This window comes from Oryctolagus cuniculus, chromosome 17 (assembly GCF_964237555.1).
Source record: "Oryctolagus cuniculus chromosome 17, mOryCun1.1, whole genome shotgun sequence".
NCBI classification, from domain to species: Eukaryota; Metazoa; Chordata; class Mammalia; order Lagomorpha; family Leporidae; genus Oryctolagus; species Oryctolagus cuniculus.
In genome coordinates, this window is record NC_091448.1 from 43,388,563 (window position 1) to 43,672,687 (window position 284,125).

Sequence of the window (284,125 nt, forward strand, 5' to 3'; positions counted from 1 at the left end):
TCGACCACATGGTTCGTGCATCGCTGCTGTTCAGGGCAGGGGGCATCAGAGGTAGGCAGGCCCTCATCTCCCACCCTGTCTCCCTCTCCCACCCTGTCTCCCTCTCCCAGGTGGGGACTGGGGAACGGGGAGCAGCAGGTGAGGGGGCCAGTGAAGCTGAGGCCACACCAGGGCTGGGAGCAGGTTTCCGCCCGATCACCCCTTGCTCCCAGCCCAGTCCTTCCATGGCTCAGCCTCCCTGGCTGGCTCCACACCCAGAGAAGGCCCTGCAGGTCTCAGGTGGGTGAGGATGACACATGCTAGTCCTTTATTGTTTAGTTGCCTGCCGGCAGGCAGAGCTCCCCTGTCTTCCCAGGGGCGGAGTCACTGTGGCTGCATAAACTCTGATGGAGCAGGTGGCCCCGGGGGCTGCAGCCAAGGCCTCCCCCAAAGACCTGGGGTCCTGAACAGAACCCCACCCCTCATCACACCCCCCAACAAGACACACCCAGTGGGAGGCACGGCTCCACTCTGCCCCCAGCACAGAACTCCACCTCCTGCCCCCGTCCCCACGCTCGCTTCAGACAAGCCACCAACTGGCTGGGGCACCCTGGGTGGACAGCCTTTGTCCAAGCTGTGGCACCAGCAGCAGCCTCCTAACACTACCTAACTTAGGGCAGCTTTCCCTACAAAACACACACACGAGGTGTGGTTGGAATAAAATATATTTCATATAAATATTTCTATCAAATAAACATATAGGGAAGGCCCAAGAGGCCCTTGGGAACACATTGGAGTATTTTTTTTAAATACAGAGGCATAAATAACTATACACAGGGCGGTCATATACAGTTGCAGGACAGCGTCCCCTGGTGGTCACTCAGAGCGGAGCAATGACTTGCCAGGCCTGGTGTAGGGACCAGAGAGGTCCCCGCTCCTCTGACCCCTGTGAAGGTGGGTTCCAGGGAGAGAAGAGGCTCCACCCAGTGCAGGCTGCACCCTGGCAGTGCAGAAAGGAGATGTTCGAGGCTTTGGGATAATCACGTTCCTCCTCCTGCCCAGGCCCCGCGACCTGGATAGTCAGAAGTCAGCTCCATCCTCAGATTCCGTGCCTTTAGCTTCTCCGTGGGCTGTCAGAGCCCGGTGTCGCCGGGCTGCTCCGACCTCTGCACCTCGTAGGGAAATGCTGCGCCAAAGATATCTTCGTGGTAGCGCTTCCGGCTCTACAGAGAAACAGCCGACAATGTGTCGGTGCCACTGGCCCAGCCACCTTGCCTTCACCACGTCCCTGCTGGCCCGAGCCCGGCTCCCTCTCCCCCACGTGGTCACAAGCCATGCGCCCTCCCTGCCACCAGGTGAAGGTCTGCACTTGGATTTGGCGTCCAGGCTGCACCTGATGGGGTGGCCCAACTCCACACCTTCCCACGCCGCCCGGGGGGATGGCAGCCCGGGGCCCGCCTGCTGCTCGTCCTGTAAGATGCTTCCAGAGGTGGGAGCTACGAGATGCCAGGGCTTGGGAAGTGTCACGACGCACAGCGGCACGTGACAGGCTGGTGGAGGTCTCGCAGGAAAGCAGTGTGTTTGCCTTGTTTAACTGAGCATGTCCCTAGCTACTGGGCCTTGGCACCTTTTTATGTCAAATATCTATCGACCAAATGAACGCATTTTGGAAAATGTCTTTGATCTCTTGGCTGTCCATCAGATAGGCCAGAGTGGCTCCTACCCCAGGGCCTTTGCACGTGTGGTTCCCATTCACCAAAAGGAGGTACAGAGCTCGCCTATGGACTTCTCACAGCTGGCTGGCAACCAGACCAGGACACACAGCCCAGTCTTTTAAAGCCCTCCAGGCTTCTTTCATGGCCAGAGGCATTTCTAGGCCTGCCTCCCTGGCTCTACCCAGGCCCTGGCTCCCACAGCGTGCATCCTTGGCCTGCAGCCCCGCCCGCGCACCAGCCACCATACCTTGAGAAGGAAGAAATAGTCCTCCACCTGCTCCTCGCTCAGGCTCAGCTTGGCAGCCACCAGCTGCTTGAGGACGAGGGCCACGTCCCGGGCCATGCACACGCCCCCACACACGTAGATGTGGCCTGGCTCCTCCAGGAGGACACGCAGCACCTCGTCGGCCAGCTTCTGCCGCAGCAGGTCTTGAACGTACACCTGAACCAGAGGAGACACAGGGCCCGGCCCCCTGCTGCCACAGCCAGGCATGGGGAGAGGGCATGCAGGGGGAGCTCGCAGAGGGAGCCGCTCAGGGCATGTGCACCAACGGCCCGGCCACCACTGGAGAGGTGAATGCGGGCCACAGGCCTGGCCTCGAGGCACTTACCGCCAAGTGGGGTGACTGCCCCCGAGTTCATCACATCCCAAGAGGCCTCCAGCGAGCCGGCTTCCCAAGGCCCATCTGCCTACTCCCCGGAAAAGGGAGCCCCTCGGGGCAGAGCGTGCCGTGGCCCAGCTGTCATTCAAGGCAGGGCTTTGGGTTCCCAGGATCCCCAGGCTCTGGGGAACAATTGGGGACCCTCAAGATGCACAGTGGCCCCAGGGTCGGGTCTGAGGGAAGCCTGGGGTCAGGTTCATGGGCCTGAAACAAAGTCAGTCCCAGCCCCCCAGGCTCATAGGGCAGTAGCTGCCCCTCCAACCCTACCAGGCTCCCGCGGGCAGCTGGCCTGAGCCACCTGTCCCCAGCAGTGTGCGGCCCAGGGCTGGGCTCTGGATTCACCTGCCCTGTGACCCGACTGGGTCCTGGACCACCTGGGGAGGACCCCTGGAGGCTGTCCACTGGCCTCTAGCTGGAGCTGAGAAGACAGTGGACCAGAGAGGGGTGAGCCTGGCAGGGAATCAGGGCACAGCCCGCATCGGTGCCTGGAACAAGCACTTACCTTGGGCTGGCCGGGCAGGCGCGAGTAGGCCGTGTGCACCCCGCTCAGCACCCCCTTCTGCATCATCTCCAGCAACTCCTCCCAGTACAGGTGGTCCTCGTCTGGGTGGCGGCACCCGAACACCAGGATCATGCGGCCGCCCCGGAGCCCTGTGGGATCCAGCAGGCTGCAGTTACCAAGGTGGCCACCAGAGGCACCCAACTTGAATTCTCATTCCATTCTCGCCAGGATCCTATCTGGTACTCTCCCCATTTCACAGGACAGAAAACTGAGGCCCTCATTCACGCCACACAACTGAAAGTGCAGATTCCACTAAGCCCATCAGTGGTCTAAAGTGGGGACTTTTCCCACTGCCCCCCTACCCCCCATGGCTGCAACATCAGAGGCAGGAAGCCAGCAGTCCTAGCCCCCAGAGCCCCCTCAGGCTGTGGCACGCTGGTTGGGGGGATGGGCCTCACTCTGGAGAGGGGCCAGGCAACATCTGTGGGTGGTGGCATGACTCCTCCCGCCCCCGGTTCTTCTCCCAGGCAGTGTCCGCTCCCACCCAGGAAGCCGGAAGTCGTACCTTTGTACTCGGAGTCATGGAGTCGCTGCTGCCAGAAACTGCGGAAGGGGGCGATGCCCGTGCCGGGCCCAATGAGGATGCAGGGATGGGAGGGGTCCTCGGGGAGCTGGAAGCCGCTGGCACTGCAGGGGAAGGAGAGAGAGAGAGACCCCTGCCTCAGACACTGCTGGCTGGGTGCATGTGCAGGCCAGGGGCTGGGGAGCTGGGTGTGGGGCGAGGCTGGAGAGGACGTGGAGCTCAGCGCTGACTTCCCAAGGCCTGCGGGCTGCTCGTCTCCCCTAGAACCTTGTGAGCAGGCTGAGCTCGCTGCATGCTGCCCTCCCCACTCCCACCCCCCACCCCCCACCACTGCTATTCCTGCTAGAGCCCAGCCACATCCCGCAGCCAGCCAGGGCAAAGCGTGGGGAGACCCAGTGGGACCCTAACGCCTTCTTTATGGGCCCAGGAGCCCCGAGGGGTACAAGCCCCAGATCCCTGGCCTTTACCCCAGAATGCCCAAGCCCCAGCCTCCCCAGGGACAGCAGAAGGGGTGGTTACCTCCGCACGAAGCAGGGCACTGGGTCTTGGGGCTTCAGGCTGCTGAGCCACGTGCTGCAGACTCCATGGTGCAGGGGTCCCTGGCCACCTGCAGTGACAGCACAGACGTGACCTCCATCCCCCCACACCAGGACACCCCTCGGCCCGCTCACTCAGGTCCTCTCAGGCTAAACGTTGGGGTCCCTGGCTCAGAGACCCACCCTCCACGTGCCCAGAGCCGGGGAAGGAGGAAAGCTCCTTTTGCCAAAGCAGAAACCAAATCTCAGGTCTCTCGGTCAAGGTCACTCAGGTCGCAGGTTCTCCTACCCCTACTCAAGTGCTCCTTCCTCCAGGGACCCTCCCAGGCCCATTCAGCTCCACTGACAGCAGCCCCGGAAGGCCACTGCCAAGTGCCTCTGCAGGGCTGGCCTTGCTGGCGCGGAGGCCGGCTGACAGAGACCTGAGCATGCTGCCTGCTCCAGTGTCTCGTTCTGCCCCCCAGCGGCCCCTCCTCGGTTTGACCCTGGCCCTCTCTGAATGCCAGCCCCTTCCCCACAGCCCAGACTTGACCACAGGAAACTATCCACCCTGGGAAGTCCTCTGGTGTCCCCTGGGAGGGGCCTCCCCTCTCGGGGTCTGGGGGCGGAGCCAGGGCTGGGTGGGCGCGCTCAGGCAGGGTAGAGTGCATGACTTGACAAACTGCGTGATGCTGCTTTGCAGAGCAGAGAGGACCGGGGAAGGGCCAGCTCCCAGTTTGGCAGACCCAGGCAGTGACCAGCCACGGCGGACAGGGGAGGGGGCCTCAGCCGCCATCTGCTACCCGCACGCTCCTTCTCAGCACAAAGACAATCACCTAATCACAGCTGTGCCCGCCTCTTGCTGGCCCCTCTGGATGGCCTATGTGTGCCGTGTTTCCCCCACGGTGCCAGGCACGCAGAGGTACACCACCGACAGAACGACCAAGTGAGCCGACAACCAAGGCCGAAACACCCGCGTGTGCGCCGGGCAGTCGGCGAGACTGAGACTCACTGGGCTCCTGTGGGGCGAGGGCTGCTTTGTACATCTGTTCTCACTACGTTGTCCCAGCAGCACCAGGCCCATCCCATGGCCAACAAATTGGACTTGACAGTTCACCTGTGGGGGCCTGGCTCTCAGCTCTCCCCTTTGAACAAGCGGCTTCGCCTCCCTGCGCCTCGCACACGAAGGGGTCAGCTGAACATCTGGCTCACGGCAACCTCTTCCCTGCCCCTCCCGGTACCGTTAGCGGTCAACCAGAATTCTCCAGGGCGCCTGCCCCAGCCTCACCTCGGGGGCGGTACGTGACCACGGCCACGGTGAGGTGGACCTCCGTGGGCGTGTGGTCCTGGGAGGAGCTGATCGAGTAGTATCGGGGCTTCAGGTTGGGCAGCTGGGACAGCAGGAAGGCAGCAGACAGCCGCAGCGACGGGAACTCCTCCAGCACCTCCAGGAACGTGGGGCTGTTGGTGAGCTTCCACTTGTTGTACTCTGAGGGCTGGAAACCAGGGGCAGTGTGAGGCACTCGGGGTGCCTTCCCCACTCGGGATCGGGGGAGGCTGGCGGGACCCAGTGTGTATTCATTCGTTTGCTCACTGAACACGCACCAGGTGCACCCGGCGCTGTCCAGGGTGCTGACATCCCCCAGCTGGAGAGTTAAGTTCCTGCTCTAGAGGCACTGGGTACAGTGGGCAGCATTTTCTCTAAGTATGTGCTTGGAATTCCACCATCAGTGACTCACGGGCAGGGGTCAAATTTTTGTTACACTCTAATCTGAGGCATGGCTTTGGAACCGATCAGGCTTTGAAATCTTGGCTGGATGCCCTTACTGGCTGTGGAATCCTGTCCCAACTACTTAGCCCTTACGAAATGAAGAAAGTGCACACCCTGTGGGGATATTGTAGGAATTAAATGAGAAAACGTGGGCCAAGTTAGTACAGCAAAGCCACAGAATAATGGCAGTGGAGGTGGCTGGAATTGGGACAATTGGCAATGATCATGATAACAGCAATGATGATGGTATCCAGTGCATTTTGCAAAGACTTGGGCCCAGAAAATGAGAGTTAATGCACTCTCATTAATTTATTGATTCAGCTACCCATGGGTCACTACATCCATTTACCCCTTCATCCACTCTGTCCATCCTCCAACAGTTCTTACATGCCAACTGTGAGTCAGGTTTTTGGGAACCCTAACACAGACGGGCCACAGCGGTTTCCTTTTAAGCTAATTTCCAAGCACGTGCACCCTGGCTACATCCTGCAGACACCCAGCTGATCTCAGCTCAACACCTCCGTGTCCGAGAGAGGGGGCAGCAGGTGATGCCTGCTTCCTACCAGCCTGTGACCTGGGCTGGGTCCCACTGGGAGCTTAAAGACCGGCTCTGGGCTCTGGGTGCCCCTACTCTGGGACTTGCCCTGCTGCCACCCTCTCCGCCCCCATTGGCCCTGACTCACCTGGCACAAGGTCACCAGCCGCTGTCTCTCGGCCTCTTCCGTGGCCAGTCGGGAAAGTTTCTGGAGCAGCAGCTGGGTTGGGGGCGTGGTGATGTCCAGGAAGTAGGTGAGGGCTTGGCTGAGTGAGCAGGGGGGCAGCCTCTTGTCTCTGACCCAGTAGCTGCCTGCATAGGACAGGAAGGTGTCAGGTTGAAGAAAACACCCAACTTGGGCTTCTCAGAAGGAGACAAGGGCTCTGGGGAAGACGCTTTCCACCCTCCATCTGCAGGAGAGAGGAGACCCTGAAGTTCTGGCTCCAAGAGCAGCAAAAGGAGAAAGAAGGTGGTGCCCAGACAGGGCTGCCAGGGTCCCCTAACAGGCAGCCCACCGACATGATCCCAGGGAACCAACCATGGCCCTCCCTGGCCTGGACTTGAAGTTCAGCAAGACACCCACAGGTGCACCACAGACTCACAACGACTAACCCCACCACAGACGTGTGCACTCCAGGGCCAGCTGCTGACTTGGAGCACAGCCCATGACCATAGTCCCGTGGGCGTTCGGGGGAGCAGACGATCAACCCAAAGCGAGGTGGGTGGCAAGTCCTCCCAGGAGGCCGTATGCTGGGGGTCGGACCTTGGAGCCTACATAACTGGGTCCAGACTCTGGCTCCTCACTCAACAGCTGGGTGGCTGAACATCGTGGGCCTTGGTTCCTTCCCCATGAAATGTGTATAATAACGAAACCTATCTGGCTGGTGCTGAGCACGTGTGGACAGGAGCTGGCAGAGTGCCCGGTACACGGCTACCCGATACACGTGAGGTAAAGAGATTATGATGTCATTTCTTGGGGCCAGGGAGAGGCCTGATGCACTGTGTGCTCTCCCTATGGTCACGAAGATGTCTCTGTCCCCTTGTGCCCATATTTCAGGCTCTGTCGCCCTCTCCTGGACAGTGGGGGCACTGCCAGACTGTGCTTCCTGACTCCTGTTCTGCTCACTGTTTCTGGGGATACAACCTTTGTAAATGTCGTTACCGCCAAGGAAACTAAGGCCAGGGATAGGACTATTGTCGGCAGACAAGAGGGAAGGGGTGGCGGGCTGGGGGCTAGGGGCTGGTGCTGAGGCCGGGCCCCCTCAGCCCCGTGTGCCGTGCACAGGCTCACCGCTCTCAGCCAGGATCTGCAGATGCACGGTTTGGTGGGGGTCAGGACAGTCCACTACTCGTTCCAAGATGCCTTGGACCAGGGCCGGCTGGTTGCTGGGGCAAACCCCGAGGTGCTCTCCGGGCAGGTAGCTCAGGCCAGGGCTGCCCTCGCAGGACAGCTGCACCAGGACGGTGGCTCGGCTGCGGAAGGGAAGGGAGGTCTCTGGTGACGTCACCAGGATTTCCTGCAGTGCTCCCTGATGGGCGGGGTGGCTTCCCCAGGAAATGCGCCCTCCTTCCATTTTCCTGCCCCAGCTCGTGAACCTGGGTCACCGGCCTGTGCTCAGGACAGGGCACGCGCTCAGGTGTGGGTGCCCAAGAGAGCCTGGGGCCAGCTCTGATGGCTCAGCCCCCAGGCTCTACCTGAAGAAGGCATCCGGCCTGAGATGTGCAGGCACTTCTCGAGAAAGCTTCCTTGCCCCAAGCACAAACCCTGTTCTTACAGAACAAAGACCTAGTGAAGCCACAACAGGTACATACAACCTACAGATAAGCCACAACCCTCACTTGTCCTGGCTGGGAGATGGCCTGCCCTGCCCACGCTTTTCACAGAGGTTCTTTAGGAAAAAGCCATCCCCTCCTTTTAGTGGAAGAGCACAGGGAGGCAGGAGTAGCCTCCCAGGCTGCACAACTGGCCGTGGTTAGTGGGACCCAATGTCAGGGCACAGGTGGCCACCAGGGCCAGCCGATGAGAGCTGGTCCTCCCCCCGGCGCCAGTGCCAAGGTCGGCGGAGAGTTCCCTCCCCAGCCTTCAAAGACTGACTTGCTCCGGTCTTTCATTCATTAAAATAAAGCCAAGGGAGGACCATCTGAGGAGCCCTCCCTTCTCTTACCTGGATCTTGGACTCTGTAGATTCCGCAGAGATTTGAGCTTCATGGTCATCACATTCTTGGCGTGCAGGCTGCTGAGGGCTGTGAGGGCAGGGACAAGGACATGGCAGGGGGAGCTTGGAGGGGGCCTCCGCATGCCTCAGACTCGGGCCCTATTCTCGGGGTGTCGATAGGAGCTTTCTCCTTGCTGTTTCCCTGCTTTGAGCGAGGGTGGCTGTGCTGCAGTCGGGTACGGGAATTCGATTTAGAAACCACAACAGGGGAGTCCCAGGACACCTCCGTGCCTTACAAGCCACAGGAGAAGACAGCTGGAGTCAGGGACCTCCTGAGCCTGCAGCACTTCTGCGCCCAAGGGCCCAGCGCAGCAGCCAGGGCACACGGAGGCGAGTTCGCCCCCTGGAGCTGCCTCTGAAAAACCTCGACACTCGCTGCCTTCGGGACCTGGCCACTCGTTAGCCACTTCTTCACCTGCCTGAACTTCAACCTCTCTGTGCCTCTCTCACAAGTTCAAGGTCAGGTTCCCATGTGGTCAAGGAGCCCAGAATAGTGCCTGGCACACACAGGCCTATTCCCTCCTCTTTCTGCCACCCTCCCCAGCTTCCTCCTGAATGAGCCCCCCCCCCCCCAGCAGGCTCATGAGTGCCGTGAGAGGCGCCTGGCAGCCCCCGGCCAGCGGTCTCTGTCCAGAGGGAAGCTCCGGGACCCCGCCCAGGCAGGAAGGGCACTCAGGTGGGTACCTCTGTTCAGGTCCAAAGGCTGGGAGTCCTGCACGAGCCTGTAGTGGTGCGGCTCCCAGGTCACACTGGACGTGTAGAGTTTGGGGATCTGAATGCGTTCTTTGCCTCGGATGCCAAACGTCTCACAGGCTGCCTGGAAGACAGGGCAGACAGGTGTCGTAAGCCATCATCGTCACCATCGATGGTGACAACAGGGGACCCGTTGTAATCAGGGCAGGACACCGAGCCAGGTGCTTGTCCAATTCCCCTGCATGCCCATGTGACGGGCCATCGCGAAGACACAGCCAGGCCCAGGCTTGGCACCCCGTGGCTCCAGCTCTCATTACGAATGCTAACACTGATATCACCGGGTTATCCCATGCATACCGCAAAGGTGGTTTGATTGCTTATTGGTGTTCCTGATGTGGGATCACTTGGAGGCTGGGCTTTGGGACCATGTCTGCCCCACCCCAAACCCCCCAGGTACCCCTGCTGAGTGCAAGGCGATGAGTCAAGCAACAGCTGAGAGTGCAGAGGCCGCGGCCAGGCCCCTGGCTGTGCGGCCCCCAACCCCACCCCGGGGAAGTACCCACACACCTGGCAGGTGCAGCCCATCAGGTCTGTGCCAAGGGGGACTGACCTTGAAGGTCTGCACGGCCCAGCTGCGGAAGGCGTCCTCCTGCCCACTGAGCTCATCCCCTTCGCCGAGCGGGGCGAGCTGGGAGGCCCCCAGGTGGCACAGCTTCTGGTCAATGTCACGGGCAAAGGCGCAGAACTGAGGGTACATGCTGGAGCCGAGGCCGAAGACCGCGTACCTGTCCCAGGAGGTCACACACATGGAGCCTCACGCCCCAGGCAAGCAGCACCCAGCACCCAACAGCAACAGCCCAGGGGCAGGCCAGCCACACGCTCTCCCCTGCTGGCCCTCTCTGGCCCCAGCCCCTCCACCCTGGCCTCACCAAGTCCCCTGACCAGTGCTTGGCCAGCATACCTGTGGGAGGAGCTAGGCTCCAGGTGTGACCCTCAACACACCTGAGGACACACCTGAGCCCCAGGCTGTCTCTGTGCTGGGACTCTCCCAGATAAGCCCCTCTGCACACCCAGCTCCATCCCCTGCCCCAGGCTCTGGGGTGAGGAGCGGCTGTACCTGAACTTGTTGGTGAGCTCCTTCAGCATGAAGAGGGACCTCTTCAGTTTCTAGAAAGACAGAGAACAAACAGCCCTCAGTCCAGGATTCATATCTGCCCTCCAGTGGCCCACCTACAAGGCAGCCACATCCGGCAGAAGGCTGCTGGCCCACCGTGGACACCAGCTGCAGAGTGGGGCCGCCCGGCTGGGGCTCTGGTTGCCAGGCGACAAGTTCAATTTGTCTCTCCCCCAAATAACATAACATCGCAGTGGGAAAACATCTTCCTTATTTGTTATTTATTTTTTAAAGATTTGAAAGGCAGAGAGAGAGAGAGAGAGATCTTCTATCCACTGGTTCACTCCCTAAATGGCCATAACATCTGAGGCTGGGCCAGGCAGAAACCAGGGATCAGGAGTCTCATCTGGTCTCTCACATGGGTGTACTTGGGCCATCTTCCGATGCTTTCCCAGGTGCATTAGCAGGGAGCTGGATTGGAAGTGGGGCAGCTGGGACTTGAACTGGTGCCCATTTGGGATACCTGTGTTGCAGCCGGCATCTTAACCTGCAGTGCCAGCCCTATAATTTATTTTACTTTTTCTCTGTTCAGTTACCCTTTGTCCTCCTGAGCAGTAGGGAGACAATCTCAAATGGTGCTAACAAAGCCTCAACACCTAACACTTTCCCCATTAGGTTTTTTTTTTTTTTTAAGATTTTATTTATTTATTTTAAAGACAGAGCTAGAAAGAGGTAGAGGCAGAGAGAAAGAGGTCTTCCATCCACTGGTTCTCTCTCCAGATGATCACAACAGCCAGAGCTGCGCCAATCCAAAGCCAGGAGCTAGGAGCTTCTTCTAGGTCTCCCACATGGGTGCAGAGGCCCAAGTACTTGGGCCATTTTCTTTTTTTTTTTAAGATTTTTTTTTTTTTTATTTGACAGGTAGAGTTAGACATTTAGAGAGAGACAGAGAGAAAGGTCTTCTTCCCGTTGGTTCACCCCCCAAATGGCTGCCACAGCCGGAGCTACACCGATTTGAAGCCAGGAGCCAGGTGCTTCCTCCTGGTCTCCCATGCGGGTACAGGGCCCAAGGACCTGGGCCATCCTCCACTGCCTTCCCGGACCACAGCAGAGAGCTGGACTGGAAGAGGAGCAACCGGAACTAGAACCCAGTGCCATATGGGATGCCGGCGCTGCAGGCGGAAGATTAACCTAGTGCGCCACCACGTCGGATTGGGCCATCTTCTACTGCTTTCCCAGGCCACAGCAGAGAGCAGGATTGGAAGTAGAGCAGCCGGGACTCAAACCGGCACCCACATAGGATGCTGGCACTGCAGGCAGCGGCTTTACCTGCTACACCACAGTGCTGGCCCTCCCAATTACTCTTTGGGGGGGGTGGCTCTTTAAAAAAATAGGGGTGGTGGGCACTTGGCACAGCAGTTAAGTGATGGCTGGAGAGGTCCACATCCACAGTGGAACGCCTGGTCCGCGTCCTGGCTCCTCTGCTTCCTACTAATGAGTACCCTGGGGGACAGCAGGTGGTGGTCCAAGTACTTGGGTCCCTGCCACCCACATATGACACCTGGATTGTGTTCCAGGCTCCTGGCTTCGGCCTGGTCCAACCCCGACTGTGGGCAGGCATTTGGGGAGTGAACCAGCGGAAGGAAGATCTCTCTCTCTTCCCCTCTTTCTGTCGCTCTTTCAAAAAAAAAAAAAAAAATATATATATATATATATAGCTCACTTACATTTCATTGAATTGACTTTTTGTCGATTTTCACTTGTGTGATTTTGATACCAGTTTCCTTTAAATGCCACTCTTTAAATACAAAACATGTCATAGAAAAGGTGCCATACGGGTGCTTGCGAAGCAGGCAGGCCAACGACTGGAGTGCTCCCTCCCAAGCCGAGTTCCGCCAAACCCTTTCCTGGGTCCTGCAGGGGCTACCTTGGGCCACCCACCTCTCCATTGCCGGGGGAGTCTCCATTGCCAAACGTGCTGGTCACCACCAGCAGCAGCTGCTCCCGCTCCAGGTTGCTCAGCTGGTATTCATCCATGCAAAGGACCTGCACAGCACCGAGGTGGACCTCAGCCCTCGGCTCTGGGGCAGGGCCCTCCACACCCTCCCCAGACGTCTTGTGCTCCCCTCACCCCTTAGGCTAGGAGCCCCTCATCACCTGTCTCCCCCAGGGCCCAGCACTGGGGGCCACAGAGGAAGCAAATGAACTGCCCTGACCATGAGTACCCTGGAGGCTCTGTCTCCAAACTGCATATTCCAAGTCAGAGCCACTCTCAGCCTTCCCACTGCAGCCCAAATCCTCCCTGGTGGATGCCTGTCCCACAAACACAACCCCGCCTGGAGGCCACAGCAGGTGCCACGTGCCATCAGCTCCTTTTCTCCCAGGCCCGCCTGACAGACATGTATCTGTCCCTTCCAGCCCCGGATCCCCGGAGCCAAGAGGCGTCACATGTACTCCTTGCCCAGGGCCATGTTTCTCCAGGCACCGCACTGGCCGTGCCATGTCCGCAGGACAGCAGGGTCACCTCTGTCTCCCAGAAGCCATGTGACCCTGGGAAAGCCACCTGGGCTGCCTGACCCCAGCTCCGTCCTCTGCACTAACAGCCACGTGGCCCTCCGCCTGCTCTGCAGGGCTGCTGGGGGCGTGCAGCGAGCAGCCTGCTGGTGCAACCTCAGAGCCCAGTGCTGGCCCAGCAGGTGGCCTTGGATTTCCTCCTCCATTGCTGGAGGCAGGGGCACGGCTTAGTCTCCTTGGAGGTTTAATTTGTCTGCGTCACGATCACTCCCCTCCTCACTCAGCCCCGCACCCTGCACAGAAGGGGTTCTGTGGATGCCAGTAAAACTCATCAGGAGCAGCTCGGGGGCACTGAGGCACGGCGTCATTAGAAAGCGTTTCTCCAACCGTGTCCCCAGGAACTCCTGGCTAAGTCTGAGAGCCCCTGCACACAGACCTATCCTCCTCGCAGATTTACGCTGCACACCGGCACAGCCCGGCTCTGGGACTTCCAGGAGCAGAGAAACCTGGACGGCCACATGCCCCGGCCGTCTGTGCACACCAGCAGAGGAAACCGCAGCAGCCCCGCCCAGCCAGGTACCGTGGGGTTGAAGGCGCAGCCAAACAAGTCGCCCAGGTCCCGGGCCAGCGCTTCCGACTTTCCCGTCTCCGTGGCAAAGAGGATGGTGGCCCTGACACGGACCGCCAAGGTCTTGCGCATCAGCACAGAGGCAAAGAGGGCAGTTCTGTGGGGACAGAGGGACAGGCACGGTGTGAGGAGCCCGCCACAAGGATGGGCAGGGGGCGTGGTGTGAGGAGCCTACCACAAGGATGGGCGGGGGGGGGGCGGGAGCATGGGAGGGGCACCGCTAGCTAACAGCGTGGCAGGCTCCCGACAAGGGGACCCAACGTTCTCACCAGCTCTGCGCCCTCACTGGCACTCTCTCCTCCCCAGCCCCCTTGGGGACAGAGAGGAGGGGGAAGGTTGGGGCAAGGGCAGCAGGGGATGCTGGGAACTCTGGGAGCCAGACTCCTGCCAGGTCCCCTGTCCTTGAGGCCTGGAGGCGGGGGCTGAGTGGAAGGAAGAGACGAAGGTGAGAGAGCGACGTACCTCCCCAGGACTCGGAACTGCAGCCTTCTCCTCTGGGGCTTCTTCTTCATGTCCTGCCACGCGTGGGTTTTCCACGCCTCTACCTGCAGCACAGAAGGGCCAGGTGAGGGTGGGGTGGGGTCCTGAAATGTGGGAGGTGGAGGACTCTCCCCACGTGAATGAGCTGGGGCTGTGTGCCCCCCTCCCAGTCACGTGCTGTCGCCCAGCTCACAGCCTGTGCGTCACAGGGTGCAGCTGGTTCTCTTACACTTCTTTTTTTTTTAATGTATTTGAAAAGCAAAGAGACAGAGGGACAGAGAGAGCTTCCATCTGCTGGTTCACTCCCCAAAAGGCCTCAATGGCCAGGGCTGAGCCAGGCTGACGCCGGGAGCCCAGAGCTCCATCATGGTCGTCCACGTGGGTGGCAGGGGACTGAGCGCTTGGGCCATCTTCTGCATGAGCAGAAAGCTGGACTGGAAGTGGAGCAGCTGGGACTCAAACTGATAGAGTCAGCATCGCAGGCAGTGGCTTACCTGCTACACCACAACACCAGCCCCTCCCTTTCAAATAAATAAGGTGAAAGAAAGGGAAGAAGGCAGCAGGCAGGCAGCGCCAGCAGCCGGAGCTGGGGAATGACCGCAGGTGCTCCGACCGGGGTGTGGCGTCTCAGACTGGTTCCTGCCGGCTCCGGCAGCTGATTCTAGTGCTCACTAGGGTCCTGCAGGGAAGCAACTGTGCCCTCTTCTGCTTCCCATGCTTTAGCACAGGCACGCAGTGCACCCTGTAAGGTCCACACCTAACTGCCTTTAAACAGAACAGCAGGAGCTCCCTCAGCAGGCACAGCCGGCCCCGGGCCAACCAGCACACGCAGTCACCCCCCCTCACCCCCAACCCAACCCACATCCTCCGCGACACACGAGGAACCCCCTTCTGCCGCCCCAGCTCCGGCTGCCGGCTCTGCCATCTGGGCTGGGCCATCGCTCGCACGGTCCCCCGTGACCCACAGGTTCATCCCCCTCACTATTAGAGATGAGGAAACCAAGGCTGAGAAAGGTCAAGTGTGGCCAGAAAGAGGCAGAATCCGCAGAATCGGACCCGGTCTTTACGCTGGGTGACAGCCACACTCTCCCGTGGAAGCCAAAGCTTGTCAGAGGAACAGGTGCACACCCACGCCCACCGCCCGACCTGCGCCCTGAGCGCCCCCTACCTGGTAGTAGTAGAAAGGGGACAGGATGTAGTTGAGCATCTCCTGGTGGAACACGGGGGTGATGCTCCCGGACATCGGGGGGACCAGCCAGATCCAGTCGGCCGGGCAGCCGCCGCGCGAGCGGTACTCGTTCTGCATGTGCTTCATGAAGGACTCGGCCGCCGAGTGGTGGTCCATGATGGTCACGTTCCGCTTCTGAACCAGAGGGCAGCACGGTGGAGGGTGAGGTGGGGGTGGGGCGGCAGGGATGCCTCCCCGGTGGGGCTGGGAAGGCCTGGCCACCCGCAGCCTGCTGAGAATAAACGCCTACAGGCAGGGCCCAAGAACGACCACGGCAACAGGCAGCACGCAGCTTCCCCAGCCGCACGTTTCTGGATGTAGCTAACTCAGATCACAGTGCCTTCTTGCAGGTAATGAAAATACCACCCCACGGGGCTGGCACTGTGCAGCGGGTTACGCTGCCTCCTCCAATGCCAGCATCCCGTTTGGAGCACTGGTTCTGCTCCCAGCCATTCCACTTCTGAGCCGTTGCACCTAGGAAAGCAGAAGAGGATGGCCCAAGTGCTTCAGCCCGTCACCCACATGGGAGACCCGGATGGAGCTCCTAGATCCTGGCTTCAGCCTGGATCAGATCTGGGAGTGAACCAGTGCACTTCTCTCTCTCTCTCTCAGCTTTTCAAATAAGTAAATATTTAAAAAAAAATACCACCCCAGCCATTTGTGGAAAGTTCCAGGAGCTACGTCCTGGGGCTGAGGCTTCCTGGCCCAGGATTAGGCAGACACCTCTGTGGGGAGGTCTGAGCAGTGGGAAAACCATTGGACATGGAAATCTCCCACATCTAAAACCAGGAGCTGGGGTCTGAGCCACCTAGAAGGATCCAGCTAGGGCAGCCATGCCCTTCCGTGTCTGGGGCAACCCTTTCAGTGGAGAGACACCTGTTTACCATCATAGCCCCAATGCTGGCTTGAGCTAGTCCCAACATGACCTTGAGCTAGTCAGTCCGTAATATCCCCGAACCTCAGTCTCCTCATCTGTAATATGGGGCTCACAACAGTTCCTATGGGGGGCCAGCGCTGTGGACAGCGGGTTAAAGCCTTGGCCTGAAACACCGGCATCCCATATGGGCGCCAGTTCTAGTCCTGGCTGCTCCTCTTCCTAATGCCGCTCTCTGCTATGGCCTGGGAAAGCAGTGGAAGATGACCCAAGGACTTGGACCCCTGCACCCGCGTGGGAGACCCGGAAGAAGCTCCTGGCTCCTGGCTTTGGATCGGCGCAGCTCCGGCCATTGCGGCCATCTGGGGAGTGAACCCCTCTCTCTGTCTCTACCTTTCAAATAAATAAAATAAATTAAAAAAAAAAAAACAGTTCCTATGACATGAGGTTGTAGAAAGGATCCAGCGAGACGGCACAAGCAAAGTACAGCCCGTGCTCAGCAAACGCCGGCAGCCATTACTCCCATCTGTCAGTCACTGCCTAAGGCGCTGGCATGTCAGGGGGGGACACTGCCCCTTCTCTGCCTCAGCCCAACCAGGGGAAGCAGGAGGTCAGCCTTTGTCACGGGGCTGACGGCAGCGTGCAAAGGCTGCTGGGAGTAACAGAGGAGAGCCCCGCTGGGCAGAGGCCCTGGGGAGCGCCGGGCAGCGAGTCCTGAGAGCCGGGGACAAGTTGGCCAGGCAAGGGGCACTCTGGGACAGCACCAGGAGGCCCCGGAGGTGCAGCCACACCTTTTAAAATGTGACAAGCGCTCACACAGCATCAGGAGCATCTAAGCTCAGGAGCATCACCACGGTAACGATGGTACCCACACCACATCACCAGCACACCACGGCCGCCGCACACAGTGGGCACCCGGGCCAGCGGCACGCCTGCCATTGCGCATGCACCCGCATTTACTCGCAGCAACGGCCTAGCGAGCGGGGGTCTATTCTTAGCCTCACTCTGCAGGCGAGGAAATAAGGCCAAGCCCTTGGAAGCTTGTCCTGGAGGAGAGCCACGCGGAAGTCCTGCAGCCTCTGGGCACTGGGACGCAGCTGCCCGGGGCGGCAGATGCCCTGGGAGGGAGCTGCATCCTGCCGGCCCTCCCCTTCCTGAGGCAGGCCTGCACTTCCTGTTCCGCCTGCGCTCAGGCCCAGAAGCCCTGCCCCACGGAGCACAGGCTCCATCCGCCTCCTGGGTGATGGATCAGACACGGCCCCGTTTGCTCCTGGGCCCGGCTGAACAAACGTACAAACGACTGAACGACTCTGCCCAGTGGTTGAGTTAGCAGGCAGCTGCCAGCCCTGTAGAGAGGGCCCCAGCTTCCAAAGTCACGCCTTCCTGTGTTCCGCTGTCTTCCCGGGGGGGAAGGGAGCATTGATGTGAGTGGGAGCAGAGGGCTCCGTCCCACACAGGAGCCCGTCTGCTGTGTGTGGGCCCGAGAGGAGGGCCGCTCACTCCACACAGGGAAGGGGGAGCAACCCCTGCTCATGTGAGTGGAGCCAGCCCGGCGATGGTTTGCAGGAAGGAGGGTCTAGGCAGAGGGATAGGGTAAGTGCAAAGGCCCTGTGGTAGGAATCCTCTCGATGACTTTGAAAAACAAGAATTCCAGCACTACCAGAGGAGCAGTGGAGAACGAGAGCTGGGGCCTGGAGCGGCCTGGGGATGAGGAAGTGCCGCGAGATCTTTTGACAGTTTGGCTGTAAAGAGAAGCAGAAAAGAGACAGGAGCTGGAAGAAGCCTGGCCTCTGGGGGCAGGGATGTGGTTAGCTATGCAGTCCCTCCGTTGACTGTTGAGATGGGAGCTAGGACGGCCCCTCTGCACGCGGATGGGAAGGACCCAGCACGGACGGTGACCTGGAAGTGATTCCCTGAGCAACTGCGAGAGCACAGGACTCGGCGCCCGAGGGAAGCACCGGAGGCCTCGAGGGGTAAGGCGCTGCCTGGCGCTGCCCGGCTAGGGTGACCAGGAGCAGAAGGCTCACTGCTCTCACCTCCCAGCACCATGCCCGGTGTATACTGGGTGCACAATACAAGGGGGCTTTGTGAAAAAGGGAATGCAAAGCTAAGTCTGTTTGGGTGCAAAAAACTGGGGGATCCACGCATGATGTCTTCATGGCGTGCATTTCCCATGAACCCTTGCTGCCCCCTGCTGCTTCACACATGCGTGTGTGAACACTGCCCTCATGGGAAAGCCGAGGCCCTCGGCGAGCAGACGCACCTGGAAGCTGTGGAGCACGGCGATGTTGATCTCTGTGACGGCCTGATCTTTCCACAGCGACGCCAGCCTGTGCGTCTCCAGTCCCATCCTCCTGCCCACCTCCTGCAGACACAGAGTGATGGGGCTGAGGCCATCCCTGGGACGCACACCTGCAGCCAACCCGGCGAGGCGGCCCTCAGTACCTCCAGGATATTGTAGCGCTGGACGTCACAGAAGTCCCGGACTCCGATCTCTGTGCCCATGTACCAGCCGTTGAAGGGGCACGCGGGAAACTCGAGGCCGCCGGCCTCAAGCAGCATGTTGGCCACGGCAGGCAGGGCGTACCACTTCAGCTCCAGCTCCCGGAACCACTCGTACCTGGCGGGGAGGGAGAGCTGGCTGCAACGGCAGCCTTCATCTTTGCCCCCCACTCCCCTGCAGAAAGCTTCGGAAGAAGACTCGACCAAGAAAACGCCTTGCTAAGAGCTGATCTCAAAGTTCCTCTCCCTGGGACAGGTGCACTGTGGTCATTCATTCCCTCACATATCCCATGCTGAAGGCTGAGATGTTTTCTTTTCAGGAAAAGGAAGAGGGAGAGAGGGAGAGGGGGAGAGGGGGAGAGGGGGAGAGGGGGAGAGGGGGAGAGGGGGAGAGGGGGAGAGGGGGAGAGGGGGAGAGGGGGAGAGGGGGAGAGAGGGAGAGGGGGAGAGAGGGAGAGAGGGAGAGAGGGAGAGAGGGAGAGGGGAGAGAGGGAGGATCTTTCATCCTCTGGTTCACCCCTCAAATGGCTACAATGGCCGGTGCTCAGCCAGGACCTAGGAGCTTCATCTGGGTCTCTCATATGGATGCAGGGGCCCAAGCACTTGGGCCATCCTCTGCTGCTTTCCCAGGTGCATTAGTAAGGAGCTGGATGGGAAGCAGAGCAGCCAGGACTTGAACTGGTGCCCATATGGGATGCCGGCGCTGCAGATGGCGGCTTCACCCGCTCCACCACAGCACTGGCCTGAATGCTGAGATTCTAACATAACATGGTGGTTAGGGACTCGGGGTCAGCAGCCTGGGGTTCAGTTCTGCCTCAGCACAGCTAGTGGTGTGACCTTGAGTTTTTAGCCTCAGAATCCCCATCATCAAAACAGAGGTGGCATTAGCAAACTCACAGAATTATTATGAACATAATAATATCATTAATCTGTTTCACATAACTGAACACCTACTACGTGCCACACATCCTACTAGGTGTTGAGGATTCAAGAAAGGCAAGACTTCCAGCCTCTAAGGCCTTACAGTCTAGTGTCTAGACTCTGCAAAGGGAAACAAATAGGGAGACAGAAACAAGATGATGTGTCAGACTGAGAGCGAAGGTGCTTCCTTTCAAGATGGCCTTCTCAGAGAGGGTGGCCTTAGCAGGTGCCCTGATGGCCTTCTCAGAGAGGGTGGCCTTAGCAGGTGCCCTGATGGCCGTCTCAGAGAGGGTGGCCTTACAGCAGGTGCCTTGTTACAAGAAGAAATGACCTTTGCAAAATTCTGAGGACTGGGCAGGTGCGGCAGTGCAGATAGCCAGTGCAAAGGCTCAAGGTGGGACTGAGTTCAGAATGTTCAAGGGACAAGAGCCAGCCCAATGCCTGCTGGATGGCAAGTCTCAAGTAAGGAGGTCCTTCTGCAATCCCGTGTCCTGCCTGGAGGGGGGGTTGAGCCAGCTGAGCTCTTGAAGTCACTATGGGAGTGGGCATTTGGCGCAGCAGTGAAGACAACACTTGGGGCCCCACCTCCCATATCAGAGAGCCTGGCTCAAGTCCTGGCCCCGCCTCCAGTCCAGCTTCCTGCTAATGCACACCCTGAGAGGCAGCAGGTGATGGCTCAAGCACTTGGGTCCCTGCCACCCACGTGGGAGACCCAGATGCAGTTCCCGGCTCCTGGCTTCAGCCTGGCCCAGCCCCAGCTTTCGTGAGCCCTTGGAGAATAAACCAGCAGATGCAAGACCGCCTTGAGTCTGTCTCTCTGTATCTCTCTTCCATATATAAAAATGAAAATATATAAAAAATGAAATGAAATTCTTGAAAAAGGCAAACTCACTCTAGTCCTACGTTTGCCCCCAGCAGGCAGAGGGGCAGCTAAGATGGATGGCAGGAAGGCAAGAGGCCCGGGCTGCTCAGTTCAGGAATCTCAAAGGGTTCTGCCCCCAAAGTGACCATTTCCCAATCTTCTCCTTCTCCCCCACCCTCTCACCAACACATCCTCCTGCATCGGAGTCAGAGAGGCAACTGCAGGGCTGCCGTGGAACGGGGCGGAGGGGGGGCAGCAAACACGGGCCCTCGGCCTCACCTGCGGCTGCCTGGGCTCTGGGGGCGGGCCTGGGGTTGGACAGCCACTTGTGGCGGAGGCGCAGGCCCGCTGATTCACACCCCCAGCTCCCCCAGCCCACTCACTTGGGATGCTCCATGGGCACCTCGAGCACAATGTCAGCGGGGATTTCAAAGAGCTCGGGGTCCCGGCCGTCGGCCTGCAGGACCAGAGGCAGCACGTCGAAGCGGCCGAAATTGGGCTTCCAGCCCAGGTCGATGCACAGCTGGGGGAGTGGGGGCGAGACAGACCCAGAGAGTCACCTCCGGGCTCCAGCTGGCACCCACCACCGGGCTCCCAGCCCAGAGTCCCAGGGATGAGGCTGGGCCGGGTACCTGCGTGAACTCGGTGTTGGCTGGGTCCCCTTGGATGGTGCCGTCGGGCATGTGGTAGCCCGCGTACCGGATGAGCTGAGAGTTCCAGACTCGGAAGTCGTGCTTGCCGTCACTCCGCTGGGGGAACACGGTGATGGCGGACCTTCCCCGCACAGAGACAGTTGTTTAGCACCCAGTCCTGGGGGGACTCCCAGCCACCTCGCTGACCCTACCTGCCTCCTGCACCCAAGCAGCCTGAGCCAGCCTCTGACATCCCGCCCTCCTGCTCCCGCAAGCTCCTACCTTCCTTTAAGGCCAGCACAGGGGCCACCCTCTAGGGAGCCCTCCCAGCCCTCCCCACCGGGTGCCACGTCTCTCCCCTTGCAGTGAGGTTAGCTGGCCTTGCCTCATGCGAATTGTGGGTTTGCAGTGGGCTGGAGCAGCATCTTAAATGCTTGGTCACCTCCACAGGGGGGCACTGGATGTTTGCTGAACCCTTGACCCCATTAGCTGGGGAGGAAGGTAGGGCCAGGGGTCGAGCATGGTGGTAGAGACACACCCAGGAGCAGGGACTCTGTCATCTCTAAGCAAAACGCCGCACAGCACCACCTGCTGGAAGCTGACTCACTCTCCCCTCCAACAAAGTGAGGTGCCCTAACCCAGAACAGAGGCGAAGGATCCCCCAGCCTGCAGCAGGAAACCCAGGCACGCGCTGCTGGGGGGGTACAGCTAGTGGGACCAGGCTCGCCCTTGTCAGTCCCCAAACAAGCCTGAGTCCCTCTTTTTCTTTCTCCACGGTTTGCCTGGAGTCAGAGAAGCCTCCCCTAGACACAAGCGCATCCTTTGGCTGAGACTCGGGCGGCGCGAGCCCCGGGCATCCACCTGATGTTGCCGTTGTTGGTGGCGTAACGCAGATGCCTGCAGATGTGTTCAAACATTTCCTGTGCAGTGGAGCAGCTCCGGGCATCAAAGACCTGCGTACAGACCACGCCTGTCAAGGACTGCGGGGTGGGGGCGTCGCGAAGGGCCAGGGGCCACTGGAACTGAGTGCGCCGTGTATACCCAACTCCTCAACACCCAACATAACGAGGAGCGGGGCTTCCCCTCTCGGTACTGTTCCCAGCTCACGCTGGGTCCACCCCTTCTCCTGCTCTCCCAGGGGAGCACAAACAACTCCACTTGGAAGAACTCAGCAAAAATCAAAATCCCAAGAAAACACCCCGACTCAGGATTCCCACTACCCAGCCTGGTTCCTCTGCCACAGGAGCTCACAATATCCACCAGAGTTCATGTCTGGTCTAAGAGCTTTTCATAATATCCAACAGTTAAGAATCCCCCAATGAAAAGATGGCCCAGGCAGCTAGGATAAATAAAATGTTATCTCGGAGCCACGAAATAAATAAAATGTTATCTCGGAGCCACGAAATAAATAAAATGTTATCGAAATAAATGTTATCTTGGAGCTACGAAATAAATAAAACGTTATCTCAGAGCCACAAATCCAAACCCTAGACCTAAACAACCTCTCTTGCCGCACCTGGGCCCCCAGAAAAACAAAGTTATGGAGCCAAGTGCTGTGGTGCAGCAGGTTAAGTTTCTATCTGCAGCACTGGCATCCCATATGGGCACCAGTTCAAGTCCCACATGCTCCACTTCTGATCCAGCTTCCTGCTGATGGCTTGGGAAAGCAGCAGAAGATGGTCCAAGTGCCTGCACCCTGGCAACCACATTGGGGACCTGGAAGAAGCTCATGGCTTCTGACTGTGGCCTGGCCCAACCTTGCTGTTGTGGCCATTTGGGGAATGAACCAGTGAAAAGTCTCTCCTCTCTCTCTCTCTCTGCAACTCTACCTTTCAAATAAATGCTTGGAGCAGGCCACCCAGCCCCCTGCGTGGGGCACGCAGGACGCCCACCTGCAGGTTGGACCACTGGATCCTGCCGATGCAGCGAGGGGCGTTGCGCCAGGCCTGCTTGGTGGCGAAGATGAGCTCATCCCCCGTGAGCTGGTAGGTTCCTGTTGTTTCTATCTCCTTTGTGACCGCTTCCACCCTGGCCAGATGTGCCTCTATTTTTGCCCTGGGGACAGGAAGACGTTAGAAAGATCAGCAGAGAGATAGCCTAACATGGGGATTAATTCAATGCCCAGAAGCAGGAGCTGAACGAGGCCACCAGGAGGGCCAGCGGTCAACTGCCCCGAGTTCTGATCCCATCTGAACACAAGCCTGGGTCTTCACATTAACGCAGGGTCCTGCCGGCCTCGCTGCTGGCCTCGCGCCCGCCGGAACACTGCTGTCCCCGGGCGTTTTGCCGTAACCATTCAGTTCAGCAAGGTTGTTAGTTCTCTACTAACAAGGCGGAGAAACGTCTCTGCACACCACAGCAGCGTCAAGGGCGTACCTGCCCACCTCGCCACGCCCATCCCCGTGCACTGACAGTCACCGGCTCTGGACAGAGCAACTCTGTGTGTGAGGAAGGCATTTCTGGGTCCATTTCAGAATTTAGGATCTCAGGACTCCGAAGGTTAGGCAGCAGGCCCAGGCTCCTGACGTGGTGAAGAGCAACACTGGCCCTTGACCCAGTCCCGGGATCCCCCCGACGTTGGGCCCAGGCTCTTAGCTGCCTGCAGTGTCACCTTCTACCTTCCAGCCTAGGGGCTCTGTGAGCCCAGGGCATGCAGGGATGTGCTCAGGGGACAGCTCAGGCCCACACAGGGCCTGGGGTGGTCAGGACTCAGGCCTGTGGGGCCTCCATGAGCCTGCCCAGGGAGGAGCTGCACAAAACTCCTAGATTTGCTTTTCCCTCCATTCCCAGACTTTAGAAATATCCCAAAGGGAGGGACTCTGGTTTTGAAACACACACACACACATAGCAACCTTGAGATTTCCAATCAGCACCAAGGCAACAAGCAAAACCGTTGAAGGGATCAGCCCCTGATTAGCGACAGCAGACACCCGGAACAAAACAGCCTTTCTGGGACGAAGGGTGTCTCGGCAACTCTCCCTTGATTAGAGAAAAGGGCGCAGAGACAAAACACCCGGCCGCATTCAACGTCAAGGACACTGGCTGCCTGCAGGAGGGCGGCAGAGGTTGGTGCCTCTCCCGGCGGCAAGCCCTCCCTCCCCAGACAAAACTACGAGCTCCGCTGACGGTGTCCATTAGCCCTGAACAGAGGAGCAGTGGCTCTCGACATCTAGATCGGCACGCAGCGTCAGCAAGTCCCAGCCTCTAGGTATACTACATACACCGTACTTCTTCCTCCACGAAGGCGACCCGACCGGCTCGGCAGGCGGTGGCCTCGCTGTGGCACAACACAGAGCCGGCTGCCATTCGTCTCTCAGGAGGTCCCCATGTGGACGAGGGGACTCCAGGAAGTTTGTGGAAAATAGAATGAGAAGACAAGCTTATTTCATGCAAAAAAAAATCCCTTGATATCTTTCTACAGCGTTTTTCCCTTATATGCATTCCCATGAATGCTTTGGAGACCCGGTGAGTCTGTGGATTTCCATTTGTTTCGCACCGACAGGAGCTTATCACTCAGCTCCGGTCTCCGCGAGCTTCTCAGCGCTGTGACCGTGACACCCAGGACGTCCCTCTTCATCCTCACCAGCACAGCCCTGTGGCCTCCCTGCGTCCCTGAAGCCCGCCCTGGGGGCCTTCCTCACATCAGCAAAAAGCGCCGTGCTCAGACACTGCGATCAAACGCAAAGGTTCTGGGGCCCGCTGTCGGGAGCACGTGACTTCCGGGAAGTTCCATCTCCGCAGACTTCCCTGGCCCTGCCTGTGAAGTGGGGCTACTAGGAGTGTCAGCCTCCTGCAGCCGAGGGGGCGTCTCCTGGAAGAGACTCACACCCGGCTCTGCACACACTCACTGCTGAGCACCTAAGAAACAGGATGGGGCCCCTCAAGGAAAATCTGCACCCCAAGGATGGGGAACTTGGTGGTCCACAGACCCCTCATGTAGAAGCACAGTGGGGGCGGGAGGGGGGCTCTGCATAGCGCAACGGCCTGGAGAGTCTCAGGACATGGGTGTCCACCTGCCCGCCCCCAGCCCCCCACCTCCCCAGGGTCCAAGGCCCTGGGCCCTGGCATCCGTACCCTGCAACCTCCCCAGGCGTCTCCTGTGCAGCCCTCCAGGTCCTGCGAGGGCCGGGCCTCCTTCCAAGACCCCCAGGTCCCTGCCCACTTCCCAGGGAGAGAGTGAACAGCAGGTGGTGTCACCAGGAGCCACATCCACCCTCGGGTCCCAGGTCCCCTTCCGTGGCTCATCCACTTCCTGTGAGGTGTCCCACGAGGCACGCTGCCTCCCAGCCTGTCAGCAGCGAGCCCGCCGCCTCAGCCGCTCCTCCTTACCCTCTCTTAGCGCACTTTAAAACCAAAGTTTCTACAACAGGGGCCTAAATTACATGGTCACATATTTGACTTGGGGCCGGTGTTCTCACACACTTGGCTCACTGCGGCCAGGCACCGTCCCTGGCACTTTGCAGATGCTATCTAACTCGCTTCATCCAGATCGTGGAGGTATGTCATTGTCACCATCTTCAGATAAGAAAGCTGAGGCCCAGAGAGGTTAAGTCACCTGCCCCAGGTCACTCAGCTCATGTCAGCATGGCTAGGATTCAAACCTGGGAAGGCTGCCTCCAGAACCCTCCTCTTAACCACTATGCCATGGCCCCTCCCTTCTAACCACTGTGCTACGGCACCTCCCTTCTAACCACCATGCCATGGCACCTCCCTTCTAACCACTGTGCCGTGGCACCTCCCTTCTAACTACCGTGCCATGGCACCTCCCTTCTAACCACCATGCCATGGCACCTCCCTTCTAACCACCGTGCCATGGCACCTTCCTTGGGGGGATTAAAATCATGCATTTGGCAACAATAAAACTGGTGACTGACAATTAGAACTCTATGTTCTAAGGCTGGAACACATCTGGTGCTTCATGTCTGTCTGTCAATTGAATGACTGATTGACCACAGAAATGAAGGAAACCCAGCAAAGGAAGCCGACCTCAGCAGCGTGGAACCTCCAGTCAGGAGGCCCAGACCTTCGCTGGGATTTGGGGGCCTCGGGGACATCACTGGGCTTCCAAGTCTGCCCCTGTAGGAGCAGGGTTCACTACATGGTCTGCAAGGACTGTCTTTCTCCAGCATTTCCTAAGATCAGGGTCCCTGTTTGTTCTTCATCAAGGTTACCAGGTGCCAGAGCGCTTAACTGATCCTCGCAACAATCTTACGAGCCAGGGTGCATTCCTAGCCCATTTTACAGATGAGGTAGTTGAGGCACAGAGAGGGTGCAGAGATCTCCCAAGGATTCACAGTGGTTAATGGTGGGGCCTTACACCTGCACTCCTGCCCGTAACCACTGCGGCCACACCCCACTCTATGGCACGAGTAGGAGGGGCTAAGCCCTGGAAGCACTGTTACCGTGGGGGAGGGAAACTGCCAGACACCACAGAGCCTCCGGCAAGAGGGGAAGCAAGCCTTACTCTTTGAAGGAGCCGTAGTACTGGTTGACAAACTCGATGGCTTGCGGGAGCAGCTCTTCCGCAGGGGTGGGCCTGTCCCGGGGCCCTCGGATCATCTCTTTGGGGTTCATGACGGCCCCCTGGCAATAATGGGACTTGCAAGTGGAGTCCTGGAGAGAGAGGGGCAGGCGATGAGAGCAGCCCATCGGCCCCCCAGCCCTGCTCCCTACATGGCCGGCTCCTCTCCTGCTGCTCTGGCTCCCTGCGCCTCCTCCTTGGAGCCCACTGGGTTTTCTCTTCCCCTCTACTGGCTGAGCCCTAGAAGCTATGAGCCAAGGCCGTCCCCCCACCTACAGCTCGGCCCCTGGGAACGTCTCATCGGCCTTCTCATTTAAAGAGTTGGATGTGGCTCCTGTGGGAACAGGATTTTGGTACTCAGCCAAAATGAACTGAACTGACAGAATCCAAAATCCCAAAGTCACAAGGTAGCACAGAAAAAATACTGGAAGGAAGTACATCCCATTGTTCTTGATATTTTTGATTCTTTCCCATTTTACAAACACAGAAGGCATTCTAAAGTGAGAACAAGAAATGTAGAAGACAGGAAGGAGCCTTAAAGGACATTTGGTCCCACCACTCCAAGGATGCTGGGACCCTCCTGCTGCCTCCCTGTCAGCCAGCACTGGACACTTTCCAGTGACAGGGACCTCACTCCCTTCAGGTGTAGTTCCGTCCAACTTCGGGTAGTTCCACTGGGAGAGTCCCTGACACGGTGCTGAAATCTATTTGTTCCTGTCATTGTCCATCTGACCTCCCGCACCACCACCATCCCCTGGCGTGGTTCACAGGGAGCTGGCATCGGTGACCCCCATGATGTCAGGCTCTGTCCCCAGCACCCTCTCCTGAGCAGATGCCCAGGGGACACCTGCTGGATCCACAGTGGGTCCTGCCGGGGCACACACCGCTCACCTCTTTGGCCTTGAGGTGCAGAGTGTCTTGCAGAGTCATCCCACTGCCCCAGTTTCTGATTCTCACGTGCCGTGGGCAGGCCGATGGGGGCACGTCCTGCTTGCCAGGAGATTCTGGAGACTTCTGAAAGAGGGGAAATGCCAAGATTTTCCAAATGCCTGCAACCCTGGGGCTCCTGTGTCTCCTCCAGGCCCCTGGCCCTGCTTTGGCTTGAGTGGGGTGGGGAGCACGGGGCCGGGTATCCGTGCCTGTCCCTCCTGCCTTCCCAGCAGCTGGGCCACTTGGGCCAGTGCCCGTGGAGCGCTCCAGGTGCCTGGGCAGCTGGCCAGACTTCTCTCCTCGCCAGAGCCCTGCCAAAGGCTTCCACAGAGGAGCTGCACCAGGGGAGACTTGGGTCAGACAGAGGGAAGCCCATGGCCATAGCCAGTGCTGCCAAGAACCGAGACCAGCACCGCAGCCGTCCTGCCCCAGAAGCCTTTACAGACGTGAACTCCATCTTCCGGCCCCCTCCCTCCCATGTCTCTGCCCACTTCTCGGGAACACTCCGGGTGGAAAGCACTGAGGGGGACAGAGCCGCTGCAAGAGGAGCTGGCGGCTGGACTGCGGCTCAGCTGCAGAGTCTGGACTATCCGGGAACGTTCCATGAACAAATCATCTTAGTCCCCCTGGAGGTCATCCAGGCGCCCGTGCACTGCTCACCACCCGCGGCTGTCCCGCTCTCACAGAGCCTGTGACCCGGGCTCTCGCTCACTCCCAGACCCACCTGCTGTGCTCAGCTGCCTCGCCTGCACCTGCCGAGGCCAGGGGGGAAGGGGCTTCCCAGGCCCGGGTCGCTCACTGACCTTTGCTGTCGCTGCCGGGGGCTGGGGGGAGTCATCTTGGTGCTTGCTGAGGCTGTGACACTTGGGGTCATCCTGTGTCGCTGGGCTGTGAAAGGAAACAGCTATCATGAAATGGAGCATGCACATGGGGTGGAGGGGGAGCTCCTAGACCCCCCACCAGCCCCCTCATTGGGCAGATGCGCGAACTGCCGTGCACAGGGTGGGGGAGAAGGATGTGGTGACCACTCTTCCCCCAACCCCTTTCCTCTACTCCACCGACAAAACCATAAAGATGGGAGGGGGGCTGAGTGACAGCTACGGACCCAGACAGCCGCCCATAGCCATGCACGGGGCGAGGTGGCTCCGTCAACTCTGCCCTCCCAGCCAAGTGACTCAGTCTTCCTTATTGAAACGCTTCCCTTTCCTTGGTTCCTGTGCTCCGTCTACATTTTTATGATGCAAAGCGACATACAAAGTAGAGGGAATACAGTAAGAAGCCCCATGGGTCCTCCACATTCAATCCACTGGTCACCAGCCCTGGCAATCTTGTCTCAACTTCAGCGTGCCCGCCCCCACTTTGATTTTAATGCAAATTGAAGACATCATGTCATCTTTACTGAGAAAAGTATCTCACTACAGAACACTTTCAAAGGACGCTGGTGCCGCTTTCCACACAGGTGGCCCCTATCCCGGGGCCCATTCCAGCGCCGCCGCTCTGCTTCTCACTGGGCTCCCTGCTAAGGCGCCACGAGCAGCAGCTGATGATGGCACAAGGGCTTGAGCCCCTGCACCCACATGGGAGACCTGTAACGAGTGCCAGGTTTCTGGCTCCGGCCTGGTCCAGTCCCTTGCAGTTATTTGATCTTAACCATATCTGATCTAAAGAGTGCAACGGTCCCAGCGCTGAAAAGAATCCCGAAAGCTCCCCCAGGGCTGAAACATACACAATTCAGCCCGCTTGGCTGCTCCTCAGCCAGCAAACTGTGCGAACCTCATCCCGGGGCTCCCACAGAGCCGGAGCCCAGCCCTCCCGCGTTCTCCCCGAGGGTCGGACGCACGCCCGCGGCGAGTACCTGGCTTGGCTCGGGCAGCAGGAGGGCTTCGGCCGCAGAATCCTGCGCAGGAACCGCCAAAGCCGCGGCCGGGCGGCCTCGCACGCTGCGCTCAGCCCCTCACGCATGGTCCCAGCACTCGCTGCTGCAGGTGAACGCGCTCTCCCCTGTGCCCGCCCCTTTATCCTGCCCGGGACCCTGCTGCCCCCGCCCCGGGGCGGGGCGAGGCGGAGGAAAGGCCCGCAAGCGGCTGCCCCCGGCGCCCGGGGGGATGCCCCGGAGACCGCGCGCCCCCTGCCCCGCACTCGCCACACCCTGGGGGCTGCGGCGTGGGGTCGGAGCGCGGCGCCATTTGGACGTCTGTGCACCGCCTCCGGGCTGGAGCCAGGGATGTTTATCCGACCGCAGGAACCCTGCAGGTTTCCACTGCAACTCCCGGTGTTCCCGAGGAAACTTCTATCTGCTCCTGCATCAGCCGCTGGCTGAGACGCGCGCAGAGGCAGTGCTACCGTGCGCTCTCCGCTTCAGTGAGACGGAAACTGGGGTCCCAGCCAGTGGCTGCAGGGTCCCAAGGTGCCCCAGCTCTCTGCACCTCAAGGCCCCCAGGAAGTGGTGTTTCTTTCTTGCACACCTGCATGATTCCAGGAGAGCAAACCAAAGAAAGCAGGGGCCGGGGGTGACTTCCAGTGAGAAGCAGAAGGGTGTGCAGCTTGGGCCAGAAGCTGCCTCCAGTCTCTTGCAGGGGTGTGTTTGTGCTGCCTGGAGGGCACAGGCCTGGTGTCCTTGCTCTATCTATAAATCGCACCTCACATTCCCAGCACCCTGAGTGATAAGCTCCAGCCCCAGAGGGCCCTCTCGGCATTATTTCAGCCCCATAAGTCCCCAGTGCGAGCACTGGTGGGATGAAGGCAAGTGTTTACTCCAGGCCTACTGCTACCAGACAGTTCCTGCCGCTTCAGCTAGGTGTTCCCAGCTGTCTGCCTTCCTTGCCAAAACACACACACACACACACACACACACACACACACCATACCTGCTTCCTAATCCGGTGTTTACATAAAATATAGACCCATCAGTCCTTACACTGGGATGTTGGTCTTACTATGCCTGAAGAGATCTGAAAATTGCTTTGTGAAATAAGATGTTATTAATCGGCCCCCATTGCTTTCAGGATAAAATCTGTGCAGCTGCTTCCTTTTCCAGGGCTGGCCTCACCGCCCTCTTGGCTGGACTGTTGCAGCCCTGCAGGGCTCCAGGAAGTGCTGTGGCGTCCCCAAACTGGGACGCTGGCATCCCCCCACCCCCTGCCCCTGTTGGCTGCTCCACTTCCGACACAGCTCCCTGCTAAAGGCCTGGGAAGAGCAGTGGAAGACAACAGCCCAAGTGGCTCGGCCCCTGCTACCCATGCGGGGAATCAGATGGAGCTCCTGGCTCCCAGCTTCAGCCTGGCCCAGTCCTGGCTGTCGTGTCCATCTGGGGGGAAACCCAGCAGATGGAATATCGGTCTCTTCTTCTCTCTGTAATTCTTTTTTTTTTTTTTTTTTTTTTTTTTTTTTGACAGGCAGAGTGGACAGTGAGAGAGAGAGACAGAGAGAAAGGTCTTCCTCTGCCGTTGGTTCACCCTCCAATGGCCGCCGCGGCTGGCGCACCACGCTGATCTGAAGCCGGGAGCCAGGTGCTTCCTCCTGGTCTCCCATGGGGTGCAGGGCCCAAGCACCTGGGCCATCCCTCACTGCACTCCCAGGCCACAGCAGAGAGCTGGCCTGGAAGAGGGGCAACCGGGACAGAATCCGGAGCCCCGACCGGGACTAGAACCCGGTGTGCCGGCGTCGCAGGCGGAGGATTAGCCTAGTGAGCTACGGCGGCGCCGGCCTCTCTGTAATTCTTACTTTCAAATAAATAAATCTTTAAAAAGAAGAAAGTCACCCCACCCCACCCCGCCCACTGCATGCAACAGCGAGTCCAGGTATCTCCCCAGAAGAGGCGCCAGCGCACACGCCGGAGAAGCTCCTGTCTGCTTCTCCCTCCCCCTGCTCGGGACACCACTGTGTCCTCCCCACCCCAGCAAGAAATTCCCCAGGAACGGAACGGTTTGGTAGAAGTGTGAGAGGTACCTAGGGAAAACGAAGCCCCAGCAGGCAGCCCAGTATTTCACACCACAAAGCCCCGCCCATGCTTCACAAGAGGTCCCAGCCTTCCCTCCAGGAAGGCTCCTTAGGGGAAATCCCCTCTGCCCAGCACCAGGTGGGCTACCCAGGCTGCTAACACTGGGCAAACAAAACCTTGGGAGGAATTCCACCTGCTTCCACCCAGCAAAGCCTGTGTCCAGAAGAGGGGGTGGGGAGGGAGGAGCCACAGCATGAACGCAGACTGCACCAGCCCTTTCCTGAGATGCCCGCTGGCCTGTCGGGTGTATTTTAGCACTCAGCTCTCTCTGGTCTTTGCTGAGGCACCGCCTGGCCTGTTGAGTGTATTCTCTCCACCAACCGCGTGTCCTTGCCCACCCCAGTCTGAACGGCCAGGGGGCCCACCCGTGCTGATGATGCCCTACCCACTGAACCTTGCTACCTTGCTCACCACTGCTCTTGTCTCATACCTGAATGCTTTCTTGAGCGAAGACAAGCACCCATCCCACCCATCTCTGCTAACAGAACTGGGGCTTTTTTCCCTGTCCCCTTTACAGCCCAGTACATAGTAGGCCCTCAGGGAGAGACCACAGAAGCTGGAGGGCATGACTTTGAACATGGTTCAAACCTCAGCTCCGTCACTTTCTAGATGCTGGCCTTGAGGAAGTCACTTCGTGGACCAAGGATGGCGACCGCTCCTGCCCCACTGACAGGGGAGAAGGCCACTCTCAATGCTGCCATGCTCTTTAGCAGCAGTACAAGCAATGAACCATGGCGCCAGCCATTCACGGATAAACAGAAGGGCCGTGTTGACCTCTGAACTCTCAGCACCGTGTTTTGAGGAAGCCCCGCCTGTCACTGTCGTGGAAGGGAGCGTGCCCAGGACCAAGACGGAGCAGGACCACGCCGAGTGGTTCTGAGGCAGACGGCCCAGCTGTGAATCTGGCTGTCATTCGCTAACTCTGAGATCTCAAAAACAACTGAAGGTTCCCAGCCTTCAGTGGGCTCCTCTCTAAAGCAGGAAGATGACAAAAGACCCTCCCTCGTGGGTTGCTGGGAGGCCTAAGGGAGACCTAATGTGTGGTTACTTCCTCGCCATCACCTCTGGTATCTGATTGGAACCTTCCCACTGGCACAGCCCGGTGCAAAGAAGGACAAACAGATCAGTGTGGCTGATGCGCCTCAGGTCCCTCTGCACTCAGGACTCAGGGGTCCCGCGTGGGTGTCGGGAATGGTCGGCCATGCTGTTGGGGGGTAGGATTCAGACCAAGGCACACACTATAAGGGGAGGGCTTGAGATGGTCTGGAAGGGTAGGGTTGCGTTGGGTCCGGAGGATAGGTCCAGGGAGAAATGAGCCGTGCATGCTCACTGGAAGCCGAGGAGGCTGTGCTGGGCCAGGGGGACGTGGCCTGTCTGGGGAGGGTGGCCACAGAACCCTGCAGGCGGGCAATGGGAGCCACTGTGGACGCCGGAGCAGGAGCATGACTTGCGAGAAGTCACGTCGGAGGCAGAGGGGTCCGAGTGAGTGTGGAGGGCTGGAACTGGGGCACCGGCCGGCCGGCAGGGGCTGCAGTGCTGAGGCTGCTGCCGTGTGTGTACGCTCAGAGGCCACCCGACCCTGTGTTCTCAGATTGCCTGGGTCCAACATTCTCTCCTCTGGCTCGCCCCGCACACCACCCAGGAGGCTCCAGCTCAGGAATCTACAGTGGCTCTCACTGCCAAGCCCAGTGGGTCGAAAGCCCCTCCGCGCTCCGGCCTTGCTTCTCTGTCCCAGCCCCCAGCGGCGTCAGGCTCGCTTCTGCCTCTGAGCCTCTGCTCCTCCCCACCCCTCCCTGCAACGTCTTTGCTACTTCTCTCTCCACATTCGCCCACCCATCAGACACTGCCGAGCCCCCTCCCTGCTGTGGAGCGCTCAGAGGGGACTCTGGGATGCTACTCAGCGCCACCCTTGCTGCCACAACTCAGGCAATGGCGACAAGCACAGCAGATGCTCTGTGCCGGGCCCCGTGTGAAGGTGTGTACCTGGGAACCCTCACTCCATCCTGTCCACGGCTCCCAGAAATGGGCGTAACCATCCTCTTCTCACGGATGAGCAAGCTGAGGCTGAGAGAAAAACTAGGGCACTTGCCAAAGGTCACGGGGCCATTAAGCGGCAAAGCCACTTGCTTCTCCCTGTGTTCATGCCCTTAACCATAATGGCTTCCTGCCACCTGCGCCAGCTACACTCCAGGCTCATTGCCTATCTGTGAGAGGTAGCCCTGCCCAGGGTGGTGGCTGGGAGATGCTCCCTTAGGCCTGGGTGGTGGCCCTTGAGATTGGAGCTTTGGTTGCCTTCACAGGCTCGTGTTACTGCAGATTGACAGGGCTTCTCGCATTCTCCGTGAGCCGTTCACCCACTGGGCCATTGATTAGCTCCCTGGTGTCTCAGGCTTGGTTTTACAGACTGGAGAGTGGAGGCAGGAAGAATCCACACTTTGGGTTCAAATTCCAACTCTGTGATTACCAGACTGCCACCTGCCACCTCGGGGCAGGGGTTCAATTGAAATGCAAAGGATGCCAACTGCCCTGTGTGGTCCTGGCACAGGGTGGGCACCCAACTGATGCTAACGAACCTCACTGTTTATGGAGTGCTTGCATTGTGCATCTCATTGCATCCTCAACAACCCCCTTGGGGTCCTCATCCTGCCATGGTCGCATCGGGAGCTCAGAGAGCTTCCTTCTCCCCAGCCCACGCAGCCAGTGAGACAGTGCGTGAGCAAGCCCACAGGGCTTGGATAGAGTTTGCCTAGCACCCCGTACGCTTCAGTGGACTGATGTTCCAAATATCTAACCACCACGGGAGAGACACTCACACTGGCAAACCAGAACAGACGTGGGCCACGAGGCTGCTGGGGTCCAACGCCTGCCTCCTGTTCCCACACTAAGTCCCTTCCCCCAGAGATCCCAGGGCCAGCCCTGTGCCTTGTCCCTTCTCTGCGTAGTGGCTGCAAGGTGCCCAATGCAGAGCAGCTGCGTCAAATCCCACAGAGATAGCCAAGAAGCAGCGCTGAGATCAGAGCTCAGCGGTGAGATCAGAGCTCACGTGGAAGCAATTAGCCCTCAGGGAGCCCAGAGCGGAGCGCAGGGGTTCTGCGTGAGCGGCATGTGCACGCGTGCACACGCAGGCAGGGGGCGGGGAAGGGGGAGAGAGCAGCCCGAGGCGGCAACCAGGCACTTACCTGCAGAGCTCACTGGTGCCTTTGCCCACGTTGTTGTTGATGTCCTTTTCCTCTGTCAGGTCGTATTGCTGGGATCTGGCCTTGAACAGAAACCTCCAGGGACAGGCCATGGCTGCGCCTACGTAAAGCAGGCCCCTTATCTGGATTCGAACTCAGATGTTCTCTGCTGGGGGCTGAGGAAGGGGCAGGATCTGTGGGGGCAGGATTGGAGAGCGGCTTTCAGAACTGCGCCATCTCAATGTGGCTGCTTTCCCAAAGAATCAGGAGGAAGGGGTGGGCATTTGGCCTAGCGGTTAAGACGCCAGGAGAGACATCTACCTCCCATATCCGAGTGCCCGGGGTTCGAGTCCCAGCTCCTGAGTCTAGCCTCCTCCTAATGCGGGCCCTGGGAGGTAGCAGATGATGGCTCAAGGTGGTTGAGTCCTTGGGAGACCTGAATTGAGCTCCCAGCTCCTGGCTCTGGGCTCCAGGCTTTGAAGGCACTTGAAGCCTGAACCAATGGATGACAGCTCTCTCTGCCTCTCAAAGAAAAATTATAACGAGCCAGAAAGCTGGTGTAAGTCCTGTGCAGGCTGTTCAGAAGTGCTTTGCATCCTGTGCTCCTCGGTGGGGGCCCCTGGATGAAACCCCGAGTCTGCAGGGCTGGGGAACCAGCAGGAGGCAAGCAACGGCCCGCAGCACCAGCGGCATCTCCAGCGGACACGGACGGGCCCTCGGCCCTGCGGGACCTCCTTGGAGGGACCCACTAGCTCAGCTGACCTGGGCAAGACTCATCACTGGTCCAGGGCAGGGCGGGGAGGGGTCAGCTGGTCACCTGGAACATGGGAAACGCGAGCACGCAGGCCCGGCCCCGCGGGGCAGCTTCCAGCAGCCGCCGTGGCCCCCCCTGCTCCTGGGGGAAGCATTCAGGTTGCTGGTCCCATTCTCAGATTGTGCAACTGCGCATCGATACCAGTCAACAATACTTCCCATTCCTTTCTTAGTGTTCAGGGGGAAATGATCAGATGTGGAAAAATGCACTGCACTCTCAATATTTAAGATCACTTCCTTTTAGAAAGACAAGAGGTAGCCCAGGCCTGGACAGGGCCTGCTCACAGCAAACCTTCTTATTGGGAAACTGGTTCAGCAGGGAAGCAGTGCCAGAAACACCACACCGGGATCTGAGAGCCCCATTGACCTGGGTTCAAATCCCAACTCTCCTAGTTACTCAAGCTGGGTCCAGTGATTTAACTGGATTGCATTTCATTTCCTTTCATTTCTTCATCCATAAAGCGCCCTTGATAATAACCATCTTAGGGGTTGGTGGCACAGTGGGTTAAGCCACCACCTGCAATGCCGGAATCCCCGACTGCCAGTTGGAGGCCCGGCTGCTCTACCTCCAATCCAGCTCCCTGCTAATGCGCCTGAGAAGTCAGCAGAAGATGGCCCGAGTGCTCGGACCCCTGCCGCCCGTGTAGGTGACCTGGATGGAGTTCCTGGGTCCTGGCTTTGGCTTGGCCCAGCCCCAACCATTGAGGTCATCTGGGGAGTGAACTAGCAGGTGGAACACCTCTCTCTCTTTCTGTCAATCCACCTTTCAAATAAAATAAATCCTAAAAACCAAAAATCCTAAAAACAAAATACCCATCTTACCAGAATCTGTTCTTTTGTAGGAAAGGGTGTTGGGGAGGGGGAGGTATATGCTATAGGAATCAGGTAAGATAACCTATGTTTAAAAAAAGAAGTTTTGGGGCGCACTAGGTTAATCCTCTGCCTGTGGCGCCAGCATCCCATATTAGTGCCGGGTTCTAGTCCCGGCTGCTCCTCTTCCAGTCCAGCTCTCTTCTGTGGCCTGGGAAGGCAGTAGAAGATGGCCCAAGCGCTTGGGTCCCTGCACCAGCATGGGAGACCAGGAAGAAACTCCTGGCTCCTGGCTTCGGATCGGCACAGCTCTGGCTGTTGCGGCCATTTGGGAAGTGAACCAATGGCAGGAAGACCTTTCTCTGTCTCTCTCTCTCACTGTCTGTAAACTCTGTCAAATAAATTAAAAAAATTTTTTTTTAGCAAAATCCCCACCCACTCCCCATTCTGAATTTTCCAGAAAGTTTTTTCTTCTTAATGCAGCATCCACAACCAACATCTGCAGAAAAGAAACCTGAGCAAGATGCCCCACGAAGGATCTGCCCCTCAAGACCCCCCCAGGAGCCTTATCTGCCCGGCCAGAAAATCCCCACCATTTTCGGAGCCTTCCCAAACAGGAAGGGGCCGTGTCCTCACACGCAGAGGCTTCCCACATGGGAGCACCACTCACCGCAGCGCTGCTGGGCCAGGACAGGCAGCCTGGGCGCCGCAGACCCGGGTGCCGGGAGCTTGAGGGCTGCGGGCCACTGCCCAGGCTGCTCACCCACGTGGCTGACAAGCTTCAGTCCTGCAATGCTGCGCTCTCTGGTGCCAGAGCTGCAGCCGCCAACACAGTTATGACCACACAGCAGCTAAGAAGTATTTATATCCACTCCCGTCCATCCAGGGAACTTTTTTTGCACAAAGGTCTTCTTTTATTTGTTTTCCAAAGGGAGTGTCCCTGGCTGGATGTACAGTTAGCTCATTTACGACGGGCACTTTTGGCCTGAGGGTGACTTGGTCTTGCAGTTACATCACTCAGCATGGGGCATCCCAGGAGTCCCACCTCCGCCCAGTGCCAGGCCCGCGGAGGCGGCAGCTCGGCAGTGGCATGGGGGCTCCGACAGAGGGAGCCACCGAGCCAGGCTTCATTTGGCCCCACGGTCAACATGGGGGGGGAGGATTTTTCCCTCGGCAGGGAGCTCTCTGCTTAGTTCCTGCCCTTTCTCTCACTTTTCCAGTTTGCCACAGGAGTCCAGGAAGCTGGGGAATATTGACCACATGGAAGGTGCTGGAAACCGCCCAGGGGCCAGGGGTCCTGGGACGCCTGATGGTGCCAGCGTTCCAAGCAGGCCCTGGGATACTCAGCTCGAGGTTTTGGGAAAGGAGGGGTAGGAAGGCCTTTGGCACACAGGGCTACTTAGGCGTTTGTATGGCTAATGTCTCTCTCTGGAGCTCTGCCCGGCTGTGGCAGAATGGCTGCTGGGACTATTTTCTACCAGGGGCAGAATTCTCTCTCTCTCGCTCTCTCGCTCTAATTCCTTCATGATTTTTTTTCCCAATTTTTTTTTGAAGATTTTAATTAATTTATTTATTTGAAAGTCAGAGTTAGAGAAAGAGAGGAGTCTTCCATCTCCACTCCCCAAGTGGCCACAGTGGCTGGAGCTGCGCCGATCCGAAGCCAAGAACCAGGAGCTTCCTCCGGGTCTCCCACACGGGTGTAGGGGCCCAAGGACTCGGGCCATCTTCTACTGCTCTCCCAGGCCATAGCAGGGAGCTGGATCGGAAGTGGAGCAGCTGGGACACGAACAGGCGCCCATATGGGATGCTGATGCTGAAGATGGCGGCTCTACCCGCTGGGCCACAGCACCGGTTCCCACAATTCTTTTTCTCACCATGGAAGTTACATTATAACTTCTTTTATGGAAAGTTACAATTTCTTGTAATGCTTCAAACACAATATCCCTATATGGATAGCTTTTCCACTGTAAAAGGAAAACACCAACTCTGTTAGGGCAGGGTTGGGAAACAGAGGGGAAAGGACCACCCTTGACCTCATCATCCTAACGCGTCCCTGCCTCTGTGTCCTGCCCCACTCTCAGAATTTAAATTCAACACCACAGAGCACTGAATTTGCCCAAGACAAGCAAGGAGTCACAAAAGAGACTTGAATTGCTGCGTGAACAAATGAATGAATGAATGAATGATAGGAGACCGGAATGGGCTTCAACATCTGAGTTCAGTTCAAACAATTGTTTTTGATTTTCATTTTATTTGAAAGGCAGAGAGACAGGCAGGCAGAGATCTCCTCTTTGCTGATTCACTCCCCAGATGCCTCTAAGAGTTGGGGCTGGGCCGCGCCCAACCCAGGAACCAGGAACTCAATCCATGTCCCTCACATGGGTGGCAGGGACCCACGTACTTGAGGCACCACCTGCTGCTTTCCTTAGTAGAAAGCGGGATCAGAAGTGATGCATCCGGGACTCACACCCAGGCACTTGCGTGTGGGGTGCGGGAGTCAGAAGCAGTGGCTTAGCCTGCTGTGCCAGACACCCGGCCCAGGAAAGTGATTCTTAAGGTAGACTCAGTGTCCCTGGTCTCACCCAGGAAGGGGAGGGGGAGTCAAATCCGTGGTAAGGACTGTAATGGCACAGAGAGGTTAAGACACCGAGGTCACACAGCCAACAGCCTCCATATGGGGACAGCCGCCCAGCCCGGAGCTTTGGCCTCAGGGTCCAGGGCTGGCCCTGTGCTGGAATGTGCCTTGGGTTTCTCTCCCCAAGCCTCCTGCAGCCTCCGGGCGGTCCCCTTGGCCCTGCTCCCCCAACAGGCCGCATGCCCGGGCCTCTCCTGATGACAGACGTGGCAGGTGGGTTCTGCTGGGGAGGAATCAAACAGCCCCATGAAGGGCAGGCGGGGGACCATGGGGGCCCTAGGCGGGGGTGGCGGAGGTGCTGAGCGCTGTGGGTAAAGCGCCTCCTCCTGCCTCACCAGGGAGCCTCGGCCAGGTGCCCAGAGCACCGGGCGCTGGCGTTTCCCGGGATGAGCGGCTCTGCCCCAGGCCAGCTTGTGCAGCTGGGCCTCAGGAGTCAGCAGCAGCAAGAACAGGGAGCAGAGCTGTGCACTTACATGTCCCCAGGCACCCAACTCACACGACAGTTCCATGCAGTGGTGGGCATTGTCACCAGCAAAGGAGATGACACAGCCAGTTGGTGGCAGAGCCAAAGCCCTGGAGTCCCAGCTCAGAGGCAGGAGTCCCCTCCCACGCTCCTCCAGGATGGAACCCAAGGGATCCTGGCTCCAAGACCCACGTCCCACCTGCCTTCCCGGCTGTCTGTTCTTTCCGTGCCCTCCTGCAGTAATCCCCAGTGGTGAGAACAACCCTGGCCACCAAGTACCGCAGATAAACACAGCGGGCCCAGCACCTGCCCTGCAGTCCCCTCCACGGGGCTGTGCAGTATCTGTGCGGTACCTGCTCCCACGATCCCGCCTCACAACTGAAGGAACACATGCAGGAGGTTGGCCCACCAGCCCCACGTCACTCAGCCCAGCAGTGGTGACGCTGAGGCCTGACGCACATCCGGGAGCAAGGGTCCTTGCTGGGTCTCAGGAGCAAGCCCAGGGGAGGAGGAGGAAGAACGGGAAGGGGGTGGGGAATGGAGTCCAAGGTGCGCATTGAGCGGAGACTTCCCCGGGGTTGAACATTCTCCCCCCGGTGCCGGGCGTCTGCTGCCAGCTCAGAGCAATGCTGTGGACAGAGGAGGGCGTGACAGGCAGGCGGTGACCCTGCCACACGCTCCTGCTACTGGAGCCCACGGAACCCTCTTCCCAGGGCTTCGAGATCGCTGATGCTTTTCAAAGGAGTTTGCAGCCCAGAGCGGGGAAGTGACCTGCCCGGGTCACGCAGGTAGCGAGGGCAGAGCTGGAACCTGAGCTCAGAGTCGTCAGGCTGCAAAGGACGGCTTCTTCCCACGCCATGTGGCTGCGGGGTGCCTGCTAGGACGGCATGGTGGTGGGCAAGGGGGCCACGCCAGAGACACGACCCTTGTGCCTACTCCCAGACACGCATGGTGACATGGGAGGAAGGCCACCCTCCGCTCAACCCCAGCTCCATGATGGGGCACCGTGCTGCTCACGCCTGCCCCTGCATTGGTGTGCATACAGCAGGGGCCCAAACATGCTCAGGCCTGCCTCTGTATTGATGTGCATACAGCAGGGGCTCATTCCAGAAGGGAGGATTTGTGTACCGTGTGCATAGCGTGTCACCCAACCTCACGCCTTCCTGTGCAGTAAACGTCACATCCCCATTTTGCAGGCAGGGCACTGAGGCTCAGAGGGGTGGTCCCACAGATGCGAACCTCCCAGATCTAAGGCCAGCCACTGTGCCCTGGGCCTCCCGGAGGGTCTCAGCACGGCCAGCTCCACTACGCTACTCATCTGCATGGACGTGGTTCCCTTGGGTGGGGGGGGGAGCACTCGACGGGGCTGGAATCCTCCCTGTGTGAGGAGGGGCATGAGAAGGACAGAAGGATCTGGACAGGGAGAGCATCTGAGGCCAGGGGAGCAACCACATTGGGGAGGGTCCCTCTCCCTCCGGCCACTGGGAGTTTCCCTGCCCTCATCCTGGAAATTCCAGTTCCTCACCCCAGGGGCTGGGGACCAGCAGGGAATAAAGAAAGCAGAGGTGTCGTTGTCATGGAGACAGTTTGCAGGGAGGGTTTCCCAGCAGCCCCCAGCTCCCACTGGGCCAGGCAGCTGCCGGCCAGCTCTGCAGTGGCAGGTGGCTGAGGGTGGCATTTCTGTGACAATTGGTCAGGTGGGGCTGAAAGGCCAGCCCAGCTGGGCGACTTGGCCAAATCCCTTAATGCCACCTCCAGTCTCAGTTTCTTCGACTGCAAATCAGAACCAGTCAAATTTCTTTGTAGGGTCTTTGGCGCCTGCTATTCTAAGTTGTTATTTATTTATTTTTATTTGAAAGGCAGAGAGAGAGAGAGAAAGGGAGAGAGAGAGAGAAAGAGATCTTCCATCTGCTAGTTCACTCCCCAAATGCCTGCAACCCCTGGGGCTGAGCCAGGCAGAAGCCAGGATCCTCGAACTCCATCCAGGTCTCCCACATCCCTCATTCCAAAGCCACCTTGTGGGTGGCCAGGACTGAGCCACCCCCGGCTGTCTGCAGGGAGCTGGGGTCAGAGGCGGATTCCAGGCTGGCACTATGTTCCCTATGGACTGCATCCCTCCACGAGTCTGTGTGTCTCCCTGACGCGGGGGCCACGCTCATCTTCCCCGCACCTTTCCTGTTTTAGTGTGTGTGCTGCCCCAGCGAGCACAAGGCAGGGTCTTTGTGGGGTGCTTGCGGTCTGGATTCCCTCTTTGCTTTCAGTCTCCAGTCTTCCTGATCCCCAGCCCCGGAACCCCACGTCATTCATCCACTGACCACTGGAGGGCATGAGTCACACAAATATCGGCGGCCCAGGGCTCCCCAGGTTTGTAGCACCTTGAATGACTTGGAGGTGACCGACCCGGTGGGATTTTTGCTGGAAATGCCCAGGCGGCCATCCTGGGCGGAGAAGGTGGACCAAGAGGAGGACAGGCTTTGCCGGCTAAGCCCCTGCGGTGAGTCATGCTGCCCAGTGTGGGCTGCCCCTCCGCTGCGTGTGAGGGCCTGGCCGGGCAGGCAGCCTGCCAGCTAGCTTGGCCTGCCAGCCGCAAGTGTTCATCCACAGCCCGATTTTTTTACACACGCTCCCCAGCACATTCTGCAGCTCCCCCTGCCTCCCGCTGCGGGACGTGATGGCTCCACCGGCAAGGGTTTGGGCGCAAGTGGTGCACCTGGGGATATCAGCAGGGGAAGGGGGCTTGAAAATAGGGAAGAGCGGGCCCGGGAAACCGGCGGTCACAAGGGGCCACCAGAGCCCGGAGCGCCTGGGACACCGCGCAGCACACAGGCGCTAGGCCACTTACCCAGCAACCCCACAGACGCTGGCGCCTGCCCAGGTCGGGTTAACTGCTGAGGCCTGCTGTGGGCGGGTCGGCCCTGCTCAGTCTCGGACAGCCCTCCAGGCCGCAGGTGCAGATGCCTACAGCAGGGGCTCGCAAGCGCACCCGCACGAGTGACGTGAACAGACGTCACTGCTTCAAGCGGGTTAGGAGCGGCCAAGCGGAGGAAGACAAGTGTTGGGCCTCTTTCTCGCCGACTGCAGCCTCCGCAGATGTGGGACGCTGATCCGACAGTTCCAACGTCTTCCGCCAGCCACGTGCCTGCTGCGTCTCTTCCTCGGTGGCTACGCCTCACCGTGGGGCCTCTTTCTCCTCAAGGGCTCCCTGAAGCTGTTTCGGCGCTGCCGCCCGGGCCTGCTGAGCCTCGCCCTGCATCACGTCTTGTCTCTCATGCTCTCGCAAGAGCCCCTTCCCTAGCACCGTGCCTGTCGAGACCACGGAAGTCGCCTCCTCCAGGCTCCGGCCACCTGGGGTGCAGAGATGTCCCGCGCAGCATTGCTTGTGCGTGTCCACCACAGCCTAGGTGCTCAGCACCCGAGGAAGCCTGCTGGGCTAGCTTCACGGTGAATCTTGGCAGGGTCAAAGAAAAAAATTGTTTTAAAGATTTGTTGTTACAGAGAGTCAGAGGCAGAGAGAGAGGGAGAGAGAGAGAGAGGTCTTCCATCCACTGGTTCACTCCCCAAATGGCCACAATGGCTGGAGCTGCGCCGATCTGAAGCCAGGAGCTTCTTCCAGGTCTCCCATGTGGGTGCAGGGGCCCAAGCACTCAGGCCATCTTGTACTGCTTTCCCAGGCCATAGCGGAGAGCTGGATCAGAAGAGGAGCAGCTGGGTCTAGAACTGGTGCCCATATGGGATGCTGGCGCTGCAGGCGGTGGCTTTACCTGCTTTGCCACAGTGCTGGCCCCTCAAAGAATTCTTTATGACAAGGAGAAATGCTTAAAGGCCTAGGAAAGAATGTGAGAAACAATTGTGAAATGTGAGAGTGGTGAATCACAGGGAGCGGTTACTCCCTTCTGAACTCTGCTCTGGGGTTGTCATGTAGACGTGTGCTGATTTTTTTTTTTTTTTTTTTTTTTTTTTTTTTGACAGGCAGAGTGGATAGTGAGAGAGAGAGACAGAGAGAAAGGTCTTCCTTTTGCTGTTGGTTCACCCTCCAATGGCCACCACGGCTGGTGTGCTGTGGCCGGTGCACCACGCTGATCCGAAGGCAAGAGCCAGGTGCTTCTCCTGGTCTCCCATAAGGTGCAGGGCCCAAGCACTTGGGCCATCCTCCACTGCCTTCCCAGGCCACAGCAGAGAGCTGGCCTGGAAGAGGGGCAACTGGGAAAGAATCCAGCGCCCCGACCGGGACTAGAACCCGGTGTGCCAGTGCTGCTAGGCGGAGGACTAGCCTATTGAGCCGTGGCGCCGGCCAAAGATGGATTTATTTTTAAACATCTATTTATTGGGGGCGGCGCTGTGGCACAATGGGTTAACGCCCTGGCCTGAAGAGCCGGCATCCCAAATGGGAGCCAGTTTGAGACCCGGCTGCTCCTCTTTCGACCCAGCTCTCTGCTGTGGCCTGGGAAGGCAGTAGAAGATGGCCCAAGTCCTTGGGCCCCTGCACCCATGTGGGAGACCCAGAAGAAGCTCCTGACTCCTGGCTTCAGATCGGCACAGCTCCGGTAGTTGCGGCCAATTGGGGAGTGAACCAGCAGATGGAAGATATCTTTCTCTCTCTCTCTTCCTCTGCTTCTCTCTGGCTTTCAAATAAATAAATAAAATCTTTTTTTTTAATCTATTTATTCAAAAGAGTTACAGAGAGGCAGAGGCAGAGAGAGAATCTTCCACTGCTGGTTCACTCCCCAGATGGCCACAACAGCCAGAGCTGCACCGATCCGAAGCCAGGAGCTTCTTCTGGGTTGTCCCACGAGGATGCAGGGACCCAAGGTCTTGGGCCATCTTCTGCTGTTTTCCCAGGCCATAGCAGAGAGCTAGGTTGGAAGTGGAGCAGCCGGGACTCAAACCAGTGCCCGTATGGGATGCCGGCACTGTGGGTGGTGGCTTTACCTACTACGCCACAGCACTGGCCTCTAAAGATGGATTCTTTGAACATACTATGTTGCACATGAAGTATGCTCATGGACCACTTTCCCCCTCTTCCTCTGGTACAAATGAAAAAAAAAAAAAAACTTTTGAGAGGCAGAGAGAGAGGGAGGGAGAGCCTGGTCCCATCTGAGGGCTCACTCCCCAATGTGAGCAACAGCCCCAGGCCTGGTGCTAACCATGGAAGCCAGAAACTCAACCCAGGTCTCCCACATGGCTGGCAGAAGCCAACTACCTGAGCCATCACCTGCGCCTCCCAGAGTCTATACTGGCAGAAAGCTGGAGTCAGGAGCCAGAGTTGGGACTTGAGCCCAGGTGCTCAGATGTGGGACACAGGCACCTTAACCACTAACGCTGGTCTCTCTGGCTCACGTTTCAGGAGGCAGAGGGCTGGTTCCCTGGAAGCAGAGTGAGAACCAGGAGGATGGGCTGCAGACCCCAAATCCCAGGGAGGTTGGCAGAGCAGAGCTGCCCACTCTTGAGCCAGAGGAGACAGCCCGGGGAGAATAGGAGGAAAGTGGGGTGGGTGGAATCCATCAGCAACCTGGCATGAAGCTGGGAACGGGGCAAGGTAAGAGCAGGGGCCACCATGAGGCAGATTCAGGGACGCGTGCCCTGAATGAGCCCGCTGCTGAAGCCATCTGTGGACTGGGAAGAGCTGTTCTTGGTTTGTTTTCTCATCTGCAAAACAGGGCCACGGTCACTGTGCCTCTTCCTTGCGTCTTTGTGAGGATTAAAGGAGTCACGTGACCCACCTGCCCGCAGCCAGGCCCATCTGCCCCTGCTCTGCGGAGCATGGCTTTCTGCAGGCGGGGGCTTGCCTGCTGCTGTGGTTCTCCCAGTGTCCAGAACTTGCTGGCACCCAACCGACACATGGCCGGGCACCCGTCATTTTGTTCCCACCACACCCCCCATTCTCTGAGATAAGTTGTGTCACCTCTATTTTGCAGACCACAGAATTGAGGCTTAGAGAGGTACATGAAGAGCCAAGCCAGCTCCTGGGAAAGAAACAAAGAAAGAGGGACAGGGAGAAGGCCTGGCTGGTGCTAGACAGTCCCCGAAGCTCTGGGGAGGCACCATGACACAAGGGGGCTAGGGGCGGCTGTTGGCTGGCTTGGCAGTTCAGAACTCAGGGTGTGCCCTCAGAGTCCTCAACAGGAGGGGTGCTGTGTGTCCTCCTGCCTGTGGCTGCAGAGGTGGCACTGCAGGAGGGGACCTGGGACTTCAGCATCGGATACCTGCGGCCCCAGCTCAGTGCCCTGTGCCCACTCACCAGGAGTTCAGCGGCACACCATGCCTTTGCACATGCTGTTCACGCTGCCTGGAACACCCTTCCCCTGACCAGCTCCGCTCCACTGCCAAGTCCTGCTACCTCTAGAGGTTCCACTGCCCCTCCATGCCCAAGCCCTGGGTCCCCAAAGCCCCTTGGGCTCCCCTTCAGGTCCCACTACTTTGCTTTTTATTTTATTCATTTTATTTATATGGAAGGCAGAGGGACAGAGACTGACAAAGATCTTCCATCTGCTGCTGGTTCACTCCCCAGACGCTCACAACAGTGGGGACTGGGCTCTAGCTTTGGCTCCATTCGGGTCCCCCATGTGGGTGACCTAACTTCTTGAGCCATCAACTGTTGTCTCCCAGGGTGCACCTTAGCAGGAAGCTGGAACTGGGCCTCCGATCCAAGTACTCTGGTGAGATGGGGGGCATCTCGAGCAGTATCTTATCCCTGTACCGAATGCCTGCCCACCACTGTTTCCACACCAGACACACGTCTCACACAACCCTAGAGCATGGAAAAAGTGATCAATGGACATTTTTTTTTTTGGTAAATATTACTTTTTATATAGCTTTAATTTTTCAATTTCCACATAGTAACTGAACACATTTACAGGGTACAGTTGTGGCATTTCAATACCCATTCACCAGGTGTACTAGATCAGTCATTGGCTTACCCATCACCTCATGTATCTTTTTTGGTGCTGGGGATTTTTTAATTGAGATGAAATCCACATATAATAAAAATCCCCCTTTTAAAATATACACTTTCGTGGTTTTTAGGATTTTCACAAGGTTGTATAACTGCCACCACTACGTAATCCCACACCACGTTCATCACCCCAAATAGAAACCTCAGTCATTTCTCCATTTCTTCCTCCCTTGGCTCCTGCCAACAACCAGTCTCTTCGTCTACAAATTCCCCTGTCCTGGACATTGTACATCAGTGGAATCACACACCACGTGACCCTGGAGCCTAGCTCATCACGTTGAGCATGGCGTCTTCAAGGTGCACCCAGCTGACGCCACGTTTGAGCCATCCTCTGTGTATGGCCGAGGAAGCTCCCGCTGCGTGGGTGCAGCACGTTTCCTGTATCCAGCCTCAGTTACGAGCATTTTGACTATTAAGAGCAGTGCTGCTAGGACGGGTGTATGCCTAGGAGAGTTGTTGGCGCACGAGGAAGCTGTATGCTCAACTGTTTAGAGAAAGTGCCAGACTTTAAGCACCCTCACTGCTTCCTCCCCACCCACGGACTGAGAGGTTCCGGTCAGCCCACATCCTTGGCAGCACTTGTTATCGGCTCTCCTTCTTACGTGGCTCCTAAGTGGGTGTGATGTGGCCAATGGGCTTTTTGATTTTTTTTTCTGGTTTTAAGATTGATTTATTTTATTTGAAAGAGATACACAGAGAGAGGAAGAGACAGACAAAGAGGTCTTCTACCCACTGGTTCACTCTTCAAATGGCTGCAATGGCCGGGGCTGGGCCAGGGCAAAGCCAGGAGTCAGGAGCTTCCTCCAGGTCTCCCACAGGGGTTCAGGGGCTCAGGCACTCTACAGCCACAATGTCAACCCCATGGCCAATGGGCTTTTGAGGAATGAACGGGTAACGCACCAATGTTGGATGGGAGGACACATGGAGGAGGGTGCCAGTCCCCGAGCTCTGATTCTGGTGGAAGAGTAGCTCCCCTGGGGAGCCTGTGTCCAGGGGAGACCCGGCTATCAGCAGCTTGGCCTTGACTGTGGTTCTAGCCCCCTCAATGCAAAATGCACAGGTGGCCTGGACTCCCCTAATCCCACGGAAGGCTCAGGAGAGAGCCCCTTTCCAGACTCTGTAACCCCCTAGCCTTGTTTCTTCTGTGAGGTGGAACCAGCACACCACCAGCTCGCGGGGTGACTGCCAGGATGAGCCGTGCCACGCACACAGTCTGGAAGGTTGCCAGGCTGATTTCTCGAAGGTTCACAGGCAATGTGATACACAAGAAGGCGCTCAAAGTGAGGGGGAGGGGTGTACAGCGGGAAACTGCAGCCAGGGCAGCAGCCACGGAGACGGCGCGGGAGGTAGGACAATCCCAGCAGGATTATCACAGGCCTTGACAGAGTTTCCTCCTCCCCATTCACCTCCCAAGCGCCACTCTCACAGGCCGGGGACCGGCACCTCCTTGGTTACCCAGCACAGGTTCTCTGACTCACTGCCTGTAGTAACCGACAAGAGGGGGCGGGCTTGGCCGTGCAGTGGGTTGAGCTACAGCTTGGGACTCCCACATCCCACAAGGACCACAAGGAGCCCTTGTGGTTGAGTCCCCTCCCCACTTTTTTTTTTCTTTTTTAAGATTTATTTATTTGAAATAGAGAGAGAGGCCGGCGCCGCGGCTCACTAGGTTAATCCTCCACCTGCGGTGCCGGCACCCCGGGTTCTAGCCCCGGTTGGGGCACTGGATTCTGTCCCGGCTGCTCCTCTTCCAGTCCAGCTCTCTGCTGTGGCCAGGAAGGCAGTGGAGGATGGCCCAAGTCCTTGGGCCCTGCACCCGCATGGGAGACCAGGAGGAAGCACCTGGCTCCTGGCTACAGATCAGCGCAGTGCGCCTGCCGCAACGCACTAGCCATAGCGGCCACTTGGGGGGTGAACCAATGGAGAAAGGAAGACCTTTCTCTCTGTCTCTCTCTCTCTCACTAACTCTGCCTGTCAAAAAATTAAAAAATAAATAAATAAAAAAGAAATAGAGAAATCTTCTATCCACTGGTTCACTCCCCAGAAGGCTGCAATGGCAGGAAGTGAGGAGCCAAGAGCTTCCTCCAGGTCTCCCACGTGGGTGCCGGGGCCCAAGCACTTGCGCCATCTTCCAGGCCTTAGCAGAGAGCTGGATCAGAAGTGGAGCAGCTGGGACTCTAAACAGCACCCATATGGGATGCCAGCACTGCAGGTAGAGGCTTTACCCTCTATGCCATAGCACTGGCCTCCCTTCCCCACTTCTGATCCAGTTTCCTGATAATGCCCACCCTGGGAGGCAGGAGCTGCTACCCATGTGGGAGACCCAGATGGGAGTTCCTGGCTTCAGCCTGGCCCAGCCCCAGCTGTTATGGGTATTTGGAAAGTGAACCAGTGAATGGAAACTACCTCTCTCTCTCTTCTCACTTCTCTTTCAAATAAATAATAAATAACAAGAGGCCAATGTCCAAGTCAGGGTTTACTGGGGTCTTATGCTCAAGCTCCAGGGCACGAGGAGCGGCTCCACCCACTGACTCTCCTAAGAGAGCTGAGCAGGGCTTTTTACTTGACTGGGAGAGGCAGGGTTGTTCCCTCTTGGTCTTGGGCTTGACCACCTTGGCACCCAAGGGGTGCTTCAGTCTGCACCAGGCTCTGTGTTTCGCGCAGGTGCTGTTGCTCCTTTTTGCACATGACACATTGAAGATGCCAGCGTTGCCTCCCCAGGAGGGTCAGCTCTCAGTCATCGTGGGCTATTCTGGGCATGTGCACAGGTTGAGAAGGGCCCTCACAGTGCTGGAGGGGTCCTTCTGTGGTTACAGTTTAGGAATTTCTCGCTCCTGTTTGCCTGTGAGTCAGGGGAAGGGGTACTGCAGGCAGGGAGCAGCGTATGGTCGAAACCGGGCAAAGGCTGCATGGTCAGGTCTGGAGATGGCTGCGTGGTCGGGTCAGGAAGATGCTGATCTGGAGTCAGGTCCAGTTTCTATCCTGTCTCCCTCCTAGGGAGATGGGCACCGGGGACATCTGCAAAACCCCAGGCAAACCTCACACGCAGGTCATCCAGATGCCAAGGCAGGGTGGCCTGTGGGTATTGTTTGCTGTGCCAGCCTTCATAGACAAGTAACAGCCACTCAGAGCCGTGGCTCCCTGCTGATGCACCTGGGACAGCAGCTGAGGAGGATGGCCCAAATGCTTGGGTCCCTGCCACTCATGTGGGAGACCCGGATGAAACTTCCGGCTCCAGGATTCGGCCTGGCCCAGCCCTGATTATTGCAGCCATTTGGAGGGCGACCCAGAGGATGGAAGACTTTTCTCTGTCTCTCACTCTGTATTCTGCTTTCAAATAAAATCTTTTTTAAAATTTATTTATTTATTTGAAAGAGTTACACAGAGAGAGAAGGAGAGGCAGAGAGGGAGAAAGAAGTCTTCCATCTGCTGGTTCACTCCCCAATTGGCAGCAATGACCAGAGCTGCGCCGATCCGAAGCCAGGAGCCAGGAGCTTCTTCCAGGTCTCCCACGCGGATGCAGGGGCCCAAGGACTTGAGCCATCTTCTACTGCTTTCCCAGGCTATGGCAGAGAGCTGGATCGGAAGTGGAGCAGCCAGGACTCGAACCGGTGCCCATATGGGATGCCAGCACTGCAGGCAGCAGCTTTACCCGCTACGCCACAGCGCCACCCCATAAAACCTTTTAAAAAATTATTTGATAGGCAAAAGCATCTGCCTGTGACCCATCACCTGTATTTACATCTCTCTTCTGGGTCAGTGGACGTCAGCTCTCTGTGGGGCAGCTTCCTCGTCACCTAAGTCATCTGTTGGTTGGGTGGTTTCAAGGTCAGGAGGGAGAGAAGAAGGGATTAGATAAACTGATGGTTTCTTCCTCGTGGCGCTGCCTGTGCCCCGAGTTGCACCAAGAACGCAGACTGCTGTATGGCACCTGGGCCAAGGTGACACCAACCACATGGAGAAGACAGGGCTGCCTTCAGAGCCACAGGAGATCCTGGGCTTCTCTGTGTGACCCAGCTTCCTCGCATGTGACTTTGGACATCGGTGACACACTTCACAGGGGTGCTGTCGAGACTGCCAGCTCATGGACCCAGATTAAGACAGCAAAGAGGGGGCCGGCGCTCTGCTGTGGCCTGGGAAAGCAGTAGAAGATGGCCCAAGTCCTTGGGCCCCTGCACCCATGTGGGAGACCCAAAAGAAGCTCCTGGCTCTCGGATCAGCGCAGCTCCAGCCATTGTAGTTATCTGGGGAGTGAACCAGTGGATGGAAAACCTCTCTCCCTCCCTGCCTCTCTCTCTGCTTTTCTGTAACTCTCCCTTTCAAATAAATAAATAGATCTTAAAAAAAGAAGACAGCAAACGGGGACGCAGGCATTTAGCCTAGCGATTAAGAAGTCCCTGCCCTGTATCAGAGTACCTGCGTTGCATTCCTGGCTCCAGCTTCCTGCTAACGAAGATGCTGAGAGGCAGTGGTGATGGCTCGAGTGACTGGGTTCCTGCCACCCAGGTGGGAGAGCTGGATGGCATCTTCAGCGCCAGCCCTGGCTGAGCCGCAGCCCCATCGGGCTTTGGGGAGCACACCAGTAGATAGGAGTTCTCTCTCTCTCAAATAAATACAGGAAGAAGGAAGGGGGAGGGGGTCATAGGTTCTCACCTATACTAGAAGTGAAAACTGAAGCATGCGGAGGGTTGGGCAAAGCTGAGGGAATGTACAGAAACACAGGCAGCCTGTGACTGCAACTGTCTTCCAGACCCTTGTCTTGTCTTTAATTCCATATTAATTGTTCTGTCTTTAATGTTTAACTCCTAGATGTGTCAGCACATCTGCCCTGGCCCTGCCCATTTCTTTTTGTAAGGTTTATTTATGGGGCTAGCATTGTGGCATAAGGGGTTCAGCTGCCACCTGTGAGGCCAGCATCCCATATGGGCCACCAGTTCAAGTCCTGGCTGATCTATTTCTGATCCAGCTTCCTACTAATGTGCCTGGGAGAGCAGTGGAAGATGACCCAAGTCCTTGGGCCTCTGCACCCACATGGAGACCCAGATGAAATTCCTGGCTTTGACCTGGCCCAACCAAAGCCTTTGAGGCTATTTGGGGAATGAACCAGCAGATGGGAGATCTTTGTCTTTCTCCCTCTGTAACTCTGTAACTCTACCTTTCAAGTAAATAAATAATTTATTTATTTACTTGAAAGGCAGAGTGAAAGCGAGAGAGAGAGAGAGCTCTTCCATCTACTGGTTCACTCCTCAAATGGCTGCAGCAGCCAGGTCTGGTCCGGGCGGAAGCCAGGATCCCAGGACTCCATCCAGGTCTCCCACCTAGGAGGCGAGGGCCCAAGCACTTGGGCCATCTTCCACTGCTCTCCTAGGTACATTCACAGGAAACTGGATCAGAAGCAGAGCAGCCAGGACTGGAACTGGCGCTCCAGTATGGGATGCCTGCATTGTAAGCACCCCCTTAACCTGCTGCACCACAGTGCTGGCCCCTGGCCTTGCCCATTTCTGAGGGCCATCCTGGGCCTTGGTCTCTCTGCTGTGTCTCATATGACCCCTCCAGTTGGTTGGATAAGGGTGGGCATGTCACTCTGAGGCAGCCAGAAGTGCCTGATGGGTGACTGATAGCAGAGTCACCGTCCAAAAGTCCCCAGACAGAAGGTGGGGACAGGAGTTGTGGGGTGCAGAGAGCAGACTGTTGCAGGAGGAGCAGGAGCCGAGTGGTCGGGCTTAGGACCAGGATGCTCCAGTCAGGCAGTATGAAAAAACCGCAGGCCCCGGACAGGACTGCCTCTGGGGGTCCCACACTCTCCCTGGATTGCGTGACTCCTAGCTGTGGGTCCCACTTCCCAGCTTCCTTATTACCCAACATATTCTACAATAAACTCTGACTCCCCAGGATCACCTGTGAGCACCTGCATTTCTGTATCCTCCGGCACAGCCAGATGCAGACTTGATTGCTTTATGGAGGAAGTCTACTTCACAGTACTCCCGACAGCCAACGGTTCGCCAGGGCTGAGGAAGGCAGGGAGCGCAGCCTGCATGGCAGACACTGGAAACACCCTGACGTCGAATTGGCTGGGGTGCCAGAAAGTGGAGAGCTTTTCCAAATTCACGTTGGGAAGACAGCCTTTCACAGCCTCGTAAGCCTCTACAGCGAGCTCGTGGGGAAGCCATCTGTCCCACGTGGACTCGGGAGACTCTGTCTCCCTGAGGTGAGAGGTTAAATCCCTTGCGCAGTTACACAGCACTTGCTGCCTAAGATCTGACGTCCCACGTGCTGTAACCCAGAGGGATGAGGATCGGCGGTGGGGAAGGCTTCCCAGACGAGGGAACGCCTGAACGAGGTCTGGCTTGGTGTTTTTGATGTGTGCTGCCTCTCTTGTTCAGCTTTTGCTTTTTAGTGTAACTTGATGAGTTTTAACATCCATGTCCACTGAAATAACCGCCAGCATGTGGAGGCCAGTTCCATCACCCCCAAGCACCCGCGCATGATGGGGACAGGGGCTAGGTCTAGCAGCTGAGGTGGCTGCATCCCATTTCCCAGTCCCTGGATCCGAGTCCTGGCTCTGCTCCTGACGCCAGCTTCCTGCCACTGCACACTCTGGAAGGCAGCGGTGATGGCTCAAGCAGCGGAGTCCACGTAGGGACACTGGATCGAGTCTGGGCTCCTGGCTTTTGTCTGACCCCACCCCAGCTGTTGAGGGCATTTAGAGAATGAATCAGCAGTTGGGAATTTTCTCTCTCTCTCCCTCTTGAGTAAACAAATATTTTTAATTTTAAAAACAACTTCATTCTGCCCTTTCGTAGTTCCACTTGACCCCCAACCCTGCCCCAGCAACCACTGATGTCGTCCCCATGGTTACAGCTGTGCCTTTTCTCGACTGGCTTGTCAACGGAGCCGCACCGTGTGTAACGCTCTGAGACGGACCTCTCCCCGGCAGAATGCCTCTGGGAGCCACTCCCATCGTCGGGACAGTGTGTTCCATTCATTGCTGAGAGGTCACCCACCGTAGGGAGAGGCCATGGTTTCACCACTCAGCCGCTGAAGGACGTACGGGTGGCTCCCAGCTTTTGACAGTGAGGAGGGGCCCTGATGTAAACTCTCGTGAACAGGTTTTGGTGTAGACCCAAGTTTCATTTCCCTCAGGCTGGGGCTGCCAGGTCTGCTAGAGGGTGTCTATGACGGTGCAGACCACTCTTCCAGGGTGGCTGTCCCATTGCCAGCAACATGCCAGACTCCCAGCTGCACCGTGTACTAGCCGGCACCTGGTACGTATCACCCAGTGTTGGTGTGCCCATGTTACTATTTTTATTTGAAAGGCAGAGCAACAGAGAGTGAGAGCGAGAGTGAGATAGGTATCTCCAGATCTCCCACTTGGGTGGCAGGGACCCCAGTACTTGAGCCATCACCTGCCGCCTCCGAGCGTGTGCACTAGTAGGAAGCTGGATCAGAAGCAGAGGAGACGAGACTCAAACAGGCGCCCCAGAATGGCATCTTAACCTGCCACAATGCCATCCCCCATATGAGTTTTGTAACATGCTCCTTGTTTTTCCTTAAGAGTACACGTGAATGCTTTTCCAAGTCATTCTTCTTTCACTGAATCATTTGTTGTGAGATTCACTTTTTCCCTTTATTATATCTTAACGTAATGTTTCATATATTCAAAATCAAGCATGTTACGTTAAAAGTGTAACACCACTATGACCGACCATGGACTCCCTTCTGGCGAACAGGAAAGAATCTGAGGAACACTGCCCGCCCTCGCGGCGCACACGCATCACACACGGGTCTGTACACACGGCGGCAGTGCTGTGCAGGAGTGAGGCCATCCTCCTGTCGCTGTGGTTAACTGGCTCACACAGGCCCCCAGGCAGCGAGCAGCAGAGGGAGGACAGGCGCCTTGGGGGTAAGGAGCAAGAGGACCTGCTGCTGGACAGGCATGGAGCAGAGGCAGCCAGGTGACCCCGGCTTCCTGCAGGTGGCGACTGAGGGGCAGGCAAGAGGAGGAGCTGATTTAGGGATGGGAACTCAAAGTAGGTGGCACTAAGGTTGAAAGGCCCAAGGGATGAATGCCGGGCCATGGACTGGGTGAGTGCGTGGACAAATGGACGAACGGCGACTCCTAGGTGAGGGCGTTCACAGCCCAGCAGAGGCCGGCTCTGGCCAGCTGTCAGGAGGAGCCGGGAGAGCCCTGGAAGGGTTTGCAGCTGTCGCCAAGGGGTTAGGGCACCAAGGACACACATGGCGTTCGGGGCTGGTTGTTCTCAGCGACAGTCATCAGGTGCCCCGGACTCAGCACCTCCTGCACCCAGGAGTGGCTGCCCCTGTCTCTCTGGGGCTGGATTTGGGGTGAAGGCTCCACCCAGCACAGGGGCCCGCCACCATGCCACCCCACTGAGGACAAGGCTCGTTGCTCGGCAAGCAGGGCCGGAGGGCAGAGGCGGAGGGCTGGGCAGTCTCCAACCTTCCCTCTCAGGAGACAGAGGGCTCTTCAGAATTCATTGCAATGCCCACCAAAGAGCTCCAAAGATAGGGTTTAGCTGGGGTGAAATAAAAATAGTTGGAGTGAACACATGACAATTTCATCTCATTCCACGGGCATCTATGGGGTTCTAATATTGGAGAGCTTTAATCCATCACTAAACTCCCATCTGTCCTGTCATTCTGTGGGCATTTCTGAAGATGTCCAAACCCCAACTGTGAGCCCCGACAGCTTGCTGTCCTTGGTTTCTCAGCAAGAGGAGAGCTGTCGGAGGTGACAGCACTCGATGACCGTGCGCAGGAGGAAGGAAGGAAGGAGGGAGGGGAGGGGAGGAGAAGAGCAGAAAGGAAGGGGGGGTGCTGCTGCACTCCTCTGGGCTTTGGGTTCAGAATTTCCGTCGTCTTGGATTCGAGTCAAAGCCTGACACCTCTGCAGCTGACCCTCTGCACCAGAGCCTTTTCCTCCAGATACCTGTGCCACACCTGCCCGGCTCCTTCAAGCCTTGTTTGTTCCTGTGTCCCGTCCTCTTGAGGCCAGCCCTGCCACCTCCTCTTTCTCTCAACCCTGCTGACCCGCCCTCTGCTCTGTGCGTCTGTGCCAGAGCTGAACGCCACGCCCTGTACGGTTTGCTTATTTGTTTGTTCATTGTCCGTGTCCCCCTAGAGTGGAGGCCGCACAGCGGCAGGACATCTGTGGTTTCAGTCACTGTCATAGCCCGGGTGTGGGATGAACGTGTTGGCCCATGTGGCGAAGAAGAAGCTGTTTGGTAACTGCAGCTGCTGCCACCCTTCAGGGGGAGCGAGCCCTAAGGGCAAGCATCCCGGGCTGGGGGAGCCTGGAGGTGCCCTGCACACACTCCGTGTCCGTGTTCGGGAGTATGCCGCGAGCCAGCGGGCGAGATCCTCTGCCAGCAGCCCCTTGAAGGCCACGGCCCTCACCCCCTCGTCCTCTCGGGCTCAGTGGCCACCAGCCAAGTCCAAACCCCACACATGTGGCTCCCACCCGGCAAGTGGGGAGTCGTCACCAACACCCTCTGCCCTGTCCTCACTATCAGTGCTGTGTGTACAAAAGCAGTTTTCTTGTCCCCTGCAGACGGCAGGGTGGCTGCCGGGGCTCACGTAGCCAGAGGAGAGGCCCTGGGGAGCGGTCCAGGAAAGCACTGGACAGCAGTCATCTGTCTGGAAAATATTAGTCCATGGTCTACACAGCCTGAGCCTGGACATGCTTTCTCTTTCGTGGCCAGAAATAAACAGTTTTTGGTCTCAGAAAAACATAGGACTTTCCCTGGTCTGTCGCTGCCAGCCTTGGCTCACCGAGTCACGGGGCAGACTCCTCCCGCAAGGCAAGGCCAGGCTGGGCAATCTGAAGAGCGATGAGACATCTCAAGCCCGAGGCTGGGTTCTTCCCTCAAGCGGAGTTTCTTGGAAGTCTCCGGCGTTTCCAGCAACAGCTGGCAAACCTTGGCCAGGTGTGGCATCCTTCGGAAGCATGCGGGGAGTCAGGAATTCACAGAGGAGGCGAACTAGCAGCTATTGCCCAATGCCCCTCACCTTGCCCTGGGCAACTCCAGACGCTGCCAATTCTAGGGCCAGGCCTCACCCCTCCATCTCTTCCTCCTGGGCCACAGGCTAGGGACCCTCCCCAGCTCTGAACACATGATAGGGGGTCCAGAGTCTAGTTATAGGCAGGGGCTCAGCATTAAATGCAGGCCTCTGATCCCAACAGATCCAGGGGTCAAAATGGTCCTGGAACAACTGGACTGCCACACAGAATATAATGAACCGGGACCCTACCTTGTTTCTATCACAGATATCAATTCTTTTTTTTTTTTTTTTGGACAGGCAGAGTAGACAGTGAGAGAGACAGAGAGAAAGGTCTTCCTTTGCCATTGGTTCACCCTCCAATGGCCGCCATAGCTGGCGCGCTGCGGCCAGCGCACCACACTGATCCGAAAGCAGGAGCCAGGTACTTCTCCTGGTATCCCATGCGGGTGCAGGGCCCAAGGACTTGGGCCATCCTCCACTGCACCCCCAGGCCACAGCAGAGAGCTGGACTGGAAGAGGGGCAACCGGGACAGAATCCGGCTCCCCGACCGGGACTAGAACCCGGGGTGCCGGCACCGCAGGCGGAGGATTAGCCTATTGAGCCATGGCGCCGGCCCACAGATATCAATATCCATTACACAATTACACGGCCACAGATATCAATTACAAGCCTAGACATGAAAGGTCAAATGATAAAGCCTCTGAAAGAAAACCTGGGGGAGTATGTTTCATGATCTTGGGACAGGCAAGGACTTCTCAAATAAAACATGAAAAAGCACTAACTTTAAAGGAAAAGATTGATAGATTGGGCCTTTTAAAATTAAAACCTTTAATTCATCAAAAAATGACATTCAGGGTCTGGCGCTGTGGTGTAGTGGGTAAAGCCTCCACCTGCAGTGCCAGCATCCCATTTGGGTGCCGGTTTGAGTCCCAGCTGCTCTACTTCCGATCCAGCTCTCTGCTATGACCTGGGAAAGCAGTGGAAGATGGTCTAAGTCCTTGGGCCCCTGTACCCACCTGCGAGACCTGGAAGAAGCTCCTGGCTCCTGGCTTCAGATTGGCCCAGCTCCAGCGGTTGCAGCCAATTGGGGAGTGAACTTGAGGATGGAAGACCTCTCTCTCTCTCTCTCTCTCTCTCTCTCTCCTTCTCTCTCTGTATAACTCTGACTTACAAGTAAATTAAATCTTTAAAAAATGATATTAAAAAAATTGGCGGGCCATGGGGGCCAATGCTATGGCATGGTGGGTAAAGCCACCCCCTGCACTGTCGGCATCCCATATGGGCGCTGATTCGAGTCCTGGCTGCTCCACTTCCAATCCAGCTCTCTGCTATGACCTGGGAAAAGTGTAGAAGATGCCAAAGTGCTTGGGTCCCTGCACCTGCATAGGAGACCAAGAAGAAGCTCCTGGCTCCTGGCTTCGGATCAGCTCAGCTCTGGCTATAGCAGCCACTTGGGGAGTGAACCAGTGGATGGAAGATATCTCTCTCTCTCTTGCCTCTGCCTCTGCCTTTCTGTAAGTCTGCCTTTCAAATAAATAAATCTTTAAAAAAAAATCTGGGTGCCAGTGTAGTAGCATATCAGGTTAAACCACTGTGTGTGATACTAGCATCCCATATGAGCACCAGTTCAAGTTCCAGCTGCTCCACTTCCAATCTAGCTCCCTGCTAATGCACCTAGGAAACCAGCGGAACATGGCCCCAGTGCTTGGGTTCCTGCCACCCACATGAGAAGCTCAGACAGAGTTCCTAGCAACTGAACTAGCCCTGGCTGTTTCAAGTATTTTAGAAGTGAACTAGTGGATAGAAGTGCTCTCTTTCGCTCGCTTGCTCTCTCTCTCTTTCAAATAAATATACAAATCTGTTGAAAATAAAAATATAAAAGAAAATACAAAGAATTGGGAAGTTTCTAAAAGGATGGCATGTGGATCAAAAGCATCACCAGGAGCTCAGGACAAATCCTCTGAGGATCACAGGTACAGGTGCAGGGACAGGCTTTTGGGGAGTGAACCAGTAAATGGAAGACATCTTTGTGTGTGTGTGTGTGAGTGTGTGTGTGTATCTTCTGTCTCTCCTTCTAACTCTTTCAAACAAATAAAATTTTTAAAAAGATATTAGAAAAAATTAAAAGGGGACAGGCATTGCATAGTGGGTTAAGCCCCCACTTGGGACACCCACATCATTTATCAGAGTGCCTTGGATGGAGTCCTACGTCTGCTTTCAATCCAGCTCCCTCCTAATGCACACCCTGGAAGGTAGCAGGTGATGGTCCAAGTACTTAAGTCCCTGCCACCCACAGTGGAAGACCCAGATGGAGCTCCAGCTCCCAGCTTTGACCTGGTCTAGCCCTGAATGTTCTAAGCTAGTGCATGGGAGATTTCTGTCTCGCTCGCTCTTTTTTTTTTTCAATTTTATTTGTTTTATTTATTTATTTTTTCATTTTTGACAGGCAGAGTGGACAGTGAGAGAGAGAGAGAGAGACAGAGAGAAAGGTCTTCTTTTTTGCCATTGATTCATCCTCCAATGGCAGCCGCGGCTGGCGCGCTGCGGCCGGCACACCGCGCTGATCCGAAGGCAGGAGCCAGGTGCTTCTCCTGGTCTCCCATGCGGGTGCAGGGCCCAAGGACTTGGGCCATCCTCCACTGCACTCCCGGGCCACAGCAGAGAGCTGGCCTGGAAGAGGGGCAACCGGGACAGAATCCGGCTCCCCAACTAGGGCTAGAACCCGGTGTGCCAGCATCGCAGGCAGAGGATTAGCCTATTGAGCCGCAGCGCCGGCCTCGCTCACTCTTAAATAAATAAATACACTTTAAAATGAAGTACAAAAGCTACATGTTTGTCACGCTTATATCTAACAAAGGATTTGTATCAAAAATACATATATATCAACATTTTTAAAATATTAGTTATTTGAAAGGCAGGAGGAGAGAGAGAGAAAGAGAATTCTTCGCATCCATTGGTTCACTCTTCAAATGCTCACATTAGCCAGGGCTTGGCCAGCCTGAAGCCAGGAGCTCAGAACTCCATCCCGGCCTCCTACACGGATGGCAGAGCCCCACAACCTTGGGCCATCATCTGCTGCCTTCCCAGGCGTGTTAGGAATCTGGATGGAAAACAGAGTGTCCAGGACTCAAACCAGCATCCAATTTGAGATGCAAGCATCCTAAGCAGAGGCTTAACCACAACACCTGCCCTCAAACTTTTATATGCCAACAAGAAAAAGACAAGTAACTCTGTCTCCAGAGATACTGGAAGATGTTGTACTTCATGAAAGAGAACATGCAGGTGGCAGCCAACATTTGAAAAGGTGTTCAACATCATTAGTCATCAGGAAAATGCAAGCCGAATACCACACAAGGTGTCGCCGCCCGCCAGCCCAAGGGGCCGTCACTGGAAATCCGGACAGCACTGCTCTTGATAGGAAGCAGCTCCACTGGCGGGGTGGGAAGTGGCACAGCTGCTTTGGAGAGCCTTTGGCGACAGCCACTGAAGCCACGCACAGGTGTCTCTCCCGACCTGATAGTAGCATTCCCGCCACCTCACCAGAGTGCTTATGGTCACCAAGTCATTTAGCAGCCTAGTAATTGTATCCAAGGGTGACAATAACCCCCCTGACTCAATACACTGTGATGCATTGGCATAATGAACAGCAGGGATCCACCCAGCCAGCAGTAGCCCAGAGGCCAACCTGCCAGAGTTCTCATTTGTGGACTGTCTACTGCTGTGTTCAAGCCACAGTGACAGAGCAGAGTGTGGTGATAGACACTGCATGTCCTGCATAGTCAAAAAGATGTTACCAACTGACTCTTTACACAAAGAGTTTGCTGACCCCTGCTAACAGCAATGAAAAAAAGACAGCATCCCTTACCCAAAATGTTTAGGGTCAGAAGTATTTCAGAATCCAGATGGTTGGAGTATTTGCATATGCATAATGAGAATCTTGGGGGTGGGACCCAAGTCTAAATATGAAATTCATTTATGTTTCACATACACCCTAGACACATAGCCTGGAGGTAATTTTAGACACTATTTTTAGGGTGCCTGCGTTTTCACTGTGATCCATCACATGAGATCGGGGTGGGATTTTCCATCTGTGCCCGAAACGCTTCAGACTTTGGAGTCTGATTTTTGACTTAGGGAAGCTCAGCCTGGACATGCAGAAACCTGGTGGATTCACAGACGTGACACTGAGCAAGAGAGGCCAAACACCAGAGTCCACCGCACACACCTTCCCTTATACCATTCCAGAAGCAGAGAGAAGGAGCCGATGGTGGCAGAGCCGAGAGTCAGGGAGGGGGAGGCGGGGCACAGAGGAGCCCGTGTGCCTTACTTTGAAGGCCCACGGTTGTGTGATCTAGCGACCCTCCAGCGAGCTGCACAACCAGGTCTTGTGCACGTCATTGCCTGGAACTTTCCCTCAGTGTTCCAAAGGGAAAGAGAATGCTGGCCTCTAGGCAAGGCCCTGCGTGCAAAGCAGGGGGAGCTGCTTTCTCCTTTGGCCAGAGACTGGACTCAGTATCAGTGCAGCCACATCATAGTCCTGAGTAGAACGCCTCGCAGTGGTGGCATCCCTACCCATCCACAGGACAGCATGTGTAACACCACGTGACCCCGTCAACCTGGCTCCCTGCCCGTGCTGCTCAAGCCTCAGCACACTGGGCGTCTGCTGGGAGCTAGCTGGCAACACCGCCAGGTCCTGGACTCGCTTGCCCCAAGTTCTAGTTCTTCCAAGTCCTGGCTGGACTCCAGAAAGTGCAGAGCCAACCAGTCCCACAAGGGATTCTGATGCAGGTTAATCCAGGACTGCGCTCCATAAACTGCCACGCAGCTGAGGCAGTGCACATGAGGATGCAGCGGGGAAGCCAGCACGCGGAATTGTTCTGGATGAGAAAGGAAATGCGGCCGAAAGAGCCGGAGATGGCCTGCATCAGAGACATTGACGTGGCTGTCGGGTCTACTGAGACGCTGGGGAGGGTTCCATGGCTGACATTGGAGAATGTGGGTTCAGTTCCTGATTCCAGCTTCTAGCTAATGAGGACCTCGGGAGGCAGCAGGGACAGCTCGAGCAGCTGGGTTCCCGCCTCCAATGTGGGGGACCCAGAACTGAGTTATCAGCTACCAGCTCCACCCAGCATAGTTCTAGCCATTGCGGAGGGTGAGGGGTAAACCAGAGGATGAGAGCTGTTTCTCAAATACATTTTTACAAAAGCAAACAAGGTGTATGCATATTCTGAGACTTGAAAGAAAGCAGTGGATGGGTGACACATCAGTATACGCCCCTAAGCATGAAACATCTCGGAAGACACAACACAGAACACTACAGTAGTGATCGGCTCTAGGGAGGGAAACTGGTCAGGGTTGGGAGTGAGACCATTTTTATTCTCTACTTCAATACTGTTTGACATTTTTTTGCCCTACAGAAACATTTTTTAAAAAGATTTTATTTATTTATTTGAGAGAGAGAATTACAGACAATGAGAGGGAGAGACAGAGAGAAAGGTCTTCCTTCCGTTGGTTCACTCGCCAAATGGCCACAACGACTAGAGCTGCGCCGATCCGAAGCCAGGAGCCAGGAGCCAGGAGCTTCTTCCTGGTCTCCCATGCGGGTGCAGGGGTCCAAGCACTTGGGCCATTTCTACTGCTTTCCCAGGCCACAGCAGAGAGCTGGATTGGAAGAGGAGCAGCCGGGACTAGAACTGGCACCCATACGGGATGCCGGCACTGCAGGTGGAGGATTAACCTACCTCGCCACGGCGCCAGCTCCCAGAAACTTTTTTAAGATTTATTTTATTTGAAAAGCAAATACAGAGTTACAGAGAGAGAGAGAGGGAGAGACAGAGAGAGATCTTCCATCTGCTCAAATAGCTGCAATAGCCAGAGCTGGGCCTGTTCCAAAGCCAGGAGCCAGGAACTCCATCCAGGTCTCCCACATGGGTGGCACAGCCTCAGGCACTGGAACCATCTTCTACTGCTTTTCCAGCCACATTAGCAGATCCGGTATAAACTTTATCTACTAAAAATATTAAAGATAGGAGTCCGCAGGTTAAGCCACTGCTTGCTAGGCCGGCATCCCATCTTGGGACACTGGTTCCAGTCCCAGCTGCTCCCCTTTTGGTCCAGCTCCCTGCTAATGCACCTGCAAAGGCGGAAGAGGTTGCCCGAACGTCTGGGCCCCTGCACCCACGTGGGAGACCCAGGTGGAGTTCCAGACTCCTGGCTTCAGCCTGGCCCAGCCCTGGCCATCAGGACCATTTGAGGAGTGAACCAGCAGATGGAAGATTTTCTCTCTCTCTCTCTCTCTCTCTCTCTCTCTCTGTTGTTCTGCTCTTAAAATAAATCTTTAAAATATTAAAGTATCTGTTTTAAATCGAGGCAGGTAGAACGGACAAGAGAGAGGGAAGGAGGCAGCAGAGCGTAGTCAGCTGAGCCTGGTTCTTGAGAAGCCAGCTGAGAGGTGAGAGCCCTCCCAGAGCACGAAGGAAGCCTGGGCCCCAGATTCTCCGCGGGCCACGGCTGTTCACCTGGCCGGGCTCCCTCCTCCATCGCTGCACCCACTCGGCGGGAGGGATGTCCTGAAGCCACGCCTACTCCCTGGATGGGACACTGTGATGTGCCAGTGTGTTACTGTGCCAGCAGTGCAGGCGTTCTGTAACTATCTCTGGCCTTTAGTGGCCAGGGTTGAAACAAGAAGATTCAAGTGCCGAAGGCGTACATGGTTGGAAATCACACCAAGGGCTTCTGCTTGCTGTCGGAGTGCCAAGAGCAGAGAGAGGCAGGCCTGGGCAGTGGTCAAGGCTCCAGGCCCAAGGCCACCTGGGGCCCAGGCCGGCTTTTCCACCTGGAGACCACAGCACCGTAAGGAGCATCGTTTCCCATACCCAAGGATGGAATCTACGGCGCAGGCTTGTGGTGAGAATTAAGAGCATGGATGTCCACAGTGGTTCGGCAGGGAACAGGCAGGCAGCAGCTGTTAGCCAGTCAAGCCCTTGTGTCTTGTTTGAATTTGAGTAACATCCTGTGAGGCAGGAAGAGACTGCTGGTGTGGTTTACCCTGCTATCCTGGCACTTAGATAATTAGACCCCCTGTGTCTCTGAAGCCAAGCCCAGGGTTTGCTCTATTCCATCAGTGTTTCCTAAACTCTGTTCCAACTTTCAGTTGCTCACCAAAATGCTGATAAGCGTTCCTCCAAATCAGGGCTGAGTGAGCACCGAGTGGTGAGTGAAGTTAGCGTTAGCGTAGGGTTAGGTTAAGCTATTGCCCACAGGGTTTGTCAGAGCCCTTGAAGAGCCAAGCACACCTGTGACTAAGAGCGGGCACCTCTCCCACATCCTGGGCCATCCCACGGTTTTTTCCATGCAAGACTTTTCACACCCAGGGGAACATTAGGGCTATGTGCAAAGTGGCTCTGGGACTGTTACAGGATGTTACGGGGCAAACCCGATTAGGAGAAGGTGGAACTATCCAACATCTGTTTTCATGCCAGTTTCCACCAAAGAGAATTGGAGTGTAAAACACACTGGGGCGTGGTGGTGAGGGTGGAGGTGACGGATCTTGGGAAGAATCTGAGGAAAAGACTGAGATCTGAGTTCAAATCCGTCCCCACCCCCCAGCAATGGCAAGGCCTTTGTTTTCTCAGAATCTCCATCGCTCCCTTTATTAGGCACAGAGTAAGCATCCACTTCACTTGGTTGATTTCAGATGAAATGTGCAGACCCCATCACTGGCTCTGTGTGATGTGGCAGAAGCGAAGGGAGACAGGTTTGCTAAAGTAATTGTGGTGATAGAAATGTCTGAGCCTCAGAGGCTGCTGAGGGAGCCCATTCTATCCCAGGACGGAGGAAAAAAAAAAAAAAAAGAAGTTAAATGTCTGTGTCTCTGAACTGCTTGCCGCTCGAGGATTTCTCACGCTTAGTTTTCTATCTGTGATACTTAGAAGGCTCACCATTGCAAACAGCAGGCAGCCAAGTCTAAACTGGATAAAAAAGATATATATGTAGAGGCCGGCGCTGCGGCTCACTAGGCTAATCCTCCGCCTTGCGGCGCCGGCACACCGGGTTCTAGTCCCGGTCGGGGCGCCGGATTCTGTCCTGGTTGCCCCTCTTCCAGGCCAGCTCTCTAATGTGGCCTGGGAGTGCAGTGGAGAATGGCCCAAGTCCTTGGGCCCTGCACCCCATGGGAGACCAGGAGAAGCACCTGGCTCCTGCCATCGGATCAGCGCGGTGTGCCGGCCGCAGCGCGCCGGCCGCGGCGGCCATTGGAGGGTGAACCAACGGCAAAGGAAGACCTTTCTCTCTGTCTCTCTCTCTCACTGTCCACTCTGCCTGTCAAAAAAAAAAAAAAAAAAGATATATATGTAGGGAATTTGCCAAAGTTAATAAAAGTCAGATGGGGTTTTACCCATTTGTGACGTCACTGGAGCGGGTGGGGATCTCACCCCCAGGAAGCTCAGTGCCCAACCCTGGAAAAACCCACGACTCATCACTGATTAGACGACCTACACGGCCCTAATCTCTAGGGACCCATACAAACTCACCAACAAGTGGCCTGCAGCTGCTCTTGTCCCCTTTCTCCAGAGGGGACCATCTGGGATGGGTGACTCTCCAACTCATCAGCTGGGCACCCCTAGCAGCTACCAGGATTTCTGGAAGGAGTTTACAAAAGCATAGTCCAAATCCTGCGATTTTAATAGAAAACAAAACTCACCAAATCTCTTGACTGATAGAGATATTTTTAAAACTGTAAAAAATAATCATTATGGGGCCGGCTCTGTGGCACAGCAGATAAAGCTGCCAACTGCAGTGCCGACATCCCATATGGGCGCCATTCAAGACCTTGCTACTCCACTTCCCATCCAGCTTCCTGCTAATGTACCTGGGAAGGCAGGGGAGGATGGCCAGAGTCCTTGGGCCCCTGCCACCCAAATGAGAGACTCAGAAGAAGCTTCTGGCTCCTGGCTTCAGCCTGGCCCAGCACTGGCCATTGCAGCCATTTGGAGAATGAGCCAGTGGATCAAAGATCTCTGTGTGTGTGTGTGTCCTCCTTGCTAACACTGCCTTTCAAATAAATAAAAAATTAATCTTAAAAAAAAAGTAAACAAAAAGACACTGCTTAGGATGCACACATGCCATACTGGAAGCCATGGTTCCATTCACAATTCTAGCTTCCTGCTAATGCAGACACTGGGAGGCAACAGGTGATGGCTCAAATTTCTGGGTCTCTGCCACCCACATAGGAGACTTGGATTGAGGTCCAGACTCCTGGCTTTAGCCTGGCCCAGCCCTGGCTGTTGGGAGCATTTGGAGAGTGAATCAACAGATGGAAGATGGAAGTTTCAAAAAAACTAAAAATAAAAATATACATTTTAAATGCCTTTGGATCACAACTGATTTAGTACTAAAGATAGTCTTTACATTAGAAATCATTGTATAGGAGATGGGCAAAAAGAAAAAACGTTTGAGGTGCACTCGCATGGATGTAGTGTGACTGCATCTCAGAAAGGACACTGGACAAAACCTGTCATCGATGAACTGGAGGGGCAGGCGGGCCAGCTGATGGCAACAGCCGCTAGTAACAGAAACACGATGGTTCCAGGCAAAGCACAGGGAAGTCTGAGAGTTCCATTAAAGCACAGCTCTAGATTTTGTATTAAAGTGTATTAGCTGCATGCATGCTGCTCAAAGGGCTTCATGAAAAAGCCTGACTTACTTATTTGAAAGGCAGAGTGACAGAGATGGAGAGAGAGAAAGGGAGGTCTTCCATCTGCTGGTTCACTCCCCAGATGGCCAAAACAGCCAGGGCTGGGCCAGGCTGAAGCTAGGAGCCAGGAGCTGCTTCTGGGTTTCCCACGTGGGTGGCAAGGGCCCAGGGACTTGGGCCATTCTCTGCAGCTTTCCCAGGGAGCTGGGAGCTGGGTCGGAAGCAGAGCAGCCAGGACCCCAACCAGCACTCCCCCTGGGGATGCTGGCAGAGTTCACTACAGGGCGGAGCTCCCCTGATAACACTGTTTGGCTCTCTGAGGTCACTGTTTCACCCATCAGAGGCATCATGTCACTGACAGAGCACTCACTCATTCTTTTTCATTGCTGTGTAAATGTTTTGATGGACATTTGGGTTTTGTGGGCATTTTGTTGATACTTTTTATCACAATATCAACCAAAAACTTTTTTTTTTGCTAAAGGATATAAACAGATTTATTCATAAATTATAATCTACTTATTGGTCGATACATTAAAAAATTTAGATCACTAGTAAAAGGGAAATATAAATTAAACAGGATGCCATTTTTCACTTATTAAATTGATGAAAAATTTTTAAAAAAAATAATACATTAGCAAAAGATCTGATGAAACACTCTCATCTCCTATGGTTTGAATAGATTAAAATTATAACTTTTCTGGAAATAATTTAGAAACATGCATCAAGGTCTCTGAAATGTTCACAGCTTTTATCCAGGAATTTGCAAAGATTTGTATTTATGTATAATGGTGCTTGCTGTAGCATGATATATAACAGCAAAGGAAAACTTGGAAAGAACCAAAAATCAAAAAAGAATGTTTCAATAAATTGCACTGTAACACATATGATGAACTCAGAAAAATCATGTGTTTGGAGCCGACAAGTCCAGAAATTCATTTTATATTGATGGTAGTATGTCAGGCATGCGCACATCAAAGTAACTTAATAAAAGGAAAAATTAAAATGACTTTTCAATACAGGATAAAAATAAATTCAATAGTATATGAATTCTGGACCAAAACTAATGAGATACATTTATTATTCAAAATGTGAAGCTATAACAGCAGGCTCAGAAATCAGAAATGAAAGAAGTCTGCCAACTACTGCGTTAGGAAGAGGCCAGGGTCAGAGATGCAAATGGAGGCTACCCTGAGGGCCCCTAGTGTCCAGGCCGGGAAGGAAGGTGCCCTGCCCAGGTCACAGCGACCTCCCTGTCTGTGGAGGCCCACGGAGCTTCCTCATCTGCTAAGGTCAACAAAATGCCTATTGCTAACATCCACTCTGATGGTAATGTTATGCCCAGTTCAGTCGTCCCCAAAGACCACCAAGGAGCCAATACCGCTGTAAAGCACACGAGAGTTTTATTGCAGGTCTGGGCCTGGTCTCTCAATCAACACCAACGCAGCAGGTCTGAATCGAGAGCCCCGACCCTTCAGTTAACAGGGTTTTTATAGGGTTTTCAGAGACATTCTATACATCATGGTACCATTTAGCAAATCATCTCACCCGCGGGAAATTCAAAGGACATCTCTTAGAATTGATTAGTGCATCCAGTGTCGGGAACGGACCTACTAAAGGTGGTTGGATGGCTTTGGGGTTGACGCCTTTTGAATTGATTGGCCGAAGCATAGGGTCCGAGCTGCTGGGGTGTACGTGCCAAACTGCAGGGTCTCGGGTAGCTATCAGTCACCTCATCTGCCCTGCGAAGACACCAGGAACTCTAGGTATTTCTCTGTTATCTGTTAATTGGCGGTTGCTAGGAGAGTTTATCACAAGGGGGGTTCATTTATTTACTTTTAGGAGCTTCTGGCTCAGAGTTCAGGGCCTGGTCAGGCCCACGTTACAAGATGGAGGCCTAATTAAAAATAGTTACACCTTGATCCAGGCTCAGGTCTCACAGTAAAATATTGAACACGTCTCTTTTGAATTTGAATCCAGAACAGAAATGTCTACTCCTATCAATTGTACTCAACAGCTTACCAGGTGACCTCGAGGTCCTAGCCAGTGGTCTGAGCCAAGAATAAGAGATGGGAACAGGCATTTGGCATAGCAGCGAAGACACTGGGTTGGGAGGCACATACCCCATTTGGGAGGCCTGGGTTCGAGTCCTGGCTCTGCTCCCATTTCCAGCTTCCTGGTGACACAGACCTTGGGAGGCAGGTGATGGCTCATGGTAGCTGGGTCTCTGCCACCCATGTGGGAGACCTCGGCTGCATTCTGGGCTCCTGGCTTCAGCCTGGCCCAGCCCCAGCTTCTCAGGTACTGGAGAAGTGAACCAGTGGATGGAAGATCTGTCTCTCTCTCTCTCTGCCTTTCAAATAAAGTTTAAATAGTTTTTTAAAAATGTTAATCTTTCCCTTTTGTAGCCATATCAGGGAAATGACAATAAACATTTTAAAATATCATTGGGAGGCCAGCACTGTGGCATAGTGGGCCAAGCCTCTGCCTGTGGCACCGGCATCTCATATGGGCACAGGTTTGAGTCCCGGCTGCTCCTCTTCTGATCCAGCTCTCTGCTGTGGCCTGGGAAAACAGTAGAAACGGCCCAAGTGCTTGGGCCCCTGCGCCCACGTGGGAGACCTGGATGAAGCTCCTGGATCCTGGCTTCGGATCAGCCCAACTCTGGCCGTTACAGCCATTTGGGGAGTGAACCAGCGGATGGAAGACCTCTCTCTCTGTCCCTCTCTCTGTCTGTAACTCTATCTCTCAAAAAAGATAATATCTTTTTTAAAAAAAGTCATTGGGCCTAGTTTCTTTCCTTTTTGTGTTGATCCTGAGCCCAGATGAGTCAACAGTGGAACAGAAAGCTCTGTCTAAAAAAACTGACACAGCTCTTAGCCATACAGACAGAAGCAGAGCGTCCTATGGACTGGAGGTGACAACCCTTGGACCCTGGATGGCTCAGACTTGTGGAACCTTGCATCCAATTCAGGAAACCACATTTTGAGGACACTGGAACACTGGACCATGTCCAAAGAAGATGACCAAGGTCATGGGTAGATGGATGCCACATCATTCATTCATTTATTAATTCCTCCCTTCAACCTCCCAAGCACTGGCTAAGCATTGCAGGGAAAGTGAAGAATTGCACCAGAGGGTGCTGATGCAGCCAGGGGTCCCTGTGGGGGTCCCAGTGGTGCCCCACAACATGGAATGGCCTGCTGAGTGAAGGAGAGAGTGAGCCTACACTGCGCCATTTCGCAGGCAGAACACGTGGGGGAAAGAGAGCAGGAGGGCTCGGCTTTTATCCCAAGAAAGGGAAGAACTTGGGGGTCTTGGTGTTTTGTTTTGTAAGTCAGCAGCATCCAGCAAAGGAGTGACAGCTCACCCCTGGACTTGAGTACAACTGTTGGGGCCAGGTGAAGCCACTCTGCATGTGTGACAGGTGGAAGGTGCGTCTCCCAAGGGCCCTGCTGTGATGCCAGGGCTCCTGGCTTGGCCTCCTCTGCCTGGTGTTGACCAACAAAATGCAGGGGTGCCTTTCCCTGGAGTTTAGTGGGAAGGGGCTTCCCATTGTTTACCCCTCACACACACTTGTCTTTTCAAGATTACCAAGCAGGAAAAGAGTTGCACCAAACAAGGCCACCTGTGTTGCTGGTCTGAAATGCCCCCAGGCTGGGCAGGAGACCACAAGCCTAACCCTTCCTCACCTTCCTGATTCTTCATCACCCCCCCCCCCCACCACCACCACCACCACCACATTCATCTGGTGAATGCCCTGTGGGGGCCACAAGGATCACAATACCTGGTGAGGCAGATATTATTATCACCATTTTTCCTGGTGAAGAAACAAGAATTAACACCTCAAAGACCTAGCCCTGGCTCTAGCCCTGGCTCTGCTTCTACTAGCTCATGACCTCTAGTAAGTCAGTTACCTATGCTGTTCTTCACTTTCATAATTTTTTAAAAATAACTTGAAAATGCTCAAGATCTCTTCTGCATATCTAAGTGTCAGATAAATGCAGAATTTGGGGGGATCATACCACAATATGATGAACCTGGAAAAATGGTAAGTGAAATAATCCAGACATAAAAGGACAAATTCTGTATGATCCCAGTTATGTGAGATTCCTAGAATAGTCAAATCCAGAGACCCTTTAGAAAATCCAGAGACAATTTAGATCAACTAGAAAGAGAGGACACTCAAACAACTAAAATCAGAAACGGAAGAGGGGCCAGCGCTGTGGTAGAGCTGGCTGAACCTCCACCTGCGGTGCATCTGATACAGGCTCTGGTCCAAGTCCCAGCTGCTCCACTTCAGATTCAGCTCCCTGCTAAGGGCCTGAGAAAGCAGCGAAAGATGGCCCAAGTGCTTAGGCCCTTGCACCCATGTGGGAGACCCAGAAGACGCTCCTGGCTCCTGGCTTCAGATCAGCCCATCTCCAGCCATTGCTGCCATTTGGGGAGTGACCCAGCAGAGAGACCTCTCTCTCTGTCTCTACCTCTGTCTGTCTGTAACTCTACTCTAAAAGAAAGAAATGGAAGATTTTAGAGAAACAAAAATAATTATAAAAGTATTATAAGCAACGATATACCAACAAATTGGATAACCTTAAAGAAGTGGAGAAATTCCTAGATGCAGATACCCTACCAAGATTGCATTATAAAAATATAGAAAATCTAAATTGACTTATAATTTTAGTAAATATATTGAATCAGTAATCAAAAAACTCTCAACAAAGAAAAGCCCAGGACCTGATGGCCTCACTGGTGAACTGCATCTAACATTTAAGGGCTGATGAACATAAATTCTTCTCAAAGGCTTCCCAAAAATGGAAAAGAAGGCAACTGAATACAGCAGCATATCAAAAGGATTTTATTGGAAGTCCTAACCAGAGCAATTAGGCAAGAAAAACAAATAAGAGGCATGTGAATTGGAAAGGAAGAGGTAAAATTATGACTGTTCATAAATGACATGCTTGTATATGTAGACAACCCTAAGGATCACACACACAGTTGGAACTAGTACGCAAATTCAATAAAGTTCCAGGATACGAACGGCACACAAAAGCCAGTTGCATTTCCGTGCACTAACAATGAACAATCTGAAAAGGAAATTAAGAAAACAATTCCACTGACAAAAGCACCAGAAGGAATAACCTTAGCCAAGGAGGAGAAGGACCTACACACGGAAGAGCACCAACACAGTGCAGAAAAAATGAACGAAGACACCAGCAAGAGCAAAGACATCCCGTGCTCATGGATTGGGGGGCTTCCTCCTGTTAGGATGTCAGTGGTACACAAAGCGACCTTCAGGCCTGCTATCCCGTCAGTATCTCAAGTGAAGGCTTTTGCAGAAACAGAGAAATCTGAAAATTCACCTGGAATCTCAAGGGACCTTGACTAGACAAAACTATGGGAAAGAGAATACTGAAGCTGGCGTTCTCACAGCCTCACCGCTGTCTGACCTTGGTCAAGTTACTAAACTTCTCCATTCCCCAATTGTAGCAATGCTGCCCACCTCACAGAGCTTTCAGGAGCACCAAAGGAGTAAGTGTCGGGAAAGGCTCTGGCACAGAGGCGGGAGCACGGTGGCACTCTACAAGGAGACATGCTGCTATTTTTACTAATATTACTCCTTGGGCCTCCCACGAGCCTGGAGGATCCCAGCAGGGACATTCAGCTCCCGTGGAAGTGGCTCAACTCAGTTACGCCCATTTCCCAGAAGTATCTTTTTCTATAGCAAAGTCAATACTTAGAACTGAAACCAAGAACGGAAAGTAGCCCGAGAGGTGAATCACTGGTCTCACCCAGGCAGGGGAAAACCCCGCGGCCGCGGCGCTCAGAATCGCACAGGGTGTCTCAAAATGCACTGGTTTAATCAACCGGAGAAGTGGGGAGCTCACTTCCAGTCATCGCACTTGACATTGGCAGCAGGGGGACAGCCCCAGCCCCTGCCTCTCGAAATCAACTCTTGCCCTTCTGGTCACAATAAAACAGCACACCGTTCTTGAGAGGCGACGGCTCCGTGTGGCCACTGTCACTTACGGGGCACCCTAGTAAGGAACCTGGGCCCTCCCCTCCGAAGGGCACAGCCCTGGATGGGAGCCACGGCCAGGCTGTCCTCCAAGTGGAAAAATGTTCTCATCAAGAAGGCTGGAGGCAGCAGATGGGACGTCCGCGTTTCAGTCTGTGCCCCTCCCTGTGAGACTCACTGGCCACCTGCCCAGACAAGCAGAAGGTCCCTGGGCCTGACCTACAGGACAGGGGTCACTAAGGTGCTGAACCTTCTCCGTGGGCCACGGTAGCACAGATTTTTGCAGCTGACTGCAAAGAAGGACCAGATGAGAGGAGGCAGGAAACCCAGCTAACTGAATCCTCCTGCAGCTGTGGATCAGAGAAGTTGCTTCTATAAGCAAAGCTAGGCATGGGGCCTGGGGGTCCGCCCGTGTGTAGACTCTAGAGGGAAAGCAAACTCAGGCCCAGGATGCTCGCTTTCGGGCAGGGGCCACTCTTCACACAGGTGCCAGGCCTGGCTGCTCCCCACCACACAGCAGGTGGCAATGCTGGAGTTTCCAGCCGGAAAGCCCTGCTGAGCCTGTGAGGCCAGTGCTGCCCTATGCATGGACCTCGGCCCAGACGCGCCTGGCAGTTTCACTTTCTCTCTGGAAGCGTCAGCGGGGAGTAAACACAGTGTTGCGCAATCAGTGGGAGGTGGTGGCCAGGGAGGGGGCTTGGGGACTCGCACTGCTGACTTGTTTGTGGTACGCATCTTCCTGGAAGTCTTTATGAGCATCCCCGAACCAAAGGTAGAAATAAACGTGACATGGCCTGAGGTGGGGGTGCAGGAGCTTAACTGTAAACTGACTGCTTGCTCAGAAGGGACAGGCCTGGTTCACGTTTTCACTGACACCACGGTAAGACCGGAGCCATTTCCACTCTGCCATACCACAGTGGGAGACATCTCTGGGCAAGCCACCCCGGGCCTCTCAGGTAAGGCTCCGTGAAATCTGGTCTTCCAGCAACGTGACGCCAGGTGAGGGTCCGCTCCAAAGACCCTCCTCAAAGTAAAGTGGCCGCTGTGGCCGCTTCTCTTAAATCATGTACTGACACTCGAGGGCCCACCTTTTGCCTCCAGTGTGGGAAGCACAGAGCCAAATTTCACACCCCAACCTTATCCAGGTCCCTGGTAAGAGGATTTCTCACTCTGTCACAATTCTTCATTTTCACGGTACTCGAAATTATAAAACCCCTCATGTCCTTCTACAAAAAAGAAAACAAAATGAATTCATTAAATCTGACTTTGGGGTTCATCTCCAATCATGCTGCTTAAAATAGAACTGAGTGGCCTTTCCGTTGGTGATACCTACCCACGCGCACACGCCTCTCTCCAAGGATCTCCTCCATCCCTCTCCGGAAGAAGAGGAAACACACGGAGAAGCGCCTGGTGCAGAGCCCCACTTGCTGCTTGGTGGGTGTGACGTGCCCAGGATGCTGCCCAATCACCACCGGTTCCCGCCATGCACCAGCGGCTGCTCCGCTGTCCTCTGCCAGCCTCCGGGGAAAAGCCAGGCTTACAGAAGGCTGCTCCTGCAGAAGGGAGCAGCTCTAGAAGCACCTTGAATCAAGAGGAGTGGGAAACCCTCCCAACAAACACATTTTGGACATAGAAGGAAAACCATAGAATTGAGTGGCTGCTGCTGCCAAGGCCTACTAACAGCTACTGCTCCACACGAAGGAGCAGTTTCTGAGTGGGGCTCGGTTCTTGGCCTGTGTTCTCTTAACTCCTTTGTTTGAAGGGATGGCAGTTTGCCTCCCAGCCGGGAGGCAGGCAGGTGCAGTGGCTTAAAGCAATCTTTCTGCTCTCACGGAGGAGCTTCACACACCCACACACATCCAAATGCTTATCTGCTAGCCAAACTGCTCCAAGTAGTTGCTCTAATCTCAGTAGGACAAAGGAAGCAAGCCCTGGGAATTAAAGGCGGTCTGCTTATTAGAATAGTCGGCAGACAACAAAGTAGCAGAGAACAGCTGCAGCGTTTGCACTGAGCTGAGGCTTGGGCACATTAGGGCTAACTGCTGCTGGTGTGTGAGATAAGTAACTCCCGGTGCATTTCCCAAGATGTCTTAGGGCTTTGCCACTTACAAAACAGACTCACTCAGTGAGAACCCTCAGTTAACTGGAATCTTATCCATCCCATCCCTAAATGCTTTTTTTCATTATTCATTTATTAGAGAGAGAAAGGCAGAAAGTTTCCACTTGTTGGTTCACTCTCTGAATGTCTGAAATAAATGGCCAGGACCGGGCTAACGCCAGGAGACGGAGATGGTACCAGACAAAAGCATCCAGGCCTTGTTGCCGGCTGCTGGACAGCCAATTCACCAGAGACCAGAGCTGGTGAGAGGAAAGAGCTTGTTTCAAGCCGGCAGTCTTGGGGAGAGGCCTCTGGATCCAAAACGTGCTCCTTCCCTCCAACAAGCCAGCAACAAAGGTTTTTAAAGGGAAGGCCTAGCAGCAGGTGGAGGTTAGAAATTAAGCAGGTTTTTCAGGCGCCGAGGATGGCCCGGGAGGTGCCCTGATAAGGGCGCTCAGGTGCCTGCAGGTGATGGCTGCAGACTTCCCGCTCTGCGGGGGTGAGGCTGGCCTTCCCAAGTCTTCCCCTTTTTCCAGGCTCCTGAGGCTCCCAGGCAAACATTGTTATTCGCTGGTCACGGGTAATCTACAACACAGCCAGCCCTCCTCAGCCAAAAAAAGGGAAGGGAAGATGCCTTCATCCTGGTGATGGGAACTCAGTTCAGGTCCCACACCGGTGGCAGGAACCCAACTACTTGAACCGTCACTGCTACCTCAGAGGGTCTGCATTAGCAGGAAACTGAAATCAGGCACCAGGGCTGGGCATGGAACCCAGGAACTCTGACAAAGGATCTGGGCATCTTCACTGCTGGGCAGGTGTACTCCCCTTAACACAGGCAGCTAAATTACAGGAATGACATGTACGTCTGAGAGCAAACAAAGTAGCAAGATCCGGGGCAAGTCCCTCACCTAGTCCAGGCTCTCCCACAGCTGTCTATACCCATGTTGTCACCAGCATTGTTGTGGGGAGCCCACAGGTGTCATTGCACCTTCAATCGCTGTAGACAAAAGCATCTTCAAAAAAGATTTATTTATTTGAAAGAGAATTACAGAGATAGAGAGAGAATGAACTTTTATCCACTGGTTCACTCCCCAAATGGGTACAATAGCCGAGGCTGGGTCAGGCTAAGGCCAAGAGCCTAGAACTCCATCCTGGTCCCCAACATGGGTGACAGAGGCCCAACCTCTTGGGCCATTGTCTGCTGCTTTCCCAGGTGCATTAACAGGAAGCTGGATCAGACGTAGAGCAGCTGGGACTCGAACTGGTGCCCATATGGGATGCCGGCATCACAGGTGGCAGCTTAACCCACTGTGCCACAATGCCAGCCCCCAAGAGCATCTTCTTTCAATGTGATTTTAAACAAGGACATAGAAGTGTGCCAAATAAGCTATAACAGGTTTTTGCTCAGTTAAACCAGAAAGGGCAATGAAGCACAGCTGTATCATCCACGGTACCCCAGTGGATAGTAGCAAAAACCTTCCCTTCCAACTGCTTCTCTTCAATGTATTAAAAACAAAACAGGCCGGCGCTGCGGCTCAATAGGCTAATCCTCCGCCTGCGGCGCCGGCACACCGGGTTCTAGTCCCGGTCGGGGCGCCGGATTCTGTCCTGGTTGCCCCTCTTCCAGGCCAGCTCTCTGCTGTGGCCTGGGAAAGCAGTACAAGATGGCCCAAGTCCTTGGGCCCTGCACCCACATGGGAGACCAGGAGAAGTCTTGGCTCCTGGCTTCGGATTAGTGCGATGTGCCGGCCGCGGCGGCCATTGGAGGGTGAACCAACGGTAAAGGAAGACCTTTCTCTCTGTCTCTCTCTCACTGTCCACTCTGCCTGTCTAAAAAAAAAAAAAAAAAAAAAAAAAAAAAAAAAAAAAAAAAAGATACCAGCTTTCTACATCACAGTGCCTGGGTTCCATTGCTGGCTGTGTTCCTGACTCCAGATTCCTGCCAGTGCAGACCCTGGGAGGCAGCAGTGATGGGGCAAATGATTGGGTTCCTGTCTCCCACGTGGCAGAGCTGGATTGAGTTCCTGGCTCAGGCCCCTGCCAATGCAGCGGATGGGAGCCCACTCTTGCTTTCCTTCTCTGCCTCTAAAAAAAAAAAAAGAAATCTTGGATGAAGGTGGACAAATGTGACCTGCTGGCCAGCCCTGCAGCAACCACCCCTTGCTGGTTGGTCATGAGGTTCTTATCAATTCAGGTGCCAGGAAGACCCCAGCAGCTCTCATCTCCTTATTCACCAGGTACCTACTGTGTGCCAGGCTGGGAAAATAAGCCCAAACAAGGCACCCAGGATGTGTAAGGATAGCAGCAAGTGCTGTGGCTGAGACCAAGTGCTAGTGGTACGGGGTGGTCGTGGGTCACCTGCAGGCAGAGACTCCTGGCTGGGGCTTAAATGATCAGCAGCGAAAGGTCAGGTGCACAGGCTCTGGGGACAGGCCCAGCAGGTTCGAACCCGACCTGTCTGCTTTCTTAGCAATGTGCCTTTAGAGTATCGAGCCCAAGTCTCTGGGGCCAGATCTACAAAGTGATGGCAGCGCTCACTTCATGGTGTTGCTAGAGGCTGAAACCATAGAACCACTAAGGCACTCAGCACAGGGCTGGGCACACGCTAAGACTCTATGTCAGGGACACATATTTGCTAAGGTGATATGCAAGGTACTTGGGCAAAACAGACAAAAGTCCCTGCATTCCTCCAGCTCCTGTCCAAGGGAAGAGTCAGGTGACAATGAAATGAATGAGGAATCAAACCAACACTCAGGAAGTGATGGGTTTATGGAAGACCACAAAGCCCAAACGGTAAGGAGATGGCAAGGGGAGTTCTCAGTGAGCAGGCGACAGAGAACAAGACCTTGGTGAAGGAGAAAACCATGCAGCTCTCCTGGGGGAAAGGGAGGGGAGATGCCAGATGGCCCCTGGGGTGGGGGTGGGGGGAATGGGGCTAGAAGAGTCCAGAAGGAACAGGGAAGCCCCTGTGGCTGGAACAGAGGGGGCAGAGGGGAAAGCACTCTTTAGGTGGGTGAGAGGTCATGGAGGCCATGGGGTATTTTAGGGTGCTGGCTTTTCTCCGAGTGAGATAAGGAGCCCCTGGAGGACTTTGAGCAAAGGAGCGCATGCTCTGACTCGCTTGGAGAGGATCACCGTGGAGTAGTGGTTAGCGCTAGGATGCATCTGAAGTAGAAAGAAGAGGAAGTCATGCGGGTAACGGGCTTTTATGTTTTTTTCTCCAGGATCTTGCCTCGCAAGATACAGTGCAGACATGTATAAGGTGCACAAAGTGATAGCAAGTTCTATTCAAAAGGTGAGGAAGTGAACACACACACAGGCGCACACATGCATGCACACATGAGCTGGGTTGCCCCACACGTGAGCATGGGTGGCTGCACATAGAGCAATACCTGTCATTAGTGGGCAGTGGGCTGAAATAATTACCTGAGGGGAGACAGAGAAGTGTCTAGCAGTCCCTCCAGCCATGATCTGTAGCGAAACACAGAGAGAGGGAGACCCCCTCCCAGTTGTTGGCCTCCTGTACGAGGTTGGGGCAGTGCCTCTCCAGGCGTGAAGCCCCCTGGGAGATACATGGAGCCTCTGTAAGTTCTACCTGGAGCTCAATAGCCAAATTTTTATGGCATCGTCCCCCCAGGTCCCAGATGAATCAGGTGCATCCTGGGAAAGGGGATGCTTTTGACTGACAAGTGAGGGCTCATGACTTCCAGCTCACCAGACCTACCTGGCTGCCTGCCTAGCCCATGACAGAAGCAGCAGTGACTTCATGAGACCTGTTAAGATTGTAACTTGACAAACCAAGACATCAGCCTCAGAAATGAGGTCAGCATTCCTCTGTGGCAGGTGTACGATCAGAGTTACCCACCTCCTTGCCCACTGTGCTGGCCCTTCCTGTAAAGAGGGGTCTACTGTTGGGGTTGGGCGTTTTAGAGACTAACAAACTAGTTCGCATCCCAACTCTGCCACTCACTGGCTAGAAAAACATGGCTCATTCAACCATTCGGAAGCACAATTTCTCTTCCTGCCCCAGAGGACTAGTACATACTTAGTTAGAGTTGCTAAGATATTTTTAAAAATAAGTATATAAACTTATGGCACTGGGCTTTAAGAAAATCGCTGCTGCAACAGCTGCTTTTCTTTTCCTTTGTTTATTTTTTAAAAAGATTTATCTATTTCTTTTGAAATCAGAGTTACACACAGAGAGAAAGACATGCACAGAGACCTTTCATCTGCTGGTTCACTCCCCAAATGGCTGCAATGGCCAGCACTGGCCAGGCTGAAGCTAGGAGATAGGAGCTTCATCCAGGTCTCCTAGTTTGGTGGCAGGGGCCCAAACACTTGGGCCATCTTCCATTGCTTCCCCCAAGTTATCAGCAGGGAGCTGGATCAGAAGTAGAACAGCTGGGACTAAAAACCAGCGTCCATACAGGATGATAATGTCACAGGCAGTGGCTTTACCTGCTAGGCCACAATGCCAGTCCCCTTTTTTATTTTAAAGATTTATTTATTTTTATTTGAGAGGCACAGATGCAGAGAGATAGGGAGAGACAGAGACAGATCTTCCATCCACTGGTTCACTCCCCTAAATGGTGGCAATGACCAGCACTGGGCCAGTCTGAAGCCAAGAGCCAGAAGCCTCATCTGGGTCTCCCATGTAGGTAGCAGGGTCCCAAGGACTCAGGTCATTTTCCACTGCTTTCCCAGCCACATTAGCAAGGAACCAGATAGGAAGCGGAGTAGCCAGGACTCAAACTGGCACTTTAAGGGGATGCCAACGTGACGGACAGCGACTAAAGCCACTGCACCACAAGGCCGCCCCCAACAGGTACTTTTCCAATCATCAGCTCTGTGTCAGGCAAGGTGCTTGGCACTGAAGAACCTAACCAGACAAATAAGGTGTGGTCTCTTCTCTCAAGTTGCTCACAATCTCGCAGGCAAGAGAGATCATTTGAAAACCAGTAACACTAAAGTATGCTAAGTGTCACATTACAGAATTACAGAACGAAGTAGGCATCTTTTTATTCATTCACACAATGGAAGTTTGTTGAGTGCCCACAATGTAATGGGACTTCACTAGGACCTGAGGCGCAAAGATAATGAAGCACACAGCCTACCCTCAGGTAGCTGATACTCTGTTAGGAGGAGTCGGACAGAAGTAAGTCCCTGGGGTGGACTCTCACAGCTGGGGAGCAAACCTCTGTAGGATTTGCTTGCTTTGTATCTCTTCTCTCCTGGTGATAGCCTTGCAGTATTTCCTTATGGGACTATTCCTTCACTAGAGGTCTGTGCTGTCATACGGGGCTGATCCGGAGTCATTTGGAGCAAGACTCCGAGTGGCTGGCAGAGGCTTCCCTACTCCTGTCCCAGCAGCTGTTTTGGATGAGTGTCTCTCAGGACAGGGCAGGATAGGCTGTGAGAACTCCACTGGGAGCTCTGATGAAGACGTAGCGGGGAAGCATCGTCTTTCTCCTGGAGTTGCTAGAAAAGAAAGATACGGCTGAGGAGCTTCCTCCTAGAGGACGTCTGAGTGGCACGAACGCCACAGAGGAGTCAAGAAGTAGAGGAAATGGCCCGAGTCCTTGGGCCCCTGCACCCATGTAGGAGACCCGGATGCAGTTGCAGATTCCTGGCTTCGGCCTGGCTCAGCCTCAGCCACTGTGCCCATGTGGGGAGTGAACCATGGGGTGGAAGACCTCTCTCTGTCTCTGTCTCTCCCTCTCTGTCACTCTACCTCTCAAATAAATAAATAAAATCTTTTTTTAAAAAAAGTCATGGTCTTTCAAGACTACAAAAATGGAAGAAGTTACCTAGAGCTAATTCTACAATATACAGGGATTAACAAATGCCCATGGATTGCTAGTCATAGAACATTTCTCGAACTTTTTCAAATTTGACTTAGCAAATATATATGTAAGACCATGTGATGTGAGTAAAAGAATAGAAAAACAAATCCATGTGACAAAATAAAGAATTAAAAGTAGACTAATGTTTTTTGGGAACTTGGCATAAGGTATATATACATCAATGTATTATTTCGTATAAAATGCTAGGAAAAATATGTCATTATATGGAGAAAATATTAAGTCAGGCTTCTACAAGACACTAGTAATTAATCTTCCAGATGAGTAAAATGTAAATGGAAAAAAAAATTACTCTGACTGTGTGGTCAAGGGAAAACTATCTGGGGAAGGAGGGTTGAAGCTGGCAGACCATTTAGGACACCATTAAAATAATCCATGTGGGACAGGATGCCACTTGGGATGCCCTTGTCCTATACTGGAATGCCTGGGTCCAAGGCCCAGCTCCACTCCTCATTCTGACTTCCTGTTAATGAGCATCCTGGGAGGCAGCAGGTGATGGCTCAAGGAATTGGGTCCCTGACACCCATGTAGAAGACCCAGATTGAGTTCCCAGGTCCTGGCTGCAGTCTGGCTTGGCCCTGGCTATTGTAGGCATTTGAGCTTGAACTAGTTAATATCTCTCTCTCTCATAAGGGCCAGCATTGTGGTACAGCAGGTTAAGCCACCACTTGCAACGCCAGCATCCCGTATCCAAGTACAGGTTTGCATTCTAGCTGTTCTACTTCTGATCCAGCTCCTTGCTAATATGCCAGGGAAAGCAATAGAAGATGGCCCAAGTGCTTGGGCCCCCACCACCCATGGGGAAGATATTCTTAGAGTCCCTGGCTCCTGGCTTCAGCCTGGCCCAGCCTTCCCTGGCTGTTGCAGCCATTTGGGAAGTGAACCAGCAAATGGAAGATTTCTCTCTCTCTCTCTCTCTGTCTCTCCCTCTCTCTCTCTCTCTGACACCTGCCTTTCAGAGAAAGGAGGAGGAAGCCACAAGCTGGGACAGTGGGTGTCCCCGGAGCCCAGTGAAGGAACTCTGCCGACGCTGCTGATGGGTCGGCTCAGGGGACTCAGGGTCAAGCCCGGGTTCCAGCAGCATGAAGGTGATTGGTGACCCTGAGAAATGCGTCACTAATTTCTGAGTTCTCAGGCTCGGTGCCAAACACGGATGCTCGGGTTCTGGGATGTGGAAGACGCTGGAATGAAAAGCAGGCTGGGAACTCCAGCTTCTGCTGCTGTCTTGCAGCAAGCCCCACCAGACCTGTAGCACTGGAAGTGTCAGCACTGGAAGGCAGCTCACTGCTGATGCTGGGAGTTGTAAGGTTTCAAGTCCCCAGCCTGCTCATTGGCTCCCAGATTGCGTGATGGAAGCCAGCAGCAAACCAAAACAGTGCAGTGGCTACATGACAGTGTTAGAAATATGATCCCAGCCACCTCCAAAAACAAGAATTAAGAGGTGAGCATTTGGTCTAGCAGTTAAGATGTCACTTGGGCCGCCTGCATCCTGTATCAGAGGGCCTAGGTTCGAGTCCTGGCTCTGCTTCCAGTTCCAGCTTCCTGCTTTCCCAGGAGGCACCAGGTGGATGGCTCAAGTACTTGGGTCCCTGTCACCCACATGGGAGACCTGGATGTAGTTCCTGGATCCTAGCTTTGGCCTGGCCTAACCCTGGCAGTCACAGGCATTTGGAGAGTGAAGTGGATGGGAGATATCTCTCCTCCCCCTCCCCATTTCCATCTCTTTGACTTTCAAATAAAATAAATATATATTTTTTAAAGAATAATTATGTGGGATCCTTTGGGGCAGGGACTCCACTTCACAAATATACCCCGAGGACTAGCACACAGTAGGTGTTGACTGGCTGACTCTGTGCATCTCACATGTTATCTCACGTAATAGTCACAACACTCTCCAATATAATGAGGTGCCAACAGGAGACATGCTGATAAGAAACTTCAAACACAAGATCAGAGTAGGTGTGGTTAATGTAACTAACACAAGATGAGAACACATCATTTGATGCACTTTTTTTTTTAAAGATTTATTTATTTATTTGAAAGGCAGAGTGACACAGAGAGAGGGAAAGACAGAGAAATCTTTCATCCACTGGTTCAGTGGCCATAATGGCCAAGCTAGGCCAGGCTGAAGCCAGGAGCCAGGAACACCCATTGGCTCTCCCACGCGGGTGGCCAGAACTCAAGCACTAGAAGCATCATCTGTGGCCTCCCAGGTACAATATCAGGGAGCTCGATTGGGAGCTGGGGCTCAAACTGATATAGGATGCAGGCATGCCACACAGCAGCCTAACCCACTGTGCCACATCATGTGCCCCCATCCGATTCATTTGAAAGTGGTGATGGAGGTGAGGAAGAGGTGCAAAGGCTACTGAATAGTGATGCCTCCGTAGGGTGTTGCTTGCCTCTATCAGCATTGCCAGGTAGATGAGATGTATGAGTATTGTCTGTAATTCTCACGGCAATGCTCCAGAGTGGCTAATACCATTCCCCATCTTACATATGAGGAAAAATGAGGCTTAGAGAGCCAAAATAAATTCTTCCAAACCAGTGGGCTGCACTCTGTCTGTACAACAGAATACACAGGAAAAATACAGCCAGACAGTTAAAGAAGAAAACTATCACATAGGAAGAAATAGAACAAAAGTAAACCCCTAAGTGGATGCAGTTACTATGGCCAAACACTGCTGGTGGACAGCCAGGTGCAGCCAATACAATATTGATTTTGGAGTTGGACAAGCTTGCATTTGAATCCCAGGTTAACCATCTCCTCAAAGGAAAATGCTGGGGCAATCATTGAATTTTCCTTGAGCTTCAATTTCCTCATCCATGAAATGAGGAATCAATAATTACTTTGAGAGTGTTGTATTAAAGGAAATGAAGCTACTTGCATACTTGTAGATGCCCAGTGTTATTTCGCTTTCCCACCCACACCGGCTGCATCAGAAACTCCGGGGGGTGAGGGGCCCAGCCATCTGGGCTGCCAGTAGCTGCCCCCACCAGGTAAGGACCTGGGTGCTGCAGTGTGAGAACCATTGCTCTGTTTCACGACCCCCCAGGCTCTGCGTACAGCAGTGAAGGAAGCAGCTGCCCCGTGAGCTGGCAAGATCACCGTGACTCACTGCAGGCGCCATTCGAACGCAGGTCTGCAGCGGAACGGTGCTGGAACTGGGAAGGACAAACGTCAGTGTGGCGCAGACTTCTGTCCTTTCACATGGCAAATCTTGGCTCTGTCTGCATCTGTGAACATTACTGCCTCATAGGTGTTTCTCCAGTCATGATCCTGCCCCTACCTGAGTCTATGCCTCCTGATACCTAGTGCACCTTCTGCTCACGCAGCACAGGGGAAAATGCATGAATTTATATAGACACTCATGCATATTAAACAGTCCTGACAAAATAACCATGCTCAAAGTAAATGGGCAGACATGTTACTGAGACAATTTTCTAAATGGGATGTCAGAGTGTCCTATATGGTCTCTGGGGAGTTGACCATTCCAGTAGCAAAGCTGTGGATGCAGAGGGATGTGGGGGCCTTTGTCATGTGGGCCTATCATAGCTCCAGGTGTAGCAGGCAAAGCTTAGGGTGGGTTAGGGGCTGGATATTAATGCTTTTCAAACTATGATAGTTACAGGTAAACCACAAATGCTGTCCTAGGGGCTGGAGTTATGGTGAGGTGGGTTAAGCTGCCGCATGAGGCGCCAGTATCTCATATGAGCACAAATTTAAGTCGTGGGTGCTCCACTTCTGCTCCAGATCCCTGCTAATATACCTGGGAAAGCAGCGGGAGGACGGCCCAACTACTTGAGCCCCTGTCACCAATGCTGGAGATCTGGATGGAGTTCCAGGCTCCTGGCTTGGGCCTAGCCCAGCCCTGGCCATTGCAATCCTTCGAGTGAACCAATGGATGGAAGAGCTCGGTCTCTGTAACTCTACCTTTCAAATAAAACAAACGAAAACAAATGCTGTCCTCGACAGGGGTGTGCTGAGAACCCAATTTGTAGCGCCTGCTAATTTCCATGGTGAAACACTCTCACTACGGGAGATTTCCAGCTGCCCATGGTTGAACAATCTGCTTGCAAAGTTCTGAATATTTAATATCAGGCCCGGGTGGCCAATGTGAGCTGGCCCCTGCACACCACTGTGGCATCGGCTACTGGCTGGAGCAATTATGACTGGCAAGTAACATCATACCTTATTTATGGTGTCTGCAAGTCCCTTCAGAACACTCCATGGCAAGTCTTACGATGAGTAATCACCCTGTGGCTGATTTTATGAATTCTGACCAGTTCCCAGGAGACCAAATTTATATACTGAATTCTTTCAATAGAAACAAGTCTTTGAAAAAGGGTCTCATATCACTATACCTTTTTTAACTGGAAAATGTGAACAGCATGTTACTTATAATTATATAAGAGATAAACTTCTCTATTAATAATCTCTTTAGAAATGATCAGGTATATAAGAGATGCAAATGCCTATTGATTTATAGAAATATAAAAGTGAATGATAATTTTCAGCATCATTTTAAATGGTTAAATATTCAGATTTTATTTGTACTGATATTGCTGTTATTGCTGCAAAAAATAGTTTTTCAGGACCATCACTGTGGTATACGAGGCAAAGCCAAGGCCTGCAATGCCAACATCCCATATGGGTGCCAGTTTAAGTCCTGGCTGCCCCACTTCTGATCCAGCTCCCTGCTAATGTACCTGGGAAAGCATCAGAAGGTGGCCCAAGTACTTGGACCTTTGCCACCCACATGGGAGACCCAGATGAAGTTCCTGGCTCCAGTCTTCAGTCTGGCCCAGCCCCAGCTGTTGCAGTCACTTGGAGAGTGAACCAATGGCAAGAAGATCTCTCTCTCTGTCTCTCCCTCCTTCTCTCTCTGTAACTCTACCTTTCAAATAAATAGATAAATCTTTGAAAAAAAAAAAAAAACTCTGTAATCTATCTCATTTGAGTTACATTAGACCAACAAAACAATACAGCAAAAATTATTTTTTAAAAAAGATTTAGTTACTTCTCTGGAAGGCAGAGTTACAGAGGGAAAGGGAGAGACAGAGACAGACACCTTCCAAAGCTGACTCACTCCAACACCTGCAACATTCAGGGCTTGGCCAAGCCAAAGCTAGAGCCTAGAATTCTATCCCAGTCTCCAAGGTGAGTGGTAGGCACCTAAGGACTTGGGCCATCCTCTGCTGCTTTCCCAGGTGCATCAGCAGGGACCTAGATTGGAAATGGAGCAGCCAAGAGTCAAACTGGTGCTCATACGGGACGCCAGTCACCGACCACTTGGCAGAACTCTCAGGTGCAGCAGCAGCTCGAGTGATGGATCCAGGCATCTGTACCTGCAACCTTTAAAGCTGTGGGAGTGGTCAGGAGCACAGGGTAGGGTCCCTTCCATGCGGGTTTGAGGGTTACCCTGTGCCAGTATTTTACCCATACAAGGTCTCTTGGCCTGTGGGAGGGTACTAGGTTTCTTAAGGGCATAGGAAGTCTAACGGGTACCCACTGGTGTAACTGGGCTATACCAGTAGCCAGGAGCTGTAGCTGGACATGGATTTCTAAGTTTTTCCATTTCTCTCCTATCTCTGGGAATCTTTTTAAGGGGAGAGGGCCTACCAAACAGAATCGTATAGGGGGAGAGCTTGATTCCGGTTCTGGGTGAGCATCTCACTCAGAGAACTGGAAGCAGTGCTGAAGTCCAGGGTAACTGAGTCTCCTGACAAAACTTACTCAGGGCTTGTTTTATGCTCTGGTCATGCACTCAACTTTCCCTGAACTCTGAGGCCCGTAAGCTGTGTGTAAGTTCCATTTAAATTGTAGGGCCCTTGTCAGTCTTTGTGTGATCTCAGCCATGAAGGTTGGCCCATTATCTGACCCAACAGAGGTAGGCATCCCATAGCTGGGTAAAATCTCAGTCAGCAAAACCCTCGTAACTTCTCTGGCTTTCTCAGGTCTGGTGGGGAATCCCTCCACCCAGCCTGAGTAAGAATAAGCAGTAACCAAGAGGTATCCGTAGCCTCTGCTGGGCAGTAGTTCAGCAAAGTCTATCTCTGGGTCTTTAAACAGGCTTTGTCTGGGCTGGGAGGGCCCATGTTTGGCGTTGTTGAAGGCACAGGTTTAGCAACTCCAGGTTACATTTCTGCAAAGTGTGGGGAGTTTAGCCACATACTAATACCAGTTTACCAGAGCTTCTAATGCTGTTTTTCCTATGTGTTTCCAAGAAGCTGAAGAACCAAGGGGTAGGCCAGGTGACCTGGGACAAAAAGGCGTTTGTCAGGAAGAAACCACTGTCCGCCTGAACTCTTGGTGCCCTTGTCTCCTCTTATCAAGTTCTCTTCCATGGAGGCACTCTTTGGGTGTTCAGGCAAGGTGGAGACAATCAGTAAATTGCCAGGAGGGGCCTAGGAGTCATCGTCATGGCTTCTTGTTTTGCCTCTAGGTCTGCCTTCTGGTTTCCCTTGGTTATGGGGTCTTTTCCTTTTTGATGTCCCCGGCAGTGAGTAACAGCAACAGCTGCAGGCTCCCAGACCGCTTCCAGGAGCCGTAGGATCTGAATTTTGGTTTTTAGTGGCCTTTCCCCCTGCGCTGAGAAGTCCTCTTTCCCTGGACAGGGATGTGTGGATGTGGAGAGTGATGACAGCACATCTCAAGACCATGTAGACGTGTACCTTTGTCCCTTGCTCAGTTCCCAGGGCTCTGATGAAGGCTGGCAGCTCTGCCCACCGTGCTGACCTGCCCGCCGGGAGGAACCCAACTATTGCTTGTTTCTGTTACCACCGCATGGCCTGCCAGGCGCTTACCATCCAGCAGGAAGCTGCTGCCATCGGTGCAGAGGGTGCAGTCGGAGAAGGCAAAGGCTGGTCCATGAGGTCTGGGTGAGCTGAGTAAACCTCATCTGTTGTTTCAGTGCAGTCATGGTCTGGAGGCCCCAGCTCAGCAGGTAGTAAGGTGGCCGGGTTCCGAGTTTTGACAGTTTCCAGATGCATTTGGGGGCTCTCACATAAGAGGCCCTGGCAGCAGCTCACATGTAGGTCGGTGAGCCCATGAGACCCTCGGTGATCCATCAGGGCTGGGACTGCATGCAGGACCTTAATATTTAGGATTTGTCCTATGGTCAGTTTGTCTGCCTCTTCTGCCAGGAGAGCAGTAGCAGCAAGGCTCATGGGCAAAGTGGCCACCCAGCCACCACTGTGTCTGTTTGGACAGATAGGCCACAGGTCACTGCCAGTGTCCTATATTTTGGGCTAGGACACCCAGGGCCATTCCCTTTTTTCTCATGAACAAATTGAATTTGCAGGTCACATTAGGGAGTCCTAAAGCAGGTGTCTCTAGCAGAGCCTTTTAAGGGTAAGAAAGGCTTCTCATTGCTGTTGCCCCCATTCAAATGTTTTTTTTTCCCTCCCCTCTCTGTAACTTCATAGAGGGGTCTATCAGCAAGTAGTGGGGGATCCAGATGTGACAGAAGCTGCTGCCCCTAGAAACCCTTGGACCTGTCTCCAGGTTTTCTGAGTTGGGAAGGCCCAGACTGCTGCCAGTTGAGTAAATCAGTGGTAGAGAACGGTTGGTAATAAAAAATCAGTTGTCCCCCTTAGATAGTGCGGGGGCCTCTGATCTCTCGCAGGGGCATTTAGAGTTCCTGTTCTCTGGAAATGCCACTGTTCCCACCACTTCTGTCGCTGCCGCCACCTCCTCCCCCCACCCCCGCCGCCCCTCCACCGGCAACGGCTCTGTCTCAGGGAACAGAGGCAGGGGAGGGGGAGCCCTGTGGTCACTGGCCCTGAGCTCCCTACCTGTTCAGGTTTCTCAGGTTGTGGAGAGGGGATGAAACAGATGAAACAGATGGTGGTGGGCTCTCTGGTAGAGGAAGGGCCTCTGGAGGGAGGTCAGGATGTGGCAGCCGTGGGGGCTTTTCTAGAGACGCTATGGGAGTCTTGGAGGTCCCTGGTCTCTCTACTGGGACTGAGAACTGGTCACAAGGATTTTGCTCTGACCCTGCTTGCCAGCACAGAACCGTATCCAAGGGGTGCTGAATTAATGCAATTTGTAACCAGGGAGTTATGTATGGGAACTAGTCTGGGTGGCCTGCCTATCTGGTTATCACCAGATGCACCTTCAATGTGACCTCTTGGGCTCCTGCAAGGTGGCAGCCCAGCAGGGTTCCGGCTCCCTGATGAGAGGGCATCACAGGCTGCCTGCCGGCCTCCCTCCACAGCACCTGGCTTAGCACACACTGGGCACCTGGCCAGCCACCCAACTGGCCTGGCCCTGTAGCCTGCAGCCACTCCCTCCTCCACACCCCACACAGGTTTCCCTGAAGAGCCGCAGCTGCAGCTGTGGCAGGGATGGCCCTTCTCTTATCTTAGGTCGGGGTGGCCTCTGGCTGCTATTCTTTATGTTAACGTTGGCCCCACCACTCCAGACTTTTTTTTTTTAAGTTAAACCAAAAAATTTTAACTTTGTAAGATCCACCTTAGAAGCCGTAACAAAGAGCTCTGATTACCCACTGTTATTTTTGCTGGATCTGTTAAACCTAGTAACAGAACAGTTCCACAGATTACAAAGCAAACATTTTTCTTTTAAAGCAGTGATCTTTTTAGATTCAAGAGAGAAATTTCTTCAAACTCAATGTCCAGCTACATTTCAACCAAATTAGCACAGAAGCAATTACTCTGGCGTTTTTATATATGAGATTGTTATTTATCAACTCTGTCTCCCTAGGTCTTAAATGGAATTTGAGCCTAGTCTTTTGCCAAACAAGTACCCCAGGCTGACACCTAGTCAACAGTCAGACTGGGACTGTCTCAAACAAAAGTGTTCAGGCAGCTTCAAGACAGGTCCCAAGGGTAACTGTGGGCCAGGGGCCAGGTGTCCCAGGCAAGAAGCCCACTGGAGATTGTTGGCTTGATTCAAGAGACTTTCAAGTATGACTGTCCAGTGCTGACAGGCAGCTGACCTTTCTCCTCCCCGCTTCCAGCAAAGGGGTGGAGTTAACATATCACAAACCAAAGAGAGGAAAAAGTCTAAACTGCCTCTTTTTTTTTTTTTTTTTCCCACTCAGAACACATTTTCATGCTTGCAACCCTTCTAAAAGTTTTTGATCATACAGTTCAGGACAGTGGGTTTTGAATGGGATTCTCCCATAATGTGCCACCCTCTGGTTGGTGATGCAAGACAAGAGACAGAGACCTCTGGAACAGGCACTGATCTGGACTGTGATCGCTTTGCCGACCTGACCGCTCTCCTTTCGGAGAAATCAGAGCCTCAGGTTAGGGCTCAATCAGACTCCGTAGCCGCAGGGCTGTGGGGCCACAAACACATTCATACTACGCACACACTCTCTTCCACTACAAACACCAGACCTCCCTGTGAGGACCCATCAGGAGCAATCACAGGATTGCCATTACAGGAACAGGCGGGTGCCTCCCTGGGAGCACCCATCAGGAGCAATCACAGGATTGCTTTTACAGGAACCAGATGGGTGCCTCCCTGGGAGGACCCAACAGGAGCAATCACAGGATTGCCAGGAGGTGATCAGTCTCCCACTTGCGCACAAAGGTGGGTCTGATAACTGGGCACCCCGGGACATCTCACCATGTCCTGAAGTCCAGGAGGATGGTCCACTCATCCCATTCAGTCTGCTGTGGGGAGTCAGTCTGGGGGTTGGGGGGGGGGTGCTAAGGCCGGGGAGTTAGGATCCTGGAGAATGAGTTGGGAGACACACCTTCCAACTCTCCACTGGCTGTTTCTGGGCCTAAGGTGAGGCTCAAAAGGTTAGCCTTGTTTGAACACAGCGGGGTTTCCCACTACTTGTTCATGGGCACCTGGCCAAAACACCAAACTGTTACAGAAACCTTGGGTGGGATAGCTCCCTTTGTTCAAATAGGCACCAGAGACAGCGGAGGATCAAGTGCAGTTTAGCCAGCAGGCTCAGTGAGAATCATTTCTTGAGACTGAGCCCTGAGCCTAGATTTCTTACAGTATTTATAGGTTCATAAGCATCACAGCATTGCTGGGTGTAAATCACAGCCTACGTGACTTAGGACCACACTTCCAAAGGCCCGTAGGTCCAGTATGTTCGTAAAGAGATACCTGGGGCAGATTCACAGGACAGATTTACGACTGGAGTTACAGAAAGCAGAGCTTAGGACATCTTCCCTCCCTGGACAAGATAACTGCGCACAGCTGCTTCACCAGACAACTGGAGCAGCCACTTTCCAGGGTTAGTGTCAGGGGTCACTTTCCTTTGTCTCTAGTTGCAACCTTATTTCCTCTACATCATCTGAAACTCAAGACACACTCAGCGGTGAATTCCTGTACAAGCGAAAACAAACGACAGGGCCAGTGTTGTGCTTCAGTGGGTTAAGTTGCTGTCTGCAATGCCGGCATCCCATATCAGGGCCAGTCCAAGTCCTGGTGCTCCGCTTCTGATCCAGCTCCCTGCTAAAGTAGTGGAGGATGAGCACTGTGCCCCTGCCACCCACATGGGAGACTTGGATGGAGTTTCTGACTTCTGGCTTTGGCCTGGTCCAGTCCTGGCCTTTGAAGCCATTTGGAGAATGAACCAATGGACAGAAGATCTCTCCGTGTGTGCATCTCTCTCTCTCTCTAACTCTGCTTTTCAAACAAATAAATATTTTTAAAAAAAAATGACATACTTCCCAGACCCAGTGGGGGCACAGGCACAGGGTAAATACAACTCCTACTCTGAAAAGCAGGGAAAGAGAAACAGTAAGGAGAATGAAGGAGCCAAAGAAAGACAAACCCAGCAGGGCAAACGTTAATAACACTCTGTCCAGTGTCCTGGGCACACTGTGCAGGACAGTGCCCCACCTCTGTGGCTTCGCTGGTGTGGCCCGAAAGGTTGCCCTGTGGGGCTGCATGCAGACACCTGTGGCTTTCCTTGGTGGGTATCACAGATCGCTGCTGGCTTGGCCTTCCTCGGGTCTCCTTTGTAGCTTCACTCTTAGCTCCACTACGTGTCACCCCTATCTGAGGCTCCAGCCCTGGGCTCCAACTGTGCCAGGCCTCACAGACTTCAGTTTAAAATATTTTTTTTAAAAAAGATTTATTTTTATTTATTTATTTTAAAGAGTTACAGAGAGAGACAAAGGTCTTCCATCTGCTGGTTCACTCCCCAAATGGCCTTAATGGCCAGGGCTGGGCTAGGCCAAAGCCAAAAGCCAGGAGCTTCTTCTGGGTCTCTCACATGGGTGCAGGGGCCCAAGCACTTGGGCTATCTTTGGCTGTTCTTCCCAGGCCATCAGCAGGGAGCTGGATGGGCATGGCTTTACCCTCTATACCACAATGCTGGCCCCTAGTTTAAAATCTTGGTGGAAGCTGTCATAACCCCGTAACTCTCATCATGTCTCATCATGTGGTGATGCAAAGACCTGCCGCCAGCAAGAGCTGTGCCGGGGACCCGCTGGGACTTGGCTGCAGGCTGCAGCCCATGAGCTAGCTGAACACAGGGAAACAGAGCTGAGGCAGTCCGGGATGAGGCCTCAGGAAGCACCTCGGGTTCTGTGAAGCAATTCGGCCTTTCCAGGCCCTTGGGCCTGTGAGGGAAGGGGCAGCCCCAAAGATCTCTGAGCTGCCCTTCACGCCTTTGTCCTGCTCTTTTGCCAATAGCACATACGGAGCAGCTCGGCTGCCTTTAGCAGTCAGCATCTCCACGTGCTCTCCTGTCCTGCACGTGCATTTTCCTCACTCCCTCTCTAGCCAGGAGGTATGTCTTCCAGATCTTTCCACTTGGCTCCTTTTTGCACCTGATTCTTACGGTCAAACTTGCTGAGAGCAGCTAATAGCGCACCTGCTTCTGTCTGAATGCTTTGTTGTTTTACAATCTCCTCTGCCACATAAATTAGTCCAGTCCCTGTAAGTCCCACAGCGTCTCAGGGGATGGACACGGTGCGGCCAGGTTCTGTGCCACCACTGGCACAGAGGGCGGCCTCTAGTCCAGTTCTCAATTCTGTATGGCTTTCATCACCCACGTGTCCATCAGTACACTGGTCTCCCGAGCCTCACGGGAATGGTCTGCTCACGGCATTCCGGGCCTTCCCCAGCCAGCTCCTCCAGTTCCTTTAAGCTCTGCCAGGCAGCAGATTCCAAGGCTGCCTCCTCGTTTTTTGGTCCAGTTCTAGTAACGATCCCATGGCTTGGCACCAATTTCCTGTGTTACTTCGCTTTCCATTGCTACAATGAAAGACGTTGAACTGTTACCCGAGGCAGCCTAACTTTATAAACGGCAGAGTCTTCTTTTGGCTCACACTTCTGGAAGCTCACAGTCCGAGACTGGGTGCCCCTCTACTCAGGAGATCGTGTGGCTGGGACTTTGATCTCAGGGATGTCTGGTAGCTGCTGATCTATTTTCTGTCCCCCTAGGTTTGCCTTTTCCAGAAGGTCAAACAAGAAACGGAATCATGCAGTATTCTAGTGGGGTTGTGGGGAGTGGGGGTGTGATTTTTTCCAGGCTCTTGCCTCACATCTAGAAAAGCATTCTAAGTACAGACGCATATACAGTACACAATGTGATATAGTTTATTTAAAATGTGAGAAAGCTCACACACACACACACACACACACACACACACACATGCATCCAGAGAGATATACACAAATACACATACATAGAGATACCCGTCATGAGCGGGCAGTCGGCCCAAAGGGGGAAAGGGGTGGGGGAGGGGAATCAGAGAGAGCACCCCGCAGCTCCACGGTCTGAGGCAGGAGGGAGGGAGAGAGAGTTCTCCCCAGCTGTTGTCCTCTTCTATGAGGTGGGGGTGGTGCCCTGCATGTGTGAAGCCACCTGGGAATTTCATGGCATCTCCGTGGACTCCACATTGGAGCTCAATATCCATATTTCCATAATATCCACATTTCCGTGGCATCTTTCTCCCCAGGTCCCAGATGAAGCAGATGCATCCTGGGGAGTGTTTTGATTGACGAGTAGAATAGAATTACACATGGAGTGTTGGGAGAGGGGAGCTTGTGACTTCCAGCTCCACCATCCTAAACTAGCTGCTTGCTTATCCCAAATCAGTATGAAGTCTTTGGAGTCTGGATTCTTTCTTGTGACAGAGAATCTGAAGTTCACTTAGGTTTCGTGTGTATTTGGGAGTTCATTTATTTCTATTGCTGGGTAATTTTTCCAATATATGTTTGTGCCACAGTTTGCTTATACAGCTAAAGGATATTTAGGTTGCTGCCAGTTTTGGCAATTAAAAATAACATGGCTAAAATTATTCAAATAGTTTTCATTTCTTCAAGACCGAGGTTGCTGGCACGTATATATTAACTTCACACAAAATCATGTATGTGTTTTCTAATATGGCTGTAGCCTTTTATTGTCTTCTCCAGTAATGTCCAAGCATTCCAGTTACTTTTTTTTTTTTTTTTTTGACAGGCAGAGTGGACAGTGAGAGAGAGAGACAGAGAGAGAAAGGTCTTCCTTTGCCGTCGGTTCACCCTCCAATGGCCGCCGCTGCAGCCGGCGCACCGCGCTGATCCGATGGCAGGAGCCAGGATCCAGGTGCTTTTCCTGGTCTCCCATGGGGTGCAGGGCCCAAGCACCTGGGCCATCCTCCACTGCACTCCCTGGCCATAGCAGAGAGCTGGCCTGGAAGAGGGGCAACCGGGACAGAATCCGGCGCCCTGACCGGGACTAGAACCCTGGTGTGCCGGCGCCGCAAGGTGGAGGATTAGCCTATTGAGCCACGGCGCCGGCGCATTCCAGTTACTTTGCATCCTGGTGAGCACTTGCAACATCAGGCTTTTTATTTTAGGCATTCAAAAAGATGCATGGTGAGGGGTATCTTACTGTCACAGATTGAGTGGGATCTGGCTCCCTGATCTCATGCAAATATTTAAGCCCCAAAGTCTTACCTTAATGGGTAATACCTTACTGCTAATAGTTAATGGAATAGGGTGGAGATATGATCCAGCAAGTACAGTGTCTGAAGGTGAGGCCTCTGGGAAGTGACTGTGTTGGATTTGCTAGCATGGAGTCCTAGGTTGGATCATGATGGCATTAAAAGGACAGGCCACATGGAGGGTACAGGGAGTCTGTGCTTCCTGTGTCTCTGCCTCCAGGCTCACCTTGTGACCGTCTCTCTGCAGTCCAGCAGCCTGGCCACTTGCCTGAACCAACGACACCACTGGCTCTGGACTGTGAGCCCCTGAACCACAAGCAGAAGTGACTACCACCCCCCTTCCCTGTCAGCCCCACAGCCTGGGCTTGCACAGAAGGAGGGAACCCTAACCTGCAGAATGAGAGACCAGCACACAGCCACAGCTTCAGAGCCCTTTCAGGAGCGAGGGAAAATCACTACTGGAGCCCACCTTGGTGCCCGACTCCAGACCCTGCCACCAGACTGTCTCTCCAGTTCCCACACAGCAGCTCTTCCTACCCAATCCACCAAACTTTCCCCCAACTCGCAGTCAGGAAAAGTTTTACGGATGAGGAGATTGGAGACTGGAGTCAGGCCTCCTGCTTCCTTTGCTGGCCAGCAAATAATGCCGTTCTTTTCTCAAAAGCCTGGGACCTCCGGCCAGTCTCTGCACACGCAGCAGTGAACCTGCTTGGTCAGGAATGCTCCCTGCCCCTCCCCCTGCCCCTGCAACTCCCACTCGATGACTCGACGATGCAAGCCACTCTAAGAATGCTTCATACAAGCAGAATTGTGCAGTTGCTGTCCTTTTATGACTCTTTTTTGGCATTTTTTGATTGTGTTTTTTATTTTCCGGTTGTTGTTATTTTCAGAATTCTTTATGGGAGCCGATATTGTGGTTCAGCGGGTTAAGTCACCACCTGCAATGCTGGCATCCCATATCAGAGTGCCAGTTCAAGTCCTGGCTGCTCTGCTTTTGATCCAGCTCCGTTACTGCAACTGGGAAGACAGTGGAAGATGGCCCAAGTGCTGGGCCCCTGCCCTAGTGCAGAAAACCAAAAATAGGACGCCTGGCTTTTGGCCTGGCCCAGCCCTGGTCATTGCAGTGATTGGGGAGTAAACCAGCAGATGGAAGTAGAAGATGGCCCAAGTGCTTGGGCCCCTGTACCCACGTGGGAGACCCAGAGGAAGGTCCTAGCTCCTGGCTCCTGGCTCCTGGCTCCTAGCTCTGGATCAGCTCAGCTCCAGCCATTCCAGCCATATTGGGGATGAACTAGCAGATGGAAGACCTCTCTCTGCCTCTGCCTCTCTGTAACTCGGCCTTTCAAATAAATAAATAAATCTATCTTTTTAAAAAAAATGGTAGAATTTCAAGCAACAGCAAAAGTCATTAAGAAATTTTTTTTGGCCCAGCCTTTAGCAGCAATTTCATCACATCTTTTAAATTACAAATGAATATATCTTTCTAGCCAGCCTTTCCCCTATAGGAGCCGTTGGCCCATGTATGAAATGACTTTTGTACAGGGCTAATCATGGCTGTGTTGCTTATAATAGCAGAGGAATGTAAATAAACCAGATGTCAACCTACAGGACTTCCTGGAAAAGTTATATCTCCTACCCAGGACCATAAAGTGAACCATCAAAAAAGGAAGAAAGAAGCCTTTTATGCATTGTTTCATAAAGGGCACTGCTGACCCCCTGGGGAGGGCCATCCGGGAGCTGGGACCCAGGTTGGAAAGAGGGGGGTTGTACTGGATTTTGAACCATGCAGTTGTCTTACCTATTCTATGACTAAATACATTTATATCACTTATATGAGTACCCACTGACAAAATAAAGAATTAGAAAATTAATTTATTGGGGCTAGGCTCAGTGGATTAAGCTGCCCCTCATTTTGCTTTGTTTTATAGGGATTTACTTATTTATTTGAAAGTCGGGTGTGGGGGAGAGACAGAGAAAGAGAATTCTTTCATCTGCTGGTTTACTTCTCAAGTGGCTGCAACATCCAGGGCTGAGCCATGCTAAAAACAGGAGGCGGGAGCTTCATTTGGGTCCAAAGCACTCGACCTATCTTCCGCTGTTTTTCCCAGGCCATTAGCTGGGAGCTGGCTCAGAACTGGGGCAGCCAGGATATGAACTGGCACCCATATGGGATGCTGGCATTGTAGGTGGCAACTTTACCTGCTATGCCCTGACACCAGCCCCAAGCTATTCCTTGTCATGCCAGCATCCCATATAAGTGCCCGTTCAAGTCCTGGTTGCTCCTCTTCCAATCCAGCTCCCTGCCAATGCACCTGGGAAGGCAAGAGAAGATGCCTCAAGTGCTTGAGCCCCTACCACCCATGTGGGAGACTCAGAAGGAGTTCTGGGCTCGGGTCTGGCCAAGCCCCAGCCATTACAGCTGGCAGTTATTTAGTAGTTAGTGATTCTCTCTCTCTCCCTTTCTCTTTCTGTCTCCCTCTCTCTCTTGCTGTCACTCTGCTTTTCAAATACAAAAAAAAAAAAATCTTTAATTAAAAAAATTTATGTTAAGAATTGTTTCCAGCTAAGACTCCCCTCTGTTATTTAGATTAAAAGGATTTAGGGTGTCCTAGTCCCATTGTTAGGTAGGAAGTCAGCCCCAAAGGGAATCTACCAACAGAGGAGCCTTTGGGTCCTTCGGGAAGCGAGACTGGGTGAAAACGTTTGGGTTCATTGGCATCATTTCCAAGAAAAGGCCTCTGTCTTTTGCCCTGAAGCCAGGCTGGTCTCAGGACACCACAACACAGCTGGGGACTTGTTTAATTAGGCCCCTTGCTGAAAAGCTGCCCTGCTGGTCTCTAGCATGGTAACTGGCCCCTAGAGATGCAGCCAACTCTCCACAGAGGACTCTTACAGAAAAGTCTGTTGCTCAGTGCTTCCCTGCCCAAAAACAAGCATCCCAAGGTGTCTGAGAAGCGGCACAAAGCAGGCCAGGCAGAATGCTTTGAACTCCTCAACTGCAATGACTCAAAGTGTTGGATCATGAGTTCTGATTAAATTCCGGCAGGAAGGGTGGCTGACAGCAAGGCCACTGGCTTTCATCACCCTGACTTGATAAGGAGGATGAAAGGGAGGAGGAGGAGTTCCTGAGCTCCCATATCCTGGGGCAGAGGAGGCAGCTGGGAGCTCTGGCCTGGGTCCCCTCCGGCAGGGCCAAGGCAATAGTACGGGAATAAAGAAAGAAGCAACAGAGAAGAACGAGAGCACAGTGAGGAACAGGGATCTTCAACCTGCCATCCCCCTGCTCCGACGTGATCACTCTCCAGCAACTCTAGGGAGAAAGTATTATTCGTTACTCTTTTTTAAAGATTCACTTTATTTATTTGAAAAGCAGAGTGACAGAGGAAAGGACATCGTCTAGCTGCTGATTCACTCCTCAAATGGTCTTAACAGTTGGGCTGGGTCAAGCCAAAGCCAGGAGCCTGGAACTCCATCGTGGCTGGAAGGGATGGCTGGGGCCCAAGCACTTGGGCCATCCGCTGCTGCTTTCCCAGGTATATTAGCAGGAAGCTGGATCAGAAGTGGTGTAGCCGGGACTGGAACCAGTTCCCATATGCAATGCCGGCACTGCAGATGTCAGCTTCACCTGCTGCGCCACAGCACCAGCCCCGATAGAGAAAGCATTATTGTCATGCCCCCCCCCACCCATTCCGCTGCACTGGTTAGGAAACCGAGGTTCCGACAAATGTCCACTGACTGGCCCAAGGTCTCACATCTCAGGGGGGCACGGGCCAGGAAAGGAGCCCAGGCCTCTCGGATGCCAGGGCCCATTCTCTTGCTTCCAGGCCAGCTTTAATGTAACCAGAAGCGGCCCCTTTGGAGTCAGCCTATTGCTGACATTTAGCTTTTAAGAAGCTGTGCCATTTTTCCTTTAAATGCTGCATCTCAATATGCTATTTGGCATCTGCCAAGTTATTTCTATTCCCAAGAAAAAAAAGATGAACTTTTCTCTTTTTCCTTGCTGCTCACCTCAACTTCCTTCATATGAGCTGAACAGGGGTCTCTTGCATCCCTTTCTAGACAGTAAGACCAAACAAAAGACCTGGGATCCCCGAGATGGCCACAGTCCCCCGCTGCAGGCAGGGGTCAGGCTGCTGCAGGCACTTGGGCCATTCTAGGTGCCACCAGCATTCCACAGGGGCCACACCTGGAGTCAGGATCAGCTGGCCTTTCCACTGACTATCTTTGCCTTGGCTAAATACAGAGCTGGGGAAAACCACCTCCCAAGAGCAGTGTGGACTTAGACTGGTCATCCAAAAAGAACTTTTTGAGAATGTGTGACAGATGTGGGCTCTTAGAATGGATAAGCAAGGAAGGACAGGCTTGCAAAAGGCTGGCGGGGAAGGTGCCATGCATATGGGCCAGATTTCATGGGTGGGGGTTGGTTTGATAGGTTATTTATCACTTTTCCTGCAAGCACCCTGCCATCTTGTCTGAGTCTAGTCTGGATCTCCTTGCATTCCCACATTTATTTGTGGCTCTTACTGACCCCTCCATCTGAAGTGTCTCTTTCTCCATCTGATTCCCTCCATTCCTGGGTCAGCCAGAAGCTTCCTCTGACCACTTCATCCCTTTCAGATCTACCCCTCTGGACATCCTAAGTAGTCTAGGATCTGCCGTGATCCATTGGAGGGAAGACAGCTGGGTTGTGCAGAGCCGATGGTGGTGCTGTCTAAGACAGGGACAGGACACGGAGGCAGAAGCAGTGATGGTCACAAATGTCCACTCTGGGCTGGCGCCGTGGCTCAATAGGCTAATCCTCCGCCTTGCGGCGCCGGCACACCGGGTTCTAGTCCCAGTCAGGGTGCCGGATTCTGTCCCAGTTGCTCCTCTTCCAGGCCAGCTCTCTGCTGTGGCCAGGGAGTGCAGTGGAGGATAGCCCAAATACTTGGGCCCTGCACCCGCATGGGAGACCAGGAGAAGCACCTGGCTCCTGCCATCGGATCAGCGCGGTGTGCCGGCCGCAGCGCACCGGCTGTGGCGGCCATTGGAGGGTGAACCAACGGCAAAAGGAAGACCTTTCTTTCTGTCTCTCTCTCACTGTCCACTCTGCCTGTCAAAAACAAACAAACAAAAAAAAAAAAAAAAAAAAAAAACATGTCCACTCTGCCACATGCAACCATCTGACTACATTTGCACTCTTTGTGGCTCTTCTCCTGGGAAGGGAATGCAGACACCTGCTCAGCACATTTCCCAATTAGGCCACAGTGGAACTCTGGGGCACTCCAGTTTTATGTTGGTTTGGAGCCCGTCAATTGTCTTAGAGCTCAGACATCCCTGAGAAGATAACGTGTTACCATCTGAAAGATGCTCTCACATAGAAGATTTGGCCTTGTCCTCATAACAAATCCACAATGCCCATCTCACAGATTTGAAAACTGAGACTCAGGCCGGGCAAGTGGCTTGTGTTGGCTCACTTGGCTAGAAAGCTGCAAAACTAGCACTGGAGTCCAACCTCTTCAGATTATGGGCCAAGACACTCTTCACTAAACTGTGGTACAAGAAATACCTCCATCCCCACCTCTAAACAACTGAGCTGCACACCCAATGGACATTATCTGTGTGGTCAGCTGACAGAGGAGCAGCCAGCCTGTGCTGCTATTGGTTCAGATTCTCACTACAACTTGCTCATGTCTTGGTCTGGCATTCGGATTCTACTGTCCACACGTATCTACCATGGGAGCCTCAGGGTCACCTCTGCAGTCCTCTGCAGGCTCTGTGTGATGCAGCTACTGCTGTTGAAGCTGATCCGAGAAAGCCCACAGCTGTCTGTGCCAGTCACCTAGAGCCCCTGGACTCTCCTCAGCCTGGCCTCCTTCTGGCCACTGGCCCACTCTTTGGGGATTGCCTCTGTTGTCTGATCTCCCCAGGATCTGACTCCTGACTTTCCCTGACGGACTTGGCTTAGTCTTGTTTCCTGGTACCAGGAACGTGGTTGCTGCCAGAACCTGAGATTGCACACACAGGGTACCCACCCAGCTGCTTGCTGCATACCACCAGCAATAGCCACCGAACATCCGTAGAGGGTGAGTACTGAATAAGCAAGGCAAGACACTGTCTAGAGATGGGAGGATTCTATAGCTGACATCAGCGCTGCATGGACAGGGGGCAAGAGGTGCTTGTACAGGAGCCAGCAGTTTTGCAGAGCCTTGAAATGGGGCAGATGTTCTCGGGGAGGCCACATGGGACAGGGACCAGCAAGATCAAAGGCTGGGATTAGAGCCCAAAACTGGGCCCGTTGGGCAGGTTACCTGATGCTGCTGGGGCAGAGCAGGGGGCAGGGGAGCCGTTGGAGAGCAAGCCAGAGCCAGGAGAGGGCTGGACTGGAAGCACCTGGCAGGGTGGCTATTGAGTGACAAGCGATGTATTTCAGCCCATAGTACAAGCAGATTCTTGTCAACATGAGCCATGTCAGGATAAACTAATCACAAGCAGCTTGGATAATGAAAAATTAAATTTCATATATTCAAACTGTACCATTTAATGGTCTCTGAGCTATCAGAAACACCTGTACCAATTGAGAAGAGACTTCTTAACCAGAAAAAGGTGAAGAAAAAAGGGAGGAAGGGCAGGAGGGAGGGGGAAGGAAAAAGAGAGAGAAAGGAGGAGAGAGGGAGGGAGGGAAGTGTCAAATTCTTAGAGTTGTGTCTATGAATTACACTGAATCTGTTCTCTTCACATTAATATTACACTAACATGAGAACTGCTGAGATCATGTTGTAGTGATTATGCATTGGCTGTACCCCTAAGAATCTAATGTAGTAATAAATTCCTTCAGAAAAAAAAAAAAATGCAGCCCTGGGCTGGCACAGTGGTGTAGTCGGTTAACTGGGACACAGCATCCCTATCAGAGCACTGATTCAAGTCCTGGTCCAGCTTCCTGTTAATGATCCAGCTTCGGATCCAGCTTCCTGTTAATGCACTTGGGAAAGCAGAAGATGGCCCAAGTACCCGAGTTTCTACAACTCAACATGGGAGACCTGGATAGAGTTCCAGGCTCCTGGCTTCAGCCTGGCCCAGACCTGACTGTTGCATTCATCTGGGGCATGAATCTGAGGATGGACAGTATCTCTCTCTCTCTCTCTCTCTCTCTCTCTCTCTCTCTCTCTCTCTCTCCCCCTCTCCCTCTCCCTCTCTCCCTTTCAAATGAAAATATATAAATGAAAATTTAAAAAGTCTTTTATTCTTTTAAATTATCATCCTTAAAAGCCTCACAGTGCCTGACCACACAGTTCCATCAGAACCCGTATGCATGGTTGATCGCTGCACCGTGGGGCTGTGTGGTGCTCCACAGTGCGCACAGGCTCTGGAGTCAGGCAGGCTCAGGTTCTCTCCAAATCCCACGCCGACACTTAGCTGTGTGGCTTTCGACAAGCTGCCTAACATCTCTGAGTCTCAGTTTTGTTGTCTGTAATATGAAGCTAATTATAGCCACTCAGCATACTTTTTTGAGGACTGGAACTAACACATGTAGGGGCTGGCACTGTGGCGTAGTAGGTAAAGCTGCCACCTGCAATGCCCACAGCCCATATGGGTGCCAGTTCGTGTCCCAGCTGCTCTGCTTCCCATCTAGTTCCCTGCTAATGCACCTGGGAAAAGCAGTGAAGGATGGCCCCAAGTGCTTGGGGATCCTTCACCCACCTGGGAGACCCAGATGAAGCTCCTATCTCCTGACCTCAGCCTGGCTCAGCCCTGGCCATTACAGCCATCTGGGGAGTGAACCAGCGGATGGAATCCTTCTCTCTCTATGTAACTCTGACTCTAAAATAAATGCATAAATCGGGGCCAGTGCTGTGGCACAGTGGGTTAAGGCACCACCTGCAGCGCTGGCATCCCATATGGGCACTGGTTCAAGTCCCCGTGGCTTCACTCCTGATCCAGCTCCCTGTTAACGTGTCTGAGAAAGCAGTAGAGGATGGCCCAGGTCCTTGGGCCCCTGTCATCCATGTGTGACACTTGGAGGAAGCTCCTGGCTCCTGGCTTTGGTCTGGCCCAGCCCTGGCTGTTGTGGTCATTTGGGGAGTGAAGCAGCAGATGGAAGACCTCTCTCTTTCCCTCTATCTCTGTAATTCTGCCTTTCAAATAAATAAAATAATTTTTAAAATAAATATATACATAAATACATAAATCTTAAGAAAAATTAAAGCACTAACATAATAAAGAACTAAATAAAGCAAGTTATGGACAGGCACTTGGCACAGCAGTTAAGACACCTGTTAGGACATACACATCCCATGCTGGAGTGCCTGAGTTTGAATTTGGCTCTGCTCTGGATTCCGCTGCCTCTCACACACACGCTGCGAAGCACCACAATGGCACAAGTAACAAGAGAGACCTGGGTTCAGTTCCCAGCTCTGGCTTGGCTCAGTCCCAGCAGATGTATTTGGGGGGTGAACCAGCAGAGGGGTGCTCTCTATTTCTCTCTTTCTTCTCTTCTCAAATAAGTTAAATAAGTAAAGCATGTCAGGGGCTTGGAAGTGAACAGAGTCCATCTGAAATGGGAAGAGGCCAGAGGCCAGGCCCTGGCTCTGAGCAGTCGAATGGAGACTGACTCAACCGTAAGCGCAAACAGGCTCTTCTGCAGGGAAAGCCCCCAGACCGCCCCCAGCTCCTCCCCAGCACCACTCAGGGGCAGCGGTGTGGGAGGAGCCACTCCAGCTTTGGAGCAAGATGGGGCTGAGTGGCAATCTCAATGCCACTGGATGGCACTGGCAATTCATTCACTCTCAGTGAGCCTCATGTTCCTCAACCAGAATAATAAAGCAGGGCTTTGTGAAGATTCAAACACATGAACTGTTGCGTGGAAATTTGTGACTCTGAACAGGAATGATGGGTAGTGAATCCTCCCACCTCCACCCCTCACTCCCCTGGGATGCTTCCAGGTTCCTGGTGATGAGACGAGGAACTTAGACCAGCACAGCCACTCCTCCTGGATTTGCCACACACCACCCCCATTTCAAGCCTCAGTGCACCTTAGCCCCCACCCACCTGAGGACGATACCCCATTGCCTCCTTCACACAAGGGATAGGCGGTCAACAGCCGGACTGGGGCTGCCTGGCTGGGAGGCCCTCGGGATCGTTTCTTCCCCTCCTCCACCAGGTGATGGCTCAAGTACCTGGGTCCTTGCCCCGTATGTGGGAGACCTGGACTGAGAGCTACCTGGACTTGGCTCAGCCTGGCCCAGCCCTAGCTTTTGTAGGCTTTTAGGGAGTTAACCAGCAGACAGAAGATCTCTTTCTCCATCTCTCTTTCTCTCTGCCTTTCAAATAAATGAGTATTTTTAAAACAAAATAACTCATTATAAAAATAATTTGAAAGCCTCTCCCACCTTCTCTTTTTTCTCCTTTACCACTTTCCCCTCTGGCGGCTAACTTTCGTTTTCCTTGCAAAACCTGGAAAGGCGGCATTTTCAAAAACCCTTGTGTGCCACAATGTTTCACCCTTCTTCATTTTGCTCTTGAAGACAGGGAGTAGGTCGGGAGATTGCCCTCCCTCAGCCATAGAGGAGGCTATGACATATGGGAGCCAAAATCTTACTGATGATAGTGGAGCCATTTTTTTAAAAACCTTCTGGTAACATTGACCTCCGGGGAGCAGTGCACAGTTCTATGCATTTCAACCCATGCACAGGCGTGTACAGGCAACGCCCACCACAGTCAGGATGCTCACAGCACTGACACCCACACACCCCCTCACACTCTCCCTTTACACCCACACCTTCCCTCCACCCCCACCTCCATCACCCGTCTGGTCTTCATCAGGCCAATCTATAAGCACACTATTACGTAAGTAGTCTTTTGAGTCTGACTTCTTCAACTCAGCAAAACGCCCCTGACTCTCAGCCATGGTGGGCCTGTACCCACGACTGCTGAGTCTCAGGCTGTGTGTGAGTTGTTCAGAGAACAGCCACGCATCCTATAAGAAGGGCTGCTTCCTTATGGAGGTTGCCTTAGTGAAATTCAAAGGCACTGGTTCAGTGACAAGAGGTGCGCTCAGCTCTAGAATATGACAAGTGCTCCCTTAAAGGCAAGGGGCTTCCTGCCTTGGGAGACAGCGGAGGGAGAGCGGTGCAGGCGGCCATCAAGGCCTCCAGCAGCGTCCAGAACTGTTTCCCTTGAGCTCACAGGGCAGCCGTACTGAGGGATCCGCTTTCACAGCCTCCAAGGCCATCTCCACACCGCCATCTGGTGGCCCCACCTCAGCTGCAGACAGCCTGCTACTGCTCCCCTTGAAGAGGGTCGCCGCATCCCCAGGGTTCCTCCCGGCCACGTGTACATCACTACCCGTGACTTCACTGACCTCAGCCCATTCCCTCCACGGCCACGTGGCTCCCCCACCGGCTCACATGGCTCTCGCTGAGAGAAGCAGGCTGCTCCTGGCCAGGGCTGTACTTCTTTCATCAAAATCCCAAGCCAGGTGGCCCCACTCCTTCAGTGTCATACTGTGCCCTTATTATTACAGTCTTTTCTCTGACTTTTACTTTCAACCCTTGACTGTCAGAGTGTCAAGAATGGGTTCTCTTGGGGTTGGGTAGGAGACTGCGATTTTGTTCTGAAACTGTCCTTCCTTCAACCAGAGCCTGAGGACGATGGGTGAAAGGGTCATTTCTTTCCCTTCCCCTAACGTTCACAGCTCACCGTGCATGGTGCCGGGTCTCCAGCGGTGGCCACGCTCAATGCCTCGCCGCGTTTGAAGGTGCATACTACACCGCTCCTTCCACCAAGAAGCACAGTCTACCTCCTCTTCCCTGGAATATGAGCTAGCCCTGTGATTTATTCTGACCAATGGAATGAGTTTTACTCTGGCCCTCACTCTTCTGAGGACATCAAGAAAGGCTGGTCCCATGCTCTCTGAGGAAGCCAGCCACCTGTGGTCAAGAGATGTGGGCCTGTGGCAGGTGTTTGGCCTAGAGGTTATGAAGCTGGTTGGGACAACCACATCCTATACTAGTGTCTGGGTTTGCCTCCACTTGGGTTCCAGCTTCCTGTTAATCTGTACTCTGGGAGACAGAAGTGAAGGCTCAAGTAATTGGACTCCTGCCACCCATATGAGAGACCCAAATTGGGTTCTCAGCTCCTGGCTTTGGCCTGGCCCAGCTCCAGCTCCTGGGGGCATGTGGGAAGTGAACTAGTGGATGGGAGCTCTGTCTGCCCGTGTCTCTGTCTCTCTGGCTCTTGAAAGAAAGGAAGAAAAAGAAACTGGGGCCAAACTTCTGAATGAGAGACCACAAGTGGACTGAAGCCACTTAGAGGAAGGTCAAGGTGCCACAGAAGTAAGCAAAGTCTTCTAGAACCTTCCAGCCCAGTCGCCACCTGAATGCTGCAGACTGAGAGATTCAGCTGCCGCCACGTGGAACACAACAGCCATTGCAGCCGAGCCCTGCGTGAATTTTCTGACACATAGAATCTGAGACATAATAAACCACTGCTGTCTGGGGCCACTAAATTTTCAGGCAACCTGTTATCCAGAAACAGACCACGGGAACACCAGGCAACAAGGCCCCCAGTTCTTGTGAGGCAGCTCGGGCCCTATTCCTTCCCCAGCAGCTCGGTGCAGGGCAAGATCTGTTTTTTTCTTTTTTTTTCTTTTTCTTTTCTTTTCTTTTTTTTTTTTTTTTTTTTTTTTTTTTGACAGGCAGAGTGGACAGTGAGAGAGAGAGAGAAAGGTCTTCCTTTTGCCATTGGTTCACCCTCCAATGGCCGCCGCGGCCGGCACACTGTATCCAGCGCACTGCATCCAGTGCACCGCGCTGATCCGAAGCCAGGAGCCAGGTGCTTCTCCTGGTCTCCCATGGGGTGCAGGGCCCAAGCACTTGGGCCATCCTCCACTGCACTCCCTGGCCACAGCAGAGAGCTGGACTGAAAGAGGGGCAACCGGGACAGAATCCGGCGCCCCGACCGGGACTAGAACCTGGTGTGCCGGCGCCACAAGGCAGAGGATTAGCCTAGTGAGCCGTGGTGCCGGCAGAAGATCTGTTTGAACAGTGTCCAGGCCTCCAAGAAGCCTAAGGGACTCCACACCATGGAACCCCTGGGTGCCCCACTCAGGTGCACTGACAGCTCCACATGTGACACAAAGCTCTGCCTCCTTTTCAAGCCCCTCAGATTCCTTTTCTGAGCTGTGATGGTTGTTTTTAGGGAGATGTTCGAACGAACTCAGTCTCTATCATCAGTGAAATCAAGCACGGGAGCAGCCAGGCCGCAGGCCCAGACTCGCCTCTGACAACCCAGTGCAGGGAGAGTGTGTGATTAACAAGCTAGCAGCTGCTCTTACTGAGCTGCAACCATCAGCGTCCCCCGGGGTCCATACGGCTACCCTGGGAGACAGCTACTATTTTTTCCCATTTATTTATTTTATTTGAAAAGTAGAGCGCTGGTTCACTTCCCCAAATACCTGCAAGAGCTAAGCCAGACTGAAGCCAAGAGCCAGGAGTCCATCCAGGTCTTCGACCCACGTACTTGAACCATCTTCTGCTGCCTCCCAGGGTGTGCATTCGCAGGAAGCTGGAATTGAGAGCACAGCGGGACTCAAATCCAAACACTCTGATACGGATGCAGACGTCTCCAGAGACATCGTCACTGCTGCAGCAAATGCCTGTCCCGGAGAGAGTTACTGTTGCTGCGGAGTTACTATCATCTCTATTTTACAGACAACTGAGGCTTAGCAAGGCTAAGGAGGTTTCTGAAGGTCTCACAGCTCAGGTCCGCCCACGATAATATTGCTCCTCTTTTTCAGGCCGCGGGGACCGCATGTGAGAGATTCCTGTGCCTTCACTGAGAGCAGACCACGCAGGGAAATCTTGTCCTTCAACCCAGTGCTACCCACGCTGCATCACACCCGGAACATGTACAACGTGATCAGGTTTGCAAGGGACATTGAGTAGCAGCAGGGTGAGGCTGCTGAGACGTAAGTGACCAGCTTAGGGTCCTCCAGCTACAATGCCCAGAGAAACTACTTCTAAGCCAAGGTCACTGCATTTCCCATTTTAGATCTCTGGGAATTCTGACAGGAGACGAAAATGTAAAATATAACTTGGTGTGGGTAGGGTGCCGTCACCTGCTATCACCTCTGCAAGAGCAGCCTTCAGCTTCCAGAAAGGGCGCAAACTGGGACACGTGTGTTCTTGGACAAACGACAGAAGTGCTCTTGGCGGACAGAAAAGCAAGAACTGAGTGCCGGAGATGTGGAGGGCTTGCTTTGGTGGTGGGCGTTAAATTATGAAGGAAGGAGCTGGCGTTGTGCTGCAATAGGTTGGAGTCCTGGTTGCTCTGCTTCCAATCCAGCTCCCTGCTAATGCATCCTGGAAAACCAGCGAAAGATGGTCCAAGTGCTTGGACCCCTGCACCCATGGGATTCCTGGTCCTGGTCAGCCCGGACCAGCCCTGGCTGTTACGGCCATCTGGGGGGAAAGAATCAGTGAATGGAAGATTGTTCGCTCACGCTCGCTCGCTCTCTCTCTCTCTCTAGCTCTGCCTTTCAAATAAATAAATACATTTTAAGAAATAATCAAATAAACGAGCAAGGAGGCGAGTAATGCTAGACAAATGCTTGAGACAACCTGGGACGCTAGGAATGGCTCCCTCGCTTGGCGGAGCTTGTGCTTGACTGTGAGGGCTGAGACGTTTTCCTCTCCTCCCTGTGCTCTCCGCTGTTCTGTGAGCTGCGGTCCTGAGACACACTGGTTTCTACCATAGCCAACAGTGCAAAGGAAAGGAAGAAAGACAGGCATGGGCCACGGCGAGCATGAAATGCACACGGTGCAAGAGAAGGATGAGAACATTCCTCCGCTCCCAGGCCTGGAGGCAGAAGCTGGACTGGCCCTGGACAATTCCTCTCCAACTCAAGAGTCTGAAGATGTAAACAGAAAGGGCACAATGTCAGAAAAAAGCAGGTTTCCAAAGTGAGTCACCATTTCTTTTTTTTTTTTTTTTTTTTTTTTTTTTTTGACAGGCAGAGTGGACAGTGAGAGAGAGAGACAGGGAGAGAAAGGTCTTCCTTTTGCCGTTGGTTCACCCTCCAATGGCCGCCGCTGCAGCCGGCGCACCGTGCTGATCCGATGGCAGGAGCCAGGAGCCAGGTGCTTTTCCTGGTCTCCCATGGGGTGCAGGGCCCAAGCACCTGGGCCATCCTCCACTGCACTCCCTGGCCATAGCAGAGAGCTGGCCTGGAAGAGGGGCAACCGGGACAGAATCCGGCACCCCAACCGGGACTAGAACCCGGTGTGCCGGCGCCGCAAGGTGGAGGATTAGCCTATTGAGCCACGGCGCCGGCTACCATTTCTTGTCCCGACTCGTCAGCAGCAAACGTTACAGGTGTGCACGCATCTGCGTACCTGGGAGCCAAAATCCATACACAGAGAGCAGTTTTTAGAAGCAATACTTTTATTCATCTGAGGCATAAAGAGACCCCAGATTCCTGTGGGCAACCACAGCTGCCTAAAACCGAGTCCACATATTTCCAGAAGCCATAGAGATGAATAAGGAGAACAACTGAAACCACCCGTCACCCGGCCGGGATGGAGAGAGAGACAGAATTTCCACACAGATAAGGCACTCATGAATGACTGGACAGCACGACAGAGGAAGTGACGCTACGGACGGAGGCTCATTTACGTCCCAGATGACAGAGCCACCTTCCAAAGGTTTCCGACAAGCGCGCCTCTAGGGACACCATCGATGGGACAAGATGTAACTGAGATTCAAATTAAGATCCTAAATGTAGAGAGAAGACCTGAGCAAACCATGCTGCCGAACAACCGTTTTCAAACTTGTTAGCCTCAGGCTTCTTTATACTCGTGAATAATCCCTGAGGACCCCAGGGAGGTTTTGCTTATATGTGTTATATATTGATATCATTTTAGAAATTAAAACCGAAAACTAAAAATATATTAACTTACTGTAAATTAAAAATAAGCCTACTACGTATTAACATTGGAGGTGGAAGAGTCACACACACACACAGAAAGAGAGAGAGAAACACGCTCTCATCCACTGGTTCACTCCCCAGTGTCCACCTGGTCAGGACTGGGCCAAGACCGAAGACGGGAGCCAGGAACACGGTGCAGATCTCCCACATGGATGGCAGAAACCCATTTACTTGAGCCACCAGGGCCACCAGGCAGCACACCTGCTGCCTCCCAGGTGTGCATTAGCAGAAAGCTGGAGTTGGGAGCCAGGGCAGGGAATTGAACCCATGTACTCAGATGTGGAACACAGTCATTCTAGTTGGTGTCTTAACCATTAGGCCAGTGCCAGCCCCCATATTAATACAGTTTATGAACCACAATTATTTTATTTAAAAAATCTAGGGAGAAGAGTAGCATTCCTTTCCATTTTTGTCAACCTCTTTAAGATGGCGCGCCTGTGGCTGTATGTTGTTTGAGCTGAAATACAAGGGGTCTTCAAAAAGTTCACAAAAAATGGGTATTATGAAGAAAGATGCGGGTGGGCATTGGACACAGTGGTAAAAACGCCACTTGGGAGGGCTACACCCCTTTTTAGGTTTGAGTCCCGGCTCCAGTCTCACTTCTAGCTTCCTAATGCACACCGTGGGAGGCAGCTGGTGATGGCTCCAGAAGTTTGGTTCTTGTCACCCATGGAGGGGACCTGGACTGAATCCCAGCCCCAGCTACTGCAGGCCTTTGGGCAGTAAACCAGCAGATGGGCAGTGTCAGTCTCCATCTCTCTGCCTTTCAGGTAGATTAAATAAATATTCTATTGAAAAAAGATGCATAGACCTCAAAATTTTCATCTCCAAGCAAAATTTTCTTCTAATAACACTTTTCCATTAGCTTTCTCAAGTACCCTCGTGTATGAAGAAAATCCAGGCTCATGCACTTAAGCCATTTGGAAAACAGAGGCATTTTTAAATGATGTTTTAGATATTTGTGATACTATACCAAAACTCCACAAATGGGAGTTTCTTCCAGGTGAACACGGAAACCAGCACCGTATCAGGAACTTACTGGCTGTGACAGATAGCTCCATGTTTGTCACTGACAACGAGAGTCCTGTCAGCCCTCCTGGAAATGTCAGGCTCCCTTCGTTTTTGAGAAAATGTCTACCAAATAACTAAGTCCAGTGATCCAGTCTGTCATTCACCGTTTCAACAAAAGATGGTGTTCCGTCAATCACACCGGCCACCTAGCTCCCGACTCAGACGCTCCCACAGCCCATCTCCTCCAGACCCTGTCAGTCTCGCTAGCAGCTCAAGCCTCGGATCCCCCAGCCACTCTTCCCATTGATCCCATCACTGTACACAGGATGGCTGTTTGCGATGGACCTCGTGCTAATCCCCATACCCTACTTCAGGAGGCTGGGAGGGCTCTGGAGTCAGCTCCTGGTAACCTTGGCTTCGGGGGAAATCCTACCTCTCTGCATCAAGACCAACATGCTACCGGAAGTGTGTGGGAGGTGCCTGTGCCTGTGCCTGTGCCTGTGCCTGGAGTTGTTCGCAGAGGTAAGAGCTGTCTCCTAGAAATAAGCACCCAAGCCTTGGTGATAACCAGGCTTAGCCAAGAAAGAATGCTTAATTGGGCTGGCACTGTGGCATAGAGGGTAAAGCCGCTGCCTGTAGTACCAGTATCCCATATGGGTACCAGTTTGAGTTCCGGTGGCTGTTCCATTTCTGATTCAGCTCTCTGCAATGGTCTGGGAAAGCCATAGAAGATGGCCCAAGTGCTTGGACCCTTGCACCAGCATGGGAGACCCAGAAAAAGTTCCTGGCTCCTGGCTTTGGATTAGGCTGTTGCAGCCATTTGGGGAGTGAACCAGTGGATGAAGACCTTTCTCTCTGTCTCTCCCTTTGTCTGTCTGTAACTCTTGCCTGTCAAGTAAATGAAGGAAAGAAGGAAAGATGGAGGGAGGGAGGGAGAGATGGAGAGAGGGAAGGAAGGAAGGCAGGAAGGAAAAAAGGCAGGCAGGCAGGCAGGAAGGAAGGAAGGAAGGAATCCTTCTCTTCCAGACTCCCCCACTACTAGAAAGCAAGAAAAGATAAATTAAATTAGGTAAGTAAACAAAAGAGAAACATCCCAGCAGGCCTGAGATTGTCATTCTTTTTGGCTTGGCAAATACTGCAGCTCACTGCCTAGGCAGCACATGCAGAGCTGGCCCAGAAGCTTCAGCAGGAGCCCTGTGTGCTTCCTGACCCAAAGATTCCCTCTCCGGAGGCAGATGGTGACACAGGAGAACATTACAGAGTCACCCACTGAAGGAGGTCCAAATTTCTTGGCAAGGCCTGCAGGACTCCCCATGACCTGGTCCTCGTGGCCTGTCCCAGCCTCACCTTCTCCACTCCCGCCCCATTCTCTACACCTGCCGCAGGGTCGCAGCCCTACTCAACAGCATGGGAGGCCCTGAACAAGAGGGGCTAGTTCACCCCTTTGAAGCAGGAGCCCCTGCCTGCAACGCCCTCCTCCACCATCCCCACGTGTAAGCTAGCTAAGTTCACCTGTGCCCCCCGCCCCGCCCCACTGGCAATCTGCTGCAGATCCCAGCAAGAAAGAGGGAGAAGCTTGAACTCAGGACAAGTTCAGAAATTTTATTTTCATCCAGAACCATACATCTCACTTAATGTACCAAGACTGTTTTGTTTCCTAAAGGTAACCATAGCTTTGGGTTTAACCTAGGATTGGTCAGAAAAAGTTGACGCTTATCTGAGTCTCCAACTAGAGATAGGGAGAATGAAAACCTCCAGAAAAAGCAATACCAGGAGGAAAAAGGTCAACCTGTGCTGTGATGACATCCTGCCTGATGGCTATCCACACTTCCCTTCCCCTTCAACTCTGAGTTCCTTCCTGCCTAGAGGAAAGGCCACACAGATAGCCACATAGATAGTAAGTGCTCAATTAGGACTGGAGGGGGCGGGGCCAGTGTGGTGATACAGTGGGTTAAGCAACTACTTGCTACTGACATCCCAATCTGAGTCCTGGCTGCGCCACTTCCTTTCCAGCCCTCTGCTAATGCACCGGGAAGGGAGCAGATGATGGTCCTAGTCTGTGGGCCCCTGCCACTCATGTCGGAGACCCAGATGGAGCTCCAGGCTTCTGGCTGCAGCCTGGCCCAGCTCTGGTTGTTGCAGGCACTTGGAGGGTGAACCAGCGGATGGAAGATTTCTCTCTGTCCCTCTTCTCATTCTGTCACTATGCCTTTCCAGGGGCGGAGATGACACTGTTGGGGGCAGAACAGGCTTCATCTTGGGGAGCATGAGCTGGTAATGGACCCAAGGCTCAACATTGTGCAGATGTTGAGATGGCGGGCTTTCTCAAGGGAGGCCTGAGCGTCTCTTAACAACAGCTGCCTTGTGCTGCACAGCCAGACAGAGAAACTTCACAACGCAACTGTGCCACAGGAGGGCCATGTGAGCGGCAGTAAGCACGACCCCAGGTGGGGACAACAGACACCAAACGCTTTCCTGCTGGCACCGTGCCTGCACAGCACACACCAGGAGAGGAGGGACCAGCCCACCTAAAGAAAAAGGCAGCAGCCAGGTGAACTGAAAACTGGCGGCCTGCCTGGGGGTCTTGCCTTAGTCTTCCCACCCCATGGGACGCTGAGCCTGTGCCCAAGAGAAGAGGGAGATTGACAGGTCAACAAACCCGCAGAGTGACAGGGCTGGGATTGCATTCAGGTCTGTCTGGCCCCAGAGCCTTTTCTAGCAGGCCACCCTGCCAGGCCCCTTCTTCCATCTGCCTGGAGGCAACTCTGGAAACTCTACTGGGTGCATTTAGGACCCGCTCAGCCCCCATGACGCACTGCAAGGCTGGTAGGGGTGGGAGTCTGAGGGCAGACCCCCAGCATCCTGCCTCTCCTGCCTGGGGGCCCCTCCTGCACTCCCTGGTGCACACCCCAACCTGGCATGCTCACCACCCTCTCTAGCATCACAGGGGCTGGAGAAGAGCAGTCAACACACAGTGAAGCAGCGTGACCCTCGTCGGTTCCCTGGCAGGCCAGCCCCATGCCAGAGCTGAGCACCCACTGTCTAATGGCCGGGTGAGCCAGCACACCTGGATCAAGATGTAGCAGTGATGGCCGGCACCGTGGTTCAATAGGCTAATCCTCCGCCTTGTGGTGCTGGCACAGAGGGTTCTAGTCCTGGTCGGGGTGCCGGGTTCTGTCCCGGTTGCCCCTCTTCCAGGCCAGCTCTCTGCTGTGGCCAGGGAGTGCAGCGGAGGATGGCCCAAGTGCTTGGGTCTGCACCCCATGAGAGACCAGGAGAAGCAACTGGCTCCTGGCTTCGGATCAGCGTGGTGCGCCAGCCGCAGTGCACCGGCCGCGGTGGCCATTGGAGGGTGAACCAACGGTAAAGGAAGACCTGTCTCTCTCTCTCTCACTGTCCACTCTGCCTGTCAAAAAAAAAAAAAAAAAAAAAAAAAGATGTAGCAGTGAGTTGAAGGTCAGGGAACCAGCCCCAGAGGCCAGACCAGAGCAAAGGACACCAGTTCTCTTCTAAGCCCTAACCACCCTCACTCACTTCTCTGCTTCTGGTGAAAGGACCCGGATGCAACCAAGCCCACTTCTGTGATCATACAGTGACTCTACTAACCCTGGTTTCTGAGGGGCTGAATGGCAAGGACTGGGGTGGGGGATGGGCTCAGCTTGTGCCTGACCTACAGCCCCTTCAGCTTGCCCTCACCCTGCAGGGGGACGCTGACCTCATCGGCTCTTGTCTAGCTGCGGGACCAGCACCAGGTCATCTCTGAGGAAGGATCCCACATGGGCAGCTCAAGCCTGCCGTGCCTCAGAGCCCTTGGCACCTGCGATGGTGGCACACAGGAGGGGAACATCTGCGTAGGTAATGAATGAATGAACATATCAGTCAAGAGGAGGCAAGAGCTTTCACAAATAGATACATTTACTTCATTAGTTCTTAGTCACATACACATAATTATATTTGAGTCCCCTGAAGTCACAAAATTGCAAGGACACAAACATACGCAAGCTCCTCCCTGCAGCAGAGCGCCCTGGGAACACCCACGTCCCTGGGTAGCTTCAGTCTGCATCCTCCAGCTGCTCCACACACTCTGGCTGGTTCTCCCTGGACTGCCCTCCTCTCCTCCCAGCTTCCATCTATCCACGATGGTGGCCTAACAGAGAAGAGCCACTGAAGGTAGACTGCAGGTTTCTGCGAAGCCCGGCCACACCAAGGTGCACTGTAGCTGCTCTGCTGCCCTCTCGTGCTACGCACAGTGTGCACACCTCACCCCATCACAGACCCTGCACACTCCTGAAGGCGAAGGCCAGAGCCCCCACTTCTTTGGGCATGGTCAGCCAGTACGAGGTGGACTTCTGGGTAGGGCACACCTGCGAGGGCTCAGGGACCACAGGCAGGAACAGGACAAGCTACAGTGGAGGTATGCAGGGCGCCAGGGCAGCAGAGGAGGGAGCGGCTGGGACAGCTTCCTGGGAGGGGACATCACCGGCACCACTGGGGGCCATACCCCTGGTGAGGCACTTCAGCTTCATCTGCCCTCATTCCCACAAGGCAGGCAGGAAACAGAGCTGGAAGGCCACATGATAGGCCACATGAAAAGCCACGGAGCTGGGATTCAAATCCAGATCTGTCTGGTTCTGACACCCATCCTGTTCCCACTGCGTGGGCGGCTATGCAAGGGGATGTCTGCTCTGGGACTCCAAGAAAGGTAGAGTGACCGCCAGAACAAATGAATCACTTTCAGAGCAAAGTAGAAGAGCAGGAAGACAAAAATGAAGAACACACAGAAGAAACAGAAGAAAACCACGTTCTCCCCAAACCTCGCATCATGAGCAGCCGGGATGGCAAACATAAAGGATGCTGGCAACATGACTGCGCCGGAGAGCCTGGGGCACTGGCAGTGTGTCACACCTGCTTTCTGGTTCTCCCAGCCAACCAGGCTGGTGAATGTTCCAGAATGGTGGCTGCTGATTGGTTCCAGGAGAAGAGAGGTCTCTCAGTTTCAAGTGGCTTTGCGACAGCTTTCCTTGCAGGGCCCCGGGTTCTCAGTTTTGCTTTTTATACTGCAAGAAGAGAGAGGAGAAGGTGGTGAGGCAAGCCAGCCGGGGAGGGAGCACTGCACAGTCGAGGCCTTGCCTGGCTCCTGCAGGGCGTCCTGGAGGTGGTGAGACCCAGCCAGGAGGCACTAGACCTCTTTTTTTTTTTTTTTTTTTTTTTTTTTTTTTGACAGGCAGAGTGGACAGTGAGAGAGAGAGACAGAGAAAGGTTTTCCTTTTGCCGTTGGTTCACCCTCCAATGGCCGCCTGATCCGATGGCAGGAGCCAGGTACTTATCCTGGTCTCCCATGGGGTGCAGGGCCCAAGTACTCGGACCATCCTCCACTGTACTCCCTGGCCACAGCAGAGAGCTGGCCTGGAAGAGGGGCAACCGGGACAGAATCCGGCGCCCCGACCGGGACTAGAACCTGGTGTGCCGACGCTGCAAGGTGGAGGATTAGCCTAGTGAGCCGTGGTGCCAGCCTAGACGTCTTTAATAGACAACGAAGCTGAGGGGCTGGGGAGGGAGGATAATAAACTGGGTATATCAGAACTGAAAAGTGTGGTCATGTACCCTTCTCTCTAAGCCTTATTTTTTGGGAAAAAAAAAATCTCAGGTAGAAAAGGACCCTCAGAAGCCAGCTGAGTTCAGTCAGTGAGTTTTAAAAATGGATCCTAGGCCATATCCCTAGAGACTCTTGACTTAGAAGCACAGGGAAGGGGCACCCTCCAGCTCCCTGGGTCACTCTAGCACTGAATCCATGGACCAAGAAGTCAGCTGCATTCCTGACTCACTCCCTTCCTCCATCAAAACATATCCTGGTTTTTTTAAAGATATATTTATTCATTTGAAAGGCAGAGTTACAGAGAGGCAGAGGCAGAGAGGGAGGGTCTTCCATCCATTGGTTCACCCCCCAAATGGCTGCAACTGTTAGAGTTGGGGCAATCCGAAGGCAGGAGCGAAGGGCTTCTTCCGGGTCTCCCACACAGGTGCTGGGGCCCAAACACACTTGGGCCATCTTTCGCTTTCCCAGATCATGGATCCAGAGAGCTGGATTGGAAGCGGAGCAGCCGAGACTCAAACAAGCTCCCACAAGGGATGCCAACACTGAAGTCGGTGGCTTTACCGCTACGCCACAGCACCGACCCCCAAAACAGATCTCTGAATGCTTCCCCAGTACTCTTGCTTTAGTGTGGCCACTCCAACAGACAGGGAGCTCACTCCCCCAAGACACAAAGCTATCGCTGAGCACTACTGCTCTCTTCCTTCTCCCTGCTGCCTCAGCTGAGCCCATTCAGCAGCTCTGGCAGAAGCCTGCCTTTAAACACGAATGCTAATGCACGCCCTGGGGGCCAGCAGGAATGACTCACCCACGTGGGAGACCTGGATGAAGACCCCAGCTCTGTTTTCACCTCTCTCAGCCCCAGAGGGAAGCATCTGGGGAGTGAGGCAGCAGGGAGGAGCGCTTCTGTTTCTGTCCAATAATTTTTTTAAGTGACTAAGGGTAACACACACACAAACGCCGCCAGAAGGGATCTACCATCACTTTTCAGTTGCTGGTTGAGGGGAGCAGCTGGCTGGAAAGCCTGGGCACGGGCCATTCTCAACTGCAGGGTAGGGGCGACTCCTAGTGGCCATGGAGATGACAGCCATCATCAGCCCGGTTGGCAGTGGAGACAGCAGCCATCGAGCGCTTACTTTGTTCATGATCCAGTCGGCATCTTCAATAGCTCTTTTAATAATCTGCTGGATTCTCTCAGGGCTGTCTTCATCTGAATGAACCCGGAAACTCTGGCAGTAAAAGCATAAAGAAAGATGAGCAGGCCAGATTCACAGGGCCAGCAGCTGCCGAGCATGAGCCACGGGGCCAGGTACACTGCCTGGCCTTTCAACTCGGCATCCTGCTAATCCTCCATGCACAGCTAGGGCTCTCACACTTAGAGATGAGAGGCAGAGGCTCAGGAATCCCAGCGGGCTGCTAAGCAACCGCTTCTGAGCTGCGCCGTCTCTGACTGCAAAGCTCACACCCCTGCCAGCAGGGCAGTTGTGAGAAGGAGGCCTGGCCCCTGAGTTCCCCCAGTCACGCTGGGCCCAAGAGGAAATTTCCACCACTGGGTCTAATTTGCTCCTCACAGGAAGCTGCACGGGCTCTGCAATGGTGAGGAGCAGGGCTTCTCTCGGCCCAGCTGAAACAGCCTTGCAGAGGAGGGGAGGGAACAGGAGGGGAGGTGACTCTGGGAAACTCAGCCAGGCCCAATCCAGAGCATGAACTGCAGGCAGCTTTTTCTGTTTTAACTTTATTTATTTGAGAGACAGGCAAACAGATCTTCCATCTGCTGGTCCACTCTCCAAAAGCCTGCATTGGCCCAGATGAGACCTGGCTGAAGCCACAAGGCACCAACTCCGTCCAGGTCTCCCACATGGGTGACAGGAAACCAACTTCTTAAGCCATCACTGTCGTCTCCAAGGATCTGCATTAGCTGGACGCTGGAATTGGGGTGGAGCTGGGACTCAAAACCAGGGATGTGGGAGTCCTAACCACTAAGCCAAACGCCTGTCCCTGCTGTTGGCTTCTGACCAGATGTTCACCTGAGAAGCAATCGGAGATTCAGGTGCATTTATGCTGTGCTCAGGGACCTCCAAAAAGATAAGAACCTCCCTCCGTGTCACTGACAACCCCATACCCCTCCTGCTCCTCTGTAGGAGCCACCTCAGCACCCACCTGTGGGAAGCCCTCTCCAACTCCCCGACAGAGCTAACTGCTCCATTCTCCCGGCTCCCACACTCCTCTGTTGCTACCTGGTTGTTTTTCTTTTTTTTTTTTTTTTTTTTTTTTTTTTTTTTTTTTTTTTTTTTTGATAGGCAGAGTGGGCAGTGAGAGAGAGACAGAGAGAGAAAGGTCTTCCTTTGCCGTTGGTTCACCCTCCAATGGCCGCCGCTGCAGCCAGCGCACCGCGCTGATCCGATGGCAGGAGCCAGGATCCAGGTGCTTTTCCTGGTCTCCCATGGGGTGCAGGGCCCAAGCACCTGGGCCATCCTCCACTGCACTCCCTGGCCATAGCAGAGAGCTGGCCTGGAAGAGGGGCAACCAGGACAGAATCCGGTGCCCCGACCAGGACTAGAACCCGGTGTGCCGGCGCCGCAAGGTGGAGGATTAGCCTATTGAGCCACGGCGCTGGCTCTGTTTTTTTTTTTCAATACCTGCTACGCCACAGCGCCGGCCCCTATATTTCCATGAATTCTCATTTTAACTTCATTTGGAAATGACTTCTAGCTTATAAAAAGTCTGCAAGAGTAATCCAAGAATTCACCACCAGGAGCAGGTATGCAGTGCAGTGCCTGAGCTGCCACCTGGGACAACCCACGTGCTGTAACAGAGCACCTGGTTCAGGACCCCGCTACTCTGCTTCCCATCCAGCTTCCTGCTAATGCACCCTGGGAGGCAGGATGGCTGCAGCGCCTGGGTAACCACCACCACCCATGTGAGAGACCCTGACGGAGTTCTTGGCTCCTGGCCTCAGCCTGGCCCAGCCCTGGCTGTTGCAGGCATTCAGAAAGTGAACCTGTGGACAGAAGATCTCTATCTCTGTCTTTCAAATAAAATGAAAAAACTTAAAAAAAAAAAATCCACTAACAGAATCACCAATTGTTAACATGTTGCCACATTTGCTTTATCTTTCTCTCTTTTTATCATTAAGTGTAAGGTTTTCTTCAGAGGCATTTAAAGGTGAGTCGCAGCCCTGATGCCCTGAAACCCTTCCACACATACCTCCTCCAGGCAAGGACGTTCTCTTACAGAACCAGCAGAATGACACGCGGGTATAATGCTGTAATCTAACCTCATGCATTGCTCCAGTATGTCCTTCCCAGCGATTTGTTTTTCTCATCCAGCTTCCAGAGCTGTCACAGCTCTTTACTCCCTTTTAATCCAGAGCAGCTCCTCTGCCTTCCTTTGTGTTTGGTGACACTGACACTTGTGATGGAAACAGGCCAGGTAGTGATGCGACAGACAGCCCGCAGGCTGGGTTTCCCTGATGTTTACTCACCAGGCTGTACGGCACTGGCTGGGATGCCTGCCACAGGAAGTTGTGTCCATGCTCTGTTGTGTTTGTCCACTGAGCTGCCTGCCTTATGCAGACCCTAGCGAGAGGCTGGGAGATACATGATGCTTCAGTGACAGACAGGAGCTGGGCTGCCCAGCAAGGGTTTCCTGTGGCTCTTCCCAAACCGTCGCCTCCCCACTACCACCTACAGTCTACACTATACCTCGGCCCTGGCCTCCGACCCCTTATGAGGCCCCCATGAGAGGAAGCGCCCTCACCCCAGCCCCAGCGTACCCTGCTCTCACCTGCCTGATAGCATGTTTGTAATGCTCCTGGATGCCCTTGGTTGGCAGCTGTTGGCAACAGCGCAGCAAGTATCGGTAGAGCTGCAGCGGCCTCTGGACCAGCTCTGCCCCTGGGAGTGGGGCCATCTGGGAAGACCCTTGTCCCTGGAAAAAACAGAGCACTGTTTGTCAGGCATCAGACCAAGTTCCGGCGCCCCAGGTCCCAGCCCTCTGAGAAGCAGGTCTGATGCAGTCCAGTGGCCGTCAGGAGCCTCCTCCGTGGAACCTGCCCCAGAGCCTGGGGCTAGGTGTTCAGCCCTGATGAGGCCCAGCCCAGAGCAGACCTGCTAGGACCAAGGGCAAGCATGGAGGGAGATACCTCAGCTCTGGAGTCTTTTTTCTGGAGCTCTACTCCAGGGACTGGGTGGCAGGTGGCACTGGCAGGCAGAACTGGCATAAGGGCACTGGTGGCAATCATGGAGAGACCAACAGGCAATGGAATGCCCATAGGTATGAGCAGGGCTACCCTCAGCTATAGCATTACCTTATTAAAAACACAGTCTTAGGCCCACCCAGACCTCCTACAGCAAAGGTGGGGAGCCTTTTATCTGCAGGTCCATGATATTTACAGCATCATTCATAGGCCATACAAAATTATCAACTGAAGAATTAGTCTTTCGGTGCCAGTGCTGCGGCATAGCAAGTTAAACCTCCACCTGAGGCGCCAGCATCCCATATGGACCTGGCTGCTCCTCTTCTGATCCAGCTTTCTGCTAGGAGCCCGGAAAGGCAGTGGAAGATGGCTCAGGCCCTTGAGCCCCCACATCCGTGCCGAAGACCAGGAAAAAGTTCCTGGCTCCTAGCTTCAGATCAGCCCGGCTCCGGCCATTATGGCCATTTGGAGAGTGAACCAGCAGATGGAAGACCTTTCTGTCTCCCTATCTCTGTAACTCTGCCCCTCAAATAAATTTTTAAAAATCTTTTAAAAAGGGGGGGGTAGTTAGCCTGCTGTGGATTTATTGAATTTCCAGTCCCTCCTGTGGTTGCCTTGGCAGGGCCAGACCACATGATCTCAGGGGCCTTCTGCAGCCCACAGGCTGGACGTTCCCACCCCTGTCCTACAGCATGCTAATGAGCTGCCCAGCAGAACTGCAGGCACACCAGAGTTCGAGGAGTAGGTGCATGTGGGACCCCAGTGCATGGGTCTTCATATTTACTGTGTGTTAGTCACAAGAATAACAATGGGCACTTATTCTGTTCTTATCACTCTATGTGTGATTAATGTACACAGAGAAAACTAGGCACAGAGAGGTCTGATAACCTGCCCAGGATCACACAGCTGACAGAGGTAGAAACATCTGAACCCTTACAGTCTGACTCCAGGGCCCATTAAAAAAAAAAAAAATGGAGGGGCTGGCACTGTGGCGCAGTGGGTTAATGCCCTGGCCTGAAGCGCCGACATCCCATATGGGCGCAGGGTCTAGTCCCGGCTGCTCCTCTTCCAATCCAGCTCTCTGCTATGGCCTGGGAAAGCAGTAGAATGTCCCAAGTCCTTGGGCCCCTGCACCTGCATGGAAGACCCGGAAGAAGCTCCTGGCTCCGGATTGGCGCAGCTCCAGCCGTTGCGGCCATCTGGGGAGTGAACCATCGAATGGAAGACTTCTCTCTGCCTCTCCTCTCTCTGTGTAACTCCGACTTTAAAATAAATAAATAAATCTTTAAAAATAAACAATTAACACTCTTTAAAAATTTCTTTTAAAAATGGAGCGGTATTGTGGCACGGCAGGCTGGAGCATGGTGACATTCCACATCACAGTGCAGGTTTGAGTCCTTGCTGCTCTGTTTCCAACCCAATTTTCTGCTGATGTGCCTGGAAAGGCAGCGGAGGACAGCTCAAGTACCTGATTGGGCTCCTGCCACCCATGTGGGAAACCAGGATGAAGTTTCTGGCTCCTGGCTTTGGCCCAGCCCAGAATTTGGGCAGTGAACCAGATGACCAGATAGAGGATCTCTGTGTGTCTTTCTCTATCTCCTTCCTCTGTCAGTCTTTCAGATAAGTAAATAACTCTTTTTTAAAAAGTATATTGAGGTATGTAGGGGTCTATAAACAATTTATGGAAAATTCATCTTATGAAAAAACTATACAAGGATTTCAAATTTTTTGCCCCAGGGGCAGGCATTTGATTCAGTGGTTGTCACCACTGGAGACCCCCACATTCCGTATCAGACGGAGTTCAGGTTCAAGTTCTAGCTACTCCACTTCTGACCCAGCTTCTTGCTAATGTGCATTCTGGGAGGCAGTAGGTGATGACTCAAGTACTTAGATCCCTGCCAGCCACATGTGAGATGAGACAGAGTCCCAGGTTCCTGGCTGCTACAGGAAGTGAACTTGGGGAGTGAACCAGTGGATAGAAGATCTCTCTTTCAAATAAAATGAAAATAAATTTTTAAAAATTAAAAATTTTTATGCCAAAATAAACATATTTTAATTCCAATTTTTTTATTTTTTTTACAGGCAGAGTTAGACAGTGAGAGAGACAGAGAGAAAGGTCTTCCTTCCGTTGGTTCACTCCTCAAATGTTTGCTACGGCCGGCGCACTGCGCTGGTCTGAAGCCAGGAGCCAGGTGCTTCCTCCTGGTCTCCCATACGGGTGCAGGGCCCAAGCACTTGGGCCATCCTCTACTGCCCTCCCGGGCCACAGCAGAGAGCTGGACTGAAGAGGAGCAACCGGGACAGAATCCGGCGCCCCGACCGGGACTAGAACCTGGTGTGCCGACGCTGCAAGGTGGAGGATTAGCCTAGTGAGCCGTGGTGCCAGCCTAGACGTCTTTAATAGACAACGAAGCTGAGGGGCTGGGGAGGGAGGATAATAAACTGGGTATATCAGAACTGAAAAGTGTGGTCATGTACCCTTCTCTCTAAGCCTTATTTTTTGGGAAAAAAAAAATCTCAGGTAGAAAAGGACCCTCAGAAGCCAGCTGAGTTCAGTCAGTGAGTTTTAAAAATGGATCCTAGGCCATATCCCTAGAGACTCTTGACTTAGAAGCACAGGGAAGGGGCACCCTCCAGCTCCCTGGGTCACTCTAGCACTGAATCCATGGACCAAGAAGTCAGCTGCATTCCTGACTCACTCCCTTCCTCCATCAAAACATATCCTGGTTTTTTTAAAGATATATTTATTCATTTGAAAGGCAGAGTTACAGAGAGGCAGAGGCAGAGAGGGAGGGTCTTCCATCCATTGGTTCACCCCCCAAATGGCTGCAACTGTTAGAGTTGGGGCAATCCGAAGGCAGGAGCGAAGGGCTTCTTCCGGGTCTCCCACACAGGTGCTGGGGCCCAAACACACTTGGGCCATCTTTCGCTTTCCCAGATCATGGATCCAGAGAGCTGGATTGGAAGCGGAGCAGCCGAGACTCAAACAAGCTCCCACAAGGGATGCCAACACTGAAGTCGGTGGCTTTACCGCTACGCCACAGCACCGACCCCCAAAACAGATCTCTGAATGCTTCCCCAGTACTCTTGCTTTAGTGTGGCCACTCCAACAGACAGGGAGCTCACTCCCCCAAGACACAAAGCTATCGCTGAGCACTACTGCTCTCTTCCTTCTCCCTGCTGCCTCAGCTGAGCCCATTCAGCAGCTCTGGCAGAAGCCTGCCTTTAAACACGAATGCTAATGCACGCCCTGGGGGCCAGCAGGAATGACTCACCCACGTGGGAGACCTGGATGAAGACCCCAGCTCTGTTTTCACCTCTCTCAGCCCCAGAGGGAAGCATCTGGGGAGTGAGGCAGCAGGGAGGAGCGCTTCTGTTTCTGTCCAATAATTTTTTTAAGTGACTAAGGGTAACACACACACAAACGCCGCCAGAAGGGATCTACCATCACTTTTCAGTTGCTGGTTGAGGGGAGCAGCTGGCTGGAAAGCCTGGGCACGGGCCATTCTCAACTGCAGGGTAGGGGCGACTCCTAGTGGCCATGGAGATGACAGCCATCATCAGCCCGGTTGGCAGTGGAGACAGCAGCCATCGAGCGCTTACTTTGTTCATGATCCAGTCGGCATCTTCAATAGCTCTTTTAATAATCTGCTGGATTCTCTCAGGGCTGTCTTCATCTGAATGAACCCGGAAACTCTGGCAGTAAAAGCATAAAGAAAGATGAGCAGGCCAGATTCACAGGGCCAGCAGCTGCCGAGCATGAGCCACGGGGCCAGGTACACTGCCTGGCCTTTCAACTCGGCATCCTGCTAATCCTCCATGCACAGCTAGGGCTCTCACACTTAGAGATGAGAGGCAGAGGCTCAGGAATCCCAGCGGGCTGCTAAGCAACCGCTTCTGAGCTGCGCCGTCTCTGACTGCAAAGCTCACACCCCTGCCAGCAGGGCAGTTGTGAGAAGGAGGCCTGGCCCCTGAGTTCCCCCAGTCACGCTGGGCCCAAGAGGAAATTTCCACCACTGGGTCTAATTTGCTCCTCACAGGAAGCTGCACGGGCTCTGCAATGGTGAGGAGCAGGGCTTCTCTCGGCCCAGCTGAAACAGCCTTGCAGAGGAGGGGAGGGAACAGGAGGGGAGGTGACTCTGGGAAACTCAGCCAGGCCCAATCCAGAGCATGAACTGCAGGCAGCTTTTTCTGTTTTAACTTTATTTATTTGAGAGACAGGCAAACAGATCTTCCATCTGCTGGTCCACTCTCCAAAAGCCTGCATTGGCCCAGATGAGACCTGGCTGAAGCCACAAGGCACCAACTCCGTCCAGGTCTCCCACATGGGTGACAGGAAACCAACTTCTTAAGCCATCACTGTCGTCTCCAAGGATCTGCATTAGCTGGACGCTGGAATTGGGGTGGAGCTGGGACTCAAAACCAGGGATGTGGGAGTCCTAACCACTAAGCCAAACGCCTGTCCCTGCTGTTGGCTTCTGACCAGATGTTCACCTGAGAAGCAATCGGAGATTCAGGTGCATTTATGCTGTGCTCAGGGACCTCCAAAAAGATAAGAACCTCCCTCCGTGTCACTGACAACCCCATACCCCTCCTGCTCCTCTGTAGGAGCCACCTCAGCACCCACCTGTGGGAAGCCCTCTCCAACTCCCCGACAGAGCTAACTGCTCCATTCTCCCGGCTCCCACACTCCTCTGTTGCTACCTGGTTGTTTTTCTTTTTTTTTTTTTTTTTTTTTTTTTTTTTTTTTTTTTTTTTTTTGATAGGCAGAGTGGGCAGTGAGAGAGAGACAGAGAGAGAAAGGTCTTCCTTTGCCGTTGGTTCACCCTCCAATGGCCGCCGCTGCAGCCAGCGCACCGCGCTGATCCGATGGCAGGAGCCAGGATCCAGGTGCTTTTCCTGGTCTCCCATGGGGTGCAGGGCCCAAGCACCTGGGCCATCCTCCACTGCACTCCCTGGCCATAGCAGAGAGCTGGCCTGGAAGAGGGGCAACCAGGACAGAATCCGGTGCCCCGACCAGGACTAGAACCCGGTGTGCCGGCGCCGCAAGGTGGAGGATTAGCCTATTGAGCCACGGCGCTGGCTCTGTTTTTTTTTTTCAATACCTGCTACGCCACAGCGCCGGCCCCTATATTTCCATGAATTCTCATTTTAACTTCATTTGGAAATGACTTCTAGCTTATAAAAAGTCTGCAAGAGTAATCCAAGAATTCACCACCAGGAGCAGGTATGCAGTGCAGTGCCTGAGCTGCCACCTGGGACAACCCACGTGCTGTAACAGAGCACCTGGTTCAGGACCCCGCTACTCTGCTTCCCATCCAGCTTCCTGCTAATGCACCCTGGGAGGCAGGATGGCTGCAGCGCCTGGGTAACCACCACCACCCATGTGAGAGACCCTGACGGAGTTCTTGGCTCCTGGCCTCAGCCTGGCCCAGCCCTGGCTGTTGCAGGCATTCAGAAAGTGAACCTGTGGACAGAAGATCTCTATCTCTGTCTTTCAAATAAAATGAAAAAACTTAAAAAAAAAAAATCCACTAACAGAATCACCAATTGTTAACATGTTGCCACATTTGCTTTATCTTTCTCTCTTTTTATCATTAAGTGTAAGGTTTTCTTCAGAGGCATTTAAAGGTGAGTCGCAGCCCTGATGCCCTGAAACCCTTCCACACATACCTCCTCCAGGCAAGGACGTTCTCTTACAGAACCAGCAGAATGACACGCGGGTATAATGCTGTAATCTAACCTCATGCATTGCTCCAGTATGTCCTTCCCAGCGATTTGTTTTTCTCATCCAGCTTCCAGAGCTGTCACAGCTCTTTACTCCCTTTTAATCCAGAGCAGCTCCTCTGCCTTCCTTTGTGTTTGGTGACACTGACACTTGTGATGGAAACAGGCCAGGTAGTGATGCGACAGACAGCCCGCAGGCTGGGTTTCCCTGATGTTTACTCACCAGGCTGTACGGCACTGGCTGGGATGCCTGCCACAGGAAGTTGTGTCCATGCTCTGTTGTGTTTGTCCACTGAGCTGCCTGCCTTATGCAGACCCTAGCGAGAGGCTGGGAGATACATGATGCTTCAGTGACAGACAGGAGCTGGGCTGCCCAGCAAGGGTTTCCTGTGGCTCTTCCCAAACCGTCGCCTCCCCACTACCACCTACAGTCTACACTATACCTCGGCCCTGGCCTCCGACCCCTTATGAGGCCCCCATGAGAGGAAGCGCCCTCACCCCAGCCCCAGCGTACCCTGCTCTCACCTGCCTGATAGCATGTTTGTAATGCTCCTGGATGCCCTTGGTTGGCAGCTGTTGGCAACAGCGCAGCAAGTATCGGTAGAGCTGCAGCGGCCTCTGGACCAGCTCTGCCCCTGGGAGTGGGGCCATCTGGGAAGACCCTTGTCCCTGGAAAAAACAGAGCACTGTTTGTCAGGCATCAGACCAAGTTCCGGCGCCCCAGGTCCCAGCCCTCTGAGAAGCAGGTCTGATGCAGTCCAGTGGCCGTCAGGAGCCTCCTCCGTGGAACCTGCCCCAGAGCCTGGGGCTAGGTGTTCAGCCCTGATGAGGCCCAGCCCAGAGCAGACCTGCTAGGACCAAGGGCAAGCATGGAGGGAGATACCTCAGCTCTGGAGTCTTTTTTCTGGAGCTCTACTCCAGGGACTGGGTGGCAGGTGGCACTGGCAGGCAGAACTGGCATAAGGGCACTGGTGGCAATCATGGAGAGACCAACAGGCAATGGAATGCCCATAGGTATGAGCAGGGCTACCCTCAGCTATAGCATTACCTTATTAAAAACACAGTCTTAGGCCCACCCAGACCTCCTACAGCAAAGGTGGGGAGCCTTTTATCTGCAGGTCCATGATATTTACAGCATCATTCATAGGCCATACAAAATTATCAACTGAAGAATTAGTCTTTCGGTGCCAGTGCTGCGGCATAGCAAGTTAAACCTCCACCTGAGGCGCCAGCATCCCATATGGACCTGGCTGCTCCTCTTCTGATCCAGCTTTCTGCTAGGAGCCCGGAAAGGCAGTGGAAGATGGCTCAGGCCCTTGAGCCCCCACATCCGTGCCGAAGACCAGGAAAAAGTTCCTGGCTCCTAGCTTCAGATCAGCCCGGCTCCGGCCATTATGGCCATTTGGAGAGTGAACCAGCAGATGGAAGACCTTTCTGTCTCCCTATCTCTGTAACTCTGCCCCTCAAATAAATTTTTAAAAATCTTTTAAAAAGGGGGGGGTAGTTAGCCTGCTGTGGATTTATTGAATTTCCAGTCCCTCCTGTGGTTGCCTTGGCAGGGCCAGACCACATGATCTCAGGGGCCTTCTGCAGCCCACAGGCTGGACGTTCCCACCCCTGTCCTACAGCATGCTAATGAGCTGCCCAGCAGAACTGCAGGCACACCAGAGTTCGAGGAGTAGGTGCATGTGGGACCCCAGTGCATGGGTCTTCATATTTACTGTGTGTTAGTCACAAGAATAACAATGGGCACTTATTCTGTTCTTATCACTCTATGTGTGATTAATGTACACAGAGAAAACTAGGCACAGAGAGGTCTGATAACCTGCCCAGGATCACACAGCTGACAGAGGTAGAAACATCTGAACCCTTACAGTCTGACTCCAGGGCCCATTAAAAAAAAAAAAAATGGAGGGGCTGGCACTGTGGCGCAGTGGGTTAATGCCCTGGCCTGAAGCGCCGACATCCCATATGGGCGCAGGGTCTAGTCCCGGCTGCTCCTCTTCCAATCCAGCTCTCTGCTATGGCCTGGGAAAGCAGTAGAATGTCCCAAGTCCTTGGGCCCCTGCACCTGCATGGAAGACCCGGAAGAAGCTCCTGGCTCCGGATTGGCGCAGCTCCAGCCGTTGCGGCCATCTGGGGAGTGAACCATCGAATGGAAGACTTCTCTCTGCCTCTCCTCTCTCTGTGTAACTCCGACTTTAAAATAAATAAATAAATCTTTAAAAATAAACAATTAACACTCTTTAAAAATTTCTTTTAAAAATGGAGCGGTATTGTGGCACGGCAGGCTGGAGCATGGTGACATTCCACATCACAGTGCAGGTTTGAGTCCTTGCTGCTCTGTTTCCAACCCAATTTTCTGCTGATGTGCCTGGAAAGGCAGCGGAGGACAGCTCAAGTACCTGATTGGGCTCCTGCCACCCATGTGGGAAACCAGGATGAAGTTTCTGGCTCCTGGCTTTGGCCCAGCCCAGAATTTGGGCAGTGAACCAGATGACCAGATAGAGGATCTCTGTGTGTCTTTCTCTATCTCCTTCCTCTGTCAGTCTTTCAGATAAGTAAATAACTCTTTTTTAAAAAGTATATTGAGGTATGTAGGGGTCTATAAACAATTTATGGAAAATTCATCTTATGAAAAAACTATACAAGGATTTCAAATTTTTTGCCCCAGGGGCAGGCATTTGATTCAGTGGTTGTCACCACTGGAGACCCCCACATTCCGTATCAGACGGAGTTCAGGTTCAAGTTCTAGCTACTCCACTTCTGACCCAGCTTCTTGCTAATGTGCATTCTGGGAGGCAGTAGGTGATGACTCAAGTACTTAGATCCCTGCCAGCCACATGTGAGATGAGACAGAGTCCCAGGTTCCTGGCTGCTACAGGAAGTGAACTTGGGGAGTGAACCAGTGGATAGAAGATCTCTCTTTCAAATAAAATGAAAATAAATTTTTAAAAATTAAAAATTTTTATGCCAAAATAAACATATTTTAATTCCAATTTTTTTATTTTTTTTACAGGCAGAGTTAGACAGTGAGAGAGACAGAGAGAAAGGTCTTCCTTCCGTTGGTTCACTCCTCAAATGTTTGCTACGGCCGGCGCACTGCGCTGGTCTGAAGCCAGGAGCCAGGTGCTTCCTCCTGGTCTCCCATACGGGTGCAGGGCCCAAGCACTTGGGCCATCCTCTACTGCCCTCCCGGGCCACAGCAGAGAGCTGGACTGAAGAGGAGCAACTGGGACAGAATCTGGTGCCCCAACTGGGACTAGAACCCAGGGTGCCAGCGCCACAGGCGGAGGATTAGTCTAGTGAGCCACGGCGCCGGCCTTAATTCCAATTTTTAAAAAAGATTTATTAATTGAAAGTCAGACTTAGAGGGGGAGACAAAGAAAGAGAGAGATCTCCCATCTGCCACTTCAGTCCACAGATGCCTGCGACAACCAGGGCTGGGCCATGCTTAAGCCAGAAACCCAGAACTCCATCAGGTTTCCCACCTTGGGTGACAGGGGCCCAGGCACCTGAGTCATCATCTACTACCTCCCCGATGTACGAGCAGGAAGCTGAATCTGAACTGGAGCGCTGGAACGCTAACCAGAACTCTGATGCGGAATTCTAGCATCGCAAGTGGCAGCTTAACCCGCTATGCCACAATCTGATGGTGTTGGGATACGTGCACATCTGAGAAACTGTCGCCCTCATCAAGAGTAAACCCCTGTGGCCCTCAAAAGTTACCTCGCGCTTCTTTGTGGTCCTTCCCTCGGCCCTCCCCACTTCCCCACCCCCAAGCAACCACTCATCTGCCTTCTGTCATTTCTAGGGTTCTGCATAAGCAGAATTGTAGAGTAGGCTCTCTGTCTGCAGAGTCCATATTTCTACCCTCTGGATCACAGCAGCTCTCTCCTCAGAACCCACAGCTCTTTTTTGAAGGGAACTATGAGAGTACAGGATGTAAGGACTTGTTAAGCCTTGGCCTGCCCCTCTCTGTGCTACTTGCCCGTAGGCCCCTGCCTGAACCTCTGCCCTCGCATCCTGTGTGGGGCCCCTGCCTCCAGCCTGTCACTCCAGTCTCCTCCACACTCAGGGACCAGTACCCTGGCACATCCCAGATCCCCCAAACCACCAGTGCATCACCCCAGTACTCTTGCACTTGCAGTTGCTGGAGTATGGAGCTCCCTTTCCATCCCATCCTCATGAGGAACCCCGTTCATTCTTCTCCATCCAGCTCAGGGTCACTCCTCCAGGAAGCCTTCCTTACTGCCCCTCCCAAGGACAGAGGGACCCACTCTGTCCTTTGTGGGGCTGCCATGCTCTGTTCCTGGTGCCAAACAGTGCTTCCCACACCGGCAGGGGTCCCTCTGTTCCCAAGCCTGAGGGTCTCCCCAGGCATGGCAGGCTTCATAGTTTACCAGAGAAGCTGTTCTCTCCTCTGGTACAGACTTCCTGCGTTCCAGATGAAAGAGCTAAAAGACAGATGAGGCGACTGGCTCTAGTTTTTTAAGTCACATAAAAAGAGAAAGACAATCCCCTGCCTTCACACCAAGGGAACAGAATGCTCCACCTCTCGGACGCCTTTAAACCACACAAGGAAACTCATCAGGCCACTGTTTCAGAAGCTCTGGCCTCCTGGTCCCACACCACCACCCAACCGCCTCCACAGGTCCCTTTGCCCTTGCTCCTGGTTCTCTGGGCTCTGGCTCCACGCCCTCAATCATTCTCCCTCTGGTAACAGTCTCTGGGCCACTCCAGCTGGCCCCTCCCCCAGTCTCAGCTCTCACCAATCACAGCCCTGCACCCACACTGGCCCACAGATGGGCACATGATGCAGCAGGCTGGTCCAATCAGAGCAAATCTCAGCACCTCTACAGGAGCAAGGAAAAGGATCCCAGCTCTTTCCCCTAGACTCTGTGCCAAGAGGACCTGCTCCTCTTGTGCCATGAAGCCATGCTGCCTCTTCTCGAAGCCAGAGGCTGCAGCCACAAAGCAGAAGGCAGGGCTGCGTGCCTGAAGAATGCACTGACACTTAAAACCAGCCCCAGCCCTGACCTCTCAATGCTCTGGGCCAACTCATCCTCTCTTGCCAGTGGCTTGGGTTTGCTGTTTTGTCACCTGTAACCCAGACCTGGTGGACAGATCTGAACTCCCCAATTCTACTTTCATGATGAGCTCCAATGGTTCCAGCTCTAAGGGTGAGTCTAACGGGATGGAGCCCCTCAAGGTCCTCCTGCTAGGAACTGTCAACCTTCCGGGCCGACGAGACATCTGTTTGCCCAGGCAACGAGGAGATCCCATCCCCGGCGGCCAAGATCTTCAAGGGCGACCACCGAGGACATACCACCGAAGTCCCCCACCTGATGGGCAGACTCCACTGGCAGGCTTCCCCAAACTATAAAAAGTGCTAATCAAATATTGTAAAATGCTAGTCGTGTAACAGATGGTTACCATCTGCAGTCCTCAAAATTAACATTTGGAAAGAGCATAACTCCTTTTCGTTATTTAAAAATCCAAGCAATACTTAGTAACCAACCCAGCAAGTATGGGCGGCAGATTATTTTCAGCTCAATTATAAGACTTAGTCATTCTCAGTAATAACTAGTGAAGAATACATGTGTGGGTCCACTTAAAAGAGCTCAACTAAAAATGTTTTAATTTAATTTAAAGTGTGGGTTTGCTATTATTTAAGGGGCAACGAATCTCACAGCATCATTGCAAAAACTGTGGCGAGCCCCCTGGTCCTGGCAGTGCTCGCTTCACTTACCCTGCCCTGCCCGCCGGCCTTCACCGGGGCTCCCACTCCTGCCTCGCCCGCGCTCCCCGCCTCTGTAACGGCACCTCCATCCTCCCGGGCAATCCAACTAAAATCATCAGGCAACCTGGGCCCGTCCCTTTCCCTCAATCCCAGGCCACTGGTTTCTAAGTCCTTTGAAATCCCACTTTGGAAGGCCACTCCTCTCAACCCCACGCACACTGCTGGCTCCGATGCCTGTCGCTTCTCACTGGGACAGTCGCAGCAGCCTACCTGCACTTCCTGTCTTCCGAGCTGCTCCACTCCAATCTACTCTCCACCCAGCAGCCTGGGTGGATCTTTGTGAAATCTAATTCTCAGGGTACCCTGCCCCCTCCTAAAAGCCCTAAGACCCACCCCTATCTTCACCATTCCGAGCAACTTTTCCCAAAATGTGGGACAAATGCCTGAAATTATTGTCGGCAATATACAGACAACATATTTTTACTGTGATGGTTTTATATTTATTTTCATGTTTCGCCCATGTGAGGAGGCTTCTACTGAGATACGAACTCCTGGTCAGCCTGGCCCAGTCCTGGCTGTTGCAGGAATCTGGGGAGTGAACTAATGGATGGAAGCACTCGCTTGCTTGCTTGATCTCTCTCTCTCTCTCTCTCTCTCTCTCTCTCTCTCTCTCCCCCCCCCCATCTCTCCTGTCTCTATCACTCTTTCAAATAAGCAAAAATAGTAAAAGTTAAGAGATTTATGAAGAATTAGAATTAAAAGATAAATGGGTGGGGCTAGCATTGTGGTACAATGGGTTAAAACCACGGTCTGCAGCGCCAGAATCCAATACTGGCATGGGTTCGAGTCCCAGCTGCTCCACTTACAACCCATCTCCCTGCTAATGCATCTGGGAAAGCAGCGGAAGATGGCCCAAGTCCTTAGGCCCCTGTACCCACGTGAGAGACCCATAAGAAGTTCCTGGCTCCTGGCTTCAGCCTGGCCCAGCCAGGTAATTGCAGCCATTGGGAAGTAGACCAGTGGGTGTAAGACCTCTCTGTGTGTCTCTCCTTCTCTAACTATTTCAAATAAATAAATAAATCTAAAAAGGGGGGGGGGGGGGGCAAGTACTGTAGCATAGTAGGTTAAGCTACACTTGGATATATCCATATCAGAGTGCTTGGTTCAAGGCCCAGCTACTCCGCACTTTCTTTCTTTCTTATTTTTTTAAAGATTTATTTATTTATTTGAAAGTCAGAGTTATACAGAGAAAGAAGGAGAGGCAGAGAGAAAGAAAGAGATCTTCCATATGCTGGCTCAACTCCCCAACTGGCAGCAATGACTGGAGCTGTGCCAATCCAAAGCCAGGAGCCAGGAGCCAGGAGCCTCCTCCGGGTCTCCCACGCGGGTGCAGGGGCCCAACTACCTGGGCCATCCTCCACTGCTCTCCCAGGCCATAGCAGAGAGCTGGACTGGAAGTGGAGCAGCTGGGACTTGAACTGCCGCCCACACGGGATGCCGGCACTGCAGGTGGTGGCCCTACCCACTATGCCACAGCACCGGCTCCTGCACTTTCTTGTTTTAAAGATTTATTTACTTATTTGAAAGGCAGAATTATAGAGAGGCAGAGGCAGAGAGAGATCTTCCCATCTGATGGTTCACTTCCCAAATGGCTGCAATGGCCAAAGCTGGGCTGATCTGAACCCAGGAGCTTCTCCGGGTCTCCCACGTGTGTGCAGGGGCCCAAACACTTGGGCCATGTTCTGCTGCTTTCCCAGGTGCATTAGCAGGGAGCTGGATCAGAAGTGGAACAGCCAGGACTTGAACCAGCATCCATATGGGATGTCGACACTGCAGGGGGTGGCTTAACCCACTATGCCACAGTGCCAGCCCCTACTCTGCACTTTCAATACAGCTTCTTCCTAATATGCCTGGGAGGCAGCAGGTGATGGTCCCCATTCTTGGGTTCCTGACATCCATGTGGAAACCTGCATAGAGTTCCAGGCTTCTGGCTTCAGCTTGACTATTGCAGGCATTTGGAGAATGAACCAGCAGATGGAAGATATGGGAAAATGCCCTGATTCTTAGGAGACGCAAGCAGAGGTGTTCCAAGGTGATGTGACAACAGGGCTGCAACTCACTTTCAAATAGTTTAGCCAAAGACAACACAGAGAAGGAAGTGAGGAAGATTTAAAAAAAAAATGAGGCAAAATGTTAAGATCGTGCTCGGATGACAGGTGGGAGGAGTGGACGTGATGCTGTAATCTCAACTTCTGTATCTTTGGAAATGTTTTATGAAAGGTCACCTTACAAACCCCCCTGGCAGGGAGGGAGCCATCCTGCCTTCCTCCCTCAACAGGGAATGTGGGGGCACCTCTTTTCCTTCCACTGAAGTGTCAGAGGTCCCTCTGGTCCTGAGCTACATCTGTCACTACTGTAAAATCAGACTCCCTGGTCTGAGCTCTGCCCTTGGGCCTAAGTCTTCCTCACCCTACCTCCACGTCCAGTTTCTCATTATTCCAAGTTAACTTTCCTTCGCCCTCACAGCCTCTAGGAAGCACTCTCATCCCCTCAAAGTTTCTCCACACGACTCATCCTCCTTGGGAAGTGCCCCCAACACCAACAGCTTGGCTGCATCTCACCGATTCCAGAGATTCCACTGGCAGTGGCATTGCACTTCTTTTGACCAGGAATTCATGAAATGCATTCAGACTGCATTCCCTGCTTGGGCCCTCCTGCAGCCTGGCATTCCCCTCGCCTTGTGGGATGGGGGAGGGGGCACCCCACAACCGCCAACTACTCTCAAGTCTGTTTCTCCACTCTGTATTTTATTAGGTCAGTCCAGAGTCACAATGTGCCACCACCTTTGGGGCACCTGATTTTCACCCAACTCAAGTCAACCCAACAAAGGCACAGAAACAATCACCTCCCACGGACAAACAGGCTATGAAGAGAAAGATCAGCTCTGAACGCCTCAAGCATCCGTCGCATGTGCAGCACCATTCAGCACGCGGCGCTCGGGCGGGAGTATGGATTCAGCCCTGGGACCGCAGAGATGAACGGCCTGCTGCACCCAGCTCTGCCCCCAGAGCCTTCTCAAAGCTGATGGCAGGGCTCCCGGCAGGGGAGGAGAGCTTGGCGTATGTCATCTCGTATAATTCCCACAACCACATTACAGTGTGGTGTCATTAGCCCATTTTACAGACGAGGAAACTGAGGCGCTGAGAGGTTAAGTCACTTGCCAAAGCCTACAGAGCTAACACATGGAAGACAGGAACCAGAGCTAGGTCTACTTGATTCCAAAGCACATGCCCTTACTTGTCTTGTGACATCACTTGCTTATGTCTACATCCGAGCCAGCCATAAAGTACGCGGAAGATTAGAGCTAAGGACCCCACAAAGAACATTCCCAGGGCCCACGCAGGACGGGGTTCAAACATCCGTAACAGCCTATTATCTGCTACTTCTCATTCTTCCCCACAAAACCTTGTTCTATGCCTTCCAGAGACGCAGGATACCACCTAAAGCTTCCCCTGCATAGAGATGAAAAGAAAGTCACCACACTGATATCAATGACTCAGGTAAAGGAAAGGACAACTAAAGAAATGCTAAAAAATTTTTTTCAAAAAGGTCTTATGAAATCCAAAAGTGAATATAACAGAATAAAGTAAAAAAGAGAAGATAAAGCCACAAAGGGAATTTCTTAGGAGCCGAGTGGTACAGCTACCCAGAAATGGGCCTCCAGTCCCATTTAACTCCATGGCTTCTTCCAAAACCTGTGTCCTGACACAGGGCACCTAAAAATAAGTAGGGAAGAGTCAGATATTAAAAAGAAATGGAACTGCAGAAAATAACCAGAAATCATGCCCTACAGAACGTTGGTGCAAGCTATATTAAGCCTGCACAGGCCACTTTTAAAATATGCAATCACTCTTCTTGATGGAAAAAGTAGAAAAATAAGAACGGGGGGTTTTGCTCCCTGCCCAGCCCAATCCGGGGCCGCATCCAACAGGTGTGCTGTCTGCCAAGCCACAAACGGGGCCTCCTGCAGTCCCTCTCCCAAGCTGGCCTCTCCCCCTGGCTCTCCAGTCCCCCATACCACTATTATCAGCCCCCATCAGCTCCACTGGCACCACTTCTGTTCCCAGCCTTGTACCATGCCTTGCTCAGACTATCCATACACCTCCTTGGCAGCCTCTCTCCCTCCAGTTCCACCCAAGGACATGTCCTATGAAACACTGCATAGACGACGACAGGTAATCGGGTCACTCTCCTTTGAAGTCTCTGAGAAGAGTTCTGTACCAATGGCTTCTGAAATCCAACCCACCTTCTCTCATCAGTCTCACCCCTGGCCTCCCTTCCCACACTTCCTGAATCTTAGCCACGTACTAAATTTGGAGATAAGTTCCTGGACATTGGGATCAGACAGTCTGGGTTCAATCCTGGCTCCCTCCCTTGGTGGGAGTGGAATCCTAAACGAGTGTTTTGACTCCTACCTTGCAGTCTGTTTCCATCTGTTAATGGGGCTCCGACAGCACTTTCTCCAGGGCACTTGTGCTAATGCTCTTTAAGCACCTAGTGCAGCAGCACCTAGCACACACCACGTGCTGAGCGGCTACTGCTCCTGTGACTGTCACCTCCAGAATGTGCTGCGCTCCCTTACCTCCAGTTCCCATCTACCCCAAGGACTCCTCCGTGTCCTGAAACATCCAGCTCCCGTCACTTCCTGGAGACGTTGGGCTCATGCTGTTTGCGCCCTTCAAGCAACAGTGTGATGGAAGCACACAGAGCAAGTCCTGGAGACAAGGACCCTAGCTGAGGAGCTGCCTTTGCGGTTCACCAGCTGCGTGACTTCTGACCTCTGCTTTCTCCCCTGCAAACTGAAGGACACCTCAAAGACCCAGCAAGCTCATCCAAGGAGAGTGTCCGGCACAAAGGCGGCGCATGCTTGAACAACACCGCCCTCTTTCCCAATTTACCCGGCTGTGGTGTTTCTCGCCCACTCTAAGCTTCTGGGAGATGGAGACTGGACTACAGCAGCCATACCCCACAATTAACAATGCTCGGACTATAATGAGGCTGAACCCGTGTCGTATAAAGGCTGGATCCAGCTTCTTGTTTGTTCCCCTCAGTCCAAGCTGCCCTTGCCTGTACTTTACCAAAAGGAATTTGCTGAAATGAGTGAGAGGTATAAAGTTTCTAATCACCAGACCCAAGGAGTCATCAGCTTCTCCAATAGATAAGAACCTTGATGGCTAGTAACACCCTGGGGTGGTTTGCGTAGGGGAATTCCAGGTCCCAGCAGAATCTAACTGCCATCCAGGTAGCCCACAGACCAACTGGAACCCACCTGGCTACCATAAATTCCCTAAAGAACACAACATCACTGGCCAATCAAAGGGAGGTCAGGAGCACCAGTGACCAACCAGGAAGCCCCAATTTCAATCTATATCACCCCTAACTCCTTGGGGAGCCTGGGAATTAAGCGATGGCTGCCCGGTCCATTGCTCTGCACTTTGTAATAAATACCTCCTTTCTTCCACCACCCCATTGTCAGAGACCGGCTTTTCTGCATACTGAGCAAGAGAATCCAGTTTGGGGGATCTCCAGTAACCCCCCCACACACACACACAACTAGCTTGGAGGGCTGTTTTGCAACAGCTGGTGACCACGAAAGGACTTCAGTCTTGAGCGGGCATCTCACTGGTGGCACATTGGCCCCTGGCCTGCAGTCACCCTGGAAGCTGTCCAGCAGCTGCCTGAGCACTTGTCTCAGGGACAGTTCCAAATAGCTGACTGCTGACCAGGCGTCACCGGCCTAAGACGTTTGGCCTGAAGTCTCGAGAAGACATCTTCGGTGAGTAGAGAGCTTGACCACGCCAATGCAAGGTACATTCTTTTGTGCTAATTTGGTTCAGCTGTGACTGGACACTGGGTTTGAAGGGACTTTTCCCTCCTTGGAGCTGGAAGAAGTGCTGTCCCAGAGATGGCTTTATAACCTGCTGACCCCATCTGTAACCTGAATTCTTTGCAACAGGCCCAGCCCAGACAAATAGGCTATCAGAGCTGTATTCCACCTTGTAGCCCTTTAGGCTATATTCTGCAGAACTGGGAAACTTAGTTCTGAGCCCACAAGAAAGAAAAAGACGGTATTTTTCTGTAACACAGCCTGGCTTCAGTATCCTCTCAGACCTGGGAAATAGTGGCCAGGGACTAGATCCCTGGATTATGCTACTATCTCCCAGCTTGAATTATTCTGTGAGAAAGAGGGAAAATGCTACACAACCTCCTATGTGTAGGTTTTTGTTACTCTATCAGAGTGAACCAACACACAGAAAGTGCAATATGCCAAGAATACTGGTTCAGAACAGAATCTTCCCCAGGAAAAGGGCATGAGGGCATCCCCTGACTCTCGGGACCAGAGGATGAGGTGCTAACCCACCAGATAACACTCTTCTGCCCCTCCATGGCCATACGGGGAGCAGGATGACGGGGCTGAGTGTGCTGCAGAGCTGGGGCTGTTGGACGAGCCAACCCTGAAGGCCTCCCCAGCCAGTCCAGAGTCAGTCAGCCATGGGCTGCCCCATAGTTAGCACTGAGGTGACTGGAGGAGGAAAGGTCACACGCCCAGCAGGGCACTAAATCTGGTCAGAGAGCCACTGTGGTGAGGCAGCACAATCCCCACTGTGCCTCATCCCCTTTGGAGGAATAAACAAGCAAGGCCAGGTGCTGGGCTGTATTTGGGTGCACCCTCGGTTCCTAACCTCTGATCTGCACAACTGGAGGAATAACATCCCCTCGTGTCAGGATGACTCAAAACAGATGAAAGAGTTATCCTCCTCCATTTTCACTACTCACAGTCCTGACTGGGCAGATGTCCAGTACTTGTTAATGACGACGGGTGGTCACTGAACAGGCATGGGCAGCACCCAGGCACACGGTCATGACTGCAGGTGACACCGCGGCCTGCTGCTCCACCTCACTGCTCAGAACGGAAATATGAATGCCCCACCAGGTAAACACCACACAGAACGCTACAGACATTGTATTGTACTGTGCTAGGCCTAAGACATGATGTGCCAAAACAGCACAGCTTCAACCAAGCACAGGAAGTACAGCAAAAGCCACAGGAAAGCCTCTGCGTTTCTGGAAAGAATTTACAAAGCCTGTTGGCAGTATACAGATGTGGACCCAGGTGACCCTGGGGACTTTACATTGGTCAACCAGACCTTTGTTTCACAGAGTGCCCCTGATACCAAAGGAACTTGCAGAAAATAGAAAGTACCGTTAGCCTCCCCGCCAGCAGGCCTATGCTCTCCAAGCTGATTCAGCACACTGAAGAACCCATTCTGGATATACCTGAAGATGTGGTAGGCCGGCACCGCGGCTCACTGGGCTAATCCTCCGCCTAGCGGCGCCGGCACACCAGGTTCTAGTCCCGGTCGGGGTGCCGGATTCTGTCCCGGTTGCCCCTCTTCCAGGCCAGCCCTCTGCTGTGGCCAGGGAGTGCAGTGGAGGATGGCCCAGGTGCTTGGGCCCTGCACCCCATGGGAGACCAGGAAAAGCACCTGGCTCCTGGCTCCTGCCATCGGATCAGCGCGGTGCGCCGGCCGCAGCGCGCCGGCCGCAGCGCGCCGGCCGCGGCGGCCATTGGAGGGTGAACCAACGGCAAAGGAAGACCTTTCTCTCTGTCTCTCTCTCTCACTGTCCACTCTGCCTGTCAAAAAAAAATAAAATAAAAAAAATAAAAAAATAAAAAAATAAAAAAAAGATGTGGCGGTGCAGATAAATCTGGGAGTATGGGCCGATGGGCGGCTGGAAAGAGCATGGACTGCCGCCATCCCTAGTAGGGTGAGGGTGAAGCAGGGTGCAAGGACTCCCAGAGTAAGACAGCGTCTCCTAAGGGAACACGCAAGAAGGGGAATACAACACTTGACTGCAGCCTTCCTGGGATAGATTCATCCGCCCCTGCCGGGCTCCCTCTAACTCTCCTATCTTGCCTGCCAAGAAGCCAGGAACGGATGAGCACTGTTTCATTCGAGATTTGAGGGCTGGGAATTAGGTGACCCCATGGTCCAAAATCCTCATACTCTACTAACTACGCTGTCTGGGAACTTCCAGTGAATCACTGTCAGACTTAAGGGATGCACTCTTTTTTTTTTTTTTTTTTTTTTTTTTTTTTTTTGACAGGCAGAGTGGACAGTGAGAGAGAGAGACAGAGAGAAAGGTCTTCCTTTGCCATTAGTTCACCCTCCAATGGCCGCCACGGCCGGCGCGCTGCGGCCGGCGCACCGCGCTGATCCGATGGCAGGAGCCAGGAGCCAGGTGCTTTTCCTGGTCTCCCATGGGGTGCAGGGCCCAAGCACCTGGGCCATCCTCCACTGCACTCCCCGGGCCACAGCAGAGAGCTGGCCTGGAAGAGGGGCAACCGGGACAGAATCCGGCGCCCCGACCGGGACTAGAACCTGGTGTGCCGGCGCCGCTAGGCGGAGGATTAGCCTAGTGAGCCGCGGCGCCGGCAGGGATGCACTCTTTTGTGCACTTCTGGACCCTGAGTCCTGAGAGATCTTTGCCTGCGAATGGGAAGAGCCAGAGGCTAAGACGAAAGAGCAATATTTCTGGACACCTCTGCCCCAAGGCTTCACAACCTCCCCCGCCAAGGACTTAGAGAACTCCAACTTCAAGCAGGGCGTTCCTTTAATATGTAGATAACATCCTGATAGCAAGTACCTCCAAAGGCAGCTCAGACACTGTGACTACTCTGAACAACCTGGCAGGAGAGGTTAAGACGCGTTACAGAAAATGGCTCAACTCTCCCAGCCCTTAGTAAAATACTTAGGTTTTGAATTAACACACGGCCAAAGAAATTTACTTCTAGACGGGTGGGAAGCAGCTGCCCATGAAGCCATCCCTACTACCAAGAGACAACCATGGGGTCTGCTGGCAATGGCTGGCTTTTGCCAGCACTGGGTACCCAATTTTTAACTAACTGTGAAACCTCAGAAAGAGGCCTTTAAAGGACCTGATAGTGAGTTAGTGCAGAACGGGGAATGTCAGAGAGCCTTCCAGAATGTAAAAGATGGATTCGATGGCACCAGCACTGGGGCTGCAAGACTTGAGGAAGCCACTTGATCTCTTCATGCATGAGAGGCAAGGAGTAGGACTGGGAGTGTTAACTCAGGTCTGTGAAGGATAAAATGTGTGGTGGTGTACTTCTGAAAGAATCTCGACAGTGTCACCCAAGGCTGGAGGTTGTGAGAGAGCAGCAGCAGCCACCTGTGACACACTAGCGGACGCAGGGATGGTGGCGCTGGCAGCCCACCACCACCCGCGTGCTGCCACTCATAGAAAAGAACCGAGGCTACTGGCTCACTTCTGGCCGCCTGGGGAAATACCAAGCCACACTGCTTGATAACCCAAATGTTATGCTAAAAACGATATCATCTCTAAATCCAGCAACCCTGCTCCCAGAGCCCTCTGGGAACCTGTGCATGACTGTTTACAAATGACTGAACAAATGTATCCCAGCAGGCCAGACCTGACCCATGTCCCCTGGGAGGCTCCGGACCTGCAACTTTCCACAGGTGAAAGCAGCTTTGCGGACCAGGGAAATCGGAGCGCTGGCCACACAGTGGGGACAATTCAGAATACTCTGGAAGCAGAAGCAAAAGGCTGAACCCGGAGCCCTCACCCATGCCTTCCGCCTTGCAAGAGGTGAGAAGATCAACATTTACACTACCTCGAAACATGCCTTTTCTGGATTGCACGCCCACGGGCTATTTGGAAGGAAAGAGGACTGTTGACTTCAGGAAGGAAAGAAACCGAACATGCTCCAGAAACCTCAAAGATGCTAAAGGCAGTGCAGGAGTCGAGGGAGGCAGCGGTTACACGCTGTCCTGGACACTCGCCTGAGGAAATAACGGAGCGGACCAGGTAGCAAAGGGAGCCTTCAGTGATGGCTCTTACTCCACACACAGGTCTCACTCAGTTCAAGCCAGACTACTCCCTGAGGGACCTCCCACGGTCCTGGGAATGAGGTTTGGATCCTACCTATCTAAAACCCGATCCCTGGCTGGTAAATGATCAAGGAGTAATTTCGGTGCCTGAGCACCTGAAAAAGGACAAACTGAAACTCACACATCAAAGCAGCCACTCTGGACGAGATGCAATCCTCCAGTGGATTCAGAAATATGTAACTGGCCCAGATATGCAGAGAACCATACAGAGAATTATACGAGCCAAGCTAGGAGAGATGATCCAGGAGCAGCCTGGAAATAGACTTTCCTGTAATGCCAACGGCAAAAGGAAACCGCGGGGTTTAGTCAGTGATGCTGGATACCTTCACTGATCAGTGGAGCTCACCCTTGTCACTCAGAAAAGGCAGCAGAAGTGACTAAGTTTTTGTGAAGAGCAGTGATCTCCAGATTTGGATTGCCTCTCAATTCCAAGTGATCATGGAAGTGCCTTCATAGCTAGTATCACACAAGCAGCATCCAGTTAGGAGTTCACTGGAACCTGTATGCTCCTGGAGACCTCAGTCAACAGGGAAGACTGAAAAAATGAACTACAATGAGAAAAGGATGATAGCTAATGTGTCAGGAAACCAGCTTGACTTGGGATACGGTTCTACTGGTTGCACTGCTCAGAGTCCAGGTGGGCCCTCCAAGCACGCTTCCACTGAGCCCCTCCAAGTTACTAGATTGGGGACCCTTCCTCTGCGTCCAGTGGCCCCAGCAAACAACCTCATTTAAAACTGAAAGAGTCGGACACTGTTAGGTAAGTACAGTGCCCGGACTGCTCCTTCACATCACTCATTCATCTGCCTCTAACAGTTTGCTTTACTGTACAAATGTTCCCTTTCATCGCTTATACCCAGAGGCTGGGTCCTCCTCAAGACTGGGAAAGAGACCCGGCCCAAGGGCCAGCTTCAGCCTCAGTGGACAGTCGTTAGGAGGTGCTACTTGTAACTCATTTGTGAAATTGGTGGGGGTCAAATCATGAACCCACCACAGCCTGTCTGAGCAGTACCAGATCCCACAGGTCCCAACCAGCCTGACTAGGGGAAGGAAGAATGACCCAGCAACCAACACTGACGTGAGCCTGGAAGGCAGGCATGGGAATGCGAGCACGCTGCTGCCTCCGCTGCGGTGCAATGGTGATGCACCTGCAAAACAAAGCTGTGCTCAGGCCGGCCAAGCCTATTACTATGCAGGGGATCTCCTCAGCTGAGCCAGGACTAGGAACTTTCTAGAAAGAAATGCTTGCACCTTTGCTCCTCTAATCCTGAGAACACCCCACTGGGCTCCATCAACAATAGAAGTCCCAATTCCCTCAGGACTGAAAAGTAACAAGAAATGAGAGGGCTGAGACTGAATCCCTATAATGCAAAGGCTGCACCCAGCCTCTTGCTTGTCCCCCCTAGCCCAAGGTGTCCTTGCCTGTACCTTATCAGAATTCACTTAACTGAAGGAGAGGTATAACTGGCCCTGCAAGATTCTAATCGCCAGACCCAAGGAGTCATTAGCTTCTCCAATAGATAAGAACCTTGATGCCCAGTAACACCCTGGGGTGGTTTGTGTAGGGGAATTCCAGGCCCTGCAAGTAACCCCCAGACCAACTGGAGCCTGCGGGGCCATCATAAAAATTCCCCGAAGAGCACGGCATCACCACCGCCCAAGGGAAGGACACAAGCACCACTGACCAACCAGGAACTGATCACAAGTCTCAGTCCCCATTTCTATCTGTAAGATCCTTCACCCCAGGACCTGCACTGTGGCACAGCAGGTTAACTTACCACCTGTGATGCCAGCTTCCCATGATCCAGCTCCCTGCTAATGCTCCCGGGAAAGCAACTGAAGATGGCCCAAGTACCTGGTCCCTTGCCACCCATGTGGGAGATCTAGATGAAGTTCTAGGCTCCTGGCTTTGGCCTGGCCCAGGCCTGACCGTTGTGACCATTTGGGGAGTGAACCAGCAGACAGATCTCTCCTTTCCACTGTAACACTGTTTTTCAAATAACTAAATCTTCAAACAAACCAAAACCTTCACCCCTAACTCCTCAGGGAGCCTGGGAATTAAGCAATAGCTGTCCACCTCTTCTTCCACCACCCCATTGTCAGAGATTGGCTTTGCGTTGGGGGTTCTAGAGCAGCTCCCCTAATTAGCTTTGACTTGGGGGGGGGCTGTTCTTCAACAGTAACAGAAGGTCAACACTCACTCACTGATCTCCACTGACCAGCAGGGAAACCAAAGCCCAGAGGAGAGTAACCGCCCTGCAGTCCAGAGCCAGCAGGTGGCAGAGACAGGTTAAAAGGATCTAAACTCTCTGCTCTTTCTATCACACCTTTCAAAGGCTAAGGAGCCAACCTGAACATCACATTGCTCAGCCCAATCCACCTGGCGTCTTTGCTGGATGAACATGACCGTGGTGAGCTATGCCACTCAAAGCAACCCAGAAATCATGCAAAATGGAAACACGCATCTGAGCAGGGCGACTAGTAAGCGGAAGGAATCATGCTGGCTTTAGACTGTACCCACCCACAGGTTATAACACTCCATGTTGTTCGAGGGTGAAAGAAGGGGCCACACACTGGGCTGAGTGCTTCCCAGGGGCTACTGAGGCCACACCCTGACCATGCCCACATCCCAGAGGAAGAGGCCTGCAGCTGAAGGTCACAGAACAAGGTGAGCCACAGAAGGGCTTTGGAACCGGGGACAAGCTTCCAAGTGCCAAGTTCCTTCTGGATACACGGAGGGCGCATCTGAGAAGACGGCTGAGCTGAGAACTTCCTGCTCCCTCTGGCTCCTCACCGGGCCTCCCACACCAGCCACATGGCTCTCTCCCCTCCAAGCCTCTGGATCTCATGGAGACCTTGGTTGACGCCACGGTAGACCCTGCTGTTTTTCTTCACGCAGTCTGCACCCCCTGACACGTATCTAGCTGTTTCTGTTTGTCATTCCCTGGCAGGCAAGCCTTACAACAGCAGGGCGCTTACCTTGTTCAGCACTGTATCCCTGGTACGGTACAGTGCCTGAACCACAGCAGGCCCGCATGCCAGATGAACTATTCATCTGTGAAGGGCCAGGGCTGTGGCACAGCGGGTTAAAGCCCTGGCCTGAAGCGCCGGCATCCCATATGGGCGCCGGTTCTAGTCCTGGCTGCTCCTCTTCCCATCCAGCTCTCTTTCTGCTATGGCCTGGGAAAGCAGTAGAAGATGGCCCAAGTCCTTGTGCCCCTGCACCCACGTGGGAGATCCAGAAGAAGCTCCTGGCTCCTGGCTTCGGATGGGCGCAGCTCTGGCCATTGCAGCCATCTAGAGAGTGAACCAGCAGATGGAAGACCTCTCTCTCTCTCTCTGTCTCTACCTCTCTCTGTAACTCTGCCTTTCAAATAAATAAAATAAATCTTTAAAAAAAAATAAAAGAAATATTCATCTGTGCACCAATAGGGAGCCAGGCTCGATACATACAGAAACAAGCACACGGGGCAACTCCTGGCCCCACGGAACTGACAAAACTAACAGGACACGATAATGAAAACCTACTGTCTGGGGCCGCCACTGTGGCGAAGCAGGTAAAGCTGCCGCTTGCAGTGGCTCCATATGGGCGCCAGTTCGAGTCCCAGCTGCTCCATTTCCAATTCAGCTCTCTGCTGTGGCCTGGGAAAGCAGAAGATGGCCCAAGTCCTTGGGCCCCTGCACCCACATGGGAGACCAGAGGAAGCTCCTGGCTTTTGCTTGGCCCAGTCCTGGTCATCGCAGCCATTTGAGTAGTGAACCAGTGGATTGAAGAGAGCTCTCTATCTATATATATTTCCTTCTCTCTCAGTAACTCTTCCTTTCAAATAAATCATAAATCTTAAAAAACAAATCACAAAGTGGCTCGAGGGGTTCTCCAGTTAGTCAAGGGTCAGAGCTGGTTTCTTGAGAAAGGGACACTCAATCTGAGGTCAAAGGTGAGTGTTGATGGCAGAGGGTGGTAGAGGAAGCAGAGAGCAGCCTGGGGCCCAAGGGAGGAAGGGAAGCCCACAGCAGCCCAGTAGGACTGGACACATCCAGAAAGCTCTGGAAGGTGGAGTTAAGATTAGTCCTAAGGCTCATGGAGTGATCAATGAATAAAGGAAATTCAGTATGCTCAAACTATAGAATATTATCCTGCAATAAAAATGATGGGTGAACCTTGGAAACACGCTAAGGGAATAAAGCCAGCCAAGGGGCTACGGAAGGCAAGACCCACTTAAATGTACTGTCCAGAAGGGGCAAACCTACGGACAGAAAATACAGCAGGGGTGGCCTAGGCCGGGGCGGGGGAGGCTCAAGCAGGCGGGTACTGAAAGCATTCTGAGATTGAGTAGGGCGAGGGGCGAATACACCACAAAGTACAGGCTGCGGGTCACCTGTGTGCTACGAGGGGCCAAAGCCATAAAACCCTTACGGAGAACTCCCACAACAAGGGTCCACCCTAAGAGGTAAGAGGTTTCAACCACGGAGTGACTCCCCCGACTGGGCGTCCCGCCAACCGAGCGGCCGTGGGGTGCAGGTCGGGGTCGCGGCTCCAGAGTAAAACCAGCAGCTGCGGCGGCCCCGCTGCTGGGCGGCCTGGAGAGCCCCGGGGCTCCCTCGGGCCCACGCCGGCGCCCTCCCGTCGTCGGCCTTCTCTGCAACCCCCGAGGCCTGCGACACACAGCCCCTGCCCTGCCGCTGAGCCAGGCCGGCGGGGAGGGAGAGCAGGCGGCGGGGATCGCCCCCAGCACTTTTCAAAGCCCCAGGAGCTCTGCCAACCCCACACTCCCAGGCCGCGCCCGCCGCCGGAGAAGCTCCGGCCGCCACTGCCCCCGCCCCCGCCCTCGGCCTGCGCGCCGCGGCTCACCCGCCTCCACTGCGGACGGCAGCCCCAGACGCCGCGGCCGCGGCGGCGACCAGTGCGCCTGCGCCCCGCGAGCCGGCGCAGCACCGCCCCCGCCTGGCGCCTGCGCCCGGAGCGCCCTCTGCCGGCCACGCGCGGGACTCGGGGTCCTACTGGGTGCCCGCTCTCTGATCCGACCCCACCCGATTGAAAATGAAAGCCTTTCCGGCTAAAAGCCTTCCTCACCTTAAGTCCCCCGCTCTTTCTTCCGCCTGTTGCTGTCCCGGATGTAAGCCCTGAATGCAAGCTGAATATGGATGGCGCTAAGATTTGGGGAGTGTTCAAGTTTCATGAAAAGGCTTGTTGAAGGACTTTTCCTAAACCTCTCCTGTTGATGACAGGAATTAACGTTTGGATGAGAATCTGCGTTTTGAGTCTTTTTATGAAATTGCAGCCCCATAACACCTGTCAAAAGAATAAATATGACAGTAATAGGCATGCTTCCTTTCAGATCCATCTATAACGATAATTGAGGAAAAGAATACCGAATTTAAACTCAGAGCCACTGCCAGTATCACTCTTTGAAAATGAAATAATGCTGTTTCATTAAATAGGCTCTTCCCCGCTCTCTAATGTTTAAAGCCAAAGTGCTTCTCTGAATTGATTTAAGTACAAGTTTTATAACCTGAAAGAAACAGAGATGAGTTTTTATCCGGAGACAAGCGCCCTGTTCGGTGATGCCGCTCATCTCCTTTGCTGAAGTCTAACAGGGAGTGAGACTGTTAATGGGTGAGATTGCTTCTTCTAGGGCTCTCTTCTCTAGGGCTTTTTAAACACATTTGGAATGAAAAGGCTGATTTCCTTACACAGAATCCATGTGCATTTGACTTAACAGAACAACTTCCCATCTTTTTTTTTTTTTTTTTTTTTTTTTGAAAAGGACAGTATTGCTCCTGGTAGCACCTGGGAATAGGTTTTTCTCTTCTGAGCAGGGGCTGTTTCTTCAAAGCCGTGTTTTTTGGTCTTGCCATTTTTGTTGTTGTTGTTTCTCTTAGCCATTCGAATTTTCATTTTTTTTCACCTTCCCCTAACATACTAGACTGGATCCAAATCAGATGGGGGGGGGTCCTCCCCTGAAATATTCAGATATTTGTTTCCATTTATTTTCAGTTTGTAGACTTGGGTAAAATACATCTGAGAGATAGGATTGTACCCTTCTACATCAACCCTTTATTTACACATGCAGAATCAGGGGCACATCATTATTTTAGGCCCAATCAATAAATCATTAAGCTTTTAAAACCCTTCTTAGGACAACCTGCAGTTATGTTATCCACTGCTTCGTTCAGCCTTAGGATCACTGAATATTTTTTAATACATTCACGGCCTGCTCTCTGGTCCCGTCTCCCCACTTTGTTCCTAGATCGCTGTGTTCCTGCATCAGAAGCTTAGGTCCCATAAAATAGCCAAGGTGCAAGCCGTCCCTTTGTCTGCACCGTCAGAGTTTCCTGGGAGCGCCTCTTCTGTGTTTGCAAACACAAGAGATTTTTCGCCTTTCACAAAAATTCCTTATGAACATCCAGACACCAGAGAGGGGTGGGGGTGGGGGGCGGATAACCCGAAGTAAGAGAGATTTGAACAACTATCTCCAGGGGTTTCTCCCCCCAAGTCACAGTGGAAGCTTAGGCTTTAAAATAATTGAATTGGGATACTTGACAGCAAACCTAGGTTCTTACAGCTTCAGCCACGAAACTGAAGAATTCTGACCAATGCAAACACTCACTAAAATGACACCAGGCCAATAATCCAATGAAAACCCAATCATTCTTGCCACTGAAAGAGTAGCAGATGAACACTCCCGTGTCAGATAAGCAGAACTGAAAGACTTTTTAGTTAAGAAATTTGTCACCCAAGTGTTGGCTGTCCAGGGGACACGTTCTCACAGGGCAGCTGTATCGACTTTCCCAAGAAATACATGACCACATCCTCTTGATTTCTGACATTTTGTCATTTAGCCTGCCGACTGCAAGTCTGTCACCAATATTTGCAGGGAAAGCTGCAAGAAGTCCTGATGCTCCCATTTGCATCCTCGGATTAATTCATTGTCTCAAAGGTTGACCATGTAAATAATTCAAATGAATTCCTCACTACACAATAGATTTCATAAGCACAACACACACTTGGAAGAGAATCCTCAGGACCTTCGGTCTGTCCTTGCGCTCACTCCCCATTATCTCAGATCGCCCTGAGAACAGAATTGGTGGTACCACGTTGCTCTCCTCTATTCAAAATATGCAAAGTTGCTATTTACCAGTTGGCAATTTGCATGTCTCAAATCCTGCCAGAACACAGGGTGAGGGGCAGGGGGTGACAGTGAATTTGCCCAAAGAGGACGCCAGGGCGAGAAAGGAAAGCTCTGTGAACAGATCTTCACCCCAGGGTGTTGCCAAACACAACCCTCACTGATTACTCAAGATTTGTTTGTAAGACCGTGAAAATACTGGGTGTGAAAGGTTATGTGAAATCGCAGACATGGAGTGTCTTTTTTTCCTTAATTGCTGGGTGGAAGAAGGGGATGAGCAAGGATTGTGAGATTTGTATACAATACAATGCAAGGGAGAAAAGGGTACGATTGTGCCTATTTACAGCCCGTGCTTAGACAGTAATTTATGGGCTGGGTTTTAGCTTTCCTGGCCCTCTGTCTTGTGTTACTTCCTCCAGCACCATAAATCCAGCCTTGCTGATTGGTAGATGTCATTCTGTATTTCTGGTGTGTTCTGTTGTAATTTAGTGGCCACACGTGAGGCCACATTGGTGATCAGATGTATGCATCTCTGAGTGTGGGTCTCCACTTCTTCATCTCTTGAAAATATGCTCAGTGCGCATGATTTCAGATGGTAAATGACATGCGCGCACGGGCACACAATCTTGGTGTAAATTATCTTTGGAATTGAATTCTTTCCGAAACAAAGGGCAAGTACATGTGGATGTGGCAATATTTCCAAAGGAGTGGACAAGCTTGGGAACGCTTTTCTGTTTTGCATTTTGATAGCACTTGACTAAGGATTCATTTAAAATTACCTTGTACACAAAGAATAATTCGGTCTCCACTGACTGCATCGGCAGAGTCTTCAGATGGCCACGGATAAGAATTCAGTGACACAGCTGAAGACGGGACAAGCTAATCAATTTGATGAAATAGGATTATTTGGAGAAGAGGAAAGACAAAGGGGAGAAGGAAGGAGGGGGGAAAGGGTTGGCGAAGGAGAAAATGTGGAAAGGAGTCTTCCTGCCGATGCTCTCCCAAAGAGGCAGGGTTGATCAAGTTCAGTGAAGGGGAAACAAGGGCACGGAACCTTCCCAGCTTGGCTTGGAAGCAGGGCGTTCTGGTCAATCACACACACAGGTGATGGTGACCTCCCACCTGGGCAAACATTTCCCGAGACTCCTTCATGTGCAAGCCCCTGCCAGGTCTCCTATCCTTTGCCCTACGTTGCAGGTAGGTCCCCCTGGAGACCCCTTAGTGGCTTCTCAGTGTTCTCTAAATACCAAAGCAGCATACACGTGCCAAACTCCTTGCCACACGCTGCAAGATCATGCAGGGTCTGGCCCAGGTCCCAGGCCTCTGCTGCAGCCAGGGGGGCTCTTGAAGACCCTCAGATGTGCTACGTTCCTTCCACCCGGCTCTTCCCTTTAGATCCCAACTCACAGACCCTTCCTCAGCTTCCCTGAAACCCTCACTCCCACCCTACACGAGGGTAGATTCTCCCCCTCTCCCCATGCGGCCCAGCCAGAGTGGCCTGCACCTCTCTCTGGGATGCCTTGCAGGTGGAGATTATAGGTTTGGATTCCCCCGCAAGAAGCAAATCCTTGAGAGCAAGTAGTCCTTTGGGAGATGGACACCCAGGAAGACAGAGAGGAAGCCAGGTCGAGAAGAAAAGGTGGCCCAGGAAGGGCGTCTGGCCCAGGAGGTGACTCCCAGCCTGTCAGGGAACCAGTGCAGAACTCAACCCACAGTCTTCACACAGCCGTTGCTAAGTCACTGGTTGACTGGCATTCTCAGGAGTGCCGATTTCCTGGTAGATGCAGATGCTGGCGGCTGGACAGCAGCCAGGGGAGTGATCAGCTGTGTGTCACTTGCAAAGCTGAGGCTCCACTTTCTCATGACAACCTGGTCAACCAGTGCAGTGTAATGCTAAGGCTCAGGGCTTATGGCTGGGACACCGACAGTACTGCTGGTTACGTGTGTGTACTGATCTGCTGTTCCTTAATCGAATTAGCATACCAGAGAGGAGCTTCCTGGGGGAAGGAAGGTTTATTTCAGCTTACAGTTTGGGGGTGACAGCTCAGGACTGGGTGGCCCCATAGTGGGTGTGGTGAGCCAGGAAGCAGAGAGAACAGCTGAGCCAAACTCAAACGAAGCAAACCTCTTGGGAGAACCAACCCCCCCAAGGGCACACCCCAACAATTCAAAGACCTCCCCCCAGCTGCACCTCTCAGATGCCATCATTAGATCAAGTCTTCACCCTATTGACAAGAAGACAGCAGAGTTTAAACATCGAGGCTGGCACTGTGGTGTACTGGTAGAGCCACCGCCTGCAGAGCCAACATCCCATATACTAGTCCCGGCTGCTCCACTTCTGACCCAGCTCTCTGCTGTGGCCTGGGAAAGCAGAAGAAGATGGCCCAAGTCCTTGGGCCCCTGCACCTGCATGGGAGTCCCAGAAGAAGCTCCTGGTTCCTGGCTTCAGATCAGCCCAGCTCCAGCTGTTACAGCCACTTGGGTAGTGAACCAGTGGATGAAAGACCTCTCTTTCTCTGCCTCTGCCTCTCTGTAGCTCTTCCTTTCAAATAAATAAATAAACACATTTAAAAAAATAAAGATTACTTATTTGAAAGGCACAGTGACAGAGATGGGGGATGGGGGACACAGAGAGAGATCCTCCATCTGCTGGTTCACTCCCCAGATGCCTGCAATAGCCAGGGCCGGGCCAGGCCAACACCAGGAGCCAGGAGCTTCATCTGGGTCTTCCACAGGGCGGGCAGGAACTCAAGTACTTGAGCCATCACCTTCTGCCTCCCAGGCTCAGTCCCAGGCACTCTGATACGGGATACAGGTGTCCCAAGTAGCAACTTAACTTGCTGTGCCACAACACCTGCCCGGTAGTTGCACTTAGTTATCCATTCATTTAACAAATGCATGTGGAACATTTACCAGTACCAAACAGTCCTGTAGGTTCTGGGGACACAGAATAAACAAAATGTATCCTTTCACCATGCACCTGTAGTATCCTAGAAGCCCAGGAGAGAGAGAGAAAGAGGAAGGAAGGGAGGAAGGGAGGGAGGAAGGGAGGAAGGGAGGAATGAAGGCAGGTAGGCAGGCATGATCAGGTTACAAATAGTACTTTGAAGAAAAATAAAATGTAATTACATGAGCATCATCAATGGCTACTTTAAAGTTTTTAATTTGTTTATTGATTTGAGAGGCAGAGAGACAGACAGACAGAAACCGCTCCCATCCGCTGGTTCACTTCCCAGATGCCTATAACGGCTGGGATTGGGCCAGGTTGCAGCCAGGAGTCAGGAACTCAGTCCAGGTCTCTCATAGAGTAGGCAGGAACCCAACCACCTAAGCCGCCACCACTGCCTCCCAGGGTACACTTCCGCAGAAGGCTGGAATCAGGGGCAGGGCCAGGACTGGAACCCAGGCAGTCTGATACCGGACGCAGGCAAGCCAAGCAGCATCTTAACTGGTACACCAAATTCATGTCCCCTGACACACACCACCTTTTTTTCTTTCTTTTTTTCTGAGAAGCAGAGAGCTCACATTCACTATTTCATTCCCCAAATGCCCACAATGACTTGGACTAGGCCAGGGCTGAAGCCAGAAGCCAGGAAAAACCCGAGCACTTGAGCCGTCACTCCTGCTCCCAGGCATTAGCGGGAAGCGGGAGTCAGGACCAGGACACAAGCATCAAGCCCAGGCACTCCCATGAGGACTAGGAGTCCCAACCAGTGTCTTAATCGCCAAGCCAAACTCCTAACCCAGATGGCTACTTTAGAGGGTTCTACAGCGGTGACATTTAGGCTGGAACTGAAATGACAAGACGCCCTCGGCCGCGGCTCACTAGGCTAATCCTCCACCTTGCGGCGCCAGCATACCGGGTCGGGGCGCCGGATTCTGTCCCGGTTGCCCCTCTTCCAGGCCAGCTCTCTGCTGTGGCCAGGGAGTGCAGTGGAGGATGGCCCAGGTGCTTGGGCCCTGCACCCCATGGGAGACCAGGATGAGTACCTGGCTCCTGCCTTTGGATCAGTGCGGTGCGCCAGCCGCAGCACGCCAGCCGTGGCGGCCATTGGAGGGTGAACTAATGGCAAAGGAAGACCTTTCTCTCTGTCTCTCTCTCTCACTGTCCACTCTGCCTGTCAAAAAAAAAAAAAAAAAAAAAAGGCGCCCTCAATGGCTGGAATCATCTTCCCTACTGAGCACCTGCCAGTTCCCCAGCCAGCCCGCCCTGCAGGAGGCTGCTCCTAACAGCCTCTGGGACTCCCACTGTGTCCCGCAGGTCTGGGCTCCTGCTCTTCTCCTGAGCTTCCTCAACTTCTCAGCAGCTCCGGGGCCCTGAGACTGCACACAAAGGGAGTCCCTAATTCATCTTCTCCTTGTCATACACGGTTCAGTGTTAGCTTGTGTCAAAAAAAAATTTAAAGGCTTTTGTGGAGAAGAGGAGAGAAAGCAGAGAAGATGAAGGGGAAGGAGATGAGTGAGATAAATTTTATTCAAGCATAAACATGTCATTCCAAGTTCAGGAAAAAAATACATTTTATGGTTTTTTTAAAAAGATTTATTTATTTATTTGAAAAGCAGAGTTACAGAGAGGCAGAGAGAGAGGGAGAGGTCTTCCATCTGCTGGTCCACTACCCAGATGGCCGCAACAGAGCTGTGCCAATCCAAACCAGGAGCCAAGACCTTCTTCTGGGTCTCTCACATGGGTGCAGGAGGCCCAAGCACTTGGGCCATCCTCCACTGCTTTCCCAGGCCATAACAGAGAGCTGCATTGGAAGTGGAGCAGCCGGAATTCGAACCAGTGTCCATATGGGATGGTGGCACTGCAGGCAGCACCTTCACCCACTATGCCACAGCGCCAGCTGTGTTTTTAAAAAACCCTCAGTGACATTGTAGGTATCTGGAAATGAGACAATAGCTGCTTGATCGCACTCACAGGGCGAAGGTTGGAGGGCGCTGCCCCCCACCCTCGGTGCTCAGGGTGTGAGCAGGAAGGAGAGCTGGAGGCGGCTCAGTGGCTTCCCACCTGCCTGCCAGGCTGAACCCCTGCCTCCTCCCATTGTCCCCTGGAGGGCTCTCTGCGGTTATGAGGATACAGCCAATGGCAAAGATGAACTCAAAGGTGGGGAGGTGGAGACAGCTTCACGCCCCTACCTTCTCCAAGAACAGAGGATGGTAGTAAAATCAAAAGACCATTTGTGTCATGTGAAGAATATATGAAATTCCTGTGTCAGTGTCCATCAGTAAGACTTCACTGGAACCTAGTCATGCCCTTCCAGGCACAGAGTGTGTAGGGCTGCTTCCACGCCAGGCTGGCAGCTGGAGGAGCTGTGACAGAGATGATACCACACGCAAGGCCCAGAAGATTTACTATCCAGCCCTTCACCAAAAAAAAAAAAAAAAAAAAAAAAAAAAAAAAAAAAAAAAAAACAGTGACCATGCCTGGTCTGCAGGAAACGGTGCAGACGTTCAACCTTGGATTTTGGTGCTGGTGATCGCACTTGAACCCTGTTGGAACCCTTGATGGCCTGACCTGTCAGTCATGCTCTTTTCCCTCCCATGCCTCACCTGCAGCCCTGTTCCTCGCTGAAATGTCACGTTGTCCCACCTCTGTGTTTTGTCCCGCAGTTCCCCGTCTGGAAACCACACCTGATGCTCTCCCTTTGCTTTGATGCCAATTTTTCCCAACCTTCAAGCATGCCTTCCTGCATCTCTCAAGTGTAATTTATTTCTCCCCCCTCTTTTTTTTTTTTTTTTTTTTTTTTGGCCATAATTCTTTCAGCGCTGTCTCATGACATACCAGCTCCCTACTTTGCATTGTAATTATTTATGCACATGTTTTATTCCCCCTCTAGACTATTAGCTCCTTGAAGAATGCATTGGCTTATTACAAAATTAGCATTCCGAGAACACTTATTTGCATCACACATAAGATCTCTTGTCTTCGGTGAAAAGGAGTATCCTTATGACACACATAATTGGCACTTATCACACAAATCAATGATAATGGGGAACAAGGGCAAGATGCTTAATTAAAACCCACGGTCGAGTCCTCCAAAATTCCTCTTTGCCTCTCCCACCACTTTACCAGCAGAATAAGCTCTGGTTTATCCTCAATTCCCTTCCCTTGTTTTTTACTTTGTGGATGTAACTGCCTTGACCGGCATGCAGTTAGTGGGAGTGAGAGGACCAGAGGTGTGTAACCCGCCAACTGACGTCACCAGGCCTCCCACTATTGGAAGGCTTTGGGGGAGTCTCTGCGGGGGGGGGGGGTCCGAGCTTCTGAACATTCCACCCCCACAACTCCACAAAGATCTGCGGGAATGGGGCCAGCGTTGTGGCCCAGGCTGAACTGCCACTCCCACTGCTGGCATCCCACACTGGCATGTTGCTTTGAGTCCCTCCTGCTCCACTTCAGAGTCAGCTCCCTACTAAGACAGTGGGTGCCGGCCAAGTGCTTGGACTCCTGCGTCCATGCGGGAGAGCGGGATGAAGATTCAGGATCCTGGCGTCAGCCTGGCCCAGCTCTGGCCATTGCAACCATCTGGGGAGAGAATCAGCTGTCCCTCCCTCTCTCTCTCTGTCACTCTCTGCCTTGCCAGGTAAATTTTTTTAAAAAAAGATTTGTCGTATACCTTTGGGAAAATAGAAATGGAGCAATCATCTTTGAGTTGGCTTTGCTACTCAAAATAATAGATGAATTTAAAGTAAAAAATAAATCAAATAATCGAGTTCCCTGCACATATGTTTGATAAGGTGGGCCGAATATCCTATGGAAAGCATTAATTCAACAAGAAATGATAATTAAAATAAAATAAATATGAAGACCAACCCTGCTTGCCAAAGCAACATATGCAGGGGGATGATTCCTTGCACCCGTGACTACTGTACACAAATATTGTGTGAAACCTCTTCTCCTAATAGCCTCGCTTCTCACATGCTCTTCAGAGGAAAAAATGTGATGCTAATTTAGGATGACTTATCCCACTATGCACATAAATAAAAAATAGTTCAGAATCCAGAACATGACAGAACTCCCCTTTCACATCTAATTAAGTACTTTTAATTGGCGATTCAATTGGCAGACTGTATATTTTGGGCTGAGCGACGAAGGCAGAGCAGACCCCTAGCAGATACAAAGGGGCACGGACAATCGCTTTGTCCCACGTGATGCAGAAATGCAATGTTCGGGGTGGAAGAAAGGCGACTACCGGTACATCTGGGAAGGAATTAGCAGTGAACGGGGCAAATGCTAGAGGCTCTGATCATGATTATAAAATGTCATTTAGGAAGATATTTACATTGTTAATTAAGCAATGAAGCTGATAACTGCTACTCCGTAAATTGTGCTAATTACCCCAGTGCCTTGGAAGCCTTTCTCATCAGTCAGATCAATAAGCTCCTGGTTTATGCTAATAACGCAGTGTCATCCCCCCTCTGAAGTGCTTGGCAGACAGCAGTCTGAGCCCAGTTCAGCTGCCGCCCGCCGGCCCGTGCTCCGGGCAGCCGGCATTCATCTGTCTGCCCACATCACAGCGCTAAGGCTGACGCCTGCTCGCCCCACAGCCCGCAGCCAGGGAACCAGAATCTCTCCCTGGCCCGCGTGCTCATCAATTGTTCAGAAAAGAGGCCTGAGCCTGCGTGCTCTGTGAGATCATTCCCGGGCCTCAGCCCCGCTGCCTCGTGACCGTTAGGAGGATCAGGTTCCCCAGAGACAAGGGCAGTAAAGACCTAGATTCAGGCCCCTGCGCTGCCGTGCGCCTTGGCCTACGAGGCCGCTCACGCCCCTGTGGGTCCCTGGGCTCAGCTACCTGCTGGGCTTTCGGGGTGCTTTCGGTTTGTTTCATTTTCCCCTGAATTAATTGACCGTTAGGGTCTTTCGGAGCCAGAAGAACCAAGCACTTATATCTCCCAACACACATTCAGTTTTTCTGGGGTCCCAGTCTGATAAGAAAGATCTGAAATAAATAATGAAGGTAAAGACAGGGCCCCTGGCGTGGCACAGTGGGCTAAGCCAGCGCCTGAGGCTCCAGATCCCATATCTGAATGCTGCTCTGCTTCTCGTCCAGCTCCCTGCTAATGCACCTGGGAAAGCAGCAGAAGATGCCCCAAGCGCTTGGAACCCTGCACCTAAATGGGGGACCCAGATGAAGCTCCTGGCTCTTAGCTTCAGCCTGGCCCAGGCCCAACCATCGTGGCCATCTGGGGAATGAACTAACAGAACATTTCTGTTTGTTTCTGCCTCTGTCACTCTGCTTCTCGAATTAAATAAAATAATTTTTTTATTTGACATGTAGAATTATAGATAGTGAGAGAGAGAGAGACAGAAAGAAAGGTCTTCCTTCTGTTGGTTCACCCCCCAAATGGCTGCCACGGCCAGCGCTGTGCCGATCTGAAGCCAGGAGCCAGGTGCTTCCTCCAGGTCTCCCATGCGGGTGCAGATGCCCAAGCACTTGGGCCATCCTCCACTGCCTTTCCAGGCCACAGCAGAGAGCTGGACTGGAAGAGGAGCAACTGGGACTAGAACCTGGCATATGGGATGCCAGTGCCGCAGGCGGAGGATTAACCATGTGAGCCACGGCACCGGCCCCAGATAAAATAAATTTTTAAAAATAGGCCATTTCTGGGCTGCGGGGAAGGGAGTGGCCAACAGCCTACAGAGCAACAGCCCAAGTTTTATTGTGACTACTGCGACAGGCACCTCACCACGGCTTTCTATCTGTGGTAGCAAACACAAAGAGAACGTGGAAGACTACCCTCAGAAGGAGTGGAAGGGCAGGCTCAGAGCCTGGCCAACAAAACAGCGGCTGCATTTCCAACAGGAGGGATGCCTCCCACTCCACCCTCTGCTCCTGCTCCTGCAGGGGTGATGAGCCCACCTCCCCCCACTCTCCCTGGTCCTCCCCGCCCTGGTGTGAGGCCAGCACCCACTATGGAGTGGCCCTCCCATGATGCTAATGATGGGCCCTCCTCCTCTTGGGACAATGCCAGTGGGACCTGCTCTTGGAATGAGGCCACCCATGCGAGGCCACATGCCACTGATGCTGGGAGGGGCTGGGCACTGCTGAGACTTCCCGCCTGTGCCAGGATGGTGCCCACTCTCCCACGGGGGGCTCAGCCTGGCAGATAAGGAGAGAGGGGAGGCTGCTTCCTGGCAGTTCCACTTCACCAGGAGATCACGGTGCGGTGACTCTGGGTGTCCTTCAACAATGTGACAGAGCACCCACTCCCCCTTCGATCAAAGGGAGGGTGGCTTTAGAGGGAAGGAGTGGGATTGTTAAAAGTGCAGTTTTCATTGGTATTGTGCAGTGTGAAGATAAAATTGTCAACTCTTGGTTCTAAAATAAATAAATGAAGGTAAAGACCATCGAATGGAGGGCGCTGGGATGCTTTTGGCTCGATCTTGGTCATCTCCCAGGAAAGGAGGGGGTGTGAAGGAGACCTAGAAATAACTCACTCGCCTCACTGCAACCTGCCATTTCTGTCTCCTTCCCCATCAGACCTCAAATTAAAAAAATCATCAGCTGGTAGGCAAGTGGCCTGGTTTGAAGATTAACTTATTTGCTTTTTTCTCTTCTTCCCCATGGGTGTCCTAATGAGCTGTCAGAATCCCACTTGGAGAGTAACAAGGGAAAATGAGAGGATTAGCCTAGGGCTTGGGCAACCCATGGATCGCATCATCAGGCCCCCAAATCACAGAGAGTCCACTACTCGTGAACTTGAAGTCACAGCCGAGAGAGGGCCTGCAGAGGGAAAGCCGAAGCAAGAGAGACGCGGGGGGACACAGGGCTGGAAACAGCTGGGCTCCGCGTCTTGAGAAACGGGACTCCGGGCATCTCTGCGTGCAGCTCCCCAGCCTTTCGTCACGAGCTGCCCAGCCCCAGCAGGCAGCGCCTCGAGTTCAAGTTCAAGGCCAGCTCCTGGGCTGGGCTTTGGGATGCGGCCAATGTGTCGAGTTGTTTCAGTGCGTTGATGTGTAAACGAATCATCCGTCATTGTGCTCTAATTAAACCTAAGTGCTGCGATGGATTTGCTGTCATAGAGGCCGGTGCCCCTCCTGGATGGGGGGCGGGGAAGGTGGCATGCGCGGAAAGCAGCCTGGCCTTAGGAGGGCAGGGAGCGAGGAAATGCCAGACGTGAATATGAAAGCAACTAGAAACGCTGCCTAGGTCCAGGAGGCTGCAGCAAATGGGACAAACCAGCAACCAGAGCGAGTCTCTGATTTCCAGGGTGCAGTCACCCTCAGCGTGAGTGTCTAGACACAACAAGCTCAGGTCAGCCGGGTAACCACAAGGTGACCTTGCAATTTGCCATGGTAACACATCTCTCCGGGGCCAGCCGGCCTGGCACTGTCAAAACGTAACCCAGTTTCACAGGATGAACGGATGGGGATGGTTTCCACCTCTACCCCTAAACCAGTTGGCTGAAACGTGCAGGAAGATCGGTGGTCTGCACAACTTCTTTTTCTTCTTCCCCCCAGATATGTTCCTTCTCACTTAAAAGAAGGCTGCCTGAAATTATGAAAGGGAGAGGGGGTCTTTTTTTTTATGAATGAGAGCCAAAGGAAATAGGGAGAAGACGGTGGTGGGACAGTTGATGCTGGACGGGTGTCCTGGGTGTCCAGAGCTGCCTGGCCCCTGGTCTGACTCTTCCCTGGCTCAGATCCATCCCCAGAGGGCAGGGATGAGGACGTCCGGGTCCTGGACTGCGCCCACATTCCGGACACCTCCGCCGGCACAATGCTGATTTATTTTTGCTGTTGCCTCAATGGAATTGATAAACCCCACTGCACAGAGACAAGATAATGGCAAAATAAAAAAGCTCTTCTCTTCCTCACCTGTGCATTCATTCAGCAACTATTAATTGAACTTCCAGGCACGAGGCGTGTTACACGGTCAAGGTTGTGTGAGATCCAGCCGCTGCTGTGAAGGAGCTTGTACTCTGAGGAGAGACGAGATGACCACACCTGGCTTGACCATTATGAGTACACTTGTTCTTCAGTACGCACAGGGCTTAGGAACCCCCCAGGATACCTCTGCAGAGGCTCAAGTCCCTTCCGTAAAACGATGTGACATTTGCCTATAACTCGTGCACATCCTCCTATAAACTTTAAATCCTCCCCAGCTGGCTTGGGTACCTAATACCATGAAGATGCTATGCACATAGTTGTTACGTCTTATTGTTTAATGAATAGTGACAAGAAAAGAGTTTGTATATGTTCAGTATGGATGTAATTGTTGTCAAATGTTTTCAGTCCGAGGTTGGTTGAATTTGTGGATGTAGAATCTGAGCGTTCAGAGGGCTAACTGCAATTCAAATCAATGTACCGTGCAAAGGAAAAAGTAGGCCAGGTGTATTCTATGGAGCTGTCTAGACATATGTGAAAAGAAAGAGAGGGGGTGGCATTTGGCAGAGGTTAAGACACTGCATGAGCTGCCTGCATCCCATATCTGAGTGCCTGAGATTGAATCCAAGCTCTGCTTCCAACCCAAATTCCTGCTAACGCACACCCTGGGAGGCAACAGTGTTGGGTCTTGCCACCCACATGGGAGACCCGGATAGAGCTCTGGAGTCTTGGCTTCAGCCTGGCCCAAACCCAATTGTTGGGGCCGGTTGGGGAATAAACCAATAGGTGAAAGAACTCTCTCTCTCTTTCAGATAAAAAGAAAATAAATAATACATTAAAATGTTTTTAAAAAGAAGAGAAATGATACTAACATTTACTGATATCTTTCCATAGGCCAGATACTATACTAGGTGTTATCACAACCATTATGTCATGCAATACTCACAACCACCCTATTAGGTAAGCATTATTATTCATATTTTCTATATGAGACAGCTGAACTAAAGCATCCTTTACAGGTGACTTATAAAACTGTGGCAGACACTCCACAGTCCCTGCCCTCCATTTGCTCCCAGATTCTTGTTCTCTAAGAATAAAAATGTTAGAATAGATGGTTACCCATATGAACTATGCCTTTCCCAGTCTCCCCGTAGCTATAGCTGGCCACATGGAGGTCCGATATTGGGATGCATAGATGCAATGGGAGCAAATGCATGAGGCAGGTGTTGTGACACAGTGGGTCAAGCCACCCCTTGGGATGACCACAGACACCAGTTCAAGTCCCGGCTCCCCTGCTTTTGATCCAGCCTCCTGCTAATGTGCTTGGGAAGGCAGAGATTGATTGCCAAGCACTCGCATGGGGGATCAGGATGGAGTTCCTGGCTCCGGGCCTCAGCCTGGTCCAGCTCTGGCTGTTGCAGGCATTTGGGGAGTGAATTAATCAGCAGATGGAAGAGCTCTCTCTGTTACTATGCCCTTCAAATATATAAATAAATCATACATGTCTTCCCTTTCCGCTTACCCACCCCTACTCCTGCTGTCTTCAACACACAGAGGATGGCAACATAACAGGGACAACAGAGCAACCAGCTAGCAGGGGCACCACAAAGACGTCATATCCATTTGAACATCTTCTGCTCTGTTATAGGAATGCAATCAACTCTTTTTTTTAAAAAAAATCATTGCTATATTAACTTTCAATGTTTCAGGTATAAGGCAACCAAATACAGAGGGGTACAACCAAATAATGAAGCAGTGTGGAAGACAGGAGATGAGACATGGGCACCTGTTTCAGTCTAAAGGGATCAGGCAGGGCTGGTGTTGAGACATAGCAGGAAAAGCCTCTGCCTGCAATGCCAGCGACCTATATGGGTGCCGGTTCGAGTCCCGGCTGCTCCGCTTCTGATCCAGCTCCCTGCTAATGCATCTGGGAAAGTAGCAGAGGATGGCCCAAGTCCTTGGGTCCCTGCTCCCATGTTGAGGGCCCAGAGGAAGCTCCTGGCTCCTGGCTTCATCCCAGTTCAGCTCTGGCTGTTGCCACCATTTGGGGAGTGAACCAATGGATAGAAGAGCTCTCTCTCTGTGTATCTCTCCTCCTCTCTCTGAAACTCTGCCTTTCAAATAAATAGAAAAAATATATTTTTTTAAATAAAGGAGTCAGGCATTTACCCTGATCCTGAAAAAAACAGTTTGGATGTCAGTAGTGAAGGCAGAGGTGGAAGAAAATGGAGGGAAACTGCAGGCAGAAGCTGCCTCCTGGCCTGGCCTGCGCCAGTCCCACCACCTGGAACTGTTACCCGGGAGGTTCTCTCTTCTCTCCAAAGTTCTTGTGGTTTGAAGTCCCACTTTCTCTGGAAGCCTCTGTGGAGTCTCCCCGACCCTGATTCCAAGGTGACAGGTCCACCAGCAGCTCTCCAGCAGCTAGCAATGAAGGTCATGTGCCAAGTACATTTGCACGATTGTCTTCCCTCTTCGTTTAGATTAAACTCCTTGAGGGCGGGGTAATGTGTTCTGAAGTTCTGCACAGCCTGCCCGGCACTCAGCACGGAGCCCGGAATTGGGAACTCAGAGCAATGCAGAGAGTTTGCACTTTGGACGAAGGCTGGCAGGGGTTCACTACCAGCCCTTCCACTCACTGGCCGTATGACCTTAAGTCTCACTTTCCTCGTCTGTGAAGACAGAAAGACAACCTATCTGAAAATAGTGTTGTAGCTGCTAACGAGAACATGTCTGTATGGGGCAGGCATTTTTTTTTAAAGATTTATTTATTTACTTGAGAGGCAGAGTTATAGACAGAGAGGGGCAGATGCAGAGAGAGAGAGAAAAAAAAGTCTTCCATCCACTGGTTCACTCCCCAAATGGCCACAATAGATGGAGCTGGGCCGTTCTGAAGCCAGGAGCCAGGAGCTTCCTCTGGGTCGCCCATGCAAATACAGGGGCCCAAGGACTTGAGTCATCTTCCACTGCTTTCCCAGGCCATCAGCAGGGAGCTAGATTAGAAGTGGAGCAGCCAGGAGCTGAACCGACGCCCATATGGAATGCCGGCTCCACGGGTGGATGCCTAACTTACTATGCCACAGCACGGGCACCTATGGGCAGACATTCGACCTGGAGGTGAAGATGCCACAGGGGCACCAGCATCCATGTCAGAGTGCTTAGGTGGGAGTCCTGCTCTGCTTCCAATTCCAGCTTCCTGCTATTGTGCATCCTGCAAGGCAGCAGGTGACAACTCAAAGAGCTGAGTCCCTGCAATCCACGTGGAAGACCCAGACTGAGTTCCTGGCTCCTGGTGTTCAGCCTGGCTGCTACGGGCATTTGAGAAGTGAACTAGCACATAGGATCACTCTCTCTCTCTCTCTCTCTCTCTCTCTCTCTCTCTCCTTCTCTTTCAAATAAATTAAATAGATGAATACAATTTTTTTAAAAAAGAAAATATCTCAAAAAGTTTCCAGCAGACTGCCTGGCACAAAGATGTCTGTTTCTTTTTAAAATAAACATTTGTCAAAAAGATTTGTCACAAATTTATAAAAAAAAAAAAGTCCTGAACTCTGCACATTGCATCATTTATTAGAAACTGCAATGCATAAGCGCCATGCTTGTTCATGTGGACTGCAAACCGAGGATCTGAACAATCCAGACAGAGCCGGAATTAACCAGTTTAGTGTGTAGGAGGTGTGTGTGGAGGATGTGATAGGCAGATGGGGGAGTTTGCTGGCCATTTCTAGACCTCGTTTACAAAGCCGGCTATGTATTAGGCCTTTAAGACTTGTGTGTTTGGGCCTACAAAGAAAACATGGCTGTCAGCAACCCCAACTGGAAAACAGTCACCTATGCTCTTCAAAGCCTCCCAGTTACATTTTTTAAAAAGATTTATTTGACAGCAGAGTGACAGAGAGGGAGAGAGAAGGCAGGGATTGGGGGAGGTCTTCCATGTGCTGGTTCATTCCCCAGATGGCCACAATGGCCAGATCTAGGACAGGCTGAGCCAGGAGCCTGGGACTCCATGCAGGTCTCCCACGTGGATGCCGGGACCCAAGCCCTTGGGCCACCGTCCACAGCTTTCCCAGGCACATCAGCAGGGCATTGTGTCAGAAGTGGAGCGGCCGGCACCGCGGCTCACTAGGCTAATCCTCCACCTAGCGGCGCCGGCACACCAGGTTCTAGTCCCAGTCGGGGCGCCGGATTCTGTCTCGGTTGCCCCTCTTCCAGGCCAGCTCCCTGCTGTGGCCAGGGAGTGCAGTGGAAGATGGCCCAAGTGCTTGGGCCCTGCACCTGCATGGGAGACCAGGAGAAGCACCTGGCTCCTGCCTTCGGATCAGCGCGGTGCACCGGCCGCAGCACGCTGGCCGTGGCAGCCATTGGAGGGTGAACCAACGGCAAAAGGAAGACCTTTCTCTCTGTCTCTCTCTCTCACTGTCCACTCTGCCTGTAAAAAAAAAAAAAAAAAAAAAAGAGAAGAAGAAGTGGAGCATCCAGGACATTAACCAGTGCCCATATGGGATGCTGGCATTGCAGGCAGCAGCTTAACCCACTGTGCCACAACACTGGGCCCCCTCCCATTACATTTTTGCACAGAAAGGAGATAAGACATAATATTTGCCATTGCTTGGCTATGCGTTTTTGATCCCCACCCACTCTCCACAAAGACCATCTTCCCCCCAAAAAAGTCCGTTTCTGCCCTGGTTTTCCCTATGCTAACCAATGGCACCACCACCACCTAGAAGCCAGGGGCCAACCTCGATTGTGCCTTCCCCTCTCCATGTCGGTCCTGTAAGCCCTGCTGCTTCCCTCCCAGCCCTCCTCCTGACTCTGCCCTTCGGCCCCAGTCTGTCCCTCAGAGCCCTGCTGCTCGCAGAGTGGCCTGGGACCCGCAGCAGCCACTGAGGGAAATGCAGGGTCTCAGGCCCAGCCTCAGATCCAGAGCCAGGAACCGGCTCCGCATTCTAACAAGTTGTCGGAGGTTCATTAGCACCTGAAGTTCCAGAGAGCACAGGAGCCTCCTAAGGAGACCCTCCTGGGCCGGCCCCGCCTTACTCCAGCCCAGGGGTCTGGCGCCAGTTTGCCTTCTCAGCTGGAGAATTCCTGCACCATCCAAGGGCGCGTTCTTTCAACCCACTCCTCCACAGGGCACAGGTCTGGGGCTAATTTCTCAGGGATTCATTTTCTTCCGCAAGGCTGAGACAAGATTTCTCGCTTCCTCCCTGAGTCGGTGAGCGGAAGTAGCTCCGGTCATTTCACTGGCAATGTGGGATCCTCTTTCAGGGTCGTGCATTTATGAGGTTTTACCTGCAAGTCCCATTTCCAGGAGGGCCCGAGCCTTGTTCCCCACAGCTCAGGCAGAGGTTTTATGTGCAGGACCCTGTCCCTGGGCCGACTCCCACCTGCAGCAGCCTTACCACCCTCTGGGGTCTTCCTACTCTGTCCTTAACATCTCTCCTCCTCCTTGACCCAAGCCTGCTTGCCTTTCTCACTATGGCACTCAGAGGCACAGCTGTTCAGGTTTTCTCTGCCCTAACAAAAGTCACTTCTGAGTGCCTGTGGCAGAGTGTGGGCCTGGGAAACTGGTCGCCAGCCACAGCCATCCTTTAAAACCAGAGGTCAGAAGTGGGCACTGTGGCACAGAGGGTTAAGTCACCGCTTGGGACATGCACATGTCCATATTGGAGTCCTGGCTTCTGATCTAGCTCCCTGCCAAGTCTCCCGGGTGGCAGCAGATGGATGGCCCAGTAGTTGGGTGCCTGCCTCCCCCATGAGAGACAGATGGAGTCCTGGCTTCGACCTGGCCCAGCTCCCCGATGTCGCAGGCATTTGCGGAGTGAACCAGTGGCTGGAGGATCTCCATCTCTGTCTCTCTTTCTCTCCGTCTTTCTGCCTTTCAAACAAATAAATAAATCTTTAAAATCAAAACAAAAGCCCGAGGGGTCAGATCCTGCCATCCTCCTGTTTAAATGAGTTGGAGAACGAGACCAAAACCCAGAGTAGGCGAGCTGGCCTCTGTCCCCGCAGCTCCCCTGTCATCCCTTCGTGCGCAGCTGCTAGGCCAAGCGCGTCCCAGCCTCCAGGCCTCTGCACTGCCCCCCTGGCCTTTGCAAGGAAGCTGCTGCTGCCCTGCCCCACCGCACGGCCCATTCCCTCCGTCCTGAGCTTCTGGCTCCAATGTCCCCTCTTCCTCTTCTTCTTTTTTTTTTTTTTTTTTTAGATTTATTTATTTCTTTGAAAGTCAAAGTTACACAGAGAGAAGGAGAGGCAGAGAGACAGAGAGACAGAAAGAGAGGGAGAGAGGTCCCCCATCTACTGGTTCACTCCCCAGTTGGCTGCAGTGGGGCTGGGTCTCCCACGCTGGTGCAGGGGCTACTGCTTTCCCAGGCCATAGCGGAGAGCTGGATTAGAAGTGGAGCAGCTGGGACTTGAACCGGTGCCCATATGGGATGCTGGCACTGCAGGCAGTGGCTTTACCTGCTGCACCGGGCCCCCAATGTCTCCCTCTTCAACCACACCCAAGTACCCTCAAGTCCTCAGTCCTCCGTTCATTTCTTTCACGACCTACAATCATCTTGTTTATTTATGCGAATTCTTGTTGTATGTGCCTCTCTCTAGAAGGCACACTCCCGCAGTCCAGGACCACCACGCAGGCACCTCACTGGGGCTGCTATTTGTGGAATGAAGAGCTGCACCGTCAGGGCAGCTGTTAGCCACGTGGAGCTTAGGAGCTCTTGAAATGGCTAATCCGGGCTGAGCTGTGTGCTCCGCGCAGAATGCATGCTGAATATCAAGGATCTAATATAAAAAAAGTAAAATATCTCATTAATAAATTTTTATATGGATTACACGATGAAGTGTTAATAGTTTGGGTTATTGTATAAATCGAGATAGTCATTAAAATTAATTTCACCTTACTAAAATTATGGCTACTAGGGGAACTTATTTATTTTTTTTAAATTTTATTTGTTTATTTCAGAGACAGAGAGGGAGGCAGACAGCTTCCCTCCACCGGTTCACTCCATAAACACCTGCCAGAGCAGAAGGGAGCAGAGCCAGCTGGGCTGGGGTGAAGTCCGGAGACCAGAACTCAATCCAGGTCTCCCTCATTGGAGGGAGGGACCCAATTACTCTAGTGGTCACCTGCTGTCTCCTTCTAGGGTCTTCATTGGCAGGCAGCAGAGCCAGGACTCCAACTCAGGCAGGTGGATGTGGAATGCAGCTGTCCCAGCCGGCAGCCTAACCACCAGGTTAAACAGCCACCTGCAAGGGCACTGTGGCTCACGTTGCGTATTCATGGGACAGCGCAGGTCTGGAAGCCTAAGCCATCACAGGCGTTATTGGAACTCGCACCTCCTTTCTATTTGCTCTGGTAATCCTGAGAGCCTCGGGGAAGCCCAGGGATTCAGGAAGCCATTCATTCAGCACTGAGCGACATCTGAGCTCATTCCCACTGGTGTTGAGAGATGGGGCCATCTCACGGGAAAAAGCAAACAGCCAGAGCAGGCTTTGTTCTTAATGCTGTTCCCAAGTGCTGACGACACCCCTGCTGGGCCTGGCCTCCGGGGAAGCAGCGGGGAACTGATTGACAGCCATTAAGAAAATGGAATTGAGCATCTCAGATCAGACATCAAGGCAGGCTGTTTCCCCAGCAAGCCTCAGACCCCGTGCGCTCCGCTCCGGAGCTTGCTTCAGACTCTGTGCTGTGTGAGTTCCTATTCTAGGCTTGGACAGTATTGGTTACCGCCGGCCCTTCCTGGCCGCGGGGGGACGTGAGTTGTAGAATAGTGATAATACCTGCACCTGCCTCTACCTCATGCCACAAATCCCAGCTACTGGGGACGGGTCCCTTTTGAATTATTTGGCAAAAAGAAGATTCAACCTATGAGTTATTTATGGCTTCAGTGGCCATTCATCATTCTGGCTACAAAGCATCCATTCCCCTTCTTAGTGGTACCCCGGTTTCCTTATGGGAAATGAAGCCTCCCTCATTTTCTGGGGGGCAGCTGTGCCCAGCCTCCCTCCCTGAATACAAGCCCAGCTGCTCCATCTGCATGGGTCCAGACTGGGGCTGCCCCTCTCTGCATCCGCCCCTCATCCTTCCCTCCATGTGCGTAATGTGCTGAGCACCCATTTCTGTTACTTGCAACCCAAAACCTCACTGATAAAATCCTTTTCCTTCTTCCCTCTCTCCCCAGCTCCCCACTGCAGTCTTTCCTCCCAGATGCTCCCAGAACATGGAGCAGATCACGTGGGCAGAGGACTGGTGCTTCTGCGGGTGCTTTCCCCAGAGTCTGAAGACGAGAAAACAGCACCTGCTCCATCTACAGACTGAGATGGTGAGTCCCTCCAGCCACAGACAAAATGTTACAACCACAGAGTCGGAAGTAAGCCTGGAAGTGAGAGACCTGGATTCAAACCCTCACAAAGCCTCTGGTATAACCTGGGGCAATTATTCATTTCTGGGAGCATCAATTTCCTCGTAGGTATACACACACACACACATGCATATTTTTAAAAAGGGACTTAAGGGATTGCTCACATGATGACAGGGGCTGGTAAGTTTGAAATATCTGACTTAAAGTCAGTTGGTTGAAGATGGTAACCACATCTATAAAACACTTGCACAGTAACACCTCTGCTAGTGCTTGGTTAGATAATTATGTACAGTAGCCTCAGCTGACAATAAAAGTAACCATCATGGGATAATAGCACTACTCTGATTCCTTAGGGTTAAATAGGATAAGTGCGCACAGAGCACTTGGCACAATGTCTAGCACTTAGTAGATACTCAATAGACAGGAAAGTCTACTTAGGGGCTTTAAAAGGTTCATGAAACATTTGCATTACCTTTATTTTTTATTTTTATTTTTGACAGGCAGAGTGGATAGTGAGAGAGAGAGACAGAGAGAAAGGTCTTCCTTTTGCCGTTGGTTCACCCTCCAATGGCTGCCATAGCCAGCGCGCTGCAGCCAGCGCACCGCGCTGATCTGAAGGCAGGAGCCAGGTACTTATCCTGGTCTCCCATGGGGTGCAGGGCCCAAGCACTTGGGCCATCCTCCACTGCACTCCCAGACCACAGCAGAGAGCTGGCCTGGAAGAGGGGCAACCGGGACAGAATCCGGTGTGCTGGCGCCGCAAGGTGGAGGATTAGCCTAGTGAGCCATGGCGCCGGCCTGCATTACCTTTAAATTCCACTTTTCCTCAAGCTTTTATTTTTCACTTTTATAGATTTTTATTGTTTATTTGGAAGGCAGAGTTAGAGAGAGAGGGAGCGAGCGAGTTTCTATTTGCTGGTTCAGCCCTGGCCATGGTGGCCATTGTGGCCCAAGCACTTGGGCCAACCTCTGCTGCTTTCCCAGATACATTAGCAGGGAGCTGGATCAGAAGCAGTGCAGCCAGGACTGGAACCCATACCCACAAGGGATGCTGGCATCACAGGTGGTGGCTAAACCCGCTGTGTCACACACCAGCCCCTCCACAAGCCTTTGAAGCCCACTCCTGTTAGCAGAGGCAGGAAAGGACAGGAACATTCATGCCGTGCCCTTCACACCAAGTTCATTCGAAATGCTTTTCAGAGATTATCTCAATTTATTCCCACAACAACTCTGAAGAGTTAGGTAACATGATTTAGATGGGAACTAGAGGTCCAGAGAGGTTAAGGAACTTGTCAGGGGCCACACAGCAAGGGCACAGCAAGTCAGGATGTGTAGAACAGCCACTCTGAATCTGAGTGGTCTCCCCAGCTGTGCAACCCAGCAGGGGGCCTTCCCAAAGACCAGCCACAGTTAAAACCTTGGGATAAAGTGTGCCTCTCCTTGTCACTGTAAGGAAAACTCCACCAAATCCCACAAACACGGCCAGATTTAGCTGCCAGCATATTTTAGAAAAATATTTTAGGGTAGAATATCACACCCCGAGCACACTCCCCCTCCACTGCCACCATCTCCCCGGGAAGCTAAGAAGCCACCACCCTTCCCTCTAAGAACGCTTGGCATCAGGCCCCCACACGCGGAGGAGCCTCCTTCTGCCCGCTTCCAGCAGAAGCATCACACACCAAGGAACTTTCCAAAGAAATGTCCCCGAGTCAGAAATAAAATCACTTGCTAATTGTGGTTTTCCTGGAGTGGATGACTATATAATATCCTAATCAAAAAGTTGGAATCACATTTGCATTTAGATAAAGGCTTGTTGGAAAAGAAAGGCGAATACTGGGATGGGTTCTTCTCCCAGGCTGGCCATTACTGATAAGGGCAGAGGGCCAGCCCAATTCTGACCAAGTCCTGGACTCCATGGACGCCCTCTTGCATCTGAAAGGTCTCCCAGGGCCCCCCAGATTCTGTTCCCACTGCAGCTGTTAAGGGCATTCGGGGGGCCGGCACGGTGGCACAGCGAGTTAACACCCTGGCCTGAAGCACCGGCATCCCATATGGGTGCCGGTTCGAGACCCGGCTGCTCCACTTCCAATCCAGCTCTCTGCTATGGCCTGGGAAAGCAGTAGAAGATGGCCCAAGTCCTTGGGTCCCTGCACCCATGTGGGAGACCCGGAAGAAACTCCTGGCTCCTGGCTTCGGATCGGTGCAGCTCCGGCCGTTGCGGCCAATTGGGGAGTGAACCATAGGATGGAAGACCTCTCTCTCTCTCTCCCTCTTCCTCTCCTCTCTCTGTGTAACTCTGACTTTCAAATAAATAAATAAATCTTAAAAAAAAAAAAAAAAGGGCATTCGGGCAGCTCTTGTACCAATTTGCATTAAGCTTGAACCTTCTAAGTGTTGTTTTCCTTTTTCCAAAAAAAATGCACTGGAAATGTCATATTCTGTAAAACAGAGTGCCATAAGATGTTTAAAATCAATGGCTGGGCAGGTGTTTGGTACAGACACCTGAACCACCTCAAAGTACCTGGGTTTGATACCCAGATCTGCTTCTGATTGCAGCTTCCTGCTAATGTGTACCCTGGGAGACAGCAGCGATGGCTCAAAGAACTGGGTTCCTGCCACTCACGTGGGAGACCTGGGTTGAGTTTGCTGCTCCTGGCTTAAACCCAGCCCAACCAGATTGCAGGTATTTGAGGAGTAAAACCAGCAGATGGGAAGACTGCTCTCTCTCGCTTGCTTGCTCGCTCTCTCTCTCTGCATCTCAAACAATGACAAAAATGAAACAAAATCAAGGGCCAAGGACTCTTTAGCCACGCCTCCTTTTGTGTAAGCAGAAGACAATGCCAATGTGGCAGCCGTGTGGTGGCAAGACCACAGAACGGCACTCCCAGTGGCTGCCTCCCTCTTGCCGCCACAGCCCACACAAGCGTGGACCACGCTTGGGTAAAACTGTGAAGCCCATGCATCTTTCTCCTGGTGGAGTTTCACATTTTCTACCTCCTGTTTTCCTCCTGGACACCAAATTACTTCCATCCTCCCCAGACACTGGCCTCTGGGAGCCCCAGATGTGGCTATCCCCCGTGACTTCCACACCTAGTGATGGCAATTCATATTCTGAGCAGGCAGGATCCCAGATTCTGAGGATTAGCTTGATGGTGTTTGAATGATACCTTCTTGTTCCGCCCTGGGGTTTGGCTGTCTCCCTTGTCTTTATCTGTCAATGTCAGCGTCAAATTAGGGAGAGAAACAAAATAGGACAAGCCAAGGGCAGCGTTTCTGGGAGTTATGCCAAGCTGGCGAGATGAGGCAGACAGTGCGCCGTGCCGGCGGGAGGTCACAGCTGGGTCAGAGGATGGAGGAGAGGGCGTGCGCAGGAACAGAGGTGGGCCTTGGAGTCCACGTCCAAGTGTGCCGAAGGCCAGGGTTGGGAGGTCAACAGGAGTCAGGGTTCAGAAATCCACACCAAGCTGGAGAGGTGTGGTCTTTGTGGGAGAGACAGGCCAGGCCCAGAGAGACAGCAAAGCAAAGCACAAATGCATTTACCAGGCTTGGGGCTGGAGGGGAAAACCAGGGAGTGCAAGCAGCAAGCAGATACAGCTCTCCAGTCTCCATCCCTGCCAGCTCCCCCGGAGCCACAGAGGCCCTGGAAAGACACACCCAGCCACCTTCCTGTCATTTCCAGGCGTCCCGGGGGATTCTCTCAAACAGGTGCTGAGAAGACCAGGAGGCCCTGGCTCTCCCTCTTCAGGCTCCTTTCTACAGGACCACCCGGTGCCCCACCACCACCACTGCCTGCCCAGCATCAGGACCACCTGGTAACCCCACCACCACCACTGCCTCCCAGCCTCAGGACCACCAGGTGACCCCCCACCACCACCACTGCCTCCCAGCATCAAGCACGTGCTTTTGCATTGGCTGCCCCTTGTGCCTGGCAAGGAGCACGGGCCTGGACCACTGCACCACTCTCTGCTCTACTCGACCTCTCTCCCAGGCCTCCCCGCTGCACCTGAGGGCTTTTCTTGGTGGCGGGACCCTGCTGTGTGCACAGAGCCGTGCTAGAAAATTAGCACCCCAGCCCCCCGCAGGCCTCAAACAATCACGGATGGAATTGGTGCACATACACCACCATCCTCCACCCAAGGACAAGGTCACTGAAGTTACCTGGCCTCTAAATGCCCCGGGAACATGAAGCTCCAGTTGACCGCAGTGGGAACTCACTTGATGATGTGTCTTATTGGATTTGGGCAATGGTTACATGGGCATACACGTATGCAAAAATTCTGTAAGCTGCACATTTGGAAGTTGTATAGACCTAAGGTGTGCATGAATTATAGCCTAATAGAAAAGTGAGCAGCAAATAGACTGAGGACGCCAGAATTTTCTTTTGGAACAATCTCAGTTTGCACATTAGGCCTAGTAATAACAGATTGGCCATGGGTGTTTCAGGAAAGAAGTAAAAATTGGAACTCAAAAAGGCTATCACAAATTGTTTTTTTTTTAAATACAAAGGAAAAATGGTAACTTTATGGTGGAGAAAAAGCAAGTAAGCAAAGCTATCTTCACCAATTCTGGAACAAACTGACATCACATGCCCACTGACAGGACGCACAGAGGAGACAGTATCGCTACAACGGCTTCTACTAAAAATGTAGAGCCTGAACCTACTCGTGAGGAAATCCCATAGAGACCCACATTTAGGTATATCACGCTGCTGGCCTGTAGTCTTCAAAAACGCCCTGGTGAAATACACAAGGAAAGGCTGAAGAATTGTGCCAGATTAAAGCAAACGAGAGGGGCTGGCGCTGTGGCCTAGCAGGTAAAGCCTCTGCCTACAGTGTCAGCATCTCATATGGGCGCTGGTTCAAGTCCCAGCTGCTCCTCTTCAGATCCAGCTCTCTGCTATGGCCTGGGAAAGCAGTAGAAGATGGCCCAAGTGCTTGGGCCCCTGCACCCACGTGAGAGACCCTGAAAAAGCTCCTGGCTCCCGGCTTCGGATAGACACAGCTCCAGCCGTTGTAGCTAATTGGGGAGTGAACCAGTGGATGGAAGCCCTCTCTCTCCCTCCCTCCCTCCCCCCCACCTCGCTGCCTCTCCTTCTCTCTCTGTGTAACTCTGACTTTCAAATAAATAAATAAATCTTAAAAAAAAATGAGAGAGACCTGGTCATTTAAAGCAGTAGACAATCCTGAAACAGATTTTGGCCCTAGAAAAATATTTATAATGGACATTATTGTGATACCTGGAAAAAAGTAGCATATGAACTGTGGATGAGATGATAGTCTAATATCGAATGTAAACTTTGTTGATTTTTCTATCTACCAGGTTCCATGGGTGTTCTCAGGAAACTCACTACAGTATTTAGGAGGCAGAGGACACAGTGTCTTCAGCTAACTTTGTAACAGCTCAAAAAGCACGCAGAGGGAGCAAGCCAGGGAGAGAGGAAACAAATGGACCTGCTGAACAATTGGTGGCTCAAGTGAAGGTCATCCTTGCAATTTTTTGGTTAAGTCTGAAATTCTAACAAGACAAAAAATTATCTTCAAAAACCCCCAAAACAAAGCATGACAATTTACTAGACAAAAGTAGTATTCTGAAGACAAGCCACCAGTTAGAGCCTGCGTCCCGGAGAGGAGGGCCTGGGCTTGGTTTCTGGCTCTGGCTTCTGATTCCAGCTTCCTGCTAGTGCGGACCCTGGGAGGCAGCAGGCGATGGCTCGAGGAGCTGGGTTCCGTCGCCCAAGCAGAAGACCTGGGTTGAGCTTCAGCCTCCTGGGTTGCCCTCCTTGGCCCAGCCCCAGGCCATTGCAGGCGTCTGGGGAGTGAACCGTGGATGGGAACTCTTTCTCCATCTGTATGTCCGTCTCTCTGCCTCTCAAATACATTTAAAAAAATAATCCTATGTAAATTAAAAAAAAAAAAAACTTTTTAATTAAGGAAGATTGTGAGGTGTCCACTCTTTTCCTTGTGCCTTTGCCATGGAGGCGGAGGGCCAAGAGCAGTCCTGTGAAAGACTGAGGACAGGGAGCACCAAGGGTAAGGCCTTTCCTGGCCTGTGTCAGGAGGCAGGAGGCCCCCCTGCCCCAGGTGTCTGGAGAGACTGGCAGACCACACCAGGCAAGAAAGCAGCACGACCTGGGCATTGGGGATTTCCTGGTTAACCTAATAAGACATTACAGAGTCTTCTCCAAATACACACACACAGTAACCCTGCAGCAAGGAACTGGCTTGAGGCTAAGCTGTTTTCACCCTGGAGTGACAATATATCAAAAAACTTAAGGTCGCAAGTCTTGGAGTTTGTTCTGGGTTCAAACTCCACCACTTAGCAGATATATGGTCTGGGGCAAGTCCACCTGATCTCTATCGGGCTCAATTTACTCAACCTTAAAACCCAGATTTCAGTCCTACCCACCTGGCAATGCTCTTGTGAGACACAAATGGGATAATGAAGGCCAGGGACTCCACACTGCCCTGGCAAACAGAAATGGCTCAACAAATGGAAGCAAAAATATAATGAACAATAGACTATCCTAGAAGCTGGGTGTGTTCAGAAATCTGGCTGGGGCTGAGAAGTTTCCGAGGAATAACTTGCCATATTCATGGAGCTCTGACTCTCTGCCCAGCACACAGAATACAGGCTCTCATTCAGCTCACAGCCAGACAATAGGATGAGTATTCCCATTTTATAGAACCTGGAATGGGTAAGCTACTTTGCCAAAAGTCCCCACGCTACTAAGAGCTGCATCCATTCCAGAGAGTTAGGGCAACCCACCAGGGAGAGAGGGAGAGATCTTTCATACACTGATTCACTCCCCTAATGGCTGCAATGGCCAGGCCTCAGCCAGGAGCTTCTTCTGGGTCTCCTACGCAGGTGCAGGAGCCCAAGGACTTAGGCTATTCTCTGCTGCTTTCCCAGGCCATAGTAGAGAGCTGGATCAGAAGTGGAGGGCCGGGACTCAAACCAGCACCCACATGGGATGTCAGCACCACAGTGCCGGCCCGAGGACACCTACTAATACCACTGCCAGGCCTCATCACAATGAGGCTGGCTCCTCCCCAGGGGAATGAAAGCCTAGCAAGAAGAGTATTAGTGCTGGAGACTGGAGGGCTGTCACTCACAGAGCAGGGAATTCTGATACCTGTATTACGCCAGCCACACAGGAGATAACAGCCAGAACGTTATCTTCTGGTTTTGTGCATTAGCGAACGTTTGGTGTTTTGTTTAATGACAGCCTGTACTCGGGTCTCTGCAAACAACCTCGGATGAGGAAGGTCTGTGTGCGCTGAGGGCCACGCCAGGCCTGGGAAGGGCTTGAAGACTCACATCCACTGAGCCACATACCACCATTGCCTCAAATAAGCGCCATCTGTCTACACAGCACAGTCCGTCTACACAGACAGCAGTCCCACACTCCTGGTCGTCCTCTGCTGGTCACTGCATTTTCAGACAGAGGGACAGCAGACCGTGGGACCTTGGACTATTCCATTTTCTGCACTTTAACCTGCTTGTCTATAAAATCAGAAGACTGATTACGTGGCTGGGAAGGCCCCGTCCAGCCCTGAGATTCTAGATCAGTGTCTCCACATCAGAACTTTTCAGAGACCCGAGGTGGTATCGAACCTCACACAGATTCCTGAGCTTCTGCCACTCATGCCCCCTTTCAAAATCCCGCACATGTTGGCCGGTGCTGTGGCTCACTTGGCTAACCCTCTGCCTGTGGCGCTTGCACCCCAGGTTCTAGTCCTGGTTGGGGCGCCGGATTCTGTCCTGGTCGCTCCTCTTCCAGTCCAGCTCTCTGCTGTGGCCAGGGAGTGCAGTGGAGGATGGCCCACCGACTGTAGCGGCCATTTGGGGGGTGAACCAATGGAAGGAAGACCTTTCTCACTGACTCTCTTTCATTGTCTATAACTCTGTCAAATTAAAAAAAAAATCCCACACATGCTTTTCACAAGTCCTAGCAGAGTTGTCAGAGTTGAGGAAACAGCCGCATCAATTATGGAAGCTAAAGGAGCAGAGAAGAGAACGACGTTTTCTCACGGAAGAAATCTGTCCAAGCACTGGGCCGCCCCTTTGGACCACCTCACGGCGGGCACAGCCTCTCCCTCCTGGCAGGAATGCCAGCGCCTCTTTCCTTTCCACCCTGCTCACCTGCGCTGGGGCGGCCACACCGCCAGCACCGGGCTGTCACATACTCGGCAGAAGAAACTTCCAGAACAGTTCCGTCATCAGCTCTGCCGGGCCAGCCAGCACGGCCCTCCCACTTGTCCCTGTCTTCACTGCTTGCGTTTCTGGGTTTCCGATCACACGGGGTCTACTTAATTGGACCTCAAAGTTCCATCACCTGAGTGAGGCAGAAATGCCCCTGGAAGCACAGGTGTCCTGTTAAGGCTTTCTCCATGACGGAGGAGTCCTTGGTGCCTAGAATGTCATCTTCTGACCTTCCTAAGATTTTGAAAATGTATTTGAAAGGCAGAGGTCCAGGGAGAGAGAAGGGAGAGGGGGCAGAGAGAGAGAGAGAGAGAGAGAGAGAGAGAGCTCCCATCTGTTGGTTCATTCCCCAAATGTCTGTAAGGGCTGGGGCTGGGCCTGGGCTGGGCCAGGCCAAAGGTCCAGGAGCCCCGAACTCCATCTGGATCTCCCACGTGGGTGCAGGGGCCCAAGCACTTGGGGGAATCCTCTGCTGTTTTCCCAGGTGCATTAGCGGGGAGCTGGATCAGACATGGTGCAGCCAGGACTCCAATCAGTGCTCACACGGACACTGGAATATCCCAGGATCTCTAGGGTGGCAGGGCTTAAAAACCTAGGTACACAGAGTGTCCAGGTCAGCATGGGACTCGCCTGTGGTGACCAGGAAGCCAGTAGGTTGAGCTTCCTAGGAAGAAAATAGCTGACCCCTGGGGAATGGGCCCAGGCTTCACCCAGGTTGCCGCACCACCCTGGAAACACTGTTTTTCTCTGGGAGCCTCACAGTCGTGGTGAAAGCCAGAGTCAGGTAAGCAGGGACCCGGCACTCACTGAGCACCAACCTCGGACCCAGAGGTTCCCTTCCAGCATCTTAGTGTGGGTCTCTGCGGAGCCAGTCCTACCAGGGCTTCCACGTGGGCAAATTCCTTCCGGCCCCGGCCTAGCTGAATTCACAGAGGGAAGCTGAGGCACGCAGAATAGAAAGCGAGGCTTTCTTCTCTGATGCATGAGGAGGTGGGAGCAGAGGCTGCTCCAGGGCAGCTGGGCTGGGCGGGCTGCGCTGAGGACCGTGCCGGGCCCCTTCTGGGCCCTGCAGTGATGTTCTGCAAAGAGTCCTCTGTCCTGGTCAAGCGGGGAGGGAGGCAACGGCAGCTTCCGATTAGGACCAAGTTTTCCAGGGGGATGGAGGGCCAGCTCCGAGAGGGCTGTGCTGATGCTCTACCAGGGCTGGCACCGGAGCTGTGGGCTCCCGAGAAGGGGACACACGTGGCTGAGAGAGAGGACATGAAAACTTTGTGTTGCACGGCCCGGAAGACATGGTGGCACTGCTGGGTCGGGGGACATCCCACAGACTCAGCCTTTGGAAAGAGGACTTTGCAGGGGCCGATGCTGTGGCGTAGAGGGTAAAACCACCACCTTGCAGTGCCGACATCCCATATGGGCACCGGTTCAAGACCGGGCAGCTCTACTTCCATTCCAGCTCTCTGCTGTGGCCTGGGAAAGCAGTAGAAGATGACCCAAGTGCTTGGGCTCCTGCACTCGCACGGGAGACCCGAAAGAAGCTCCTGGCTCCTGGCTTCGGATAGGCTCAGCTCTGGACATTGCAGCTATTTGTGGAGTGAACCAGCGGATGCAAGACCTCTCTCTCTCTTTCTGTCTCTCCCTCTCTCTGTGTAACTCTGCCTTTCAAATAAAGAAATAAATAAGAAAAAGGAAAGAGGACTTTGCTGCTCGTATGGCCTGGATTGTAGGAGGAAGGCAGGGAGGGCTCAGCAGCCGGGCCTGGGCTCTGCACTGCAGCTGTCTGGGGTCTCTAATGTGCCTAGAGTACCTGAGACCCCCCTTACACACACACCCTTCCCAGAATTGCTTTGTTATCCATGCACGGGGAGAGAGGCACCAACAAGGAGAAAGGGGGGAGAGAGAGTTGACAATTTGCATGTACGAACAGGTTGAATAAATACATTTTTTTTTTTGACAGGCAGAGTGGACAGTGAGAGAGAGAGACAGAGAGAGAAAGGTCTTCCTTTTGCCGTTGGTTCACCCTCCAATGGCCGCCGCCGCAGCCGGCGCACCGCGCTGATCCGATGGCAGGAGCCAGGAGCCAGGTGCTTTTCCTGGTCTCCCATGGGGTGCAGGGCCCAAGCACCTGGGCCATCCTCCACTGCACTCCCTGGCCATAGCAGAGAGCTGGCCTGGAAGAGGGGCAACCGGGACAGAATCCGGCGCCCCGACCGGGACTAGAACCCGGTGTGCCGGCGCCGCAAGGTAGAGGATTAGCCTATTGAGCCACGGCGCCGGCCGAATAAATACATTTTTTAAAACAAGGGGGCAGGGCTGGCCCTGTGGTTTAGTGGGTTAAGTTGCTGTCTGTAATGCTGGCACCCCAAATGAGTGCCAGTTTGAGTCCCAGCTGCTCCACTTCTGATTCAACTCCCTGCTGATGCGCCAGGAAAAGCAGCAGAAGATGGCCCAAGTGTTGGATCCCTGCCACTCACGTGAGAGATCCCACTGGAGTTCCGGCATCTGGCTCCGGCCTGGCCCAGCCCTGGCCATTGTGGCCACTTGGGGAAGTAAACCAGGGGACGGAAGATCTCTTTTTCTTTGTCTTCCTTTTGTCTCTGTCACTTTGCCTTTCAAATAACTAAATCTTTAAAACAACAACAGGTCAGCACTCACTAGGCTAATCCTCCGCCTTGTGGCGCCGGCACACCGGGTTCTAGTCCCGGTCGGGGTGCTGGATTCTGTCCCAGTTGCCCCTCTTCTAGGCCAGCTCTCTGCTGTGGCCAGGGAGTGCAGTGGAGGATGGCCCAAGTGCTTGGGCCCTGCACCCCATGGGAGACCAGGAGAAGCACCTGACTCCTGCAGTGCGCCAGCCGCGGTGGCCATTGGAGGGTGAACCAACAGCAAAGGAAGACCTTTCTCTCTGTCTCTCTCTCACTGTCCACTCTGCCTGTCAATAAATAAATAAATAAATAAATAAATAAATAAATAAAAAAACAACAACAAATCAAGACAAGGGGAGCCGGAATGCTGAGAGGAAGCCGGGGAAGCGGACACTGAGATCTGAAAGTGGCTGTGAAGCTGGGTCAGAGGACTCAGTAGGGATCTTTACATTGATTTCATAGCAAATTATTGATTTATTATTGATTTATTTATTAGAGAGACAGCAGACGGGGCACTCCCATCCATTGGTTCACCCCTCAAATGCCCTCAGCGGTCAGGGTTGGGCCAGGGCTGAATCCGGGAGCCCGAAACTCAACCCAATGGCCAGGCCACTGGGATGCCAGGAACCCAGTCACTTGAGCCGCCACCACTGCCTCCCAGGGTGTGCGTTCTCAGGAAGCTGCAGTTGAGAGCCGGATCCAGAAGCGCAGCCAAGCACTCCGATGTGGAAAACAGGCACCTGCTACCAGGCCAGGCGTCTGCTTCCTGTGAGCTTTGAATGGACTCTGACGTGGGTGCCTTCTGGTTTGGGGAGAGCTGCTCTCCTCATCACCCACCCTGATATGCATAAAGAGGGTCTGCTTGCAGCCTGGACCCTGGCCAGGGTGACTCCTGGGGAGCAGGGAGGTATAAAAGGCACCCCCCTAACACACACCCACACACACCTACAATGCAGATGAAGGCAAACCCAGAGACAGCTGCGGGTAGCACAGGCGAAGAGCCTTCCCCAGACAGCACTGGGGAGCATCCCAGTTCTTCAACCTGAGCGTTGACAGTAAGAAGCAAGTGCACGCTGGGTCCCAGCCCTTCAGGCTCCAGGCAAACCAGGGGGACTGGGGAGAGACTCAGGGCTCTGGCGCAGCACCACTGTGAGGCGTCATCATTCATAGCCTATAAGCATGTATCACACTCTACATCCAGGTCTCATTGCAGAGTGTGGGCTCACCTACCCTTAACAAGTCCTTTTGTCACTTTCCAGAAGTCCCCAGCTGCTAGGAGCCTCTGCTATTATAAATAGGCCCCGGATCCTGGGTTCATCCATCCCATGCCTGTTAGAGTGGAGAGGCTGGTGGATAAAGAGGCACACCCACCTCCTGTCTTACCAAATGCTGTTCTAGCCAGACCCGACTAGTTTCTGTCCGTGTGCACTGGGCACATACACCCCACATTGTTCTCGTGTACTGTCATTGGAGTCGTGTGTGTGTGTGTGTGTGTGTGTGTGTGTATCAGGTAGAAATTCTTCAGTGTCAATGACAGAAACCCTAGCTTATGTTGGCTTAGCTCATAAACGAATTGTATCAGCTCATATACTGAACAAATAAGTATTGAGAGCCTACTGTGTGTCCAGCGACTGAAGAGATTGGCAGTAGGGTGAGCTTCAGGCAAAGCCTGATCCAGCAGCTAAACGAGTTTTGCTAAGCACTAAATTTGCATCTTGGTTTCTCCACTCTGCCTTTCACAGGCTCATTCCTAAGCTCCACATGAGACGGTTCCTCTCTCATGTGTCTCGACCCAGCAGCAGCCCATCCCCCACCACGTTCACAGCCATGTGGAAGGTTCTCCCCAGTAGCTTCCTCTGATCCTTAGCACTCACTCTGTGTGGCTGTGTGCCTGTCCCCAGTCAACCTGGTGGCTGGGAATGAGATACATTAAACACCAGTGAAGACCCACCCAAACACCTATGGGAGGAGTGAAGTCCTGGCGAAAGAATACGGGTGATGCAGGCAGAAGAAGGGTGAATGGACATTTGGGAAGTGAGCAACAAATAGTCACCACTGCAGGTGGTCCTTAACCCAGCTCCACAGGAGGCTCCCCAGCCAGCCTGGGAGCACAGACCCCTTGCCTGGGTTGCAATCCCGGCTCCAGCATGATTCTCCAAACTGTGCAAGCTGGGGCCAGCTGCCTAGCCTCTCTGCACCTCGGTTTCCTCATCAGCAAAGAGGAGCCGAGGATACGATTCAATGAGTCGGCATTTATAAAGCAGTTAGAACTGGGACCATCATGTGGCAAGCAGCTGTAAGTGCTCACTAACTACATGTGTTTGAAATTAACCGGGTACACTGTAGGGGCTCCATAAGGGCTTGCAGAGTGGGAGTGGGCGGGGTGGCAGAGCTGGGAGCCAGTCCTGCTATGTCTGGACTTCCCCTTCGGTCAATTCTTCTCTCAGGGCTGGTCCTCCTGCCCTGGAGTCCACGGCTCGAGCTGTCTCCCCAGGGAGCTGGCAGCTGGGAAAAGCAAGTGTCTCACCTCACTCCGGGTCTCCCCACGGTTGAGATGGTATAGTCCTACAAGGCACCACTGGAGCAGCATCTTTTCCTCCTCCAAACTGACAAGAAATCTATAGGGCTGCATCCTGGGGACCCATCATTTTTCTTCCAGGCACCCTGGAAGAAATGATCTACGTGTGCCATGATCATCGGTATGGAGGTTTAGGGCTGGTTCCTCCCCAGCCTGTGACTTTTCACGCTTCTCAAACTGTATAAAAATGAACTGTAATCAGGCTGATCTATAGATAGACAGTTCCTGTTTCTGCTGAAGGAGGGTGGGGGTGTGGAGACATTTGCATAAAGCTGATGGATGTGGAAGGCTATGGAATTTTTTTTCCCCCCAGGAGTTGGAATATCCTCCTGGAAATAAGAGGAGGGAACCAGGGAAGAATCATAGCTGTTCCGAATGAAAAGGAAGGATGCAGGAGCTACAAGATAAAGTTTATCAGTGCTCTGCAAGGAAAGAACGGGCTGGTTTAAAAAAACAAAACACCCTTGACCAACAGGTGTCTGCAAGGGACACAGGGGAAGAGGTGTGGGATCCGTCCTTCCTGTCTGCCTCCTCCCTGCCCCTTTCCTGTCTACGCAGAAGGGGAAGATGTAAGAGTCTGTGTTTTCTACGTACAGGGATATTTAGACATGCAAATGAGCACAGCTTGTTAATGAGCCCAGAGTGATTACGCTGCAGGGAGCTGCCAGCCCCAGCCTCGGCTGAACAATAGGTGAAGGCCCAGGTGCCTGCAAAGGGGGAGGGGAGAGGCCCTGCTCCCACCCCTGCCTGGGCACTGTGGCCCCGGTCTGCAGAATGAAAATGTTAGGCCAGGCCCTTTCTTGTGCTCCTTCTGGGGCCAGGATTCTGAATCTCGTGAGTTAGGCTGAGACATGGAGACCAGGTAAGTTAGACCAAGGACCCACTGGGAAACCGCCCCAGAGTGACAGGGAAGGGCAGATGCACATACAGTGAGGACCCCGGGCAAGTACCGGTGAGCTGGGGTGGGAAAGTGGGCACCCCGTGGAGTGGGCAGGTCACTTTGTGCCTCTTTGGGCAGCAGCAGGTTAGGGGCTGGAAGCTGGGATTCTGCTGGCTTTCCTGAAGTCAGACCAAAGTTGTGTGCAGTGGGTAACTAGAAGTAAGGAGCCTGCTTCGCATTCCCGGGCAGAGATGCTCCGGAGCAGGGGTCTTCGAGAAGTTGGTGGAAAATGTGTATTGTGAGACAACTGTGAGTGACTTGTGCAAATTTTTGCACCAAAGTAAATTTCTCTTTTAATTCCACTCCCACATAGTTCTTGAAGCCCCTCATAGTATTGAAAAGGGTGGCCAGCACCGCGGCTCAATAGGCTAATCCTCTGCCTGCAGCGCCAGCACACAGGGTTCTAGTCCCGGTCGGGGCGCCGGATTCTGTCCCGGTTGCCCCTCTTCCAGGCCAGCTCTCTGCTGTGGCCAGGGAGTGCAGTGGAGGATGGCCCAAGTGCTTGGGCCCTGCACCCCATGGGAGACCAGGAGAAGCACCTGGCTCCTGCCTTCGGATCAGCGTGGTGCGCCGGCCAAGGTGGCCATTGGAGGGTGAACCAAAGGCAAAAGGAAAACCTTTCTCTCTGTCTCTCTCTCCCTCCCACTGTCCACTCTGCCTGTCAAATAAATAAATAAATAAGAAAAGAAAAGGGTGTGGACTTTGGAGCTGTATACACCCGAGGTTGTTACATCAGGCCCTCTGGATGTGCCTGATCCCCTGCCTCCTGCACCGTCACCTTCCCTTACTGATAAGACACAGACCTTGGTCCATCACATCTTCTGCTCCTGACAACCCCAGGAGGGCTCCCTACGGCAAAAGGTCATTGCAGAAGACTCAGGCTGCTGAGGCAGATGCCCAGTGGGCTCTCCTGGGTCCGAAGGAGTGAAACGAACTCAGCTTCGACAGGATCTGCGATGTACTTTCTTTTTTTTTAGAATTTTTATTTATTTGTATTTGAAAGAGAGAGAGAGAGAGATCTTTCATCTGCAGGTTATCTCCCCCAGTGCCCATAAGAGCCAGGATTGGGCTAGGCCAAAGCCAAGAGCCAAGAACTCAAACTAGGTCTCCCACGTGGGCTACTTCGGTCATTACCCACTGTCTTCCAGAGTGCACATCAGCAGGAAGCTGGAAAGAAGTGGAGGAGCCAGGCCTGGAACCAGGGACTCTGATATGGGGTGCAGGCACCGCAAGTGATGTTGTAACCGCTGCTCCGGGTGCCCACTGCCATGGTCTGAGCTGTTGTTCTGAGACACCGCGGAGAACAGAACAGCCATCTCCTGTCACGGACTTGTCCCCAAGGCAACGTGTTTCTTTGCTGGAACTTTTATAGACTCTTCAGAAAGGCTTGAAAGAGTCTCAGAACAGCCTAAATCTTTGTTAAGTCCCCTTGGGTCCCCCATTCCTGCCATGTGGCCAGAGTGTTCAGAATCAGGACATGTTCCTGACCTTCCTTTAAGGGCACTTGACTCTGCACCATGTCACTACAGCGTCACTCACTGCTGCCCATGAATATGGATGCCGTGCTAACGAGACTTAGCGGGAACTTCACAGCAGCCGGGCGCAGGCTTGTGTGTGGCATGCAGACACGGAGCAGTTGAAAAACTGGAGCAGTAATTAGAGTTTAATAAATGGTAATTTGCTCCTTGCTGCTGTGTGCGTGTTGGGGTCGGGGAGAGAGCGGGTCCCTTCCAGAAGCGAGAATGCAGACAGTGCCTTTGCTGCGACAGCTTTGTTTTGATGCCCGTGTAGCCCGGGATTGAAGTCAGTTCTCATTTTCCTACAGATCCTCTTCTCTGAAAAGAACCTCCTAGGGAACACAAGGTGGGGAGACAACTAGACAAGAAAGATTGATCACTGGGACCCACTTTGTTTTTATATAACTGGATTTTTTAAATTTATTTATTTGACAGGTAGAATTATAGACTGTGTGAGAGAGAGAGAGACAGAGAGAAAGGTTTTCCTTCTGTTGGTTCATTCCCCAAATGGCCGCTACGGCCGGTGCTGCGCCGGCCCAAAGCCAGGAGCCAGGTGCTTCTTCCTGGTCTCCCATGTGGGTGCAGGAGCCCAAGCACTTGGGCCATCCTCCACTGCCTTTCCAGGCCACAACAGAGAGCTGGACTGGAAGAGGAGCAACCGGGACCAGAACCTGGTGCCCATATGGGATGCTGGCACCGCAGGCAGAGGATTAACCAAGTGAGCCACGGCGCTGGCCCCTGGGACCCACTTTTTTTTTTTTTTTTTTTTTTGACAGGCAGAGTGGACAGTGAGAGAGAGAGACAGAGAGAAAGGATTTCCTTTGCCGTTGGTTCACCCTCCAATGGCCGCCACGGCTGGCGCGCTGCGGCTGGCACACCGAGATGATCCGATGGCAGGAGCCAGGTACTTATCCTGGTCTCCCATGGGGTGCAGGGCCCAAGCACTTGGGCCATCCTCCACTGCACTCCCTGGCCACAGCAGAGAGCTGGCCTGGAAGAGGGGCAACAGGGACAGAATCCGGCACCCCGACCGGGACTAGAACCCGGTGTGCCGGCGCCGCAAGGTGGAGGATTAGCCTAGTGAGCCGCGGCGCTGGCTCCACTTTTTAACCAGAGTCACAGAATGCAGAGGTCGGCGCTCCAAGGGCCAAAGTGAAGCAGAGGATTAAAATCACTGGGCACAGGCGCTGGCAGGGGGCATCCCCATTTCTCTTAGACTGAGTGTCCACCTTCTTGGAGTGACGTTCCCACCCTCTGTGGGCAAGCGCCTGGCCAAAGGAGGGAAGCTGTGAGTCTATGGAGAGATGGACAGGAGCCCCGGATGAGCCTGGAATCTCCGGCTCCCGCTGGAGTGCTGGGCAGAGGCTGGGACAGAAGGAGGCATTTTTTGGGAGCTGGAGACAAGCAAGCAAAACTGAAAACCACGTGGACAAACAGGGTGCAGTCCGAGGGGAGTCAGACAGGGTGAGTGGAGCCAGGAAGCTCAAAGTTCAAGAATAGCAGAATCAGGAGCAGAGATGGGGTTGGAGGGAGGAAGGGAAGGGCGGGGCGGGGGGGAGGGGAGGGAGAGAGGGTATCCGGTTGTTCACTCTCCAAATGTCTGCAACCTCTAGGCCCGGACCAGGCCAAAGCCAGGAGCCAGGAGCTCCATCTGGGTCTCCCACGTTGGTGGCAGGGGCCCAAGCACGTGAGCCATCTCGGGGTACGTGTTGGCAGAGCTGGGACTCAAACCAGATGCTCCCAAGTGGCATCCCAAGTGAAGTCTTAACTGCGGTGCCCAAAGCCTGCCCCCACCTCTGAACTCTCAAACACAGATTAGTAGACAAGACCCCCCCCCCCCACACACACACCCCACTCCATGGACCCAGAGCAGGCCACACTGATCAGCTCATGTGCAAACGAAGTCAAGATGCAGACAGTGGGCCCTGGGAGCCTCCCCTTCTCAAAGAAAGCTGCTTTACTTCAATGCCCCAAGGACCCATCCCTTCAGATTCATTCATGGCGTTCATTTTTCAAACACAAATTTCCCTTAGAGGGCAACACGCCGCTGTCCAAGTTTGCTATAGAACTTAATCAGAGCTGATTGTGGTGGATTTAAAATTCCCCAAATTATTTGTTATTCCTTCCTTCAAGAGGCAGACTGGAATTCCCCTTCCTGGAGCACGTGTTGGAGTTAGCAGCTTGCCTCTAACTGATAGGCTATAGCATGTGTGACATCCAAGGCCAGGTCATCAAGGGCTTTGCAGCTACCCCTGTAGGACCCCAAAAGCGGTGTCCTCTTGTGACGACCCCAGAAACACAGACTCCGGACCAGACGATGCAATAGAACAGGAGGTAATTTATTTCATTTGTACAAATGGGCCCCCTACTGCTGCAAGCAGCAAGCAAGTGAGAGGAGCCCCGAGCAGCTATCTTACACAGCTTTTAAAGGGCAAAACCACAAAATTAACATATTATAGGCTGGCGTAAGTTCATTGGATAATTTTCAGTAGCGGGCCTTGTATGGCAGTCTGAAGTGCTAATGTCGGTGGAAAAGTACTAGGTCAAAGGGATACATTAGAGGGAGGGGGTTTTTAGGAGACAGGAATAGGTTGCTACGGGCCTTGCAGCTTTCTTTGTTAACCTTGAGCAAGCGTAGGGAAGGGGCTTATCTACAAGGCAGGTGTTCTGTGTATCTCTGGTTAGTAGCTGACTGCTTTCTCTGTGAACCGGTTTACTCCCCATTTCCCAAGGCCGTCTCTGGAACGGTTTGTCTCAGGAGCCCCATTTTTTTTTTTTTTTTATGGTGGCTCTTGGCTCCTTTCATTCCCCCATTTTCTCTTTGAACTAATTTTAATCCTAAAATTGTGTGCCGTTAATGAGGGGTTTCAATACGGTCACTGGTGGCCAGGGCTTGATACTGTTGCGTGAGGACTAATGCCAATGATCAGCAAGCCAGGCCTTAGCATGTGGGCCCATGGCCAGCCATGGGTTTTTATATATATATATTTTTTTTTATTAAATTGAGAATGGCCTCTGTCTTAGGTTGCCCTCAGTCATCTCTGTCCTTACCCGTCATCGGTAACTCTGGCAGCTTGGCCTAGAGCCCTGTCTTAGGTTGGTACAGGATGCTGAGCGTCTTACCCGTCTTTGAGTACCATTCCAGCCCAACATTAGGTGAGAGATGAAACATACAGCCAAATATCAATTATTTTGATTACAAAGGAGGCTTGGTACGAAGTTTTAAATGATGAATTTCAGTCTATTCATACTATAGGGAAGTCAGCATAAAATGCAGAACACACGGAAGACATCCCATACAAAGTGGGAAAAGCAGTAGCAGTCCAGCCAACATTAATAACCAATGAATCCATTGAAACCCTTCAAATGAATAGTGGGTTAGTAATAAACATATGTTGTATTTTACTCTTATCAATAACAGACTCTATATATGGCACATTGTTAGTAATGTTAAAGTAATATCCCCCAGGTACAGGTTTACAACTTAAATGATCTTTTTAACAGCAAGTAATTGTTAGCTGCATGGCTTAAAAGCACTCCTGAGTGAACTTGATCCAATTCTTTGGCTATATTGGATAGCACAGTAGCAGTAAGATTGATTGCTTTGGTCACCAAACATGTAAGCCTTTATAGTCCACGATTATTTCCAAAAGCCAGTCCAGGAACACTTACTACTGATGCAGCCATGGCAAGGGCAGTGTCCTCTCCTATTAGGATGACGTTGTTATTGTAGTCTTCAGGTAAAGCACGCCACTGACGTGCTCTATCCGCTGCTGTAAATACAGATGTTAGCATCAGGGCCACACGGCCCAGGGAGCAATTGCAGAAAGGCATGTTGGTTACATGGAAAAACCCATCCCTTAGGAGCCCTTGTCCCATACCAGTACTGGATCAGGTCCATTCCATTGATTGGTGATAGGATCCCTCCATTTCACCACTGCTCTTTTTACAGCTGTTTTTAAGCAGTTAGAATTTAACAGAGACATCAAGAGAACATAATAGATTACTTTAACTCATTGCTTTAACAGAGGATCAGATTTTGATTTTATGTCAAAGAAAATAACCAAAGATTTCTTCTTTCCATAACATTTTGCGACTTTCTCACACCTTCTGTAACTTGCTCAAACCTTTCTTTTCTCTCCCCCCCTTTTTTTCATTCCAGTATAAACCAGCCATTAAGATAAACAATTTTTACAAATCATATCCTTTTAAAAGTATTTCTTTTTTTTTTAACTTTCCTTATCAAGAACACGCTTTTATGTTTGTGACCTTTTACATTAAAATGATGGTATCTGGGACTGTAGCAGTCAATGGGAGAGTAACTTTGTTTAATTCCCTGTAATTCACAGTCATTTTTCAGGTTTCATCTGATTTCTTAACATGCCAAATTAGATAATTCCTTTTAGTGATTATGGGAATCATCACTCCAGCACTAAGATAATTTTTTTTACTGTTTTAGATTTTTTCTCATATCCACCTGGAATTCTGTGTTGTTTACACTGAATAACCTTAGTTGGCCCTGGCAGCAGTACAGGAGCTTGATATAATTTTTTTACCACTATCTAGCAGTTTGACTCCAAAGGGCAGCATTTTTTTTTTTAATTTACATTTATCTTATATTGTTTTTTCTAATTGCTTACACATGCATCAGTATGCAGATAACAAAATCCATTCTCACCTCCCCAAAGCCTATAGTTTATCCCCCTTTTCTACCGGCACTGATAGCAAAACCTCAATAACTTGTGGAGGCTGTGCACTCCGTAACTTGCCATCCCAATTCTCACTCGATTCTGAGCAGAGAGCCCATTCCTTCACCAAAGAGGCGAACTGAAGGTCTTTTTAGCCAGGAACATCACAGGTTACACATGCAACTTCAGTTTTTCTTTTAAAGAAAGGCATTGCTTTGCATACTTGCAGATCCTGCCAACTACGCCAATTTGTGACAGTAAATTACTTTTTAGCTGTCTGCTGTGCACAGACTTAGTTACTTTTAATCTGCAAGAAATACGCTGCAAGCCTTGTAGTGCACACTAAAATTATTTACAGGAAAGATGGTAAAGGAGCATAGATTAACAGAATGTTGCAATAAACATGGCTCCATTGCTTTAATGATACTATAGCAAGATGGTCCACTGATCCCTGTAGGGAGGGCCTGAGGCTGGCCCCGCTTCCAGTTTCCTGAACTCTGTTTTTTAATGAATTACCTTCTTTATCAGTTTTGGAGTGACATTTATTGGCCCAATGCCTTCCCCTTTAGCACTGGAAGCAAATCCCAGGAAGAGCCTTATTTTGATTTTTGACTTCTGGACAATTTTTGTACATGTCCCTGTTGCCCACATTTATAGCACCCTCATTTATCAGGGATAGCCCTCCTTGATGATTTTTGTAATGACATACCAAGCAGAGCGTCAGGTCCTGAATGTCCTGTTATTAATCCATTTTGTTAATTTTTCATTAAAGGGACTGTCACAGAACACCTCAATCACAGTAGCCAATTGATCATGTAATCATTACGGGCACATTTAACATTCAGCTTGACTGCGTGTTCCCCCAGGATGAAACAGCAGCAACAGAGGCTTGCTCCGGCTCCCCCCTAAAGCCTCCAAGGACAAGGGTGGCTCATTGCCAAGATTTTAGGCAAGCAGTGCGTCCCATCTCGGGTCTTGGCCAGAGAGCCGAGACATGAAGCATGCCCACCTGTTTATCAGAAAACATTCCTTTATCCTCCTCCCCAGGAACTGGCCAGGCTCCCAAGGAGCAGGAGAAGGTCATTCGGCAGCAAAGTTTCTTGGTTACCAGAGCCAAATCTAGGTACAAGCCTCTCCAGCCCAAAAATTTGTCCTTACATTTGGCCCTAGAGTTGCATTGAGAGGTAGACATAATTAACACATTATAAGAATACAATCCACATTTTTCATACAAGTATACATCTAGCAATCAAACACAACAATAAAAACAGATGGGGGAGACAGTAAGAGATAAAGGACAACAAAAACAGTGACACACAGAACACAAATCACAAGCCGCGCGGCAACAGACCGAGACAAAACCGAAACTATCAGAAGGGAGCGGCAGTCTAGCCAGGCTCTCCCCTGGAAGAAAGGAAATTCCCTCTTTCCCTCCTTCCCAGACCACCACCGGAGCGTTCTCCAGGGTTGAACCAGGGGTCTCAGGACACGTCTGAAATCACAAGCCGCGCAGCAACAGACCGAGACAAAACCAAAACCAGAATTTCAGAAGGGAGCGGCCGTTTGGCCAGGCTCTCCCTTTGAAGAAGGGAAACACTCTCTTTCCCTCCTTCCCAGACCACCACTGGAGCGTCCTCCAGGGTTGGACCAGGGGCCTCACGACACGTCTGTCTTCCCCTTTGGTCCAGTCAGTACTGAGCCTGTACAGGCGCCCCAGGACGGATTCCACGTCGTCCTGGCAGACAAGGACAAACAGTACAAACCACAGTTACAACAATACACAAATAAGCAAACTTACCTCCGTCTGGCCGATGGAGTGTGGGAGTCTGGGGTCCCCCAAATCCCGGACGAGCCCCCATATGTAGGACCCCAAAAGCGGTGTCCTCTTGTGACGACCCCAGAAACACAGACTCCGGACCAGACGATGCAATAGAACAGGAGGTAATTTATTTCATTTGTACAAATGGGCCCCCTACTGCTGCAAGCAGCAAGCAAGTGAGAGGAGCCCCGAGCAGCTATCTTACACAGCTTTTAAAGGGCAAAACCACAAAATTAACATATTATAGGCTGGCGTAAGTTCATTGGATAATTTTCAGTAGCGGGCCTTGTATGGCAGTCTGAAGTGCTAATGTCGGTGGAAAAGTACTAGGTCAAAGGGATACATTAGAGGGAGGGGGTTTTTAGGAGACAGGAATAGGTTGCTACGGGCCTTGCAGCTTTCTTTGTTAACCTTGAGCAAGCGTAGGGAAGGGGCTTATCTACAAGGCAGGTGTTCTGTGTATCTCTGGTTAGTAGCTGACTGCTTTCTCTGTGAACCGGTTTACTCCCCATTTCCCAAGGCCGTCTCTGGAACGGTTTGTCTCAGGAGCCCCATTTTTTTTTTTTTTTTATGGTGGCTCTTGGCTCCTTTCACCCCCTAGGGGACTGCTGGCTGCCACGTCCTGAGGACCCACAGGCACCCTCTGGAGGTTCCTGTAGTGAGGAAGTAAGACCTCCTGCTGACAGCCATGGGCACAACACTTCTGAGAAGCAAAGCCCCTGGCCCCGGTCCAGCCTCCCATCACCCACAGCCCCTGCTGACCTCTCACTGCAACCGCAGGAGAGACCCTAAACCGCCCCCCGCAAGCCCCCCTGCCCCGTCCCTAACCCTCAGAAACTGGCTGTGTAACACGTTTATTGTGCTAAGTTGCTAACTCTGGGGACGAGTTATTACTCAGCCCTAGACAGCACACTAATGGCAGGTAAGATGCACTCAGTGTGTGTCGGTGGCGGGCTTCAGGCGGATTAGCTTACTTACACACCTCCTAGCAATCCTATGAACAGTTCCCATGATGAGCTGCACCTGGGGATGAAGAAACGCAAGGATACTGTGGGGAGCAACCCGGACTGGACTGAGTTACTGGAATTAAGACTTATTCTATGCATCTGCTCTCCCACAATATGGCGCTGGGAGAGGAGGCAACAGCTTCTACCCAGCTGCCTCTCACCAACTTGACAAGCTGCAGGACCTGCTCCTGATTGGAGGAGAGCAGCGTACTCGGCGTGTGGGTAGCAGAGTTGGGATTGGCGGAGGAGGACTATAAAGGAGGAGAGAGACGGCATGCACCAGGAACATCTAAGGGGAACATCTATCTGAAGGAACACCTGTGCAGCCCCCGAGAGAGCCGGCCGGCGGTGTGCCGCTCCCCCGCGGAAGTGGGGAATGTGGCAGGGGGAACCGCCCCTCCACGGAGGTGGAAGGGACAGTAGCCAACCCGGGAAGAACCAGCAGCAAACCCGGGGAGGGCCGAGCAGACGAAAGAACAGCGCAGGGTCCTGTGTCGTTCCTCCACGAAGACGGGGAGCGACAGATACAAAGTTAAAGTGGGCTTTAACTTTCTTGCCTGTGGTCACCCATCCCCCAGGTGCTGTGCTGGGTGCGAGTCACAGCTGCCCAACTTTCCCGTGACCGAACGAGAGTGGTCTCACCTAGGATGTCACACACACCCGCCCACCCCCAGCTGCGCCAGACCTCGGCCAGGGTGCTCTCCGTGGGCTCGGGCACAGCTCGGCTCTAGCTGGGGTTATTGTAACTGAGCTCGGTTCGTCCCTTTTCTCCTGAGTACTCCCTCCACCAACCGAGGGCGGTGCAACCTGTCTCAGGCTCCGCGTCGAAAGAACATCACCTAGTTAGGCACTAAGTGCTTTGCCCAGAATCCCAGTCTGGCTTTGAACCCAGGCAGCGTGACTCCAGAGGCCACACTCTTAACAATGTCACTGGCAAAAACCTGCTACCAACTGGCACCATGTTTCTGACTCCTGTTCTTGCCTGGCACAAGTGGTGCCTGGTTCACTGTGCCCACAGAAACCCCACAGATGGCAAGGCCGTGTGCAAGCCAGGCCATACCCCAGCCTCAGCCTGACCTCTCGCCCTCACCAGTCGGATTCAGATACTCATTCCTGCATCAACTGTTGCCCACTTCCTTGAAACAGTTTTACATTTTCTTCCTGTGTGGGAGGAATTGTGTCCCCATATCCCTAAAAAGATAGTTCGGAGGCCAGCAGAGTGGCACAGCAGGTTAAGCTGCTGCCTGGGACAACAGCAGCCCATATATATCTGAGCACTGGTTCATCCCTGCTGCTCCACTTACTATGCAGCTCCCTGCTAATGCACCTGGGAAAGCAGCAGAAGATGGCCCAAGTGCTTGGGCCCCTGCACCCACGTGGGAGACCCAGAAGAAGCTCCTGGCTCCTGGCTTCAGCCTGGCCCAGCCCTGGCCATTTGCAGACATCTGGAGAGTGAACCAGTGGATGGAAGATCTCTCCCTCTCTTTCTGTCACTCTGCCTTTCAAATAAATAAAATAAATCTTTTTTTTTTTTTTTAAGATATTTCCAAGTCCTTACTCCTGTTTCTGTGAACGTGACCTTATTTGGAAATAGTCTCTGCAGATGTGATTAAGGTAAGGATGTCTCAAGATGAGATTACCTGGATTTAGAGTGGACCCTCAATCTGAGGACCAGGGTCCCAATAAGAGAAAGTACAGATTTGAGACAAAGGGACATGGAGGGAAGACAGAGGCAGAGACAGGCTGAGGAATGCCAGCCGGGGACGCGGCAGCTGCAGGAGCCAGGTGGGCTGACGGCTTCATCACGGACTTCTAGCCTCCAGGATCACCAGAGGTTTCTGTTGTTTCAAGTTCCCCAGCGGGAAGCACAGAGACCTCGGTACCGTGGTCGCTGGTTTGTCTCAGCCCCAAACTCAGCAGCAGTGTTGCGGTATCAGCGGGAGTCAGGTGAGCTGTAGACTTCACTGCACATGTGGCTCCACCCACTACCCTGTGACGGTAACGTCACATTTCATAGCTAAAGCAGTGCTACAACCATTCCCATTCTGGTTTTTTTTTTCCTAAGATTTATCTATTTATTTGAAAGTCAGAGTTTCAGAGAGAGAAGGAGAGAGAGAAAGAGAGAGAGAGAGAGATCAATCTTATATCTCTTATATCTTCTGGTTCACTCCCCAGATGGCTGCAATGGCCAATGCTGAGCCAGGCTGAGGTCATTAGTCAGGAGCTTCATCCGGGTGTTCCATGGGGGTGCAAGAACCCAAGCACTTGGGCCATCTGCTGCTGCTTTTCCCAGGCCATTAGCAGGGAGCTGGATCAGAAGGCCACAGACCAGCGCCCACATGGCATGCAGGTGGCAGGTTTTTTTTTTTTTTTAAAGATTTATTTATTTATTTGAAAGGCAGAGTTATACTGAGGAGAGACAGACAGAGAGAGAGATCTTCCATCTGATGGTTCACTCCCCAGTTGGCCGTAACGGCTGGTGCTGTGCCGATCCGAAGTCAGGAGCCAGGAGTTTCTTCCAGGTCTCCCACGTGGGTGCAGGGGCCCAAGGACTTGAGCCATCTTGTACTGCTTTCCCAGGCCACAGCAGAGAGCTAGATAAGAAGTGGAGCAGCCAGGTCTCGAACTGGCGGTCATATGAGATGCCGGTGCTTCAGGCCAGGGTATTAACCTGCTGTGCCACAGCGCCAGCCCACAGGTGGCAGCTTTACCTGCTGTGCCACAGCACCGGCCCCCGACTCCCACTCTTTAACAGCTAACATTTGTCTCCAACATTGTCCAAGTGAAGGGTGCAGTGGTAGAAACAGTGTCGACTGTGGGTCTCTGGACTCCAAATCTTGAACTGTAGTCCCCAAGGAGAGCCTGGCAGGAAAACAAAGATAGTAGAGTGTGCTCCTTTGCCGCCTGTAACTTCATTTTCAAGTGTAGACACAGGGTGAGCATTTGGCACAGTGGCAGAGACATCTGCCTGCATTCCCTATCTGAGTTACTGGCTTTGAGTCTTGGCTTCACTCCGAGTTCCAGCTTCCTGTTCATGCGTACCTTGGGAGGCAGCAGGTGATGGCTCAAGTGTTTGGGCCTCTGCCACCCACATGGGAGACCTGGACAGAGTTCCCAGCTCTTGGCATCAGCCTGGGCCAGCTGTGGGTTTGCAGTCATTTGGGAGAATGCACCCCTGGATGGGTGATCTGTCTCTGTCTCTCTGCATTTCAAACAAATAAGCAAATAGGTAAAAATGTATTTTAAAAGAGAGAGAGATGCCAGGTACTCAATTTCAAAAGCAAATGAAATGCAGATCTGTGGGGATGTGGGGTGGAGTGGGAGCAGGGAGGTGGGGCCCAGGGTATCACCCTTCTGCTTTTGAGGTTACACTGCAAAGTCTAAGTCAAACATTGAAGTGACCCCTTCAGAGCCTTAATGATGCTGTAAATGCAATCTTGGTGTGACTTACACAGCTAGTAAAAATAAATGCTTCCACCAAAACACACACTCACCTCCCAGTCCGCATTGACATTGTAACGTTAAGCACAAACTTACCTGAACATGCGAGACCTCAGATGGTCTGGGTGCTGCATGCACACGAAGTGGGTGTGTGCATGTCTTGAGTGTCTTCTATTTATTTATTTACCGGAGAGGCAAAGAGAGGGGGGGGGGGGGAGAAAGTGATTCCATTTAGTGGCTTACTCTCCAAATGCCTCCAAAAGCTGCTGCCAGGCCAGAGTGCAGCCAGGAGAAGGGTAGTAGGAACACAAGTACTCAAGACATCACCTGCTGCCTCCCAGCACGAGCACTCACAGGATGCTGGCATCAGGAACACAGTGAGGTGTGGAACCCAGATACTCCGATGGGGGGTGCGCGTGTCCCAGCACTGTCTTGCCTGCGCCTGGAGAGCATGTTTTAAGGACAGCTGGTCTTCCGGCTGGACAAGTGCCTCAGGACCTGATGCCTGGCTGGGCACCCCACCCCTGAACCTCACAGCCCGTGCAGGAAAGCACTTTCTAGACGCACTCCCTGGCCCATCCGTGTGGTTGAGCTCACGTGGACAGTCCCACTTGGGTCATCACCACTTCTCGTGTCGCAGGAGTGCCTGCAGGGCGGGGGGCAGGAGGGAGGCATGACGAAAGGAGAAAGGGAGCCCAAAAAGGAAGAGAAAGGGAATTCTAGAGAATCTAGGACCTAGAGAACCCAGCTTCATGCCCCGGCTCCCCTGCTCCGTGACCAGGTGACTATGCGGAATTCCTTAGTCTCTCGGAGTCTCCACTTCCTCGTTTTGAACTGAGGACAGCAGCGTCTTCAGATCACAAGGCTTTTTAGGTGTAACTCACCTAAAAACATCCAAACCTGCTGCCTGGACGAGATGCTCCTACGTGTTCCCTGGACGAGGGAGGAAGGGAGCAAAAGCCTGGCTTTTTCCCCGTGGGAGGATGGCCCTGGGGCTTGGGGGCCTTGAGTAGGGGACACAGAAGCAAGCTGATTCCCTCCAGAGGCTGTCGGTGCAGCTCTGCCTGCCTGCTTATTTATGTGGCAGGTTTTCGTCATTTGCCATCCACACTTAGGGGATGAATTCCCTGGGAAGCACAGGCAGTCACAAACCAGCCAGCCAGACGACAGACACAGATAGCAGCAGCCAGGGCTGTAACTCCTACCCACTGACAGCCCTGCCACGGTGCTGAAAGCGCCCTTTCAAAGTCAGCAACAATAAGTTACAAGCCGCTGTGTGTGTGAAGGGCAGGAGAGAGGCGGCCAGAGGAGGGGGCAGCTAGCCCCGCTCTTTGTGCTGATGCACAGCGGGGAGCCGGGGCCCTGCCAGGCTGCACCCCAAGGCCCCCCTTGCTCTTTAGGGACGTGATCCTGGTTTTCCAATTTATAGAATACATGTTTAAGTCTTTAATTTTCTCTTTGTTTGCACACAGTACCTTTGGAATCTTTGAAATTGTCTTAACTAGAATGTAAACACGTTCAGCAACCATGGAAACAGGGTGGTGGTGCTCAGAAAGTTAAACATAAGGGGCTGGCGTTGTGGCTTAGTGGCCTAAGCAGCCACCTGCAGCGCCGGCATCCCCTGTGGGCGCCGGTTCGAGTCCCGGCTTCTCCATCTCCGAGCCAGCTCTCTAATGCACCTAGGAAAGCAACAGAAGATGGTCCAAGTGCTTGGGCCCCTGCACCCACATGGGAGACCTGGAGTAAGTTCCTGGCTCCCAGCTTTAGCTTGGCCTACCCGCAGCTGTTGGAGACATTTGGGGAGTGAACTAGAGGATGGGAGACCTCTCTGTCTCCCCCTCCCCCACCCTGTAACTCTGCCTTTCAAATAAATAAAATAAATCTTAAAAAAAAAAAGTTAAACATAGAATTACCATATGATCTGGCAATTCCACTACTAGACACCGGAAAACTGGTGCTCAAAACAGTATGTGGACTTCCTGCTAGCTAGGTCCCTAGGAACTAAACTGTAACCTGAAGATGACCACAGAGGGAGAACCCAGGGGGCGGGGTATATGAGGGCGGAGCATCTGGAGGCGGAGCCCACCAACCCAGGGCCCCGCAGCCTTGGCCCTAGTGCCCTGATGACTGGCGTCTCCCCAGTACAGGGAACCCTGCCCTTGCAGAAGCCTGGGGAAGCCCTGGCAGATTTTCTGTTTTGTCCCTGCCCCTTCGGGGTACTGCACCATCCGTGGGGAATGCAGGCTCCAAAATTCCCAAAGCTGGCTTCAACTCCTGGCTCCTGCTGCCCCGCTGTGGCTCCCACCTCCGACGCATCACTTCTGCTCCACCCAGCGCCTGGAGACCTCGCAGCCCGAGCTCAGTCACCGCTTTTCCCTCTGCCGCCCGCCAGCGCTGTGTTTCCGGGGCACGAGCCCCTCTTCTGTAGTCACGCCCCACTCCTGAGGGCTGGCTCTGGTCGTGCTTACGGGACTTGGGTAATTCTTAATCCTTTCCCTCCCAGCCCCCAGCCCCTTTGCCCTCCATCCACACAGGCATATGACCAGGGGCGGGCCCCCGCACAGGAGAGATATAAAAAGGACATTGTATCTGAGACTCTGAGCCCTCAGCTCAGATTTCTACCTCCCACGGCTCAATAATCAGGCTCGGGGTGTCACATGAGGACCCGTGACACTCCCCCCCGCCCTCGCCTCGCCCGGGCCCAGATGGTCTTCCGTTCTGCTGCAGACTGGACAAGCGGCTTGGGACAAAGCTTCTCACTGGCTGACCTCTAGGCAACCCTCATGGCGGCCTCACCTCGCCTGCTTGAGAGCCGGCTCCCGAAAAGTCGGGCATTTCCTGGATTCCGCAATCCAATCTTCATTTGCTCCTAATGATGGCTGTTATTTCTGGGCGCCCTTATCTTGGGCTAAGTGAGTCGTTTCATTTCATCCTCCTAACGATCCCCACCTGAAAGACCATTGCCCTGGCTCACACAGATAGAGCACCAGGTAGCAGGTGTCCTGCTCCAGCTGTGTGTCATTAACTCATCTGTCACCACTGCGGTGCAAGGCGGAGAGGCTACAGTCATCCTCCACTACGTGGGACTCAGAGAGGTTGAGCAAGTGGCTCTGGGGTCACTTGCCCAGCCAGCAAATGACAGATTCAAGTCCGGGGTGTCTCTGGCTCCCGAGGTGGCTGGCCATTCTGCTACACTGCCTCCTGTTGTTACCAAAACTGGTCCCACTTGCAGTTTCAGCAGCCCGAGGCTACCATTACAGATCGATAGGATGTGCGCCAGACGGGCCCGGCTCGCCCACGTGCATTCCCGAGGCGCTGAAGGACAGACTACACTGATTGATTTCTCCTCTGGGTCTTTAAATGTCAGTGTGTGCGTGACCACTTCAGACCTTGGGCACGAAATAAAATGCGGAAGAAAAAGACCTGCTGGTGTGGGGGATGAGAGGGGAGGGGGCAGACGCAGAGAAGTGGCCGGGAGCGTGCATGTGTGGGCTTCCTGGGCAGTGAGGAGGGGCCTCTTGGGACTAGTAGGGGACAGAGTGGGGTGGGAGCTGTGCTCTTGACCTTGGACTGCTACTGTGAAGCCATCTGTGGCATGACACCCACCGGAAGAGATGGGTCTTAACCCAATTTAGCTGCCTCTATACATATCGATCAGTCCCTGTTAGGAACTGCTCACTTAAAAGACCAGCCTGGCCGCCTGCACAGGCTCATCACCACCCACACCGTGTGACGGCACAAAGACAGCTCAGCCCGCCTCGCAGACCCAGGAACTCACCCAGGCCCCCTCCTGTCAGCAGCCCCCGTCGCACCGCTCCTGGAATGCCCAGTTCAATCATTCACGGCTGTAGGAGCCCAGGAGACAGGCACATGACCGAGACAGGGTGTCCTGCCCATACTTAGGCAGCCCGGAAGGGAGAACTGGGTGGGATAAGGAGGGACGCAGAAATATACCCAAGATGAATTTCAGGTGTGTTGTGTGCAATAGAAGACAATGATGTAACGTGAGAGGGACTTGCAGGAGGAGACAAGGGAAGGGGGAGGTAGCCCAGGAGGGCCTCTCCGAGGAGGTGACGTTTGAGCAGGATTCTAATTGGTGAGCCCACTCTGAGACCTGAAGAAAGAGCTCTCGAGTCAGGGAGCGTGGCTCACTCCAGACTCTGCAGCAGGAACAGACTTGGCCTAGGGGCCGTGAGAGGGCGCATGTGATGAGCAGCAGGGTGCCAGGCGGTGAGTGAGCGAGCAGAGGGCAGATGGGGCAGATCCCCAGTGCCTGCTGCTTTGTCCCGGTGGGATGGCTGTCCCTCACAGACAGCCCAGGTTCACCAGCAGGCCCTGGTCTAGCTCTTCCTCCCCTTCCCACCCGTATCAGTTCTGGCTTGACCCCTTGGCCTCACAGCCTGGGAAAGAGTCCAGAGAGGAGATTCTCACCCAGCCATGCCTTAGAAGAATGTCCAAGGTGGGGCGCCGAGGGAGGATGCCAGTGGCTGGGAGACCGGAGCGATGTCCTGATCTTCTGGGGCCCCCTGAGCCCCACATCACCTCCCAGCTGAGCGTTCAATCATCCAAATGTGCTCTGGGCTGTGTCTCGGAGCCTCTGATCCTGCTGGCCAAAGCTGGGCCACTTGGAGAAATCCACTCCTTTGTCTGGCATAAGTGATTCCGATTGCGTGAAGACTTTCCCAACTCCCACCCCCATGGAAGTGCAGGGTTAGGTGTTTTAGGTTTTGTTTTTTAAATTAAGAGGCAGAGTGAGAAAAACCCATAGGATGAGAAACCAAGAACTCCCATCTGCTGGTTCATGCACGCCATGTCCCTGAGGGCCCAGGGCTGGGTTGGGCTAAACCTCAATCCAGGTCTCCCGTACAGGCGGCAGGGACCCAACTTCTTGAGCCATCGCTGCTGCCTCGCAGGCTCTGCCCTGGCAGGGAACTGGAGCCAGGAGCCAGAGGCGGGTATCAAAGCTGGGTACTCAGCTATGGGACAAGGGGTCTTAATCGTTTGGCTGAACACCTGCCCCTGGGTTGGTGTTTTAAATGCATCTCTGGCACTTGTTTGAAGATGCACTTGACCTTTCATTTCCTTTTGTCTGCTCTTGGGGTTTTCTGGGTACCCATCTCTTCCATCACACCACAGGGTCCCCGGGCAGCAGGAACTCACATGTGAGTCCTGCCACGTCCCGGCTGGGAGGCTGTCGCTCCCCGTCTTCGTGGAGGAACGACACTAAGTCCTGCCTAGGCTTCATATCCGAGTCACGGCACCATTATGTCGCTCCCCTTCTTCATGGAGGAACGACACTAAACCCTGCCTAGGCTTCATATCCGAGTCACGGCACCATTATGTCGCACCCCCTCTTCGTGGAGGAACGACACAGGATTCTGCGTTGTTCTTTCGTCTGCTCGGCCCTCCCCGGGTTTGCTGCTGGTTCTTCCCGGGTTGGCTACTGTCCCTTCCACCTCCATGGAAGGGCGGTTCCCCCTGGCCACTTTCCCCACTTCCTCAGGGGAGCAGCACACCACCGGTCGGCTCTCTCGGGGGCTGCTCAGATGTTCCTCAGGTGTTCCCCTTAGATGTTCCTGGTGCATGCCGTCTCTCTCCTCCTTTATAGTCCTCCTCCGCCAATCCTAACTCTGCTACCCACACGCCGAGTACGCTGCTCTCCTCCAATCAGGAACAGGTCCTGCAGCTTGTCAAGTTGGTGAGAGGCAGCTGGGTAGAAGCTGTTGCCTCCTCTCCCAGCGCCATATTGTGGGAGAGCAGATGCATAGAATAAGTCTTAATTCCAGTAACTTAGTCTAGTCCGAGTTGCTCCCAGTTGCTCCCCACAGGAGGCCTTCAGCAAGGCACTTCATCTTTCAGATCCTGACTGCCTGTGAGTCCCCGAGAAGCAGACCTTGACCTTAACATCAGGATCAGAGGCTTATTGGGAGGTGGATCTAGGAAATACCAGTGGGCAACATGTGGGGGAGAGGGACGGGGAGCAAGACAGACAGGAAAGAAACCCAAATAGGTTACACTAAACAAAGTTACCATGACGGTAACTGAAGTTCAATCCTACTGGGTGACCTTGGGACACAATGGAAGAAATGGTGTCTAACCTGGCTGCCCACTACCATTGCCTGGGAGCCATAAAAACTGTGGGTGCCTGAGTCCTATCCACAGAGAGTCAGAAGCATTTGGCCTGGGATGTGGTCTGGTCCTCGAGATTTTTCTTAGGTTCCACAGGAGATCTAATGTGCAGCCAAGATTGGGGTCATCTGACTAGAAGGTCCTCTCAGGGCTGTCCCAGCCAGCAGGCGAAAAACTAGGACATTTATGCCAGCTCTGCCTCCGTCTTCGGTGGGAGATATTTCTGGCTTAGTCTGTGCATGGTCCAGCCTGCTCTTATGTCGGGAAAACAAGCAAACCAAGCTCCACAGATGTTCGCGGCCAGCAGGGTGAATATGTAGAGCGTTGGGGCCTGCTGTATGCATCTTTCATCTGCAACGCTGGAGTGATGGGGCAGGCTTTAGCACAGCAGGTAGAGCACCACTTTGGAGGCCTGCATCCCCCGTGGAAGTGCCTGGCTCTGCTTCCGATCCCAGCTTCCTGCTGATGTGCACCATGGGAGACAGCAGGTGCTGGCTCAAGTACTTGGGTCCCTGCCACCCATGTGGGAAACCAGGATGGAGTTCTAGGCTCCTGGCTTCAGTCTGGCCTAGCCCTGGCTGTTTCGGGCAATCAGGGAGTGAACCAGCAGATTAAAGATCCCTCCCCACCTATCTCTGTCTCTCTGCTTTTCAAATAAACAACTATTTTTGAAAATAAAGTGGGGCTGAGGATCTTGTGAATGTAAGGATTAGCGATGTCTGCGAAGCGCCTGGCCCACGACAGGCACCTGATGGACGTGGTCGAGGATGTTGCTGTGGTTACGGCTGCCTCCCTCCAGCATCCAGCCGGGGCTCTGCGCATGGTGGATGCAGGCGTCAGTCATTCCCTAAGGCTCTGCTCCCCAGCACCAACGCCGGCAACCTGAACCGATGGCGCTGCTGGGACCCATCACTCAACCCTGCGATTCCTGAGACACTGAAGCAGCCTTCCCCTAGACGATTCGGTATTTTTAACCCTGGCTGCACATTGGAGTCAGCTGAGAATTTGAAAAGAAAATACAAACCCGGGGCCCACTCCCAGGGGGTTCTAGTTTAATTGGTCTGGGGTGAGGTCTGGGCGTTCTGGGTTTGCAACAGCTCCCCGGGAGGTTTCCACCTGGCAGGCTGGATGATTAACCAAGGGCGCACGCCGGGCTGGGAGGGGGCTGGGGCCAAGCAGGGATAGGATGCATGCAGCATCCTCCCCTCGTATCCCCCCGCTCCGTTCTTTCCTCTGCTGCCTCCTCAGTCTCAGAGACTCCAGCGTCCAGGAAAGAGGCAGGCGGGGGCCCTAGTGGACGTAAGTGCTGCTGTCCCTGCTCCAGAGGGCAGCCCCCCACCGCCACATGGGCACCTGCTTCCTCCAGCTTATGTGTGTCCTCCCCGTGTCCAGCTTGCCCAGCTCCTCCCTGAGCGTCCCCGCCTCGGTGAGGCGTGGGGACACTTCTTGTCCCAAGAAGAGACCAAGGCAGGACACCTGTGCCCTGGAGGGCCCTGGTGAGAGCCGCGCCCTTGTTGTGGAGCTGGGGGGAAGGGCACATCCTTGGGCGTGGGAGGGTTTTCTGGGGAAGTCTCACGGAGAGTGGCAGGAACAGAAGTCACCAGGCAGCGAGTGGGAGAACCAGCAGTAGAGCCATCGTGATGTTCCAGGCCGGCTGCAGGGCACTGCTCACATCACCAGTAATGGCTCCGTGAGAGCTTCCGGGCATGATGTACCCACTGTGTGCCCGGACCCCTGGGAGCGCTGGTTTCATCTCAGAGCACTCGGGGGAGGCACACACTTTTATCATCTCCCTTTCACAAGTGAGGACACTGAGGCCGAGGGAGGTGAAGTGACTTTGCCCCAGGCCACCCTGCGGTGGAGCCAGGATGGCGGCACAGGGGCTCCTCCCTCGCCGCCCCGTCACCCACCACGATACAGGCGTGATCACCACGCTCTTGCTGATCAGACCTCCAAGCAGTCACAGTCATGCATGGGGCTAGGAAGCGGCTCTGGGGCCAGTCCTGGCCTGCCTGGGCGTGCAAACCCCCTTGCGCCTTTGCCTCCATCCACTCCCACAGTCCAAGCCCCTTCTGTGACCCACTGTGCTTGGGCATGTCCTGATTCTCCCAAGCATTTCCTCCCCCGCTGAAGACCAGGCACTGCCAGCTGCCTGCTCAGCCACAGTGGGGGCCTCCATCTCCTAGGCCCCTGCAGGAACTTCCATGGTCATCAACTGTCCCACAGAAGTGGCACGGCCTAGTGGGACAGGCCTAGTGGCAGGCCCCAGGGGGACAGCCCGATGTTTCTGTGGAGATGTCTTGCCAGCTATCATGGCTCCAGGGAGGTCTGGGTCTTGCTGTGGTAAGCACAGCCCAGCCTGTACCCGGCACCCAACAGCTTCTTGATACCCAACCGCACAGATAAAGCAGGATCCAGTCCCCTCTCCCTGCCCAGACCCAGAGCCCTGTCCCTTTGAGAAAGTCCAGGAAGTTTCTCTCCACCCTGAGAAAACACTGTTGCCAACCTCAGGGCTGGTAATGAACCAAATTACGCTGAATTAATTGGATGTCATTAGCAGTGTCAGGGAGGGGGTGGGGAGCAGCAGTGGCCTGGAGAAGGCAAGGCGGGGGCAGGACAGACAGTCCACGACGTGAAATGCCCTGCACAGCGGTGCCGGGGAACGCCTCGCTCTCAGCCCTCGCCCAGGCCACCCAGACCGCCCTCTCCCTTCAGATGCCACCTCTGGGTTGAAACTGGACTCCCAGCCCACAGCTTTGAACTTTGTGCCTCCAGGTGCACAGGAGCCATAACTCAGGCTGGGTGGGAAGAATGAGCCAGCCCCAGCACCCCGCCCCCCCCCCCCCCAGCTTCAGGGTCAAATTACAAAGGAGCCAAGAGGCCCCTTCCCTTGGCCTGCATCCCACTTCCTACACTGGAGAAGTCCATGCTGCTCCTGAAGTCTAGTCACAGTTTGGGCTGGCTCTGTGGGCATGGGGGTGGGGGGTGGGGCAGCACAGAGCGAGTCCCAAGACCAGAGTCTTATCCCAGCTCTGCTAGAAATGAGTTGCGTGACCCTGGGCATCACTCCCCTTTCTGAGGGCTGAGGGCCTGGGGATGAACAGCTCAGCCCCATCTGACGGTCTCAGACACAGGGGCGATCCTGAGGGCATGCACCTGGCGAGATCTGTGGGCGGGGCAAAAGCAGCTCGCCTGCTCCCAAGTACCATTCCTTTTCAAATGAATGAAGAACTGATGGTATCTGTTATTAATAAAATAAGCATTTATTTTAAAGCAGTTGCTGAGTTCATAGGAATTTTTGGGTCATTTTAAAAATGAATATCTAAGGAGCAGAGAGACAGAAAGCTTCCATCTGCCCACTCCCCAAATGCCAGCAACTGAACCCAGGCCTCCCATGTGGGTGCCAGGAACCCAATTTCTTTCTTTCTCTCTCTCTCTCTTCCTTCCTTCCTTCCTTCCTTCCTTCCTTCCTTCCTTCCTTCCTTTCTTTCTTTCTCTCTCTCTCTCTCTCTCTCTCTCCCTCCCCCCCTTCTTTCCTTCCTTCCTTCCTTAAGAGGTAGAGTTACAAACAATCAGAGGGAGAGACAGAGAGAAAGGTCTTCCATCCGCTGGTTCACTCCCCAAATGGCCACAACTGCCGGAGCTGTGCCAATTCGAAGCCAGGAGCCAGGAGCTTCTTCCCATTCTCCCACGTGGGTGCAGGGACCCAAGGACTTAGGCCATCTTCTACTGCTTTCCCAAGCCATAGCAGAGAGCTGGATCGGAAGAGGAACAGCCGGGACTAGAACGAGCACCCATATGGGATGCCAGTGCTGCAGGCAGAGGATTAACCTGCGCCACGGCCCTGACCCCAGGAACCCAATTTCTTGAGCTATTACTGCTGCCTCCCAGGGTGTGGAATCAGGAGCCAGAGCCAGGAACTGAACTCAGGGACATTGATGTAGAATGCAAGGTGTCTTAACTGCGAGGCTAAATTGGTCATTTTTTTTGACAGGCAGAGTGGACAGTGAGAGAGAGAGAGAGACAGAGAGAAAGATCTTCCATTTCCGTTGGTTCACCCTCCAATGGCCACTGCGGCCGGTGCACCACGCTGATACGAAGGCAGGAGCCAGGTGCTTCTCCTGGTCTCCCATGCGGGTGCAGGGCCCAAGGACTTGGGCCATCCTCCACTGCACTCCCTGGCCACAGCAGAGAGCTGGCCTGGAAGAGGGGCAACTGGGACAGAATCCAGTGCCCCGACCGGGACTAGAACCCGGTGTGCCGGCACCACAAGTGGGGGATTAGCCTATTGAGCCGTGGTGCTGGCCCAAATTGGTCATTTTTAAAAAACTTTTTTTTTAATTTCATTTAGTAGAGAACGAGAGAGAAATAGAGACACAGATTTACCACTTTGACTATTTTTAAGTGTGTTGTTCGTGGCATTAAGGACTTTCCCGTTACTGTGCAACCATCACCACCACCCAGCCCTAGAACATCGTCCTTATCCCAAACCGGAAGTCTATTCTCGACGCACTAACCAGTCCTCAGTCCTCACCCCCTCAGTTCCTGGCACTCACTGGTCATTTTATTAAGACCCTAAAAATGCATCACCTTTTTTATGGAGAAGGAATGGTCCATGGAAGACCGCGATGTTGAGAAGGGGTCCCTCCTGAAAGGGTGGAATGCCCTGGACACAGGTGTGCTGAGCCCCTTCCCAAGCCGACCTGTAACTATCTCCTATCAGGAGGGGAGAATCCACCTGCTCCTGTGTTTCCCTGGGATGCAGGTGAGTGCCGTCATTTTTCGTTCCCTACAGAATGGGAATGTGTGGGAGAGTCTACAAAGAGTTAGCGGACAAGTCTGGATAGCGCTTTCTTCTGAGGGGCCGGACAGGGCATGAGAAGGCTGTGGACAGCAAGAACTTCTCTGGACCTTGACCTAGGAGTGGTTACATGGGTGTGAACCCGCATAAAGTAATCGGCTGGCTGTTCACTTTACATGTATGCACTTGGCTATATGTGTACAAGGGTACTTCAAAAAGCTCATAGAAAATGAAATTAAAAGACAAGCTTATTTTGCTGCAAAAAATTTTTAAATACCTGCATAGATTCATTAAGAATGAACTTTTTGGGGGCTAGTGTTGTGGTTTAGCGAGTAAAGCTACAGCCTGCAGCAACGGCATCTTATATGGGCGCCGGTTCCAATCCAGCTCTGTGCTACGGCCTGGGAAGGCAGTAGAAGATGGCCCAAGTCCTTGGGCCCCTGCACCCATGTGGGAGACACAGAAGTTCCTGGCTCCTGGTTTCAGATCAGCACAGCTCTGGTCATTGCAGCCATATGGGGAGTAAACCAGCAGGTGGAAGATTCTCTCTTTCTGGCTCTAAATCTCTCTGTACCTCTTTCAAATAAATAAAATAAATCTTTTTTAAAAAATAAAGAATGCACTTTTTGTAAAGATCCCTCAAATATTTTAAAACTTACCTTTTCTAGTTCTTTTTTCCATGAACTTTTCGAAGCACCCTCATATTCTCCATACAATCTTTTTTTAAAGATTTATCTTATTTGAAAGACAAAGTTACAAAGTTATAGAGAAAGCGAAAGAGAGAGAGCGAGCTTCCATCTGGTGGTTCAGCCCCAAAATGGCCATGATGGCTGGGGATGGACCGAGTCAAAGCCTGGAGCCAGGAGCTTCTTCCAGGTTTCCCACATGAGTGCGGCTTTCCCAAGCCATTAGCAGGGAGCTGGATTGGAAGTGGAGCAGCCGGGACTTGAACTGGTGCACAAATGGGATGCTGGCATCGCAGGAAGTGGCTTAACCCACTGCAGCACAACACAAGCCCCCCGTAACAACGTTTTAAAAGGAGAGTGAACCATTTAGCTCAAATGTGTACAAATGGCAGCGGCACAGGCAGGGAGCAGCCCTGTCTTCCCTGTGCCGGGTTTGACACACATCTGTACCTTGGTTGTATGAGCAGGGCAGAATCTGTTCCATCCTGAAGTAACATCATGTTATTTGTTTATTCATTTGTCAAGAAAAAATATGTGAAGACCTTCTCTGAGCCAGGCCCCGTGCAACGCTCCAGGGGTAGGAAGAAGGCCCCAGATTTCAGGGAACGTATCAGCTGTCACTACCTCTGCTGTCCACCTGCAACATACACAGGCAGGAGCTGTTTGACCTAAATGGCTCCTCCTGCAGCCCAAGCTCATTTCCTCTAGCTCTGTTCTCAGCAGAGGTCATCTCTTTTTTTTTTTTTTTTTTAAGATTTACTTATTTATTTGAAAGAGTTACACAGAAAGGCAGAGAGGGAAAGAGAGAGAAAGAGAGAGGTCTTCCATCTGCTGGTTCACTCCCCAGATGGCCGCAACGGCCGGAGCTATGCCGATCTGAAGCCAGGAGCCAGGAGCTTCTTCCGGGTCTCCCACGTGGGTGCAGGGGCCCAAGGACTTGGGCCATCTTCTACTGCTATCCCGGGCCACAGCAGAGAGCTGGATCGGAAGAGGAGCAGCCAGGACTAGAACTGGCGCCCATATGGGATGCCGGTGCTTCAGACCAGGGCTTTAACCCGCTGCGCCACAGCTGGCCCCAGAGGTCATCTTAAAGACTGTCTAAGGGCGTACCGGAGAGCTCTGGCCAGGTGATCACTAGGAGGGACTACTCTCCTGGTCAGGCCAAATACTCTCTATTCCTTTATAAACCTGCCTATCTCGAGACCCCCCAACTGATGTTGCTAGAACACAAACAAGGAGGCATTGCAATTTGTCTGTTTAGAACATGTTGAGGACTGATGCTTGCTATGCTCATCTTTGTACTGACTGTACTCATTGAGCACAAAATATGTGCATAATGTGGTGCTTGGCACAAAGATGGTACTCATGAAGTCAACCGAACAGCTAGTTGAGTTTGTAAGTGGACAGATAGACAGAGGGACAATAAACCTGGAGTGGCTAAATGACAGGCTCAGCGGTACACAACACTGGCCAGACTGGGAGTGACACCTGTCCCCAGACTGAAGCCCACCCTGCTTCCCTTGGCAGGCAACAGCCACACCACAAATCTATGCCATCTATCCCTTGGAAGAGGTGGGTTTGATTTACATCAGCCATCAAGCAGCAAAAATATGGGCCTTCAAACTTTCATTGCCTTTTGATCATTCTTGGTGAAGCTCAGAAGTATCACTTGAAACATTAGCAATTACTTTGAAGGCACGCCTCGCACAGGGTGTGTAGATGGGGTGTTTTCCAAACTGGGAAGTCGGTGTTCTCTGCCAGGCAGGGCTGGGGCATCGGCGGCCTGCAGCGGACGCAGCGGCAGAATTGATCTTCCAGGCCTCATTCTCATTCCCATCAGCAGCCAATCAGACACCTCATCCCTGACAGTTCCCGTCCATGTATAATTTATACACCGATGTCAGCAGATTAATCTCTGCCTTGTGCACAGGGTGGGTGGAGCCGGGAGAGCTCCCCTACTTGCTTTCTCTAGGGAGAATGATCACGTTTCATTCCGTAGATTTAATTGTGTTTCCACCTGGGGAATTTTTTAAAGATGAATTGTACACCTTCCTTTAGACTTAATTAAGTTGGGGGAGTGGGTGGAAGGGTGGGCGAGTGTGGTGACTTCCGCTTGTGAAGGAGGTGGACTTGTCCCAGGCAGGCCAGAGGGGAGGCCAGCCTCTCACCTCTGATGCTCAGCCATGGCCGCCCACTTTGGGGGTGAGCTAGGGATGCTGGCGGAGGGCAGAAGCCATCCTCCCGTGGTGTCAGGACCAGTGTCTGCTGACCTCTGCCTCAAGCACAGATCCTGATGCCTGGCTCCCAGGCACCTCCTCACGTAGCTTGAGCGGGTCCTTTGGAAGATTAGATCCTCTTTCCTAAACCCAGCAAGGTCTCATGGTGCCAGGCTCTGTTGTCCCTCCTTTTCTTCATTTTCCTTCCCCTTGTCCCCTGGGAGGGTCTAATCCCAGAGTCTCAAGAGCCACCTTGGCAGTGTCTGAACCCTGCCCAGCTCCCCATACCAAAGACTCTTCCCCGGACACCTATGTTTCTCCACCTGCTGAAAGTGCTCCCTGGGGGGTCCATTGCAGCCATCCTGCCAGGAGTCCTTCCAGAACGGGCAGTGTGGTCCATTGCATTTTCCAAGATGGCTGCACCAAGAGCGCCCACCCTACATGTTTGTACAATGTGACCTCAACAACTCCTCCACTTGAATTTAGCAGATTGGTGGCAACAGCAGAAATAAGGGTCTCACTCTGCCCGGTTCTCTGGGCACTCAAACTCCTGGAGCCCAGCTCCCCTGCTAGGGCAACCCAGGCCACAGGGACAGCCACGTGTGGGTATCCAGTGACAGCATCAGGGTCAGGCCTGTGAGTGAGGAAGCCCTGCAGACGCCTCAGCCCTGGCAAACATCTGAACACTGCTGCCCAAGCGATCCTGAGTGGGCACCATCTCCTGAACCCCAGTGAACCTGCAGAACCCTGAGAGCCGATGATACAATATTTATTGCTGTTTGAAGACACTAACTTAGGGGGATTCTCCCCAGTTTCCCTTCATGTAGCACAAACCGCTACACCGCTTGCAAATCTCATCTCAAACAGCTCAGATCATTTTCCTTACATTGCTGGTGCCTGGCCCACAGGCAGCAACCCACACAGAGAGTGGGGAGTAGCGGTGGCTCCCAGCCTCGCCTCCTCCCCTCCATTAAGATGTGAATCACCTCCGGAGCGGCCGAGCAGCGGCTGTGCTGCCAGAGGGTGAATTGGCGACTTCCTGGCTCGGTTCACTAGGTCCCAGGCATTCCAGAAGGTCAGTGACCTTTTCTTTCCCTCTGATGTGTTCATGCCAGGCTTCCAGGGGCCAGGATCCCTCCCCAGCCCCCAGCCCAGTTGCAGAAGCAACCTGGCATGTCAAAGAAGTCCCGAGTCCCCCAGGGCACAGGTTAGAGTTGACTGCGTGTCCGTGGTTTTCTTCCATCAGTAGGCTGACTGCGGAAAACAAAGCTCAGGCCAGGTTGGTGCAAGCCATAGAGGCAGAAAATGGAAATCCATCTCTCCTTGCCTGAACCCACCCATCTGGAATGCACCAAGGGAATGTCACTGTTTTCGTCCATCCGGGCTGCTACACACAATCCTATAGGCAGAGTCTATAAACAACGGAGATTTAGTTCTCACAGTTCCGGAGGCTGGGAAATCCCGGATCAAAACACTGGCGAAGTTTGTGTCTGATTCATAGAGGGTGCTTCTTGCTGTATCCTCACAGGCTGGGAGAGGCGGGGTCTCTCTCTCTCTCTCTCTCTCTCTGCCTGCCTCTTGGTTAGGACCCTCATCCCTTCTATGCCGGTGTCACAGGCAGCAGCCTGCGACCTCACAACACTGGCCCCAGAACCCATGTCTTTAAATTTATTTTTATGTATTTGAAAGGCAGAGAGATAGAGAGAGAGAGAGAATGAGAGTTCATTCCTTGTTTTGCTCCCCAAATGCCCAAAACTGCCTGGGTTGTGCCACGTCAAAGCCAGGAGCCTGGAATTCAATCTGGGTCACTCAAGTGGGTGGCAGGGGTCCAAGCTCTTGAGCCATCACCTGCCACCTCCCAGGGTGCACATTAGCAAGGAGCTGGATCAGAAGCAGAGGACCTGAGAGCTGAACCCAGGCACTCTGATACGGGACGCAGGTGTCTAAAGGCAAATGCCGCCCCCCGGGACCCAGCTCTTCCTGCCCCCTAGGGCTGCTCCCTTTCCCTCAGCCTGATGGCGTTTCTTCTCCTCCCTGCAGAGTCCTGCTTGTACATGTCCTGCTCTGAGGCTGTCCACCTGCTCTGAGGCCATCCACCATCAGCATTTGCTGCTCATCCAGGCAGGCACCTCTTAGCCCCTACTCCCGCCTTACCACCTAGAGTACTTGTGTGATCCTGACATCAGCTTCAGAACTGAGCCTTCTCTTTTAATACAAGAGGTCTGGGTCCCTAGAGGAATTTCTGATTCAGACTCACTGACCCTGTTGCAAGAAACGCCAAGGCTAAGGGCCTCGAGGAGCCAGTTTCAAGATCCAACATCGTGGCACCGGTATCTGAGCGCCCAGCCTTATCATAGAAGCTGAGTGTACAAGGAAAGCATAGGGCAGCGTTTCCCAAAGTGTGTCTTGTGGAGCCCTGCCTCCAAGAAACGCTATACCAAAGAGAGATTCCACGGCCCCACAGGTTCAGCCAACACCATGCACTCTACTCTCTGGTTTACAAACACTCCCTAGCAAATGGTTCACTTTGAGTTCTTTCGGTACAGAAGTTTCCTTTTATCTAACTCCGGATTTCTCCAGTTTGTTTAATCCCAGAACTTTTAAAATCTATTTTAGGTTCTGAGGAACTACCTTTGAATAACACTGTTCTGGTCTCTCCACCCTGGCCTGAATGGGGCTCACCTGCCTGCCAGCGCCAACCTCCTGCTCCACAGGTGGTGCGGACCGGGCCGGCAGTGTGTGGCCTGGGACCATGGAGCGACAGAGGTGACACCCCTACTACTGGCAGAACTCTTGGGCCACCCACTCCGAGCCCTGGACTCTGGAGCCAGCTGCAGCCCAGCCCAAGCTGACCTCCTGGCACTTGATCTTGGGCTTTCGGCCACTTGCTGCCTCCCCGGGCCCCTGCAGACTGCCTGCCTGCCTGCCCATTTCCATCTAGAGAGGAGTGAGCAAGCGGGGCTGGCAGCCTAGCTGGAAGGAGCAGCACCCCGAAGGCAGCACAGCCGGGCATCCAGCACCTGGCAAGGCCAAGAAACAAGCTGCTCCCAAACTCCACACGCCTTCCCAAGCAGACAGCACAGGAAAGAGCCCCCTGCCTCTCCCCCCGCCCACCCACCCAGGCAGCGCCAGAGCCACCGCTGCCTCTGCCCACAGCAGCCGCAGCCGTGCGAATGCCACCAGCCTCGCTTGTCAGCTCCTGACAACAGGCCCAGCAGTACCAGTACACTTGCCTAGCCCTAAACCCTGGACAAGAAATCAAGAATTAGTCACGGAGCCAGCACGGTGGCATAAAAGGTAGGGCCGCAGCCTGCAGTGCAGGCATCACATATGGGCGCCAGTTCAAGTCCCGGCTGCTCCACTTCTGATCTAGCTTCTTGCTGATGTGGCTGGGAAAGCAGTGGAGGATGGCCCAAGTCCTTGGGTCCCTGCACCCACATGGGAGACCCAGAGGAGGCTCCTGGCTCCTGGCTCCTGGCTTCAGATTGGTGCAGCTCCAGCCATTGAAGCCAACTGGGGAGTGAACCAGCAAATGGAAGATCTCTCTCTCTCTCTCTCTCTCTCTCTCTCTGTGTGTGTGTGTGTGTGTGTGTGTGTGTGTAACTCTGACTTTCAAGTAAATAAATAAAATCTTTAAAAGAAAAAAAAGAGAAAAAAGACCTCAAGGGGCCCCGGACAGGTGTGGAAGGGCTGGGGGGTAGGGCCTGTAAAGTCGGCACAGCCTTCCACTTCCTGTGGAATTTGCTCTCTCAAGCCAGAACCTGGACCTACATTGTCCACAATGAAGGATCCCCCGTGCATCCGTGCAGCTACAGCAACGGCCAGCCCAAGGCTTTGTGGAATGGAGCTGTACGTGTGTGTGTGTGTGTATGTACTTTGTTGATGGACACACATGTGGACACGGGAGCAGGGGTGGGAGGAGAAGAGCCAAGAACACAGGAAAAAGTCCAAATGGCCAAGTTCGATGAAACAGCATTGCCTGGGAAAGACATGCATTTCCCAGGACTGAGCCTTAACATTGGCCTCAGTGACTGCTCCCCTGCCCCATCCCCACCCCACTCCTGAAGAGGTGCCCCCTGCCAAGAAATTTATAGCCCCTCTCCTGAGTGTTCCACAGTAAGCATGGGACCAAGACAGTAACTAGAGGGCAAAGCAATTACCCGTTTCCCCAGGCTGAAGTTCCAGCCTCTTATTGCTTTGATAATTTACTCTGCAAAGTGGCAGGCACCTTGGCTCAGAGTCGTTTTCCAAATCTATTTAAAAGTTCCTGAATTCTGCTGAGTCTGATTTCACTTTATGAACAGGACAAAAAACAATAAGGTCTTCAACACCTCATTGTTTGGAGCTAAATATCACCCGGGGTCCTTCTTTCAAAGCCTGTAATTATAATAGGACTTGGGTTTCCGGCAAAGCTTCCATTTCCTGGTATTAGCTGGGAGACAGAATTAGCGACCTCATTGTTTCAGTGTGAGTCTTTGGAGCAGTGGACCAAAAATTATATCCGTGAGTGTTGCCTTTCTCTACCACATCTTTCCATTTGCACTGAGATCTTGGCACGCTCAGACCCAGCCTCAGGGTTCTCGTGGAAAGGCTGGGGAGGGGGTCCCGGTTTTCAGGGAAAAGACAGGAATGGGAATGCCAAGACAAGAGAGGAGCCAAGATGACATCACAATCTGTCTCATTCTGAGTTCATCGCCCGCCGTGACCTCTGCTTGCCCCTAACTGAACCTCCCCCTGTTTGCTAAGGAATGGCTCCTCCAGCTGCCACTGGCTCAAGGCACAAACCCGGGGTTAGGTGGGCCTTGCCCATGTCCCTCGGCACCAGCCCTGTGCCGCATCCTAAGCTCCGTCAAGGTCGTTCTCCCTCTCCAGCCCTGCCTCTGCTCAGGCCACCGTCTTCTCTCCCCTGCTTTAGCAAGCCCCGACGTGGCCGCCTGGCTTCAACCTCACTCCCTTCCGTGCATCCTGTACACTATGGCTGGAAAGACCCTTCTGAAAACCAGACAGGATAATGCCACTGCTCTGCTTCACACCCTCAGACACCGCCCGTGTCCCCAAGATAAAACCCAACCCCAGGACGGGCGTTTGATGCAGTGTTTAAGACGCTGCTTGGGACACCCACATCCCATATGAGCCTGCCTGGATTTGAGTCCTGGCTGCACTCCCAATTCTGGCTTCCTGATAATGTGCACCCTTGGAAGGAGGGGTGATGGCTCAAGTCCACGGGTTCTCATCACCCATATGGGAGACCTGGATTGAACTCCTGGCTTCTGGCTTCATGCTGGCCTAACCCAGACCCAGCTGTTGCTGGTATTTGGAGAGTGAACCAGCATATAGAAGACAGCAAGTTGGCAATGGCTTCTTCCAAAGTCAGGAGCCTGGAAATCCATCCAGGTCTCCCACATGGCTGGCAGGAACCCGACAGTCGCAGGAATTCAAATGAGGCACTCAGTGAGCATCTTGGGTAGTAGCTTCACCTGCTTGACCACGGCGCTTGCCCCTTGTCTCAGAGAGACAGCAGAGGGCGTGACCTTTCTTCTTCCTCCACATCAGATTTTTTTTTTTTTTTTTTTTTGACAGGCAGAGTTAGACAGTGAGAGAGAGAGACAGAGAGAAAGGTCTTCCTTTTCCGTTGATTCATCCCCCAAGTGGCCGCTACAGCAGGTGTGTTGCGGCCAGCGCGCTGCACCGATCAGAAGCCAGGAGCCAGGTGCCTCTCCTGGTCTCCCATGCAGGTGTAGGGCCCAAGCACTTGGACCATCCTCCACTGCCTTCCCAGCCACAGCAGAGAGCTGGCCTGGAAGAGGGGCAACTGGGACAGAACCAGCGCCCCAACTGGGACTAGAACCCGGTGTGCCGGTGCCACAGGCAGAGGATTAGCCGAGTGAGCCACAACTCCAGCCCACATCAGAGATTCTTAACTCCTTTTGCTTTTGTTTTGACAACAGTATCACTTTGGCAGTCAGGTGAATTCTATGGGCCCTGTCTTAGAATAATTTTTTTTTATTTATTTATTTGACAGGTAGAGTTATAGACAGTGAGAGAGAGACAGAGAGAAAGGTCTTCCTTCTGTTGGTTCACTCCCCAAATGGCCGCTATGGCCAGCGCTGCACCGATCTGAAGCCAGGAGCCAGGTGCTTCCTCCTGGTCTCCCATGCGGGTGCAGGGCCCAAGGACATGGGCCATCCTCCACTGCCTTCCCGGGCCACAGCAGAGAGCTGGCCTGGAAGAGGAGCAACCAGGACTAGAACCCAGCATCCATATGGGATGCCGGCACTACAGGCAGAGGATTTACCAAGTGAGCCACAGTGCTGGCCCCAATATTTTTAAATAAGTTTCATGCAAATAACTATAATGGAACACTTATTAAAATGTTAAGGCTATATTTTAAAGATATAAAAACATAGGTAACACTTCGTAAACACATCCACGGTCAAGATCTAGTGGTGCATCTAATAACCATATAATTTCAAAGTGAAGTTGAGTATAAATGTTTTATAATATGCTCAGAGCTGTAATGTTACATGAAAATACTTGTGATTTCTTGCAGTGCCAAAGCAGTATGCTACTAGCATAGTTGTTGCCTGCATTCATAATGGAAAGAAATGCCAGGTTTCAGTTAAAGGATGGTGATGTCATTCCTTTTGCCACTTGGGTTCATGGTTCCCTGAGTTTGTCCATGGAGCCCACATTAAAAATCTACTTCTGGGACCAGTGCTGTGGTGCCATCAGGTTAAAGCCCTCATCTGCAATGTCAGTGTCCCCATATGGGCACCGATCCCAGTCCTGGCTGCTTCATTTCCGATCCATTCTCTACTAATATGCTTGGGAAAGCAGTAGAAGATGGACCAAGTGCTTGGGTCCCTGCACCACATGAGAGACCCGGAAGAAGCTCCTGGCTCCTGTCTTGGGATCAGCTCAGCTCCAGCCATTGCTGTCATTTGGGGAGTGAACCAGTAGATGGAAGACCTCTCTCTCTCTCTCTCTCTCTCTCTGTAACTCTCTTTCAAATAAATAAAATAAATCTTTCAAAAAAATACAGCTCTGGACTTCATGCGCTCTAGCTGTGATGGCTGGAACCACTGTAGCCATCCTGTGAACAGCGAGAAGATGGACTGGGATGGAAATTAACATCACGAAACCATGACAAGAACTTGGGTCCTTGACGCTGTCTCCCTAAAGCCTATGGACTTCCATTGTAAAAATACATACATACATACATACATACAAAATAGATTGTTCAAGCCCATTTGACCCAGGGCTAATTTATAGGGAAGGAAAAATGTTTCATTTTCTATCAGAGTCAGGGTCCTAAGATAGAACAAATAGGGACAGCTACCTTGAGCTCCCCATCCAAGCAGGAAGCCCCTCTCCTGACTAGAAGCAATTTAAACCACTCGTGCTGTGTTCACAGTGCAGAGAATCCTGGTCCCTGGGTGCCCACACAGGCGCCGAGCCCCGGGTCAGAGAGCTGCAAGGAGCCGCAGCACCTGCAGAGGCTGCAGTGGGGAGGGGAAGCCTGGCACGGGCCCCGATCGACGAGAGCGCCTTTCCTAACCACGCCTCTTTGAGCACACCTGGAAGCAGAGACGGGGGGTTCCGAACATTAAAGCTGCCACCCCGTCACCCCCAGCACGGGGCAGGAGCGATGTGGGACACGGCCAAGAGCATGACTGCTCCAACCCCAGTCCTCAGAAAGGAACTCCAAGCAGAAGGATGCAGCAGATGCGCCTTGAACGCGCCCCGGAGATGGCAGAAGCCACGGCCCCTAGGCACCGCGTCAGTAGCCTGGCAGCTTTAGCAAACTCAGGCTTACGACAGTCAAACGTTTGAAGTTCTGCTGAGGCTGCGGGTCCAGGGACCACACTGTAAGAAGCATTGATTAAGACGCTCCATCGTGGTTCAGAACTAGTTCCATGGCCCCACGGCGAACGATACCCCTCAGGAAAGAGGAACTGGCCCTAGAAGTTCATTAGGTGTTAGCAGGCTGAGCAAAGCTCTTTGCCAGGTTTGGTTTGAACCAGGTACAACTATTTTTGACAGGGGACTGGTGGAGCCAGCTTGTAACAGCTCACAAGAGCCAACTGGTAAATTTTCAGGAATTTGCAAGCTGATTGTTAAACATAACTGTTATTAAAAATTAAATAAGGGGGCCGATGTTGTGGTGCAGAGAGTTAAGTGGCTGCCTGCAGTGCTGGCATCCCATATGGGCACTAGTTCGAGTCCTGGCTGTCTCAGTTCCAAAACTGATGTGCCTGGGAAAGCAGCAGATGGCCCAAGTGCTTGGGTCCCTGCTGCCAACATGGGAGACCCAGACGGAGTGCCTGGCTCCTGGCTTTGGCCCGCCCAGCCCTAGCCACTGTGGCCATCTGGGGAGTGAACCAGTGGATGGAAGACCTCTCTCTACCTCTCTCTCTGTTTCTCTGCCTTTCAAATAAATAAATCTTTTAGATAAATAAAATTACATACACTTAAAGTAAAATAAATTCCATTAAAAGCAAAGATAGTAAATACTCAAAACGCATCACTTCCTATTTATTTCACTATATTTCATTGTCAGCTATTCTCTGGAAGCAAATTACATCTATTATATCTGCAGGTTAAAATACAATATAATGATGTATGAGGGTACTCAAAAATATGTGAAAAAGTGGAATTAAAAGATACATTGGGGGGGGCGACGCTGTGGCACAGTAGGTTAAGCTGCCACTTGAGATGTCAGAGTGCCAGTTCCCACCCCAGCTACTCCACTAATGATCCAGTTTCCTGCTGATGTGTCTGGGAGGCAACAAATGACAGCCCAAGTACTTGGGTCCCTGCCACCCAAATGAAAGACCTCGATTAATTTTCTGGAAGATTGCTGTCTGTTTTGATCTCTCTCTTTCTGTCACTCTTACTTTTTCAAATAAATAAACCTCAAAACAAAAAAGAGATCCAGTTGGGGCAGGCATTTGGCTCAGTAGTTAAGATGCTGTTCTCGATGCCAGCGTCTCATATTGGAGCCCTGGTTTTGATCTGACTCCAGCTTCCTGCTAATGTGCACCTGGGGAGACAGCAGTGATGGCTCAAGTAATTGGGTTCCTGCCAGCTCCCGGCTTCAGCCCTGGACCAGTTCCAGCAGTTATAAGCATATGAGTAGAGAACCAGTGGCTAGGATTACTTTTCTTTCTGTCTCTGTCTCTGTCTCTGTCTCTGTCTCTCTCTCTCTCTCTGTGCCTCTGAAATGACCATAATATATATATATATGTTTATGTTGGTGCAAAAAATTTTGAAATCACGTATGCAAATCCTGCTATATATCTCTTCTCAGCTCTGCATTCAGTAACTTAATGTTGACAGCCTGCAATCAACCACAGTAGGAGCATGTACACTATGGAATTTGTCAACTGTATGGACTTCAGAAAAGGATGGAGAAAATGTTAACAATGCAGATTAAACTGAAAGGCATGGTGTGTCTGTAACTGTGATGTTGTGACTGGCACAAAACAAGCGAGGAAATATTCTTCCAGCATTCAGAAACTACTACCTGATTCAGCAAACAACTCAGTAGGTCACTGCTGGACAAATGAAGTTCTGATACACACGTTTGTTGTTGCTTACTCCATAATATAGATAAAAATATCAACCAACATGTAGAATTTATAATCATTCATTAATGACATGAACACCGTCTTAGCTTGCATCACATTTATTCATAGTGAGATTTGGTCAAATTGGGCTACGGGCACAAGATTCAGCAAAGGTTAACCAAATCATTGTAGGAATCAACAGCCATGTGGAATTTACAATAAAGTAGTGTGTGTTTGATTCCTATTTCTAAGTCAGATGCTACCCATTGGCATTAGGCAGCTGAGACTACCCTAAGAAAACACGGCAGGAGCCGGCGCCGCGGCTCACTAGGCTAATCCTCCACCTAGCAGCGCCGGCACACCGGGTTCTAGTCCCGGTTGGGGCGCTGGATTCTGTCCCGGTTTCCCCTCTTCCAGGCCAGCTCTCTGCTGTGGCCCGGGAAGGCAGTGGAGGATGGCCCAAGTGCTTGGGCCCTGCACCCCATGGGAGACCAGGAGAAGCACCTGGCTCCTGGCTTCGGATCACGAAGTGTGCCAGCCGTGGCGGCCATTGGAGGGTAAACCAATGGCAAAAAGAGGAAGACCTTTCTCTCTGTCTCTCTCTCTCACTATCCACTCTGCCTGTCAAAAAAAAAAAAGAAAAGAAAAGAAAAGAAAGAAAAAGAAAACACGACAGAAGGGTGGCCCCAAAACCGCAGAAATGTATTTCCTCACAGTCCTGGGGGCCTCACGTCCAAGAACAAGGTTCTGGCCAGTTGAGTTTCTGGTAGGGGCTCTCTTCCTGGCCACCTGCTCTCTGTGTCCTCACTCAACCTGGCCTGAGCGTGTGCCTGTGAAGAGAGAGGCAAGCTGTCTGGCGTCTCTTCTTAGAAGGACACTAATCCTATCAGATCAGAACCCCCTCCTTATGACGGCAATTAACCTTAATATTTCCTTAAAGTGCCCGTCTCGGAAGACAGCCACAGTGTGGGCTAGGGCTCTAGTATGACACACAACATCCCATCAACAACAGCATCCTTTCTATCTGTAAAATGCATAAACACTCATATTCAAAACACATGGATTGTGTGAAATGTATAGTGAGCGGGTCTGTCCTGGAAGGCCCGTTCTCAAGCATTTGTCAGCAGCGGCTTTCAGCCATCCCCGGATCCTGACCCGGGAGGGCTCTTGCTGACTGCGAGGCTTAGGATTCTTTTTGCCCCAGAGTGAGCAAAACCGGGGGAGTGGCTGCCTTGTAGAGTTCTGTCTTACCAGGCTGCTATCGTAGTGTGTGCTGCTGACAGCAATAATGTCTTTCCCACTCGAGTGGGGACACCAGCTCTTTCACCCTCCACGGTTGCGTGGTGCACCTCCCAGACAAGGAGACGCCCTGAGGTGGCAACACTTGCCGAGCCGGGGCCACACGCAGCCTCCCCACAGCTCCCAGCCTGGCTCTCTCTGCTCCCACGTTTGCCAGGATACAAGAAGCAGGCCACTCCCTCTCTGCCCAAGAACAGGACGAGTGAAGGGACCTCCCACCCTCATCAGAGGTGCAGGGCAGTGTGCTGTGTGCAAAGGGGCAGGTCCTTCAGTGCTCCAGGGAGAAGGGTACTCTGGCCAGGGGTGACAGTGTGAGCGACACAAGGCCTTGAGCTGGGGAAGCAGGGGGGCTTCCTGGAGTAGTGGACCCTCGATACCTCCCAGACATGCTGGGGAAGAGAGACCCAGACCTGCGGGGGCACAGGTGGGGCTAGCAAATAGCAACCATCTGGCCTAATGACTTAGGAGAGCTCACTTCTGAGCTTCGCCCTTGCTTTGCAGAGATGAGCTCATCTCAGCAGGGGAGATGGCTCAGCCACCGCGGTCACATGGAGAGTCCGTGTCCTGCACTTTGGATTTGTGGTGGTTTCCTTAGGCCTCTGCACTGGCCAAGGTTAAAGATCATTGTTGTGTGCTTGTTGCAACAAAGGAACTATCCTGGAACAGATCTGCAGACTTGGCCCGGCGGTGGGGAGGGGCGTGCTGAGTGATGTCCTCAGGACCCACTCTGCTCCCTCCCTGTCTAGCTCCACTTTCTCCGTGTTGACTCCGGTGTCCTGCAGGCTTTCACTCAGCGTGGGATGATGTTTGTGCAAGCTGCAGTCACAAAGGGTCAGGCTCCCACCCAGCGTAAGGAAGACAGGCTCTTCCCAGGAAGGCCCACAGAAATCACTTGGCACAAGCTGGGGTCTCATGTCGTACCTCTGAACAAGTCCCAGTGGCTCGGGGAGCGCAGAGAACCTGCTTGGCCGTGCTTGAGCCATTTGCTTATCTGCTGGAGTGAGCAATGAACTCTGGCCCAGAGCACGTGAACTATACAGGCAGTAGGGAGTGGCTTCCCAGAGAGAAATCCCTTTATGTACAGGGAATATGTTCCCAGGTCTCCAGTGGATAGTACCAGATCCTAGACACACATCCGCAGCTTTCACTTTCTCACTTCCAGGGAAGCACACTGGCACATCCTAATTACCAGCATCGCTACTCTTGCGCTTCAGGGCCATTACTAGATAAAATAAATGTTACTTAAACACAAGCACTATGCTGCTTCTACTGTTGCGAAGGTGGGTGTGGCATACAGCATGGGTACACTGGACGAAGGATGGGTCACATCACAGGCAGGGGGAACAGGACAGCCTAGATTTCATCAGACCGCTCGGAACGGCATACACTATAAAATGTATGGACTCTATTTCTGGAATTTTCCATTGCATGTTTTTGGATTGTTGTTAGCTATAGGTAACTGAGACCATGGAAAGCCAACCTCAGATAAGGAGGGACTGCTGTTAAAGAACAGTAAGGGCAATGAACTCGGGGTAGGCAAAAAGACTTTACATGCCCTGCCTGTACGCTGCACCTACCACCTGTCAGGCTCTTTATCCATTTTCTTTTTACATTAAATCCTCACAAAAGAATAACTTAACCTTTCAGAACTCAAGTTTCTCCCTTTTAAAATGAGGATAGTGATACCTGATGATAAGGAGAGCTACCACTTATTTAGTGCTTGCTGTGTACCAGGCACTGGGCTAAGTGCTTCATGTATTCCAACTCATTTAATTGTGTATATCATGGGATTGTGGCTGCATGTAAATAAAAACAGATGATATAGAAGGTTCTAGGCGTAATACCTGGTGTATAATACGTGACAGATATGTAAATGCATTTTACTCTATCAGTCACTCATCTATCTGCTACAGTATGAAGCACCTAACAGGTGCTTATTTTAAAAATTAAACACATGAACCCTTGAGCAAATTACTTCTATGTTTACTCATTTATCTCCACCTAGATGTACAAAAGATTTGATATAACGTGCAGGATGTATATTCAATACTATAGTGTAATATAAATAGAAAAATAGATTCAGAACCAAGGGAAAATGTAAATTAGGATAGAATAATACGACAGGTGAGAAAGTAAAAGGCATTCATAGCGACCAGGCAATTAGTTTGTGAATTTGGCTCTGACTTTCCTGGCAGCTCAAGAGAAAAGGGAAAACCCATTAGTTACAATTCCACACTTCAAAAATGAAAAAAAAATATTCCTCAGGGAGAATTCATTGCACTGGCTTTTCGATAAAGGAAGGGAGCTGGCGAGGAGGCCACAGAGACAGATGCTGAGGCTCCTACTGGGGAAAGAACTGTGGCAAGAGTTAGTTGGCAAGACAGTGCTGCATCGTTTTCTTTTCTCTTAAAAATGCTCATTGATTTGAAAGGCAGAGAGGAAGAGAGAGAGTTTTCCCACTGATTCACTTTCCAAAGGCCCACAGCACCCAGGGCTGGGCCAGGCTGAATCTAGGTGTCCCACATGGTGGTAGCAACTCAAAGAGTGGAGCCGTCACCTGCTGCCTCCCAGGGTGCACATCGGCAGGAAGGCGGAATGAGAAGCAGAGCCAGGCCTCTTCCTGGGCACCCTGAGAGAGCAGGGAGCCGCAGGCAGCGTCTCGGCCCTGAGCCACACCCGCAGCCCAGCACCTCATCCCCATAGGGCAAATGCCACAGCACTTCTGATGGCAGGATGATGTGCCACTTTAGGCCTTGGATGTAACAATTCAATTCCTTGAGGCAAAATGCCTGCCTTGGCCTTGGCAGGGTCCGACTTCACTTTCAGAGGAGAGTGGGAGAGGCGCCGACTCGAGGGCCTGAGCTCCACCCTGGAGACAAGAGGCAGGAGATTCTCTGCCTGAGCTTCCGGAGCACCTGCCAAGGGGTTTCCTCCTCCAGCTCCCCTGGGCAGGACACCTCCTCTTAGCTCCAGGGCCCCTGGCTACAGCCAGGAAAGCGTTAATTGTGGTGACCCAAATCTACAGTCCCACTTTCAGTAGGCTGAAAATTACTTTTTAATCCTGGCTTTCAAGGCTTGCCTGGGGAGCCATCTGCTGCACCCTCCCCCGCCACCCCCCACCGCACCCCACCCCAGGCACGCGGGATTACTCCCACCTGCCTGGCCCAACTGGCTTTTGTGGAGCCTTTTTCTGCTCCTGCCCTTCCAGACAATAGCAATCCCGGGGATGACAGTTTCGTCTGTGGGCTTGGGAGACAACATGAATTTTAAAACAAGAAAAAGCAAGGCCTTCCAGCGCAGATTAAACAGAAAACATTTTGAAAGGTCAGATTCCACAGAGGTGAGGGGCCAGGGCAAGCAGACCTCGTGGCCTTGCCACCGTGCCATCTGCTGCAGGCATTTGGGGCTGGGCAGTGGGGCGGTTGGGTTTTTCTCCTGGCTCCAGCACTTGGTGGCCAGGGGGTTCCAAAAGGGGGTGAAGCACCTATGACTGTGAGATTGCTCCACGCTAGGAGACTGAGTAGAAACCCCTGAATTCCTATTGAAGGTAATGCTCTCAGCACCATGTTGGCCCCGACTGTGGCCTTGATCTGTGTCCTCAAAGACCTCAGTAACTGGGGAGGGGGAGATGACGAGTCGACGAAGAGGGTCCAGCACCAGGCGTGCTGCCATGGGGTCTTTAGGCTGAGCTTTCAAGAACAGGAGAGACCAGGTGGGCCCGGACATTCCAAGGGCTGACAATCACACGGGCAGGGGCCCGAGAGGCAGCGAGAGAGGCTCTTGCTACCCAGTTGGTGGGGGAACCAGTGTGTGGGTGCGGCCTCTAAGAAGGACCATCTAGCAATAATCTTCGAAACTATAAATACGCACATCCTTCCACCCAAAATTCCACTTCCAAGAATTTATCTAACAGATACACTCCCACGTGTGCCAGATGACGTCCTTACAGCGTTGTTCAATGCAGCATTGTTTGCAATCACAAAAGGCTGAGAATGACCTAAATGTCCACCAACAGGAGACTGGTTAAATGGATGATAGTGTAGCCACTCAAAGAATACTTTGCCATGGGGAAAAGAATAAAGTCGTCCTTTATGTTCTGGTATGAAATGATCTCTGAGGGTATTGTGAGGTTTAAAAGAAAAAGAGTGATGTGTGGCACTTGCTTGAATTTTGATTAGAACAGGGAGGGAGAGGGAGGGGAGAAAGGGGAAGGGGAGAGAGAACTGAATGCTAACTGGATAGTTTATTTATTTATTTATTTATTAGATTTATTCATTTATTTGAAAGGCAGAGTTACAGAGAGGCAGAGGCAGACACAGAGAGAGTGAGAGAAAGGTCTTCCATCCTCTGGTTCACTTCCCAAATGGCCACAATGGCTGGAACTAGGCCAGTCCGAAGCCAGGAGCCAGGAACTTCTTCCAGGTCTCCCGCGTGGGTTCAGGGGCCCAAGGACTCGGGCCATCTTCCACTGTTTTCCCAGGCCATAGCAGAGAGTTGGGTTGGAAGTGGAGCAACCAGGAACTGGCACCCATTTGGGATGCAGGCGCTGCAGGCAGTGGCTTCACCCACCACACCACAGTGCCCGCCCCTGGATAGTTTATTATATTGAACAATTATTACTGTTATTTTTACATACAATGGTAGTTACAGTCATATTTCTTTCAGTCATTTTCTTCTAGAGATATGTGCTGAAGAATTTACAGATGAAACCATACAATGTATGTTTAAGGATTTGCCTTAAAAGCATCAGGAGGGCCAGCTCCATGGCTCACTAGGCTAATCTTCTGCCTGCGGCGCCAGCATACTGGGTTCTAGTCCCGGTCGGGGCGCCGGATTCTGTCCCGGTTGCTCCTCTTCCAGGCCAGCTCTCTGCTGTGGCCAGGGAGGGCAGTAGAGAATGGCCCAAGTGTTTGGGCCCCTGCACCCGCATGGGAGACCAGGAGAAGCACCTGGCTCCTGGCTTTGGATCAGCGTGGTGCGCCAGCCACAGCGCGCCAGCCGCAGCAGCCATTGCGGGGTGAACCAACGGCAAAGGAAGACCTTTCTCTCTGTCTCTTTCTCACTGTCCACTCTGCCTGTCCAAAAAAAAAAAAAAAGCATCAGGAGGAGAGGGACAGTGGTGAGGAGGGTAGATGCTACAAGATGGGCCACTTGCGGATCATTGTTGAAGCATGTCGACTGCCAGGCGGGGCTTCGCACTGTCTTCGCACTTTAGCACTCTATTGCTACGTACGTGTGCAAGTTGCCCCGCAATAAAACGTTTTTAGATGGAGTGGGCAGTTAAGATGTTGCCCGGGATGCCAGACCCCATACTGGAGTGTCTGGGTTCAATTCCCAGCTCCAGCTCCCCACTTCAGATACCAGCTTCCTGCTGCTGCACATCCCGGGGACAGCAGATGAGAACTTCAGTCCATGGGCCCCTGACACTCACCCAGATGGAGTCCCAAGCTCCCGGCTTTGGCATAGCCCAGCCCCAGTTGTCAAAGGCATTGAGAGTGAACCGGCAGATTGAAGATCTCTCTTTCTCCTCTGTCTCTCTCTCTCTGCCTTGCAAATAAATATAAATAAATAGAAGTCAAGCATTTTTGTAAAGCCAGGTATAGAATGGCATATTTAGATATGTTGTCATTGGAACTGAAAAGAACTAATCTTCACCAAAATAAATAAATAAATAAATAAGATGCATACGTATGTAATGCATGTCTTCCTGGGGCCTATGAGGCTGTTTGGGAATACACACAATTTGTTTAAAATGTCCTTATAGTTTAGAGCAAAAGAACGATCGTTGAAGGGGTAGCGGAAGGCTGAGGAAGGTTTCTCAAGAGCAGGTGACCCCTGTGCCCCATCTGCAGGCCATGCGTGAGCTCGCCAGGTGAGCAGTGTAAGGAGTCAGGTATTTAATGAGCAGGACAACCAGGGGCAAAGGACAGGAAAGTTGGGTCAATAGAGCGTGTTTAACTACAAATACAGCTGAAACACGAAGAAAACCAACATCAAAACTGTTCTGTTGTCTTGAACACAACCTCTTTAATGAAAAGAGATTTGTGCACCGTACACAGGCATAGAAACCACACTTGCCTATATGCTTGTATATATGAGGAGATTTTTAAAAGTTTGGGGGGGCTGGTGCTGTGGCGCAGCAGGTTAAAGCCCTGGCCTGCAGCACCAGCATCCCATATGGGCACTGGTTCTAGTCCCGGCTGCTCCTCTTCCAACACAGCTCTCTACTATGGCCAGGGATAGCAGTAGAAGATGGCCCAAGTTCTTGGTCCCCTGCACCCACGTAGGAAACCCCGAGGAAGCTTTTGGCTCCTGGCTTCAGATTGGCCCAGCTCCGGCTGTTGCGGCCATCTGGGGAGAGAAAAAGCGATGGAAGACCTCTCTCTCTGTCTCTACCTCTCTCTGTAACTCTTTCAAATAAATAAAATAAATCTTAAAAAAAAAGTTTGTGAGAGGCTAGTGCTGTGGCATGGTGGATAAAGCCGCTGCTTGCAGTGCCAGTATCCCATGTGGTCACCGGTTCAAGTCCCTGCTGCTCCTCTTTCAATCCAGCTCTCTGTTGTGGCCTGGGAAAGCAGTAGAAGATGGTCCAAGTGTTTGGGCCCCTGCACCCATGTGGGAGACCTAGAAAAAGCTGCTGGCTCCTGACTTAAGATCAGCTCAATTCCTGCTCTTGCAGCCATTTGGGGAGTGAACCAGCAGGTAGAAGACTCTCTCTCTCTCTTTCTCTCTCTCTCTCTCTCTGCCTCTGCCTCTCAAATAAATAATTAAATAGTTTAAAACAAAATTTGTGGAAAATAAAATTAACAAGTGTTTATTTTAGTGCAAGAATTTTTTTTAAATCCATGTATGGAGGGTCTCCAAAAAGTTCTTGGAAAATACGTGTTACAGAAAAGCCATGCATGGGTTGGTTTTTTAAAAGATTTATTTATCATATTTGAAAGGTAGATTTACAGAGAGGCAGAGGCAGAGAAAAAGAGAGAGAGAGAGAGATCTTTCATATGCTGGTTTACTCCCCAGATGGCCACAATGGCTGGAGCCATGCCAATCAGAAGCCAAGAGCCAGGAGCTTTTTCTGGGTCTTGCATGCGGGTACAGGGGCCTAACCACTTGGGCCATTTTTTATCGCTTTCCCAGGCCATAGCAGAGAGCTGAATTGAAAGTGGAGCAGCCAGGACTCAAACCGGCACCCATATGGGATGCCGGCACTGCAGGTGGCAGCTTTACCCGCTATGCCATGGTGCCAGCCCCTCAAATATCTTTAAAAATTTTTTTGGTTATGTATGATTTTTAAAAAATATTTTTCACCCTGATTTTCACGAGATTGTTGTGTTTTTTTTTTCTTAACAATGTATTTATTTATTTGAAAGTCAGAGTTACACAGAGAGAGAAAAAGAGGCAGAGAGAGAGGTCTTCCATCTGCTGGTTTACTCCCTGATTGGCCGCAATGGCCAGAGCTGCGCCGATCCGAAGCCAGGAGCCAGGAGCTTCTTCCAGGTCTCCCACGGGGTACAGGGGCCCAAGGACTTGGGCCATCTTCTACCTCTTTCCCAGGCCATAGCAGAGAGCTGGAACGGAAGTGGAGCAGCCAGGACTCGAAGCAGTGCCATATGGGATGCCGGCACTGCAGGCAGTGGCTTTACCTGCTACACCACAGTGCCAGCCCCCATGTATTGATTTTTATTTGAAGAGCATATGTAGAGAAAGGGAGGGTCAGGCAGATAGAGCTCCCATCTGCTGGTGTAGTCCCATATGTTCACAGCAGCCAGGGCTGGGTAAGGAACCTGAACCTCATTCTGAGTCTTCCAGGTGGGTGGCAAGAACTCAGCCACTTGAGCTGCCACCTGCTGCCTTCCAGGGTCCACATTTGCAGGAAGCTGGAACCTAAGTGGTGGCTTATTTGCTAGGCCAAACACCAGGCCCTAAAATATCCTTTAGTTCCATTTGCAATAAAGTTCTTGAAGTGTGTATGTCTAGGTGTAGATGTGTGTGTATGAAATCTCTGGATGAAAACACAGGAAGCGGGTTAGGTCAGTTGCATCCAGGAGGGTAGACTGAAACCTGGAACACAGGAGTAGAAAGATTTCTCACTGTTTTCTTTCTTGTACCTTTTGGATTTTGAGCCAAGTAAATATATTACCTTTATTTATTTATTTATTTATTTATTTATTTATTTTATTTGACAGTTAGACAGTGAGAGAGAGAGAGAAAGGTCTTCCTTCCATTGGTTCACTCCCCAAATGGCCGCCATGGTCAGAGCTACACCAATCTGAAGCCAGAAGCCAGGCGCTTCCTCCCGGTCTCCCATGTGGGTGCAGGGGCCCCAGCACTTGGGCCATCCTCCACTGCCCTCCCGGGCCACAGCAGAGAGCTGGACTGGAAGAGGGGCAACTGGGACTAGAATCCAGTGCCCATATGGGATGCCAGCGCAGCAGGAGGGGGATCAACCAAGTGAGCCACGGCGCCAGCCCCAACATATTACCTTTAATAAAAAAAAAGTTAAATTTTAGAAAATTGGGATCATAGGGAGGAAGCCTGTTTTAATGTATTAGATAATGCACTAAATAAATTAAGTAATGTAACTAGTTAAATGCTGCACAGAGGGCAAGGCCAGGATGCAACCCAGGACCATTTGATTCCATAGCCCGTGTTCTGTACACTGCAAAGGTTCACGATTAAACCAAGTTGAAGCAGGGCTGGCACAGAGGAGAATCACCCTCAGGTAGGAGCTAGAAAAAGGGCCAGTGGGGAGTCTCCGAAGCTTAGCAGTTATGGCCCTATGGGTCTTTGTGTGTGTGTGTGTGTGTGTGTGTGTGTGTGTGTTTCTAATAGATTTATTTATTTGAAAAGAGAGTACAGAGAGAGAGAGAGAGAGAGAAAGAAAGATCTTCCAACTTCTGGTTCATTCCCCAAATGGCCACAAATAGCCAGGGCTAGGCTATGGACAAAAACAGGTGCCTGGAACTCCATCTGGGTCTCCCATGGGAGTAGCAGGGGCCCAAACACCTAGGCCACCTTCCACTGTTTTCTCAGGCACATTAGCACGGAGCTGGATTGGAAGTGGAGCGGCTGGGACTGGAACCAGTGCACACATAGGATACTGGCGATGCAGGTAGCCGCTTAACCAGCTACCAACAGAGCCCTGGGCCCCCTCCAGGGTCTGCACTATCTGTGGTCAGGTTCTGCCAAGGAGCCGAACACGCATGCTCCTCTGCAGCTCACAGCTGTTGTCACCGGCCTTGTATCCCTGCTGAAGGACCCTGGGAGGTCAAATGGATGAAAGGTGTGGTCTCGTCTGAGCGACCAGGGCCGACACTTCCCCTCTGAAAGAAGTGGTTCTTCCCAGAGCTGTGCCCAGGCATCTGGGTCCAACAGCAGGGACCTTTGCCCAGAAACCAGGAGGTTTGAGATACAGGCCTGGGAATGGAGGAATCTCAGATACGGCACATAACCTACACTGTATCCATCTACTCCACTGGTCTCAGGTGCGTCATCTGTAGAATGGGAATGCCTGCCCTCATTCTCTTGTGAATGGTTAATGGAAGCAGATTGTGAACTTCCAAATTTTCATTCAGATGCTAGACCTAGAATCTTCTCCAGTCCTCTACCCAGGCATATGCTTTGGTTCTGCCAATAGATGAGTCTAAAAATGTGACCAAAAGGGGGCTGGCGCTGTTGCATAGCGGGTAAAGTCACCGCCTGCAGGGCCAGCATCCCATCTGAGTGCCAGTTCGAGTCCCGGCTGCTCCACTTCCTATCCCGCTTTCTTCTGTGGCCTGGGAAAGCAGTAGAAGATGGCCCAAGTCCTTGGGCCCCTGCACCCACGTGGAGACCCAGAAGAAGCTGCTGGCTCCTGGCTTCAGATTGGCACAGCTCCAGCTGTTGCGGCCAATTGGGGAGTGAACCAGCGGATGGAAGACTTCTTTCTCCCTCTCTCTCTCTGCCTCTCCTTCTCTCTCTGTGTAACTGTGACCTTCAAGTAAAATAAATAAATCTTTTTTTAAAAAAATGTGACTAAAGGGAGATTGAAAAGGCTGAACCTGCATTAGCAAGCCGGAGCCATCATCCTAATGTTCCCTAAACTCTACCCCTCTCCACTCTCAAAGAGATTACAATTCACACAGGTGTGTGGGGAGACAAGCCCGCCCCACAGATGCGTGTGGCCGATGTCCAGACAGGGCAAGTGTTTGTCCTTGGCGAGCGCTGTAGCTGTCTCTTGACGTGGCTAAATGAAGTTCGGGAAAATCAGAAAAATGTAAATGAGATTCTTATTTTAGGCAAATCAATCTCAGCAATGCTCATATCTGATCAAGCTTATCGTCGGGATGATCATCAGGATAATGGATTAATGTGGAAGTTTATTTTTACTCTGTCGGCTTTCTTTCCTTAAGACACTTCAGACTTGGTCTTGGTGCCCAGCCTCCGCAGCAGGAAGGGGACCCTTTACAGGTTAGCGCAGCAGGGGTGTTAGCAGGATTGTTAGAGCACTCACAGAATCCAGCTCCCCACAAGGTCACCCGGCACCACGCTGTCCCCACCGCTTATCTGTGCCAGGAGGCAACTGCAGTCATTCTCCAACTCCAAGGACTTCTACAGGAAGCCTGGGGATGGGAGGGGCACGGCATGGGCTATGGGGGACTTCCTTCACAAGGAGGTCTTTGACGGACAGTGCAGTGAGGGCGACAAGACCCTAACCCTTGACGTCAGGCAGTCCTGGGTGAATGCTAGCTCACTTGCCCTCCCGCGCTCTCTTACTTCCGTGAGTCTTGATTTCCTAACTGAAAATAGGGAAAATGACATCTACTTCGTAGAGTTGCTGTGTGATCCAAATGAGAATTGTATATGCAAAGAGGCAGAGAGAGAGAGATAGAGACAGAGACAGAGAAAGAGAGATCTTCCATCCACTGGTTCACTCCCCATATGGCCGCAAGAGCCGGGCTATGCCAGGTCAAAGCCAGGAGCCAGAAAGTCCATCTGGATCTCCCATGAGAGTGGCAGGGGCCCCAGCACTTGGGCCATCTTCCACTGCTTTCCCAGGCACATCAGCAGGGCGCTGGATCAGAAGTGGAGCAGCTGGGACTTGATCTGGTGCTGTGATAGGTACAGGATAGCAGTGTTGCAGGCAACAGCTTAACCCACTGCTCCACGATGCTGATCCCTCCCACGGCGCCTCTGCAGGCCTCACTTGAAGGTTTTGATTTTCTGCCTGAGGGGCTGTGCGGAAGCTGCCCTCAGACAAGGAAAGCACAAGTGAAAGTGCAGAGGAGGCAAGAGCCAGGCACGGAGGGTGTGGCCTGGCGTGGGCAAAGCAGCCAGCACCCAGGAGGACTCTGCCAAGCGACAGCAGGCCTCCCCGCCCCCACGGAGATCTCAGGGGGCCCCCCTCCCCCCATCGTGTTGCATTTCAATTTGTCTCATCCACCGAGGCTGCACTCCATTACACATGGAAATTTGGCTTCATTGATATGAAGGGGCTAATTACTACATGAGACATAATTACAAGACAGGAAATGGATTTACAGACACTGTCAGCGGGAGGGGCGGCTGCAGCAGACTGTTCTGTGCGCCTTCCTGACGGGCTGAGGGTGCTCCCAGCACACCCGGCTCCTGCCCTGGGAGTTCTCTTAGCCCAGAAATGTGCTCCTGGAGAGGTCAGCAGGACCACAGAGTCCTGCAAATCAAACTCAGTTTGCCCCCTGAAGTCTACTCCCCCAGGATCTGTTGACATAACAAAATCATACTTTAAATTGCTGTTAGTCTTAAAGGAAACATTTAAAGCAGTAGGTGACAGTCTTATGATAGCTCCTACAGCGAGCCCAGAGGAGAGAGGCTGGCTAGGGCTCTTCTGTGAAGTTAGATAATTCCTGAGAAAGGTATGTGGGCCTGCTAAGTTCCTAATCAATAGTCCTGTTTAGATTTCTGATTGTTTCGCTTTTTCCTCCTAAAATAATGGATTGGGTCTAGTGTGTGGCACAGGGGGTTAAGCTGCCACCTTTGCAACACTGGCATCCCGTATCACAGCGCCAGTTCAAGTGCCAGCTGCTGCATTTCTGATCCGGCTTCCCGCTCATGTGCCCTGGAAAGCAGCAAGTGATGGCTCAAGTGCTTAGGCGCTTGCCACCCATGTGGGAGAACAGAATGGAGTTTCAGACTCCTGGCTTTGGCCTGGCCCAACCCTGGCCATTGTGGCCATTTGGGGAGTGAACCAGTGGATGGAAGATCTCTTTATCTCTGTGTATCTCTCTCTCTCTCTCTCTCTCTCTCTCTGCCTTTCAAAGAAATAAAATAAAATTTGTTAAAAGTGTCAATTCATACACACATACACACAAGGCAGTACCAGCAGAAGTATAAGTGGAAAGTTCCATCCTCGCTGATGCCAAAGAGGGCAAGTGAACAGCAATGAGTCTCTGTAGCACACACGCAGCCTGTGCCACTTGCTGGTCACAGTGTGAGGAGGGCGCAGTCATCGTTTCCAGTTTATAGCAAAGGGACTGGACATAGAAAGGCCACCGACGGTGCTCAGGTGCACGGAGGTAGATGCCAGAGCAGGGGCGCGCACTCCGCTGCCTGCCTCTCAGGAACAGTGACGGAACGCTCCTTGTCCACAGTCTTTAGCTTCTAGAATTTGAGACTTCACTCCCTGAGCTCCAGCGTTTCACTCCCGAGCGCCTGCCGACCTTCAGGAAAGAATCTAAATTATGGGCCGGCGCCACGGCTCACTAGGCTAATCCTCCGCCTAGCGGCGCCGGCACACCGGGTTCTAGTCCCGGTTGGGCCACCGGATTCTGTCCCAGTTGCCCCTCTTCCAGGCCAGCTCTCTGCTGTGGCCAGGGAGTGCAGTGGAGGATGGCCCAGGTGCTTGGGCCCTGCACCCCATGGGAGACCAGGAAAAGCACCTGGCTCCTGGCTCCTGCCATCGGATCAGCGCGGTGCGCTGGCCACAGCGTGCCGGCCGCGGCGGCCACTGGAGGGTGAACCAACGGCAAAGGAAGACCTTTCTCTCTGTCTCTCTCTCTCGCTGTCCACTCTGCCTGTCAAAAAAAAAAAAATCTAAATTATGGGAAAAGTTTAATGCACAAAGATCTGCTTTGGACAATTACTGGAAACTAAGCGACCAACAGCGGGGCGACGGCTAAACGAATTATGGCTCATTCATGAACCTGACTGTGAGTCCACCACCCAAACCCCTGTTTATAAAGAGTTTGTAGCAACATGGGTAAGTGTTTATGTTAGGTGGAATAAAAAATAGCAGGGTCCACGTCAACCTCCACAAAAGGAAAATACACAAAGGAAGACGACGGAAGGAAGCATGCTAAAAATGTTTGCTTGTTTAAAAGTGCATTTGTAGCTGTGAGGAACACATTTCTGTCGTTTGCGATGGGTCTTTGTTGTGTGCGTTCTTCACGGTTTGCCCCAGGCCCACGCACGATTCCAAGGCTGTACAGTGAGGCCTTGCTTATCTAACTCCCAGATGTCTGTTTGACAGAACCAGCATCGTGTTAATATATTATTCCCCCAGCGGTCATTTCCACACAATGGACCTCCCTTAAGCAGAAGACATCTGTGCCAGGGTTGCCTTTTTTGTCCTGGCTAATGCTACCAAGTGCAGAGTGAGGGACTTTTTGGAGACCCAGGAAAGGGTTGCCTAAGGGGGCAGGGCCACAGGTGTCCATGCATCTGCCCCACACCTGAATGGAAAGCGATTCTTTCACTCAGGCACCCAAAAAACTTTCACTGCCCGCCTACCCTGTGTCAGGCACTCTCTGGGCTCTGAGACTCCAGAAGGAAAGAAGTCAAAGTTCAAATCATGTTGGCCCGAAGAGCATCTCTGCAGGTCACGTAAGAAAATAGGAGGGGCAGGCGCCGCGGCTCACTAGGCTAATCCTCGACCTTGCAGTGCCGGCACACCGGGTTCTAGTCCCGGTTGGGGTGCAGGATTCTGTCCCGGTTGCCCCTCTTCCAGGCCAGCTCTCTGCTGTGGCCAGGGAGTGCAGTGGAGGATGGCCCAAGTGCTTGGGCCCTGCACCCCATGGGAGACCAGGATAAGTACCTGGCTCCTGCCCCATGGACATTTTCCCACATGGAGCCACCTCCGTCTGCGCGTGGCCTGGGAAGCTCCCAGACAGGGTTTCTGGGCACGTGATGATCCACTTCTCCGGAGGCAGAGTGTCCGAGAGCTGAGGAGCCGGAGCCCAAGCCCAGAAGGCGGAGGAATAGACCTGACCGTCCCCACCCTGAGGCTCTGCCCCCGGGGCCCCACGGAGAGAGTCTGGCTTGTGAGCTCAGACTAACAGCCTGTGATCTGCTCAGCCGATCTCAGCCTTGGTCTCCTGCCTCAGGGGGCTTGCGGTGCGCTCCCCACAGAAAGGCGGGCTTCCGCGGCGCTCGCCTCCCTCCGCACCTCAGTGCGCTGCACCGCCAAGTCCTGGCGCCAGCTTCTCTTCTCCATTGCGCTAGGCCAGCCTCTTGCTTTCCGTGCTCCCCCTCTTGCCCAAAAGAACCAAAAGCAACTGCTCGGTTTCCACTTTGCAGCTCCAGGCCCTCCAGATCCCCTGCGACACCACTGGAGCCCGGGGTGGGGGGTGGGGGGTGGATCGCAGACTCCGCCGTCACCCCCCCACCGCCAGGCTTGCCTTCTCAGCCGTTGTGGAAGGCTCTCGAAGGGGACCTCACACGTTACTCAATAAATCCTCTTCCCACGCCTCCTGCTCACTTCGTGGGGAATATGTGAAGTAAGAAGGGCAAAAGCCGGACTTAGGGATCTTGGCCTGGGCACGAAGTAAAGCCGGGACATGGAACAGGAAGGGAAGGGAAACTGAGGGAGAGCTGGTGACGCAGGGGAGCTGTGAAGCTCCAACTCCTGGTTCACTACACAAGCTCTTCGTGTAATCCATTCCACTGAGCTATGCACCTACCCTTAAGGAATGTAATGAGGTCTGGACACATTAAAAATCATTATGTAATCTAAGTGTCAAGGTCTTGACCACTCTGTGAATATCAAGTGGGATCCCATTAACTTTTTTTTAAAGGTTTATTTATTTATTTGAAAGGCAGAGTTTCAGGGAGGCAGAGGTAGAGACAAAGAGAGGTCTTCCATCCGCTGGTTCACTCCCCAGGTGGCCGCAACGGCTGGAATTGTACTGATCCGAAGCCAGGAGCCAGGAGCTTCTTCCAGGTCTCCTATGTGGATGCAGGGGCCCAAGGATTTGGGCCTTTTTTTTTTTTTTTTTATAGGCAGAGTAGACAGTGAGAGAGAGAGACAAAGAGAAAGGTCTTCCTTTTACCGTTGGTTCACCCTGCAATGGCCGCTGTGGCCTGCACACTGCGCTGATCTGAAGCCAGGAGCCAGGTGCTTCTCCTGGTCTCCCATGGGGTGCAGGGCCCAAGCACTTGGGCCATCCTCCATTGTACTCCCAGACCACAGCACAGAGCTGGCCTGGAAGAGGAGCAACCGGGACAGAATCCGGCATTGGGCCATCTTCTACTGCTTTTCCAGGCCATAGCACAGAGCTGGATCAGAAGTGGAGCAGCTGGGACACAAACCCGTGCCCATATGGGATGCTGGCACTGCAGGAGCAGCTTTACCCGCTACGCCACAGCGCCGGCACCCCCATTAACCTTTACTGCCCACATGACAATTGCTCGGCTCCCCACCCGGTCTGGCAAAAGGCTATTCCCTGCTGTCTGCAGCAGCCTCCCCAGAGTGCCTTCCATGCTCATAGAACAACCCACCTACTTAGAGTCCCACACAACACCCATGGTGCTCTTCCTCCACGCCGCCGCGTGAGGAACACCTGAGCGAGAGGCTTGAGTGTTCGTTCTGGGATCACAGAACGAACCAGCTGGTACCAGCTCCTGCTTCTCTCAATATCACCACTGCCAGGGCCCAGGGCCCTGGCTAGTCACATTTTGTCTCTTGGGCCCTAAAGCAGCCCAGAGTTAAAAAAGTCACTGACAAAAGAAGACTTCTAGACTTTCCATTCTTCCTGTGGGCCCCAAGCTCTGCAGGCACCTGCCTGGTGTGGATATATGTAGAAATAGGCAGCCAGCTCACAGCTGCAGCTGTAGCCCAGTCATACCAACCACCAGCCACTGCAGTGCCATGGCTCTGGACCTGGCTTTGGGGACAAGCAGCCGCCGGTGCTAGCGTCAGCAGCTCCCCTGTTAACTCTTTGACTTGGTATGTCATATCTTACTCTGGGCTGGTTTCTTCATCCATAAAATGGAGACAAGAATGACACCTGCCTCACAGGACAACTGTAATAATCCATTGACACCAATCATTTAATGCACCATTTCCCAAACTTGCCCCATCCTGGGACCCGGTAAGGGGCTTCTGTTAAAACTGTGGGTTACAGAGCTCTACTCCAGGCCTGCTGAGTTACATCTCTATGAAGGGATTTGAAATCTGTGTGTTTAATGAGTGTTTCAAGTAGTTCTTATGACCTCAGGATAAGTGCTCAATAAGTGGTTGCTTGAGTCATGATTTACGTGATCAATATCTACAGTCAGTTTAACGATGATGTCACCATTTCCTTCAAGAACAATGAGTGAGTGCAGTGTTGTACCTGCCATAATTAAAGGGCCATCCTGAGATTTTTCTTAAACTTGCAGTCTTCTCCAAAGGTCTCTAAATCTAGATACAGAAAAGTAATCTGTAAATTTTTGCTTCTTTATTTGAGGAAGGAGCTCAAGAGAGAGAGAAAGAGGCAGAGAGAAATCCCATGCACTATTTCACTCCCCAGTGCCCATCATGGGACGAGCTTTTGGTGCTTGGGATTCCTGTACCTCATATCAGAGGACCTGGTTCAGGCTCAAGTGCCACTTTTTTTTTTTTTTTTTTTTTAGATTTATTTATTTACTTGAATGGCAGAGTTACAGAGAGGCAGAGAGAGAGAGAGAGAGAGTCTTCCATGTGCTGGTTCACTCCCAAAATGGCCACAACAGCTGGAACTGGGCCAATCTGAAGCCACAAGCCAGGAGCTTCTTCTGTGTCTCTAATGCTGGTGCAGAGGTCCAGGGATTTGGGCCATCTTCCACTGCTTTCCAGGCATTGCAGAGAGCTGGATCAGAAGTGGAGCAGATGGAACTTGAACCTGCGCCCATGTGGGATGCCGGCACTGCTGGTTGGGGCTTTCACCCACTACGCCACAGCGCCAGCCCCCTAGCTCCACTTCTGATTGTAGCTTCCTGCTAAGATACACCCTGGGAGGCAGCAAGTACTTAGTTCAAGTACTTGGATCTCTACCACCCATGTGGGAGGCATACATTGGGTTCTGGGCTTGGCTTATCCCCAGCTGTTGCAACATTTGAGGCATAAACCAGTGAGTGGAAGCTCTTCCTTGCTCTCTGTTTTTGCCTTTCAAATAAAAATAAATAAATAAATGTAAATACATGAATACATAAGCACTTTTTCTGCTTCTATCCACTGAAGCTTCAAATATTTAGGATCTGCTCATAGATAAGCAACCCTATCACATCATGTACTTTATAGCCTTTTATATGCAGTATTTCATCTTCAGAATTGTTCGATTCACATAGGCAATGTCAACACATGTATAATTTTCAAAACAGAGCAGACTCAGGAACATAGGCCTGGCAAACCTTGGAAGTGGTCATATAGGTTTTTCTTACTCGATTCATTCATCCTTAAAATCTTTACATCCAACTGTGATCAATCATGTCTATCCTTTATAATTATGGATTTTCTGTGATGTTTTCGACAAAAACTTTCACATCACTTCTCTTCTCACATTATCTGATTTTCCAACTCGTTAGTCTGATGCTTTCTCCTCAGTGTGAAATTGCTGACATCAATGAGGTGTGAATCCACCCTCCTGGGTTTTGCTCCTGTTTGAATTCTCTGGAGAACCATGAGTCATGACTTCTAAATGAGAACCTTTGCCCATTTTTGTTCAGTGACTTCTGGGAGGGTTGAGCTCTAGCTGAAAATTTAGTCTATGTTCAGTTGCCTATAGGGCTTTTTCCTAAGAATTCTCTGAAATTCCATCTTTTTTAAATGGTAAGTTTTTTTAAATATTTATTTATTTATTTATTTATTTATTTATTTATTTTAAAGGCATTGAGAGAGAAAGAGAGAGAGAGAGAGAGAGGTCTTCACTCCCCAAATGGCTACAACAGCCAGGCATGGGCCAAGCCAAGGCCAGGAGCCAGGAACTCCAACCAGATCTCCCTCATGGATGCAGAGGCCCAAGTACTTGGGCCATCTTCTGCTGCTTTCCCAGGTGCATTAGCAGGAAGCTGGATTAGAGGCAGAGCAAATGAGACTTGAACTGGTGCTCTTATGGGATGCCGGCATCGTAAGTGGTGGTTTGATATGCCATCTTTTGAGGTGGTCTCTGGTGCCTCCACTGGTCCTTTTTTCATCCGTTTGTTTTTGAGAGGAGCTCATCACACAGGTTCCATACCCATCTTGAAGTAGAAAGCTGTCCAGTGCCCCTTGATGGGAAGGTGGAAAAAGGGTCAAAAAGACCCGTTCAACTTAGGGTGTTCTCCAAAGCAGACTGATAGGAGTCGCAGGTCTGTCTTTAAAACCATTCAAGTTCAAAGTAGAGATGCCAAAAGCCATCTTTAAACTCCAAAAAACCAGACTGAAAGCAAGGGGTTCATGCTGTGGTGCAGCCGGTTACACTGCTGCTTGTAATGCCAGCTTCCCGTGTTCAAGTCCTGGCTGTTCTGCATCCAGCCCAGTTCCCAACTAATACCATTGGGGAGGCAGCAGAGGATGGCCCAAGTGCTTGGATCCCTGCCATCCATGTAGGAGGTGATGGTGAAGCTCCTGACTCCTGGTCTCGGCTCTGCCCTGCCCCAGCTGTTGTGGCCATTTGGGAAGTGAACCAATGGATGGAAGACCTTTCTCTCCCTGCCTCTGTCTCTCTTCCTCTCTCTCTGTCATTCTGTCTTTCAAATAAATAAATAAACCTTTTTTTAAAACAGACTGAAAGTGGCTGGCGCCGCGGCTCAATAGGCTAATCCTCCACCTTGCAGCGCCGGCACACCGGGTTCTAGTCCCGGTCGGGGCGCCGGATTCTGTCCGGGTTGCCCCCCTTCCAGGCCAGCTCTCTGCTATGGCCCAGGAGTGCAATGGAGGATGGCCCAAGTACTTGGGCCCTGCATCCCATGGGAGACCAGGAGAAGTACCTGGCTCCTGCCATTGGATCAGTGCGGTGCGCCGGCCACAGTGCGCCGGCCGCGGCAGCCATTGGAGGGTGAACCAACGGCAAAAGGAAGACCTTTCTCTCTGTCTCTCTCTCTCACTGTCCACTCTGCCTGTCAAAAAAAAAAAAAAAAAAAAAGACTGAAAGTAAAACAGAAGGCCAGGAGATGAGGATGAGTCAAGGGCAGAAGCAGGTGGAAAGCCTGGGTGAGTACTGGTGGCAGAAAGGGGGCTTTGCAGTCACGGTGTCGTGGTGCCGGGATGGGCCTGCCTAGGCTAACAGTTCTTCTTCCCTTGCTGCACGCCTAAGAGGAGTGCTGTCCTTGCCCACTGTTTTCCCCGCTGTCAGCTTCCTTGACTCGAACTTGGATTTGCTGAGATTGACGGAGCTGCCAGAGGAGCCAGCCCGGCTGTCTGGTGTGTGTAGTTAAAAATAATCTTGAGAGTTTGCTAAGCTGGCTTCTGAATATCTGTGGCTATAATTGATGGGTGATCTTCACGCTGTCGTATGAATTGAAAACTATTGCTTCTAGAATGCATTGTTGGCCCCGGCCCTGGCTACTGAGACTCCCTGTGTCGTCCCTGTCATCTGCTGGCCCCAATCCACTTAATCTGGCACCTCCAAGGGCCGCAACCTGTGCTTCAATCCAGTGGATTGAGAGTCTCCATGGGTCTACCCAGAGATACCCTGAGAAACAGCTTTGAGCATAGAGAATCACGAGAGAGCTTCGTCATAGTTTATTTCTCTGTTTTTCTTGCAGATTTCTCTGCTTCAGCTGCCTCAGGGGGCAGGTACAACAAAATGACAGAAACGAAAACACTGAGCCACATTAAAATGCTCTACCAGCAACAGCCAAATCCTGAGCCCGTGGAGATTAAGCTGACGGCAAGTGCAGCTGTCCCTTTGCTAGCAGCAGGGAGGGTACGCTCAATGCGTGGTGTTGGGCTTAAGCCCAGGAGTTTAGCGACAATGATGATGGTAGTGGTGGTAATTATTATTATAATAACTAACCATCACTGAATGCCTTCTGTGTGCCAGACACTGTACTATGCACTGTGTTATCTGTACCTGGATCTCTCTATAGGCTATGTACATCTATATACCGAAAATCTCCTTTAATTGCTACTATCTGTAAGATAGGCAATGTGATTATCTCCATTTTGTAGAAGACAAGGTTGAGGCACAGGGAATTTCAATAACTTGATAATGACTTGTGGAGTGGGGACATAAATAGTTCAGCCATAATCAGATCTTCTGGGACATGTGAGGGAATACATTGGAGCAAAAACTGCTCCGAGCCCTGCTCTTTAAATCCATGCCTGGGTTCATATACTTCTTCCCACATCTGCTAATGGGGTGACCTTGAGAGCACCCTATGGCCTCGTTTTGCTCAACTATAAAGGGCCAAATGCCTTGCTTATTCTTCAGTTAGTTTTTTGTGAATGTGAATTACAGCCTCCTTCAAGTTAGCTCAAGAAAATGGGAATTTATTGGAACGAAGATGATGCCCTGACATATCAACAAGAACTCTTTGGTTGTAAGTAATAGTAACCCCACTCAGATATAGCTTAACCCAAAACGGAGATATATTGGCACAACCAACTCAGATGCCCGCGGTGGAGTGCAGCTGAGAGATTGCTTCAGGCACAGCTGGATACGAGGACTCGAGGAGCTGAGCGATGTCTCCGAGCGATTCTGCTACTGCTCCAGCCTCTGCACTCTGCTTCTCCCTCTGCACTGGCTTCATTCTTTACAGCTATTGTTGGGCTTCCTCCCTTGAGCCAACAAAGGTCATCATGAGCAATCGTAGTTTCACAAACGGGGAGGAAACACGGAAAGATTCTACCCAGAGCCTTAGGGGGAGCACGGCCCTGCTGATGCCTTAACTTTGGACTTCCAGCCTCCAGAACTGTGAGACAATAAATGCCTATTGTTTTAATCCCTCTGGTTTGTGATTCTTCTATTGCAGCCCTAGGGAAACCACACACTCCTCTCCTCTTGGTCTCATCTCAGGAGGTGAGAACTGGCAGGTGATCAGGCCTCTCTGTTGAACTCCGTGTGTCCAAACATGGCCTCAGCTCCTTTCTGTGTTCCTGCACCCGTCATGGAGGGAGTCCACAGACTCGTGCACAGCATGGACACAGACCCTCATGTTCTTCTGCCTGGAGGCCTTCAAGCGAGGGCCTGACAACGCGCAGCAGATGCCACCCCCACCCCGAGCTTGGGTCTCAGTGGACACAGAAGCCAAGTGTTCTTGTGGAGTGTGCTTCTCCTGCCCAGCCCAGGCATGGATCTGGAATCACCCTCTGCTCCCTGGGAGTATTCCGATTTTTACATTAATGAGCTTTAATGGAGCAAAGCATATGGTGACATGGAATGGTGTCCAGGGTAAGCTGGGTTTGCAGATAAAAATGCTTGATCACATACATGATTCTATAAAACCCTGCTTTAGAATTTCTCGACCTCTCACATTCTTTCTCTGGCTTATTTTCCGGACACGATTACCAAGTCCTGGCAATTCAACTTTTCAACAAGGACTTCAACCAATAGCTACTGAGAACTCACTGTGTGCCAGGGACTGCTCTAGGCACTGAGAACCCAGCAGGAGCAGAGAGATGACACTTGCCTCCCCTGGCCTTATGTTCTAGTGGAGGCCTGGGAAGGGAGAATGAGAAATGGCTACGTGTGTGATATGTCAGACAATGAGGTGCTCTGAAGAAGAACAAAACGAGGAAAAAGGATAATGAGTGATGAGCACTATTTTTTAAATATAGGGCAGCCAAGGAAGGCCCATGTGATGAGGTGACATTCAAGAAGAGATCTGAACAAAGGAAGGGAGGGAGCTCACAGTACCGGAGGAAGAGCCTCCCAGGTAGGGGACGAGAAAGCACAGCAGCCCTGACCCCCAGACAGGCTCGATGGCTGGAACGGCGGTGGAGACGCCAACGTGGCTTGAATGTGATAAACAAGGAGCGGTGGGGAATGAGACCGGAGTGGCAGCCAGGCCCGCAGCATTTGGAGCCTCGCAGATCGCTGTGCACAATACGGGAAGCCACGGTTGTGAGCCGAGGAGCAAGACGATGTCCTTTCTCTTCTGAAGGATGCTCCTGGCTGCCATGTAGAGCAAGGAAGGAGGAGAGAATGGCTAGGGGATCCCTGCACTCAACCAAGTGACAGCTGTCGGTGGGTTGGTGCAGGGTGGGCACGGGAAAGGTGCTGAGAAGTGGCCAGGTCCTATTTGTTGAAGGTGGAGTCTATAGAATTTGTCAATGGATTGGACAAGAGGAGTAAGGTGGGGGCGGAGGGGAGGGACGGAGAGCAGAGTCGAGAGGAACTTCAAATTTGGGGCCAGCATGGAATTACCATCTTCTCTTATATTTATTCCCTCTTCATTCCCACCGCCACCTTCCCAGCTGAGGACCCCATAGAGTCTGGCTTACTGCAGCATCTGAACCATTCTCCTGCCTCCGGTCCTGCTCCTTCAGTCCTTCCCCCCACCACCAGCAGCCAGATCCCCGTGTCACTCTCTTGTTTTCATTTTTTAAAAACTTGCTTTATTTATTTATTTATTTATATTGATTAGAAAGGGAGAGAGAGAGGCAGAAACAGAGACAGAAACAGACATTATTCCATCTGTTGGTTCACTTCCCAAATACCCACAACAGCTGGGGCTAGGCCAGGCCAAAGCCAGGAGTCCAGAGTCCAGCCTGAGTCTCCCATGGATGGCAGGGACCCAAGCACTTGAGGCACCACCTGCTCTCTCCCAGGGTGTGCATTAGCGTGAACCTGGATAAGAAGCAGAGCAGAGCCTCAGACCCAGGCACTTCAAAGTGGGAGCTGGGTATCCCAAGCAGTACCATCACTACTGTGCAAATGCCCACCCCACGTCTTCCTTAGAAACCATCCCTGCCTCTCCATCATCAACTATGGGACAAAGTCAATCTTAGTATGGCCTGAGCCCCCACCCCACCCCCCAGGACCTGGCTTTGAGCTCTGACTTCTTCCCCCACAACCATCTCACAGGCAGCCTGCATCCCCTGCGGGTCACAGACCTGACACCGCTGAATATTCTTTTACACTTCCCTGCCTTTGCTCCAGCTGCTTCCTTGGTCTGCAGTGCCCTACACCTTGCTTCCTCCATAAAACCTTTCCAAGAACCCCAGGTATGTGTGACCCCTTTCTTCCTAAGCCCCCACCTTTTGATAGCTGGACTTGTCTCATTGCTTTGATATTGTTTTCCTGTCCATCTCCTCTGCCAGACTGAAGCCCCTTGAAGGCAGGAATCCTGTCTTATTTCTTTCTGGAATGTTAGCACCTACTGTGCAGCCAGCATACAGGAAGCTATGCTCAATAAATGTTGATTGACTTAATGATGCGGTGGACAGGATGCACAGATCCACTTACCATGGTTGTCAGGAGAACTTGATTTGTAAAGGAGTTTAAATGCTGTTGAAAGGGCCTGGCAGCGTGGCATAGTGGGTTAAGCCTCTGCCTGTGGTGCATAAGGGGGCCAGTTTGAGTCCTGGCTGCTCCTCTTCTGATCCAGCTCCCTGCTAGTGTGCCGGGGAAAGCAGTGGAAGATGGTCCAAGTGGTTGGGTCCCTGCTCCCACATGGGTGACCTAGAAGAAGTTTCAGGCTCCTGGCTTTGGATTGGCTCAGCTCTTGCTGTTGCAGCCATTTGGGGAGTGAACCATTGGATGAAAGATCTCTGTCTTTTCCGCTCTCTGTCTATAACTCTGCTTCTCGAATAAATAAATAATCTTAAAAAAAAAAAAAACTCTAATGGAAGAGTACAACACATCCCCAAAGAAAAGGGGATGTAAGATAATGACTTTAGCATCAGAATCTGGATTCAAATTCTGTCCCGACTGCTTACTGTGCCTCAACTTCACCACCATGAGCCTCGATTTCCAGACTGGAAATTAGAAGTAACAATTCCTGCCACTGAGGCTACTGTGCAGACGAAGTGAGCTAATGGACACGTGAAGCCATGCAGAGAAAATTGAACTGCCTTAAGAGTTGACCCCAGAAATTCTGAGTGAGCTCAGGGTAGGAGGGGCCCCCGGGGCACGGGGCTGAGACATCATCAAAGAAGACAAAGTACTTTTTCTCAAAAATAGATTTTGTCTTGTAAAAAATGTTACATTTACAGAAAAGTGGCAAAGATAACCAAGATAATTCCTGTATAACTTTCACCCAGATTCCTCTAATATTAACATCTTACGTGGCAGATTTGCCAAAACTGACAAAGTAACATGGCATAGACTATTAACTACAACATAGACTTTTTGTTTAGCTCTCATCTGTTTTGTTTTCATTTTTATTTATTTATTTGAAAGGCAGAGATACAGAGACAGAGATCTTCAATCTATTGGTTCACTCTCCCAAATGCTTGCATTAGCTGGGGGCAGGCAAAGCTGAAGCCAGAAGTTGGGAACTCAGTCCAGGTCTCCCTGGTGGGGGGCAGGGACCACTATGCCACGCTGCCAATACTTGAGCCATTACTGCTACCTCCCAGGGTCTGCATTAGCAGGAAGCTGGGATAGGGAGTGGAGCTGTACTTAACACAGGACTCAGACATGGGATGCGGGCGTCCTATCTTAACTCCTGCACCCAATGCTGCCTCCCCGTGTTTTCCCAGGAATGTCACTCTTCTGTCCCAGGATCCAGTCTAGGATACCACGCTGCAGCTGCACTTGGCAACTACTTTTCATAACCAGAGAGAATGTGGTAACAGAAGTTTCAGAGCAAGCCAGGATCAGGAGACAGAGAAGCGAGAGGGAAATGGGGGGGAGGGGTGGAGATGGCGGAAGAGCAGGGGAGATAGGAGAGGGAAAGAGGAAGTCAGCTGCGCCGTGGTGACCCTGACTCCTCTCCGACCCAGCCCAGCCCACGGCCACGTGCCTGCTAACGGGAAGCGTGCTCGCCATGAACCTGCAGGAAAAAATGTGCTGGAGTTCACTTCTGGAAGGGTCTGACGCAAAAGGGAGGCCACGCAGGGAGGGCAGAGGAGCCTGGAGGCTGATTCGGCCCTGGGAGCATAAATCCCAGCCATGGAGGAGTTCTATCTCCCCAGGCTGCAGCGCCACAGAGCTGGAGGGACAGGAAGGCCCCCCGCGGCCCCTGCCTGGCACAGAGTAAGCGCTCAGCCCTGTGGTGTCTAAGGCTCCGGTCCCTGCGTGAGGACTGGGACTCGGCTGGCAGCCCAACTCCCGCCCGCTGACTCGGGACTAGGGCGGGGCCACCCTCCAGGTTCAGGCTTCCTCGGTGAAGGTCACGTGGGGTCACTACCAAGTGAGGCCGCCCCGTGGATTGAGTGACAGTGATTGATGGAGGGAGAAGCTAAACAAGTGATGGGGCAGAGGTGAGAAAGGCCCCCAAACCTGGACCTCAGAGCCCCCACATTAAAATCCTGCTTTCCAACACCCCTTCCTCCCCTCCCACGAATCTTCCTCTGCCTCCCTTCCTCCATATCCCCAGGTCCCAGGAGTGTCCCTGGGGAGACCACTGGCGCTTTCTCTCTCTCTTTCTCTCTCTCTCTCTCTCCGTCTCCCTCTCCCTCTCCCTCTCCCTCTCTCTCCACCACAGAGATGCGAAGACTTATACAGCCAACCCTGCCTGAGATGGAGTCCCAAGGGCTGGAATGGGGGTGACCAGCCCAAAGTCCATAGTTCCCCCTCCCCCACTGGATTGATCAGTATTTTAAGCACCATGTTAAAAAAATAATAATAACAGTTCTTTGCATTTCCAAAGTGCTTTTCTGTCCATTATTCCAAGAAGCACGTAGGGCATGTCCATTTTACAGATGAAGAGACTGTGTTTCCAGAGGTCAGGCTTGGCCCCAAGGTCACGCAGCTAATTGCAAAGGATATCGGACCCTAAGCAGGTGTCTCCCTCATGGCCCTGAGCGCCCTGTTGGCTGCAGTCACTGACGCTTCCCGGCAGAAGCACTTCCTCGGCTCCTGGTGGAAGGTGGTGGAGCTCGGGCTCAGTGTAGAGAGAATTTCCCAGATGTCAACATTTTAGCCTTAACACATTTATTGGAAAACACACTTCTTCAAAATAATTTATTCCTGAATAGTTAAAGCAGGGGGAAAGGCGGTTGTCAACGGATGAATTGAGCAGACAGGAGAACAGACAGGTTAAGGGGAATAATTAGAAGCTTTTTTCTTGTTATTCAACAGCTTCTTTTGCAGGCCTGTCAATCACTGTTTATCACACTTGAACCAAAACAATGATTTTTTTTTCTCCCCCTCTTTGAGGCCAAGAGGACCTACTGGGGAGATAGTGGCTAACAACTGTGAGGCAGGATCAGTGTGCCACACAGGCTGGAGCTCCAGCAGCTTCCACTTGCTCACTGCAGCCTGGAAACCTGGAGGCCTGGGCCAACGGACAGGTCCTAGGTTCAGAGCTGACAACGCACTTGGCAGAGGAGGGAGCAAACACTGTCTGCGTTCCTCCTGGGGGCTGGCGTTCTTTATCTCAGCTTCTCAACAGTGCTGCCAGATGCACACTCTTATTCCCACCTGAAGATACTGCAGCTCAGAGACGTGAAAAAGCAGGCACACCAAAGAGATGCACAAGGCTCTGATGCTAACGGACGAACTGTCCATTGAAGCCACTAGGATGGGTACCAGTAGGGGGCTGAAGTTCAGGCAAGTTCCTGCCTGCTGGAACCCTTGAGACCAAGGCAGAGCTACCGCTCACCTCAGGGATCACAGAGTTAGGGAGGGAGCTCATCCTTGCCAAACAAATACCTAAAGTGGCCCAGGGCACAGCCACATTCCGAAGGCCACCTTTGGATGAAGTTCGGCCACAGATCCACTTTGGAAGGACTGAGCCTTATGGAGGAACAAGAATGCTAAGCAAGGGGCTGGCACTGTGGTGCAGTGGGTTAATGCCTTGGCCTGAAGCGCCAGCATCCCATATGGGTGCCGGTTTGAGTCTGGACTGCTCCACTCCCTATCCAGCTCTCTGCTATGGCCTGGGAAAGCAGTGGAAGATGGCCCAAGTCCTTGGGCCCCTGCACCCGTTAAAAAAAGAATGCTGCCGGTGCCGCGGCTCACTAGGCTAATCCTCCGCCTTGCGGCGCCGGCACACTGGGTTCTAGTCCCGGTCAGGGCACTGGATTCTGTCCCAGTTGCCCCTCTTCCAGGCCAGCTCTCTGCTGTGGCCAGGGAGTGCAGTGGAGGATGGCCCAAGTCCTTGGGCCCTGCACCCCATGGGAGACCAGGATAAGTACCTGGCTCCCGCCATCAGATCAGCGTGGTGCGCTGGCTGCGGCGGCCATTGGAGGGTGAACCAACGGCAAAGGAAGACCTTTCTCTCTGTCTCTCTCTCTCTCACTGTCCACTCTGCCTGTCAAAAAATAAAGAAATTAAAAAAAAAAAAAAGAATGCTAAGCGTGCACAGTGGGGAGGAGTCAGAGAAGGAAGGAACATCCGAGTCTGCTGGTAGCCACGGAGAAGGGCGAGAGCTGAGAATTCCCAGCAGAGACGAGAATAAGCAAAGGCCCATGTGCCAGGAACACCACAAAGTGCGGAGAAAACTATGGCTGGATGTAACTTGAGTGTTAAACTCGAAACAAGAAATGGCCATTAATAAGGCGAGAGCCGATAATAGCTAACATCTATTGAACGTTTACCACATGCCAGGTGCTTCTAAGAGCTTCACATATATTATTCATTCTTTCTTTCCACAAATATTTATTGAGCCTCACAGGGCAGGCGAGATGATGTGCAGGTGGAATTTTTCAGGGCACAGTGAAGACACTGGGCCGCTTGTGCAGAGCAGGAAGAAGCTTTTTGCTTTCTTCCACGGACTCTCAATCCACCTGTCACAGAATGTTTTGTTTGCTGTTTAGTGTTGTATTCCTGGAGCGCGGCCATACCGGCAGGGCAAGTAGAGACTCCTCACGGGCACCTAGCGCCAGGATCACATGGACGCTCCACTCTGACCTCCCTGGCCCATGCCGCAGGCCCCTACGGGCAGAGGGTGGCAGCAGTTGCTAGAAGAGGCATGGAAACAGACAGGTGGAAAAGGTGGGGGCAGCAAAGGCAGGATTCCATGTGCCGGGGGTGCCAGGCCCAGAGCATGCTCCCTTGTCCTCTCAGGCTTCCTTTAATAAAACACAGATTCGAAGATCAACTGCTTGTGAATTTCAAGAGCATTAACCTCCCAGTGCAGGGCCCCCCCTTCTAAGAGCAGGCCCTGAGCATCTGCCCTGTTTGCACACCCTCGGAGCCCCATCCCTGGAGTACCACCACCTGTTGGGATCTGCTCTGGGCTCTAGGCTACAGCAGTGAACAAAACGAAATCAAGCTGTCTCACAGCTTACACTCAAGTGGGGCCAGAAAACCGACAAAACCAGTGAGGCGAATAATACAGAGTACACGTTGTGGGATTACATAACAGTGGAGGAACGTGATGCAAGAAGACCCCAGAGAAGGAAGAGGCGCAGTGTTTGGAAGGGAGGTCAGAAATAGGCCATTGAGAAGGTGACTTTTAATGGGCCATCAAAGAAGGAGGTACCTTTCTCTGAAGGGAGGAAAGAACTTCCACTTTGATTATGGCCTTGTCTAAATAAGGTCAGAGTTTGTGAACTCAAGAGGCTTCCAGGGGCTGGCGCTGAGCACAGTGGGTTAACGCCTTGGCCTGAAGCACTGGCATCCCATATGGGCACCAGTTCAAGACCCGGCTACTCCACTTCCAATCCAGCTCTCTGCTATGGCCTGGGAAAGCAGTAGAAAATGGCCCAAGTCCTTGGGCCCCTGCACCCGCGTGGGAGACCTGGAAGAAGCTCCTGGCTCCTGGCTTCAGATCAGCACAGCTCCGGCTGTTGCGGCCAATTGGGGAGTGAACCAGCAGATGGAAGATCTCTCTCTCTCTCTGCCTCTCCTCTCTCTGTGTAATTCTAACTTTCAAATACATAAATAAATATTTAAAAAAAAAAAAAAGGCTTCCATGGCCTTGGCAGCTCATGACAAGAACCTCGGGTGATTACTGAGGTCATAAATAAGAGTGTCAATTGTTTTTTGTTTTGTTTGCTTGTTTTTTGTTTTACAGGCATAGTGGACAGTGAGAGAGAGACAGAGAGAAAGGTTTTCCTTTTACCGTTGGTTCACCCTCCAATGGCCGCCATGGCCAGTGCACTACGGCTGGAGCACTGTGCTGATCCGAAGCCAGGAGCCAGGTGCTTCTCCTGGTCTCCCATGGGGTGCAGGGCCCAAGCACTTGGGCCATCCTCCACTGCACTCCCTGGCCACAGCAGAGAGCTGGCCTGGAAGAGGGGCAACCGGGACAGAATCTGGTGCCCTGACTGGGACTAGAACCCAGTGTGCCGGTACCCCAGGCGGAGGATTAGCCTAGCGAGCCGTGGCGGCTAAGTGTCAATTGTTAAATCAACAACAGCAGTCACTGTGCACTTGCTCCCCATGTAGGACCTCTGTCCTTAATGTATTGTACTATGAGAATTAACAGTAAAACTAGTCTTCAAACAATACTTTATACTTTGTGTGTCTGTCTGAGTGCAATCTGTTGAAATCTTTACATAGTTTGTACAAAGTTGATCTTCTGTATATAAAGATAAATAAAAATGAATCTTAATGAAGACTGGGATGGGAGAGGGAGTAGGAGATGGAATGGTTTGTGGGTGGGAGCGTGGTTATGGGGGGGAACTGCTATAATCCAAAAGTTGTACTTTCAAAATTTATATTTATTAAATAAAAGTTATCTGTATGGAAAAAAAAAGGGGGGGGGGAGATGACTTTTGAGCAAGGATTTGAAGGCAGTGAGAAAGTGAGCCAAGAGAAGAGACAGAGAGACCATTCCAAGCAGCTAAAACAGCAAGTGCAGGGCTTAGGAGTTGAGGGTGGGCTCACCTTGTTCAAGGGGCCAGTGTGGTTAGAATGGGGCAAGCGCCAGGACGTTGGCAGGAGGAGAGGTCAGAGAAATCGGAGGGGCGTGGACCACATGGGACCCTGCAGGCCATCGTAAGGACTTGGGCTTTGGCTCTGGGTGTGATGGAAAGCTTTGGAGGGTTTTGAGGGGAGACGTGATAGGATCTCGATGTATTTTAAAAGGTGGCTCTGTCTGCTCTGTGCGGAAGGGATGACTGAGTTATCTCCAGTGTTGACTGGTGGCAATGCCAGTGAAAGAAGCGGATAAGGACAGGGAAGAGAGCACAAGCTGGAGATGTCACGACAATCCAGGCAGGACATGATGGTGTCTGGGACCAGAGCGGAGGCAGCGCAAGGTGTGAGACATGTTCTGATCCTGAGGTGTTTTGAAGAGACAGCACATTTGCTCACAAACTCGATAAGGGATGTGAGTTGGGTAGGGAGGGAAGGACTCAAAAGTTACTTGAAGAATTTTTTTAAAATTTAGTTAGTTTAGGCCGGCGCCGCGGCTCACTAGGCTAATCCTCCGCCTAGCGGCGCCGGCACACCGAGTTCTAGTCCCGGTCGGGGCGCCGGATTCTGTCCCGGTTGCCCCTCTTCCAGGCCAGCTCTCTGCTGTGGCCAGGGAGTGCAGTGGAGGATGGCCCAGGTGCCTGGGCCCTGCACCCCATGGGAGACCAGGAAAAGCACCTGGCTCCTGGCTCCTGCCATCGGATCAGCGCGGTGCGCCGGCCGCAGCGCGCCGGCCGCGGCGGCCATTGAAGGGTGAACCAACGGCAAAAAGAGGAAGACCTTTCTCTCTGTCTCTCTCTCTCACTGTCCACTCTGCCTGTCAAAAAAAAAAAAAATTTAGTTAGTTTACCTTTTTGTTTGAAAGGCAGAGTGACAGAGAGAGAGAGAGAGAGAGAGAGATCTTCCATCCACTGGTTCACTCCCCAAATGCCGACAACTGCATAGGCTGGGTCAGGCTGGAGCCGGGAAGCAGGAATTCCAGCACTTGAGCCATCATCTGCTGCCTCCCAGGGTGCACATTAGCAGGGTGGACCAGAGGCAGAGGGGAGCCTGGATCCCAAGCAGCAGTTTAACCCACTGTGCCACAACACCTGCCCCTAACATTTTTATTTATTTAATTTTATTTATTTGAAACTCCGAGAGAAAGAGAGAGAGAGAGAATTTCCTATCTGCTGGTTTACTTCCCAAAAGCCTGCAAAAACTGGGGCTGGCCCAAGGCAAAGCCAGAAGCCTAGAGCTCAATCTGAATCTGCAACATGGGTGGCAGGGACCCAAGTACTTTGGGCCGTTATCTGTTGCCTCCCATGATGTGAATTAGCAGGAAACTGGAATCAGGAGCAGAGCCAGGACTCAAACCTATGTACTGAGATATGGGATGGAGGAATCCGAAGCAGAAGTGTAACCTCTGCACCAAACATCTGCCTCACCCAAAGAATTTTAACCAAAGCAATTGGAAAGGTGCTACTGTTAACTAAGATGGGGAAGGATGTAGACAGATCTGATTTTAGGAGAAATTGGAAATTAGATTTCAGACAGGTTAAGTTTAAGCAGAGATATCCAGTAGGTAGTTGTATATGCAGGTGGAGTTTGAGGTTGGTGTTTGGGTTGGAGATAGCAATATGGGAATAGTACAAGCACAGTATTTTAGTAAGACTGGAAGAGAAATCTAAGGAAGTTGAGTCTGTCTAGAAAGAAGTTTAAAGCCAATTCTGGGGTGTTCCATCAAAAGAATTGGAGGAGATGAGGAGTAGCCAGCAGGGGAGACTGAAAAGAGGGGGTCAATGAGATAAAATAAAAACTGGGAGACCATGGAGTCCTCGAAGCCATATGAGGAAATGTGTTTCAAGAAGGAGAGGTTAACCTTCCATGTTCAATGCTGCTAGCGGATCAGTATGAGGAATGAGAACTGGCCTTTGATTTTAGCAACACAGAGTTCATTAGTGATGCCAGAAAAAGCAGCTTTAGTGGTGTGGTGGGGTGAAATCCTGACTACAGTGTGTCTAGAAGAAAATGGGAGTGAACCAATTCCTTGTCTTGAAAATTAGTAAGTAAAGTGGGAAGATCGAGCACTTATCCTCTTTTTCTTCAGGGTAACCAAAAATCAATGAAAAGAAATTTCTTATTAGAAGCATTCACTTTGCAAACAAGGAAAGGACAAGAGAATCTCATTGTTTTGCAGCTCCCAGTGAATTGAGTGGATCTCCACAAAGCTCACCAATGGCACTATGAAAAGACACTGTGTGCTCCTGAATACAAAGGAATCTAAATCTGATTAAGCCTCCAGATCTAACTATCAATTTACAAAAACCACAGGGAGAGAAGAATCCATTTAGCCACACCACAGGGATGCAGTCAGGAAATTAGTCTATGGGAAAGTCTCCAGGAAAAATAGTCTGGTTTTTCAACAAAAACATTGCAAAAATGAAAAAAAGAGATGGAGAAAGAACCTATAGACTAAAAGAAATTTAAAGGTAAATTAGCAAATTATAATAATGACTCTTATTTATATCTTGATTCAAATGAGCAAATTGAAAAAAAAGCCCGATATTTGAAATAATTGAAAATTCGCTGACTGGACATTTGATTATTTTAAAGAATCACTATTATTTTTAGGATGTGACATAGTGTTGTAGGTCTTTTTTGGTAGAGTGTTCATATCCTTTAGAAATACATATTGAAATATCTTCAAATGAAATTAGATATTTGGGATTTGCTGCAAAATTATGCAAGGCAGGGTGAGAGATAAAAAAAAGATTGGTCACAAACTGACAATTATTGACACTTGGAAGACAGACATGTAGGAATGTATTAAGCCTTTTCTCTTCTGTGTATGTTTGAAATGTGTATAATAAAAAGACTTGTAAAATTATTTTTGTTAATATTTAATTTAAAAGAGAGACAGAGAGAGAGACAAAGACTGAGAGAGAGAGCAAGATCTTTCACTGCTGGTTCACTTACCAAATGCCTGCAAGAGCTGGGCCAGGCTGAAGCTGGGATATGGGGTGGCAGGGACCTAAATACTTGAACCATCACCTGCTGCCTCCCAGGGCACACATTGTAAGGAAGCTTAAATTGAAAGCAAAACGGGGACTCAATCTCAGGAACTCCAATTTAGACATGAGCATACAAAGTGGCATCTTAATCACTGCCCAAATCCTTGCCCCAATAAAAAAATTAATAAAAATAAAAGCAAAGAAAAGAAAAAAATGAGAAAATAAGTACAGACAATTCTTTCAGGTAGATTTCTGTAAAAAGGACCAGAGAAATGAGGCAGTAGCAAGTACTATTTTATTTAGTCCTCAATGACAACCTTTGAAGTAGCCACCATTATTATCTTTATTTTACAAATACAATGACAAAGTTATAGGAGGGTTGGTAACCTGTGCAGAATTACACATCAAATGGGATTCATATCATGTAGTCTGGCTCCAGAGCTCTTACTCTTCAATATACCATGATTAGTATGTTAAATGTAGGGAAATACATGGCTAGCTTTGCATTTTGGATTGTCTCGACAGATTTGTGGGAGAAAATGTTGGAGGCAAGGTAGACATCTACTACAATAGTTTAGGAAGAGCTGATGATGACCCGAACCAGGACAGTGGAAGCCAGTGAGAGACATGGAAGAATTATAAGCTGTATGGAAGTAGCACTGACCAGTAGATCTTGGTAGGGTTAGGAGAACAAGAGTGAAGAGGGCATCAAATGTGGATCTTGGGTTTACAAGTTAGTTCAGTGAAACAGTTGAGATAAAGACAAGGCAAGGAATGGGTTCATTTGGGATATATTAAATACCTGTAGTGCTCCCTGTTTGGGGAAGGGTATAATAATTGAGATTACCTTCCCTTACTGGCACAGGTGGTCTCACTGGTAAGCATCTTGTTAGTAACTACAAAGGATGGTTTCCTGTTTGGGGAAGAAGGTGAGCATTATTTTCACCTGGATGCCCATCTGAGACAGAAAAGAGGTGAGGAAGTAACATGGTGTCTTCAGATTCTCTCCTAAATTCTTGCTTCCTGAATCTGATTTCCCAGGGCCACCTCCTTTCCATCCACTAGGCATGACTGCACAGGTCTTGGCTTTCATTCTAGGTAATTTCACATGGCAAAAGGATACAAACTTGGGAACTGGACACATGTCATACATTAGCTATGTGACATAGGGTAAATTTCCAAGTCTTAGTTTCCCCAGCTTCAAATGGGGATAATTATACCTGTCTCTTAAGATTAAATGAGTCCTCTTTCACTCAGGACCCGTCAACATGGGCTGTGTTCACATCAAAACCATTTAAAAAGTAGCCCAGGTCATCAATGAGAAGTACTATACCTGCCTGGGCAACAACTTCCACACCAACAAGCACGTATGCAAGGAGATCACCATCATCCCTAGCAAGAAGCTCAGCAACAAGAACACAGGTGTGTCACACACCTGATGAAGTGGATTCAGAGAGGCCTGTGAGAGGCATCTCCATCAAGCTGCAGGAGGAGGAGGAGAGAGGAGAGACAACTATTGTTCCTGAGGTCTCAGCCCTGGGTCAGGAGATCACTGAAGTAGACCCTGACACTAAGGAAATGCTGAAGCTTTTGGACTTCGGCAGGCTGTCCAACCTGCAGGTCACTCAGCCTACAGCTGGGATGAATTTCAAAATACTATGTGGAGCCGTTTGAACCTTTCTGCTTTGCTGTCGTATTTTCAATAAATGTGGAACAACCAAGAAAAAATTAAATGTGTGATTGAATTAAAGAGCATAACAGAGGCAATTGTGTGCTCAATGACTGTTAGTTTTGTATCACATGCCCTTTGTGAGATTCATGGGTTGTGATATCTCCATGCCCTGACGATGTCTGTGAGTCATATTCTGCATATGGACAGAACAAGGACAGCAAGATTTGATTGCCTTAGCTGATTCAGACGCATTTCATTCTTATCCAGGAATACCCTCAACCCTGTTCACTAGTTAATGCTTTCCCAGGACTCCACAGTTGTTCATACACTACTTCTTCCTGTAGCCTCACTGCAGTAACTGTTGGGGTCGTCAGCACCAGGTGAGTGGACAGCTCCTTCCCCAGGCCTGCCCTAACTCTAATCCTGGAATCTACAATCTGCCATGGTTCTGATCAAGAGATCCCTGCCTTTCTTGTTCTTCTTGTCACAACTTTTTTTTTTTTTTTTTTTTTTTTTTTTTTTTTTTTTTTTTTGACAGGCAGAGTGGACAGTGAGAGAGAGAGACAGAGAGAAAGGTCTTCCTCTTTTTGCCGTTGGTTCGCCCTCCAATGGCCGCCACGGCTGGTGCGCTGTGGCCGGCGCACCACACTGATCCGAAGCCAGGAGCCAGGTACTTATCCTGGTCTCCCATTCAGGTGCAGGGCCCAAGCACTTGGGCCATCCTCCACTGCACTCCCTGGCCACAGCAGAGAGCTGGCCTGGAAGAGGGGCAACCGGGACAGAATCCGGCGCCCTGACTGGGACTAGAACCCGTTGTGCCGGCGCTGCAAGGCGGAGGATTAGCCTATTGAGCCGCGGTGCCGGCCCTTGTCACAACTTTTAAGCCCTTAAATCTGGCATATCAGAAGGTACCTGATTAAAAAATAAAGCAGATTAGACAGTAGTTTTTAAAATCTACTCAGATAAATACATTTTATAAACCTACGTCACTGACTTCAACTTTTTAAAAAAGATTTATTTATTTGGAAGTCAGAGTTACAGAGAGAGAGGAATAGAGAGAGAGAAAGAGAGAGAGAGAGAGAGAGAGAGAGAGAGATCCATCCATTGGTTTCACTCACAAAGTGGCCACATTAGCCAGGGCTGAGCCAGGCTGAAGCCAGGAGCCGGGAGCTTCTTCCGGGTTTTGGGCCCTCTTCTGATGCTTTTCTTGGGCCATTCACAGGGAGCTAGACTAGAAGTAGGGCAACCCCAGAACACAAACCAGTACTCATACGGGATGCCAGCATCACAGGTGGAGGCTTTATCTGCTATGCCACAATGCCAAGCCAACTTTTTAGGAAATATTGTTGTCTAATGAGGCTGATTCTTACATAAAGTTTATGTTTTGCCAACAGTGTAACTTTTTAAAGTTCCTTAATGAGGTCCTACTGGGTTGGAAATATCTTTCATAGTTGTGTTCTCTCTGGTTTTATTTTCCACATCTTAGAAAATGCTTACATAGCTATCACGGCTTTTCACAAATTATCAAGGGGTTAAGGACACGTTTGGGAGAGGGGCTTGACCTTTAGCCTTATTTTGAGGATATGTAGCTTAAACAATTATCTCTCTTCTCCCTCAAAGACAGGCATGGATATGGAAAGAGGAGAATAACAACTGTTGACAGGGGAGTTGTTTTTGCTCTGATTAAGGGAACTGAGCTAACACAGATATACACTAACACATGGAGCAGAGTCTTACATTTTACCGTATAATGCCAAAATGTCAAAGCTGCAAGTTGTCTTCAGCTTTTTAAATTGGGGACTTTCTTCTGTGAACTGAGTCCTGGGCTGACATCAGCGCTCTGATAGTCTGCTACCTGGCAGAATAGCCCTGGTTGAGAGTTCCTGAGAGTATTGAGATGACCCAGCTTCTTTTTTAAAGATTTATTTATTTATTTGAAAGTCAGAGTTACACAGAGAGAGAAGGAGAGGCAGAGAGGGAGAGAGAAAGGTCTTCCATCTGCTGGTTCACTCTCCAATTGACTGCAACTGCAGGAGTTGTGCTGATCCGAAGTCAGGAGCCAGGAGCTTCCTCTGAGTCTTCCCACATGGGTGCAGGGGCCAAGGACTTGGGTCATAGCAGAGAGCCGGATTGGAAGTGGAGCAGCCAGGACTCCAACCGGTGCCCATATGGGATACTGGCACTGCAGGCGACAGCTTCACCTGCTACTCCACAGCACCAGCTCCTCCCCATGAGTTTAATAAGCCATAGGGTAAACCCTTCTGCCTTTAGTTAGAAAATTCTCAGGCACTCAGAGCCAAGGTGTGGTTCTGAAGGAGGAGCTATCGTCCCTAGGAAATGATTCCACAGCAGTAGGGACTGGTTAGACAGAGATTCTCAATCAGAAAGTGTGGTGGCATGTGTCAATACCAGAGACACTTTCTCAACGCCAGCTGGCTCACCTCAGTTGAGAACTGCTGTATTAGGACTATTCAATGAGCCTAAGAATGAACTGAGAGTGGGAGGTGACTGTCTCCTCGGGGATCAATGCTAACCACTTCTGCATTATTATTACAGAGCAGCCGCTACACTCTCCACCATCTGGTAGACATGGATTTCCCAGGATGACTTCCAATTTATCTCCAGGGAACTTCCCATGCATTTTCTCTAATACAACTGGAAGGGGTTTGCACTTGTGGGTGCTCTGGCTTTTCTCCATACATGTCTGATGCTTCCTCCCTTGGGTTTTAAGTGGTCCAGGACACGTTGGCAGCTGCCTGCACACCAAAGGAGGTCTGAGGTCAGATGGCCCTAGGTGTAAGAGCACATCCATGTGCAGTGTGAGTGCTGGCAGCCAAGGCAAACTGTCTAGAGGGAGAGGGGTAACAGACACTAGCATTTACAAACACTGGTCCAAATTAAATTTTGAAAAAATCATGTCGAACAGAAAAAAAAAAAAAAGACTGTAGGCTGTATCTGGCCAGTTTACAAACTACATTATGAATCAAACCCAGCAAAAAACAAACCCTTTCTGATTTGTGCTTGGCTTGAGAGCAGGCTGCCACACCTGGCTGTATCTGCCAAAGGAATCAGCCCATTTGGGAAGCTGCAATTCTAAAGCACTTAATCACTCCAGGCTGTGTTGAGTCGGCCACCTGTCAGGGTGACGCCTGTGGTATGGTCTTTGCTTCAAGGAAGAGAGACTGAGGGAAAAGGGCTGAGACAGGGCCAGTTCTTAACTGCCACCAAACATGCTCTGGTCACCTGTTCTGAAGCATCCTACTGACATGCTGACAGACTTTAATTCCATCACTAAAAATCACTCATGTCTTCCTGTTGTCCAGACTCAAAAATCAAGCCAACTCAATGCTGTTCGAATGCCAGAGAAATACCAGTTCCTTCTGATCTCATCTTCCTAATCTCCTGTGGAAGAGGATCATCTCCACTGACAAGCAATGACATCTGCAATTGGAGTAATTTGAAGTTGGCATTGCATTTTGCTTATCTTGCCAGCATAGATTCCAAGTGGCCTGGGGGGATTTGACCATTCCTAAAGGAAGTTCAGCCTTTTCTCTCCACTACCACAAAAGTGGTTGTGAATTCACTCACCCTTTGCTTCCCATTTGAAAGACGCTTAGTGTCAGTCTTTGCTGCAAAGGAGCAGAATCAATCAGCAGGTGGCAGATAATCCTTTATGCCTTGCAGCTCCTACTTCCGTCAGTCCTCTTTTTTCCCACCCTCTGGTGGGTAAGTGCCTTTCCTGAGAAAGCAAGCCTTGAGGAGGTGGGTGGTTCTGAAACAAGAAGAGTGGCAAAGACCTGCCTGATGGAGCAGCATCCAGGGAGTTCACTATCTCTTCAAAAGCAGCTGGGCTCTGGATCCATAGATTAAAGTCACAGTTCCTTTGCTATTGGTCTATGGTGTCAAATTCTTACCCAGAGTTCATGCTTCCTTGGATACATGCTAGTTTTTACAAGGAGGGGTGAGGAGGAGAAAGGTTTTTCAGAATCACCAGTGAAACATATCCAAAATATTCATGCTTGTCCATTCCACCCATCCCAACCATCTAGTCTATTGGAATTGGCAGAGGGGCAGGAGGTCAACCATACAAAGTTCAGAAAACTCCCTGGGTGATTTTAATTCACTGCCCTTTCCACTTCCACAATACCCTTGCCTCTAGTACTAATTGATAAGCACTGAACTGAGAATTACCCAACCGTTTCTGTTGCTTTGTGACTACATGGAGTCTATAAAGTACTCACTAACACACACGTGCACACACACACACACACAACTTGGATGTAAATATGATAACAGGGGCAGGAGTTTAGCCTAGCAGTTAAGACGCCCATGTCCCATGTCAGAGTGCTTGGGTCTGATACCTGGCTCTGCTCCTGACTCCAGCTTTCTGCTAAAGCAGACCTTGGAAGGCAGTAGTAATGGCTCAAGTAACTGGGCATTGGCCACCTATGTAAAGACCTAAACTGAGTTAGCAGCTCCCAGCTCCAGGCTCTGGCCCAAGCTAGGAGCAGTTGCAGTGAGCCAGCAGATGAGCTCTCTCTGTCTCTCTGCCTCCCAGATATATAAAAAATTTTAAAAATATTTAATGAATGGGATCAGACATATGCATAAACCACCTGAAGAAAACAGGAGTGGCTCCTATGCATAATCGAAGGTATTACCAAGTCTAAAGGACGTGTCAAGTTGAGTGGATGGGTGGTGCAGAGGAAAGAAAAGGTTGGCCAATCAAGAGAACATGGACAGGGGCAGTGCTATGGCGTAGCCTGCAGTGGCAGCATCCAGTATGGGTGCTAGTTCAAGTCCTGGCTACTCCACTTCGAATCCATCTCATTGCTATGGCCTGGGAAAGCAGTGGAAGATGGCCCAAGTGTTTGGGCCCCTGCATCCCCATGGGAGACGCAGAAGAGGCTCCTGGCTCCCAGCTTCAGATCAGCCCAGCTCTGGTCACTGTGGCCATGTGGGGAGTGAACTAGTGGATAGACGATCTCTTTCTTTCTCTCTCTCTCTCACTCTCTCTCTCTTTGTGCCTCTCTGTAACTCTGCTTTTCAAATAAATAAATAAATCTTTAAAAACAAAAAGATAACATGGACAAAAGAAAGTCACTGAAGCAAGGGTTGATAGTGCCCATCTCTGAGGGACCCTGAGCATCACAGACTGTTGGCAAAGCCATCACAGTCAAGAAGGGTGAGTTAGGTCAGCCTACGCTGATGTCAGTGAGCATCCATCAACCTGCTATCCCTGGTGCCCAGTCTGTGTTCCTTCACGTAACCTTCTGACCTGCTCTGTTACAGAGAGAAAAGCTGTTAGTCTGCATTTCTAGTTCCTGAGATAATGGTCATTCATAACAAATAGCTTTTGATTGAATATGATTTAGCATCCCATGAAGACTAATTCCAAACCCCTTCCTGCTGTGATCCAAACCGGCTCTTCAACTTCATCTTAAACCACCAAAGGGATGGCATATGACTTCCTTTTCAAAAGATCTATTCATGTTTTTTTTTAAGCAAAAATTCAGTGGCGTGTATTATATTCACAATGTTGTACAATCACTGCTTCTATCTTCCAAAGAATTCTCACCACCCAAAAAGGAACCCTCTACCTGTTAAGTAGTTGGTCCCTCTCTTCTCCTCTTCATTCTTTCTATGAATTTTTTATTCTGAATATTTTTTATAAATAGAATCACACAGTGTACAATCTTTTATTCAAATTTCATCCACATTGTTGTGTGTGTCAGTAATTCATTCTTTTTATGGCTGAATGGCATTGTTGGTATATACTATAGTTTGCTTATCCACGTTGATGGACATTTGGGCTGTTTCCCACTTTTTGGCCATGGTAATAGTGCTGTTGCAGATATGGGTGTACATGTATTTGTCTAAATGCCAGTTCTCAGTTCTTTAAGGGCCACATTACAATTCTATGTTTAACTTTTTGGAGAACCTCCAAACTGTTCTGCAGTGGTTGAACCATTTTACATTCCCATCAGCAATATAAAAGGGCTCCAGTCTCCCCACATCTCTGTCACCACTTATTATTATCTGCACTTCTTCAATGTTTATTTATTTATTTTCATCAACCTGAAAGGCAGTATCAGAGAGAGAGAGATTGAGAGAGACAAAAACAGAGAGAGAGAGCTTCCATTTTCGGGTTCATTCCCTGTGGCAGCTAGAGCTAGGCCAGGCCAAAGTCAGGAGCTCAGAACTGCATCTGGGTCTCCCACATGGGTGGTAGGGACCCAAGTAATTAAGCCATTGTCTGCTGTATTAATAAGGACCTGGACTTGAAGCAAAGAACCAGGACTTGAACCAGATATTCCAGTGTGGGACACAGACATCCTGAGCAGCAGCTTAACCTGCTGTGCCAACACCCACCCCTGTATGTTTTTTAAATTATATCTATTTTGGGGTGGGTGTTTACCGTAACGGTTAAAATGCTGATTAAACATCTGAGTCCCGTTACCAGAGTGCCTAGGTTTGATGTCCAGCTCTAGCTCCTACTCTAGCTTCCTGCTAAAGCAGACCATGGCAGGCAGTGATGATGGCTCAAGTGACTGGATTCCTGCCACCCACATGGGAGGTCTGGATGGAATTCCTGTCTCCTGGCTTTGGCCCAGCCCATTCCTCAGTATTGTGGGCATTTGAGGAATGAACCGGCAGATGGGAACTGCCTCTTGCTCTGTTTCTCAAGTAAATAACTAAATAAATATTTTAAATTGTAGCTATATTAATATCTATGTGGTTGGGCATCTTTTTATGTGCTTCTTGGCCATTTATACATCTTCTTTGGAGAAATTTCTTTTCAAGTTCTTTGCCCATTTTTCCCTCTTCTTTTCAATATTTATTTATTAATTTGAAAGGCAGAGCTAGAGAGAGAGAGAGAGAGATCTTCCATCTGCTGATTTACTCCCCAAATATCTGCAACAGCTAGAGCTGGGTCAGTCCAAAGTCATGAACCAGGAACTTCTTTCAGATCTCCCATATAGGTGAGGGGCCCAAGACCTGGGAGAAACTCTAGGCTCCCAGTTTTGGATCAGCGCAGCTCCAGCCATTGCTGCCATTTGGGGAGTGAACCAGCAGATGGAAGATGCCTCTCTCTCTGTAACTCAGCCTTTAAAATAAATAAATAAATAAATAAATAAATATTTAAAAAAAAAAATATAGGGTGCATATAGGATGGGCTTGGAATTCTTGTCAAAAATCAGCTGGCCATAAGTGTATAGGTATATTTCCATCCTCTCAATTCTCTTCCATTGGTCTTTATATCTAATCTTATGCCAGTACTCCACTGGTTTTTTATTAAAGATTTATTTTATTTATTTGAAAGGCAGAGTTAGAGAAAGAGAGAGAGAGAGAGAGAGAGAGATCATCCATTTGCTGGTTCACTCCCCAAATGGCCACAATGGCTGAGACTGGACCAGGCCAAAGCTAGGAACATTGTGTTTACAATAATGTGTAGTTATATATTCATTTGTTTACTTCTTTGTTAACTGCTGTGCCCCCTAGTAGACTTTAACTCCATGAAGTCCAGGAATAGATCTGTTTCATTCACTGTTGTATCTCTGACACCTCAAACAATGCTTGGCACATAGTAAACTATCATTAAGAATTTTTAAATAAATAAATGAAAATGCAAAGCGAGGTCCAGCTGATCTTTCCTGTATACCAAACTTATAACACTACTTTCAGCCTCACATTCCTCTACCTTACTTATTAGTGCATTTTTAGCACTTTTTTTTTTGTAAGAAATGAGGTTCTTGTTTTCAAACTTTGATAACGAAATCCCTGTCATCCCACCTCCTCACCCTCACTTTACATTTCCATGCATGCGATTTCTGGAACATATCATAACTTAACAAATGCCAAGAAAAAAAGGAAAAGAGGAACCTAAGTACTTTTCCATAGCAAGATCTAATAGTAATTGAGTGTTAACTATGTGCCATGCCCCAAATACAGTGATCCATTATTAACTCATCTAATGCTTATGACAAAAATGCATCAGCATAAAGCCTGAAGCATCATTTTATTTTTTTCAGTATTAGGATCACACACTTTAAAATATGAGTTTATCCATGTAGTCAAGAGTAACAGTTAAAATGAGTACATTAATTTATCTAAGTGAATATATATCAATGTCATTTGTTTTAAAAGGACACTGGCTGTGTTAGCATAAACAAGGTCTTGGAGAATACTGCAATTGACAAGTGATAACTGTCAAGTTTAAAAGTCCATCAGGCAATAAACATTTACTGAGCCCTAAAATAGACAAATTGGTGGTGGTGAAACACATAACGGAGGATAAGGGCCTAGCTGACCAGAGTTGAAGGTTTTCTGGGATAGGCAACCAAAAAACAAAGAATGAAAGGAGAGAAGAAAGAAGGAAGAAAGAAGAGAGAGAAGAAAGGAGGGAGCAAAGAAGGACACTAACTATACTTCAACCAAGAGACTTGCATTTTTCTATTCACATGCTCAAATATCTATGGAGAAGGGGAATGATATGAGCATAAAACTACACCTGGTTTGAAAATTACCTAACCTATCACCACGTCCCTGAAAAATCTAGAACATCTTTCAAGTAGCCCTGCCAATCAGTTACAGTTGGTTCACGAATCAAAGTCTATTGACCATTCCTGACCCCTGTTGACCACTTTGACCCCTGTTGAGCACTCTTCACTCCTCGCTCTTTTGAACTTGCTTTCCCAAGTTTAAATAATGAAAAGGCAATGATTAATTCTCAGGGTCAATTCTTCTGCAGAGGTTTGGGGAGAGCTGGGTTTGGAATGGAGAAACATCATCAGATATACCCTGGAAAACTACCCACTGCTGGTCTCTCTCCTCAGCCCTCAACATTGATTTCACAGGGCATACATGAGGCACAGACAGGAGAGAACTGTTCTGGCTGAGGAAAGAGGCGAGAGCCTCAGCTCTATCTGTGCACTTACCTTTTATTATCCCCCAACAGGGCCCAGGGAACTCATATGGCATTCTTGGGAGCAGAGCTGAACATCTCTTCTTTTAGGGGCAGTCCTAGATGCCTGCATTCCACATTCAATTACCTGGGTTAGATTCCCAGCCCTAGTTCCCGACTCCAGCTTCCTACCAACGCAAATCCTAAGGCAGTGGTGGTGGCTCAAGTAACTGGGTTCTTGCAACACACATGAGATCCCTGAATTGAACTCCTGGCTCCAGGCTTCATCCCATCCATTACAGACATTTGGGGAGAAAACCAACAGATGGGACCTCTCTCTGTCTTTCTGTGTCTGAATGTGTGTCTCTATGTCAACACTTAATAAAAAAAAATTGACAAGATATTTTACAATTTTTTTTAAATTTAAAAGATTTTATTTATTTATTTGAAAGGCAGAGTTACAGACAGAGAGAAGAGACAGAGAGAGGTCCTCCATCTTATAGTTCATTCCCCAAATGGCCCCAACAGCCAGAGCTCTGCTGATCATAAGCCAGGAGCCAGGAGCTTCTTCCGGGTCTCCCACATGGGTGCAGGGGCCCAAGGAGTTGGGCCATCCTCTACTGCTTTCCTAGGCCACAGCAGAGAGCTGGAATGGAAATGGAGCAGCCAGGACTCAAACTGGTAACCATATGGGATCCTGGCACTACAGGCGGTGGCCCCACCTTCTACACCACTTGTTCCATCCACAAGTTTATTCCCCAAATGCCTCCAACCACCAGGGTTGGGCCAGGCCAAAGCCAGGATCTTAGAACTCCATCCAGGTCTCCCAAATGCAGGTTCTTGAGCCATCATCTGCTGCCTTCCAGGTGCATTAGCAGGAAGCTGGTTGGGAAATAGAGACAGGACTGGATCCCAGACACTCAGATAGGGGGATGCGGGCCTCCCTCATGGTGACTTAGCCCACTGGGCCACAGTGCCTGCCCCTAACTCCCAAGTGACAGAGAGGGAGAGACAGAGAGAGACAGAAGGAGAGAGTTCTTCCATCTCCTGCTTTACTTTCCAAAATGCTGTTAACAGCCAGGTCTGGGGCTAGGTCAAGGTCAGGAGCCAGGAACTTCATCTTGGTCTCTCACGTGGGTAGCAGGGCCTCAAGTACTTGGGCCACCTTCTGCTGCCTTCTGGGAAGCTGAATTGGAAGCAGAATAGCTGGGACTCCAACCAACACTTTGATATGTGATGCCAGCATTGCAAGAAGCAGCTTAATCTGCTGTGTCACATCACCAGCCTCAACTTTTCACTTCGTAAAGAATTATATGATGAACATTCATCTTCATAACTATATTTTATTATGACATGGCATTTTGGGAGTCAAGGGGTTATTTGAATGTTCTTAAGACATATTGACAAACCACTCTCCAAAATGACTACAGAATTTATACTCCTGGGAGCAATATTCATGTATAACCCACTTCCTTGTGAAATAATCAACAGTAGCTTTTAGCATTATTTTTAATTTGGCCAATCTGACATGGCAAAAAATGGAATCCAGTGTCACTTAAATTTGCATTTCTTTGATTATTTCTATGATTGAATTTTTGGGTGGAATTTTATTGGCTATTTAAATACCTTTGTATTCTTGAGGCATTTTTTTCTATTTGGATATTGTTGGCTTTTTTTGGAAATTTTCTTCAAAAATTAAGGCTAGTAATGCCTTGTCACATAGTTACAAATATTTTTAGTGTAAATTTGTCTTTTGACTTTTATCATATATTCTTTCAAATTTATGCATTAAAGTTAGAAAATTTTTGCCTTTTTGTACTATGTTTAGAAATGTCTTCCCTACCCCAAATATTTTCTTTTAGTGGTAATTCTTCTGTGGTTTGAGTGCTTAGTACTTGGGATATTGTTAAGAATAAAGTTAAGGTACAAAAGTTTTAGTTAGCAGTTAGCTTTTTTTTTTTTTTTTAATATGTATTTATTTATTTGAAAGGCAGAGTTACAGAGAGGCAGAGGCAGAGAGAGAGAGAGGTCTTCCATCCACTGGTTCACTCCCCAAATGGCTCCAATGAGCAGGGCTGGGCTGATCCAAAGCCAGGAGCCAGGAGCTTCTTCCAGGTTTCCCACATGGGTGCAGGGGCCCAAGCACTTATGCCATCTTCCATTGCTTTCCCAGGCCATAGCAGAGAGCTGGATCAGAAGTGGAGCAGCTGGGACTCATCTGGTGCCTGTATGGGATGCTGGCACTGCAGGCGGCGGTTTTACCCTCTGTGCCATAGCACCAGCCCCAATGCAGAGTACTTTTATAAGCTTAGAGAAAGGTGTACTGGAATTACTGGATATATTCATTGCCATGAGGAGTGGTGTGTGTGTGTGTGTGTGTGTGCGCGCACACATGCGCATATAGAGATTGAAAGAGACATACAGAGATATTTTTCTATTTGGCCATTTACCCATTTATTTTTAAAAAAAGATTTATTTATTTGATAGAGTTACAGAAGGGGAGGGAGAGGGAGAGAGAAAGAAAAAGAGAGATCTTCCTTTTGCTGGTTCACTCCCCAGATGGCAAGCCAGGAGCCTGGAACACCATCTGGGACTTCTAAGTGGGTAACAAGGGCCCAAGCACTTCCTTAATGTGCGGCTTTCCCAGGCACATTAGCAGGGAGCCGGATCCTAAGTGGGGCAGCTGGGACTCGCAGGACTCCAGTGACAGCTTTTCACAGGTGGTGGCTTACCCTGCTGCTCTACCACGCCTGTCCTCATTTGGCCATTCAGAAATATTTTACCAGGGTCATTCATTCATTTGCATGCCAGGCAGTGTTTTGTTCTGCAAATACAGATGCTCAAGAAACCATCAGTATGGGACAGAGACAAATCAAACAGTGACTCTGGCGCCGAATGATCCGGGAGCACCTAGTAGAACCATCCCAAAGAGGAAGGGGCGGGGAGAGCTGAGTGTTGAAAGTGTGTGAAAGTGTGTGAAAAAGCACAGCCCACTCAACATGGCTGGGGCGGGGCCGAGGGCGGGGCGGAGCCAGAAGACACCGATCCCTCAAACCGCCGCAGGACGCTCGAACAGGGCAGCTTCCCCGCGAGCTCCGCTGCTGAGCCTGCTTCTCCCTGAAGCTTCCCAGTGCCCTCTGTTCCACGCGGGCTGGGTCAGTCCCGATTACGGAGGAAGCAGCCTCTGATAGTTTCTGATGTTTCTTGCTGATTTGTCGTTAATTTCCACTCCTGTTTCTTGCAGGCAGTTTCTAAATACATTGACTCCCCAGGCATTTCTCTAGAGACAGAGTGAACACACCAAGAACCCCGCCCTTCTGGGGTTTAAAGTTTTTGTAGAGGGAGACAGATAATTATGAAAAATAAGCAAGGAAATAAGCAGCTTGCTAGATGGCTTGAAAGGACGTTTTGGAGAAAAATAAATCGTAGACAGATAAGTAGGTCCCTCGTGGTGCTTGCTATGTTGGATTGCCTGTGCTTCCACCTCCCCTAGTAGACTGAGAGCTTTTTGAGGGCATAGATTTGGTTTTATTAATCCCTATAGTCTACTGGTCCAGTGTCAGGAAGAGAAAATGTGTTTAATAAAAGTGGAGGAGGAGTAGAGGTTAAATGGAGTGAGGCGGTCTTGTCCTATAACCCAGTCACCGTCACAGATTAAAAGTATGACCGTTCTCTGTGCTGGTTTCCTCATCTTAAAAATGACAGCCACATGGCAGATGTCCTAAATAGCACTCTGGCCTCAGAATCAGCCCTAAAGGCATTCGGAGCTGGCTGAAAAGCTCATGAGAGTATTTCAGGCATGGAAAGCCAAGACACTCTGGCAAAAGATCTCTGCGAGTGAGATCCCAGTGGAAAGAACAGGTCTTCAAAGAAGGAGGTACCTTTCTCTGAAGGGAGGAGAGAACCTCCACTTTGACTATGACCTTGTCTAAACAAGATAAGAGTCGGAGAACTCAAGGGGCTTCCATAGCCTTGGAAACTCATGACTGGAGCATAGGGAGATTACTGATGCCATAGACAGGAGTGTCAATTGGTAAAGTCAACAACAGGAGTCACTGTGCACTTACTCCTCATGTAGGATCTCTATCCTTAATGTGCTGTACATTGAGATTTAATGCTATAACGAGTACTCAAACAATATATTTCACTTTGTGTTTCTATGGGGGTGCAAACTGTTGAAATCCTTACTTAATGCATACTAAACTGATCCTCTGTAAAAAAAAAAAAAAAAAAAAAAAAAAAAAAAAAAAAGAAAGAAATTATCAACTCCCAACTTGACTCTCACTGGGATTAAACATGACAATAGGTCTGCTCTGATTTCATCATCATTTAAAAAAAATCATCTATTATTTTTCACTTTATGTTTCTGTGTGGGAGCAAACTGTTAAAATCCATACTTGATGTATACTAAGCTGATCTTCTGTATATTAAGATAATCGAAAATGAATCTTGATGTGAATGGAAGGGGAGAGGGAGTGGGAAAGGGGAGGGTTGTGGGTGGGAGGGACGGTATGGGGGGGAAGCCATTGTAATCCATAAGTCGTACTTTGGAAATTTATATGCATTAAATAAAAGTTTAAAAAAAAATGACAGCCACAGCACCTGACTTCTAGGGTTGCTGGGAGGATTAAATGAGGCAATATGTGAAGGCATTCAAAAATCCCCCTCAATGATAACTATTACATTAAATAGCCAACTCTTTTAACGACATGGACCTTAGAGCAATGAGAATAGGCGTTGTCGGTTGAAAATGTTCTTCATGCTAGGTCTTCAGACAATCGTCTGTTGAATTTGCACTAGCACATCATGCAGCCCAAATCCGGTCCGAGACAGTCACACAGAACGTGGAGAGCTGAGTGTCTGACACAACCCCTGACTGTCCTTTTGTGACCCTCAGACCCTATTCTGCAACTAACATCTGGTCAAAACTGAGCTTCTCTGCCTCGATAGGAGATTTGGGAACATGACATTAAAAATAGGATTGTCCAGATGTGTTTGCTCTGACAGCATTTCGCCTACAGGCTATGTATGTTTCAGTCCTGGGTTCTTAGTGGGGATTGCCTGGAGCGAAGGCATGTGTCTAGAAGCTTCTCAAACTGTCAACAAAGTAAGAGACTCATTTCTTAAATCTGCAAAACACTCTCCTATCCATTATCATTGGATCTGCAAGCAAATGCCCCAGAGACCCGGAGATGCAAGGCGGGGCAGCCTTTTCTGCTCAGTGGCTGTGAAAACGGAGCCTTATGAAGTCAAGCTTCAGCCACGTTGCTGAGCTTCTCGCTCATGGGTCAGCCTCAGGCTTCCCACAAACCCTGGGTTCTCCTAGAACACCCAGCAAGTTGATGTGGGCTTTCTGTCTTCAAACTTATCCATCGCTGTATTCCTTCAACTTGTCCAAAACTTGCCCACATTCAGAGCCATAAAATTCATAACAATGATTTTTTTTTCTGGTCAGGTGATGCTGGTCTCAACCCGCCAGAGCAGCACACGCCCGCCACACTCAGAGCCCTGCAGTTCTCTGTCACGGGAGCCAACACTGCCTGGTTGTAGGACGGAGGCTGGGATTCTGAAGTGACTCCAAACAGGTGGATGGCACCCTAAGAAATAATGGCTGTAGAGGATCAGTTAATATGGCACAGGTTTGGGCACACCCCTCTGGGAGTTACAAAGGGACTTCAAAAAATTCATGAAAAAATTAAATTAAAAGAGAAGTTTTATTAATTAATAATTCTTATTAATTAAGTTTAATATCTATATACTTTTATTATATAAAATTAAAAGCTCAGTTATTGTGACAAAAATTATATGCATGTACAGTTTTTCATAAAATGCATTTTCAGGCTGGCGCCACAGCTCACTTGGCTAATCCTCCGCCTGTTGTGCCAGCACCCCAGGTTCTAGACCTGGTTGGGCACCGGATTCTGTCCTGGTTGCTCCTCTTCAGGTCCAGCTCTGTGCTGTGGCCCGGGAAGGCAATGGAGGATGGCCCAAGTGCTTGGGCCCTGCGCCCATGTGGGAGACCAGGGGGAGGCACCTGGCTCCTGGCTGCAGATCGGTGCAGCATGCCGGCTGTAGCAGCCATTTGGGGAGTAAACCAATGGAAGGAAGACCTTTCTCTCTGTCTCTCTCACTGTCTAACTCTGCCTGTCAAAAAAATAAAATAAAATGCATTTTCAATGAACTTTCTTAGTAACCTCATACACTCTGCCAATAACTTTAAAAATTGGTAATGTATGGTAGTATGAAGATAAATTTGCTAATTTATACTAAGTAAGGGAATGAATAATCATCATTATAAAACAACAGTATAGGGACATTTTCATACCAAAAAGGTAGCAGAAATCAAATTTCAGAATCAGGGATGGTATGTTTAGCTTTTTTTTTTTTTAAAGATGTATTTATTTATTTGAAAGACAGAGTTACAGAGAGGCAGAGGCAGAGAGAGAGAGAGAGAGAGAGAGAATCTTCTATCTGATGGTTCACTCCCCAGAAAGCTGCAACAGCCAGAGCTGCACTAATCTGAAGGCAGGAGCCAGAAGCTTCTTCCAGGCCTCCCACGTGGGTGCAGGGTCTCAGTGACTTGGGCCATCTTCCACTACTTTCCCAGGCCATAGCAGAGAGCTGGATCAGAAGTGGAGCAGCCAGGACTTGAACTGGTGACCATATGGGATGCCGGCACTTCAGGCCGCTGCTTTACCCGCTACACCTCAGACCCACGTTTAGCTTTATAAAGAACGCACAAGTCATCCTTATTTCTCTTGTTCTAATGAGGTCTGCGTAAAATCCTTCGTCAGACACTTGCTCTGGGGCTGGCATTTGGGATCACTGCTGTGGGAGTTATGACACCATTTTTTACACTCTCTGGCCTCGTATTTTTGACCCCTGCAGTGTTCAGAGCCAGAGACTTCCAGGCCTAAGAAGACACATGTATGGACTAACAATAAAGATTCTCTCAACATGAGAATTGGAGCCAAGACTTGTGAATCACTCTTTCTGGATGTACTATTAAAAGCAGTGAACGTGATATCATTAGCAGCAGTGGACTTGTTTTTGTAGGGGTTGGGACAACATGTTAATCCCAGGAAGGCTTAGCCTGGGAATCATTATGACATTTATAGTCAGCAGAGGGAAGTACCTGATTCTATGTCACAAATTACTGCACCAATGAAGAAGCTGTCATTCTGAGATGATACCTTGATCTTCACATGGGAATTATATCCATTTTTTAAGAAAGTCTATCATGAGGTAGATGTCTGGCCTAGTAGTGAAGACACCTGTTAAGATGCCCACATCTTGCATCAAAGTGGCAGAGCTCAAAATCCGGCTCCAGCGCCAGACCCCACCATCTTCTAATGCAGATGCGATGGTTCAAGTGATTGGGTCCCTGCCACCCACATGGCAGAACTGGATTGAGTTCACAATTCCTACCTTTGGCCTGGCACAGTCTTAGCTGTGTGGGCATTGGTGACTAACTGAAAGATGAGCTCGCTCTCTCTTTCTCCCCCTCTAAAATAATTTTTTAAGAATAAATAAATAAATTTAAAACCAAATAAAACACTGTATGGTGAACATTTGGGTAGATGTCATAAATATCATTATAAAGCCAAAAGCATACAAGAGTACTGCAAAATGTTCATGAAAAGTATGTTTAAATAACCTTATATTCCTAAGATAAGGCAAGGAACGGAGAGGGGTAATAATAGTTTTTGAGTGTCCACCATGTGTCAGACACATGCAAGCAAACCCAATACCATATATAATAACCTTAAAAAATAAAGCAGTAATTCTTATTTTATGAGGGAAGAAATTGAGGTAGAAGATAGAGAACTTGAACAATGTCACATATATGGAAAGTGGCAGAGTTTAAGTTTATTTGACTGCAAAACCTGTTCTCTATGTAATATCTTTGGAGAAAATAGAACCAAGTCCTATAGTCCCACATCCCATAAGAGCGCCAGTTTGAGTCCTGGCTGCTCCACTTCCAATCCAGCTTCCTGCTGAAGTGCTGGGAAAGCAATGGAAGATGGCCCAAAGCCTTGGGCCACTTCACCAACATGGAAGACCTGGAAGAAACTCCTGGCTCCTGGCTTTGGCCTGGCCCAGCTCTGGCTATTGCAGTCATTTGGGGAGTGAACCAGCAAATGGAAGACCTCTCTCTCTCTCACTCTCTCTGTCTCTACCTCTCTCTCTCTCTGTAACTCTTTCAAATAAATAAAGAAGTCTTAAAAAAAAGAAAAAGGACCTGGAGTCCCAACATCTTTTAACAGTGAAATGTGAATGATTGGAAATGTGAAATATTTTCAGGTTAAAACAAGAGGGAACCTTCTTGAATTTAGTAAAGATCGTCTGTGAAAAACTTAGCAAACAGATCACACTTCATACTGAAAGACTGATAGAGGACTCTTCTTTAAGACTGAAGTCAAGACAAGGAAGTTTTGCTTTGATCACTTCTATCCAGCGGTTCATTGAAGATTCTAGCCAGTGTAATAAGTCAAGAAAAACAAGCAAAAGCTCTAAATATTAGAAAGGAAAAGTGAAATATTTTATTTTCAGATAAATAAGATTCGAGCATCGTTAAAATTCAAGAAAAAAATTACTAGAAATAATGAAGTTAGCACAGTGCAAAACACAAGGTCAGTGTCTTTAAAAATCAAATGTATTACTGTGCATCATCAACAAATCATTGAAATGTGAAATTTTAAAACCAGTATCAAGGATGGACACTCAGTAATTAAGACACTGGTTAGTATGCCTGTGTCCCATACGGGGTGCCTGGGTTTGATGCCCACCTCTGTCTCCTGACTCCAGCTTCCTGCTAATGCAGACTTCGGGATGTTACAATGGTGGTTCAAGAAATTGGGCTCCTGCCACCCACGTGGGATACCTGGATTAAGTTTGTGGCTCCTGTCTTCAGCCCCAGATACAGGCATTTGGGGAGTGAACCAGTATTTGGGAAGTCTTTCTCCCTCCTCCCCTTTCCATTTATCTTTATCTGTGTTTCTCTGCCTCTCAGAAAAAATATAAGCACACACAGACAAATATGTAAGCAGAAAATCCTATGACCTTGGAGTAGGCAAACATTTCATAAGATACAAAAGCACCAACCATAATAGGAATAATTGATAAATTGCATTTTTTTTTCAAAATTGAGAACTACTGCTCTTTTTACTTTTAAGATTTATTTATTTATTTATTTATTTTTATTTTTTGACAGGCAGAGAGGACAGTGAGAGAGACAGAGAGAAAGGTCTTCCTTTGCCGTTGGTTCACCCTCCAATGGCAGCCGCGGCCGGCACACCGCGCTGATCCGAAGGCAGGAGCCAGGTACTTCTCCTGGTCTCCCATGGGGTGCAGGGCCCAAGCACCTGGGCCATCCTCCACTGCACTCCCTGGCCACAGCAGAGAGCTGACCCGGAAGAGGGGCAACTGGGACAGAATCTGGCACCCCGACCGGGACTAGAACCCGATGTGCCAGCGCTGCAAGGTGGAGGATTAGCCTAGTGAGCCGCGGCACCGGCCAAGATTTATTTTACTTAATTGAAAGGCAGAGTTGCAAAGAGAGAGAGGGAGAGAAAGAGAGAAAGAGAGAAAGAGAGAAAGAGAGAGAGAGAGAGAGAGAGATCGAGGTCTTCCATTGGTGGTTCATCTCCCAAATGGCTGCAGTGGCACTCAAATGGGGTGCCGGCCACACAGGCTGAGGCTCGACCCTCTGTGCCACAGTGCAGCTTTACCATGACCGTCAGGAGCTGGAAACATCCCAGTGTCCACCAACTGGTGGATAAGCAAGCACTTTCATCTATACAACAGAACACCACCCAGCAACTAAAGAAAAGATCTACGGATATATCCAATAACAAGGACGAATCTCAAAGATAGTTAAAGTTAAAGAAGCCTTCCATGAAATTCTAGAATAGGCAAAAGTTACCTGTGGTGATGAGAAGCAGGTAACTGGTTCCCTGGGGTCAAGGGTGGGAGGCACTGACTGGCAGGGAGGAGGGGAGAAACACTTGCCTTCTTGACTGGGGTGGTGACCATGGGTATACATCTGTCAAAACCCATGGAACTGTAAGTGTTTATTGGGTGTAATTTTAACTCCATGATGTTAACTTTAAAAATAAAATTTTGGATTTAAAATGTTCCTAAGTTCCTCATTGTGTCCTTGTACTAGCCACTGAGTAAAAAGTCTCAGTTTGCTGTGAGTGCTATTTATGTGGAAGTGTTGGCCTAGACAGGTGAATAGAAGTAAAATATGATTAAGTAGAAGAAGCCCATGGCTTTGCTGTTTATAACTAGTGTACGGTACTGCTTAAAATCTGAATGTACCAACAGGAACAGGTTTTGAAGGCAGAAGACAAGGTAATATCAGAAGGGCAGCCTGCAAGGACAGAAGAAGAGGCCCTGGGAGTCTCATTCCCTGGGAAGTTGCTAGATGCTCCCCTCTTGTCAGTCTCAGAAGACTTTGGAAAGGGCAAGACTGAAGGCCTGAGAAAGCCAAGATGGTCACACTCTGGCAGTCAGTTCAGAGGCCACAGGAAGGCATCCCCCGACCCAGGAGAGTCAGAGAAAGACATTGTGTGATGAAGGGACCCCCTCATAGCTGTCTATTCCAAAGAAATACCTGTTTGCCTGTGGCCTGTGGAGACATGGACAGGAACACTTGTGGAAGATTTGTTGTCAAAGCTGAAAAATGTCAGCAATTTAAATGAGAAAGGATTTAATGCAGCAAGTCACATCTGTTCCATAGCAGAGCTTGTCCGTGCCCCGCCCCGTGAGCTAGGACTTGCCCCGCCTCTGTGTGCAGACACACTTCCAGCATTTCCTTGACTGACAGCTCTTTCAGGCACCAGAGCCCTCTCTGCCCAGGTACACGGTGGTCCAGAAGGCCTGGGAAGTGAATGTCACAAGGAAGATGGCAGCAGATGATAAATGCTCCAGCTGTCTTTAGGCAGAAGGGTTCTCCATTCATGGACTGCACGGACTGCCAGCATGCCCCTGTGGAACTCAGCCCTGATACCTGCCATGAAGATCTCCTTGGTAAGACACCCTTGGTTGACTTCCTTCCCCCCTTTATCTCACTTCCCCAAACTCTAGCAGCATTTTCTGGGCTCACCTCCCACAAAAGTAGATGCACTTGAGCCCTTGACTCAAGGTCTCCCCCTGAACTCAGCATTTTGAAAGAACACAGTTGAGGGGCCAGTGCTGTGGCGTAGCAGCTAAAGCCGCCACCTGCAGTACCAGCATCCCATGTGGGCACTGGTTGGAGTCCCGGCTGCTCCACTTCCAATCAGCTCTCTGCAATGGCCTGGGAAAGCAGTAGAAGATGGCCCAAGTCCTTGGGCCCCTGCAACTGCACGGGAGACCTGGAAGAAGCTCTTGTCTCCTGGCTTCCGATCGGCCCAGCTCTGACCGTTGCGGCTCTCTGGGGAGTGAACCAGTGGATGGAAGACCTCTTTCTCTCTCTGTCTCTGCCTCTCTGTGACTCTGCCTTTCAAATAAATAAATAAATCTTAAAAACAAAACACAGTTGATCAGTACATGGATTATTATGAAAAGATAAAAAATTATTAAATGAAAGGGTATTTTTTGGAGCTAAATATGTAGAATACTGGCATGCATTTAAAAGCCAAAAAAAGAACCAGTGTGTGTGTGTTCACATGTGTGTGTGTAAACGCACATGAGATGGTCTAGTTGGGACACACATTTAAATGATAATAGTGGTCACCTCTGAGGAGAGGAGCACAGGATGGGGGGATCAGGGGCAAGTTTTGCTTAAATAGTAAATTTTGAACTTTTAAAGATAAGAACCTACTCATGAGTTACTTGTGCTTTTGTTTTATTTCTTTAAGATATTTATTTATTTATTTATTTGAAAGGCAGAGTGACAGAGAGAGAGAGAGAGAGAGAGAGAGAGAGAGAGAGAGAGAGAGAGATTCTCTATCCTATGGTTCACTCTCCAAATGGGCTTCAGCAGTCAGGCCAGGCTGAAGCTAGGAGCCAGGCTGAAGCCAAGAACCAGGAACTCTATCAGGGTCTTCCACGTGGGGAACAGGGGCCCAAATACTTGGGGCATCTTCTGCTGCCTTCCCAGGTGCATTAGCAGGGAGCTGGATTGGAAGCAGAGCAGCCAAGACTCCAACCTGCACTCTGATATGGTATGTCAATGTTGCAAGCAGCAGCTCAAATCACTGTGCCACACTGCTGGCCCTGATTACTTCTACTTCTCAAAGTGAGTTTAGTGAAGGTGTGTAACCTAGAGGGTAAGAGCTCAGTTAAGACACCAGCGTTCCTCGGAGTGCCTGGATTCTATACCTAGTTCTGATTCCTGACTTCAGCTTCCTGTTAATGCAGACTCTGGGAGGCAGGGGTGGTGGCTCAAGTAATGGGGTTCCTGCTACTTGTGTGGGAGGCCTATGAGTTCCCAGTCTGCAGCTTTGGCACAACCCAGTCCCAGATGTTTTGAACACCTCAGGAGCAAATCAGTAGATTGAAGTTCTCTGTCTCCATCTCTGTCTCTCCCTGCTTCTCAAATAAATAAATAAATAAATTTAAAAAGGGTAAGCATTTGGTGCAATGGGTAAGTTGTCATTTAGAATGCTTACATCCCGTGTCAGACTACCTGGGTCAAGTCCCAGCTCCTCCACTTCCAATCCAGCTTCCTGTTAATACACACCTGCATAGCTCAAGTGCTTGGTCCCTGTAACCCTCATGGGAGACCCACATTGAGTTTTAGCCTGGCCCAGCCTTGGCTGTTGTGGGCATCTGGAGAGTAAACAGGTGATTAGATCTCTCTGTCTCTCTGACTTTTAAGTTAAATGAAAATAACATTAATTTTTTAAACAATAGCTATTGTTTTTTAAATGAATATAATAAAAGTAACTTTAAAATGCTTTATAACGTCATGCAGGAGCTCAGTTGACTTTAGCTGAAGAATCAACACTGGCACTGCGACACGCAGAGGAAAATAAGAGCTCAGTCCTTGTGCTCCCAGAGCAAGGCAACCAGCAGGTGAACAGCTGCAAGGCCGTGTGACAAGTAAGCAGGGGCTGTGGGCACCGAGTCAGGGCCTGGCCCACCCATGGTGGAAGGAAGTCATTCCTCCCCCAGCTCCTCTGCAGGAGCTTTGGTGCACTTCAACCAGAATGACTAGAGTGCAGTGAGCAAAGCTGAAGGTGTGATGATTAAGAACTGAGCAAATCAAGCGCTAGCCACACAGTCGGAATAGAGACAGTTTCAATAGAAGGATAATGACATCCCTGGACGAGTGTCCTGAAGCGGGCATTTATCAGTGTTCCAGCAAGCCCAGAAATTTCCAGGGGGACTATTAAATGGTTCCCAACTTTGCTGTACGTTAGAAGCCATTGAGGAGCTCTGAAAAACCCTGCGCTCACGTCACACCCATTCCCCCGAAGTGGCGGTCAGGAGCTCCAGGCAGCGGTGTGAGACTGGCTGCCACCCAGCTCGAGAGATGTATGAGTCGCCCCCCAAATCTTCCTTCAGTGATGTCACACTGCTGGCTTGAAGGCAACCATGGAGGAAGTTTCCAGGCTGTAAACATCAGCTACACTTACCAGTATCCGTGGAAGCCAAGTGTCTTTTTTTTTTTTTTTTTTTTTTTTAAGATCCCCAGAGGATGGCAACGCATAGCACAGTCTTTGCCTACGTGGTGTTTGATGTCATTTTAGAGAGCTTAGTTTTACGTAGCTATTCTAGGAATATCTATATAAGGTCGCAGCTCTCTTTCTAGCCCACTAAAACCACTGCCTACAAGGATTTTCAAGCTGAGCTCTGTAACTTGGAATCCTTGCACTGGGGAAGATAGATGGAAGCTTTGTGCGTGACTCCATCCGATTGCCCTTTGGATTAAAAAGTACCTTGTGGCCGGCGCCGCGGCTCACTAGGCTAATCCTCCGCCTTGCGGCGCCGGCACACCGGGTTCTAGTCCCGGTCGGGGCGCCAGATTCTGTCCTGGTTGCCCCTCTTCCGGGCCAGCTCTCTGCTATGGCCCGGGAGTGCAGTGGAGGATGGCCCAAGTGCTTGGGCCCTGCACCCCATGGGAGACCAGGAGAAGTACCTGGCTCCTGCCTTCAGATCAGCGCGGTGCGCCAGCCGTGGCGGCCATTGGAGGGTGAACCAACGGCAAAAGGAAGACCTTTCTCTCTGTCTCTCTCACTGTCCACTCTTCCTGTCAAAAAAAAAAAAAAAAAAAAAAGTACCTTGTATTTTGAAAATGGATCGGCAGGACATCTCCTGTATCACATTATGATATGTATTGCTGTGTCCCATGCCTGTGAGTTACACTTCGTTTATTAAGATTTGAGGAGCCAATGTAATAAAAGGCATCTGCAACTGCTTGTAACCTATTTTAAAACTCCCCTTTAGAGTTCTCACAGATTCACCTGAGGGAAGGAACGTTTCAGGCACTGCCCGATTCACATGGCCACAGACATGGGTCGCAGCTGAGGTTTGCTGGGATGCAAATCTCACCCAGGGGCTGAATGACGGAGAAGGGTGAGATGAGGCCAGAGTCCTCAGGACAAGCACAGGGAAGTGCCGTGGGGCTCTGGGGCTGTGTTGTTAGGGTGCGTGGAGACCCGGCTGTGGGGAAAGGCGCAGGCAGCACCTGATCTTAGACTTGTCTGGCCACACCCAGGCCCCCGGGGGTCGCCACGCCCATAGTCTGTTTTAGCTGTTATTGACGGCTGACAGTTTTCTGTGGCCTAGCCCCATCGATGTTCCCACCGTCCTGTTTGGCTTCCCCTGCAGTGCCTTCCTACAGCTGGTCCTGATCGAGCCATTCATCCTACAGCACCACCACAGGCCTCGCGGGGTTGCCGCCTTGTCCACACTCCACTGTACCACACTTCCAGCTTTACCTTGGCACTGACAGCTTCATGCTGTGCCACCAGGCTGACGGAGGGCCTGAAGGGGCTCGGGAGAATGGACAAAGGAAGAAGGATTTGACAATTTATAGAGATCTGAGTATCACATCTCACCTGCCTCACCCCTCACTCCACCAACCAACTCTTCAAACGAAGGGCAACACAGGAAATGGAGACACCAAGAAAAAACCAACAAGTAAGCAACACACAGAAGTGAGGGAGGACACAACCCATCTGGAGTGGCTACCCTGGGTCTGGCATCGTGCTGGTGTTCCATATAGTAATACACGACCCTATTAACTCTCTGCACATTACTTTCTACTGCAATCTAGGTGTCACTACCCCCATTACACAGAAGAGGAAACTGAAACTCAAAGCGCTAAGTGCCCAAGGCCACAGAGCCAGAAAGTTATTCACAACATCACAGGTTTCAACAGATGCTGCACAAGCCAACTGCCCAAGTTCCGCAGGGGAGGGCAAGACTCAGAGGGCCTGGTGTCAGAGAGAGCTTCTCGAAGGGTCTGGAGTTCTAACAGCAGAGCCTTGAAACATGAATGGAACTGGGGTTGAAGAGGAGGTGGGAGGACAGGCCAGGCCTGCAGGGAGGGGTCTCAGCAAGCAAAAAGCACCGCCCAGAGGGGAATCTGCTGCAAGGTCGTGGGGATCCTAGCTGCCTGCTGCCGAGGGTTTTGCATAAAAAGTATTTTTTCAGAAGCGTGTTGCACCCAGTGAGGGAGGCCCTGGGCTGCCGGGGTGGGAAGTGGAAGTGTTCTCTGCCTGCTCTTCTCTGTACTCCATGACACCCTAGCTTCACTTCCTAGCCACTCCCTTCAGCACAGGGGTTCAGCTGGAAGAACAGATAGGTGCTGGGGAGCTGACTTGTCCTGGCTTTGTCACTCACTGGCTGTGTCAAGTTCAACAAGTTTCCTTGGTGTTGCGAAATGGGATGTATTTTGGAGTTACCACGAGGGATAACGTGTGTCTGTGTCGGGCATCCAGCACTGTTGAATGTGAGGGGTTCCCTCTGTAGTCTTTCAATCCCTCCCCATGCCCCTCCGGGGCCTAGTCCGAGGTCCACAAAGTGTCTGCAGACAACTGACAGGCCCAGGCAGTTCTTGGTAGAAAGGGAGGATCACCTCCCACTTCCTGCACATTATATTCCTGCTTATGCATTCTGATGTCCTGCTTGCTTTTTTAGGCTCTAAGTGCTATCCTGCTGACTCACTTCCAACTTCTCGTTCATCATGCTCAGCTCCTGAAAATGGAACAGAATGGAAAGGGCCGGAAATTGTACTGTCTGGTGATGTGTTTAAGGGGCCAGTCGCCCCACATGGATGGAATGCTGGGGACATGAACTGAGCCGACCCAAAGTGTGTTTCTCATCTGACATCGGGGCACTTGGCCTCAGATTGTAATATTAAGAATAACCAGCCCACTTGCTACCCCAGGGAGGGGCTAGCAGCCTTGGGGCTACATGCTTTCCATGGATTGTCTCCATGAGTCATCACAGTTGGAGAAGGCAGGGGTCTTCTTTATTTCCCTGACAAGGAAATTCACACGAAAGCAGGTTAAGGAAGTTGCCCAAGGTCACATGGCTAGCAAGGGGCAGAGCAAGGATCCAAACCCGTGATCTAGATCTTGGGCTAAGCTGGTAGCCACTAGACGCGTGTGGTGACTGAGCACTGAAATGTGACCACTGTGCCTGAGAAAGTGGAATATTTAATTTGAGGGAGTTGTGTTGTATGTAAGTGCAAAGTGCACACCAGATCAAGTACACACACACACACACACACAGAGAAGTCCTTCAAAAAGCTCATGGAAAACTAAACTAAAAGTGTGATTTTATCTTGGTGCAAAAATATTATGTTATGAAAAAAACTATGCATGGATTTCAAAGGTTTTTTTTGCACCAAAATAAACATGTTTCATTTTCCCATGAACTTTGGAAGTACTTTTGTACAAACATCTAATATTGATTATACATTAAAAATTACAATGTTTTGAATAAGTTGGGCTTAATAAGATATAATTTAAAAATATTTACTTTTCATTTTATTTGAGAGACAGAGACACAGATTGATCATCCATGTGCTGGTTTACTCCCCAGATGTCCACAACAGTCAGAGCTAGGCCAGCCCGAAGGCAGGAGCTCAGGACTCCATCCAGGTCTCCCACATGGGTGGCAGGGACCCAAGAGCTTGAGCCGTCATCTGCTGTCTCCCAGGATTCGCGTTAGCAGGAAGCTGGGACTTAAACCAGGTGCTCTGATATGGGATGCAGGCATCCCAAGTGGCAACTTAACTGCTGCACCACACACCCACCCAAAATCTGTTGAAAATAACTCTACTTTTGATTTTTAACGTGACTACTGGGACATTTAAAATTTCACATGTACAGGACTGGTGCTTAGCTTAGTGGTTGAGACACCCATGTTCCATATCAGGGTACCTGGATCTGGGTTCAATATCAAGTTCTGGCTCCTGACTCCAGTTTCCTATCAGCGCAGACCTTACAGGAAGCCCTGATGGGATAGTGAAGCAGCGGTGATGGCTCAAATAATTGGGATCCTGCTATTTGTATGGGAGGCCTGGATTGGGTTCCTGGCCTCTGGCTTTGGTCTGGTCCAGTCCTGGGTTTTGGGGCATTTAGGGAGTAAAACTGTGGATGGGAGTATTCTCTCTCTCCTCTCTAGTAAACAAAAAATAAAAAATTCCATATGTGGCTCTCCTTTTTTTTTTTTTTTTTTTTTTTTTTTTTCATTTGAGAGGTAGAGTTACAGAGACAGGGAGAGACAGAGAGAGAGAATCTACCATTTGCTGATTCACTCCCGCCCCAGATGGCTGCAACAGCTGGAGCTGCGCCGATCTGAAGCCAGGAGCCAGGAGCTTCTTCTGGGTCTCCCAAGCGGTTGTAGGGGCCCAAGGATTTGGGCTATCTTCCACTGCTTTCCCAGGCCTTAGCAGAGAGCTGAATTGGAAGAGGAGCAGCCAGGACTAGAATCAGCACCTGTACTGGCGCCACAGGTGGAGAATTAGCCCACTATGCCGCAGCGCCGACCCCACTCATATTGCTATAGGACAGTGTTTATCTAAACCATGAAGGGGCCAGCGCTGTGGTGTAGTGGGTAAAGTCACCACCCAGATCCCATATGGGCACCGGTTCGAGTCCCGGCTGCCCCATTTCCGATCCAGGTCTCTGCTAAAGCTTTGGAAACCAATAGAAGGTGGCCCAAGTGCACCCACATGGGAGACCCAGAAGAAGCTCCTGCCTTCGAATCTGCGCAGCTCTGGCCATTACAGCCATCTGGGGAGTGAACCAGCGGGTGGAAGACTTTCTCTGGCTCTGCTTTTCTATAACTCTACCTTTCAAACAAATAAATAGATCTTAAAAAAAGACTAGAGCTGTGATCAAAGTCGAAGGCTTTAGCTTTAAAAAATTAAATGTTTAATAGATAAATAAACCATGAAAAATAAATGGTCACTAGACCAAAAATTCCCAATATTTAAAAAAATTGTGAGAACTCCTTGATTTGTATATTTATTTGTAAATTATATACATGAATGTTACTCTGTGATATTACATACATTATAAAACACTGACAAAATGGACATTTAAAAAAGGCGGAATAGAAAACAAATGGAAATAGAAGTTGTAATGATGTCTTGCAGGAGCCCGCTGGCTTACTTTGTGTACTCCCAGGGCCCTCACACACCATTTTGGAGGTTTCTGCTCCAGATAGGCTTAGAGCTCCTGGAAGGCAGAGATCCTAAAACATGTAGGTCTCTTTTCCAATAGAGGAAACTGGCCCCATGCCTACATGTAACTGGTGCTCAATAAATGTTTGTGGAAAGAGTCAAGAACTTTTAATGTGTAAATGTTTCCTGGTGGATTAGATTGATTTCACATGCATTGAGCACATTTTTAAAACATGTATTTTCTTTTTTTATTTGAAGGGCAGAGAAACAGAGATGAGAGAGATCTCTCATCAACTAGAATCACTCTCCAAATGCCCTCACCAGCTGGGACTGGGTCAGGCTGAAGTCAGGAGCCCAGAACTCAACCTAGATGTACCACGTGGGTGACAGGGACTCAGGTACTTGAACTATCATCTGCTGCCTCCTAGCATGTGTGATAACAAGAAGCTGAAATCTAAAGTGAACCGGGACTCAAACCCAGGCACTGATAGGGGATGCAGGTGTCCTGAAGGACATCTTAACCCCTGCGCCGAACACCTGCCCCACAGGCACTCTCTCTGCACTAAGTAGTAGGCTAGGTGCTATGAAGTGAGCAGAGTTTCGGAAGAGCAAGCCCCTCTCCTGTAGGCTGGTGTTTCTCAAACTTCAGTGAGTGTAGGAATCATCTGGAGGGCTTGTTAGATTCCTGCCCACCCTACATTCTGATTCAGTAGGTCTGGGCTGGAAAAGAGGCTATGTATGTCCAAGGGAACTACAGTCCAGAGGGGACTGTTGTGCACTGGGAAATCGGAAAGGCATCCCAAATAGTAAGTGATGGAAAGGGTGGAAGAGACAATCTATGTAGAACTCTTACTATTTGCTAGCCCTTTTAATATAAATCACCTTAATTGATCCTCATGTCAGCTTGATGACGCACATATTATTTCAGTTGAGGCTACTGAGATTGAGGGTTAGTTATATTGCCTGTAGAGCTATGACTTTGAAATGGCAGACCTTGGATTTGTATTCACTTCTCCCACACTCAGTAACTCATAAAACTGTCTTCCCCTATTTCAGGCGCTGTCCTAGGAAGCAGGCATACCACACTGATTGATGGACAAGCGCTCATTCCTGTTCCAATTCAACAAGCTATTAAAATAGAGTTCCCAGTGCCATGAGGGAGACAGAGACTCTAGAACATGGTGAGTGAAAGCTTTCCAGAAAAATAGTGAGGTTCACACAAAGACCTAAGGCATGAAATAGAGGAATGGAGGACGTGTGGGAAATGTTTGCAGCTGAGGATATGAACAAAGGCACAGAGGTAACAATGCATTTGAGAAACTCTAAGTTCAGAACGTCTGACGTAGAAACTCAACAACAACAAAACAAACAATCCAGTTAAGAAATGAGCAAAGGACTTAAACAGGCATTTTTCAAAAGAGGAAATCCAAACAGACACATGAAAACATGCTCAGGATCCCTAGCCATCAGGGAAATGCAAATCAAAACCACAATGAGGTTTCACCTCACTCTGGTTAGAATGGCTTTCGTACAGAAATCAACGAACAACAAATGCTGGCAAGGATGTGGGGGAAAAGATACCCTGGTCCACTGTTGGTGGGAACGTAAACTGATATAACCACTGTGGAAGACAGTATGGAGACACCTAGGAAATCTGAATATAGACCTTCCATATGCCCCAGCCATCCCACTCCTGGGAGTTTATCCAAAGGAAATCAAATCAGCATATGAAAGAATTACCTGTACCCCTATGTTTATTGCAGCTCAATTCACAAGAGCTAAGATGTGTAGTCAACCCAAATGTCCATCAGCTGAAGACTGGATAAAAAAATATTATGGGATATGTACACTATGGAGTACTACACAGCAGTAAAAAAATGAAATCCTGTCATTTACAACAAAATGAATAAAAATGGAAAACATTATACTTAGTGAAATAAGCCAGTTCCAAAAGGACAAATACAGTATCTTCTCCCTGACCTGTGATAACTCATAGAGTATCTAAACAGGTAATCTATAGAAGTGAAATGGACATTTTGAGATGCGATGACTTTGAACCACCCTTGTCTTGACTGTTGAGAAACAAGTTTTTTTTATACTATTTTTTGAACTCTTAGTATAAAGTTAATCTTATGTGTGTAAAGTTAACTGAAAATAGATCTTAGTAAAAAATAAGAACGGAAACAGGAGAGAGTAAGAAGAAGGGTGGGAATGCAGGTAGGGTGGGAAGAATCACCATATTCCTAAAGTTGTATTTATGAAATGCATGAAGTTTGCATACCTTAAATAAAATGTTTCTGGGGAAAACAAAAAAGAACATCTGCTGTATAGAGGTTAAAAGTAAGGGATAAAGTACGTGAGTCAGGCAGGAACCAGGCCATGTCAAGCTACTCAGACTTTTTTGCTTCATTCAAGGGTAGGGACAGGGTCAGATTTGTGCTCCGGTTCCCTCTATCTGCAGGGGGTATGTTCTAAGACTTTCCCCACACCTTAGTGGATGCCTGAAACTTTGCATAAAACCTAACCCTATTAATACTGTTTTTTCCTATATATACATATATCCATGATAAAGTTCAATTTATAGGACCAGCACTATGGCATGGTGGCTAAAACCTCTGCCTGTGACTTGGCCATTGCATATGGGCAGAAGTTCATGTCCCGCCTGCTCTTCTTCTGATCCAGCTCTCTGCTATGGCCTGGGAAAACAGTAGAAGATGGCCCAAGTCCTTGGGCCCCTGCACCCGCATGAGAGACCCAGAGAAAGCTCCTGGATCCTGGCTTTGGATTGGCCTATCTCCAGCTGTTGCAGCCATTTGGGGAGTGAACCAGCGGATGAAAGATTCTGTTTCTCCCTTTCTCTACCTCTCAAATTTTAAAAAAGTTCAATTCATAAATTAGGCACAGTAAGAAATTAACAATAACAGAATAAAATATTTATAACAATATACAATAAGTTATGTGAATGTGGTCTCTCTCAAAATATCTTTGTATACTGTACATAGCCTTCTTTTGGTAATGAT

General features: G+C 51.7%; 2 protein-coding genes, 1 long non-coding RNA gene, 1 other non-coding gene and 1 pseudogene across 21 annotated transcripts; 2 read left to right on the plus strand and 3 right to left on the minus strand.

The window, feature by feature from the left end:
* Positions 1-686: 686 nt before the first annotated feature.
* Positions 687-42,886, minus strand: NOS2 (nitric oxide synthase 2). 5 transcript variants are annotated; one of them, XM_017349094.3, is made up of 27 exons: positions 42,117-42,886; positions 34,557-34,747; positions 28,181-28,265; positions 27,339-27,461; positions 26,391-26,539; positions 22,819-22,981; positions 21,788-21,879; positions 20,927-21,068; positions 20,678-20,817; positions 18,455-18,629; positions 18,273-18,374; positions 15,076-15,270; positions 13,890-13,972; positions 13,380-13,524; positions 12,227-12,331; positions 10,289-10,338; positions 9,782-9,956; positions 9,163-9,295; positions 8,428-8,506; positions 7,554-7,735; positions 6,411-6,574; positions 5,245-5,452; positions 3,961-4,048; positions 3,424-3,545; positions 2,859-3,007; positions 1,942-2,136; positions 687-1,202 (listed from the first exon to the last, which is right to left on the minus strand). In XM_017349094.3, exons 2-27 carry the CDS (start codon positions 34,664-34,666, stop codon positions 1,113-1,115), a joined length of 3,444 nt encoding a protein of 1,147 aa, XP_017204583.2. In that variant the 5' UTR covers positions 34,667-34,747; positions 42,117-42,886; the 3' UTR covers positions 687-1,112. The 5 variants fall into 5 exon arrangements, with proteins under 5 accessions (XP_017204583.2, XP_069917205.1, XP_069917203.1 ...); XM_070061104.1 differs by lacking the exon at positions 42,117-42,886 and adding an exon at positions 36,847-37,011 and having other exon boundaries at positions 34,557-34,674; XM_070061102.1 differs by lacking the exon at positions 42,117-42,886 and adding an exon at positions 36,847-36,985.
* Positions 42,887-42,978: 92 nt separating this feature from the next.
* Positions 42,979-145,994, minus strand: LYRM9 (LYR motif containing 9). Of its 14 annotated transcripts, none has more exons than XM_070061107.1 (10): positions 145,876-145,928; positions 127,357-127,484; positions 125,811-125,954; positions 125,509-125,613; positions 123,162-123,254; positions 119,147-119,290; positions 118,845-118,949; positions 116,497-116,589; positions 106,225-106,334; positions 42,979-43,098 (listed from the first exon to the last, which is right to left on the minus strand). In XM_070061107.1, exons 2-10 carry the CDS (start codon positions 127,435-127,437, stop codon positions 43,032-43,034), a joined length of 942 nt encoding a protein of 313 aa, XP_069917208.1. In that variant the 5' UTR covers positions 127,438-127,484; positions 145,876-145,928; the 3' UTR covers positions 42,979-43,031. The 14 variants fall into 14 exon arrangements, 12 of the variants coding, with proteins under 12 accessions (XP_069917208.1, XP_069917214.1, XP_069917207.1 ...); XM_070061113.1 differs by lacking the exon at positions 42,979-43,098 and adding an exon at positions 67,317-67,680 and having other exon boundaries at positions 145,876-145,945; XM_070061105.1 differs by lacking the exon at positions 42,979-43,098 and adding an exon at positions 79,316-79,533.
* On the plus strand, positions 63,951-64,083 carry LOC127484519 (small nucleolar RNA SNORA66). The gene has a single exon (XR_007911580.1). It is a non-coding gene; the product is annotated as a small nucleolar RNA SNORA66 (small nucleolar RNA).
* Positions 145,995-190,531: 44,537 nt separating the features above from the next.
* Positions 190,532-196,652, minus strand: LOC127484363 (uncharacterized). The gene is made up of 3 exons (XR_007911261.2): positions 194,500-196,652; positions 194,269-194,343; positions 190,532-193,933 (listed from the first exon to the last, which is right to left on the minus strand). It is a non-coding gene; the product is annotated as an uncharacterized lncRNA (long non-coding RNA).
* A 56,570-nt stretch (positions 196,653-253,222) lies between these two features.
* LOC100349856 (small ribosomal subunit protein eS17-like) lies at positions 253,223-253,628 on the plus strand (annotated as a pseudogene).
* The last annotated feature ends 30,497 nt before the right edge of the window (positions 253,629-284,125 follow it).

Excerpts from the sequence above, each read along its gene's own strand:
- NOS2 (XM_017349094.3), bottom strand. The coding sequence starts at position 34,666 with ATGGCCTGTCCCTGGAGGTTTCTGTTCAAGGCCAGATCCCAGCAATAC. Across the intron at positions 26,540-27,338 it reads TGCACCTCAAGGCCAAAGAG|GACTCCACTTGCAAGTCCCA; the intron begins GTGAGCGGTGTG and ends CTCTCTCTCCAG. Across the intron at positions 20,818-20,926 it reads CCAACACCGAGTTCACGCAG|CTGTGCATCGACCTGGGCTG; the intron begins GTACCCGGCCCA and ends CCACTCCCCCAG.
- LYRM9 (XM_070061113.1), bottom strand. The coding sequence starts at position 127,437 with ATGGTTCACTCCCCAGATGGCCGCAACGGCTGGAGCTGCGCCAATCCG. Across the intron at positions 125,614-125,810 it reads ACAAACATGCTATCAGGCAG|CCTCTCGCTAGGGTCTGCAT; the intron begins GTGAGAGCAGGG and ends TGTATCTCCCAG. Across the intron at positions 119,291-123,161 it reads CCGACTGGATCATGAACAAA|GGACAAGGGTCTTCCCAGAT; the intron begins GTAAGCGCTCGA and ends TGTTTTTTCCAG.